The sequence below is a fragment of the Mytilus trossulus genome, chromosome 7 (genome assembly GCF_036588685.1).
Source record: "Mytilus trossulus isolate FHL-02 chromosome 7, PNRI_Mtr1.1.1.hap1, whole genome shotgun sequence".
Classification (NCBI taxonomy): domain Eukaryota; kingdom Metazoa; phylum Mollusca; class Bivalvia; order Mytilida; family Mytilidae; genus Mytilus; species Mytilus trossulus.
In genome coordinates, this window is record NC_086379.1 from 2,491,658 (window position 1) to 2,780,015 (window position 288,358).

The window sequence follows — 288,358 nt, forward strand, 5'->3', positions numbered from 1 at the left end:
ACTTTATACAAATGAAACACAAAGTCAACTAGAAGAGGATTGCAATGGGTAACCGTGGAATGCCTTTTGTTTGTTGAAAAATACGTCGTCTAAAAAAAACAAATATGTTGTGAATAACTGTAAACCAACTAGCTTTGCGAGCGATTTATTTTCGCGACTTTCGCAAGTGGCAGAATTACGCGAACATAAACCGTTGAGAATATGTAAAACTTGAATTTTGTCGTCCTTAACTGCATTAAGCGGGAAATTAAATTGCCGCGAAATGGGCAAAAATTGGCCAAACGCGAAATATGGTATTCACGAAAATATGTTGGTTTACCGTATGAAATCCTTATTTGGAATAGTGTAAGATTAACAGATCTTTTGCATTCACTCAGATTTACATGTTCCGTCATAAAACAAGATAAATAATCTACTTCGTTCATTTTTTTTTGGAAACAATGCAGGATCATTTTTTAAAATTTGTATTCATTTTTGAACGAGGAGCAAAAGTCAAATGTTTAATACAAGAGGAAAAATACTTAGAATTTATATACAGATTGTATGGACTAAAAGATTGACTACAGATACATTTTAAAACTGCATAGTAATACAAAATGTTTGTAAAAGAAATTGGAAACAATCTATTTATATTGCAAATGATCCTGTACAATGTAAATCCGATACCAGCAGTACAAGTTTTGATTTAGGAAAAAAAGGAAGAGAAATTGGAAACAAATAAATACAAAATTATCCACGATCAAGTTGATATTATTTTCAGAAAAAAAACCCAATATTATTCAAAAGCTTGATAAACAGCAACTAAAAATACACATAAACGCTACTATTGATGAACATTGAAATGAAAAAAAATCTGTTTAGACAAAAGCCAAATAAAAGACATGTTGCATTGGATCACTGAATTCTACGATGATAATGGACTAGAGGCTCTTAAGAGCATGTGTCGCTCACTTTGGTTTATGTGCATAGGGGGGGGGGGGGACATCACACATTTTTTAACTACATATCATAATAATGATTGGGGCTAAGTTTTGTTAAATTTGGCCCAGTAGTTTCAGAGGAGAAGATTTTTGTGGAAGATAACAAAAATTTACGAAAATTGATAAAAAATGACAAAATGGGCAATAACTCCTTACGGGGTCAGTTGACCATTTTGGTCATGTTGACTTATTTGTTTATCTTACTATGCTGAACATAAGTGCTCTTTTTTAGATAGATCTTAACTTGTTAAACAATTTTACTCCATTTCAGATTTGCTCTGGTGTCAGAGATATAAGCCAAAACCTACATTTTACCTCTCCGTTCTATTTTTAGCCATGGCAGCCATCTTGGTTGGTTAGCCGAATCACCGGACACATTTATCAAACTAGATACCCAAATGCTGATTATGGTAAAGTATGGTTAAGTTTGGCCGAGTAGTTTGCGAGAAGAAGATTTCTGTAAAAGTTAACAGACGACAACGGCCGACGGACGCCAAGTGATGAAAAAATTGGCTCTATTGGCCAGGTGAGCCTAAAAAAGCTTGTTTACAAAACGAAAGGGTTGAAAACTGTTCAAGAACAACTGATGTACTAAGAGATAATGGTTTGTATCATGGTGTTATTGTACAATAGTTTTGTGTATTCTTGTCTTTGATGTTTGCTTATATGCTTGGTTTATATGCCATTCTGTGTTTCTTAGTTACATTTTTTTTTAAGTAATTAAGATTAAAACACAATGTTGACTTCTATTCCCCTATTTTGGACATTATTACCTAATATGCCTGTTCCTTAGTTCGCGCATCGTTGTCAATGAAATGGAATTTGATGCGACTTTCATATAAAAGATGGACGAAAGATACCAGAGGGACAGTCAAACTCATAAATCGAACATAAATTGACAACGTCATGGCTAAAAATGAAAAGGACTAACAGACATAAAAAAATACACATGACACAATATAGAAAACTAAAGAATAAACAACACTCATATAAGTGAGCGGTTTATGACTAGCTATGAAACCAGGTTCAATCCACCATTTTACTCATAATAAAATATCTGTACCAAGTCAGTAAAATGACAGTTGTTGTCCATTCATTTGATATGTTTTATATTTTACCATTTGATTAGGGACTTTCCGTGTACATTTTCCTTTAGGTTGAGTAGCTTGAGATAAAACTTTTTTTTATATCTTTCTGTCCGAGACTAAAAATGTATTATGAATAAACGAGAAACAAGTAAAATTCCAAAAAATATTCATAAAACAATGTAGAAAAAGTTAAAGAAAAACTAAAATGATTTAAAAAATTGAAGAGACTATATACTTGTCTATCCCAAATTCATGTATTTGGTTTTCATGTTATATTTGTTATTCTCGTGGTATTTTGTCTGATGCTTGGTCCGTTTCTGTGCTTGTTACGTTTCGTTGTTATGTCGTTGTTCTCCTCTTATATTTAATGCGTTTCCCTCGGTTTTAGTTTGATACCCCGATTTTGTTTTTTGTCCATGGATTTATGAGTTTTGAACAGCGGTATACTACTGTTGCCTTTATTTGATGTAGGAAACTTTAAGAATAACACTTAATATAAATGGGCCTAGAACTTTTTGATAATAGATAATTTATTAAAGATGTTCAGATGAAAACTCTTATATTTTACTCTTTCAAACAGTGATTAATCAAAGATATGGAAACAATTTCCAAACTCAGACTGTTAGCACTGTAACAGTAAAGAAGAATAAAACACCCCCTATTTTGTTTTTATCAAATGTCACTTTCTTGATTATGAGAAGAAATATATAATCTGTCAGAAAAAGTTTGACCTAGAAAACACATTTAACTCTAAAGTAATCAAGTCGAGTGAAAAAATAAATGATATATTATATTACCGTATTATTATGTTTTCTTAATTTTTATTTTTTTTTTATCTTCCAGTGATTTGGTTTTCAATTCACAAAACACAATGTTTGTCAGAATTAGGAACAACAAATATCATTTTTTATTATTTCTTTAAGTTGTAACTTCCTTGCTGCAGTTTTTTAATCTTATGTCTGTCTTGTGTTCTCAACTCTTATGATGGACCCTTATTACTATCAAGCGACGTATTCTCTTTTTCTCTTTCGTATTTTCAAAGCATTTGAAAACATGTAAAAAACGCAATTATAGAAGTAGACGGTACAACCAGTAGAATGCTTACAATGAGTTAAGTATAAATGGCATTGCGTTTATTCATTGTCCGTTTTGGTAACTTTTTACACCACTGGAGTCGATGCTACTGCCGCGCGGAAGTTTTGTCCCTGAGGCTATCACCAGCCCAGTAACCAGCATGAATATCATTTATATGGTATTTATTTTTTAAATTCCTGTTACAAAACTTTTTTTTTCAAAAAGCTAATGATTTTTTTATCCCAGGAAAAGATTACCTTAACCGTATTATGCACAACTCTTTGGAATAAAAATTTGACAAGAATGTCACAATTTTCAAGATATTTTAAAGATATGAACGAAAAACAAATATGTAACAAATAAACAAACGACAACCACTGAATTACAGGCTCCTGACGTGGTACAGGCACACACATAAATAACGTGGCGGGGTTAAACATGAAGCGGGATCTCAACCCTCCTGTAACCTGGGATAGTGGTATAACAGTATAGTCAATCAAATTTATGAACTAAAGAGTTTTCAAATGTTACGCTTTCAAAGACTACATCATTACTGTGTTTTTCGTTCACACGTTGTATATTTTTTATGTTTGATTTACTGGATAAACCATATATATTGACTAACGTCATTTGCACTCTAGTGGATAGTTGTATCATTGGTTATAATACTACGTCTCCGTATTTGTACAAGCCGCTGACCCATTGGTAATTATACAACTTCTCCTTATTTGTACAAGCATAACTCATGGTACTAAACAAATAATTGTAAGCACCTACAAGTTGAAAAAATACCAGATATGTATCGAACCTTTATATACATATACCCGTGATTATACAGCAAACAAGAGTACAAACGCAGAAATGTCTTCCTTTTTTGATGACCATTAATTTGATGTTGAAAGTCCTGAATATAAAGCTTTACTACAAATATCAAATAAACATTATAAGATCGAAAACAATGAGGTAAAGGTCAGATTAACTAAACCGGAAATACATGTATACGTTGCAATCATTTAATAAATCAAATAAAATTGACCTATTGCTTATAGTATCTTAGAAAACAGACTTAAATAAGAAAACTAAACATTGCCCAATGAATCACGAAAATGAGGTCAAGGTCTGGTGAGCCATGCCAGACAGAAATGTACACCTCACAACATGTACAACCAATCTATGCATTATATATAGTTGATCTATTACTAATAGTATCTAGAAACACACTTTTTCTTGTATTATTTTAATTTTAGTTTCTTGTGTACAATTTGGAGATAATTATGTCATTCATTATAACTGAACTAGTATATATTTGTTTAGGGGCCGGCTGAAGGACGCCTCCGGGAGCGGGAATTTCTCGCTACATTGAAGACCTGTTGGTGACCTTCTGCTGTTGTTTTTTTAATGGTTGGATTGTTGTATGTTTGACACATTCCCCATTTCCATTCTCAATTTAATTAATCAAGAAAACTTAACAGACCAAAAAAAAAATCATGGTCAGATAATACCTGCCATACAGACATTCACACCTTATTAACATTCCACAACAAACATAGTTGATCTTTTGGTTACAAGTCATGAATTTTTAAAATGAGGTCAAGGTAAACAAAACTCGATAGATTGAAATCTACATCGTAAAAAATTTCCATACACCAAATAAAGTTGACCCACTTCATATAGTAATATAATTTAATTTTAATCATACCACATCTTCTTTTTTTATATATGATAAACGAAAGGTCTGTATGCAAAGAATGAAGCATCCAGGTATTCTAACATCTAAATTACGAAGCTTTTAAGAAGATAGTGAATGTCGCCGCCAGACCACTATCTTCATGTCGAGCTTTCTGTGACGGAAAAAATAATTCCCGCAGTCAAACATGCAGTGCATGAGGACTAAACTATGAAGTTATTATTGCTGACCAAACTGGTTGAGAAAGAAGTCGAATCACAGAAATAGATAAAAGGTTGATTGTTAAGCGTCCAAAAATTTCATCCATGTTTATGACATGAAAAAATAATTATAAGTACAAAAAAAGTAGGTGTTGCACAAACAAATTTTGTAACAGAGGACCCCCTGTATGAAGATATTTGAATTGCGATTGACAAATTATGGTCTATTGGATATGACCAGTAATCTAGACTTTGAACAGGGTATCTTTGGATCCCTTACGACATGTGTAAAGGGTGTACGACGTACATGGAGCTTGGTAATTTATCTGCACAAGGAGACGGATTACATATACTCAATATAACTAGACTTTGTTCTGTACTAGTATATTCTGCTAAATTAAAGGGACGTCTCACCTCAAATTAGCTTTTTACTGCTAGTCGAAAAATATCAAAGTGATCATATATCTATTTCCCAGTCACCTTAAGAGTGCATATAAATGAAAAACGAAAATTTGAAATAAAACAGAATAGAAATACATCCATCATGAAGTTATAGTATGCTCTGATTTAGTGCAACTGAAATTATTACGGATTGATTGGTGCACGAACGGGACGGGCCAACAACAAGCCATCGCCGGGTAGTGCAAACATTCAAAAGTTGTACAACAAAAATAGCAAATAAATCCAACATAGACAAGATCTGCTGAAAATTCCTTTAATCTGTGTTGTCAAATAGTGCACCCGAAGTTTTGAACAGTCAGTGACAAGTCAGAAAAAAACGAAGAAATTTATTGAGCACAAAATACACCCAATAATCACTGATAATGGACTAATGGAATAAACACATAACAATAAACATGACAAATATAATGACACACGTTCGATTCAAGTTAAATTGTAATGTTTACTGCTCTTAGTTCTTCTGACGACCTAAACAGAAACCAACTTATTGTTATTGATCATTACTTTATGTTTTAGGCAACCGTGTAAAAAATAATTAAATCAACTATTTACAAAAATCTCTGACCTAGACAGTAATACAGCTTTTCAAATTGATTGAAAATGATTTCACTGTAGAATTTTTTTCTTCTTTATTTTTTGTAAATGGCTAATGATTTAAATACAAAATATTAAAAAAAATTTCCATTCAATAGCTATCAAAGGTACCAGGGTTATAATTTAGTACGCCAGACGCGCGCTTCGTCTACATAAGACTCATCAGTGACGCTCATATCGAAATAGTTATAAACCAATCAAAAACAAAGTTGAAGAGCATTGAGGATCCAAAATTCCAAAAAGTTGTGCCAAATACGACTAAGGTAATCTATGCCTGGGATAAGAAATCCTTAGTTTTTCGAAAAATTCAAAGTTTTGTAAACAGGAAATTTATAAAAATGACCACATAATTGATATTCATGTCAACACCGAAGTGCTGACTACTGGGCTGGTGATACCCTCGGGGACGAAACGTCCACCAGCAGAGGCATCGACCCAGTGGTGTAAATAGTTATCAAAGGTACCAGGATCAAAATTGATTATTGTTTTAATCAATACTATAGTGTGTGATAACATTGTGTGAGGGAATTCGACGTTTGCTGTACCACTGTTCACTCCAGTGCAATTTATGACAACATTAAATTTGTTTTGAAATTCCACGAAACACTTAATGTGGTAGCTATGAATAATGAAGATAATTGGCATTAGTGTCCACGAAATTAAAAAAAACTATTTTCTTGGCATTTTCTCGTTTCCTTGATAGTTTATTACTGCATATGGTTTTGTTACCCTTTTTCACGAAAGGTATTTGTTGATACATTAATATAATTGTCGAAAATAAATTGATCGTACCTTACATATTGCAATGTAAAATCCGCATGTGAACACATCTCTGGACATTGAACACTGACAAATGTTGGACTTTTTTAAAATTACTACCAAATATTTATTTACAAGGTATCACCTGTTGTGTTAGAATATCCGAGTACAGAATATCTATATACATATATTATATGTCTATTGTATGGGTTCATGTCCTTGTTGAGATATCGTATTGATCTTCTGTTTTTTGCCCGAAGAAATGATCATATGTATCTTCTCTCGTTTCGTCATTTATTTTATGACTTCCGGAGTCATAAATAGTATCAACGGCATTGTTACAATTATTATCCTCTGTTTCATTGTGACGAATGATTCTCGAATGATCGTAGACTACTTCATCAGATAAAACATATTGATCCTCATCGCCATCTTCTCTCGTTTCGTCATTTATTTTATGACTTCCGGAGTCATAAATGGTATCAACGGAATTGTTATAAATGTTATTATCTGATTCCTCGTTACGATTACTTCCCGAATGATTGTAGACTCCGTCAGCAGTGAAACCATATCGATCCTCATCGACAATGTCGTTCTCTGATTCCTCGTTACGATTACTTCCCGAATGATTGTAGACTCCTTCAGCAGTAAAACCATATCGATCCTCATCGCCAATGTTGTTCTCTGATTCCTCGTTACGATTACTTCCCGAATGATTGTAGACTCCTTCAGCAGTGAAACCATATCGTTCCTCATCGACAATGGTGTTCTCTGATTCCTCGTTACGATTACTTCCCGAATGGTCGTAGACGCCTTCAGCAGTGAAACCATATCGATCCTCATCGACAATGTTGTTCTCTGTATCCCCAACAGGCTTAGCAAACTCATAAACTGAAGGAGTGTTAGACAAATTTCGATTGAAACCTGTGACGGATGGATCTAATGCCATATAACTGTCTGTTGTTCTAGTTCCGTCGTCTTTAGTCTCATTAAATCTTTGTTCGGCTGTCTGATCCACCGTCGAATAGTTATCATTATCTAGAGCCTGATTGTCTGATAGTGTTGTGTTCAGACGCACTGCAAATGCAGTATGGCTATTTTTGCCATCGTCTTGCATAAGTCTGGAATGATTAGCGGTAATTAGTGGTACAGCTATATCTTGACTTCCTCCTAGAGTGTTTCTTATTTTTTCTCTTGGTCTGCTCTTGAATGTACGCCTTTAATAAACATTACGTATAGAAGTATTTTTGTATTATGACTCAAATGCACTATGTAAAAATAAGTCATCTGTATCATGTATTAACCTAAAAAACATGCATAAAGAGTATATTGCTTTAATTCGAATAGCTTTCATTTTAAAGGTCATTTTTTTGTAGTGTAATAGAAATATGCAAACATTATTTCCACAAGAAAACTTCACGCATATATATGAATATTTTATTAATTAGAATCAAATATTAATTTGAAAAGGATTTAGGAATTATAAGCTACTAAATATAAAGAACATTACGTGGAACATTTCAAGAAGGAATATTGAAAACACTCAAAGTAAAAAGTTATATAAACATACCTTCTTATGAGGACAACAATCACAATTACAGCACATGCTAGTAATAAACCACAAATAACCAAGCCTATAACTAAACCTGCAAAATGTAAAAAAATAATATGACATAGCCTTTACAGTTATCGGTTGGCGGCAAAAGGGAATAATTTTATTTCAAAATTTGTTGTTACCAGCGAAGGACAATTCTGGATTGTTATGCCTTTTAAGCACTAGATAATTTATTAATTTTTAATGTATTTTTTGTTGTTGATACATTTGATCTAATTAAGCTTTGTTTTGTAATGCCTGGTAAATGCATTCCAATTTAAACTGTGGGGTAAATGGTATTCTTTTGGTCTCTGTTTGTTTTGCAATGGTGTGGCCAGTTTTCTTTCGACGTATCAGTTTTGAATGTCCCTCTGTATCTTCCAGTTCTATTTTATATCAGATAATCTGATGTTCACAAGTAAGACATAATAAGCGTAAAATAGTCTTTACCTGTTGCTAAAATATTTGTACCACTGGTATCACTCGTTACACTGGTATCAATTACTGTAAAGAAACTACTAGTAATCAATATATTTATATATCGGCCATAACAATATTGCTATCATTGTCTCGAACATAACATTTGATTATCATAATAATCTCCGCCTCAAAGGTGAAATGGCTATAGAGTTTTAACTTCCATGTTAAATATTTGAAATCTCACGAACCTATCACATTTGTTGAATAATGGTGGGATATGAAAGGGGACAACAGGTTAATAACACCTTGTATAACCACGTTAATTGTTTATGTGAGCTTTAACGTTAGCTTTTTATTCTAATGACAATTACTTTCTTTATTCAGTCTAATTAATAAATCAAACATTATTTCATTGAAGTACAAAACTAAAAGTTTAAAAACAGTATATTAAAATATTTTCGAGTGTCCTCCAATCTCATTTAATTTTTCAGGAAGCAAAACAATATTTTTGTTTTGTTTTTAAACTAACGATTTGAATCGATTCCTTAGTGATTTTTTTAACTAAATGATATTGGTGAAGTAGAAGTCAATGGAAGAATAAAGCTGAATCGATATGTGTGATAAACATCACAAAAGGCGACAAGTAATTTACAGCGCTATCAGATGCATTATGGGACAAGATTGGAAATAAATAATATTTTTACCTCTGCGGACAGGGAACTGGCATGCATTTTACAATAGATTCTACGGGAGTCATTTTTCTCAGCGTGAGTTTTAAAGTGCATTCTATAAATGTTAATCTCTTAATATGAAAATACATATATGTATGAATTTCATATTTTCATACCTAAATATAATAAAATAGAAAACAATGCATTTGTGAATTTGAACAATGAATAAGAGTTTGCAAGGTTCATAGTTTAAATAGGACAACATTTTAATTTTAGAATAAATCGTCACGTGTCTGTGTCACGTTATTTGCAATTTCTATCATTGTCATTAACATATCATTTTAGCAAAGAGATACGCCAAATATTTCTAAGTAAAAGTGACTACTGAAACAGTTACTATAGAAAATTATTAATCTTTCAAACATGTACTATTACAGACGACGTGATTTAAAAGTACCGTTATTTCAACAATATTTTTTTCAAACCAATTAATGGAAAATGTTCAACCGATTTTTTAATTAAGAAACTTGCATATTTTTGTGATTGGAATACATGAAAGATAAATATGCAGTAACTAACGCCAAGTGTAAGAGTAGTTATGCTTAAATTGTCTGTTATCTAGAACTTAGGTTTCCTTACATAACAATGTTGTGTTTCGTCATGCAGCAACAATACCTTAACTACAGAATTATAAAAAAAAAGTTATGGAACAATTTGATGTCAACTCTATTTAGTCAGACGAAATAAAGGGATCAAAAATAATATATGAGTCTTTTACTGAAGAGAAAATCATTTCTTATCATTCTTGTTGTATTAAGAATTAAGACCTACTTGCTCTTGGTACGTCTCTTGATGTAGTAACTGATTCAACTGTTGTGTTTTCCGCAGCTAAAACAAATACATGATGAATATTTTTTAATAGTTTCTATGCATGATTACAAAGAAATGAATGTTGAACCGAAGTTATTATCAAGCTTTATGGTCCAAGACCACAATTGCCGTCCCTTGATTTTCGTTGTACGAATATAGTCCGTAGTGCTGACAGTGGATTACTTGCCATTAATTTTTATACCCCTTCCAAATTTATTTCAACACACTGTAAAAAAATATTGAGAAAGCGCAGGTGGGATTTTTTTAATTCATTTATTATCTAAAAGAAATACACTACGAAATAATTGTGGTCTTGGACCTAAGATGTTGAGACTGAAATAGTTTCCGTTGAAATATATCAACATTGCAATTGATGGATTCTAATAATGTGCACATATTTTTCTAATCTTATCATGTTTAACTTTCTGCAGAAGACTCTATTTTTTTTCAGAATCGTATCTAATATATATTATTTATTGAACAGAATTTCATGGATGAACTAGTAGTTCGTATAGGATTCATGCAGAATAAAAAATAAAAAAAATATGATACAGCTCATGAAAGACATTTGATTATATTTGTCAACTTGTTGAAATATGGATGAATAGAATAAATGGTCTATTATGAAAGTTTTTTTCTGTAAGCATGAGATCAATAACATTTATACCTCACTTGAAAAGAGTTCATAAAAAAATGTAATGTGCACATTCGATGAAAGGGAAAAGCTTCCAAGGGTATAATAAAAATATCACAAATCTAAGAAAAATACCAAGCATCTGACATAAAAGGAAACAATGAACAAAAAATTATCGAAACAGCAGTTTACAGTTTACAAAACGTAACATATCAAAATAAGAAAATATGCTATCCACAGGAGACCAAATGACACAGAAAGTAACAACTATGTGTCACCGTGCAGCCTTCAACAATTAGCAAAGCCCATACCGTTAACTATAGACTAAGCAACACGTACTTAACTTTTTACACGTTTACTTTTCTACATTGGTTAGAGGTATAGGGGGAGGGTTGAAATCTCACAAACATGTTTAACCCCGCCACATTTTTGCGCCTGCCCCAAGTCAGGAGCCTCTGGTATTTGTTAGTCTTGTATTATTTTAATTTTAGTTTCTTGTGTACAATTTGGAAATAAGTATGGCGTTCATTATCACTGGACTAGTATATATTTGTTTAGGGGCCAGCTAAAGGACGCCTCCGGGTGCGGGAATTTCTTGCTACATTGAAGACCTGTTGGTGACCTTCTGCTGTTGTTTTTTATTTGTTCGGGTTGTTGTCTCTTTGACACATTCCCCATTTCCATTCTCAATTTTATTAAAGAAAACAGGGATAATCTGACATGTTCCTATACTGTAATTCGGCATGATGTTTATTGCAAGTAAACAGAAGATGATAATATGCATCAAGTTATATCTAAATCGAGATATTGAGGACTGGGTTTTGGCTTGAACAATTTGAACATGTCGGTATTCTGTGGTAATTGATGATACAGATATTCCCTACTGGTCAACCAAATCACAACAGCGTTTCAAAAAAAATAACTATAGACTTCACTTAACCATTTTGAACATTTGGAGTAGCAGCTTCTATGTAAACAGCAATACTTTATCTTTTTGGAAAAAAATGATAAAATAGTTATCAAAGGTACCCGGATTATAATTGAATACGCCAGACGCGCGTTTCGTCTACCTAAGACTTTACCTCTATATGATATATAAAATATACCTTTTCACTTTTTTTGGTCTTTTCGAAATGTTGTTTGTGCTGTATTTTGACCCCTCTACCAGGAAAGGAGTAGGTTCAGTAAGACACCTTTTTGGCCCCAAATATAACAGTTTATATACAATTCTAGCATTTTAGTTAAATTTAAGACGATTTTCGTGTAAAACGAAAGCGGCCGCATTCGTGTTCATCCTTAATATTGAAATATAAGTTGTATTTTATGATAAAACATAACATAAATAAGGTTGATGATGAACACGGATGCGGCCACTTTCATTTTTGACAAAAAAACATCTGAAAAGTGACATTTTTAGGCATATTTGGTAGATTTGTCATATTTGAGCGTGAATCGGATCGTTTTTCATGTCTTAATCGGTTAAAATCTTTCACATACACTAATTGATTCAAATGAAATAGACACTTAAGCGTTTGAAAAGTGGTAAAAATCTTTCGGCAGATGAACCTGAAATTTGAGGCCAAAATCGGTCCTTACCGGACCTACTCCTTTGTTTTGCATGCACAGTATAAATATTGCGAAAAACCGAACGCAATCATAGGTTTGAACGTTGTTTTCAATTTAGAATTGTATACATTTTTTTCATTTAGGCTAGTATTATATTTGCCTTCGGGTTTATATAATCCGTTCATCCTATTTCGACTCTTCAAATTCAAGAGTCTATCCTAAATTGAGGTAAGTTATACGGTCTTCCAAATACTGTTTTGATTTCTAAAATCAACGAAGAGACATTAATTGTCGAAATCTGGATATGGTGTACCAATTAGTGCACCTCATGTTTGCGGTATATCATCTTTTCCGAAGTTTATTGTTTTCTGTTTGGTATTGAATTAATAAAAAGATCATTATTTTGTTTCATCTGTTAATCCGTTTATTTGGCAATCGCTATGGCAGTCAGCAGGGTTTAATAACATCCGTTATTCGGTCTGCTAGTTAAATACGTTTTCTTAAAATATACTTTTTCACTTTTTTGGTCTTTTGGAAAAAGTTTTGTTTGTGCTGTATTTAAACACCTATACAAAAAAAATGTTTTCCATGCGCACGTATAAGAATTGCGGTTTTTATCCAACGCAATCATAGAATTGAACGTTGTTTTCAATTTAGAATTGTATATATGTATATACCCAAAGTGCATGGTCTGCTTCAATTTTGCCACATACATATATATAAGGAAATTTTACAACTGGATATCTGTTTTCATCTGGTTTGTCGTAAAGTTTTGATCTTACCAGGTCATTGATGTCAACCAAAAGATATAAGTCAGTATGTGCAATAGACTAAACTATATTATGTGGTATCCTCTTTTATTTGATGGAACAGTTTTTCATTAAGCGAGAGGACATCATCTATGATAAAACATCTACAGAAAATAAAGTTAAATGGTAAATGCAATCTTCTTTTGAAGGTTACGCATGAACTGCTCTTTGTGTAGTAATGGGAAAGACGCTAGAATATCTAAACAAAATGCAGGGGTCATACAGGAGGTCAAAACAACTGTTTCATACACCTCAAACAATAACGAAGTTATTTGAAGAATAGAAGATAATTTGTGCTACTTTTTGTCCAATGCGTTCGGTCCTACGTTGATGAGAATGAATAATAAACTTGTCAGCAAAGATGCACACAGATGAATCAAGACCAAGAAAGATATAAAAAGATGCTGAGCAGACATTTCAAACGATTGGAAAGCAAAATTTCTTAGAATGAAAGATACATTCATAAAGTGTAAGTGTTTATATTACTGTATATAGAACTTTTAGAGGATGCTGTTGAAATTGATGAAAAGTTGGGACCCAATCTGATCACTGTGAAGTGCTACAATATTTGTATATAAGCAGCACATAATCAGTAATAAAAAAAGGTTGTTAACTTGTAAATTTGAAGACAGCAATAATTTCAGAAGTTAAAATGTATACCTTCACTTGAATCGTTCGTTGTGACATTAACTGAAGAAACTGTAGACATTCTAGCAGCTGAAAAACACAATATAATTAGTTCACTTATTGATAAATAAATCTCTTCATAACTATAAACAAATATATAAAAACTAGAGTAAATCTCCACAACACAACCAGCGAATATATAGAAACTAGGATGCACCCGCTTACATGTCTTGCCTTCTTTACTTATATTAAGTATTGAAGGTATGTTGAAAATTCTTGACATCAGTGTTATTGCATGGTCTTCTTCATTATACTTTCCTGAAAACCCATTGATTTTTTTAGTTGTGGTATCGACAGTGTTGCAAATAATTTTTCCGCATGCACCTTCTACATCATACTGCATAGACGTATGTATACGATAAGATGTATAAGGTACATGTATGTATGAGGTCGAACTAAAAATTCAGTGTAGAAAATGAGGCAATATCAAACAGCACTTTATAAATGGCGAGGATTTAGTAGTTCTCAAAATACATGGGAATCCACCCACATGAACGAAAAGTGCATTAGAAACATTGTAAATATAGTAAGGCCAGGCTTTTTCACAATGTATAATCTCACCAAGTCCGATTAACTTAGTGAGAGCGTTATATATTTTTTCGTTTTTAATTACATAAACCTTTAAGAAAACTTCAGAATAACTTTTCAAGTGAATAACTTTTCTTAGATTCTTTTTTATAATATTTTGATATATTTGCCTTTAGACAATACGTACATGTATAAACAACAATCAGCTGATTTTTTTTAAACATTAGATAAAGCACAGCTCATATAAACATATCCTTAGTTTATTCTCGTCCCAATTATGCTAGTTGTCGTTATAAAATGAGTAGCAGTCGGTTGAAATAAAGGTAAAAAAAAGTACAGAATATCAGTGGTTTAACAATCAAAATCATTCAAATAAAATTTTACTGACCCCTCCCCTTTTTGCAGCCGTAATTACCTGATCATTTGGAATAATCTAGCTGAGTTAAGGAAAGCTGTCCACGTTTCGTATTACAAAATTGAATATTATATATAGAACACAGTCATGGTTACTCGAATACATTTTGGTATTATAGTTTATTTTCCCGTCTCCCTGCCTGAACCCATGCTCTATTTACTATTTAAAATGGTTCAAATGTGCATTTTCTATGTTCGTGATGTTTGCAGTATGTTTCACGCTATCAGCTAATATATAATGAATTACCCATAGCAGAATGATATAGTACAGTTTCACAGTGTGGGAACGGAACTGTACGGTTTTCTAATAATTTGGTCATTCGGGAGACTGTCAAGCGGTGCTCCGACATTCGCAAAATAACAAGTTGCTTGATGGAAACTTTGACGAACTCTTATGTTACTATATAACGTTTCTGCTTCAAAATTTAATAGCTCAAACATTCTTTATGAAAATATGAACCAATAAACTAATTAGAAAGATATATGCATCAAAACGTTTTCCTTAGAATGGTGGAGCTCCGTGTAAAACGATCAAAATTGTCACACAACAGCGATCAAAAATGTCAAATAAACATCGAAAAATCAATGTTTGCTACCTGAATTTTCACGTGTACCTTTTCTGATATATAGTCTTAACTGCCTGAAAGTTTCAAAGCCATTGTCTCAGTAGAAATCTTAATTCATTCATTTTCTCCATGTCGGATATTTTTATTGACTGTACAATCGCTCGCAAGTTTACTGTAATATCACTCGGAGCCTTCCTGTACACTCACTCGGAGCTTTCCTGTAGAATTGCTTGGCCAAATTTATTAAATTCATTGTATATGCATTGCATTGGTTGTTTATTGCTGTCCTATTATATTCATATATGGTGTTTGAAGTGAAAATAAGCACATAACCAGTTTTTTTGACAATTAAGATTCTATCAAGGAACCCTTTTATGGTGACTATATCAGAGACAAAAACAAAATGTGTACAATAGATATAAAAAAAGAAGGTGTGGTATGATTGCTAAAGAGACAACTCTCTACAAGAGACCAAAATGACACAGAAATTACCAACTATAGGTCACCGTACGGTCGTTAACAATGATCAAAGCCCATACCGCATAGTCAGCTATAAAATGTCCCGAAATAACAATGTAAAACTAGAAAACTAACGGCTTTTTATGTACAAAAAATGAACGAAAAACAAATATGTAACACATAAACAAACAACCACTGAATAAGTATACAAAACAAAAATAAAAGGACAGTACAAAATATGTTAAGAATCTAATTTAAAATGAAAATGAAAATAATCCTCGTACAAAATAAATATTTATGTATTCCGAAAAGGTGACTAGATTCTCTGGAAGGGTAATTATCATATTTTGAATTTTAGATTCTTAACATATTTTGTACTGTCCTTTTATTTTTGTCTTGTATGGTATGGGCTTTGATCATTGTTAACGACCGTATGGTGACCTATAGTTGGTAATTTCTGTGTCATTTTGGTCTCTTGTAGAGAGTTGTCTCTTTGGCAATCATACCACACCTTCTTTTTTTATATCTATTGTACACATTTTGTTTTTGTCTCTGATATAGTCACCATAAAAGGGTTCCTTGATAGAATCTTAATTGTCAAAAAAACTGGTTATATGCTTATTTTCACTTCAAACACCATATATGAATATAATAAGACAGCAATAAACAACCAATGCAATGCATATACAATGAATTTAATAAATTTGGCCAAGCAATTCTACAGGAAAGCTCCGAGTGAGTGTACAGGAAGGCTCCGAGTGATATTACAGTAAACTTGCGAGCGATTGTACAGTCAATAAAAATATCCGACATGGAGAAAATGAATGAATTAAGATTTCTACTGAGACAATGGCTTTGAAACTTTCAGGCAGTTAAGACTATATATCAGAAAAGGTACATGTGAAAATTCAGGTAGCAAACATTGATTTTTCGATGTTTATTTGACATTTGTGATCGCTGTTGTGTGACAATTTTGATCGTTTTACACGGAGCTCCACCATTCTAAGGAAAACGTTTTGATGCATATATCTTTCTAATTAATTTATTGGTTCATATTTTCATAAAAAATGTTTGAGCTATTAAATTTTGAAGCAGAAACGTTATATAGTAACATAAGAGTTCGTCAAAGTTTCCATCAAGCAACTTGTTATTTTGCGAATGTCGGAGCACCGCTTGACAGTCTCCCGAATGACCAAATTATTAGAAAACCGTACAGTTCCGTTCCCACACTGTGAGTTTATGCTCGAGACGAGCAATTCGGGGGAGAAGTGGAGAATATAACCAGAAGATAAGTGACGTTAGGAACTTTTCAAATAATTCAAAAAGTGATGTATAAGAACATTATTGAGTGTCGTTTTAAATTGAATATTTCCTGTTTTAAATGTTTCTTTATTCCTAAATGTAATGTTTCTTTATTTCAAATACCCAAATAGATTATAGATTTCAATAATTTACGACATATTCCGGTGTCAGTTTAAAGTGCGAAAGATAATATATATGTATTTTACACTTAACTACAAAAGAAGCAAGTATTGCTATTTTACTATTAAGTATAGCTACAGAACAATAATCTGATTATTATTGTATAAGATTGGACAATAATAGATATATTTTATCAGAACACTTTGTAATGATTTGAGATTATTAACTTTGAATGAATGTTTAATTGTTTTGTGAACTGTTGCTTGGGCAGTCTTCACTTCGCTTTCAAGCTGTAAACGTGTGTGAATACATTTGTTTATATATTGTATAGTTTACGGTCTTGCGATTAAAGCATCCTTAGTGTCAATTATAGACCAAATGGACTGTTATGTAAACCAGGAATATACGGGGTTATACAAGTACAAGGTACAAAAAATTTTGCTCTGAAATTATAACTATAATTGCTTAAGATTATAATCTAAAAATTTGCCAACATGATGAAGTGTCTCCAAAAATGCATTTAGCTAATAGTGCAATATGCATTCGAACATGGTTGCCCATTCAAACAGTCACTGTGAGGTATGGGTTTTGCTTATTGTTGAAAGCTGTGCAGGGACCTATATCTGTTAACCTCTGCGTTATTCATTGTTATTTGGTCTGTGATGGATAGTTGTCACATTGCCAATCATACCTCATCTTCTTATCTTTATATTTTACAGAGAAAACATCATCTTTTTTGTACATAATAAAAAGTATGATTACCTACCCATGCCATTTGGTCTCTGGTGATAGTTGCCTCATTAATTAGCAAATCATGCTGCATCTCCTTATTTTTATATAATACATTAAACACTAGAAAAACAATAATAAGAACAATAAACAAACAACGTGCATAAAATAACGACAGATGCATATACCTCATGAAATAAATAAATTAAACATCACACGCGAAAAAGCGCTGTAAAGCAAACTAATTCGTTACATTTGGGAAAAAAACCTAATCAAATTTATCATATCCAACTATAGCAGTCATCACGTGACTTTTGTGACGTCACACATCACCCGTATCAAGCCCAAGTAAATTGTATAGAAATGCATAGGGGCTTTCTGGAATCGATTGAATACATTACTTTAAACTCATGATACTAAAAGTGTGAGTCTTTGTAGTAATTTATCATATATTTAGAAATATAAATATTCCTTTTGGAATAGTTTAAATTTTGATCTTCTCCCTTCCAAATGCTTTTGAAAATTTGTCTTGTTGTCTCGATAGTTCACACTGTTAAATCATACAACTACGATAAATATTGGATTTTCTGTCGTCTTTAACCTTAAATTGCGATTTAAACAAAACAGATGGAATAATTGTGGGTCTTAGTGCTTATTATTATATTCATAAATATTTGAAATATCGTATATAGAATAGTTTAATTTTCTATTATGTCCCTTCCAAATTGATTTGAAAATAAGCTATTTTCAGAAAAATCTGCTATTATTTTCAAGATGGCGACCAGATTGACAGCGTGGGGCGACATGGTAAAAATATTATTTGTACGATTTTTACTATGAAAATTAAATAACCGTTGGATGTTCGCGTTTTCATTCATTGTCTTACCTTAAAACAGCATGTAATCGAACATTGGTTCCTTTTTATCAAGCTTAAACATGCTGTTGTTATTTTTATAAAATTTTGATAAATGGCGAACAAATAATTTTCAAACGTAGAGGATGTTCGACACTTATTTTGTTAATGCACATAATTCAATTTATTTTCTCTGTTTATATTGCAATTAAATATGACACGTTATTGTAACTATGAGAATAGCCTTAGACATAGCAAGATTAAGGAGATATTAATTAAGTCATAACATCAACGTGATCAAAGAAAACAAACATGGCACCTAATCACGATGTAAGTTTTGACAATACCCATGTAAATGCATGTTTTGACAATACCTATGCCGGTTAGTGTTGTCCGATTATCAATGAAATTCTTTGCAATATTATTTTATATTCATAAAAGAAGACATCGAATGGATATAAACCGAGGTGAACTAAATATATTTTTCAATTTTCTTTAACTAATTCATCAGGTAACCAGTAAAAAAATCCAAATTGAACCAGTCACATGAAGAGTTATCGAACGTGATTATGACTGTAATAGTTGCATATGTTAAAATCGCTATATTAATTTTGCAGGTTTTCCAGAAAATACCGTCGTGAGCAACTCAAGTTTAAACAGCTGTGCTGGGAACACGACAATCACAATAGTTGATTTAAATGTAGAGCAACACACAACATCATGTTCACAATTTTAGATGTGTAATCAGACAGAAAAACAGACGGATGCCATTAAAATACGTTGTAGTAAAGAAACATCATGCACTATTTCCACGATTATTCAATATTCCTGCATATTCAATGACTATGAACACGTATCTATTTCATATTAATGCATAGGTGAATATTGAGCCTTTACTCATTTAGTATAAGAGAAATGGGAGATTGGAAGATTTTACAAAACAATGAAGTCAAAAAGGGCGAAAAGAAAAAAATGATGTCTGAAAAAATAATAACCAGCAAAAATTATATTGAAAAAAAAGTGTATGTGCGACCATAACATTTGTATTCGATAGCAATTATTACTCTTAATGACAAATTGTTCAAATACATGTCAACTTTGCCGATATCTAAAAATATTCTTGATGTTACCAGTACTAAATTAGAATTAGCTAACAATAACTAAACCGGCGCTTGACGATATTTACTTTTATTTTTAATGACACTTACAAGACAATACTTTGCCCGCATTTGCATATGTATGCATCCAATCTATAGTTGACCTTAGTTTGAGATTTTCTGCGCATGTGCTCATTTTTGGATTTTATAAAGCCTTTTAAATTTTACTGATATCGATCACATGACGTCATACATATTATGCGTTTGCTAAAGACTGTTATCAATATTATCACGGATGACTGATACAGCTAGCCCAACCGACATAGATTGCATAACACATTCTGAAATCTACTTGTATTAACTAGAAGTATATAATACAGCTGTTCTATTTTTGTTAACCTAAAAAAAAGATATCTTTAACAGAAATGGTTAACAGTAGTTGTACTTTCGATAATGGTGAGTGTGGTTGGATGTTTAGTGGTCATAATAAATACAAGTGTAAACTTCAAATTGGGAAGACTCCTGAATCATTTTCAGGACCAGAAAGATATCATACAATTGTATCTGGTAAAGTTGCACCTTAAACATAGATTGAAAGAACAACCAAAAAAAAAAGAAAGAAAAAAAACACAGAAGAGGCACATAGTTACATGTTTCTATTTCCGACGCAATTATATGACATATAATTTCATTGCTCTGGTCTCGATAACCCGAAATGCCGGTTTAAAAAATCGATACGGATTCTAATTGTGCGTTTATATAGTTTCTTCTAGTTTCCGTACCGCATTCCGGAAATTTTATTTCATAGTCATGGATAACACGCGCGGGCATATCTGTTGTATTTTATACAGAAATAGAATATAATGATGCAGTACCTCCCGATTGTTCTTAGCTAATCAAAATTACGGAATATAATGAAACATACATGTAATTTTATTATTCTAAATTAAATACAAAGAAAAATATGTATTCGACATAACGTACTTGGTAGAAAAATCATGACACAGTACAAACACAGCATGAATTCCGGTTTTCTCAATAATTTACGCTAATCATTTGACTTTTATGCTTAAACTATACATGCATACATTGTACTTTACATATTCATCAAATATCTGGTCCAAAGTTTACCACTCAATAGCATACTTTCAAAGAAAAATTAAATAAGAATAAAGGCTTCTGGTGTGTACCAGCGTTGGCCGAATCATATTTTGTTAAATGCGACGAAGCGCTTTTTATTAAACATGTGCGCACGATGAACGTTTTTACAACCGCATGAATTATAAAAAGAAGCATTTTTGTAATCATATTTTTAAGAAGCAACCAAAAAGTAACATCATTTTTTTCAATGCAATATTTTCACATTGTCACGGATAGCACTTGTAGCCATATGTTTATTTATTTTTTAACGGAAATAACATTAGAAGAAGTAGGAAATGAACTGTATTGTATTTTAATCTTGGCCTTTGTAAAACGTTGATTTTACTGTTGCAGATTGAGTTTACCTTGCGAAGCATTTTAAAATAATTTCCGTTTTGGTAAATATTTTGGCTAAAAAATTCATAAAATGAAAGAAAGAATGTGGGTTCTAACCCTTCAAAATATTTGTCAACTACCAAATTGAATGAAACTGATTGTACTAGATGAATCGCATAAAATGTATGATATTGCAGTGCTTCGTGAATGTTGTCAGCCAATCAAAATTACAGATTCTTATGAAATAATTGTCATGTATGCGGTATGGGCTTTTGCTCATTGTTGAAAGCCGTACGGTGACCTATAATTGTTTGTGTCATTTTGGTCTTTTGTGGATAGTTGTCTCATTGGCAATCATACCACATCTTCTTTTTTATATGTAATGCAATTATTGATAAACAACTGAATTTAAACGATGTCAAACTTGTTCATATGAACCTGACATTACTACAAAATATCTAAAAAAAATATTTGAGATTTTTGTATTTGAACAATCGGCACTCCGCAAATCACATAACCTCCCTGTATTTTTATCCAAAGTTAATGGATAACCGTTTAAGGTAAACCGCAGTTGTCAAATGCGTATGATCTATCAAATAGTTCATACCTTTTGTCTATATACTAACAAAATATAAATCACAGCAACACAACAAAATTACAAACTCCAATAATTTCCCCATTATAAACAACCAGGAAGGATCAGGTTTAGTTAGTTTTCCGTCGTATATCAATTGAATAAACATACGTTAAGTATGTGGTCATGATTGTAAGAAATACTTCACAAGGAAAGTGTTATCTTAAAACGAACATACATAAGTATGACTGGTGTCTTGTTCACTTATTAATATCAGTACACAATTAGATCGACTAGCAAAAACTATAGATGAAGGCGACAAGGAAACTATGTTTGGTATGTAGCCAACAAAAGCCCAGTGGTCTAGCTTATGTGCAAGAGAACCAAGTTAAAGTTAAAGTTATGATAAATAAAATCAGTCTATTACTTTTTCAATAAAATGAAATATCTCTTCAAAAACATTTAACTTTGTTAATTTTTTTAGTATTACAATTTTGTGTTTTTGGATGATCACGTGTAAAACGTGTCTACTATTTGCTGGATATTTTATACAGACATCGTTCTATAATGTTCTATCCAAATGAAGCGATGGTACTCATAATAACGCGTCAATGCACCACACAGGCTTTTAACGGGAGATTTCATTTACGTGGAAACATGAATGTCATTCCTAATACAAAAGTTCAGCTCTCAGAGATTTATGTAAAGTGTGAAGATAAAATTTAAAAATAAGAAGATGAGGTATGATTGCTACTGAAATAATTCTCCAACTTGAAACAAAGTCTTTTATTTTCAATAGGACTATTTCAAAGTTTTGACTAAGAAAGAACAATGTTCTTCGCAACATTTGCAAGAAGTATCATTGCTTACAGCAATTGTATATGCATGCATCAAACTAAGGAATACATTTATGTTTTCCGCGTTTCCCAGTGGTAGACATATTTTTAATTTTGTTGATGTATCCGGTGAAGTTACAAATTGAATTCAAATGCGTAAAAGATTTAAAGCTACATTCATTATGTTAGCGATATGTTTTAATCAATTATCTTTCAATTGTATGTTTTTTTTTAGTTATGCAAATACCATGTATAAGCAAAATGTTCCGTACCTGTAACATAGAAAGTTCCAGAAAATAATTCCATAAATGCTATATACAATAAAACAATGGCTGTCTTCATTTTATCCATTCTTCTTCAAATAAAGCTAAAAAGGAAAGTAACATAATATCGAAGTGGAAAACAAGTACTTTCATCAAATTCATTTCCGTTGTGATGACTCGAGCGACACATGACATTACGTCAACACAATTTATTTCATTGACGTATTTGAAAGAAATTACATGTTCAACTGTACTACTACGCATTATCTATGTTATCCGTTTAAAATCTTTATTATAAAAAGTTCTTAAGTTTTATTAGATTTTAGTCCGACAGAAAACAATGACGAAAATAATTTTCTCTTCATACATCTATGCTTCGAACATGTATAAGACACAAGCTATTAAATGCTTCATTTTGATATTTTAAACATGATAATCAGAGTAATGTCAATGAAAGTATCTTACGATATGACATTGTCCCAACATACATCTTATGCTAACGTCCCATGTTATGGGGAGGAATTGGCAAAAACAAACTATTTTAACCCCGCAACATTCTGTATATGCTAGTATGAAGATTAGTAGTTGTCGTTGGTTTGTGTCTGTCATGTTTGTTTTTCGTAAATTGCTTTGCTATAAGTTAGGCCTTAACGTTTTCTCAATTAAATTGTTTAATATTTTTCATGTCTGGACCTTTTTTAGTCGAATATACGGCATAGGTTTGTCTCATTGTTGAAGGCCGTACATTACCTTTAATTGCTTACATTTATTTCATTTGAACTTCGTTGGATATATGTGTCAAAGGAAACCATACCACATGTCCCCTTTTTATATAAGGACATGGCTGAGTCATGTCTTAGGATGGTCATTCCTTCGCTTGTAATTTGATAACCCTCAAACCATTTTTGTCTTATTCATAGGTAGTATATATAAATATATGAACATAATATGCGATTCTAACATGACGTCCTTCAAACGCTTTGAGTACACACCCGTGGTAAAATATGAATATATTGCATTGGCTGTTCCGATCGTACTCCCACGTCATATGTTTTTTCATGAATGAAGTACACGACGTCATAGAATGATGACGTTATAATTTAAGCATTTTACGGGAAAATACACGCTTTTGATACCGAAAATCATCACAACAAGGAAACGTAAACAAACGATGCTAAAATGTGGTATAAGCCCATTTTTTTATATACATAGAAGACATATAAGTAAGTTAACATTAAAATTCATCCAATCTATCTAAATAAGTTTGTGAATAGTTTGAGCATGTCACTTATTCTGTTTGCTCCGTTCTTTTACGCCAATCTAAAAGTGCGTTAATTTATGGGAACGGCAAATAATGGCCTCCACCTAGAGCGCATCGATCTACAAAAAATGCCTTATTTGTCCTATTAGAATCGAAATAATTCACGGGGGCTTGAATATATCTAGATTTTACCACGGGTTGTCCCTTTATGCCGATATTTTACCCCTCGCTATCGCTCAGGGTAAAATATTTGTCATAAAGGGCCAACCCGTGGTAAAATCACGATATATTCCAGCCCCCATGAATTATTTCTTAATTCTAACATGACGTCCTTCAAACGCTTTGAGTACACACCCGTGGTAAAATATGAATATATTGCATTGGCTGTTCCGATCGTACTCCCACGTCATATGTTTTTTCATGAATGAAGTACACGACGTCATAGAATGATGACGTTATAATTTAAGCATTTTACGGGAAAATACACGCTTTTGATACCAAAAATCATCACAACAAGGAAACGTAAACAAACGATGCTAAAATGTGGTATAAGCCCATTTTTTATATACATAGAAGACATATAAGTAAGTTAACATTAAAATTCATCCAATCTATCTAAATAAGTTTGTGAATAGTTTGAGCATGTCACTTATTCTGTTTGCTCCGTTCTTTTACGCCAATCTAAAAGTGCGTTAATTTATGGGAACGGCAAATAATTGCCTCCACCTAGAGCGCTTCGATCTACAAAAAATGCCTTATTTGTCCTATTAGAATCGAAATAATTCACGGGGGCTTGAATATATCTAGATTTTACCACGGGTTGTCCCTTTATGCCGATATTTTACCCCTCGCTATCGCTCAGGGTAAAATATTTGTCATAAAGGGCCAACCCGTGGTAAAATCACGATATATTCCAGCCCCCATGAATTATTTCTTAAGTAACATTTTCAAATATGCAAGTAAATCTCTATTTTTTATTTTTACGCAAAATAATCTGTTACATGTCCTGATATATATCTTGTGACCGATGTTAGGATTATCATTAGACCATGCTAGGATATGTTATAACTATAAATCTAAGCATGAGTTAGAAAAGGATTTTTTCAAGTTCAATTTTTCGGAAACATACATTTGACATCTGCTGTCAAACAAACAAATTAATACAGTCGAATATACCTGTATATATTTGATGGAGACATTTGCATACAAATGGTTTAACCGTTTCTAAATTGGATATGTTGTAAGTATCTTAAATTTCGCACTCACACTGACCTCAAATGTCAGATTTTTATTTCCCAGTCAATCATAGTGCATAGCATGTAATATGTAACTATCGCCACTTGTATAAAGTAAATTTATATACGACTGAACTCAAAATAGTATTTGAACACTTCATCACTTACTAATCTTCATTTTCTACTACGGTCGAAAATTCCGCACATCCTTGAGTACATACATAGAACAAATAGTATGTGTTGTTAACCAAATAAGGTGACACAAATTCTTTTTTATAATCTGAAAAAAAAGACAGTCTTAAGTTAAAAATAGAAAAGTTAAAATCCTGAGCACTTTGTTTACACAAAACTACACGTATCAACCAAGAAATCCTAAAAACAAGGGATTAAGACAGATGCTGCTGAAACCTAATGATATTCTACGGTCCCTTATCCTTATATATTTGTTAAAATGATTCCGAAACGTTCGTACAAACAGTGTAGGACAAGACTTCGTATTTAACGTCCCGATTCCGATCGCAAAGGGCGAAAACTTATTCACCATGTACAACCAAACGGACATCCCATCTACAAATTTATTACATGTTCGATATGACAATATCACCTTACCTCGGTCAACCCTATGGGCATCAATAAGAAGAAATTGTACAAATTATAATTGGTGCAAAAAGCGCTTTTACAATTTTACAATTTGTAAAAAATTTGAATAAAATTCACCGATAACATGTACAACAATTTATAGTATGGATTTTATTATTAAAAAAGCAGCATTGATAAACACTAAAGAATTTGTTATCAATGACCGCACACTAAACCCTATTTACAAAATACGAAAAAAAGTTCTGAATCACTTGTTTGATGAGGCACAATCACACTGAGGAATTGGTATAATGACATTTTCCCCTACAGCAAGTTCTGGTTATTTCCGTTTCGTTTTCTTGGTTAAATATTCGGCTTTGATCTTTTGGCCAGACATCGCACGCTTCCTTTCATGTATGCTTGGTGTTTCAACGTCAGTGTCATCTTGATTTTCACTCGGGCTCATTTCTATTATACTATCAGAACTGTCATTGGGGTCAATTTTTATTGTACTATCAAAATTAACTGGCATGCATGTATCAATTACTTTTCTTGTCTCCATCTGGGTATATAATTGTATTTTGTAAATAAGGTTTATTATGTGGTAACTGAATACAATTTCTGAAGTGTGTATCTGCTCTTTATAACAAAATACATACTTCAAATTATTGTACAAGTTATAAGTGAATTTTAGTCAAATTTAGTACAAAACATATATATATAATATGCACAAAGATTCATGAGCTACCTACATGGTTATATTAATCGTAATCTCAGGTGTATGTCAATTTTCTTGAATACATAATACATATATATATATATCTTTTGGAAAATGTTGTTTGTGCTGTTTTTAGACCCTTCTACAACGAAATTTGTTTTACATGCACACGTATAAAAAATGAGGTTTTTATTCAACGCAATCATAAGTTTGAATTGAACGCAGTTTCAATTTAGACTCGTTTATATTTTTTCGTTTGGGCTTGTATCATCTTTTCCCTCCGGTTTATATGATCCGTTCATCCTATATTGACTCTTAAAATTCAAGAGTCTATCTAAAAATGAGGGTACTTTTTTTCTAAAAATGAGGGTACTGTTTATATGGCCTTCCAAATACCGTTTCGACCCCTAACATCACTGAAGAGACATTTATTGTCGAAATCCGGATCTGGTGTACTAAAAAAATATTGACACCGTATGTTTGTGGCATAACATCGTGGCCATAAGTTAATTTTTATCTGTTTAGTATTAAATTTATATTAAGATCCATTTTGTTACATCTTGTGATCAATTTTATTCGGCAATCGCCAATGGCAGTCAGCAGGGTTAAAGAACATCAGTTGTTCGACCTGTTAGTCAAATGCGTTTTGTTTAAATATACTTTTTAACTTTTTTGGTCTTTTGGAAAATGTTGTTTGTGCTGTTTTTAGACCCTTCTACAACAAAATTTGTTTTACATGCACACGTATAAAAATTGCGGTTTTATTCCAACGTAATCATAGGTTTGAACGTTGTTTTAATTTAGACTCGTTTATATATATATATATCTTCATGCCTTATATATCATGTACTGTAGTACGCCACTAGATTAACACTGACGTGGAAAGGTAAACGTTGTTGGGTTGATGTTAAGACGAGTTGTATATACATTATGTACACAGCCATGTATCACCATCATTGATGGCGATCCGATGGATACATCTGTTGTAGGGTTGTCACTGACTCAGACGTACTTATGAATATAATTATTTTCTGTGACTATATCTTACATTAATTTGTAGGATCCTTTACTATAGATAATTTAGCTGATCTGTAACAATTACATCGTCATGCCTTATATATCATATACTGTAGTACGCCGCTAGATTAACACTGACGTGGAAAGGTAACCCATGGCCAGCGAAAGCTCTTTTTTGAGAGCCCAGGTGGTCGTGTGGTCTAGCGGGACGGCTGCAGTGCAGGCGATTTGGTGTCACGATATCACAGACGCATGGGTTCGAATCCCGGCGAGGGAAGAACCAAAAATTTGCGAAAGCAAATTTACAGATCTAACATTGCTGGGTTGATGTTTAGACGAGAAATCGTCTAAACATCAACCCAACAATGTTAGATCTGTAAATTTGCTTTCGCAAATATATATATATACATCTAGTGATACGTTTATTTGACAATCGCCAATGGCAGTCAGCAGGGTTTAAAAACATCAGTTGTTCGACCTGTTAGTCAAATACGTTTTGTTAAAATATACTTTTTCACTTTTTTGGTTTTTTGGAAAATGTTGTTTGTACTGTATTTAGACCCGTCTACCAAGCAATTCGTTTTGCATGCATACGTATAAAAATTGCGTTTTTTATCCAACTATAATTAAAAAACATATTGGATTACTGAATTCTAAGATGATAATAGACTAGAGGCTCTTAAAAGCATGTGTCGCTCACTTTGATCTATGTGCATATTAAACAAAGGACACAGAAGGATTATGACAAAATTGTTTTTTTGGTGATGATGATGTGTTTAAAGATCTTACTTTACTGAACATTCTTGCTACTTACAATTTTCTCTATCTGTAATGAACTTGGCCCTTTAATTAAAGAGGATTATATTTTTGATAAAAATTTTCAAGATTTACCACATTACTGAAAATTGTTGAAAATTATGGGATTATGGGAAGAAATATATAATCTGTCAGAAAAAGTTTGACCTTGAAAAGTCATTTAACTCTAAAGTAATCAATTCGGGTGACAAAATAAATGATATGTTTTACTACCATATTATTATGTTTTCTTAATTTTTTATTTTGTTTTATCTTCCAGCGATTTGATTTCAATTCACAAAACACAATGTTTGTCAAAATTAAGAATAACAAATATTATTCTTTATTATTTCTTTAAGTTGTAATATCCTTGCTGCAGTATTTTAATCTTATGTGTGTCTTGTGTTCTTGATTTCCAACTCTTATGATTGACCCTTATTACTATCAAGTGACGAATTCTCTTTTTCTCTTTTGTATTTTCACAGCATTTGAAAACATGTAAAAAACGCAATTATAGTAGTAGACGGTACAACCAGAAGAATGCTTACGATAAGTTAAGTATGAGTGGCCAGGCGTTTATTTATTGTCCGTTTTTGGTTTTTGTATCTATTTACACCACTGAGTCGATGCCACTGCTGGTGTAAGTTTTGTCCCCGAGGCTATCAACAGCCCATAAGCCAGCATGAACATTTATATGATCATTTTTTTTTTAATTTCCTTGTTACAAAACTTTGAATTTTTCGATTTTTTTATCCCATGAAAAGATAACCTTACCCGTATTATGCACAACTTTTTGGAATCAAAATGTGACAAGAATGTCACAATTATCAAGATATTTTAAAGATACGAGTTTCCTGCGAAGACTATATTCAATTAAATTTATGAACTAAAGAGTTTTCAAATGTTACGCTATCACAGCATACATCATTACTGTGTTTTTCGGTCACACGTTGTATATTTGTTATGCTTGATTTACTGGATAAACCATATATATTAACTGACGTTATTTGCACTCTAGTGGATAGTTGTCTCATTGGTTATAATACTACGTCTCCATATTTGTACAAGCGACTGGCCCATTGGTAAGTATACCACTTTTCCTTATTTGTACCAACTGTTTCGCATTGGTAATTATACAACTTTTCCTTATTTGTACTTGCATAACTCATGTCATGGTACTTGTAATAATATATTAGTTAGCACCTTCAAGTTGAAAAATACCAGACATGTATCAAACTTATATATGTTACATTGAATTTGTATAATCAAGGATTATATAGAATCCCTGATTTTTCAGGGAATATGTAGAATCACTAAAATCATTAGTAATTATATATAATCCCTGAAAATGACCAGTGATTTTACATAATCACTGAACATTTTAATAATTATTCTACAAATTCCCTAATATAATTTCAGGAATTATGAATAATTTAAGGATCCTTTGTTTGATAAAAAAAAATATAGTCACATTAAAATGTCTATTGTTCTTGAACAATTGAGAGGTCTTTCCTTCTGTAATGTAAAATACATGTTTCAATACACGTAGAATGTATTGAACTGCTTTAAAACACACTAAAAATCCTTTAAATAAGGTAAAAAACACATAATTCGCTATATGGGACATGACCTTGACCTTTGACCTTTTGACCTTTATCAAGGTCATTAGTCCCCAATGTCATTGATGAAAACCCCAATGGTTTATGACCTTTGGTTATATAGTAAAAACTGATTTTGTCTTTTCAGAAACCCAAAACAGGGTTTATGCCCCTTATAAAAAGGTCAAATCTCTTTGGTCAAAATGTAACAAAGTTGCGCCGTAATGACCCAAACATTTTCCACTATTTAAAACTTCTGTTTATATAACGGTTTCTGAGATTATCTCATAACAAGGTGTTTGGTCAAAGGTCAAGGTCAACATACAAATTTGACCTTGAGGTATTTTTTCAAAGATACACTAATTGATGATGATTGGTTAAGATCCTAGGTGTCTACGACTTACGGTTTTTGAGATTGGGTGGCCAACCGATACCGGTTAATTTTAATAGGGGCATAACCCTACCAATGAGTCGTTGAATCTTTTCGATCCAAATGTAACGAAGAACCGGGGTCTGGTCCTGAACAAATTTCACCCTTTGTTTTATCTTCTACCTATTACGGTTACGGTGTTGGAACGATAACAAGGTTGTTGGATTTCGGAGGGGTTATTCCGAACCGACAAAATATTTCGACTCACAGGGTGAGTTCCAGATAGGTATTCATGACACCGATTAACAAACAAAATTAATAATATCCATTTTCGCTTTATAGCGATGAATTTACATGGATTGTTTGTTTATTAAAAGCCAGCGTCAACATGGATATTTATGTCCTATTTGTAAATTCACAGAGCATGTTATTTGTGGTAAATGTACAACAAATGGGGAGGAAGATTATGGAACACCTGTTTTTTGTTTTTTTGTTTTTGTTCAAATGAAAAAGAAATTCAAACAGAATGAACTTACACATCTAAATGTATAGAAAAACTAAGGATTGACAATTAAAACAAAACTTTTGAGGATGCTGGCATTTGGCGTTATATTCTCATAGCAATTCCACAGGGTAAAAAAGGAAAGAGAATTCCAAAAAACATAATTGTAGTTGTTCATCAGCAGTCTGAAAAAGGATATCACCTGACAAATAACATAGTATCTTGCTCGAACCAGTTCGAGGTTGCTAATTTCCTTTTTTGAGGGGGGGGGGACCTACAGATGTTTTTACTGAACACTTAATTTTTCTTAGGCGGGTTATAAAATCTTATTCAATTTGTGAAGATTTTTTTTCTTCTAAAATGTAGATATTTTTGTAAAAACAGATGTTTAGCATATCATTTTAATACATTGTGTTTAACATTTTAATATATTGTGCCTACCATTTAGAACAATAGGGTTATCATTTTGATATTCTGTGCTTTACATTTTACAATTGATGTTTATACAGTGTAATGCTGTTTTAATATGACTTTAATAATTTTCTTTATAAATAAAACTATTTATTTTCTCGTTTGAATTGTTTTACATTGTCTTATCGGGGCCTTTTATAGCTGGTTATACGATATGGGCTTTGCTCATTGTTAAAGGCCGTACGGTGACCTATAGTTGTTAATGTTTGTGTCATTTTGGTCTTTTGAGGATAGTTGTTTCATTGGCAATCATACCACATCTTCTTTTTTATATTTCTCCATTCCAGTTATTATGTATAATCCCTGACATTTTTTCTAGAGATTATACATAATCCCTGAAAATGTTAGTGATTATATATAATCCCTAAACTGGCCAAAATTATAAAAATTCAATGTAATATATATATATATATATGACCCGTAATTATACATCAAACAAGAGTGCACACGCAGAAATGTCTTGCTTTTTTTTGCCCACCATTGATTTGATGTTGATACTCATGAATATAAAGCTCTACTACAAATATCAAATAAACTTTATAAGATCAAAAACAATGAGGACAAGGTCAGATTAACCAATCCAGAAATACACGAACACCTTACAATCATTCAATAGATCAAATAAAGTGGACCTATTGGTTAAATTATCGCAGAAAACAGACTTAAACAGGAAAACTAAACATTCTCATTAGCAAATTAAAACATAACTAAATTTTATTATCTTTTGAGGTGAGATGTATAGAGACACAGACACGTTATGTTTTTATCTCTTTAGAAGTCGCTCCTAACTATCCTACTACCTAATACATGTATTTTTGGCATTGCACAAGTCATGTCTTCTCTGACTGTTAATGACGTTAAAATACTAAATCCCTGGGATGTGTTTTAGTTGATTTTAGTCTCTGATGCATGATTTTTTATTATTAATTGGTTTTGACTTTTAACTAGCTGTCAGTAACTGCGAGTACTCTCAAGTCGTATTTGCATGTTAATTCGACCTGTTGATACTGTTTATAATGTATTTGTGTTATTTTATATTTATATGGATCTTGTCAATATACCAGCTTTGATTATTTGGAATATCTTCAATTTTTCACTTATTCTTACTAAATTTGTATAAACTTCAAGATTTTTTTATTTTTTTTTAAAACCGTTATTTTTCTTAAGTGAATATTGATCAATATTTTCGAAGGGTTAAATGTTTCTCAGTGGTATCTTGCCATGGCTCTGTTTGGACTTGTTTGTCTCTTATATTTTATTAACTGTGCATTTGCATTCAGATATCTCAGATCAAATTTATTCGTTCATTGTGTTTTATTAACGTTTTTTGATTGACTTAAGTCTGCCAATTGATATTTTATCGTGTGCTTTTCTATGTTGTGATGTTATGCTATTGTTTCAGAAAGAGGGAGTAGGTTTGGATCCATTAAAACTTTTAATCCCGCTGCAAATGTTTGCACCTGTACTAAGTCAGGAATCTGATGTACATTAGTTGTCGTTTGTTTATGTTATATATACGTGTTTCTCGTTTCTCGTTTTTTATATAGATTAGACCGTTGGTTTTCCCGTTTGAATGGTTTTACACTTGTAATTTTGGGACCCTTTTTTGCTTGTTGTTCGGTGTGAGCCAAGGCTCCGTGTTGAAGGCCGTACTTTAACCTATAATGGTTTACTTTTTTTTAAAAATTGTTATTTGTATGGAGAGTTGTCTCATTGGCACTCACACCACATCTTCCTATATCTATTGACCAATTAACCACGAAAAAGATGTCAGGTGAACCATGCCAGGCAGAAATGTACACCTTACAAAATGTACAATAATCACTTAAAGAAGACCTAATGCTTATGGTATCTGATATATGGATTTGACTACGAAAACTTTACTTTTGAATTTATTTTAAAACAGTCTTTTCAAGATTTATTTCTTGTTTTAATCAAGTCGAATGAGAAATATTTCATGCATATTCAGGACAAGCAAATCAAGACAACGCTTTTCTTCGCTTTTTATATAAATACAACTAAATTAAAGTAATCAAACGTAAAAAATCAACAAAATCTAATAAAAATTATCCAAAAAGTATATCATATTTTCATCTTTAACCTGTTGGATACACTTTTCTAAACATCATCACGGATGATTTTAAAGAAATGCTTGATTTCTTCCACATGTACCAATGAATACTCTTCAAATCAATCTGTCCACCTTGGAGATACCGTCCGTTAAGGTTGACGGATGTACAGGAGTGATACCACCAGGCTCCATCTCTGTCATTTGCACAGTTAACTATATAATGAAGATCGTTATCCCTATCCTTTGTAGTAAAACTCATCCCATTATTATGCTTCAAACTATTTCCTATACAAAAGAAATAAAATATAAATTGTTACACTCTATTTTTGTTGGGTTTCATCACATTCAATTCATTCCACTATGTTCATTAATTCTTAACCTGAATCTATTAAACACGTTTTCATGGCCTTCGATCGGCATCTATGGTTGTTTTTAGAAAAGCTCATCTATTATCATGATTATCAAAAAGTAAAAACACAAAAATACTGAACTCTGAGGAAAACCCAAAAAGGAAAATCAAAAATCAAAAGGCAAAATCAAAAGTCCAAACTTATCGAACGAATGGATAACAACTGTCATATTCCTGACTTGTTACAGGCATTTTCTAATGTAGAAAATCGTGGATTGAACCTGGTTTTATAGCTAGCTAAACCTATCACTTGTATGACAGTCGCATCAAATTCCATTACATTGTCAACGATGCATGAACAAAAAAACATACTCAAAGAGTAAAAATGTCAAAAATAGGGGTACAGCAGTCAATATTGTCTTATCATCTTAATATCACTATAAAAACAACAAATGTAACGAAGAAGCACAAACAGGCATACATCAAATTTAACATACTCATTTTGCTTTTCTCAAACGACTTAATTTTATTTAAAATTTAGAAATGTAAATTATCTCCTATCGAAAAGAATTGAACTATATATTTGATAATATTGTTACACACTATTTTTATTGTTTTTATTACGTTTTCTTTTGTGGGTAAGGGTTCCAAAAAATGATATCATAAAAACTTCTGCAAAAAGTCTATTCAGACCATTGTCTGTCTTTTGTAGTAAAACCCCATTAGTATACTGAAAAACATTTTCCTATTCAAAAGAATTAAAATTTATATCTAATAATATTGTTACACTCTATTTTCATTGGTTTTCATTACATTGGTTTGAAAAAAGGGGCGAATAAAAATCTTACCACTACTTTAAATACTTTCAACATGGAATCTATAATAAACTTTATCATGGCCATTGATCGTCATCCCTGTCCTTTTCTAGTAAATCTTCCATTATCAAAATGAACATTATCTTCTATCGGAAAGACTTGGATTATATATTTGATAATATTGTTGAACACTGTTTCTATTGGTTTTTATTACGTTTTCTTTTGGGGTAAGGGGTTAAAAAAATGATGACCTAGACATTTTTACACAAAGTATATGAAGTCTATAAAAGATTGTTATCTGTGTCCTTTGTAGTAAAAATCCCTCATTTTACTGAAAAGTATCTTCTATTAGAACAATCAAACATATATTTGATAATATCGTTACACACTTTTTTGTTTTCAACTACATTACATGAGTTTGTTTGTGTGTGCGCGGAAGGATAAAAAATTAAACCACTACTTTAAATAGAAAACCCAAAACATACCATTACTTTAAATACTTTTCATTAAAAACTGTATTATGGCCAATGATCGTTATCTCTATCTTTTGTAATAGAACTCATCCCATTATAAAACTGCAAACTATCCTCTTTTCAAAAGAAAACATATTATTGTTACCACTATATCTATTGTTTATTTTATATATATATTTAGGGAGTGTAATGGGATTGGGACCAACACATTATACCACTACTTAAAATACTTTTAAAGGGACTGTTTGAAAAAAAAACTGTTTATAAAAGATTATTGGTTAAACAAATGAAGGGAGTAGGGGCAATAAGGGCCAAAATTAATAAATGTTTGGATTTTTTGCCTACAACCTCTTCCTCGAAAAAAACATAATAATAAACGATTCATGTATTACATAACTATATTAATTTTTTTGAAGTGTGGATAGTTTTCAGTATGATAATGGGAGGAGTTTTATGATATACGAAAATGATATAATTTGTAATAGATTCAGGAATAGATTGTCTTTTTTAATTATTTTATAGGTATTTAAAAGTTTATAAAATAATCACAGATACATTTGAATTACTCAAGATAAAGTGAAGATTTGCTCCGAAGGAAATGAGTATTGAAAAGGCTATGATCTAGGTAGGATATCACTTTAACTACAATATGTGTAACTAAAATCATGTACATGTACATGTACTGCCCTTATTGAAACGGTAAAATGATACCCATGACATACATCTCAGGAATGAAAACAAAAACTTCTAAGTTTCTAATAGTTTTTTCGAAAGTTCTTCGATAGCAATATTTTACAAGTCATCTATTTATTGTAGATTATTGTCCCGTACAAAGTCCTACTATGTAGATATATATGTGGTTCGTGTGATGAATTTTGAATATTCTTTTTAAATAAAGACAACAGTAGTATACCGCTGTTCAAAACTCATAAATTCATGGACAAAAAACAAAATCGGGGTAACAAACTAAAACCGAGGGAAACGCATTAAATATAAGAGGAGAACAACGACACAACACCGAAACGCCACACACACAGAAACGGACCAAGCAACAGACAATACACCACGAGAATAACAAACATAACATCAAAGCCAAATACATGAATTTGGGATAGACAAGTACCGTGCCACGTCTTATCTCAATATCTCAAAAATAAGAGAAAACACAAACGACTCAACGTTAAAATGTAACACGCACTGAAACGAACAATCAATTTTTGATTAAAATTGATCTGATAATTGAACAGTAATGACCATATTTCTATTACCAAGTCACCCTGATAAAGCATTCATTCGACATAATGTATCAAGTTATTACTTCTGTGCGCGATAAAGCATTTAAATAGACTAATGCATCGAAGTTTGAATTCCATTCATGACAAAGTATTCATTTATGATAGCAAATTAATACTACTTTATTTGGACAGATTACAATGTATCTATAATACTAAAATTACGAGGTCCAATTTGTCAGCCGTCATCACGAAAAACAATGAATCAAAGAATTCAACTTAATATATAACTAATATAGTACAATGGTGTTGATTGAAAATTACACCACTCCAATTAAAAAGTTACGGAACGAATCCGACACCGATACAAATAGTATATTCAGCTGTTACCCATTACCTTATCTGTACGTTCAACATCTGACAGGCGCACCACCAAATGGTGTATTTAGAATTTTGCTGTATACTGTTGAGTAAAAAATACTCCATTTCAGGCCCTTTTGTTTTCCAAATTATTAATATTACCAATAGTTGATAGGTTCGAGGTCGACGGGTTCAAACAGAAAGATTTTGAAAGCAGACAAAACAGTGCATCTTATAATCGGGATGACTTCATCTGATGACAATACCATTACTAAAATAAGGCATACGCATAGTTATACACTTTAATTCAGTCAAGGACCCGCGATATCACGGGTGTGTTCTAGTAGACCATATATGAATGATTCTTAAAAGTACATTTTAAAATGCCTGTACCAAGTCAGGAATATGACAGTTGTTATCCATTTGTATTTTATGTGTTTTGTTATTTGATTTTGCTATGTGATTAAGGCCTTACCGTTTTGAATTTCCACTGAGTTCAGCATTTTTGTGATGTTTCTTTTTGTACAAAAATAAGTATACATATACATTTGACAGAAAAAAGAAAAGCAATTACCGTCCAATTTTCTTTATCCGTTTCAAAATCACAATAGACTGAATAACACGTAACCTTACGAGTCTGGTATAATTTATGACGAGACCACTTAGTTTCAACTTTGTGAACTATCTGCAAACACCGCTGAATGGTATGCTTATAAAAGCATTTTTCGAGAACTAGTATAAAGAAGATATGCACATAAAGCACAGTTTGAATTTAACGTTTACTCACCGATATTCCCGCTATATCCACCAACGTCAAGTTTGTATTTGGTAGAGGCATCACCGACAGAGAACCTGGAATATTTAGCATATCCACTGTTTCCGTCAAAATCGGTAAGATCTACCCTCAATTCGTGTAGTCCGTCCGACGTTAATTCATTGATTTTCCGATTACCTGTAAATGGTTTTAAAAATCTTAAATATTATATAATAATTTTGTCTCGCCCGAGACAAAGTCCCGAAGGTGGGACAAGGTTTCACATTATGTTATCGATGTCATCAACAGTTGTGAAAAAAAAGCATCTTGGACAACATTGTTTTGGAAGCATAAATATGATAAAAAGGTAGTATCTGCAGAATTGTCTTGTACATAGCTTTTGGTAGCCAAAGTTAATGTTTTGAAATTTAAATACTAGTACACTGGGTTCTGCGGAACTATTGACGAGTTTGTTTTTAGTGTGAACCAATATACAGAACTTAAACTTCAGATGAAAGTTGGAAAGTATCAATTAAAGGACAGTAATCCAACGGCATAAAAAAGACGACATTTTGAAGTAAACATAGAATATAGATTCTTAGAGAAGTGGCTTTATAATAGTTTAACCTCTCTGTAGTTTGGTCTCGCACACAGTCATACTATCTGAATATATATGATTCGTGTTGTTTGTCTATTATCTTAAATTTATAATAGAGGGTATCGGTAGCCCGATGGTCTTAGTGCTCTTACCACGTGATGCAGTAAATATTACGATTTCGTGTTCGACGTTAATTCCTCTTCATAAGGTTTTATCCTAAAATTTCCGGCCACTAATAAGGCTTCCTTCACCAATAAAGAAAATAGTTTAGATATAGTACATCGGTCGTCACACTGTCTATATCACTCTGCTCAGCTCTTAATATTATTGCATATTAAGGCCTTGTGACCTCAACTACTTTAATAATGTTAACGCATAATTATGCCAAAACAATAAAAAAAATCGATCGACCAATCAATCAATCAATCAATCAATCACATTTACAATCGTTATTAATCCTCTAAAATAATATAAAGCATATATAAATTTACCAAGCCAAAATTCCGCCTCCAAATTCCCAAATCCATTTTCGTATTCCTCCCATCCTCTGAAAAAGTCTGTGGTACCGTTTATTCTCCTCTGAAATACCTGTCAAATATAAATGATAAAATTCAACATCAATATCAAAACATTTTGAAATTATTATAAAATTATGATACTTATAGCATGTATAGCATACAGGTAGATAATTATTCATGATTACAAGTGATGAATGTTGTATATTCTTTCATTTGTTCTGATAATTGACCAGTAATGACCATATTTATATTACCAAGTCACAAAAATAAAGCATGCATTCGACATAATGTATCAAGTTATTACTTCTGTCCGCGATAAAGTATTTATATAGACTTATGCATCGAAGTTTGAATTCCGTTCATGACAAAGTATTCATTTATGATAACAAATTAATACTACTTTTATGGACAGCTTACAATGTATAGACCATATATGAATGTGATTCAGAAAAGTACATTTTAAAATGCCTGTTTAAAGTTAGGAATATGACAGTTGTTGTCCATTCGTATTTTATGTGTTTTGTCATTTGATTTTGTTATGTGATTATGGACTTCCCGATTTGATTTTCCTCTGACTTCAGTATTTTTGTGATGTTTCTTTTTGTACAAAAATAACAAAATGTATAAAAATACATTAGACAGAAAAAAAAAAAGCAATTACCGTCCAATCTCCGTTATCTGTTTCAAAATCACAATAGACTGAATAACCACTGCTACTGGATGAATTCGGAAAAAGTGTGTAAATCCCATTTCCTCTTTTTGAATATATTTCTCCACAGTCTGTTGGTCGAAATTCAATACCTTTCGCTTTTTCTTTCATTAAGAGAAAATCAAAATATGAAAATGTGTTCTAATCATTTATAGCTTATTTATATATGTATATTGTTTTAAATTGGCTTACAGTCGTTTGCAGTTAATAATAAAAGTTGTGTGTTTTTGACAAAATCTTATTTGTACATCGAAAGAGTAACAAACAATACCAAGGGATGATTAATCCCATTAGTAGAAAGATAACTGTCAACGTCATGGCTAAAAACGAAAGATAAACAGACCGACACAATGACACGCAACAGTACACAAACCATAACATAAAGATACTAGATACTGACCAAGACGAAACCCACAAACAAACTGGGGTGAATTTATTTGCTCCGAACATGTAGGCAGATCCTTTTTTCGCTATTGACTATCAATTATACTTGTTGTGAATATAATGTAAACGCGACATTGAGAAGAAGATGGAAATGAAAAAAGACTATTATCCCCAAATAATAAAAAGTACAAAAGAACCAAACGATTGTTGTATGACGATGATCAAAATCAAACAGCAGGCACAGATTTAACTTGTGTAAGGACAATAGACGGTCCAGATCTTTATAAAAAAATGTCTGTGTTATTTTGTAAAGAAACGTAAAGAAATTTATAGAGTTGTAATGTTACAAATCCGAATGAGAACAAATATGAAGTGAATTCACGTAACCAAAGTACATTTTTAAAATGTTTTAACCTTTCCATATGTGAATGTGTCTGTCAATATCAAGTTAGACACTCGTTAGTGTGTATTCTGTTACAATTTCCATGAAAATTGTCAATAATGCTAAAATTTTATCACACACTATTTAATAATATGGCGTATTTTGAACTTCAACTAGATCGGATATGTGTCAATGTATACTCGGACTACATCCTATTACTTCAACCAAAGAGATAAAGAAGTTGTATTTCTCACAAAAGATTTGCAGCCTCAAAGGCAAATTCTTAACTAAAAAAACTATTCCTTGTGCGCCTGTAATTTTATTTGATTGACACTGAACGTAACCATTATTGATTCATTCCAGAAAACATGAATATCTTTTACAAATATTATTTTCATGAATATTTGATAATCTTTTTGCAGCAATCTTGGAAAGTTATAGTAAATGATACGGTAGACAATGTACAAACTGATGAATTGACTCGTCGTATACATAATGGCAATATTTTTTTTCAATTTAGAAATATTCACCTCTCAGTCAAAGTCCCGGATTTCTGGAAAAGCGCAACCTCATCAAGAGAAATCATAAACGCATCTTTCTTACCAAAAATTACTAACTGACATCCATAATAACACGGGAAGCAATGAACAAAACGTAAATTGTGTGGTTAAATGGTCTTTTATCAAAAACACACAAAACAAGAATACCTTCATTAAAATCATCTTCTGGAGTTCCATCATCTGACATTTCATCCACCGACTGAATCTTGTTATCCTGTTGAGCTACGCAAAGAAACATTTTTTTTTTCAAATGTGCTTTTGGTAATTTATTATAGTTATTGTACATATCATAATATTGTATTGTGTTGTCTGTTTTCTAAACTTTTGTTATTAAATCTGTTTACACGTGTTGTTCATTGAAACTCTTGATAGAGGAAATAAAGAAATGAATGAATAAAAGAGGTGCCCTATTGAGAACCAAAAAATGCAGTAGCTCTGGAAGGGGTAAACAGATCATATTACATATGAGATATCTTGTAAAAGTAGCAAACAAAGTTATTCTGAAATATGTTCATTAATATTTCACCACAATTTGATTATAACAGTACATCCATGAATGATTCCTTAAGAAAAGTCTAAAATATGACATATTCATCGTAATTTTAAAAGAATTATCTTTCGATCGAATATTTTCTTTGATCGACAAGGTCTCATGTCAAATCTCAACATATGTTCAAAAGTCGTTACATCATTTGGTTATTCATTTTTTTTCTCAAAATTCTGTATGTGCCTGTCACAAGCGAGTGTCCTATCTTTCAGCTACTTTTTTTGGTTGATTTAAATCTAATTTGATAATTTATTCTATTACACAACACCAAAAAAACATGTTTTTGATTTTTTCTCGTTCAAACAGTGTTTGAATTTGTCATTTTGGAGCATTTTATAGCTTGCTATACAATATTTGTATCACTCATTATTGAAGGCCGGATGGTGACCGATAAATACGAACATCTTTTCCTTTTGTTCGCTGGTTGTTATTGTATTATTGGAATTCATACCAAATTATTTTTTTTATAGAGGAGTAAGAATTGATTCAGATTACTTCCTTAAACCAAACGTTTGTTCATGTGCCAGTTTTTGGTTTATATTTATCGGTCGAATGATGTCGCATTGCTATCATTAGTATTCTTTTATTCGTACAACACATTATATGTGTCTTTGGAATTGAATTATTGATAGCAAGATTCAGTGAAATCAAATGTCGAAAAACGATACAAAATATTGTAGTGTAAGAAACCAAAAAAAATACTAAAGGTATATTCAAACTCAATAGTCAAAAAACAACTGACAATGTCACATAACATGTACTTGTCAATAAATGTAGATTTCTTACCGTTTTCTCTAGCCATTTTATCCGCTATTCCATTTAAGTAATTAATGAAATGAAGAGTCAATTTTCTTTCAATATCTTCAATATGCTGTTTCAAATTCTCCTCTATGCCTTTTATTTTTCTTTCGAAAGTATCAATTAAAAACTTGACTATAGCCGTTGATTGAGCCTTTTGATTATGGGGTAAACGAACCTCTACATCACTACCTGTTTCTAATGTGGTCACTGAGCTCAAACAAAACAATACAAATCCGTAAATCAACATTTTTAAGTTGTTCGTGCATATGCAGTAATGTTGTTAATGGCTGAATCCTTATCATTTATTTATATTCCTTCAATTGCTCTAATTAACCATATGTAAGTCATTCACATACTTTTTGTTTTGTTATTAAATGAAACAGCTGATTATCTTTTGCAGTGATAATATCTTTCGCAGAGATCATTAAGTCTTAATTTTTAGTAGATATAGAATACACACAGCATCATTTGTTTTTAAACTAAATAATGTTGTCTTCCATGATGTATCAAAATTGTATAAAAGATATAATATTATAATGGTTTATACATGAACTATGTTGAACAAAATCAAGCTGCTGATTTACAACTAAAATGAACGCCACTGCTGGTCAATATTTAACACTTAAAAGCTGTAAACACTTATTTTTAGCGATGCGAATCGTCCTGATTGCTTTGTTCAATTAATTGATTTTCACGGAAAATGTTGTGATGGGTGTAGTGTGATTATACGAGTGAGGCTACAGATAAACAGGTACAAAGCAATTACAAAATATCCAATCTGTCAGTCGTTCTGCTGCAGTTTGATTGTTTTTGTTTGGTTAACATTAAGTATATTAAGTTATATCATAAAGGACGCCGAAGCTGAATTGTGTGTTTATGTAAACGATTATAGCCTCGAACTTAATAATAAATTTTATTTGCAAATGTAATTTTGGCAAACATAATAAAATCAACGGTGCCAATTTTGTTGCACCAGATGCGCATTTCGACAATACATGTCTCTTCAGTGATGCTCGTGGCCAAAATATTTGAAATCCAAAGCATATATAAAAGATGAAGAGCTATAATCCAAAAGGTCCAAAAAGTATAGCCAAATTCGTGAAAGGAATCAGAGCTTTGCATGAGGGAGATACATTCCTCAATTTATAATAATTTCTAATATTTTGTAACAGCAAATTTTAATAACACAAAAAAAAATCCGTATTTTCATTCCCTTGATTTTGTACTGTAGTAAATCATTTTGTGCTTAAATAATTGCTATCACTGCAAGCACTTAAACTAAAAGTAAATAATCTGTACTGTACTGAAAACAAGGTAACTATTTATATACATAATCAAGAGTAGATTGAAGAGAACGGTTGTTCTTAAAATGTGCTGGATAAAATATACTAGATAAAATAAAGGAAAATAAAATAACTGCATTTTTTGTTAATGTATACGAGTTTAACCTTGGATTTTACGATATTTTCACATGTTGACGTACTTATTGACAAACATCAAACTTTCTGTGATATAAATCATGTAGCTATCGATATAACACGACTTAGATCCTTGATTTTCGTACAAAAATAAATCATTTTGTGCCAATAAAGAAAAACATGTTTTACTCATGTCTCATTGCTTACATAAAAAAAAAAAACTAAATTTATCCTTTTTTCTTTCCATTGCCAACTGGAAACACAGTGCCAAAGAAAATTGATCCTTGATATTCGTACAAAAATTAATCATTTTTTGCCAATAAAGAAAAACATGTTTTACTCCTGTCTCATTGCTTACATAAAAAAAACAAAAAAAAACCACTAAATTTATGTTTTTTTCTTTCCATTGCCAACTGGAAATGCAGTGCCAAAGAAAATGCCTAAATAACATATATTTTACGATCTTTTATGCTAAGGTCAAAAATTATAAAACAAAACTTTATGAATCTACGTTTTCACTTCCAATTATATTCTGGGAAAGAAAACAACGTGTACGAAGCACTTTTTTGGAGGGAATATACAAAAATATATCCAATTTGTGTCTGATCTGTGGGGTTCTAATCTTGACCAAGATACCAAAAACAATAAACATCTAAACAAACAGAGAATAAATCAAAAACAATTATAGAATGTAATAATTGTGTGGATCCAGATAATGAGAGATTCTTAGATCTTAAAGTATTTAATTTCTTAAGCACAGTCTTGTTTATGGAATGCACCTTTTGGAAATTGCTGTCGTAGAAAACATTGTATTATTGTGAGGAATTAGCTACAGAGACATTAAGTCACTACAAGAAATTCTCATGTCACATACATGCAGACAATATGAGTAACTGTACATGCGTTTTATGTTAGATTTATGATCGCTCTCGTTTCGTACAATACATCAAATCGCGCTTTCGTGCGTTCATTCGTCAATATTCTGGTCATAACTTTTAACACGATCTAACCGTGGACTTCATTACTGAGACAACTCTAGATTATCAAACGGATATAGATCTACAGACCAAAGATTAATTAATGGAAAAATTGACCACTATGAATTAAGAATACACACAGCAAGACGACCTCATTTTTTTTGTCGTACTGTTTTGGTCCGAACCGAATCGCCTGATCAAGGTCTAGATACACGTTAATATATGAGGCAGACGTAACTGTATATGTTGCAGTAGTATTCTTTTTTTTAGTCCTTTTTTTGTTCATACATCAGCCTGTTGTTTTTTTTCGTTCACATGATCTTACATATGTACCATGAGCATGATGAGGTACCAAAAGAAAGAAGAAAGATTATTCTTTCAAATTGTGATAATTTCATTATGACAAAGTTATTACATTATTATTGTTATGTAATTAGTTGCCATATTGTGATATTCATACTTGAATGAATTTAACTTTTTGTTATTCATAGCTTCCCAAAATATTTTATAGATTCTTGCACAACACAGTTTGAACTTCAAAACTGTGTCTCAGATTGTATTTCATTCTCTAATAAATCTTTAATGAAGTTTGCAACATCAACTCATAGGAGACCACTAAGTTCAATTGGGTATAAAATTTGTTCTATTGATGTTTTTGGAAAGCTGAGACACAGTTTTGGAGGTCAAGCTGTGTTGTACAAGAATCTATAAAATATTTTGGGATGCTATGAATAACAAAGACGCTAAAATCATTTAAGTGCGCACATCACAATATAGCAAACGTGTATCTAGACCTTGATCAGGCGATTCGGTTCGGACCAAAACAGTACGACAAAAAAAATGAGGTCGTCTTGCTGTGTGTATTCTTAATTCATTGTGGTCAATTTTTCCATTAATTAATCTTTGGTCTGTAAATCTATATCCGTTTGATAATCTAGAGTTGTCTCAGTAATGAAGTCCACGGTTAGATCGTGTTAAAAGTAAAATATAGCAACTTTTTACATAATAATTCATTCAAGTATGAATATCACAATATGGCAACTAATTACATAACAATAATAATGTAATAATTATGTCATAGTAAAATTATCACAATTTGAAAGATTAATCTTTCTTCTTTCTTTTTGTACCTCATTCATAAAATATAAAGAAGGATGAAATAAATTACGTCAGTTTATAGTTGTCTGATTGGGAGTGGAGAAATCTTTGTATTGTGCTACCTTAAATATGACCTTATTTCTATTGTATGATTATCGTCAATAATCAACTTATGTGTGTGATGTGAAGTGCACGCTATAGTCTCTTTAAATTATTACATTGTTTCTATCAAATGTGTGGCGAGCACTATTTAAAAGAAAATCCCCGAAAGCCGACTATATAAAATGATCGGAATGTACCAGTTATAATACATTTCCAAATGTATATTGAGTAAATTTAATAGCATTCAAATTTCCAAATGAATATACAGTTAGTTTGGTAATATTCTATTTATAAATATCGGTTCAAATATGATTGTCAAAAAAAGATTTCTTTGAACATATATATGCATGGTGAATGCATAGAAAAACTATTCAAGATTTATGTATTGTTGTTTACTTAAAGACCAGTGTAAAGTATTTTATGCATATTCAGGAAAAGCAAATCAAAACACTGCCGGTAAAACACAACTAAAATGCACTAGGTAAACGTTTGAAATGAACAAAATATAATGAAAATTATCAAATAGTTAAAATACACATATTGTGAAATAATAATTTGGTCTTTATCCTGGTGGATACACTTTTCTAAGCATCATAACAGATGATTTCATTGAATATGATGATAAAGTCCAATTGTCCCAAGTAATACCAGTCCAGTGAGCCTGTCCTCCCTCCAGATATTTTCCATTTAGATTGGCAAAGGTACAACGACGATACCACCAGGCTCCTTTGTATCGTTCCCCACAGTTTAATGGCCAATGATCGTTGTCCTTGTCTTTTGTAGTAAAACGCATTCCATTATTTTCCTTCATACCATCTCCTTTTAAAAAATAATTAAGATATACGTGTTTATTTATTATTATTTTTCACACTATGTTCGATACTTTGTGGGGTAAAAAAAAATCATTGCACTACTTTATGAGTTTGACTGTCCCTTTGGTATCTTTCGTCCCTCTTTTTTTTAACTACTTTTCAGACCACAACTTACTACAAAACTGCATATTTCTAAACAGCCGTCAGTAATTGTATTTGACATTTTTTAGAATTGAAAATCTAATCACGATTGCATTTAAATAACTCATTATATTGTGACTTTTCTACATAAATAAATGCTTGTACATACCAAGTCAGGAACACGATAGTTGTTTTCCATTCATTTGATGTGTTTTAGCTGATGATTTTCCAATTTGATAATGGACTTTCCGTACTGAATTTTGCTTGGAGTATTTTTGTTTTTTAACATTTTTGTTTATCTTAGGTTGGTATTCTTAGTTAAGCTAAATAAAGGCAACAGTAGTATACCGCTGTTCAAAACTCATAAATCCATGGACAAAAAACACAATCGGGGTAACAAACTAAAACCGAGGGAAACGCATTAAATATAAGAGAACAACGACACAACACCGAAACGCAACACACACAGAAACGGACCAAGCATCAGACAAAACACCACGAGAATAACAAATATAACATGAAAACCAAATACATGAATTTGGGATAGACAAGTACCGTGCCACGTCTTATCTCAATATCTCAAAAATAAGAGAAAACACAAACGACTCAACGTTAAAAGACACACAGACACGAACAATAATATAAAAATGGCCATCTTCCTGACTTGGTACAGGACACTTTTAAAGAAGAATAACAGTGGGTGGGTTGAACCTGGTATTGTGGCATGCCAAACCTCGCACTTTAATGGCAAAGTTAAATATGACATTGAAATGATAACATAATATTACAGGACTACAATACAAATAAATAGGAGAACATATTAGACAAAGAAAGACATTATTAATAGATAACAAAAAGCATCACGTTTAAAGTTCAATACACCAAAAACGCGCCTTGTCCACACTCACCAGTGACGCCCAGATATAAAAGATCGTAAAACGTTCAATGTGTCGAAGCCAATATTAAGACATTTAATGTCTCTAGAGTTGATAACAACATATTTCATCCCACAAGTTTACCACTGTGGTATAAATCAAGGCGAGACGACCCGGTTTCAACTTTATCACTTATCTACACAAACACAGAACCACCAATGAAGTCTGTATATTGAATGGCAGAGCAGTGTGCTATACTTCCATTTCTTTTGGGAAAACCAGACAATCGCAGATATGCACATATAACAAAATATATCCTGAACTGTTACTCACCTATGTTCCCGCTATATCCTCCAACTTTAAGCTTGTATTGGGTGGAAGCATTGCCGATAGAAAATGTCGAATATTTAGCAAATCCGGTGTTCCCGTCGAAATCGGTAATTTCCACCCTTAATTCATGTAGTCCGTTCGATGTTAATTCATTGATTTTCTTATTACCTGAAAAAGGTTTTATAAAACTTAAATCAACTATGATTTGTTATGTCGAGCCTGAGGTCACGAATTAGAATAACCTAAAATTTTGTTTTATAAATCGCCAACATCATTAACTTTGTCTAGCCTTGTGGAACTTTTCAAAACCGACAGAATCTTGATCTGTGTTAAGGGATAGATTCTAGGACACGTTTAATTTTTTAGTATAGTGCTTATTGTACGTTTTCAGCTGTAAACATTCATATAGAGTCTAAGATTGAATTTTTGGATATCAATAATAACTTTGTCAATCCTCCATGGCTTATTAAAAAAATTGCTTCTGATCAGGTATCACCTGAGATTTATTTTCACCCCTTTCTGTATTGTACTTATATATGTATTTTTCGGTAGTCAACATTTCAGTTTAACACTGACATCAACAACCATAGTTAAAAAAAACTAGGTTTCTCATAACACTTTACAAGCTTCATTTGTCAAATCATTTAAAAACTGTTTATACACATTACTATAAGGCTTGGAAGGATTAACTATACTACCGCAATTCAACGGCACAGAAAACAGGAGAAATCCAGAGGTAAACACAGAATATACGGACTTTAAGTAGTCAATTTACTGGTTAAACGCCTCAATATGTATTCCCCGTACAAAGTCAGACTATCTGGACATGTCGTTCGTTTTACTTGTCTATAATTACACATTAGAATCAGGGGCTTCGGTGTTGACGTTGTCTAAGTAGTAGAACAACTATATCACTGGTCTGTCACGCTGATGTTGTGAAATCGAATCCCGCACGCACGCAGCAGGTACGTTCATCTCCAATCTTAATTGACTAGAATTGTCAGTTGTCCTACTGAATATGTGTGGTTCTTTCGAGACACTTCGGCTTCTTACCTAAATAAAAACTATCAGCCAAAAATAGCACAATGTTGCTGAAAGTGGTGTTAATTACCAAGAAATTAATCAATTACTCATATTAATAATCGTAATAACTCTAAAATAATATTAATCATAAATATTTACCAAGCCAAAATTCCGCCTCCAAATTCCCAAATCCACTCTCATATTCCTCCCATCCTATGTAAAAGTCAGTCGTGCCATTTATTCTTCTCTGAAATACCTGACAAATATAAACTTTAAAATCAAATATCAGTATCATTTTTTTTTTCAAATTATTATAAATTCATGATCCAAATAGCATTTAGGTAGATAGTTATCACAGGTACCAGAATTGTACTTTAATACTCCAGACGCGCGTTTCGTCTTTATAAAACTCATAAGTGATGCTCAGATCAAAATAGGTCTAAAGCCAAACAGGTAAAAAGTTGAAGAGCATTTCGGTACTCATTCATACATGCACATTGTTGAAAAGTGTTTAATTGTTATTTGCTATTTTCAGTTCTTATAATTTTCAGTGATCTTGATCTATAGTGTAATAAAATTACCTTTAGTAAATATTGTTTGTGTGAGGCGCTTTTCGAACGTTTCCTTCATCTGGACGATCAAAACTTAACTTGCAAAGCCAAGTAGGTTTATGATAATTATTTTAGAGAGAATAGAAACATCAATTTCAGTCAGGTTTGCATGGGAAAGTTAGAGCATAAGTTTCTTTATAATATCTTTATTTATCAACAAGATATATGTTTCTTTATAAGATCTTTATTCATCAACAAGATATATGTTTCTTTATAATATCTTTATTCATCAACAAGATATATGTTTCTTTATAATATCTTTATTCATCAACAAGATATATGTTTCTTAAAAATATATGTATATTCATCATGTCACCTTTACAGCCCTGTCAAAGTGCTAACGATACCCTGGACAGCTAATAGTCATACTGTACAGTACACACCTCTCAGGTTAAGAAAATAACACTTCATACATTTGGTGCGTTCGAAGCTCTTTTGATAAATACATTTTGTTTTGAGTACAATTTGTTTTTTTAATTATCTTGAAAACACAAATTAAAAACAGTCTGTATACATTTGATACGTTTGAAGCGTTTCATATTATTTTCTATCATCATTAATGCTCAAACCCAATCAACTGAAAGCCAACCAAAATACGCGAATCGCTAAACGAACAAAAAAGGGCTTATTTAGATAACAAAATCAACACAAAGTAAACATTGTCTTATTTTAAAAAAAAATTATAAGAAAACCATGACATAAATCAGCCATTTAATTTTACAGGATGTACCGTATAATTATTTCTATCAATGAATAAAGCATTAAGATAGACATTCTGTATCGAATTGTTTATCCTGGCCATGATAACGTTTTCAGATAGATACTAATCTGTAAAAACTACAGATCACTATTGTATTTGTACAACTAAAAATGTATAGACTAAAGAGTATCGTTATTGAAAAGTGTAATACCACCAATGAGTTCCCCCTATTAATATTTGTCAAATTTTCACTTTTCAAAAAATTGTGCACATTTATATTTGTTTCAAATAAAGAAATACTTGGCATGCGTAAAGTTTTATCCTGTCAAGTACTATAGAAAAGAATTTACATAACATGTCATTGCATATAAGAAAATAAATATCACTGGAAGTTAACTATTCAAATTCCCCCCTTAATTAACCTGTGCACAATATTTAGTAACCATGTAAGCTCAAGTTTACAAAATATTCTATAGAAACCCCAGATAAAAAAAATAATGGTGCTCAGAAATACCCAAGACATATTTTAATGACACAGAAATGTTTCACTGCAATAAAATGTAGGATTAATTACCTACAACTGTCAAATTCATAGGAATATTTTTTTTCGACCTATTTTCGTATACAATCGGATGGGACGTACCATGATTTGGTGGTATAACACCTAACAACATAAACAAATAAACAACAAAGACTGATGTATTATCATTTACCGTCCACTTTCCGTTGTCAGTATCAAAATCACAATAAACTTCAAAACCCCGGCTACTGGATGAGTTTGGGAAAATTGTGTAAATTCCATTTCCTCTTTTGAAATATATTTCTCCGCAGTCTCTTGATATGAGTCCAATACCTTTTATTTTTATTGTAAAAGATTATTACAGTATTAATATTTTGTCATCCATTTATAGCTTGTATCGTTACAAGTTATGTAGACAAAGTCGGAAATAAAAACAAAGTTATCTTTTAAATCAGTATAATTGAAAAGAAAGGTGCCATACATAGATATACCAAAAATTAGAACAATTTAAACTTTGCAATACCACACTTTCATGTTTTAGATGACGATGTACAAAATCAGGCAATAGCCACATAACCGACAGTCTTAAGGACAACATAAGTGTCTTTTAATAACCATAAAAACGCTCCCAAGTTTCATAAAAAGGTCAGAATATTTGTGTGTAGAGAGGTTAAGTCGCTCTTCGGAGGACCTGTTTATTCTAATTTTGGTACATTAATAATTCAAAGTGGTTAGAATCAGACAAGACGCTTTTCTGAAAGAGTAATACTCTTATAACACTGTAACTCTAAATGTGTGTGCGATTGAGCCTGATGAGTGTTCGTCATCATTCATACCAGACCTGATAGACAAGTTTACTACTAGTAATTGATAATTTCGCACTGTTAAGATAGAGTCTATCAATTCAACACGAATAAAAGGTTTCAAATATTTATCGGGCTCCATGTCACTATGGATATCAAACAATATTTAGTCATATGGTTCAGTCATATAATGGCCGCTTGTGATGGTCTGATATACAACCAGCTGACGGTTACAATTATCGTTCCTTTTAAGTTTAATGTGTATTAAAATAAATCTCAAACATACTAACCTATTGTAGTAATAAAATCATCCACAGTATTTTGTTTTTTCATCATAAATGTAAAATTCTTTTCAATATGTTCAATCTTTTCCCCAAGTTCAGCTGAAATAAGTTGAATAACTTTTGAAAGGTTGATTCAATTGTTTCTAAACAAAAGAACAGCGAGGAAAATACACATAAAGTAGAACAATCAGAAAATATGCCCGCACCTAACAAAATAAAATAAACAAAAACTGAATTTAAAAAATTAAAAATAAACAAAGGATATCTCACTGACAACATGAACCATAGATCAAAATAATAAAACACAAGTTGAGACCTTATATAAACAGGTCAGGACCACTACCTTATATAGAAATGCATAAATTAGCATACTTATGTTCTCGCACATGTAATTGTTTATTTACATGTGACGCAATTTATTTTTACCTAGGTTTTTGACCAATCCACTAAATGAGTAACAATGCATGATGGACTACTACGTGTTTACAATCAACCAAGAACACGTGTTATTTACTGAAATACAACACATTTATTCGTGCAATGCGGGATTCACAATTTCGCTCAGTTTTTCATTTTGTGTATCCTCATTTATAGTTCGTGAAATAAAGTATTACTTCCATGCTCAGATCAACGAAGATTTGTTTCTGTGCGAAGAAAACAGGGATTGAAATACCCGATATATAGCCATTAACATGTCTGATGATGGCACAGAGATTTCATGTATTCGTCTACCAGACAGCAACGAAACAACAGCGAAAAACACAATTACCCATGAGAAAAACTTACTAGTGTAAGAATAAGCCGTCGATAACAGCCAGTGCCAATATTCACGAGTACAGCAATTTTCGTATAGATAATTAAAGGCAAATGTGTGATCCTTGAATTTTGTGTTAAAAAAAAGGGCGAAGAAGTATTTATTTTTGTTAGCTGTTCCCTATGTAGTTTAAGTTTGTTCGTTTTTTAACAGGCTCGTACATTTCTTATACCTGCAAAGTAAAACTTTGGTTGGCTTGCTTGCTTTTTTTGTATAGTTGTTTATACAAGCTTAAAACTAAATAAATATTGACATCTTTAAACAATATATCATATATATATATATATAGGCATAGTTTAACTTGTAGATTTTATATTTTGTACAATATACAAACAAAGCAAGCAAGCTAACCAAAGTGTTGGTCTACATGCATTAGGAAATAAGCTGTAATAATGTTATCCATATGTTTGTGCGACAAGGTGGAACATTTTATGTTTTGTGAAAATTGCAGCGTTGGACCTATGATAAAAAAAAAGAAGATGTGGTATGATTGCCAATGAGACAGCTGTCCACAATTTTTTAAGAGACCAAAATGACACAAACATTAACATTTATAGATCACCGTACGGCCTTCAACACGGAGCAAATGCCATACCGCATAGTCAGCTATAAAAGGCCCCGATATGACAATGTAAAACAATTCAATTACAAACGAGAAAACTAACGGCCTTAAGTATATAACAAACAAAAAATTGAACGAAAAACAAATATGTAACACTTAAAAAAACGACAACCACTGAAATACAGGCTCCTATACAATATTTTTTTTTGATGGGATAGATTTCTTCTCCTTTGATATATTTAATTGGGCCGGTTTTTTGTTGTTTGGATTGTTTTACACGTCAAGTTATTTTTTGGTCATTTATAGCTTACTTAATTTTTCAGTATTGAACCTATGACTGCTTATATACTGAATTATGTCTTTGTTGGAAAGATGTCTCATTTTGGCACTCATACCTCATTTTCTTATTTCTATATACAAAGCACGTTTTAGAAAAAAAATAATAGGTAATATTGCACCCACTATGGTCCAGAAACTTTTGATATTGGAGATATTTTACATATGCCAACAGGACAGCAGCCGAACGATAAAAAAAACCTCTAAGGTATATTTTGTGATGAAATTAGAAACAAACGGATATTATCAATGGATGAAACATAAAAAAATGAATTGAGCTATATACCGTACCCGCTCCAGAAGGGTGGGGGTTCCGGGGGGATGGACCCCTTTTTTTGAGCGATCAGTGCATTTGAATGGGGACATGTAGTTGGAACCCCCTCCCCTTTTTAAAATGGCTGGATCCGCCTCTGCCGCTTTCATAACACTTCTTTTTAGCATACTGAATATTATGATGTTCTTACTTTTAGTTCAGGTCCTGATAAAAAAAAATTACACATTCAGTACAGAAAGAAGTGTTTCAATGAAAGTTTTCGTGTTTTCTAGGCAGAAATAATTTTGGAATGACATTATACCAGTTTAAAAGAGCTCAAATGATTTTCTTACTTGACAGTGGTCACTTCATTGGATAAATCACTGTTTCATGTCGTGAAATTAATGCAGGTTCAATTCATAACAATGCACAAAACCGGTTCAACTACTTTTACAAGGCGAAAAGGAAAGTCGAATCTTGAAGCCAGTAAACAATATGTTTTTAATCTGAGCATGCAAATTGAGGATTACGTTATATATTTTACATTAAATATATTTGCAGAATAAAAACATTGAAAATAAGAGTCCCAGACAATATATTAGTTGACTGTTTTCCCACTAATTCCACGTGTTTTAAGTAGTAGTTTACTCGTAGTAGCCCACAATGCATTGTAGTTCATTGAGTCGATTGGTCATTTTTTCAAGGCCATATTGGCCTTGTGTTTTGGAAATTACCATGCAAATATATTCTGACGTCAGAAAATCTAGAGTTCTCGACCTAATAAACGGAAACCAATTTTAATATAAATTAAGTAAACGTGGAATGATTTTCAATGAAAAACAATGCACATGAAAAATTAGATAAAAAGATCTTATTTTACTAATATCTATGTACCACATTACCTTAGAGCAATTAATAGTCAATACTTATATTAAGCCAGCAAACATCATTGGCGTCATTGAGTAATTACGTTTTGTTGTTATTAAATTAATCTCCAATTCTCTTTAAAATAAATATTATCAAAGACTGACCTCTTTCCGTGTTCGAAGCATGAATCTGCGCAGCGGAAAAATTTTGTTTTGTCATCAACAATGCAATTTTGTTTTCCACTATCACTTCCAGTTTAGCTGAAAAAAATGCTGGACTTTAAAATTAAAAATTCAAGAATGTCTGGAGTATATACATAGGGGGGGGGGGCACCAAAATTTATAAAGAAAAAGCCTTTTCCAGAAAAATAGAAACGGGAGACAAACAATGATACAGAAAACGCAACACAGAAAACTCAAGGATATCTAACAACAACAAAAGAAAACCAACACCGTGTTATTGGTCTATTTTGAAAAGCGTTAACTGATTTGTTAGAAACGTAACCATTATGTATATCAATTTACACCCTGCTTTTTTCAATTCAAAAGCTTTATTTATAGTCGGCATGTTACATAAAAAATTAACATAAGCTCTCTGAGCTTTTATGACCGACAAATAAATACATTTACATAATAATCATACACAAAAAAAATATTATTGAAAACACAAAAAACAATTAAGACATAGAACATACATTTCATGGACATTTAGGCTGCACTAATTTAAATACTATATATTATACATATGCATTAGCTAAAAGCCTGCTGAAATAAAATTAATAACGACCATTTAAAGAATAACATGCTACTTTCTACAATAGCAAAATCCTTTTTTAAATACTACATGACGGCTTCAAAGCCGACATTCTCAATTGTAAGAGTTACTTTATTATGAATGTATCCAGTTTTCTCCAATACACACTTGGTTAGAATTTCCATATAAAAATAAATCATGTTAACGCAAGTATGTAATGATCAATCTAAATATTTTCCAGCTGAAATTATGTATCAAAAATGTTCAAAGAAAACTGTTGGTGTATTGTATCAATAGCATGAACATGCAAAAACATAAAATTTGCTTTTATTGTGACTTACCAAACATCAAAAAGTAACAAACAATCAAGACTAAACAAGCTGAAATTATGGACACTATAAGTGTCAACATAAATATTTTAGTCCATTGCTGCCATGATATATTAACTTCTTGGACAATATTATTGTTTTTCTGGTCCATACTTCTGTCCTCGTGGTCCCTCGTTATGTCGTCGTATGTGTGCTGATCTTCAGTCCATACTTCTGTCCTCGTGGTCCCTCATTATGTCGTCGTATGTGTGCTGATCTTCAGTCCATACTTCTGTCCTCGTGGTCCCTCATTATGTCGTCGTATGTGTGCTGATCTTCAGTCCATACTTCTGTCCTCGTGGTCCCTCATTATGTCGTCGTATGTGTGCTGATCTTCAGCTTTATTGAGTTGTTCATACGATTCTAACTCTATTTGAGGGGACGCCATTTTCCTTGTTTATACGATTTAAATTTAAGCGCTTATCGATAATAACTAAACTTATAATTAGCAACTTTATCTCTTACTTTTCATTGAAAAACAGTACAAATAGCATGAACAATTGTATATTATAAACACTATTGAACACGTGACCATCACTAGTAACGATTGGATAAAATTTATAAAATTGTTGAAATCATCACGATAATTTGATCATTCCTGTGTAGTTTAAAATTATAATTCAATTATACTGTTTTACGATAAAGAAAATGATTTAGGAGTGAATTACTTGATGTTCATATTCTAACGATGTCTAAAATAAGGCCTTCCCAGATTATACGATTGTTAAGGATTAGATTTGTTAAAAACATTTACGCCAATAAGTCAGCAACCTAATAAAACTGTTCAACGTTTGTGCCCATGAGATTATAACTTTATTGTTCTCTAGTATTTTTATAGTATATTTATACTAACAAACCGAGTATACACATTTTTAGTCTGCTTATAACGTTCTGCAGAGTATGTTATAATTGCTCGAATTACATATTCCAGTAGAGAAGTGTATTTCTAACTTTTCGCGCTAACCTCAGTATTAAGTTTAAGAATTGTACTTTGGTACTGGCATGAAAATACGGATTTATAGTGTTATTAAAATTTGCTGTTACAAAATATTAGAAAAGATTGTAAATTAAGGAATGTATCTCCCTCATGGAAAGCTCTGATTCCTTTAACGGATTTGGCTAGACTTTTTGGACCTTTTGCATTATAGCCCTTCATCTTTTGATATAAGCTTTAAATTTCAAATATTTTGGCCCCGATCGACACTGAAGAGACATGTATTGTCGAAATGCGCATCTGGTGCAAGAAATTTGGTACCGTTAATGTTATTGTAAACAGAGTGTGTTTGGTAAGGGCCTTTTTTGGACCCAAACATTAGGTTCATCATTTCTAGATAAAACGTTTTAAATTAAATGGGAAAATTGAAATGGAAAATGTGTCAAAAAGACAACAATCCAAACAAAGATAAAAAAAAAGGCTTAAGCCACCATTGGGTCTTCAACAAAGCGGGGAAATCTTTAAGCCGGAGGTGGGGTACACTTTCCCCCCTTAAAATGTGTACCAGTTCAATAAAAATGACCGTCATACTTAACTCCAAAACATAACTTTAATTCAAAAAATTCGTTTGCCTTTAATTTTATGATACAACGGAACAAACATTAAATCAGAAATAAATTAAGATATTGTTACCATTGTTAAGTTAAAACACGTTAGGGCAGATATTTATTTTGATGATTTAGTTCAGATATAAACTCAAATCTTTTGAGATTGTTCGAAGATATACATGAACAAATAGATTGATGTCTGATTGACTCTACTAATCGAATAGATACGCTTTTATCATCTTTATATCAGCGATAGACCTATAGAAAATAATATCTTTGGTATAAATCAAAAAGCAGAAAGGAAATCGCCCACTTTTTGTCAATTTGTATATATGTGAAAATGATTGAAAACTACTGATAAAAAAAAATAGTTGTCGCTTCATTACACGGCAACTCGGTGGTGAACTCTATTTTTACCAAGTTTTTCCTAGAATTAATTTTAAAAGTGGTTAACTTGTTTTGATATATGATTTAAAAAATGTAAGACAGACAGACGTAGGATGGTGTTGATGGGGGTTTACAGAATAGAGAATAATGAGTTAAAGATATAAAGTATAAGGATTAGAGAACCATGCCTGTACCAAGTCAGGATTATGACAGTGCTTTTTTATGTGTTTTTTATTTGATTTTGCCGTGGATTAAGGACTTTCCAATTAGATTTTTCTCTAAGTTCAGTATTTTTGTGATTTCACTTTTTATGAACTACAAAGAAAGAGAATGCAGAAACCACCCCTCTAGACCCTCATGTACTTATTTTAAAAAATAAAGGCAACAGTAGTATACCGCTGTTCAAAACTCATAAATCCATGGACCAAAACGCAACACACACATACACTGACCAAGCAACAAACAAAACACCACGAGAATAACAAATATAACATCAAAACCAAATACATGAATTTGGGATAGACAAGTACCGTGCCACGTCTTATCTCAATATCTCAAAAATAAGAGAAAACACAAACGACTCAACGTTAAAATGAACACACACAGAAACGAACAATAATATAACAATGGCCATCTTCCTGACTTGGTACAGGACACTTTTAAAGGGGAATAAAAGTGGTGGGTTGAACCTGGTTTTGTGGCATCCCAAACCACTTTAATGGCAAAGTTAAATATAACATTGAAATGACAACATAATATTAAAGGACTACACTAAAAATAAATAGGAGAACATATTAGACAAAGAAAAACATAATTAATAGATAACAAAAAGCATCAGGTTTAAAATTCAATACGAAAAAACGCGCCTAGTCCACACAAGACTCATCAGTGACGCCCAGATACAAAAGATTGAAAGTGAAAAAAGTACAAAGTTGTACAGCACTGAATAAAAAGTTGAAAAGGTTTTGCCAAATACGGCATTGTTTTTATGCCCGGTTCATTTGTACAAGACATATATTCTAAATGATTAAATTAGTTTCAATAGAAATACTCATTATCTGAATCCAAGGCTTGAATCATTTTAAAGTGCCAGTCTGCCTAAGAATCAGGCCGTGGTGAAAACATGACAAAAAAAACCTACCAAATTTGACATTGATAATTGTTTATAATATGTAGTTTTGCACACACATAATATTCATTTCCGTTTTCTGTTCTTGTAATACATGTAATAGAAGATAAAATTTGGTTAAAATGCACTAGAAATTATAAGTAGACAATCCTAAGTTAAAAATAGAAAAAGGTAAAATCCAGATTAGGTGAACATGTACTCTGCTGTGGTGTGTTTCTTTTAAGTTTGATGCGTTTCACTCAGTTTTAGTTTGTAACCCGGATTTGTTTTTTCTCTATCGATTTATGAAGTTTTAACACCGGTATACTATTGTTGCCTTTATCTATGATGTCACATACGTATCACAAACCACGGAACAGTGACATATCAAAGTTTGACTATGATCTCTTTGACATGTTATTTTGGGGAACATCGAAACTGTCAATTCTGGTTAAGAAGTTATACATATCATAGACTTTCTGGAAAAGGTGAAAAATATATAGTCTTTTGTTTAAAAAATATTTTTCTTATTGCTAATAGATACTCCTATAAGATTTATCAACACGACGAGTGCCACATATGGTGCAGGATCTGCTTATCCTTCCGAAGAACCCTGAGATGATGCCTAGTTTTTAGTAGGGTTTGTGTTACTTATTCTTAAGTTTTCTATGTTGAGTCATGTGATGTATCTTTCGTCCCTCTTTAATTGTAAGGAAGTATTGTTTTACCAGGATCTTACAAAACATACATTGATTCCTATTTGAATAAAATGCCTGACAATTGTGGATAGTCACATATAACATTAACCTGTAGACAATGGTGGATGCTTTATGGTCAAAAAGAATAGTATCGTTGGTTATACCACGCATAAAAAGATATTTTATTTTGCACTGGCCAAAAGAAACTAAATGTATTGTAGTTATATACTGTAAATAATAAATGGAAGTTGTTAATATTAACTTTTAATGAATTCTACAATTAAAGAAGAGCGCGTCATAAAGATTCATAAAGTTTAACATGGCACTGTACATGTCGATATTTTACAAGGAGCTTTCGCGTTAGGTTTATGTGAGCTGATAAAATGTATATATTTCATTAGAATACTAAAAATAACAAGAATGTTTACAATAAATTTGTGAGCATGTGTCAAACATATTTTAATAGTTTGTGCTAATTGGAACACGGCATTGATTGTAGATTTCTTTGCTACACTTCATCTCAAATATTCTTCTGCATTGACAAAAGGTTAATAAAATTAGCGGTATCAATTTTCTTGCACCAGATGCGCATTTCGACAATACATGTCTCTTCAGTGATGCTCGAGGCCAAAATATTTGAAATCCAAAGCTTATATAAAAGATGAAGAGCTATAATTCGAAAGGTCCAAAAAGTATAGCCAAATCCGTGAAAGGAATCAGAGCTTGGCATGAGGGAGATACATTCCTTAATTTATAATAATTTATAATATTTTGTAACAGCAAATTTTAATAACACAAAAAATCCGTATGTTCATGCCAGTACCGAAGTACAGGCTACTGGGCTGATGATACCCTCGGGGACTAATAGTCCACCAGCAGAGGCATCGACCCAGTGAAAACATGCTCCATACAATTTTATATACTGTGTTGATAATTCCATTTGATAACTACTATATGTGTATCTGCAATACAATTTTTTTGGAATGTAGAATATATGACTATGATTCATTATGCGTGCCTCTTATAAAACATTTTCTCCTCATTTCTTCTTACTTTCATTATGGACTTTCCGAATTGATTTTCCTCAAAGTTCAGTATTTTTGTGATTCGACTTTTTCATACTTTGAATTGTCACCAGTCCCTCCCCTCAAAGAACTCTCCTTTTACTCTCTTTTTAGCTATATGTTGTTGTCCTGTTATAATTCTTATCAACAGTACAGTTCGAACGCTCTGAATCGCTGTGGACTTTTCTATTTACCATGTCATTTACGATTTTTTAATACCTATAACTAGGTGTACATTTGGTAATTTTTTGTACACATACATCAGAATTTAATGTATGTTATAATTTTAAATTGACTCAACATGCATGACACATGTTTTTAGTGTCCATGTTTGCTTCTTTAAAGTTCAAAAGATCTACGAGCTACCTATACAGTTACAATAGTCCTATTCGGAGGTATATTATATTTTCCACAAATATCTAATATATATTTTTTTACATATACAGATAATATACCTACTATATATATATTGAATAACGTAATATGTGTAACAGCTGTTAAACTCGCTAATATATTTATAATAGAATGAATATAGTTGAACATTATGTTCCCATGTTTTCCATTAAAGTAATACCTAATGTTTCTCATATTCCGATTGTTACAAACATGTTGTAAATTGTCTGTTTAGAAGGATAAAATTGTTTAGTTCGCATGTTCACCTAATCTGGATTTTACCTTTTTCTATTTTTAACTTAGGATTGTCTACTTATAAAGATAATAAAACAGCGTGTTTCACCTTGATGGTGAAATACACATCACTTTTATATGGAGGTATGTTCACACTCTATCAAACAATTCAGTTTATTCGATGGATACCAATCTTTCGGTAAGTAAGATAAGAATTGAATGTGAATTGTGGACAATTTTCACTGGGTATTCATACATGTTATAAGACAATCGGCTATTTTGTTCAAGTCATATTTTTAAACAAACGGTAAAATAAATATAATACACTTACATGACTCTTAAACATGTTCCACTATTTAGAAATGAATTCGTCAAATATTCTTATGACTTTCATCTAACTATTTTTCTAATGACTTGTAATTTAAAGAAAGACTTGAACAATTAAGGGCGAAATGTTACTTTTATTTTTTTCGGCATTGTTAAATCTGTTGTTATTGTTTTTCATAATTTATTCTTTTACAAATTGAACCGTTAATTTTCCTGATTGAATTATTTCATATGTTTCATGTTGGGACTATTAAAACCGACTGCACGGTATAGAAAGTTATATGCAAACTGTCTACTTAAATCTACTCATTGTAAACTTTGGTGGATAATTGTTTTATTGGCAAAAAAATTTATTTCTCCTGGTCATAATGGGCTATCGATTTTCAATTCTATAATAACATAGTACATGTACGTTCAAGTACGTTTTTACTTTATTGGACGTTCAAGTATCTATCGTTATTCTTCCGTTTTAACATTTTCACATAAGTATCAACATGATCCGTTTAAGTGATTGAATACTTAGATATAAATGAGACACCGTCATGATATTATCAATAACTTAGCTAAAGTGTTTTCGTATTTCATAATAAATAAATTATATAAGGTTTTTTGAAAAGTGCAATACCAAAAATCGAATAAATAAACCATCCCGGAACAGATTTTTGAAATTTTTGAATGTCAAAGTTATTGAACATTAAAAGTTTTCTCTACTCACAACAGCTGTTGGTGAGGTTCTTTAGTTTCTATGCGGTATTTTTTATGCCCCACCTACGATAGTAGAGGGGCATTATGTTTTCTGGTCTGGGCGTCCGTTCGTTCGTCTGTTTGTTCGTCCGTTCGATCGTTCGTCCGTTCGTCCGTTCGTTCATACGTCTGTCCCGCTTCAGGTTTAGGTAGTTTTTGATGAAGTTGTCTAATCGACTTCAAACTAAGTACACATGTTCCCTATGATATGATCTTTTAATTTAATGCCAAATTAGAGTATTTACCCCAATTTCACACTCTTTAAACATAGAAAATGATAGTGCAAAGGGATCATTCGTGTACTGGGAACACATTCTTGTTATTTTCTTGTTTGTCTTTAAGTCTTTTATTTTTTTTTCCCAAAATGCGTTGTCAGTTTTTTTTCGACTGACGAGCTAGAATGTCCCTCTGGTATCTTTTGCTTTCTTTTATTATTTCTATGTCTACCCTGTTTTTTTCTTTTAGAAAGAATCAATGTTGTTTAAAAACGCATTGGCAACGAAATCTACTTTAAATGTTTCATGTTTTTATCACTACAAAAGTCTGAAAAGACTAGTTTTTGTCTTGATTTGCTTGAACTTTTACTCGACATTCTCCAAAAGTATGACTTCTTGACAAATTTTCATGTATATTAAATTTGTATGAAACTTAATCGACATATTCGCGACATTCTGAATATTGTCTTCACATTTCTTGACAAATTCTTGACATTTGAGTTTTACAAATCATCACCAATATTCATGATATATCACTTTAATCTTTATTTCTATTTATATAACATGTAGAATATACTGTTGTTTCAAGTTACACTTCTTACACCTTTTTTGGAATTTTGGATCCAATGCTCTTCAACTTTGTACTTGTTTGGCTTTATAAAATTTTGATATGAGTGTCACTGATGATTTTTGTGTAGACGAAACGCGCGTCTGGCGTACTAAATTAAAATCCTGGTACCTTTGATAACTACTTACAACAAAAATGAAAAGTGGGCATGTAAAATAATTGAAAATTTGGGTATCTTAATATTTTTACAAATGCAAATATGGCTATGAAATCTAATGTATAGAATAATTTAAATGTGGGTGTGTTAAAATGTTGGTTTTAAAAACATTCCAAATTTTGATTCCTAAATCTTAATATAAATCAAATGATTAAAACCAATCATATTGTAGACATATCTCATTCATGGTTTATATAAATAGCAAATTATGATGATATACAAATCATTCATTTAACAGAAGAAAAATTTGTGTAATGTCATCTGTTGGAATATATATTAAGTATTACACATTGACAGGATGTTCCCCATAACATTTAAGTATTCCACACCCCAGAGAACACACAACTGTCAAATGGAAATAACTGATTTACCTGTATCTTACTATACCAAATTTATCCTTGATTCTTCAAAGTTTAGTTTAGTCATAGTAAAAATGAGTATATAACAGCAATAGAATGTCATTACCAGTGCAGAATAAGTCTGTACACATTTGAGGCGAAATTTATACTGTTGAGATAGTGTCAAGACATATTTAGGACTGTTAAGAATGTGTCGATACATATTCAGACATTATTGAGAATGTTAAGAACGTGTCAAGACATATTCAGACATTATTAAGAATGTCAAGAATATGTCAAGACAGATCGAGACAAATTTAAAAACAGTCAAGAATTGGTTGAGACTAATCTAGACCCTTATCAGATGATACAGGAAATGTCGAGAAACTTTAAGACAATGTTCATACTGTCAAGACACTTGCCAAGAAAAATCAAGAACCTTATTAAACAAATTCATACTATGTCAAGAATTTAAAAAACAAATCAGACAAATTAAGAATGTCGAGTATAAACGCATGCAAATTAAGACAAAATATGGTCTTTTCAGACTTTTTGACTTTTGTAGTGTATACTGCATAAAATTGGACGTTAAAATGTGAATTATTGCAAATTGTAATCATCTTAATGAGGTTTTTTTTCCAGATATGCAATACACAGTTTAGTGTACAAGATTCGGTTACAGTAGTAGAGGGATCATATATAGCAGCATGGACACCTGTGTTGTTTGTTTTAGCAGCGCCTCTCCACTTTGTCTATTTGAAACACAATTTACAAGCAGCTGTTGTCCAGTACAAATTCGTAAGTATGCCTTTTTTCGAAGGTATATTCAAAGAACTATTCCTTTACTAATAATAACAAATGAGTAAGTTTATTTTGGAATATCATTTTAAAACGTTATCTCGACAATAATTTGTGTTGCTTAACTTTATAATATATTTATATTCTTAAAGAAATGAAACAAATTTTAAGACAGAACACGCGTGCAATGTTTGATATCAATACAGTTCATAATATCTGAATGGTGTCTTCCGATTGTCCCATTTTTCAAAATTAAATGTATATGACTTAAGACAATCTTTGTGTAATTCGATGAGATGATTTATTCACTCTACTTACAAAAAACTGTAACAAACGCATTATGTTATAACATTAAGATAGTGTTAGAAAACAACCCGGTAAATGTTTTACTTAAGAACTTTTATGACTTGCAGCTATGAGGTTAAGTCTAAATTTGTAATATGGCGCCATCAGAAAAATTAAAAAAATGGACACTCGCGAATACATCTTCTGAACCAATCACTGTGAACTGGACACCTGTCTAAAATGATCGTTTTCTTTTGACTCTAAGAGTATGCAATCCTTTATACGTTCAGTCCTTAAATGGTTTTCCTCTTATATTATACTGTTTTTAACTTTAACAATGTTTAAAGTAACACGTACACATTAGTAAAATGAGATACACATAAAATGTATTTTGTTTCTATCTTATTTTGTTTATGATTTTACAGTGACAAAAAAAAACTAAGAATAAAAGAAATAAACTCCAAATTAGTTATTCTTTCTTTCAGATTTTAGCAATATTCATCACACTATTAGGCGTACTAAGCTTATCAATTGGACTGAGAGATATTCATGACGTTTTGTTTGGAGAAAAGTCTCCTGATGGTTTTATTTTATCAATTAGTATAGTTTTGACAACGGTATGAACTCTTTTGATTAGCTCTACCCAATGTTAATAAATAAAAGTGAATTTTAGATAAACGTCAATAAAACAAGATGTGGCCAATCAGCCTTTGAAAAACGACAAAGAGATAAACAAAACTATGAGCCAAAGTTGTTAAGCAGAATAACAAACTGTACCAATACTTCACATTCCGGAATTATAAGGACTTTTTAATACAGAGTCGTCACCCTAAAATCTTCATGTTAGAATCGTTTATGAGTCCTATATACATTTTTATGATAGTATCATACAACAGACACCATAAAAATGCTTTTTTAATCTGTCTTTCAACTATTGGTATAAAACTACTAACTCATCATGTTCAAAGCACAATTGCTTTATATGTTCAATTCTGCATTCTCGATTGTTATATTCTAGTATTGTTTTATTTATAGCATCACACAACAGGCACATTGTTAATAACGGCAACAGTAGTATACCGCTATTCAAAACCCATAAATCTATGGACAAAAAACAAAATCGGGGCAACAAACCAAAACCGAGGGAAACGCATTAAATATAAGAGGAGAACAACGAAACAACATTAAAATGTAACACACACAGACACGGATGTTTTTAATCTGTCTTCAATCTTTTAAGATTGAACCTGACTTTAAAGCGCCAAACCTCTCACTTGAATGTCAGTCGCATCAAATTTCTTTACATTTACAACGATGCAAGTGTTGTTTCCTTGTCAAAATTATAAACATTCAACCTTCTGTAAACTTGAAAATAAATGCGTAGTATGTATACAATTACGTATAATGCCTTGAGACAATAACGCAATACTAACAACTCGCATTCTGACATCTGATACATTTGAATGTATGCTCAAGTTCCCGAAATCGTAAACCATAATCACACAATTTTTGTTAAAACTTCATTTTTTTTTTTACAGATATTGATACAAGATGAATCTCATAGAACACAGAGGAAGAAAAAGAGAAATTTCAGATGTTTCCAAATGTTTGGACTTTTCTGCAGTTTGGGAATTTCGTTTTCGTATATTTTTTATAAACGGAAAGATACTAATGTTGATGTAAGGATTCATTGATTATCGTTTATAAACGATTTTCTCGAAATTCCATCACATTTCAAATAATTCATCTATTCAAGAACCATTTATAAGTAAATATTCGTTCTTTGAAGAGGACCAATTTATACTGAATAGTTGTGTTGATTTGTGCTTTTTTTGTAATTTTGGTCACTTTCGGAAGTTAAAATATGTTTTGAATTGTTTTCTACAAGAAAGGAAAAAATAAATATATCTGCAAAATAGATGAATCGATCTAATTCGTTGAGGTTGCCAGTAAACCTTTTTCTACTTTTACTCTACGAATGTTGCCAGTTGCACTTCTATTCGCAATCAGATATTCACGTACTACATATAATTGCAGAATAACTGGGAAATACAACTAACAGAGTGGACAACAAAACTGTATTGTGTGCTGATAAGTGTGTACCTAGTAGAACCACTAATACTGGGTTCAAAACAGGATCTGGGAACAAACCAGTCTTTTGAAAAGGTTTGTTTTACGTCTTCTCTATAATTTTATATGTTTCACAGACATTGCACTATCGTTGCTAGAATTGTACATGCAGTAATTAAACACATAATATATTAATAACATATAAATTCAAACTTAAAACTATAGAATATTATAAAAACAAGCTGTACATTTTGTTTTATCTAAATTCTATATGAAAGTTATTATCTATTGGTACGATGTGTTCGAGGTTTTGATTTTGCCATTTGATTACGAACTTTCAGTTTCGAATTTTCCTCGGAGTAAGTTATTTTTGTTACTTTACTTTTTATTCACAGAAAATGAAAGGAAAACTACATTTCACATTGTTTAGCAAAATAGTAGTTGTGTACATTGAATACGTGCTATAGATGGCTGATGGCCTGATAAATTCCATCGACATAAGTTTTGTTAGTTTCAACTAACTGCCTTCAGTGTAAAACTTACATGTGAACACATGTCTTTTTCCTTCCTTTAGGGTAAAGCAGACAAAGACGTTTCCCCAGAAAGAAATGCATCTGTTTTGTCTCGGCTCACGTGGAGCTGGGTAACGCCGTAAGTTGTTGATTAACAATGATATTTGAGATTGATAAAGGCTGATCAATAACAGGACTACATTGGAAAGACAATAAATAAGGACAGACAGAATGAATATTTAAGGCAATGGTATTAACGCAAATATATTTATATATATTTATTTAGTTCATTCTAAAATAAATACATTTGGGATATTTACTGTCTTCTGATTGGTTAAAATGATTAGTTTTATTTTCAATGTTGTCAATTTTGATGGCGACACTCCCACTCTGACGTTGTGTATTCATACACCAACATGTGTGTACGTTGTTATTGTTAATTAAAATTAAAAAAATCTTTGAGCCTTGATTTTGATAGAAATTTATTTATAATGAATGACAATAATTTATTTTCATTTTATTGAACCATAATCGCGGATTCTTCAATGTGAAGAGTCAAAAATTAGTTTTATGGTTCAATAAATTCAAAATAGATAAAAGCCATTCATTAATTAAGGTTAAATCACTTTTATCTATTTTGATTATTATTGGTAATTTGTAGCATTAATAAATTTACAATTTACATGAGACCTTCCGATTGTTCCTGTTGAATACCATAGATTCGGCATTGTATGATTGAGCACCCTATCGATTGTTGTTTATAAACGGTTCATTTGAAAATGACAATTCAAGTGGATTATTAATTTTCAATTTTATCTAAAATGATGACGATTAAATTCTGACAGAATTTTTACCTCTACATAACTCACATTTAGACAGCGCAGTGAGTAATTCAAATGGCGTTTACATTTTAAAATTTATTTGATGTTAGTTTTTGGTTTTGTTTTGCTTTGAATTTGTTGCCGTTGTATATTCTAACATCATCATCATAAATGCCTAATTTATTTTTTTTAACAGATTTGTACTGTATGGATATAAACATAATATCGAACCTTCAGATTTATGGCCCTTAAAACCTGAACATATATCTACAAATATCATTCCTATTTTCGATAAGTACTGGGAAGAGGAGGTAGAGAAAGCTCCAAGGTAAGATATAACTACATTAATGTACCTATGTTTTTTTTTAAATATACAGGATACATACATTGGTCGCTAGAAACTTATTATTTTTACAAACATGACTTTCCTTCATTTAGACCTCCGTGATCTCCAAGTGACGTATCGCAATATGATTGTGCGTTTAAACTGTGCACGTGCACATGCCAGGTATGTTCGAATCAAGTTATAATTGACAAGATTTTATGGCTCTCTTGCCGAAGTTTGTCTGTTATTCTTTGAAAGTTCTGTGGCTTCCTCGACCAATAGAAAAAATGGACCATCGCGATCATTCAAATTACACCTTATCGCTATTGGTCCGCCATTACTGGATAGCACACAGGTTCCCGTAATATTTTGACGTCATAATACAACATATCTGACACCGCAATGGAAAAGTGATTGTTGTGTGCGTCAAAAGTTCAAGCGGCCGGGCCAGCCGGTACTAGCGATAAGGTGTATTGATGAAATTGGCGTTAAACCACAGAAGTCAACCAACATGTTAATATATTTCAATTTGTATACATACTTAAGGTTATTATTCTTTACCAAACAAAATGATTAGCGAAATTATTGATAACATAAAAAGTATACATTGATGAATAATGGAACCATGCACTTTATAACTATAATAACAGAGTAGTTCCAACATTTGAAGGAAAGGAGGGACATTATAAGTTGACATTTTACTGACATAAAGCAAGCTATTCAACATTTAAACGATAAAAAAAACAAAATTGATGGGTGTGTGTATGTCTGTGTGTGTTGAAAACTTTTGTGATTTGATTAACTTGAAATGTATGCAGAAAAAAGCGAAAGTATGGACGACATAGAAAAAGTAAAAGAAAAACGGATGTAATATATCATATAAAAGAATCATATGAAATCAATTTATCTGTTTGTTAGACAGTAATTGTACTTAAATAAAAATATTAGAAAATGTTGAGTTTATCTGTATCTGTATAGAGGGAAATAATTGTATATCTAATTCTTGAATACTAACTTAACAGCCAAAAAATAAAAACAATAGATACGGATAATTGAGTTCAACATTTTTGCTTCTAGAGAGAGACAATCCCAAGGAAAGCGAACGATTAAGACAACACCATTTACTGTTGAGAAAAAAGTTCAGGCAAACCTCCTCCGTTGTGTCATAAGAGCATCTGGGCCTGCTGTGTTGCTGTCAGCTTTTTACAAATTATTGTATCATTTGGCCGAGTTCACCTTTCCCTATATGATAAGGTAAGTTTCGGTTTTATCATTTACCCGCGTTCACCTGTCCCTATATAATATGGTAAGTTATTGTATCATTAAGTCGAGTTCATCTTTCCCTATATGATAAGGTAAGTTATTGTATCATTTAGCCGCGTTCACCCTTCCCTATATGATAAGTTAAGTTTCGGTTTTATTTTTTGTTTTGTTCGGTGAGCACCGAGTTTGCTCATTTAGGGGGGAAAAGAGTAAAATCACAAAATATTGAACTCAGAGGAAAATTCAAAACGGAAAGTCCCTAATCAAATGGCAAAATCAAATGATAAACCCTATCAAACAAATGGACAACAACTGTCACATTACATTTAAATGATCTAACAGCATATTATGGAACATGTATTTAATGTCGCCAATTAGCAATCTGATACCGCATTTACCGTATAGGCAAAAAATCAAACTGAAAATGTTTATAACAGACAGCAACTACCGATCATCCTTAAAGTTGAACAGACACATTTGGTAGTGTGATAATGATTGAGAACAATAAACTATGTCATAACCTGGACCTATGGTATATTGTCTATGTTCCGGACCATATGAGTATTTGGACCATACGCGTATGGTCATGACCATATGCGTATACTCATATGGTCCGACCGTACGCGTATGGTCGGACCATATGAGTATAATACTCGTTTGGTTATTAACGGGCCGGACCATATGAGTATTTGGACCATATTGGTATATATTTTTTTCAAATTAGATTTATATAAACGTTTTAATGATACAAAAACTTTATATAAATAACAGTGATGGTTTAAAACATGACAATTTTTTTATTTTATAATCCAAAAACTGCGTAAAAATTAAATATTGATGCCATAGTTAGTTTTCATCGCTAGTTACATTCGTACATGTAGACTTGGATGACATTCACTTCCACACGGTATCATAGCTTACTTGCATCTGCAAGAATTTTGTGCACGATCCTTTTCATTTACACATTTTGTTTGCGAGTGAAAAACAGGACTTTCTTTACGTTGCGTACAGTGATACCGATATCTTTGGCCATTCTGATGTCTACGGTGTTAGAAGCTCTAGATCTCAAATATCGAAAAATGACTGCAATACACCATATTCACAACACAACTTAAATAAAGTAAAAGTATGTTACTTTCCAGTGACTTCTTATGTAACAGTTCATTAAGAATTTTTGGAATTCATTTTTTTAGTCGACATATTGCCATTCACTCGTAATAACAAATCGGTAATGACCATCGGTAATGGCCATCGGTATCAAAATGCGTTTACTATAAATTTGACAATTAACTAAAATCAACTATGTGAAACTTCTCCTTTTTTTATCTCATCTTTTTATTATAATATTGTCTGTCTATAATAATAAAATTTCCTATATATTATAGCGTCTCTTTAATGAAAGGTCATACCATATATGAAGAGATCAGTAGTATTAAAAGTAAACTGTTACAGAGTGTTAATTACCCCGACCATACGCGTACGGTCGGACCATACGCGTATGGTCGGACCATATGAGTATATACCCATATGGTCATGACCATACGCGTATGGTCCAAATACTCATATGGTCCGGAACATCTATATAGTATGGACTTTTTAAAGGCTGTCTTCTAACATAAATCTGAGTTTATCCACGGTGTTATCAAATGAATAGTTGTTAACCAGAAATGTAAACCGCATCTCTGTATTTTATATTCTCGTATGTATTATATATCTTTATTTTAATTGAAATTATAAAAGCATAATATGTTTTTAAAACTTTATAAGTTTGACATCTTGCTATACAACTAAAAATCATGTTTACATCCACTTTGAAATTCTGGTCCATTTCCTGTTACTGTGGATTTATTATTAATATTTGTTGGATACGAATTTTCATGGGTTTCGTAGGTTCAGGTGAACCACCAACTCAACTATACAACGAGTTGCAAATTTTGAGGGATCTGTATGCATAGATTTGCATAATCTGAAAATGAAATAATTTGATCTCAATCCAAGAACAATAATATCCACGAAAATAAGTGGATCCACAGTAATAAAAAAGTAGAGCAGGGTATAAGTAGTATGCAATATAAAACAGTTCGCCCTGTTGTACATGTTTTATATGCATTCTATTTGTTATATAAAATGTAAAACAAAGTATCAAATGGATGTATCAAATTGTCATATTACTCATCTACTATTATAGACTCCTAATTGGCATAGCAAGAGATGAAAAAGAAGAGATCTGGAAAGGTTACATACTTGCTATCCTTATGTTTTCTGTCTCAATATTCAAATCTGTTGTTTTGAATATTCATATTAATGAAACACAAGAAGCAGGAAGGAGTAACTGGGTAGCTCTTACTGCTGCCATTTATAAAAAGGTTGGTGAAATTTGACTTTGAAAAGTATTAGGTGTCAACATTCAGAGCTAAACTCATACAATAAACTATATGATACATCAAACCTTGCTTAAAAGAAAGATCATATGCAATAAGTTCATGGAGAATTTGGCATAAAAATAAACGCTAAACAGGCAGAGTCAATCAAAAAGAAGGATGTCCTGAACGAATCGAGAGATGATGCTTTATTGTGACGACCTTTGTGAAAAATGTATTTGCCGGTCTATAGTAAGGACTATCATGAAAAAGACGGGATTTGCCGCGCTGTGGTGACGACTGTCTCGTTACGTTTGTTGTGCTAGTAAGTGAAAATCTTGCACACTCAAGCCATTATAAAATTATCAAATCGTAATACTGAAAGTATGCGTACGATATAAAATGAGGACGTATCTTTTTAAAATATAAAAGATGAATAGGATAAAATAAGAAACCAACAAACACATCCTACATTGTCTAACTAACATATTCATGATATTCTTATTTGGATTGATTTTTTACAAAATCTATAGAGGAGTCCGAATGATGACATTCATCAGCATTTTAGATTTTGTCGTCGACTGTTAACAATCACGTGGCTAAATGTTTGTTTTCTCTATTGGATTGGGAAAATGAATATTTTATCATATTTATGGTGTAAGTTCTAATGAAAAAATACAATCATGGCATTTGTTTTAATATTTAGACTCTGAGACTCACTAATGCAGCTAAGCAAGATTCTACTGTAGGCGAGATCATCAACTTGATGTCTGTTGATGCTGAAAAGATAGGAAATTGTATGTGGAGTGTGAATGATGTATGGGCCGTTCCCCTCTTATTTTCAATATCTTTTTACTTCCTGTGGCAAACCTTAGGTATGTTAAAAAAAGTGTGAACAATGCGTTTAAGTATAGCTTAACCTAAAATCCAGAAGTAGGCAAATTTACGGCAAATAAATGTATAAACGGAACAACATTAAAAATAGTGATGATGAAGAGATGGTTAACGTCCATCGGCAAATTAAATGCATATACAGACGAAAGCGAGTTAATGTAATATTAAAGAAAAATAACAAAATTACCGAACGTCGTATATTCCTGACTCTGTATATATTTTTTCTTATGTAGAATAGAATGTTAACCATGATTTGTACAACGCCAACAGGTAGAACAGGAATCGTTACGTGCTAGTTTATAATGTAACGGTCCAAATTAAAGGACCCGGAAGAAATGTTAATTGACCAGACACATTATTCATTGTTATTTTGACTCTGAGTCGACCTGTTTTTGTGCGTACTTCATTGTTCTTCATGCTGTGCGGAAGAAACACCAACTACCAACGTTTGATGCTTTAGTGTGAGACAAGTGCCGTGTTTCGAACTCATGACCTCCCACACTCGAGATGAACACGCTACCACGAGTTCGATGAGACGTTTACCAGGACATATAAAGTAGTAATTAATTCGTATAAAACATTATCTTAAAATGGTGTGTATATTGCGTATGATGTAATGCTTATATCATTGAAACAAACGGTATACGCGCAATAATTATAGATGGCAGATGAAGTGATATTGACTCTACTTTATATATATTTGAATTCATATTTTGCAGGACCCTCAGTCTTGGTTGGGCTCATAATTATACTATTATTGGTACCAGTTAATTTTATATTGATGAGGAAATCAAAACATTTGCAAGTAAGTTTAAGAATAATTAAAGTATTTAGAGACTGAGGCTTACGTTCTCTAGGACAAGATAACGTTATGTGGACTTCTGCTCTATGGTAGGGTTGTTGTCGCTTTGACACATTCACCATTTCCTTTCTCAATTTTATTCCTTTGTAGTCACTGTTTGTCATTTAGCTCATGATTATAATTATAATTATTTTAAAAAATCCCTTGTATTTAAATTGTTTGGGTTTTTGAAAATTCATTTATGTTTACTCGCTAAAGTGCTATGGTAATTTTCTGTATTCTTTTCTTTTATCTCTACTCATGTGCTTTGTCTGTATAGTTTAAGTGTCATTGGTATGTATCCTGATAAAAGCAACGAGGGCATTAAGAGTTAACCTAGACCGTCCATCCTTCCGTCTTTCTGTTTTCCATTCTTCAGTTCGTCCGTCTTTCCGTTATTTAACCTTTTGTTTCAAAGCTTGGGGTCATTTGGATACAGGTCCCTAGATACATTCTTTTGTATTAGATTTCTTGTTTTTTTTAAGTATTATGGAACCTCTTCATGACTGTCATTTGGGAAAGGTTCTGAGAGCTATGATACCAGGTTGTTAGCGTCAATTTTCCACATAAGGAATTGCCTTTACAAAAAACTATGACAGCGGTTTTCCATTCGTTTGTCGTGTTTGAGCTTTAGAAGTTGTCATTTCATGAAAGACTATGCATCTTTAATTTGCCTAGAAGTTCTGAGTTCAACTTTCTGTCTATGTTTTAAAAAGAATAGTCTGAATAGGTATATCACAGTAACATACACTATTTGCAAGCGGATGATACTTGTAGAGCTCCTGATTCAATTCAATTTTGATTTTCTTTACAGTTGGAGAGCATGAATTTAAAAGACGCAAGAATAAAAAAGATGAATGAAGTCTTAAATGGAATCAAGGTACGAATAACACATGTAACAGACAGCTTATTTCTTGATATTTTCGTTAAAATGTTTCCGTTTTCATGCAAAATAGTTATATATTTTTCGGTATTCCCAGAAATGAATTAATTGTAAAATAGATTTTAGTTTTGTACGGAGATCGGCAATTTGCAAATATTTAAATGAGTTTTGAGAAAAATAACAAAAAAAAACCCGAACAAATCTTCTATAAACAACATTATACCATCATTTCTATGTTAAAATGTAGAAAATTGATTGGAAAAAAAACAGATTTAAAAAATGGGTGTGAAACAAAACCCACATGAGCCGACACTGAGTGTGTCGAAAGATCAAACTTCGGTTGTTTTCTGTATGATTCATCAAGTGAATATACAAGAGCATGAACTGAAATCGAAAAGGTCACTGAAAAACAGAAAATGACAACCATTCCATTCCATTCTAGGAATCGGACCCCTGTTCCTACCTCTCCGTTAATTCCAACCTGACATTCATGACGTAAATACATCACAACTTACTCCATTCTATCACTAGTATATAAGTTTGGCTGTTCATCTTTAAGTAACTCATTCAAAGAGTATAATTATATGTGTATCACAGATTGATATATTATTGTACAGGAGCCATGATTGCAGAAATTGTAAATGAATTTTATTATAAAATTGATACCAGAATTGTACTATACATGAATCATGAATGTGCATCAATATATACCATGAAGAAACGTCGCTTATTATGTTCCCCTATGTGTTATTCTTTCGTGCATAGATGGAAGCTAGTTACTCAGGATTAGTACCTGCAGCTTTATGCCTTTGTTAATCCAAGCACGGATAACATAACGACATGGCCTTAAAATACGTCGCAAAAAATAATGATTTAATGATGAGTATATTGTTGTTAAAAGCTACTTTTATCACTTTTGTTCTACGTTAAAGCGGTCAGCTTTTACTGGTGGAGGAAGACAGAGTGCCGCAGAAAAGAACCAAACAGCGGTATGCAAACAACTGACAATGCTTGCGTTGTCAATACGAATTCGGAATCAGTTACACTTGCCACGTGCAGAATTTGATTTCACAACCTCAGTGTTTCATTGCTAGTGCACTGCAGTTCAACAAAGTATGCAACTCCGCGACCGAGGTCTTTGTCACAAAGAACCGTGATGTCAGTTATATTATGTTCTACTATAAAATTTAATTAGAAAACTGAAACAAACAATACAGGGATACATTCATTATGTTATTTCACTTAGGTTTTAAAGATGTATGCATGGGAGGAATGTTTTGAGAAGCGCATTTTAGAAATTCGAGACCAAGAACTTCATATACTAGCAGGACGAAAAGGAATTCAGAATTGGATGCATGTGATATGGGCAACGACGCCTTTCATGGTATTTAGATATTAAATAGTTTTTTATTCACTCTATGTTCTATTGATATCAGAAAAGTAGGGTCACGACAATGCTGAACGGTGAGCATAAGTTTATTTGAATCGAGGTTATTTGATAACTGGTCAATAATTTTACCATGGGGTATAATTCCACATATAGTTATATGCTGCACTGACAGCCAACTGAATTATAATAATAACTCACGTTTGTACTCATTTAAACATAGCATACCATGCCGTTCAGTATTTGAAAGAGCTTGTTATTTTGAAAAGGAGTAGCGAACATACTTAATTTTGAGCATAAACTGTTTGACCTTTAAATGAATCTAGGAATTTAAAATGCAATCGTGACGATCTGAAAGATCAAGCCCTTTGGAACTGATATGTACAGTATTTTCTCATATTGTTCTGTCTCAACTATCTCAATGATAAGGAAACGCAGTAAATGTTCACAAACTTCTGAAATTCATTCCCGTCCGTCTGTAATATATGTTTTCGTATGTTAGTATAAAAAAATATGCTCATAAGTTTTGTATTTGCTTTAAACATTCTAAATCTTATCGTTTTGAGCACTTGATGGCTAATAGTTAAACATAGGATGTTGGTTTTCTTATAACATGTATAATGTTTATTTTTTTTATTTTTTAGGATTGACCAGCAATCACATTAATTCAATCTGATTACAAATCTGCAATGTAAGTTTGCACGATTACAATAAATATTTAAAACAAATATATAGAACATGTTGAATTCTCATTATTTGCTTTATTTGTTGCAGATATCGTTGTGCACATTCGGAGCTTACGTTTTGATTGATGCCAATAATGTCATGTCAGCAGAGAAGGTGTTTGTATCTCTATCACTGTTCAATGTACTTCAATATTCACTGCATCTTCTACCACACGTGATCAACTATTTTATCCAGGTAAGAAATTATTATTACATACATTAATACAGATAATTTAAGGCAACAGGGTTAGAAACAAAAACCGAGGACGTAAACATCAACTATGAGGGATATTAGTAAAATTATAAAAATATCAAACTTCGAAGAAAATTAACAACGAAATCTGCATAATCAAACACATTTCACGAATCGTACAGGCATTTTCTTATAAAGAAATTAGTGAATTCAACCTGGTTTTATAGTTATCTTAACCTCTTACATGTATGACAACTGCATTAAGTTCCATTATATGTACAACGATGTGTGAACAAAACAAACAAACATAATAAATAAACATGACAAAAACAGAAAAGGTATGCATATAGACAAAGCACATTAGCAAAAATGATAAACAAAAACACAAAGAAGGAAACCAACATAATAACAGAAACACTGACCAGTAACTATAAAAACCCAGCCATTATACATAAAAACGGACTATTAGATAACAATTGCAATATTACTGACTCTGTTCAAGACATTGTCCAGATTCGTGTAAATTTTACATTATTTTCTTTTTAACTTTGGTCTTGTATGTTTTTCAACAGCTTATTGTTTTGGTGCGTTCTTATGTATTTCCATCTTTTTACTTTAAGAAAATATTGGGCTTAATGTTTGACAATATGACATTTAGAATACTAATAATGCAAATAATGACGCTGACAGATTTTTTTAGACAGCTGTTTCTTTAAAAAGGATACAAGACTTTCTGAATAACGAAGAACTGGATACCAGTATAATAACAAGAAACATTGATTCAGGTTGGTCAAACAATTGGTAGCTACATTTGTATACTACATTTAGAATATTATCAATTTAACAAAACCCGTCATAAGCATTTAAGGCCATCTTCGATTAACAAAGACATATATCTGTATAAAGTTGTGTTATAAATTATAAAGTTTTTTCCTGTTTTTGGAAAATTTAACAAATTCAATATGTAAATATATATAACGACTCGATATGGAACGCCTCTTCAATAATATTCGAGGCCAAAGTATTCGAATATCCAAAATCTGTCACTCAATCTCAGTCATCACTGAAACAGAGACTGCTAACTAATGTAATTAACATACATGTAGTAAAAACTCCTTCTGATATGTTTTAATTGACTTTTTCTATCCTTTTTGGTATTGTATGTATATCTGTTTTGCAAGGAATTGTAGCCTTGCTGAAAAAAAAACAACAAAGCTAAAAATGTTCATTATCTCGAACTTCTTATATTCGACGAAGTATCGATTATATTACATATCAAAGCATGCCTATTTGGCTGAGTTTTCTGGGCTCTAAATAAGATTTTAACACGAAGATTTGAGACCTGTTTTACTCTTCTAGAATATGGAATAACAGTTGAAGATGGAACATTTATTTGGAATACAACCATGGAACCAACTTTGAAAGAGTGAGTTTATTCGTTATTTTGCTTATTCCTTCCAGAGCACATTTAGTATTGCCCTTCCCCTTTTATAATTTAAGCGTACTAGTGGTATGATGAATTAAAGAAGGTTAATTATTGCTTATGTTAGTTCATTCATCCTTCTTCGCCCTGGTATATAGTTTTCGTTTCAAGTGTACTTGTTTTGTGCGACTGCAGTAGCAGAGGGGGCATTAAGTTTTACCCTTGTCCGTATGTATGTACGTAAGTACGTTCCAAAATTTGTTTCCGTTCTCTACCGCTTGTTTGCCTCAACCAAATACTATGAGACTTAAACACACTGCTTACTACCACAAAACTCAGATCAAGTTGGAATTTTTGTGGCGTCATTTTCACTGTTCTACAATTATGCCCTTTATAAAAGAAACAAATGCATAATTTTTAATTCCGTCTACTTACTTATAAGCTAATGAAATGAAATATAAAATACGGTGCTTAATATCACAAAATACAGGTCAAATTTGAATTTTTGTAGCGTCACTTTTAACGGTTCTAGAGTTAAGCCCTTTTATAAACCTAAAAATTGCAAAATATTAGTTTCCGTTCTGTAACTGAAGTTGGACCTAACCAAACATTATGAATTATATACACTATACTAACTACCACACCACTCAGCTTAAGCACAAATTTGAGTAGCATCATTTTGATCGTTCTTGAGTTTTGTCCCTATATTATGTTTTATGTAAGCGGGGGCATCATCTGTGTCAATTGGGGCACATTCTCAATCTATTGAAACTTGTCTTTCGTTATATCCTTCGTTCCTCGATTCCTTTTGTTTTGGCTGTGGAATGAAGTTTTGATTTTGTTATTATATTGTTCCCCTAGTAAGGTTTCTTGTTGCATCATTTACCATCATTAAAATAAATGTTAATTCATAAAAATCTTAAATTAGACCAATATTTGTTTCCAATAATATTATTTTCTTATAATACTCTTTTCTAGCATTACGTTCAAAATACCAGAAGGATCACTTGTAGCAATAGTTGGTTCTGTTGGAGCAGGAAAATCCTCGTTGTTGTCAGCCATACTAGGTGAAATGGAATCAACAACAGCAAAAGTTAATATTAAGGTAAACGACTGATTTCTAAATAACTTATTCAAGACCTCTTGTTCGGTTTTATGTAGCTTGTATAAACTAGAAATTAGAAGGTCTATGTCTCTTTTACCAAAATATTCTTATTAGTTATTCTGATATGTGTGACTGATGAGTATTTTTACCCTGTAGATGGTTTTTGTTAAAAGAGCCGCAGAAACATATATCTTAACAAGAATATTTTCATCTTTCCAATTGTTAACTGCCCAAATATAGCTTCGTATAGTATGTAAATGCAAGTAATAATTTGAAGATTTTTTTTATAATCAACCTTTATCATGAAATGTCCGCACAACTAAACTGGGTAATACTCAATTCAGGGTTCGATTGCATATGTTGCTCAACAGCCATGGATAATGAATACAAGTTTACAACAAAACATTCTTTTCGGAGAAGACCTGGACAAGAAGAAGTACGAATATATTTTAGATGCATCAGCTCTTAGAAAAGACTTAGAAATGTTACCCGGAGGAGACCAAACAGAAATTGGTGAAAAGGTAATTTTGTTTCATAATAGTTATTAAAGATACCAGGATTATATTCATGTAAATGTAGAGATTCATGAGGATAAGTGAAAATTATTCTGAACATGCTATTATAATGTCATTCTATTTCAACATGTTCAAACAGAAATAAGAGGATGTGGTATGAGTGTCAATGAGACAACTTTCCATTCGAATCTCAAATTGTAAAAATAAACAATTACACTTCAAATTAAGCCCTTCCACACATAACATTGCCTTACACCTAACAATAATCATGTAATGGAATTGAAGCATGTGAGGGATTTATATGAAATTTATTCGAATATTTCAACAGTTGCTTTCATGGTGAAGTTATGCGAACTATAATATAACAATATCCATATTCCTGACTTTGTACAGAACATTTTTTAAAGAAAAATATGGTGGGTTGAATCTGGTTTTGTGGCATGACAACCCCTCCCCCATTTAATGCAAAGATAAATATAACATTAAATGACAACACAACATTACAGGACTACAAGACAAATTGGACAAAGAAACACACGAATAAAAGCTACCAAAAGGCACCCGGTTTAAAGTTTAATACACCAAAGGTGCGTTTCGTCCACACAAGACTTACAAGTGACGCCCAGATATTTAAAACAAATATAATAGATCTGTTTTTTTTACATTTCATTTCATATATAGGGCATAAATTTAAGTGGTGGACAAAAGCAAAGAGTCAGTTTGGCCCGTGCTGTGTATCAGAATGCTGACATATATTTACTTGACGATTCTTTAAGTGCTGTTGATGCCCATGTTGGCAAACACATTTTTGATGAAATCATAGGCTCAAATGGGCTTTTAAAAGAAAAGGTATATGTTTATCTAAATGTCTACGTATATTAAATATGTTTCGTCTGTCTGGTTTCTAAGTGCCGGACGTCTTCTTCAAAGAGGCAATTGATAACAAATTAATAAATAAGTCGAAGAAAATTCGGAATTTGATGCTACTGTCATACAAGTGAAAGGGTTAGCGCTTAAAGACAGCTTCATTCAACCATTTTCTACATTTGAAAATACCTGTGTCAAGTCGAGAATATGACACTTGTTGTCCATTAGTTTGATGTGTTTTATCATTCGATTTTGACATTTGATTAGGGACTGTACGTTTTGAATTTTCATCGGAGTTCAGTATATTTTGTAATTTTACTCTTTTCTTTCGACAAAACCTTGAAAGAAACCCTTTAATTTTGGAATTGATACAATTTTCTCCGGAAGGAATTAGCATACACAATTGTTTTATATATTTGATATAATTTGGGTTTTGTATCCGATGATTTATTTTCTAAATTGTCTTCCGAATTAATTCATTTTTTGTAAAGCTACGTTCCGTTTTTATTTATTGTAAAGTTAATTATGTTTTGAACTTTTTCTTTTTATACTCAAATACCTTCTGGATATGTAAAAGATATTTCCACCAACGTGCTCAGATGAGAACTAATATAGACTTCAAACGTCCAATGAATCATTTGAAAAACGGGGACAAGGCATATCATTCTTCGAATACCATTATATTCGTTTGCTCTAACTTACATTTACAATTGATACGAACAATTACAATTATTGTAATCCTGCTATGCGATAAGACATGGCAGATAATCAAATGAAACTAGTATTTAGTTATATCAAAAAGGATGCAGTATTTAATCTGTACTATACGACCGGTATACCTAAACACGGAAACGTTAGGCAGGGTTGAGTTTACTTATTTTTTCAGATTACCTCTATATACATGTGTTTATGGTGATGTTCATTTTATTGTAGTCATTTCATAGAAAGTATGTGTTCACTCCAAGATAATATTTCTCTTTACGAAGAATAGAGAAACTGTAACTTATATGATATTCATTAAAACCATGATAACACTATGAATGATGTCCTATTTATTTAGACAAGAATACTTGTTACGCATGGCCTAAATTACATACGGAAAGTCGACATCATCATAACAATAGTAGATGGCCGAATCGGAGAAATAGGATCATTCGATGAACTCACTGAACACGATGGATCTTTTGCAGGATTCATGAAAAATTATTTGGCGGAAGAACTGAGTTCTGATGATGAACAAAACATAGGTAAATTAAGTCACTAGTAGTTTGCAAATTATCATATCAGTTAATTCCAGTCGTTGATTTTAAACCTTTGTTGGTGCTGTTGTGTGGATGTAAAACCAATTTGTCTATTGAGCCGTAACATTTCAGCATGCACGAACGTATTGGTATTACCTCAGATATATAAAAAGTAAAATAACAACAAAAACGCAAAAAGAAAATCAACATGAATTCGTTAAGTCGTTTCAAAATTGGCTGCATTTAAAGCAGAAACATATCAAAAGAAATTAAAAACCAATTGTTCAGAGAACCATTGATGGTCTTTCCACCAGTAAGGATCTTTTTTTATATGAAAATATTAAAAATTTGGTTTTAAATGTCAATTGAACCGTCAAATGACAGCTTATTGAACGTTGATTCCAAAAATGTATGGTTTCTATGGAAAAAGATATAGATAAGGGAGATAATTGTTAACTTCCGGTTCAAACGACGTAATTTCCGGTATAGTTTGATAGTTTAATTGACACTGATTCCAAAAATATATGGTTCTATATACTTTTACATTTATTTAGAACAAAAAATAGCTACTTCCGGTAAACAAAAGGTCACTTCCGGTTGGCTTTTACAAGGTCACATTGCTTGCAACCTATTGCAAAAAGTCCCATGTCTTTATCATGTATACATATGAGGTAAAAGCAAAGGTCAAAATCTAGAACGTTAATTTTGCCAATGACCTTGAGCTCAATTTCAAGGTCATCAACCAAGGACCTCAAATCAAAAGACTTTAGTCCTCTACTTTATATTGTTTATGAGTTATATTACCATACATATGATATTAGATATAAAAAGGGGGAAAACTCACGTCAAATGTCTACGTACCCTTTCGACTAAAATGTATGTGTTACTACATGTCGTAACTAACAATTTTATGAAAATATTTTGTCAATATCTTATATGATTTCTGAAAATAAGAGATAACAAGCCAAAATCAAAATTTTGATCATGACCTTGACCTTTGACCTTGACCTCATTTTCAATTTTTTGGACCAAGGACCTCAAAACAAAAGACCCTAGGCCTCTAACACTTATGGTTTTCCAGTTAAAAATGCATATCACTTATATCAAATATAAAAGGGGAAATAACTCTCATATGGAGTCTCCGGATAGCTTCAGTCAAAACAAAGCAAATTATCCTGAGGATATAACGAGCAATTTGGTAAAATAAATTTGTCGGTTTCTTATACGGTTGTAAATATTAAGCGATCACAAGAAAAACAGTGTTCGGGGAGATAACTCTTACATTGAAAAGATTTTGGTTACACGGTGTCAGTTTCAAAAGTGTATTAAGTGTTCGATATCATATACCATATATCTAAGCGACATCTTGCGAAACAAAAAAATTGCGAAGGAACAAAAAGTTGGCGGAAGAAAAAAAATAATAATTAAAAACCAATTGTTCAGAGAACAATTGAAGGTCTTTCCATCAAAACAATGTATTTTGATATGAAAAGTTGTTAAACTAAGTTTAAAATGTCATTTCAATTGTCAAATGATAGCTCCTAGTAAACTGATTCCAAAAATATATTGTTTCCATACATTTTTTTTAAATAAGGGAGATAATTTGTTACTTCCGGTTTGAAAAATGTTACTTCCGATTATATTTGAATATTTACTTGACACTTATTCCAAAAATATCTGGTTCTATATACTTTTATAGTAATAAAGTACAAAAAATGGCTACTTCCGGTTTACAAAAGGTCACTTCCGGTTGTTTTTTTTCAAGGTTAAATGGTTTGATACCTTTTTCTAAAAGTTGTATATCTTTATCATGTATACATATAGAATAAAAGCAAAGGTCAAAATCTAGAACGTCAAATTAAGCTATGACCTTGAGATCAATTTCAAGGTCATAAACCAAGGACCTCAAATCAAAAGACCATAGGTCTTAATTATATTTAGTTAATGAGTTATATCACCAAACACGTATTTTTACATACAAGAGGGGAGAAAACTCCCTTTTACATTCAACGTACGCTTGCAATCAAAATTTCCATCTTACGACATGTCGCAACTAACAATTTAGTAAAAATAATTTGTTGATATCTTATACAGTCTTTGGATATAAGTGAAAATAAGCCAAATTCAAATATCAGAATATGACCTTGACCTTTGACCTTGACCTAATTTTCATTTTTTTGGACCAAGGACCTCAAATCAAAAGATCCTAGGTCTCTATCACTTATGATTTATAAGATAGAAATTCATATCACTTATATCAGATGCATAAGGGGAAATAACTCTCATATGGAGCGGTCATATCGCTTCGGTCAAAATAGGACAAATCATGCGAAGGATATAACGAGCAATTTTGTAAAATAAATTTGTCATAATCTTTTACGGTTGCGAAGGAGATGCGCTAACAAGGAAAACAGTGTTTGGGGAGATAACTCCTACAAAGAAAAGTATTTATTTACGCAGGGTAAATTTCAAAAGCGCATAAACTGTTCGATATCATATACAAAATATCTAAGCGACATATTGCGAAACAAATGTTTATCGCAAGAACAAAATTAGGCGGAAGAAAAAAAAAAAAAAAAAAAAAAAATAATCAGAAGAAAAACAATAGGTCTTTCCACAGAAAAGTGGAAAGACCTAATAATAATAATAATCAGAAGAAAACCAATAGGTCTTTCCACGGAAAAGTGGAAAGACCTAATAAAAAAAACCCGAGCCATTTACCTGACTTTATACGGACATTTCCTTCTGTAAAAAACAAATGATAAAATAGACTAGGTTTTATAGCTTGCTAAACCTCTCACTAGTATATATGACAGTCGCAACACATTTCTTTATACTTAGTATTGACAACAACAAAATGAGCAAAAATAACCCCAACAAAACAAGCGAGACATTCTACGTAAAACGTCAAAAACTGGAGTACGATAGTAAACATCGTTATATAATCTTAATCACTATGATAGAGGGCCAAAAGATAACAGATGAACAGTCAAACTTATAACGTCGAAAATCAACTGAAAACGCCATGGCTAAAAACAAAAAAAAAACAATCAAACAAATAATAGTACATAAGAAACAAAATAGTAAAATAAAGACTGAGCAACACGAACCCAACTTAAAACATAGGGTGATCTCATGTGCTCTGGAAGGAACATGAGATCCTGCTCCACATGTAGCACCCGTCGTTTTATATAAAAAAAGAAGATGTGGTATGATTGCCAGTGAGACAACTATCCATAAAAGACCAAAATGACGCAAACATTAACAACTATAGCTGTTTTAAGAAAGACTCACAAAACATAAACAAAACAGCAATTCGCTATTACATATATTACAGAGTATATCTTATTGTTAACAAGATCACAAAGTTGAAAGCATCTCGTTTGTTATAGATTTAGATAAACACTTAAAACAAATAAGTTCTGAAATGTGATTTATTTGTTCTTGAAATTGAATGTAGCATCCATGAATTGTTTGAGTAATAACGGCAGCGTAAATTTGACATGGATGTCTGAAATATTTCAGAAAATTCAGAAATTGTTCGAAGTTTTTACTTTTTGCCAAAAAAAATAACTAAAATTTCCCATATTAGTTTCATATCAATCAGCATACAACGGTTGTCAATGTAGTTTTAATAGATACTTTAAAAGTAAAACAAACTTTTTTGGGCTTTTTTCTTTCTTAGTTTCGCACAGACCATTAGAAAGAATCCCCACAACTGACGAGACAATCATCCATAGGTAAGTAAACAGCCGATGCCAGCGTACAAATTTATGTCTATGCACCACATGTGCAATTGATGATTCTAGTATTCAATAAGCGATATTAAATAAGAAAAATCAACCCACAGCAATGTCAAAAACAATTATAAAATAACAAACAAATTCAGATATCGACAATTCTACCGACAATCCAACACATTGTAATATATTTTTTTTTAAATTTACCTGAACGAAAAGTCCCTGATGAAATGGCACAATCAGAAGTTCAAACGAAATGATAAAAACTCTTATATTCCCAACCTGGAATAGGCATTATCTTATGTATACAATGATGGGTTGAACCTGGTTTTATAGCTAGCGCAACTTACCACATGTATCACAGTCGCGTATAATTCTGTCATCTTGATAACAATGTGTGTATTGTATTCATTTATACACTTTATTGCGGTCGATTATCAAAAACAGTACTATGTTAACAAATGTGACAGCGTGTGTCGAAACTTGTATATATATGTATTTCATTTTACCACATATGCATATTCTACTTTCAAAATAAATGGAATTCTAAATAGATAATTATAACTCTATAAATCATTTCAGTACACATTCAGATATTGTACACAGTATAAGTGATAATTCAAATATACCAATAGCCAGACAGATGTCACGACAGATGTCACGACAGACTTCATGTGAGAGCGAGTCGTCAGAAGTTTTGTTGCATAATACATTGGTACAGGATGAGAATACAGAGTCAGGATCGGTATGGAGAACTTATTACTATATTGTCATATACATCATATTTCAATAAAAACCATGCTTACAAAAAGATAAATTTTCATATCATGATATTCGCTTGAGAAGGAAAATTATCGCTAGAAACTTAGGACGCACGTTGAGGTTGCTAATGAAATTGACATGAAATTGACAATGGGGTTATAGGTGAAATAGCGAGAAACAGATTACCAGTGGTTATCTCAACTCGTTTGCTTTTTTCGCTTTCACCGTACCGGTTCAAGCGAAAAAAATCCATCTCGTTGAGACGATCATCGATAATCTATAAATCAAGTAGTTAAGCGTGACATTTTTAATGATATATGTAATGTATTCAATGAGAAAATAACACTCTATTAGTTGTCTGCTTCGGAATTTACGCACTTTTCTGATTTAGAAACTTTGAAACACAAAAAGTTTATGCATGTTACAGACAATGATAAAAAAAAATATTGAAACACGCTATCTGACAGGTAGAGACATTACAAATGATAGCACAATCCATGTAAGGTCAAAGCTGTTATTCGTTGCATATCGTACACTGATAGGTGATTAGAAATCATTAATAATTATAACGGAATTCATATTTATCTCACACATCTCCTAATTAACTGCCCATGTGCAAATCAAAACGGAAGCTCCACCCGATCTGTTGAAATAACATTGGTAATAGAAATTTTGAAAAAACCTCGAAATCCGATATCGACGAAAATTGGTACTCATGAAAACAAATGAGTCTACAGTAATATGTTTATCACACAATGTGATAAGAATGATAATGTTACTTAGGAATTGATTCGTATAAATGTTTTTCATCTTTAACATTAATTCTCAGGAGTTGTAGTAGTGAGAGGGTTTTGAAAAACAATGTTTGTATTCATTCCAGGTAAAATTAAGCGTGATTATGACCTATGCAAGAGCTGTTGGCTTTAAGATTGTAATAGTTATATTAACAATGAATATGGTTCATGAAGTTGCGGAGATGTATTTAGATGTATGGCTTAGTAAATGGACACAAGATCATACAAACGGAACAGATAATGAAACTCAAAGAAACATGAGACTTGGAATTTATGGAGCTATAGGACTTTTTAGAGGTAATTGGAATATCAGAAACATGTTATTCCGTATCAATGGTACTATTTATCATAATATGTGTTACTGAGAAGTTTCACCCTTTATTTTTAGGAGGTTTATACAAGTACTCAATAGGGAAAAAGTAAAGTACTGATTTTGAAGGGTTACGTCCTTCTTTTCGGACCACGTTTACTTGACATAAGCATAATTGGTTACATTTAACTTTCTTTTCAACTCTTTATTCACATGTTACCAATGTGTCTTTAACAAACAAAACAACTGTCTGGCGTATAAAAGTTTAATATTGGTACATGAATCTATGATTAGTTTCTGTACTAGACATTTCATTGTTTGTAAAGAAATCAGGAAGGAATACGCATTCAAATAACTACAATTAAAAGATGTTCTACACTTCAAAACTATTAACTTAAAAAAGGATTTTTAAATTATAATATGTTTGGCTCAAGCACCACTCAGGAGACAGTTATTGTCGGAATTCGCTTCAACGGTGCTTAAATATTGGAATAATAATGTATAATTTATCGATAACCAGACAACATTGGCTTTCGTGTAATATTATTTTGGAGTACATCCCCTTATTCGACACTGAATATTATACTTGCCCTTTCTTATCCAGGTGTGTCAATTTTTATTACGGAAACCTTTGTTACTTATGGACTGATAAAGGCTACTAGAAAACTCCATAAAGATTTGTTACGTAACATCTTGAGATCACCAATGAGTTTCTTTGATACCACACCGGTAGGCAGGATTGTAAACCGGTTCTCGAAGGATATAGAAACTATAGACGACGAACTGATCTACCAGTTTAAAGACGTGGTCATATGTCTGTTATTAGTTTTGTGTAATACAGTCATCATTAGCACCGGGACACCTCAGTTCTTATTTGTAATGCTTCCAGTCACCGTTGTGTATTTCGCCTTACAGGTAAATGATTGTTTATGATAAAGCTTCAATTGAACTACTGTGGCCAACCACATAAGCTTATATACTGAAGTTCTTCTTTTTTTCTTTACTAGTTATTTGGTTTATCGTCGTATGTGCTAAATAACAGTACTTTATCATAAACTTGATAATTTACAAATGATTAACCTTTTTTCGAACCTATTGGATTCGGTGTAGAAAAAAAACGTAATCTGCAGCGTAACATTACATATTTGTTATGATAACACCCTCTACGTTTTGTTTTAATAGCTATGTAATTACAAAATTCATAGTATCTGCTTTCACTGCTTCCCTATAATTAAGACTCCATGATATATTTTCAGCGCTTGTACGTTTCAACATCTCGACAACTAAGGACGATGGCATCTTCAGCTCGATCCCCTATATTTTCACATTTTGGAGAAACCATTTCTGGATGTTCCACAATTCGGGCCTTTCAACAGGAGAAACGATTTATGACTGAATCAGCACGTCGATTTGATGAACTCAATACTCGTCGTTCTCTTGCACGATCAGTTGAAAAGTAAGTAGTCCGCAATGCTTATAAACTTTCTACTTGTTTGGATTTCTACTTATTTTGATCTAAGTGTCTCTGAGGAGTCTTATGTTGCCGACACGCCCGTCTGGCGTATAAAATTATAAGCCTGGTACCTTTGGTAACTAACTTTTGTTTTTCCATTAGACATTGTGGCCGTATAATACATTTGTTTTGGTCATACGTATACTACATTGTAAAATGTAGCTTAATTGTTTTATCGTCATAGCTGATCTGTTATTATTTTTGTCATCTTTTTGTTACAAAATATTATTTACGACAGGTCATTCTGAACCGAAACATGTTTATCCGACACCAAAATTTTCTTGTCATTGGTACCAAATTAGATTGATATTACGGCGAACAGAGATTTGATTGGGGGCAGAATTTTATCTTGTAGATTTTGTACTGTTTTATATTGCATGAAATTATCATAATGAAGCAATAAAATGCTATGAGTTACAATTTATGACAAAAATAAGCAAAGACCCATCGAAACAACATCTTATAAACAAATTTAATAATACTTTTAGATATTTGGATGATATTTTGGCTCTCAATAATGACGACTTCAGTATAAAAATAAAACTGAGAATGGAAATGGGGAATGTGTCAAAGAGACATCAACCCGAACAAAGACAAAAACAACAGCAGAAGGTCACCAACAGGTCTTCAATGTACCGAGAAATTCCCGCACCCGGAGGCGTCCTTCAGTTGACCCCTAAACAAATATATACTAGTTCAGTGATAATTAACGCCATACTAATTTCCAAATTGTACACAAGAAACCAAAATAAAATAATGCAAGATTAATACATAACAATAATACAATTCAGTATGTATATTAAAGAAATTTATCCTATTGAACTTACTTTAAATAAAGCTAATACTAACAATGACCACTACCCTTTCCTCGATCTTGATATCTATATCACTAACGGAAAGCTGACTACTTAAATTTATGATAAAAGAGATGATTTTTCATTTCCAATCGTTAATAATCCATTTTTAGATGGTGACGTTCCCTTGTCGCCATCTTACGGTGTTTATATATCTCAACTTGTAAGATTCGCTCGTGTATGTTACAATGTTTTAGATTTTAACGAGAGAAATTTATGTATTACTGAAAATTTATTACACCAGGGTTTTCGATATCACAAACTAGTCAAAACATTTACTAAATTTTACCACCGGTATAAGGACATCATTCGCAAATATAGGTCAACATGCAGACTTCTTATACGTTCAGGTATTTCACATCCATTATTTTATGGAAATATTCTTTATAAAGCACTAAGGTGTCAGTATTCACCTCAGAAACTAACAAAACCTTTGAATAGACTTATTAAGAAGGGATATAGTTACGATACTGCTGTCAGGTCATTAAAGAATGCATATTTTGCCGTTAATATTGATTCACTTATAGGGTCTTTGAATCGAAACTAAACACATTTATTCAAAAACCAGTTATGGCATGACACGGATTATGTTCTTATATATGTTATGATGGTATGATACTAAACCCCTAACGGGAAGGATTGTGCCTGATGTTCATATGATGAAATCATAATCTTTCAGTCAGTTTAATTGAAGTTTGGAGCTGGCATGTCAGTTAACTGTTAGTAGTCTGTTGTTATTTATGTATTATTGTCATTTTGTTTATTTTCTTTGGTTACATCTTCTGACATCAGACTCGGACTTCTCTTGAACTGAATTTTAATGTGCGCATTGTTATGCGTTTACTTTTCTACATTGGCTAGAGGTATAGGGGGAGGGTTGAGATCTCACAAACATGTTTAACCCCGCCGCATTGTTGCGCCTGTCCTTAGTCAGGAGCCTCTGGCCTTTTTTAGTCTTGCATTATTTTATTTTTGTTTCTTGTGTACAATTTGGAAATTAGTATGGCGTTCATTATCACTGAACTAGTATATATTTTTTAAGGGGCCAGCTAAACGACGACTCCGGGTGCGGGTATTTCTCGCTACATTGAAGACCTGTTGGTGACCTTCTGTTGTTGTTGTTTTTTTCTATCTGTCTATAGTCGGGTTCTTGTCTCTTTGACATATTCCCCATTTTCATTCTCAATTTTAATATTAAATAAAAACACTACAAACACATTGCAAAACAAATTTTGTCAGCAGCGTTTACAAACAGATAAAACATTACACATTAGTAACAGTATCATTGTATAGATTTTTCTAGTTTGTGGTAGAATCCTCATTATTATGCGCATGACTTCATTTTACATACGACATCGTCATAGCATTAAATAGATATTTTATTCTGTTTCTTCCTGAACAGATGGTTACACATCCGACTAGACTGGTTAGGAAGCATTATAGTGTTGTGTGTTTGCTTGCTAGTTGTAGTAAATAAGGATGATATCTCTCCAGGGATAGTTGGTTTGGCTATTACGTATGCTTTGAATGTAAGTAAAAGTTACCATTTAAGAGTCAGATAAATCATTAATTTGAAAACAAGATATAAATGTCCGTTGCCATAGAAACAGTCTTCAAACTACAATACTGATAATAGGATGAAGCAACGCAAAAAATACCAGAAACATATTTTTGTAACTTTCCTATCATTTCTAATATGGTGTGTGATTAACAAAAGTTTCAGTTGGGGTGGTGGCACAGGAAGGAAAAAAAGGAAATTGCGACTTATGAGACATTTAAGAAACTATATACTTGTAAAAAAAATATGCTTCAAATTTTGATAGGGTCTTTGACATGCCACGTTTTGCATGACAATCGTTTAACGAGAATTTCCAACCATCTTGTGTGTTTTTATGTATGTGTGTGTGTGTGTTCTGAAATGACTTCACGTATATTTTTAGCATTATATCATTATGTGTGTGTAATTCGTTAAAGCAAAGGTAAACTTGTTATCCAGTATGATCGTACTTTTCGTTTTCTTCATGCAATACAGGTGACCAATTGCATCGAATGGTTGGTAAAATTAACAACGAATGCAGAAACCAATATTATATCTCTGGAGAGAATCCAAGAATACTCAGAAACACCTACAGAGGTATGATCCTGATAACAGTGATGTGTTTTACGATTGTGTAATATATGATTTACTCATCATCAATATACAGGAAACACATATTGCATGCCAGACGCGCATTTCGTTTGCATAGACTCATCATCGACTCTCGAATTAAACAAGTTAAAAAGACAAAATAAAGTACAAAGTTGACGAACACTGAGGACCAGAAATTCGGAAAGGGTTTGCTTAATACTGCTACGATCTTCTACTGAGGTATATTAACGTTATCTCTATGTTTTTATTACAGTAATTTCTTCAACCCGACTGGAAGATAAGCATATAGATAAGTAAACAGAATGATATCACATTCATGTTATTTCTGAGTCAATCACAACTATCTGACTATGATTTTGCCTAATTTCCAACAATATGAAATAACGTATCAACGTAACTTGATAGAAATACCACGACGGCTGTCACATTTAGACTAAGATCTGCCAATACCCAAAGTGCCTCTGAATATTTTTGATGGTTTTTGTGTTAACGTTGCTCAGTCTTTAGTTTTTTTCCTCTTTGGGGTTTTGTAGGCTGCTGTTTTCGTTTGGTCGGTATGCGGTTTGTTTCGTGGTGTTGTTGGTTTCTTTACATATGAATTTGAAAATCTTTTTTGTATTATATTTATCTTCCACTTTTTTTTGACAACTCAAATTATAACAACATGAAAATAATTCAGTTATTCTAGTGTATGGTCGATATTATAAGGGTAGGAACCTACGAATTGTTAATCAATAGTCATACATGTATGTACATGAATATAACACTACATCGGTTTCTTGCGTTCGAGGCAATTACGAGAGTAACAATCATCAAGAACTCTTAACTAAAAACATATGAAAGCCTAGACCGACACATATGGAGAAGAAAGGGACCTTATATATCTTAAATCATTAAAGCTAAATCTCTTACATAAAATAATATTTATACTCTTTTTAAAAACCACTATTTTTCATTTTCTTTTTTTTCTTTGCTAACAGGCTGAATGGGTAGTGGAAAATAAAAGACCAGAACATGATTGGCCAAATGAAGGAAACGTTGAGTTAGATAATTACGGTGTTCGCTATAGGGAAGGTCTTGAATTAGTTTTGAAAAGCATAACATGTAAAATAGCTCCATGTGAAAAGGTAAGTAATATATAGTAGCTATACTAATGTTAGTAAACATGGTAAATTCTGAAATGCTACTCCAATGTTCTTTATAACAATTATACAATTTGTAACTTAATGAGATTCGTTAGCAGAACACAAAAAATTGGACCAAATAGAGACTATTTAGTTAAATGGATGACTGTTAATAATCTTCAACAAATACAATATAACAAAACTTATTATGTAGCTGCATCCCATTAGCGCATGCATACGACTAACAGTACTATAAAAGCTTGGATTTCCTACTGTGACTTCCAAGATAGAGGATTGATCATCCTTTTCCACGCATGTGAAGCCACATAATTAGACTTATCACAAAGTTGATACTTACGCGAACAACTAAGACGTGTAGGGTGTCACATGTGCTTACCATTCCGGAACACCCAAATTAACGCCGGTGTTAGGTGGATTCGTGTAACTTAATCTTGAATGTTGTATGTCCTGTTTTGTATACTTTTGGTTGACTTTTAGTTGTTTTCGTTCTTTCGCCATGACGTTAACGTTGTCAGTTTTGAAATAGAATTATAGATTTAAACATCTCTTTCATATCTCTTGCCTTTCTTTGCATCTTGTCTTATTCGGTTTGACATAATATGCATTTCCGATAGTTTCAAAATCCATCTGTATTTTGTTACATGTAAACACGTTTGATTATTGTTTATTTTCAAAATTAAGAACAATTCGTCGAACGAATGTTATAAGAATAGAGAAAATCATTGCAACGATATCCACAGTCCAGTAACATGATTGTACTTTAAAAATTAAATGTAACTTTAGATTGATATAAAAAAATTAGCCAATTGTTCTAAATTAAGGATTCACAAGTAGTTCGGATTTCTAGTCCGAATTTTATCACACATTAGATCCTTTCAGTTTAATCAATACTTTTTCAGAAATGTATAAGCAGTACTAATTCCACTAGAATTACCCGTCATGTTGATGTTTCATTAAACTGAATCCTACTGCGGTACTCTAATATCCCCGAATGTATATGCTTAATTACATTTTATTGTACGGTTTACATGGCAGATTGGTATTGTTGGTCGAACAGGAGCTGGGAAGTCCTCATTAACCATGGGCTTGTTCAGAATTATAGAAAAAGCTCAAGGACGGATCATTATAGATGGTATCGATATTTCTACGATAGGACTGCATGATCTGAGATCAAAGATAACTATTATACCACAGGTATATATGAAAATGCACCAATATTCATAACATGCAATTCTACACAATATAATATTAGTTACATAGTGTGTTAGTGACCTAATACGATATCTACGGGGTCAATAAATTCCATATGGGGCGACCTATTTGTTGAATTTGGACTAGAGCTGTCTCATTTGCAATCAAACCGCATCTTCTTATTTTTATATTGAAGTGTTCAAAGGTTCAAGTTTAAGAACCTACTTTCATTGGTCTGCACAAAAAACTAATGTAAACATTTAATATCAACAATACTAATAATATCAAACAGAACTTTCAATGCATTTAAACAATCAAATAGTGCCAAAGTCGTAACTCCACTTCTTAGTGTGTATTGAAATAAGCCCCATCTCCCTACCAAACTAATATGGAGTATACACGGTCTCTACGCTGACGCTTTAAATCAATCCCATTCATATCATTGTACAGAAGGTAAATTAAGATATCCTCCTGACCTGTTATATGCATTTCCCGAAGAAAGTAAGTAACTCTAGTCTTACGGCTAGCTAAACATCCCATTTTTAATAGCTGGCTGTAGTGTCCTAATATTGTACGCACTTCAAGCAAACATGATGAATAAACGGGACAATTCTTGAGATTCAAACAAAAGCAATCGCCAAGGACTGCATACAAATTAATCAGAGACACCGACAGAAAATGATTATGTTACTGATATTGAAATATGGTATAATGTAGTAAAACATATTTAGTAATTTAATCATATTTTAGGACCCAGTTTTGTTTTCTGGAACAATGAGAATGAACCTGGATCCGTTCGATGAATACTCTCAGGAAGACATTTGGAAAGCCCTCAACTATGCACATCTGAAAGCCTTTGTGATTAGTTTAAAAGACGGACTGGATTACCACTGTTCTGAAGGAGGAGATAACCTAAGGTATGATTAGTGGAAATGGTCTTTCTGTTCTTAACAAGAACGTTTAAATTACATATTTTTATTATTTAATTAAAATTTAAACTGTTTTCAATTATGTGATTTAACTAGTACAGTGTAACCTGCCTTATCCGTCACCTGAGTATTCCAACATCCTGCTTTTTATAGCCAATTTTTTTTCATGGTCCCAAAATATGCCTATCCTCGCAGGAAAATCTGAGTATTCCGACACCCTCATTAATCTGACATTTTTCATGGTCTCCCAGTGTGTCGGATAAGGCAAGTTCCACTGTATATACAATATAAAATATACAAAAGTGAAATATATATATTCGTTACTTAAGATAAGTCATCGCGTGAACTCAAAAATAATATAGTCATGTAGAAGAAACGTATTATAATGATTTAACAAAACTCAGGTGTCTTATACTATTGCCCTTTTCTTTCATTATGGAGGTTTAAGGTATTTATACTTGTAAATACATTTTGATTTTTCTCGCTCACTATGACTCGAGATATCTATGTGTCAAATTCCCGTTAACATGTCGGTTGTTCACTTATTAGTCATGTTGTTTGTTGGTGTATAGGGGAAAACATTATTGGTAAACTTGAATGGATATAGAAAGATGTGGTGTGAGTTCCAATGAGACAACTCTCCATCCAAATAACAATTTAAAAAATAAACCATTATAGGTCAATTTACGGCCTTCAACACAGAGCCTTGGCTTACACTGAACAACAAACTATAAAGGGCCCCAAAATTACTAGTGTAAAACCATTCAAACGGGGAAACCAACGATCTAATCTATTTAAAAAACGAGAAACGAGAAACACGTATAATTTACATAAACAAACGACAATTACTGTACATCAGATTCCTATGGTCCATTACAACCAAAAACAGAAAGAGTAGAGACAAGAATGTTTATGGATAGTTCTACATATTCTACTAAATATTCTAATAACGAATAAATGACAAATGCAATCTATTTATATTGCTTTTAAATTTTCCATAACAAAGCATTATTATCAGATTTATCAATAAAATTGTGAATGGAAATAGAGAATGTGTCAAAGGGACAACAAGCTGACAATAGAAAAGACAACAGCAGAAGGTCACCAACAGGTCTACAATGTAGCAAGGAATTCCCGCACCCGGAAGCGTCCTTCAGCTGGCCCCAAAACAAATATATGATACTTCAGTGATAATGTACGCCATACTAAACTCCAAATTGTACACAAGTAACTAAATTAAAGATAATACAAGACTATCAATGGCCAGAGGCTCCTGCCTTGGGACAGACGCAAAAATACAGCGGGGTTAAACATGTTAACTTTATGTTAAACAAGCATGTCCAGTATGTTTGTCATAAACTATGTAAAAATGATTTGAAGGTGCATCTTAAAATACTCTTATTTAACTATATTTTAGTGTTGGTCAACGACAATTAATCTGTCTTGCCAGAGCCTTACTAAGAAAGACTAGAATTTTAGTTCTTGATGAGGCAACCGCTGCTGTTGATTTAGAAACAGATGACCTCATACAGACCACCATTAGAACAGAATTTGCAGACTGCACTATACTAACTATAGCCCATAGGCTCAATACAATAATGGACTATACTAGGTAAATGTAACAGTACACTATGATTGGTATTTTCAATGATAAACCAGTGGAGCACGAACTATGTAATTTTCTCAAGGTTATTGATTGGCTTAGTGTTTCTAGTGTATCTAATCATCAATATATATCTGTTTTGTTATGTAGCGTTTGTGTCGCTTGTCTTTTTGGCATTTATGTTTTTATAATTTGGGATTCTCGGTGCTCTTCAACTTTGTGCTTGTTTGACTTTGTAGATGTTTTGAGCGTAACTGATGGGTCTTGTGTGTACGAGGCGCGCGTCAGGCGTACTGGATTATGATCCTCGTGCCTTTGATAACTATTATCCATATGTTATTCAGATGTCACTTGACTGTATACTGAAATTCATACAAACAATGGACCTCAATACTCTTTCTATATAAACTTCATTTATATGAAGCTTTATTTGGTTTATTTTTACAGAATTACGACCCCTGAACTTTTTATACTTTGTGATAGTACAGTGAAACATCCTATCTATCAAGGTTTGAATTATAAAAAAAATGGACAGAAAAAAAAACCACATTTCTTTTCAAAATTACCTACTATTGACCATGTTGACGGAACTACAATCTTTGAATTTTGAATAATTAGTGAAATTGTAGTAACGGGTCCTATGTATGTATGAAGTTAATTACATACGGAATACAGGATGGGGCGAAACATTTCTTTAATTTAGGTTTATTTAAAATTTACTCTTTAGTTTGGAGCACATCGAAGTTTTTCTTTTGGTGTATTCTATTTCCCGAAAATTACACTGAATCCTTCCCATTGACTAATTTTCAGCAAACACAACACAGTATAATATACTTCTGGTTAAAATATGTTATACGTTGTTCAATGTTAAATCAAGATGTGGTACGTGTATGTTTGCCTAGATGAGACAACTCTCAACTCTTATCAAATGTTTATCTTCATTATCTTTTGATGCGTTTTGTTATTTGATTTTGCCATGTGATTATGGACTTTCCGTTTTGATTTTCCTCTGAGTTCAGTATTTTTGTGATTTTACTTTTTGCTTGAGTACAGTTTATATAATGATTTTTGACAAAAATGTCAAACAATAGACAACTTTCGAGTTCGATGCATTTCCGTCAAAAACTTTTAGTGAACATCATTTGTGCGTTTAGGGGCATCGTTACATCCGTTCTAATGTTGAGCGAGTGGTTGGAAAATTATAATATTATACTGAACAATTTATTCGGCAAACTAAATTTTCAAAATTAACAATCAGCACTGCTGTCATTAGGGAGTTGTGATTAAGTACTTACAAAACAAAACATATTTCTAGTTTATTCTGCACAATGACGACCTCTAAGACGCTTTGGCGACCTCTAAGACGCTTGATGAACGTAGATAGTGTATGGATACAAGGGACCATCTCTATCTGGTAAATGACGTCACACAGGCTCCTAATTTACGATTTTTTTTCCGGTGACGGATGAACTCGAAAGTGATCTATTTTATAGCAGTTGGTATTTCTTCAAAGATTTGCCTTATCACAACTTGACTATTTTAATTGTATCGTTCAGTGCTCGTCGTACTTTCAATTTTCAAATACAAAAACATATACATGCGTTTTGTTTTTTGATTTTGCCATGTGATTATGGACTTTCCGAATTGATTTTCCTCTTAGTTCAGTATTTTTGTGATTTTACTTTATACATATGATATGAAAAATAGCTAACATTTTTTCTATCTCAGGCATATTTACCTTAGCTGTAGTTGGCAAAAGTTTTAGGAATTTTGGTCCTCAATGCTCTTCAACTTCGTGCTTTATTTGGCATTTTTTATTTTTTTTTATTTGAGCGTCACTAAGAAGTCTTTTGTAGACGAAACGCATGTTTGGGGTATATAAAAAAATATTCCTGGTAACTATGATGAGTTTATTTTATTTCTATTGTAGAATTATTGTGTTAGATTGCGGACAAATCATGGAATTCGACTCACCAACCAATTTACTATTAGATAAGAAGAGTATATTTTATGGTATGGCAAAAGATGCCGGCTTGGTGTCTTGATGCCAATGATATTGAAGTATTTGATAAATAGGATTTTATGTAAAAGATATGTTATTTGTTTTTCCAATAAATTCTTTTGACACATAAAAGATCGTTTATACTTATTCTGATGAATCTGATAAATCGTTATCAATGTGTGTCAGTGTCTCTGACTGTAATGGACGGGCATTGTTTGCCTCGTGGTAGAGTGCTCGCATCGATTGCGAGATTGCGAGATTGGGGATCAATTACCGGTTGGGTCCCAGCAAAGACTGTACTATTGATATTTAAATTTGCTGCTTCTCCACTGAGCACGCGGTATAAAGGAATAAGATCAAACATGTGTCTACTCTGAGTCAGAATAACGGTTTGTCTATAAAAGATTAAGAAAAAAAACAACACAGAAACATGCATATAGTTTTACATGATAGAACTCGAAGAATACAACTAGTGGAGAAAAATACGTGTCTACTCTCCGGAACACCTCTATTCAAACCGATAATTTAATGGCACAAACTGTCGCATATATAACAAAAAATGTATCAAGTGTCTTGTTTCCCTCAATTCATTTGTATAAAATATATAATTAATAGACATTTACTTTAAATAAATCTTTAAGATAAAACAATTATATACAACAAAAAAACATTGATGGGAACAAGTTAATATAATAGATGCTGTAATTTGCATCTTAAAAATCTTTGTAAATTGTGACATCTTAAAACTGAGAATGTAAATTTGAAATGTGTCAAAGAGACAACAACTAGACCAAAGCCGAAAAAATCAATAAGTCTTACCCAGCTAGAGAATACTGCACCCGACAGCGGGCTTCAGCTGAGTAGTTCAGTGAAGAATACTACTTATTCATTCATAAAAAAAATCAAAGGCTCTCCAGAGCCCAAAGCGCTCACCTGTATCAACTTTGATTTTGGAAATTATGTAAAATAACGAACACAATCATAATTATTATCATTAGATACCCTTATAATGATTGAGGTCAGTTTTGGTTCAATTTGGCGAGTAGATGTAATAGCAAGTCATCATATTCTAGCCACGCAATAGTTACTGAAGACCACTTATCAAACTAGTTTTCAAGTTGTACATGTAACCATATGCAATTGTGTATGTGTTCTATTTTTACAATTTCCCCTTAGACTTCTTAATTGAACCCTGATGTTCTATGTTTAGCCAGGGCGACCATGTGGGTCATCGGATACATTTTCAATCAAGATACTCCATTCAAACTGTATCTAAGTTTAATTATTTTAGGCTCAGTAGATTATTTGGAGAAGATTTTTGTAAAAGATTGTCAAAAATTACGAAAAATTTACTATAAAGCCATCAACAGTTTACTCTTAAAAAGTCAATTGACAATTTCGGTTAAATAAACTTATTTGTTGAAAATTTGTAGAATGTTATTGCTATTTTATTCTTGTACAGTTTTCTATTTATAAAAATATTTAAGATAAAATAAAAACCTGTAAAAGTTACTAATTTAGGTGCAGTAACCCAACAACGGGATGTCTGGCTCGTCTGAAATTTTCAGGGTAGATAGATCTAAAACTGATGAACATTTTAATCCAGTCAGATGTGTTACATATTGTTTTTCGTTTATCTACTTTGGATATACTTTAGACCGTTCATTTTCTCGTTTGAATTGTTTTACATTTTTCATTTCGGGGCCTTTCCTAGCTTACAATAAGGTATGGTTTTTGTTCATTGTTGAAGGCAGAAGCGGTGACCTAAAGTTGTTAATTTCTGTGTCATTTTGGTCTCTTTGAGAGAGAGTTGTCTCATTGGCAATCATACCACATCTTCATTTTTATATCTAGTCGACCAGAATATACAAGTAGACTGCATTTGCCGTGAAAACTATCTATTCATGGAAGTGATATCGAAGTTTATTATTTTTATTAGACTGAGTTTCCTACAACAAAACTCTCATCGTAGCGGATTAAAGAGACCCTAGCACAGCCATTTTGTGACTCGATATTTTAGATTTTATACATGCACGCTTTTTCAATGACATTATTATAGAATTATTAACCAACCTTGAGCACATGCATGATGGTTTCCCCTTGATTGGACGAAATAACGGAATTGAACAAGAACCATCAAATAGAGATATTAGTCTCGATCATCCAGCCGCTTTATTTTTCAAAGTAGAGCGTCTGGATGACAAGTGATATAAAAATGGTAATTTATGACATTCGGAATAGTATCGGATTTGTTAGCTTGTATTTAAAGATAATGTCCAAGACGAATAACCAAGAAGTTGGTTATTGACTTCGGAAGAAATTATATTAAGATAATACTATTGAAAAGCCCGAGTGTACCGATTGTTGTTTAAAGCTATTTATATTTTTCTGTGACGACATTCAAGTCGTGGAAAACACCAGACAGCATGGCTTCCATGACCGCAAAGGAAAATAACAGCACATCAAACTTTGGTAAGATATAATCATGATATAACAACACAAACTGTTACATAAATTTTGATACAACCTGAAACACCGAGTAGTTATATTCTTTCATGCATGTCCGTGCTATGCAAGCAAGTTAATAATATATATAATAAATGGCAATTTTTGTATTGACTGGGACCACTCGAACAGTCGTGTGTACGCTATAAATACATTTTGTGGTTGATTTGTGGTAACTTTAGCTTTATAAATACTTTATTGAAAAGTGCTATGAAATATGAACTTCATCCAGGATAAGTTTGTTGTATCTGTCTGCATTATATAATGGAGTTCGCATTTTGATATGTGTAAAAAAAAAGGGGGGAGGAATGATGCGCAATGTTGTACACATTTAAAAGAGGGAACGCAATCCAAAACCATTAGCAGAAGAAAACCAAACAAACTATATATAGAAGATGCCAATTTGATCATACACCAAACGGTGAAAATGATTTTGTGCTCGATTTTTTTTTAAAACAAATGCACTTAGCTTATACAAACATAGAAGAAGTGGGACAGGTTGTTATAAAAAGTAATTTAAATATACTGTTAGTAAACAAAGTCTGGACTGGTCAACTGGACAATACTTTTTTTGCACTTTTAAAAGGCATTTTTTCCACACTCAAAAAAAATCATAAAAGAAGACATGCAACATGTGCAATGTTGTCGGTGAATATATACCAATTGGCTTTCTAAACCTTACAATAAAACCATGGCATGAGGAAAACACTGAAAATTCGATTTTTATGCAAAACAATAGATCCAGCATCAATGAAAGGAGGTCTCAATGAGGCAACAACCGGTGACTGATCCCAGTGATATACATTACCAAAAGTAGACATCAACATAATTAAGAGGACATACTGTTGACTTAAACAAAAATTGAGAATAAAAGTACCAAAAGGTCAACATTATACAAATAAGAAGATGCGGTATGAATACCAATGAGACAGTTATCCATCCCAAGGTCAAACAAGGTGGATGTGAGCACTTATAGGCAACTGTATGGCCTTAAATAATGATAAAAGTTCATGCATGATTTTGATAGAGAATACAAACAGGGAATGTGTCAAAGAGACATCAACCCGACAAAAGAACAGGAAACAACCCAATGCCACCAATGGGTTGTGTCATCAACACAGCGAGATAATCTTGCATGCCGTAGCGGGATTCAGCTTGCATTAAGACATTTTAAAATGTATATTTATATATGATGTTTTTTCCAAACATTTTGTTTTTCATATATGCTATGCTGGTGACCAAAAATTAATATGACTTAACATTTACTTTCTTTTGTAGACAAACCAATGAAGATTTCTGGACACAGATATTATGTGTAAAATGTGAAGAATTAAAAAAAAATCTATAATACTTGAATTTTCATTGTATCATAAACAGCTCCAATTTTATAAGAAAAAAAGTTCAAAGATTTGTTTTGAATTACTGAAGCTGCCAGCAATCATTATAATCACAGTATAAACATTATTCTGACAGCAACCATAAAGCGAAAAAAGGTACACAGACATTCATTAAGTAAATAAATCAAAAATCAAGAATCACATTGTTGTCAGATATGTCAGAGAAATTAAACAAATTAAAAATCATATAAGAAATTTGACAGTTTTCACGTTTGAATTGTATCTCATTTACATGATGGCCCTTCTCAGTTATTTATGTGGTATGGAGTTTTCTTAATATTGAAGGCCGATCAGTTATTATATTTGCGAACATCCATGTCATTTGAACTTTGCTAGGTTGTTGCCTCATCAGCAATCATACCAATCTCCTTATTTTATATAAAGGTTCACATGTACAGGAGAATTTTTGTGAAGCTGCCCTTTAATACATGATGGATATTGGAATCAAATTCGTATTACGTGTGAACTCAGCAAAATAGTTTGTAGTAAGAGCATACACTTTTCAGTATTTTTTTTTTTACAAGTTATAATGCAGTATGGGTCAAATCCCATTCCATCTTTTTCATGTGATTGATTCAAACATGTATTCATAGAGTATTAAATTGGGTTTCATGAAAGACTGGTTAACTTATGTATTTCTTCATGGACACGGAGACTGACAAAGTGTTATTGTGTGAAGATTGGTCCCTAAATGTTTTCTTCCCAAAAGGATTAGGCGATATAGATTATTGTGAAACATTCAGACTATTCTGTCGTTTGCAATTTTAAGATCAGTTAATTTTGTCAATAAAAAGTTGGCTCATTGTATGATCTCACTGATCTGCTAGTAACAAGTTGTTATGGAGGATTTTCTCCATTGAAATCTTAGTATTTGTATGAGTTGTTTTTCTTTCCATAAACGTAACTTGATGTGTGCTTTTCGAGTTAGGTAAGTGCGTCAGATATCTGAAAGATTATATAAAAAGGAAAGCATAAATAATAACAAGGATTTACAGAAATAAGACAAAACTAAGAAAAAAGGGGGAAAATAAAGAATACAGACTAATGTGGATACAATATAGATCAATATACCGACTGTTGGTTGCTTATAACGTCAAGTGGGAAATATTTCATAGAATAAATAGTGTATGCTATGATACAAAAATATAGAAAAATGACATTTTATAGTATGAAGATAAGAGAATATTGAACGTGGTGTGTTATAATATACAAAAAGATTGATTTTGGGTTGCTTGGTTATCGTCTTGTGGTAAATATTGGTATTAAATGTTCAGGACTGAAAAAATGACAATAAATATAAAGATGAGGTCCTAGATTATAGGCCGTTCGGGATACATGTCGGAGAAACTATAACTCGCCTGAAAATTAGGGTATATTGTATGGCTTTATGTACAACGGTCCGCCTATACGGATCCCTTGGATCTCTTAGCGCATAGCGGAGCCTGATACCCCCTATACACAAACAGTGGCTGATCCAGACCTTGTTATAATGAGGGCACTCTACAGTACTCATGCTACATTGTTCCTTTTTATAATCAATCAAATTTTTCCCACGAAAAAAAATTCTGTCTTAATTCTTATTTTTTTTTTACATGGGTCACAAAATTCAGGAAAAAAGACCACCGCTATTAATTACAGTTTTCGATCGTTCTTTTAAATTTACCCATCTGCAAGTTGGGCAAAATAGGGTCAACTACAAAATGTCAGTTTTAATAATCACATAATTTTTATACATGTAACCAGGGATGATATAGAATATATAAGTCCTTGATGTAACGTTACACTGTTAAGTGTTTACTGTTTGTATTAATTGTTTTTTAAAAATAGAATGGGGATACCGGAAGTGCTATTTATAGATATGTTCTATATTTAATTATTTGTTACGCCCCCTATAAATATCTGACCAGTCCGGTTAATCACCCCAGACGCTATATATAAATATGCGTCTGGGTTATCGAGACTAATAGAGATATATGCTACAATAAAAAGAAAACACCACGGACATAAAATCCAACTTCAAGATAAAATCCAGTTAAAAATATTAAAGTAAATAAGGTGTTGTTGTCAACACTGTCAAATTTCAATGGATAATCTATTTAGGGATTCTTTTAGAATATGTTTGAAACTTGATGTTACATGGTTTCTTATGCTTCCTCTAAGGTAAAAAAAGGTAAAAAGTGTATTGGTTAACTTACAATAATGGTTATTTTCTCAAAAGCAACCAAGGAGGACGAAAGGTACCAGAGGGACAGTCAAACTCAAAAGTCGAAAAAAAAAACTGACAACATTAACACCATGGCTAAAAATGAAAAAAAAACCAAACAGACAAATAATAGTACACATGACACAACATAGAAAACTAAATACTAAGCAATACGAACCCCACCAAAAACTCGAAGTGATCTGAGGTGCTCCGGGAGGGTAGGCAGACCCTGCTTCACATGTGGCACCCGACGTGTTGCTCATGTATTACGAAACCGGTAAATAGCTATAGTCTAATTCAGCTGTGGTCTGCTCTATGGTCGGGTTATTGTCTCTTTGACACATTCCCCATTTCCATTTTCAATTTAAATTCGGTAGGTCACAATCATTAAAAGAGAAGAAATATACGTTACGACGTACAAAACATATCGGGTCCGATATCATATCCGAAACGGTTTTTCCGCACGGTCAATCAAACTAACGGCCTACTTAATGTACAAAAAAATGAACGAAAAACAAATATGTTACACAGCAACAAACGACAACCACTGAATTACAGGCCCCTGACTTGGGACAGGCACATACATACATATATTATATATAATATTCATAATATAGTTTTCTAGTTTGAATTGTTTTACATTTGTGATTGCAGGGCCTTTTATAGCTGACTATGCGGTATGGGCTTTGCCCATTATTGAAGGCCGTACGGTGACCTATAGCTGTTAATTTCTGAGTCATTTGGTCTCTTGTGGCGAGTTGTCTCATTGGCAATCATACCACATCTTCTTTCTTATATTTATATGTTGGTTTGTGTTTTGTTGCACCTAATCTGAAGAATCATATGAGCCTCAGCCAATGCCATCATCATGCATCCGTCTTCCGTCCATTAACAGTTTAGTTTAAAAAATTTCTTTGGAACCACTATGGGTATTCTGGCATATAGTTTTACCCTTGTCCGTCCGCCCGTCCGTACGTACGTCCACCAGGGGACTTTGAACATTCTGTTTGGTCGATTTTCAAGAGTTTTCTATAACTACTGAATTGATTTGATTGAATCTAATTATAAGTAAATATGTTCTTACCAAAGTCCTTAACAAGTGTTGTTACTTTTTGAGCCGATACGAAATTCAAACTGTCTGGCCACTAGCGGAGGTCAAAATTTGCATTGAAACCCTATGGAAAACCACATTTGCATCTCCCTTTTTGAGAATCACTAATCAGAATCGAACCAAACTTGATATAGGTGTTCACTATATAGGTCCTACACAAGTGTTATTACTTTGTAGTGGATTTGTTAAACAAGAGTGCACACGCTAAAATGTCTCGCCTGCTTTACTAACCATGATTGGTTTAATGTTGATAGTCCTACAGATAAAGTTTCACTACAAGTATCACATAAACTTAAAATTATCAATGATCTATGAAAATGAGGTCAAGGTCATATAAACCAAGACAGACAGACATGTACATTTGTACACCTTACCATCATTCCATACACCAAACATAGTTAACCTATTGCTTATAGTATACAAGAAAAAGACCAAACCATGAAACCTTAACATTGACCAATGAACCATGAAAATGAGGTCAAGGTCAGATGAACCCTGCCACACAGACATATTCACCTTACAATCATTCCATACACCAAACATAGTTGACCTATTGCTTATAGTATACAAGAAAAAGACCAAACCATGAAAACTTAACATTGACCAATGAATCATGAAAATGAGGTCAAGGACAAATGACACCTGCCAGACAGACATGTACCCGCTACAGTCATTCCATACACCACATATATATATCGAGATAACGGTGTAATTATATCGAGATAACGAAATAAATATATCGAGATAACGAAATAAATATATCGATATAACGATTTAAATATCGAGATAACGATATAATTATATCGAGATAACGAAATAATTATATCGAGATAACGAAATAAATAATTATCGAGATAACGATATAAATATATCGAGATAACGATTTAATTATATCGAAATAACGATTTAATTATATTGAAATAACGATATATATATTGAGATAACGAAATAATTTTATTTTTTGTTAGGTCCCCTATGGGCTTCCGTACTTTTTCTTTGGCGTCTGTTCGTCCTAGATATACACACACCAATTATAGGTTGTGTATTGTATTGCTAAAGTTGTTCTTAACTTGACGCATAGTTATAATTGATATTTCTCCACGATCTAAACTGTGTCAAATTTGTTATTCATTTCACATTGTAACCTACACATACTTTATTTTTAACACATAACGTTGATTGTATATTTTACTGCTATAGGAACGTCTTTATGTCTGGGAAATATCTATAATGTATTATACATTATACATACATTTAGTTAAGAACGACGCAGTAATAGATTTAAATTCTTTAGATAAAAGTGCTTATACTAAATTTTCAGATTCGTCAGCGTTTTGCGTCATATTTTGAGCATATCCATGCCCAAAAAAAATCCTGATAAAGATTCATGTTTTTTTTTTCAACTCTATGCTCACATCAGAATGCTTCCGATACATCTATCATTATTTTCAAAACATGTCCGTAGATGCATCACTATTGTAAAATGCTGAATCAACTGAGCATCATCATTTTATAACAAAAAGTTTAGAAAAATAACTTGTATTTTATTTCATTTCTTTGCTCTATTTTGTCATGGGGACTGTCATCATATCATACTTGTTTACTTTGATATAGACATCAGTCATCCTGAAAATGTTTATCATAAAAAATAACCGTAAAATTACACATAATTTGAAATATAATGGATAAGGGAATTCCCATTTACTTACCGGGAATACATTCAGTAGGTGTCTTTGTTTAAACGTGAAAATCTTTAATTGAAAGCTCAAAAAGGTCGATTCGAAATCAAAGATTTTGTTTTTACTATACAGTAAATTTTAGGGTAATAACCATTCTAATACTTTAACATATTGTAAGTGTGTATTGCATAACTACGCAACGAAGCATTGGTTTTAATACCCTTTAAATGGACATCAATGTGTATCAAAAGGCATTGTTTATACTGAACATAAAAAAATGTCACTTTTTGTAGACATTCTTATTAATACGTTATGTGATAAACATATTTGGCATGAACAATTTATCTAACTGCCTAAGGTTGCAAAAGGAGAATTTTATCGTTTAACAAAATTTTTACAGGAAGATAAAAATATATATCGAACTTTGTTAAAGTGTTCAAAACAGTAAGTTAACTATGGCAAATAGTAGAAGATAATATTATACTTGATTATTCATTAAACAAGAAAATATCTACGAATCAGCAAACCAACTATACACTAGAAAGTATAAAAGACACAAGAGATACCTTACCTATAATAATTATTGAAAACAAATTCAATCAACCAGAAAGTTGTTGGTGTTGTGTGTTTTGTTTGTTGATCAGTATATTTAAATCCTCAAAGAATCAATATCGTCCCTGTACTTAATTATTGACCTGTACCATGTACACATACATTGTCACATGGAAATAAAAGATCAGCACAATATTTCTATTTAAACTGACGTTCTTTATTCATTTGGGAATTTGTAATTGTGACGATCAACTAATAGTGTTGATGTTTGACCGATTTTTCTTTCTCTCTATATATATGAGCAGGATATAGTTGACCATTTTAGTTCTGTCTTTGGAATGTAAAAATGCAGGTATGAACTGTAAGATGTATAGATATTAAGTTTGCACACGCGTTGATATAATTTGATTGTGTTTAAAGATTTTAAAGCTTCGTATGTTGAATACAACAGGTTAATGGGGATTATCTCTAAGAGGGGAAAAAAGAGGGGCGACAGATCCAAGAGGAACAGTCAAACTCGTTAATCGAAAATAAACTGACAACGTCATGGCTAAATATGAAAAAGACAAACAGACAAATCTTGTACACAAGAAACAACATCGAAAACTGAAGACTGACCAAAAAAACTGGAGGTGATCCTAACTGCCACTAATAACTACAAGTACATTTAATTTAGTGAATTTATCACTACAAAAAGAAAACTGCGGAAAGAATAATCGTATCGGCCACAAACTACTTAAAAAACTGTCAAAAGAAATTTCTTTTTTCGGCTTATTACTACAAAAACAAAAACTTGCATCAAATTACTACAATATAACTGTGGACACTATTACTCTTCTCCAACACTAAAGTCATATTGCTACAAATCTGCAGACCGAATACTCTTGGTTTTTTTTCCTGAAAAAATGCGCATATATTTATTCTAAAAACTGCAGACAGAATAGTAATTTTGCCACTCATTTATACGAAAACCGCAGACATAGTACTCACAATTGCTACTTTTCAACTGCAAAAATTACAAACATAGCCCACAAAAGGCATATCCGTTTAGTTGGTGTACAAATCGTGTGCTGAGGAAAATTATAGCCAGCAGCGTAAACATGCAGTGTATTTAATTTGTCATTTCGGTAAGTGGCTAGGGGGTTTCTAGATATAACAAAATTCGCTTTTTTAAATTTGTAGGATCTTTTCTTAGCAGAAAACACGATGGATTCAGCATACCAGTCGCTTGTTGAGAAGTCATTCTTTCAGTCTTCCCCATGTTTTCTCCTTTTACTTGGAGCACCGCTACGAGTTTTTCATTTTGGTCGAGGGAATTCTCCAAAATTGATAAATTCTCTCGGAACGGTAAGTACTAGTATTATTATAATTACAAAATAATTAGTAATATTGAAAACGAAAGAAATAGTATATCAAAACAAGACAAACGTTTAAAATTTAATTGCAAATAAATGCTTATATTATTGTGTTGGACAGTTTAGTATTCAAATGTCAGTGGCAAATAGTACATGCATATAATTCGGCATGTTCCTGTCGCAAGTCAGTGCATGGTTGTCGTTTGTTGCTGTGTTAAATATTTTTTTTTTGTTAATAAGTTTAGTTTGCATAATAATAATGATATAAAATATGAAGTTTTAATTGTTTTACATGTTATCATATCGGGGCCTTTTATAACTGAGGTATGGGTTTTACTCATTGTTTCATGCCGTACGGTGACATATAGCTGCTAATTTCTGTATCGTTAAGTCTCTTATGCAGAGTTGTCTCATCGTTAATCATACCACATCTTCTTTTTTTCTATATCAGGACAAAATAAAATTGAGAATGGAAATGGGGAATGTGTCAAAGAGACAACAACCCGAACAAATAGAAAAACAACAGCAGAAGGTCACCAACAGGTCTTCAATGTAGCGAGAAATTCCCACACCCAGAGGCGTCCTTCAGCTGGCCCATAAACATGTTACTGTGATATGGAAATGAACCATGCTTTGCGCAAAATCGGCTGACTGACCTTTATCTGAACGTGATAGTTCACACAACAATCTAAAAGTCGACCTGTCCGCATTCTTACTCCTTAATGCCTAGAAAAGTATGGATTATCGAAATAAATCTGTTGGCCATGCACACAATAAAAGAGGGGCGAAAGATACAAGAGGAACAGTCAAATTCATAAATCGAAAATAAACTGACAGCGCCATGGCTAAAAATGAAAAAAAGAAAAAAAACATACAACTAATAGTTCACAAGAAAACCACAGAAAACTAACTGACTGAGCAACGCGAACCGTACCAAACACTGGGGTGATCTCAGGTGCTCGGGAAGGATAAGTAGATCCTGCTCCACATGGTCCACCCATCGTGTTGCTCAAGTTATGACAAACCCAGTAAATAGTCTAATTCGGTAGGTCACATTCATGAAAAGGGAAGGGGATTGTAGTAACGACGTACGGAACACATCTGATATCATCTGTGACACGATAATACCATAACGGTCAACCAAATGAATTGACTTACTTTAAAAAAAAAATCACATATGATTGTAGTCTGTTCGCCGTGAAAAAATTGGCAGCTATATATTTTTGATGACAATAGTATTTGAGAAGTGGACAGGATCTGTTAGTTTGTTTCTGTGATCTATTGTCCGTCCTTGTTTCGGAAGAATTATTTGTTGGTTTGGTCTATTGTATTTTGTTTTTTTCTTTTTTGGATTGGTTAAGTCTGAGATGTTTTATATACATGTATCAGCGTTACAGATAAATGTAAAAGAATAAGCGGTGCAATTATAAAAAAAAAAAACTTGAATTGAAAATTATGAACAGATGTATGTCATACAGTATAAGCAGAATCACTCCGTTTAATATTACAGTCTATAAATAAGAAGAACATATTCAAATTAATCTTATTTTTCATTGCAGATGTTGACGGTTTTAATTGCTGTTTTAACATTTGGTGTTTTAGCAATTAATAAACATGTCATTCTGGACGGAGATCAATCTCTGACGGATTTTTTTCCAGTGCTTGTCATTATAACAATGGTAATTTTACATTTATTCTATACAAATGCCTATTGCACAAATCATTTAGATATTAGTCAAGTGCTTATACATTTATTGAATATTTGGTTAGCTTGCTTGTTAGCTGAACCGGGAAGTCATTACTAGGTAAGGTATGCTACCATCCTTTCGGAGTAGTCTACTAGTCCTACAGACAGATTGATTGGTTATATGGCGAACTAGTGTACTCTTAAAGGAGGGTAGTATACCTTATATAAAATTACTGCATGGTTCAGCTAGCAAACAAGCTAAGATGTTGGATGTGTACGGATTGATAGTTTAGTCTAAAGATTAATGATGTTTCTATACGTAATAGTGGCTTTGAACTAGCGGTCTGATAACTGCGAGTATTCTCAGATCTGTTCATTGTTTCTTTTTGTGTCGGGATGTATTAGTGGCCCAAGACCACAATTAATGATCCCGCTTTTCGTTGTTCAATATAGTTCCCCTTAATTATAGTGTATTTTTTCTTTATTTTTTTTCTTTCCCTTTCTCATTCATTTCTTAGCTTTTCTGGGGTGGAAATGAAAGAAGAGAGCTGAAATAAACTTTTGGATGTTTTATTTTAACTGATTTTAACAAGGAAAGAGTGATTAGGCCAGGTGCAAAAAGGTTATATTTACACTTTTCGGAACATCTCTTGACTTGCCTATAGTGGTATGGATGTGTATTGGCTAAATTTGTATGTTGGGTGAAAGCAATCTTTCTGAATTTTGGATATATTTTTGGACTAGTACTATATATGACACACACAAAAAATTGGACAAAAAGAATCGGTGCAATGTTTTTAATGAGACAAAAAGTTATAAAGAACTAATAGAGGAATTAATTGTGGTCTGTGGCCATTAGTACCATGCCACGTCCACTTATATTTTTGTCCATCTGATGAGTTAAGCCTTTTTCAACTGGTTTTTATAGTGTGTTCTTATGTTGTACTGTTATACATGTACCACTGTACCAGGTTAGGAGAGGGTTGGGATCCCGCTAACATGTTTAACCCCGCCACATTATTTATGTATGTGCCTGTCCCAAGTCAGAAGCCTGTAATTCAGTAGTTGTCGTTTGTTATGTGTTACATATTTTTTTTTTCATTGTTTTTATATATAAATAAGGCCGTTAGTTTTCTCGTTTGAATTGTTTTACATGATCTCATCGGGGCCTTTTATAGCTGACTATGCGGTATGGGCTTTGCTCATTGTTGAAGGCTGTACGGTGACCTATAGTTGTTTTAATGTCTGTGTCATTTTGGTCTCTTGTGGCAATGTGTGTCATTGGCAATCATACCACATCTTCTTTTTTATAACCAAAGATATTACCCTTACCTACATACTCGATGCATTCTGCTGTAAACAATTCTCACATTTACTGAAAGATAGCTCAATTTTAAAGTACGTCACTCATCGCCATACACTTAAAAGCTATGTGTTAATAGATAATATGGTTGCTGCATCCGAAAAATTGATTTTTTTAATTATATAATTTTTACTTGAGGAAATACAAAACACTACGAAAGAGTTACATGTAACTCTTTAAAAACAGTTGAACAATTTCATATCCAATGCAAAAATTTCTGAAACTATGTGCTTGAAATATATTGAAATTTCTGTTATCAGCATAAAGTAAATATTTATAAGCAATGATGTGAAAATCAAACAAGCCAAAGAAATTTTAGTCAAAGTGATAGGTATCCCCTTAAAGTAAGATAATACAATATTTAGATGAATTTAAACTACTTAGTTTGATTAAGTTATTCTTACATAATATACTAAGTAATTCTTAATTACTTGTTTTTTTACACTGTTTTACTTAAAATACTGAACTAAATAAAACTTGGTATCAGAATTGACAGCATCTTCTTTGCTTGCATTCGTTACAGTTTGGATGAATTACGTGTTTTTGAAATGTTTTATAAAGTAATTTAGTTACTTGAAAAATTTGGCATGCGTTATTTTTATGCCCCATTTATGGGCACTATGTTTTCTGGTCTGTGCATTCGTTCGTTCTTTCGTGCGTCGTACCATTCGTTCGTCTGTTCGTTTGTCCGTTCGTTCGTCCGTCGGTCCCGCAAGTTTTAATCGAGGTACTTTTTAATGAAGTTGAAGTTTAATCAACTTGAAACTAAGTACACACGTTCCCTATAATATGATCTTTCTAATTTAATGCCAAATTAGAGTTTTTATCTTATTTTCACGATCCATTGAACATAGAAAATGATAGTGCAAATCGGGCATCCGTGTACTAGGGATACATTCTTGTTTAAATAATTATTAATTATTCATTTAAATCAAAGGAATTAAAAAAGACAAGTATCTTTAATTTTTTGCAGGCACTGGAAGCATATTTATCTCGGACAAAGAAGATATCACAACCTCGTTCTCAATTTGTTTCATTGTTACTACTGATGTTGTTATTGTCTGTTTTACTAAGACTGTGTTTTAGTAGTATACAAGAAGGTGTAACGTTCCATGTAAGTATGTTTTTGAATTTGTAATAAACTTTTTAAGAATTTGAGCGTGGCATGACTACACATGTTTGAGAGCGTTAAACTCTTATATCAATTTTTTTTAATTGTTTTAAATATGCACGACCGAGTGTACGCTAATTAGCCATCATCATATAAGTCAATCACTTTGCAATCTTTGTGTTAATAATTCGATGCCATTGATTTTATTTTGTTCGGATCAAGTGCTTGGGATTTTGATTTTCATTAAACCAATTTTGCAATCTTTGTGATAATAATTCGAGGCCATTGATTCCATTTCGCTCTGGTCAAGCGATTGGGATTTTTTTTCAGTTAGAACAAATTTAAACTTTTCATGTTTTGGTGCATTTGTAACGCTTTTCTAGATTACTATCTTCAGGAAGCTATAAAACTAACAAGTTGAATGCATAGGATGAAGAATATTGAAGATCTGTATGGCAAAATAGTCTCTTAAAAATCTAATAAGAAAATACCGAAATATAATGTACATTTAAAAAGAGGAAGTAAGTCCATAAAACCAAAAGCTAGATTATATCAACCGACAGTGAGAATGCTTGGAAAAACAACTGTCATTAATCTGACTTGACACAAAACAGAATGACAATTTTGTTTAGTGAGTTCTCTTGTTTGAAAAATATCGTCAAAGTTTTAGGAATTTGCCAACTAGAAACCCTGTATATTATTATGGTGATGTTTGTTATCTATTTTCCACATGAAGATAGTCTTCTTCTCTCGAGCACTCCGGCTTCCTCCACCAACAAGAACTATCCTCCTCGAAATAGAATAATAGTGTTGCAAGAAGCGTTCAATTCCAATCAACGACTCAATCAGTATATAATAAAGAAAATTAAATGGTAGTGCAAAACATAATATATCAATATTTTTTTTTCAGAATGGAACCAATGATTTTTTACAGAGCAGTATCCTTTTGTTATATTGTGTACTGTTATTGACTCGCCTGGTTGAGTCAGTGTTTTACAGCAGTAATATTGAGGATTCTTCTGCAGGAAACCAGGTGACTATTACATTTGTACAGCAACATATAATTTGTTTACTTTTTGCGGCAATATAATAAAATCCACAATTGTCAATTCATCCCGCCTTAATATGATTAACGAATCAAAAGTCGACGCTGTAACATCATACCATCCTACAGCAAGTTGTAAATCCATGCTGAGGCGCATGACAACCAGGTTTTAAGTCATTCTGAGTGGCAAATTATTCGCAGTTTCAGAGTTGAAAAGACTACCTATAACTCCATTATTGGGGTCTCCTCCGATGTTAGTGTATCCAAAAAGGCATTATTGTTATTTACAAAGGAATCCACCGAACTAGATATCCGAACACATAAAGGTGTCAGACCACCAATTACTCCCTCCAATTTGTAAAAGTAGCCCTACTCTGACACAAAATAGTGCTTTTGATGTCCTTGTTTACTTAAACTAAGGAACAAATCTGCAGAAATGAAACTTTTGGTGAAAGAGAAATATATCTAGACCATTTTGAGCCAAAATTTACTTGTCTATGAGTTTGCATTAAAAATTGAGGATTGATGCGCTCCATAGTATACTAATTTAAGATTTCCAGAAAACCAGGGGTTATTTTTGGAGTACCTATGTTTGAAGGTCAGTCATTTTATTAGAAGGCTTTAAAGGTATGGTGAAAATTGGCATGTAGAAAGCTGATACATGTACAATTAAAGGTATACCTGGTTTCTATGAAGTTAAACTTACGGTAAAACATTTAGAAAGCTGTGAAAATTGCAAAATTTGGTTGAACAGAAAGGGATTTAATTGGTGGTCTGACACCTAAAGATAAAAAATAAAGACACGCCATTGCTTGACTTTTCATTTTAAATGACGTAGATATTTAATCAAACTTATTCGGTACGCTTTTTAATATCAGTCATCCAGGGAATGAAGTAATAAGATTGTATTTTACCAGCAACACGCCTTCTGATTCTTTACCTTTGTTCTAAATCACCAAAACTTTTGCCACAGTCAAATACACCTCATGGTTCCGATTTGATTATTATTTACACGAATGACCTATGTATTCAAAGGCTAGCGTATGGTATTTTGGAAATGACTATTGGTCTTAATATTTGACCAATGTCAACACTGATACTGTACATATTTAATAATTCGCAAAAAAAAGGATAACAGATCACCAAAAATATACTGCACAATACACAAGTTAAAAATGATTATAACAGCAAATTACCGACTACTTAGAAAAAGACGACAAACAGACACAAATACATAATCATAATTTGCTAAAATTGTATGTACGTCATAGCTGCGTTTCTAAAAAAAAGAGTAACACACACTTCAATGACACTAAAATAACAAAAAATAGAAAAAAGTAAAATCACGAAAATACTGAACTCAGAGGAAAATCAATTTGGAAAGTCCATAATCACATGGCAAAATCAAAAAACAAAACGCATCAAAAACGAATGGACAAGAACTGTCATATACCTGACTTGGTACAGGCATTTTCAAATGTAGAAAATGGTGGATTAAACCTGGTTCTATAGCGCTAACCCTCTCACTTTAATAACAGTCTCATCAAATTCCGTTACATTTACATGATGCGTTAAATAAACAGTCACAATCAATAAAATAGTCAAAATATGGGAACATCAGTCATCATCGTATAACAATTTAACAGAAAAGCAAAATTAAGTACGAAGAGCAAAATTCCCATTTATGCATTTAGTTACATTCACATATATTGTGTCGTTTATTTTAGGTTCCTGAAGACGATCCGAGCAAAACTAACAGATCTGTTTTATCGTCACTAACGTTTGGATGGGTAGAGCCGTAAGTTGAAAAAAAAGATGAATTCATCATAATAATAATAATAAAAATAATAATAAAAAAAAAAAAAAATAATAATAATACAATAATAACTATTATAATAATAACAAAAAAAAATAAAATAATAATACAATAATAATTATTATAATAATGATAATAATAATAATAATAATAAATAATAATAATGATAATAATAATAATAATAATAAATAATAATAATGATAATAATAATGATTAAAGTTTAGGTAAACCCTCCCCACCTTTATCTTGTTATTTTTTTTTATGAAACAAAATCATGGTATTGTGAATGTTCATATCCAATAGCAATGGTCTTTCTCCTATACAACTACAACATGATAGTTTTGTACTCTCCGAGGTTTTGTCTGATATATACTGTTAAGTCTTGGCATTCCCATTGGGTTATGATAGATTATTCATCGAGTTGTCACACTGGAAAATATCTAAATACTGTTGCATCACCATTATTTTTCATGTACTTTTACTATAAAATATTTTTTTTTATAATCCTTTTAGTTTTACTATGCTTAAACAAGAGGGGCGAAACAAACCAGAATATAAATTGACAACACGTGGCTGAAAAGAACAAAAAGGACTAATTATAGACAAACAAAAGAACACAAAATACAACATAGAAAACTAAAGACTAAGAAACATGAACCTCACCAAACACTTAGGGTGATCAGATCCTGCTTCACAATTTTTACCCGTTGTGTTGCTCATATTTGTACAAACTCACCTTAATTGTTTGCATGGTTTGAAGTCAATCTATGTGCAAATCTTAGCGAATTCAAAAGTCCATATGGGGATATTATAAAATGAAAAAATGACTATTAATAAATCCCTGATAAATATAAGGATACATTACTATAACAGCACTGTTTGTAGAGAACCGTCAGGCATATACTATTTCCATTCTCAATTTTATAGATTAACTTAGCTGTATTTGACAAAACTTTAAGGAATTTTGGTTCTCAATGCTCTTCAACTTCGTACTTTATTTGGCTTTTAAAACTTTTTTGGATTCGAGCGTCACTGATGAGTCTTGAGTAGACGAAAAGCGCGTCTGGCGTATATACTAAATTTGGTCCTGGTATCTATGGGGAGTTTATTCATATCTCAGGAAACGGTGATGCTTTATTTCTGAACTGATTGTTATTTGGATAAATAATCGAAAACAGTTTATCTCTATGTGTACGTGAATTCGATTTCTATCCGAAGTTTAAATAACTATTGCTATTTCAAACACTGAGTTCAAATTTAACACGACGATAGTTAACTTTCAAATTTAACATTTTATTTTTCAGACTGCTGGAAAAGGGAGGTGATAACAGCTTAAAACTAACTGATTTGCCGCCATTTGGACCATCTAGTACAACAAAAGTATGCATGGAGAACTTTGAAAAATATTGGACAAAAGAAGTAACCCGAGCTAACAGGTACATGTATATAGCCCTTAAGAGGAGCATTATGTTTTCTGGTCTGTGCGTCCGTTCGTCCGTCTGTTCGTCTGTCCGTCTGTTCGTTCGTCCGTCTGTTCGTTCGTCCGTCTGTCCCGCTTTTTGGTCAAAATAGTTTTTGATGAAGTTAAAGTTCCAATCGACTTCAAACTTTGTACACATGTTCCCTATGATATGATCTTTCAAATTTAAATGCCATATTAGAGTTTTTACCCCAATTTCACGGTCCATTGAACATAGAAAATGATAGTGCGAGTGGGGCATTCGTGTACAGGGGACACATTCTTGTTTTTCCTTTTATTTCATGAAACGTCATAACGGAGGCTACAAGTTTTAGCAAATTGTTATATAGCAACAACATATACGGTTTCCCTTCTTTGGATATTTCTGATGATAAGAAAAAACATACAAATAAGACTTAGTTTAAACCTACTTTATTGTTATACAATATTGACGAACAATATAAAGGATACGTTTTTAAACATAGATAGTCTTTTCCAGTTTGCATAAATAAGCATCTACATCTCGTTAGCTATATACATGTAGGTATCATTTCCAATATTGCATATGGCGTCCGCCAGATGTGCATAAGACATGAAATTGGTAATCAACAGAACAAATTAAAACAAATATATTATTTCATATATTGCAGTGAAAGCCGATAATTTCATATATGAAATAAACTCGGTTAATTTAATCATCTGACAAACCTTAAGTGTCTTCAAGACGTTGTCGACCGCAAAAAAAATGTTAATGCGTAGAAAAAGATAAACATTTAGTTCTTTACATTTTTTGCAGAATATCATTAAAAATCCCATTATCAAAGTAAAAAAAAAAAAATACATAATAAAAAAATTCAAATATCTAAAAAAATTCAACTCATGACCGAGGAACACTGAAAATAAACTCATGCGCTTACGCACATTCGTGAATTAATGTGTTATATGGTCACTACTTGAATGTTTATCTATACTTGAATTCTTTGATTGCTTATTCTATAAATACTATTTTATATTGTGATAGTGAGAAAAAGGACAAGAACTTGGACAAGAAGAAAATTCCAAAAGCCAGTTTACTGACTTGTATTTGTAAGGCATCAGGACCACAGTTATTACTGTCTGCTTTGAACAAATTAATTACACATGGAACAGATATCGCACATCCATTCACATTGACGTAAGTTTTGAACAAATTAATTACACATGGAACAGATATCGCACATCCATTCACATTGACGTAAGTTTTGAACAAATTAATTACACATGGAACAGATATCGAACATCCATTCACATTGACGTAAGTTTGGAACAAATTAATTACACACGGAACAGATATCGCACATCCATTCACATTGACGTAAGTTTGGAACAAATTAATTACACATGGAACAGATATCGCTCATCCATTCACATTGACGTAAGTTTGGAACAAATTAATTACACACGGAACAGATATCGCACATCCATTCACATTGACGTAAGTTTGGAACAAATTAATTACACACGGAACAGATATCGCACATCCATTCACATTGAAGTAAGTTTGGAACAAATTAATTACACATGGAACAGATATCGCTCATCCATTCACATTGACGTAAGTTTTGAACAAATTAATTACACATGGAACAGATATCGCACATCCATTCACATTGACGTAAGTTTTGAACAAATTAATTACACATGGAACAGATATCGAACATCCATTCACATTGACGTAAGTTTTGAATATAATCATGTATCCCCCCCAAAAAAAAAATGAGGAACAAATCATGGTAACAAATGATAAACAAATCGTATGATTTCTTTGTGATTTGTAAGTGATAAAATTTCACATGCAAATGAGCTAACAAATCACAATAACAAATCACGAACAAATTACTTACAAATCATAAGCAAATCATAAACAATTTGCCAAGAAATTGTTTTGAAATCATTTACAAATCAGAAGCAAATTGTTTTCAAATCGTTAAGAAATTGTTATCACATCTTTAACAAATCAGAACTAAATCGTATTCCTACCTCAGGCAAATCACAAGCAAATCGTAAATAAATTGGCATCAATCATCAATTCACAGATCATATCATTAACATCCAGATCAAAAATAAGTTCTGCCCCTGAAACCCCAAAACTTTGAAGCTCAAGTGTCTTCATTTTACATTTCATAGCTACTCCGAAAATTGTAAAAAGGAGTACTATCTTTGGTTGCGATGAGGGACAAATTGTTCTTTGTGAAGTTTCTCTTACTTTTTATCCAAATTTGACTAAAACGAAATTTGAAGAAAAAAACATAGGCAACCACGTGTACTTTGTAGAATAATGTCGAATAGGTGATGGGTCTTAGTCTTGGTCTAAATCTGCTACAATGTAATATATATATATGTATAGCTTTGTCCATTTTGCCCAGGACCTGGGACAACAATTAAAACATTAAACTTGCCAGTGAATTGTATCTGCTGGCTCGGGAAGCTAGTCTTGAAATGTTTTGATCTAATTACACATCTTTTACACATTTTTATTTTTAAAATTGATCCTAACATCACTAAACTATCATGATTATAACGAGATACTGAAATGCACTGTTTCTGAATTTTAAAGGTTAACATTTGAATAGTTAAATATGTGAAATTATAAATATAAAGATTCCTTACTACCGTCATCTTTCATAGACTGAATAAAACTCCTCATCTTCTAACTTCTTTTCTTCAGTTAATATAGAACAGTATTTGAAATTTGAATTTGAGCTCAACCGGAAGTCAGAGAGATAGATAAACAAAGACACCTGGAATGCATTAACATTTTATTCAATGTAGCAAATCATCAATGAATCACACCAAGATAGCTAAGACAGTTAACAATTCATTTTTAAATCATTTCATATGATATTCAAAATTAACAAGTCATAACGAAATCACACAGTTCTAGCTAACAAATTTAACAAATCTCTTTCAAATCATTTGATACGATATTCTAAGTAAACAAATCATAAATAAATCACACAAAAACAGAAACAAATGGCTTACAAATTATACCAAAGAAATAAATCACATAGAAGTCTGATTTAGGGAATTTGGAAAATTCTGATTTGTTGATGATTTGTTTAATGAATCGCAAGCAAATTGTACTAACAAATCGCAGAATCACGATTTGAAAGAGATTTGAATACGATTTGAAACCAATTTGTTCATTTATTTTTCTGTTTGGGTCAGCCATATTTTACAAGAAGTTATTCAAAGCTTATTCTAACCTTCTCGGTCACTATTTTGCTATTAAAGATACTTCTTGTACAACGATAATTATAAACAATATTAACTAGCAATTTAATTTATTAACTGAAGTAGATATAAGTTTTCTTATGAAAAAAGGCTAAAGCGTATTGAAAAAAAACGTTGGAGTAATTCAATTATTATAACACATCTTCTATGATAGAAAACAAAAATAATATTAGCTTCTAAATTTTTCCACTAGAAGCTTCTGTTTAAACATGACGAATCTGACGATATAAGCTCTATTAAAATATAGGCATGTTGTCTGCTCTATGGTCGAGTTGTTGTCACTTTGAGACATTCTTCATTTCCTTATACAATTTAATTTTATTTGTTTTTTGTTTTTAAATCAAAGTAATTATTTAACATTCGATTCAACGTATCCGGCGTTCTGGGTACCGTTTTTTTTTTAAACAGATTTTATTATATCATTCATTTTTATATAAAAAAATATTAAAACATCTGTCTCCGAATAAAAGTATACTAGACAACATTTTTCGCAACTTACGATAATATACTTGTCGCATTTTAAATTATGAATTGGACTTTCAGAAATGAGGTATCAAGTCTCAAGTGAAAATGCTATTTGATGCTGTACATGTAGCTCATAATTAATCTTGTTGATTTTATCTAAAGATTTCTGTTAGTTTGTATATCGTCAGAGTCACCCGGAGAGACGAGAATGCTATGTGATGCTATAGTTCATAATTCATCTTCAGTTGTTGATTTTATTTATAGATTTCTGTTAGTTTGTTTATCGTCAGAGTCACCCGATGCGACTAGAATGCTATGTCCTACTATAACTTATAATTCATCTTGTCAATGTTATTGATAGATTGTTGTCAGCTTGTATATCGTCAGACTCACCCGGAGAGACGAGAATGCTATGTGATGATATAGCTCATAATTCATCTTGCTGATTTTACTTATAGATTGCTGTTAGCTTGTATATCGTCAAAGTCACCTGAAGACACACAGAAAGGCTACATGTATGCCTTTTGTATCTTCGGAATCGAGCTGATTAGAACCTTTGCTTTGATGCATCATATACACATGACTCAGGAAGCAGGAAGAAGGAACGAACTGGCACTTACTGTAGCAATTTACAAGAAGGTACAAATACATGTATATAATAAGCTCGCAAGAGCTTAGTGGTGTAGTGGCTAGTGCATCAGATTACTAACACAAAAGTTCCTGGTTCGATTACCTTTTCGGGATGGACATTTCAGGGTCTGAATTTTCGGACCTCACTTGACACCATTTGCAAGTATAGTCGTCCGTGCGTCCGTTCGTCTGTTCATCCCGATTCAGGTTAAAAATTTTGGTTTAAGGTAGCTCTTGATGAAGGTGAATTCCAATCATCTTGAAAATTAGTACACATGTTCCTTATGATATGATCTTTCTGATTTCAAAGCCAAATTAGACTTTTGACTCTAATTTCATGGTCCACGGCACATAGAAAATGGTAGAGTGAGTTTCAGGTTGAAGTTTTGGTCAAGGTAGTTTTTGATGAAGCTGAAATCCAATGAACTTGAAACTTAGTACACATGTTCCTTATGATATGATCTTTTTAATTTATAGGACAAATAAGACTTTTGACCCCAATTTCACGGCCCACTGAACATAAAAAATGAAAGTGCGAAGTTTCAGGTTAAAGTTTTTGGTCAAGGTAGTTTTTGATGAAGTTCAAGTCCAATCAATTTGAAACTTAGTACACATGTTCCATATGGTATGATCTTTCTAATTGTAATGTCAAATTAGATTTTTTACCCAATTTCACGGTAATAAGGTATGACGTGTATTACTTGATTTATTTCACTTGACTGGGTGTGATATAACGGGTCGATCATTTAAGACCAGACCATCTATAGACAGGCGTGTCGGGATAAACTCATCAGTGAAGTGTTCAGTTATTCGTTCTTTATCATACACTCAGTTCTTTTGTATATCCGTTTGGTGACACTGATTGGTGATTAGAAATCATTTATAATTATAACGGCCATCATCCATATCACACACATCTTCAAATAGACTGGTCTTATGCAAATTAAAACGTAAGCTCTGCCCGAGCAGTTGAAATAACATTGGTATTATCCTAGGCCTGTCACCATGTCAACGCATCCGGTCTCGCTGCTTATGGTGTTGCTGCGATTCCCCAAATTGTGTGTAATACCCTAAGCTGTATGCTCGTATGGATTTACGAGATTTGAACGGTTACGTAGTAAACTGATATCTGTTTCTATTTCAGAGAGTTTAGTTATATGCTTATGTAATTTTGCAGATACTTAGGCTATCAAACACATCAAGAAAATCATCTACAGTTGGAGAGATAATAAATCTGTTGTCGGTTGATGCTGGCAAAATAGGAGAATGTATGTGGAGTATAAACGATGTATGGGCAGTTCCATTGGTTTTCTGTACCTGCTTTTATATAACATGGAAAACTCTAGGTATATATACATTGTATCTATATATCTGTTTTTTTGTAAAGCTCTTTATGTTGCATGAAGTGGAGAAATAATATTATTTACATAGTGTGCTAGTGACCAAACTGTGCATTGATGTACAATACATAATATATCTTTATTACCAAAGTCTATATAAACTATAGGTATACAATTATATCAACATCAATAATACATATAATACATACATAAACACAGACTAGGTGACAGCAGAAGGTGTTATTAATAAACAAACATTATTTTAACATTTCGGATCTAAATTAAAAAGATTTAAACATAAATTTACCTAAATTACACAATTCTTTTACATGATTAGTACTCATCAGTTTATTAAATTTGTACATCGACGGTTTTTTCCAATAAAATGGCTTAACATAAAGCACTAACTAATAAAATATAAAAAAGTATATTATTAGTTGCATAGTGTGCTAGTGTCCCCATATATATCGTATTAACGTCACTAGCACACTACTTAACTGATTTATCTTGCCGACTATCTTAACGTGTGAATTAAAGACTAGTGATCCTCAAAATGAACAAGTCTTCAATACTGTTAACAGTATGAAAATACTTCCATTGATCCTACAAAAACAGATGCCAACTATAACGACTTGTAAGGTTAAAATGTGTTTTATGAATTTATTTTATAATCAATTATTTCGTCTGTTGGAACTTGTAAGTTTTTTTCTCATTACCGTTTTGTTTTAATACAGGGACATAGCACAATTACTAACCCTGTATGAAATAAGCCCCGCCCCCTTCTTACCTAATATGGAATATAAAGGGACGTAACTCCACTACTAACCGTGTATAAAAGAAGCCCCGCCTTCCTACTAACCTAATAACAAATATACACGGTTTGCACACGGACGCTTTTAAAACTGATAATCCTGGAAATGTATAGCAGGTAAGATAATTCATTATCCATACTTCTGAAATATACGTACTGTAGTTCTTTAAAGTCGTTTTGTATGTAAATGTAAAAAACAACAATTGTCAACAAAATAGACCAAACGTGTAACAACGTGTTATTATTTATCTGCAAGTGCCACGATTTTAGCAAATAAACCAGAAGAAAAAAAAACAATACGGCGATTCATATTCCAATACAAAAGCAGTTATAAAGTCTGAATTTGTTGAGAGACGTAATTAAGTTTCCAGTCTTAATCAAAAACATCAGTTGAAAGTGTAACTGCGTTTCGAAAAGATAAAAATTGTCAATTTTCCTAATTTTATCAATACTTATTGCTCTTTTAAGGACAAGAGTAAGAAATTAAATGTTTAATATTAACTTCTGTTTATCAGTTGTAATACTCTGATTTATTCAAGGCTGACGCGCCTTAAACATGAGAGGCTTAAGTCTAATAAGCTATCAGTTTGATGCTCACAAGAAAGCTATTAAACCAAGAGTTTGAAGTTGAAACCAACCCTCATCAAGAGTTGGTTGACCATTATGGAATAACCGTTTCACAAATGATATCGGATATGTTCTTTTCGTCGTAACTACAATCTCATTCCCTTTCATGACTGAGACATAACGAATTAGATCACTTACTGGATTCATTATCACATAAGCAACACGACGGGTGCCACATGTGGAGCAGGGTCTGCTTACCCTTCCGGAGCACCTGAGATCACTCTTGTTTATGGTGGGGTTCGTCTTGTTTATTCTTTAGTTTTCTATGTTGTTTCATGTGTTCTATTGTTTGTCTGTATGTCTTTTTCATTTGTAGCCATGAATCTGTCAGTTTATTTTAGATTTATGAGTTTGGCTGTCTCTTTGGTATCTTTGGATTTATGAGTTTTGAACAGCGGGATACTACTGTTGCTTTTACTCGTCCCTCTTTTGAAAAATCTACAATTATCAATGATATTAAGGTCGTCCAAAACATATTGCCTCAATCATTTATAGGTTAATGAGAGTCAACATTCTGTATCTTGAAATAAGAAATACACTAGTTTAGATATTGGTCCTTCATTCTGATTCTTTCATGAAAGAATGCAGTTTTAATGAAATAGTGTACATATGTTAGTCATTTTTTGTTGCATCAATTCTTTTTTTTTAATGTTTCTTTGTTTTACTCTTATAGTTTCTTTGTTTCCTACGATTTTATTTTTTACAAGATTGATTTTCGCTGAATCGATTTATATCTATTGATTGGCGTTTAACTGCTACTACCTTTAATATTTTTTTTGCAAACAATTACAATTTGAACTGTATGGAGGTTTACTCGTCTTCCATAGCTGTATGGTGTATGACAATAAAAGTTGTAATAAGTTTTTTTGTTAAATATTTAGATAGTTATTTATAACAAATTACTCAATTTACATTATAAAGTACAGTTATATTTATAAAATATTGCTCCATTTGCATTACAAAGTACAGTTATTTATAACACATTACTCCATTTGCATTACAAAGTACAGTTATATTTATAAAATATTGCTCCATTTGCATTACAAAGTACAGTTATTTATAACACATTGCTTCATTTGCATTATAAAGTACAGTTATTTATAACACATTACTCAATTTACATTATAAAGTACAGTTATATTTATAAAATATTGCTTCATTTGCATTATAAAGTACAGTTATTTATAACACATTGCTTCATTTGCATTATAAAGTACAGTTATTTATAACACATTGTTTCATTTGCATTATAACATGTATAAAGTACAGATATTTATAACACATTGCTTCATTTGCATTACAAAGTACAGTCATGTATAACACATTGCTTCATTTGCATTATAAAGTACAGTTATTTATAACACATTGCTTCATTTGCATTATAAAGTACAGTTATTTATAACACATTGCTTCATTTGCATTATAAAGTACAGTTATTTATAACACATTACTTCATTTACATTATAAAGTACAGTTATTTATAACACATTGTTTCATTTACATTATAAAGTACAGTTATTTATAACACATTACTTCATTTGTATTATAAAGTACAGTTATTTATAACACATTACTTCATTTGCATTATAAAGTACAGTTATTTATAACACATTACTTCATTTGCATTATAAAGTACAGTTATTTATACACATTTGTTTCATTTGCATTATAAAGTACAGTTATTTATAACACATTGCTTCATTTGCATTATAAAGTACAGTTATTTATAACACATTACTTCATTTGCATTATAAAGTACAGTTATTTATAACACATTACTTCATTTGTATTATAAAGTACAGTTATTTATAACACATTACTTCATTTGCATTATAAAGTACAGTAATTGATAACACATTGCTTCATTTGTATTATAAAGTACAGTTATTTATAACACATTGCTTCATTTGTATTATAAAGTACAGTTATTTATAACACATTACTTCATTTGCATTATAAAGTACAGTTATTTATAAAGTGTTGCTTCATTTGCATTATAAAGTACAGTTATTTATAACACATTGCTTCATTTGTATTATAAAGTACAGTTATTTATAACACAATGCTTCATTTGTATTATAAAGTACAGTTATTTATAACACATTGCTTCATTTGCATTATAAAGTACAGTTATTTATAACACATTACTTCATTTGCATTATAAAGTACAGTTATTTATAACACATTGCTTCATTTGTACTATAAAGTACAGTTATTTATAACACATTGCTTCATTTGTATTATAAAGTACAGTTATTTATAACACATTACTTCATTTGCATTATAAAGTACAGTTATTTATACGCATTGCTTCAATTGCATTATAAAGTACAGTTATTTATAACACATTGCTTCATTTGTATTATAAAGTACAGTTATTTATAACACATTGCTTCATTTGTATTATAAAGTACAGTTATTTATAACACATTGCTTCATTTGTATTATAAAGTACAGTTATTTATAACACAATGCTTCATTTGTATTATAAAGTACAGTTATTTATAACACATTCTTTCATTTGCATTATAAAGTACAGTTATTTATAACACATTACTTCATTTGCATTATAAAGTACAGTTATTTATAACACATTACTTCATTTGTATTATAAAGTACAGTTATTTATAACACATTACTTCATTTGCATTATAAAGTACAGTTATTTATAAAGTGTTGCTTCATTTACATTATAAAGTACAGTTATTTATAACACATTACTTCATTTACATTATAAAGTACAGTTATTTATAACACATTACTTCATTTGCATTATAAAGTACAGTTATTTATAACACATTACTTCATTTGCATTATAAAGTACAGTTATTTATAAAGTGTTGCTTCATTTGCATTATAAAGTACAGTTATTTATAACACATTACTTCATTTGCATTATAAAGTACAGTTATTTATAACACATTGCTTCATTTGCATTATAAAGTACAGTTATTTATAACACATTACTTCATTTGCATTATAAAGTACAGTTATTTATAACACATTGCTTCATTTGCATTACAAAGTACAGTTTTTTATAACACATTGCTTCATTTGTATTATAAAGTACAGTTTTTTATAACACATTGCTTCATTTGTATTATAAAGTACAGTTATTTATAACACATTACTTCATTTGCATTATAAAGTACAGTTATTTATAACACATTACTTCATTTGCATTATAAAGTACAGTTATTTATAACACATTACTTCATTTGCATTATAAAGTACAGTTATTTATAACACATTACTTCATTTGCATTATAAAGTACAGTTATTTATAACACATTACTTCATTTGCATTATAAAGTACAGTTATTTATAACACATTGCTTCATTTGCATTATAAAGTACAGTTATTTATAACACATTGTTTCATTTGCATTATAAAGTACAGTTATTTATAACACATTGTTTCATTTGCATTATAAAGTACAGTCATTTATAACACATTGTTTCATTTGCATTATAAAGTACAGTTATTTATAACACATTACTTCATTTGCATTATAAAGTACAGTTATTTATACGCATTGCTTCAATTGCATTATAAAGTACAGTTATTTATAACACATTGCTTCATTTGTATTATAAAGTACAGTTATTTATAACACATTGCTTCATTTGTACTATAAAGTACAGTTATTTATAACACATTGCTTCATTTGTATGATAAAGTACAGTTATTTATAACACATTGCTTCATTTGCATTATAAAGTACAGTTATTTATAACACATTGTTTCATTTGCATTATAAAATACAGTTATTTATAACACATTGCTTCATTTGTATTATAAAGTACAGTTATTTATAACACATTGCTTCATTTGTATTATAAAGTACAGTTATTTATAACACATTGCTTCATTTGTATTATAAAGTACAGTTATTTATAACACAATGCTTCATTTGTATTATAAAGTACAGTTATTTATAACACATTCTTTCATTTGCATTATAAAGTACAGTTATTTATAACACATTACTTCATTTGCATTATAAAGTACAGTTATTTATAACACATTACTTCATTTGTATTATAAAGTACAGTTATTTATAACACATTGCTTCATTTGTATTATAAAGTACAGTTATTTATAACACATTGCTTCATTTGTATTATAAAGTACAGTTATTTATAACACATTGCTTCATTTGTATTATAAAGTACAGTTATTTATAACACATTACTTCATTTGCATTATAAAGTACAGTTATTTATAACACAATGCTTCATTTGTATTATAAAGTACAGTTATTTATAACACATTCTTTCATTTGTATTATAAAGTACAGTTATTTATAACACATTACTTCATTTGCATTATAAAGTACAGTTATTTATAACACATTACTTCATTTGTATTATAAAGTACAGTTATTTATAACACATTACTTCATTTGTATTATAAAGTACAGTTATTTATAACACATTACTTCATTTGTATTATAAAGTACAGTTATTTATAACACATTACTTCATTTGCATTATAAAGTACAGTTATTTATAAAGTGTTGCTTCATTTACATTATAAAGTACAGTTATTTATAACACATTACTTCATTTGCATTATAAAGTACAGTTATTTATAACACATTGCTTCATTTGTATTATAAAGTACAGTTATTTATAACACATTGCTTCATTTGTATTATAAAGTACAGTTATTTATAACACAATGCTTCATTTGTATTATAAAGTACAGTTATTTATAACACATTCTTTCATTTGTATTATAAAGTACAGTTATTTATAACACATTACTTCATTTGCATTATAAAGTACAGTTATTTATAACACATTACTTCATTTGCATTATAAAGTACAGTTATTTATAACACATTACTTCATTTGTATTATAAAGTACAGTTATTTATAACACATTACTTCATTTGTATTATAAAGTACAGTTATTTATAACACAATTCTTCATTTGCATAATAAAGTACAGTTATTTATAACACATTGCTTCATTTGCATTATAAAGTACAGTTATTTATAACACAATTCTTCATTTGCATAATAAAGTACAGTTATTTATAACACATTGCTTCATTTGCATTATAAAGTACAGTTATTTATAACACAATTCTTCATTTGCATAATAAAGTACAGTTATTTATAACACATTGCTTCATTTGCATTATAAAGTACAGTTATTTATAACACATTGTTTCATTTGCATTATAAAGTACAGTTATTTATAACACATTGTTTCATTTGCATTATAAAGTACAGTTATTTATAACACATTGCTTCATTTGCATTATAAAGTACAGTTATTTATAACACATTGCTTCATTTGCATTATAAAGTACAGTTATTTATAACACAATGCTTCATTTGTATTATAAAGTACAGATTAAAGTACAGTTATTTATAACACATTGCTTCATTTGCATTATAAAGTACAGTTATTTATAACACATTGCTTCATTTGTACTATAAAGTACAGTTATTTATAACACATTGCTTCATTTGTACTATAAAGTACAGTTATTTATAACACATTGCTTCATTAACATTATAAAGTACAGTTATTTATAACACATTGCTTCATTAACATTATAAAGTACAGTTATTTATAACACATTGCTCCATTTGTATTATAAAGTACAGTTATTTATAACACATTGCTTCATTTACATTATAAAGTACAGTTATTTATAACACATTGCTCCATTTACATTATAAAGTACAGTTATTTATAACACATTGCTTCATTTACATTATAAAGTACAGTTATTTATAACACATTGTTTCATTTGCATTATAAAGTACAGTTATTTATAACACATTGTTTCATTTGCATTATAAAGTACAGTTATTTATAACACATTGTTTCATTTGCATTATAAAGTACAGTTTTTTATAACACATTCCTTCATTTGCATTATAAAGTACAGTTATTTATAACACATTGTTTCATTTGCATTATAAAGTACAGTTATTTATAACACATTGTTTCATTTGCATTATAAAGTACAGTTATTTATAACACATTGCTTCATTTGCATTATAAAGTACAGTTATTTATAACACATTGCTTCATTTGCATTATAAAGTACAGTTATTTATAACACAATGCTTCATTTGTATTATAAAGTACAGATATTTATAACACATTGCTTCATTTGCATTATAAAGTACAGTTATTTATAACACATTGCTTCATTTGCATTATAAAGTACAGTTATTTATAACACATTGCTACATTTGTATTATAAAGTACAGTTATTTATAACACATTGCTTCATTTGCATTATAAAGTACAGTTATTTATAACACATTGCTTCATTTACATTATAAAGTACAGTTATTTATAACACATTGCTTCATTTGCATTATAAAGTACAGTTATTTATAACACATTGCTTCATTTGCATTATAAAGTACAGTTATTTATAACACATTGCTTCATTTGTACTATAAAGTACAGTTATTTATAACACATTGCTTCATTTGTATGATAAAGTACAGTTATTTATAACACATTGCTTCATTAACATTATAAAGTACAGTTATTTATAACACATTGCTCCATTTGCATTATAAAGTACAGTTATTTATAACACATTGCTTCATTTGTATGATAAAGTACAGTTATTTATAACACATTGCTTCATTTGTATGATAATGTACAGTTATTTATAACACATTGCTTCATTTGTATTATAAAGTACAGTTATTTATAACACATTGTTTCATTTGCATTATAAAGTACAGTTATTTATAACACATTGCTTCATTTACATTATAAAGTACAGTTATTTATAACACATTGCTCCATTTACATTATAAAGTACAGTTATTTATAACACATTGCTCCATTTACATTATAAAGTACAGTTATTTATAACACATTGTTTCATTTGCATTATAAAGTACAGTTATTTATAACACATTGTTTCATTTGCATTATAAAGTACAGTTATTTATAACACATTCCTTCATTTGCATTATAAAGTACAGTTTTTTATAACACATTGCTTCATTTGCATTATAAAGTACAGTTATTTATAACACATTGCTCCATTTGCATTATAAAGTACAGTTATTTATAACACATTGCTTCATTTGCATTATAAAGTACAGTTATTTATAACACAATGCTTCATTTGTACTATAAAGTACAGTTATTTATAACACATTGTTTCATTTGCATTATAAAGTACAGTCATTTATAACACATTGTTTCATTTGCATTATACATGTATCATGTATAAAGTACAGTTATTTATAACACATTGCTTCATTTGTATGATAAAGTACAGTTATTTATAACACATTGCTTCATTTACATTATAAAGTACAGTTATTTATAACACATTGCTTCATTTGTACTATAAAGTACAGTTATTTATAACACATTGCTTCATTTACATTATAAAGTACAGTTATTTATAACACATTGCTTCATTTGTATGATAAAGTACAGTCATTTATAACACATTACTCCATTTGCATTATAAAGTACAGTTATTTATAACACATTACTTCATTTACATTATAAAGTACAGTTATTTATAACACATTGCTTCATTTGCATTATAAAATACAGTTATTTATAACACATTGCTTCATTTGCATTATAAAGTACAGTTATTTATAACACATTGCTTCATTTACATTATAAAGTACAGTTATTTATAACACATTGCTTCATTTGTACTATAAAGTACAGTTATTTATAACACATTGCTTCATTTGTATGATAAAGTACAGTTATTTATAACACATTGCTTCATTTGCATTATAAAGTACAGTTATTTATAACACATTGCTTCATTTGTATTATAAAGTACAGTTATTTATAACACATTGCTTCATTTGCATTATAAAGTACAGTTATTTATAAAGTATTGCTTCATTTGCATTATAAAGTACAGTTATTTATAACACATTACTTCATTTGCATTGTAAAGTACAGTTATTTATAACACATTGCTTCATTTGCATAACAAAGTACAGTTATTTATAACACATTGCTTCATTTACATTATAAAGTACAGTTATTTATAACACATTGCTTCATTTGCATTATAAAGTACAGTTATTTATAACACATTGCTTCATTTACATTATAAAGTACAGTTATTTATAACACATTGCTTCATTTGCATTATAAAGTACAGTTATTTATAACACATTGCTTCATTTGTATGATAAAGTACAGTTATTTATAACACATTGCTTCATTTACATTATAAAGTACAGTTATTTATAACACATTACTTCATTTACATTATAAAGTACAGTTATTTATAACACATTGCTTCATTTGCATTATAAAGTACAGTTATTTATAACACATTGCTTCATTTGTATGATAAAGTACAGTCATTTATAACACATTACTCCATTTGCATCATAAAGTACAGTTATTTATAACACATTGCTTCATTTGCATTATAAAGTACAGTTATTTATAACACATTGCTTCATTTACATTATAAAGTACAGTTATTTATAACACATTGCTTCATTTGTATTATAAAGTACAGTTATTTATAACACATTGTTTCATTTGCATTATAAAGTACAGTTATTTATAACACATTGCTTCATTTACATTATAAAGTACAGTTATTTATAACACATTGCTTCATTTGCATTATAAAGTACAGTTATTTATAACACATTGCTTCATTTACATTATAAAGTACAGTTATTTATAACACATTGCTTCATTTGTACTATAAAGTACAGTTATTTATAACACATTGCTTCATTTGCATTACAAAGTACAGTTATTTATACACATTGTTTCATTTGCATTATACATGTATCATGTATAAAGTACAGTTATTTATAACACATTGCTTCATTTACATTATAAAGTACAGTTATATTTATAACACATTGCTTCATTTACATTATAAAGTACAGTTATTTATAACACATTGCTTCATTTGTATTATAAAGTACAGTTATTTATAACACAATTCTTCATTTGCATTATAAAGTACAGTTATTTATAACACATTGTTTCATTTGCATTATACATGTATCATGTATAAAGTACAGTTATTTATAACATATTGCTTCATTTGCATTATACATGTATCATGTATAAAGTACAGTTATTTATAACATATTGCTTCATTTGCATTATACATGTATCATGTATAAAGTACAGTTATTTATAACATATTGCTTCATTTGCATTATACATGTATCATGTATAAAGTACAGTTATTTATAACATATTGCTTCATTTTTTATTATAAAGTACAGTTATTTATAACACATTGCTTCATTTGTATTATAAAGTACATTGTTTTAAACAGGAAATGCAGTAGTGATAGGTATTGGTGCTTTGGTGGTACTTATGCCTATATTTTCAATATTCATAAAGAAATCACATGCTTTTCACGTAAGTAATAATGGTAATTATTATTCCACTGCATAATGATTTTTTTATAGCGAACTCAATATTTGAATTGGTTAAAACTATCGCACGTGACTTGGAAAAAAAAAATCGTATTCCCTTCTGAGTATCATATTCCCCTGTGAGTATCATATTTTTCTCTAAACGTTTGGATTGGAATGTGCGACGTCACCTGTGATTAATGTTTTAAAACGTTTTGATTGGTTTTTTTTCAAAAGATAGTATAGTAATTCTATTTTTAAAGATTATTTCAGATCTAAAATCAAACAGAAGAGAATAAATAATTAAATTTTAATCACTACTGATAATTATTGTGTAAGTTGACGATGTGTTGAGTAATAAACTTTACTCTTTAGTAAACATAGCCGCAACTTTTAACTAATGCCATTTCAATGTGTACCGACGGATACAAACTTCAAGAGAGCATTCTAGTACGTATTTTGATCATAGAATGAATTACTAGTTGTATTACAAATATTTCAACAAATGGCCATATCAGCAAATACAGTATTTGATTATAATTATAACTAGCTGGTTTTGTTTGGTCTAAAAACTTTATGAACTCAACTGTTTGTTTTTTTTGCCGTCTAAAAACATCAAAGTGTGCGGAAGCAATTGTCATAGAGGGACCACTATAAACGTAATATTTCCACAACATGACAATGACTCGTAAAAAGCTATTCCATTGTCATTATGTATTTAAAAATAATATATCAAAATTGCCGAAAACCAAGGTAAATTTTAAAAAGGTCGGGAAAAAAGTAAAATCACAAAAATTCGGAACTTAGAGGAAAATCTAATTGGAGAGTCCATAATCACATGGAAAAATCAGTGGGCCGTGAAATCGGGGTCAAAAGTAAAAACACAAAAATACCGAACTCCGAGGAAAATTCAAAAAGGAACGTCCAAAATCAAAAGGCAAAATCAAAAGTCCAAACACATCAAACGAATGGATAACAACTGTCATATTCCTGACTTGGTACAGGCATTTTTCTAATGTAGAAAATGGTGGATTAAACCTGGTTTTATAGCGCTATCCCTCTCACTTTGATGACAGTCTCATAAAATTTCGTTATATTTAAAATGATGCATGAACTAAACAGATATAATAAATAAAATAGTCATTCATTGATTCGCGTGTCTGAGAGCTGCGTTATAGTTTTGCTGAAATAAATGTAAAACAATAATCGACGATAACAATTGTATAATGAAAATGAAAAATTGCATTCCCAAATTTTTACCGTTTCGATAAGTTGTTGTTTTAACTTTAAAATCATAAACGACGAATGAACCAAAAAGTTAAATTGACATTCTATTTTTACCCATCTAATGGGTTAAGTCTTTAAAACTGATTTTTTTATAGTTCGTTCTAATGTTGTACTGTTATACCACTGTCCCAGGTTAGGGGAGGGAGGGTTTTGATCCCGCTAACATGTTTAACCCCATCACATTTTGTATATATGTACCTGTCCATAGTCAGGAGCCTGTAATACAGTGGTTGTCGTTTGGTTATGTGTTACATATTTTTTTTTTGTGTACATACATAAGGTCGTTAGTTTTCTTGTTTGTATTGTTTTACATTGTCATTTTGGGGCCTTTTATTGCTGACTATATAGTAATAAATTTGATAATTGTATAAGGCCGAATGGTGATCTGAAGATGTTAATTTCTGTGTAAGTTTGGTCTTTTGTGGATAGTTGTCCCATTGGCAATCAATCAACATCTTCTTTTTTTATATTCATGAGTTGTAATGTTTTGCCTTAACGTAAATGCAGCAAACTCAACACGACCACTACTTAATTGGGTTTTTACACTCTTTTTAACCTCAGCAGAAGCAGTTATGGCAATGCGCTTTGTCGCCAAATAAATATTCTGCTTCTATTTGGACCACCAATTCCAAATATTGACTAATACTAGGTAACAACCATTCAATATATGTTGATACAATAAATTATTAACCTAAAATGGACATCCATTAATGCTCAAATATAGAATATGTATGGTTTACATAATTACGCTCCATTTATGAGCATTATGTTTTCTGATCTGTGCGTCCTTTCGTCCTTCTCTCCGTTCGTCCCCGCGTTAGGTTAAAGTTTTTGGTCGAGTTAGTTTTTAATGAAGTTGAAGTCCAATCAATTTGAAACTTAGTAAACATATATGCATGTTCCCTATGATATGATCTTTCTAATTTTAATGCCAAATTAGAGATTTTATCGCCTTTTCATTGACCACTCAACATAGAAAATGATGGAACATCCGTGTACTTTGGACACATTCTTGTTTTTAAACAGGTTTTAAAGAAGAGTTTCACTGATGCAAGAATCAAAATGATGAATGAGATATTGAATGGGATACGCGTAAGTAGCTTTGTCATCAAATTGGCGGTAGTGTATTGATATTTCCACCTTTATAGAAATATAGCACATTTTGGCTTTAAAACAGAAACGAAAGATACTAGAGGGACAGTCAAACTCATTGATTGAAAATAAACTGACAACGCTTTAGCTAAAAATAAAAAAGAACAACAGACAAATAATTATATACAGAAGACAAAACATAGAAAATTAAAGACTAAGCAATACGAACCCAACCAAACACTGGGGTGGTCTCATGTGCTCCAGCTCTTCAGCATTTGTGTTAGGCTGAAAGCTTTCAATCATTGTTACCTTGCGCATCACCGAAGAGACATTAGTTATTGAAATGCGCATCAAAGTTTTTTTTATAACACTACATTTCAATGTTAACAGCTGACAGACATTTATAACAACTTCCCTGACAGTGAAATACTGTGTGATACTTTCATGAAATTTAATTGTTATACTTTATAATAAATTCATTTTATTATAGTAATACGTGAATTAAAACAAGAAGATATAGTATGATTGCTAATGCGATCAACCAAATGACACAGACGCTAACATTTGCAAAACTAATACTGCATAGTAAAATTGAGAGTGAAAATGGAGAATGTGTCAAAGAGACAACAAACCGACCATAGAACAGATAACAACAGAAACAGAAAAATAGCAGATAAGCTATAAAAGGCCCCGAAATAGCGATACAAAAAACTGTCGGCCTAATTTATGTAAAAAAAAGAAACAAAAACAAAAAGTAACATTGGGTTTAAAGTCCTCTGTTTCGTTCAGAAATATAAGATAGACCCATGACATTTTATTTTGAATTTGTTGAAGGTTATGAAGATGTATGCATGGGAAGAGTCGTTTATGCAACGTATTACACAAATACGCGACAAAGAGTTAAATATGAGACAAAAAACTAAAAGACTTGAAACATTCCAGTTCGCATTGTCATCATCTACACCTTTTATGGTAAATATTGTAAAATCTGTATGAAACTTCCAATCATGAATGAATCCTCAATCAATACAATGTCACAATAATTAATCGGCTAATTGTCAAAGCATACAACACTAAAGGTAAGTACAGGCTAACATTCGACATGACATATGGCATGATAAATTCAAATTGAGATTTGTGAAGTGCTTGCTTATGCGACAACAAACAATTCAAAGAGACAAATAAGCAAACCAAATCCATCGTCTACATGGACCTGATACCAGTAAAATCAACAAAAATACAAAGTATGCAATCAGCAACGACAGCCACTGAGTTGTCGGTTTCTGACTTGGATAGGCACCCACAGAATGTAGCGTTGTTAAATATGTGATTCAACCTCTCCAATCATTTAACAGTGGTTAACAACACAGCAAAATAACAAATTATAAACATCTATTAACCAGATTTGGACAATGCACAAAATACAACTAACAAAATAATACATGAAGCGCATATTAGAGGACCCTAAATTACTAACTGCTAATCGCAGGAAATGACCACTAAAATTGAAGTCATAGTTCCAAGACATAAATATCAATCAGTACACATCCAAAATTTAGTGAAATTCTCTTACATTCAAATAAATCACCAAATCCTGCATTGCTTAAAATGCATATAAGTATTAACAAGATGTACGACATGACTTATCTAAAATATAATATCGAGGAGTCTTAAAACCAATAAATCATTCAATTAAGCAGTCATTGTGCATGTTAAAAAAGAGCAATAGAATACTCACGATAATGAAATATATTCTTATGAGAGACAAACAAGGTGTAATGTCATGCCAATGATAATGCCATTTATAAGAAGGAGAAACAAACAAGTTGCAAGATTATATTTTACATTACAACTCTTTTTTATTTTATCTGAATTGTTTTTCAGATATCATTTTGTACTTTTGGTTCGTACGTGTACTTGTACCCAAACAATGCTATATCAGCTGAGAAAATATTCTTGTTCACCTGGATGTTTGGAAATCTTCATTGGGCTTTGCATGCCGTTACACATACCATCAACAATTTTAATACGGTAAGTGTAAAAAAACAGAAACATGTTTCACCTGACGGATGATGCGTGCATTACAAAAAGTTGAATTTCTAAAATACCGAACTCCGATGAAAACTATAAACGGAAAATCCCCTAGAAAATGACAGAATCAAGAGCACGAACACGTCAAACAAAGCTATAACAGTAGTCATATCCCTGAACTTGTACCGACATTTTCTTACGTAGAAAATGATTACAAGATACAAAAAAAGAAGATGTAGAACGATGAATACATTTTGGGTTTATAGCTTGCTAATCCTCTCACTTATATTACGTATATGCCATTGGTGGGGTTTTCAATTTATTCTACACGTTCCTGATTGAATTATATTACCGACCGTGCGAGGGCTGAAAGGCCAGTCAAGGTCGTTAAACACTTCCATATATATGAATTATATATGTATATATATTATACATATCATGCACTGTAGTACGCCGCTAGATTAAAACTGACGAGGAAATGTAACATACGACCATCGAAAGCTTTACTTTTGTGAAGCCAAGGTAGTCCTGTGGTCTAGCGGGACGGCTGCAGTGCAGGCGATTTGATGTCACGATATCGCAGTAGCAAGGGTTCGAATCCCAGCGAGGAAAAAAAAATAATTTGCGAAAGCAAATTTACAGATACAACATTGGTGGGTTCTCAGTTTGGCAAAGGAGTGTCATTTACGTTTGGATATTTGAACAAAAGAACTAGAAATAAATATAGCCATTTCATGATGAATGAAAAATCCAAAATAAAAATGGAAATACCCCGCTTTGGTTTTACTAATGGCATAGGTACTCCTTAACACAAAAATGATATACCACAGGGTAAATTAGACATTAACAATTAACAAAAATTCAACAAGATTATGAATAGAAAACTACAAACGACTGAAAAAGCAAAGGCCTTCAAAATACCGAGAAAGACAATTCACTCCTTAAACCATGATTTATTCCCAGAAAATTACAAATAATAAGAATATCCTGCAACATAAGCGGCATTCGTGATGTTATTCAGAACAAATGGAATGCAATGATTAGCCACAATCAGTGACACATTGGAACATTCAAGGCAAAGACTAAAGATAAAAAATGATGTTGACGAATTCAAAATATCTGTGAAAAATATTCCATTTCGGAATAAACACATGATGGTGTCTTTTGAAATCATTTAAAGGATTGCCGTCAACATTAACACTTATTCTAGTATTTTGATATGAATGACTGCGTTCTAGCAAAAACCATTTACCAATGCGATGATTATAGTAGAGGAAAAGCATAGCAATAAAAAACGTTGGGTTTTAGTTGCTAATGACAAGTATCATAACGAATTAGAAATGAATATCACTTTGTATTTTTAGAGGTATTTAATTTCCAAGATTTAAAAACAAGCCTTTGATCTTGGAGGTTATAATTTATGTGTAAATCAAACATCAAGAGTTTATAATCAGTGACATCAGATTTGCCCTCGTTGTTGAACCTCATTTTCTTTTATAATAAGCTTTCATTGTTTAAAATTACACATTCAGCAATGATTTGATCTTAATGTAGTTTAGTTTTTTTGCACATAGCAGTATGACGTCATGTTCCTATTTCAAACTTCTCCACAATTGTAAAGACTTCTTTACTCTCAAGATTGCAGTAAAACTTAAGAGAACTCGCATCTCAATTAAAAAATAACCAACTTTTCAAATAACTAGTTTATATTGATAGGGGGTAAACAAAAGATAACTCGTCTAAACATCAACCCGACAATTGTAAATTTGCTTTCGCAAATATTTGGTATATATAGGTCAATGTGCTTGTTTTCGAAATATTAGCCATTGAAATTCTGGCGAGAAAATATAGCTTTATCAAGTTCAAGTTTTCAAAAAGTTATCAAAGGTACCAGGATTATAATTTAATACGTCTACATAAGACTAATCAGTGACGCTCAGATTAAAACATTTAAAAAGCCAAACAAGTACAAAGTTGAAGAGCATTAAGGACCGAAAACTCCAAAAAGTTGTGCCAAATACAGCTAATGTAATCTACTTCTGGGAAAGTAAATCTCTAGTTGTTTTTGAAAAATTCAAAGTATTGTAAAAAGGAAATATATAAAAATGACGATATACTTGATATTAACACCGAAATGCTGACTACTGGGCTGGTGATACCCTCGGGGACGAAATGTCCATGAGCAGCGGTATCAACCCAGCGGTGTAAATAGTTATCAAAGGCACTAGGATTATATTTTAATACGCCAGACGCACGTTTCGTCTACATACAACTCGTCAGTGACGCTATTATCAAAACATTGAAAAGTCAAACAAATACAAAGTTGAAGAGCATTGTTGACCGAAAACTCCAAAAAGTATTAAAAATGATTAAACTTTTATAAGACTTTTACAGATGGCTTATCATTATACATGTAAAAGATTTATAAAAAGAAACATGGGGTCAATAGGCCATTTTTTTAGGCTTTCAAATAGAAGTTTTGCAAACCAGGGAATTCCATTATCTGACAAAATCCCAAAACATAACAAGCAAAGTTCCTTAACATCTGTTTTTGCATCATTTATGTTATAGGCTTACATATCGTATCAACGGATTGAAAAGTTTCTGAACAATGAGGAAATCGATGACGAGTTTATAACACGGAGTGAAGAGACGAGTGAGTAATCATTTATAAATGGCCTGACAATGTAAAACATATAAAACGAGAAAACTAACAGCCTTATTCATGTACAAAGTATGAACGAAAAACAAATATGTAACACATAAACACATGACAACGACTGAGTTACAGGCTTCTGACTTGGGACAGGTTGTACTATACAGAATGTAACGGTTAAGCATGATAGCGGTATCCTAACCATCCTCCTTACGCCGGACAGTGGTAAAACAGTTCAACATAAGAACAAACTATGAAAATCAGTTAAAAAGGCTGAACTCATCAGATGGACAAACATACAAGTGGAAATGTATAACATGTTTTTCAACCCGTTAATCTTACTTATATGTATACAAAAAATAAAAAAAAAGATTAGATGGACAAAAATGCATGCAGACGTGGCCGGGTACTTGTAAATCGCAACAACAAAAGGATAGATCTGAGAAAACTCGAAGTTAACTGACAGCTAGTTCAAAGCCACTTACAACTAATACAAATTACATGCAACTAAGACTAAATAATCAATCCGTACACATCCAACATCCACTGTAAAGACAGGCTGAGAAAAACCTGACCTTGTTCCATTGCATTTTTTTTTATGAACATAGAGAATTAGTAATCTTTAAGAATATTTTTTTAATTTATATGCAGAATATGGAATTACGTTAGATAATGGAAACTTCAAGTGGGATAAAACGGCAGAAACAATATTGAAAGAGTAAGTATTAGATACTTTGAAAAATATAAGCGTATGAAATAAAACAAAATAATAAAAGTAAGTTCTATGATTATATTGGAAAAAAAACCGCCTAAAACAGTTGATAAACATCACATTCTACAGATCTAACATTGTTGGGTTGACGTTTAGGCGAGTTGTATATACATTATGTACACAGCCAAGTATCACCATCATTGATGGCAATCCGATGGATGAATCTGTTGAAGAGTTGTCACTGACTCAGACGTACTTATAGATATAATTTTATATATATATACAACTCGTCTAAACATCAACCCAACAATGTTAGATCTGTAAATTTGCTTTCACAAAGTTTTGGCTCTTCCCTCGCCGATATATATATATATATACAGCCGTTGTTTTGTTTTACAAATTCAGTAATTCTTCAGCTTTTTACAGCTTCCTGTTCGAAATGAGCCAAAGCTCCTCGTTGAAGCCTATACGTTGACCAATAGTTGTTATATGTTTACAGGGTTGAGATTTGGTTGTTTGGCACTCATTCACGTCCTTTAATTTCTACGTCTTATTATTTTGCAAGTTGCTAAGACAGGGATATGAATCACTCAAACTAAGGGTCTCACTTAAGAAATTTTACGGTCGCCATCATGAGCTGATTAGCCATTATGATAAAAGTGTGTCAGAAATCATATCTGATATTCTTCCTCGGTTATAATAACCTTCCATCATTACTAAACTGAACAAAGAAATAACACGACGGGTACCGTATACAGTGCAGGAAATGCTTACCCTTCTGGAGCACCTAAGTTCACTGCCGGTTTTTAGTGGAGTTTGTGTTGTTTCTTATTAATATTTATAACTGATGATGTAAATGTCGTTTGGTTTTGTGAGTCTTTGTTTACTCCTTTGTTTTGATTGTTATTGTTTTTCAGTATAACTTTAGTATTTGTTGAATTCATGGTACAAAGGAACTTCAAATATTTTATGTATAAATGTATAACGTGTACAATGTTTAATTAAACATGGAAATCATTGTTGCCAAAATAACTCAATTGAAAAATCAAATTACAAGAAACGTCTTTGCAATACTCAGAGTTCAGTCTGATATTATCCGCGGAGTGTTGAAAAAGTGGTAGTGTATCCTTTTTTATGATAACAATTTGTTGTGAGTTTTGGTTCTACAGTAGATAAGAATTGTTGAATTAAGGGTACAAATGAACATCAAATATCTTATATAAATGAGTGTACAATGTTTCATTGAAAATGAAAATCATTGTTGCCAAAACACTTATAGCAAATTTATAATTCTCTCAGACGCTATCACAAGTTGATTGACCATTTCTGAGCGTCACTGATGAGCCTAATGTAGACGAAACGCGCGTCTGGCGTATTAAATTATCATGTTGGTACCTTTGAGAACTATTTACACATCTGGATCGATGCCACTGCTGGTGGACGTTTCGTCCTCGAGGGTATCACCAGCCCAGTGGTCAGCACTTCGGTGTTGACATGAATATCAATTATATCTTACTTTCCCAGAAGTAGACTACCTTTGTTATAACATAAACAACACGACGGGTGCCACATGTTTAGCAGGATCTGCTTACCCTTCCAGAACACCCGAGACTCACCCTTGTATTTAGAAGGGTTCGTTTTTCTTATTCCGTAGCTTTCTATGTTGTGTCATGTCTTTTTTTGATTTTCAGTTTTAGCCAGGCGTTTTTAGTTTATTTTTAATTAATGAGTTTGACTGTCCCTCTTTTAGGACCATTTTTTTAACAACTGATATAAGTTGTACAATAACTATTAAAGTGGTAACACCTAGAAACATACATGGAATCGATAGAAAAGGCTGATTAATGTGTATCAATGCATAAATAATCCTAATCAAAAGTCGGTAAATTATACAAACAAGGACATACATTCAGCTCTAATGAGGCTTAACCCGACCGTCTGTATCAAAAGCATACCAAACAAAATAAATTTTGTACATCTCTAGATATAGGAAGATGAAGTATAAGTGCCAATGAGACAACAACGTATCCAAATAACAATATATAAAAGAACACCATTATAGTTCAATGTACGGCCTTCAACACGGAGCCTTGGCTCACACCTAACAACAAGCTATAAAGGGCCCTAAATTACTAGACTTGTAAACCGAGAAACGAGAAACCCGTATAAATTACATAAACAAACGATAGCTACTGTACATCAGATTCCTGACTTAGAACAGATGCAAACATTTGCAGCGGGATTAAACGTTTCAATGCTACCAAACCTTGTCGCTGCGTTACTACTATAATGATATATGTTAAAAACGCGCGTCTGGCGTACTAAATTATAATCCTGGTATCTTTGATAACTATTACATGTCTTATTGTTACTGTAGCATAAACCTGAAGATACCAGAAGGATCACTCATTGCTGTAGTTGGATCTGTAGGATCTGGAAAATCTTCATTCCTTACGTCTCTCCTTGGTGAAATGGAGACGGAAACAGCAAACATTAATGTAAAGGTACGTAGGTACACCTTCATTTGTAACGTCACTTCTTGGTGAAATGAAGACGGATATAGCAAACATCAATGGAAAGGCACGTAGGGACAACTTTCATTAGAGGAATAATTTTAATATGTTTTTACTCCTTTTTGTTGAGCCTGAGATTAACAGCAAAAGTAGGCAATACACTGGGTTCAGTGGAACGCTTATGAATTTTTAACCCCATATCACACAAATATCTTTTATCTTTATCCTCTCTCTTTAAGTTTCATTTTTACTTTGTTGCATTTGGTAGTTGTTTCATTGATTATCATAATCCATCTTATTATTTTTATATTTTCTCAATTACTACTTATAATTATGGATGTTGACATTGATAAGGGGCTCCTTACGTTAAAAATCACTTTATGTATTTCAATATCATGTCTCTCTTCAGGGTTCAGTTGCATATGTTGCTCAGCAAGCATGGATAATGAATGCGACATTACAGGACAATGTGTTATTCGGTGATGAACTGAAGCAGAAGGAATACGAGCAAATAATTGATGCAACATCTCTAAGAACAGACTTAGAAATATTCGCTGCTGGTGATCAAACTGAAATCGGCGAAAAAGTAAAATATGCAGTTGTTATCTCTTCTTCTTAAGATCTACTTCTTCTAAAAACAATATTTTTCTTTGCACTAATACATGAAATAATGGCGCATTTATTACTCAGCCAAAGTTGGCTTTAGATGAATTAGACTATTCATTTTAGGTATTTTTGACATACAGCTCGTCAAGGGTTTTTGTATTTAGACATCTTTGGATTCCAAATGTTTGGCTTTAAGCGTTCCTGATGAAGGTAAATCCAGAAAAGCGCTTCGGACGCAAGAAATTATTAAACCCGTTGTTCAAATATTTTAGTAAAAACAGAAAACAGAACTGAAAATCAAAATGTTGTTGTTTGTTGTTTGCGTATTTTATTTCGCACACCATTGAGCTAAAGATTTTAATTATAAATGAGGACGTGATTTCTTAATCTATATTCTATGTTTTCTATGCATTTCAAATTCCTGTTGATTTTTAGTTTGAATTTTCGGCACCTTTCAAAATCTTTTTAAGTGTTCATAAATATACAAGATAATATACCATACTTAAATATATGCAAATACTGCAGATACTCATTAAAATGAATAAAAACACACTGATTTAGAATACTAGTACTCATTTTTCTTTGCAGGGCATCAATTTAAGTGGAGGGCAAAAACAGAGAGTAAGCTTAGCACGAGCACTGTATAAAGATGCAGATATATATCTCCTAGACGACCCACTAAGTGCTGTAGATTCACACGTTGGTAAACATATTTTCGATTCAGTTATAGGCCCAAGCGGTATTTTAAAGGACAAGGTACGTATCAGTTAACAGCTATCCATGAAAACAAACTTAATTGTTTAGGTATTTCAGATGTGATTTCATCAAACAAGAGTTTTTCATTGGCGATCGAGTCTAATGAGGAAAAAAGAAATAAAATTATCAACGATTTTAACAAGTTTGTACCCACTACAACCAAGGATATATCTACCTGGGAATTAAATAGACTTAGTGTTTCCAATCAATCAAAATTATGATAGAAGTGTATTTAGCTAGACTTCATTATATCACCAAATCAAAATACGTCATATTCCCTTGAATTTGTCAGTCGTAGGAAACTAATAATAATTCAAAATATATATCTTTCATGTTTCAAAGCCGTTTTTGTTTTAATTTGTCGTTTTTATAGAGTATTCTTGAAATTTAAGTTACATAATAACTAAAGTTTGTGCACAGGAACAAAAGGGATACAAGTTTGATCGGTTAACTTAACATTTAATGAATTGCAAGCAAATGCTACTAACAAATCACAGAATCACGATTTGAAAGAGATTTGAATACGATTTGAAAGCAATTTGTTCTTTTATTTTTCTGTTTGCAATTAATGGGTATTTGCGGAAATGCAATGAAATGTGATGTGAAAAATTGTCTAAGGTACATTTGTACTAGACAGGAGAAAAATATACTCAAGTATTTCTAAATGTAAACCACATAATTCTACACATTTATTTGAAAAGGACATATTAAAAAAGGCTAATCGGGAAAACAGATGTTGTTATTACACATTTATGAGTACGAACGTAATAAGGATGTTTTAGGTCTGGTAGAACTACACGATACAATACATGCGACGATACATATCTAATTCAAATCAATCAGATCAGCAATTGCTTGATCTTATGTTCCGTCATTCTAGACCAAGATAAATAAATATTTTAGTATGGGAGACTGAAATGCAAAATGCACAAAAGTCTTCACAGCAATATCTTATATTTTGTTAGTTAGTGCTTTATATGTGTTGTACATCACTACACGTTTGTGAGCAGATCTATTGAGCATAATGACCTCTCTGCTCTGCATGAAAATAAAACGAGCTTTACAATTCTGAAATCAGTTGCAAGTTTGTAGTAATTAAATACCGAAACTAATATAGTAGGAGGAAAATAAAGGTAACTGTCCCGGTATTTGATATATAAGACAACATTTTCTTTTTGAAAAACTGTAAACAAAATTACCCGAATCTCTAATAAGTCTATCAAAAACCCCGAAGAATCTGAATATGTTCCATTATTCAACGAAAGATCACCAAACACTTATTAAGCGTTTTTTTTTTTATTTTGCCATGTGATTATGGACTTTCCGAATTAATTTTCCTCTTAAGTTCCGTATTTTTGTGATTTTACTTTTTATTACTTAATGTGTGTCACTTATGATGTTACATATAGTATATCATATTTTGTCTATTGATATATCTCATATGTTTCATCAAAAACTATTATATAAGTTTATTAAAACATCACACTGTGAATATGTAATGTTTTGTTTTAATATCTTCAATTACAGACGAGAATACTTGTAACGCACGGACTAAGTTTTCTGAGAAATATGGATATGATAATTACACTAGTTGACGGTAAAATAGGAGAAATAGGATCATTCACGGAACTCATCGGACATGATGGCGCGTTTGCTAATTTTTTGAAAACCTACATGATAGAAGAACTGACAAGTGGGGATCCGAAAGAAGAACAAGAAGGTATAATTCTGTTTAGAAGAATGTTTTGATATTTTTTAAATCTAAAATAAAAGTAACACGATACAGCTTCATCATACAGAATCATTAAACAAAATAAAATTCCACACACCCTTTCCTTTATCCATTTTAGACTTTGAAGCGCAATTTTCACAAATAAAACTAGTAGTCTGTGTCAAGAAATAGCTTGTTTCATTGCTTTTTCACATTAAAATTTACTTGAAGTTAGAAATGTTAAATCATTCCTCATGTACAGTGTACAATATACCATTTCACCATTTACGATACACCATGAACCTTTAGCCATTACACAATACACCTTAAACTATTACAATATTACCTAATAACACAATAACCATAAAGCCTCGGTCATACTTTATCGGATAGCACGAACGGACGCCTAACGGATGAAACTAAAAGTTGTCGTTTGAAAAAATTATTATCCGTTGGGAATACGTTAATATACAGACCGAATAAAACGGACGTTTAACGGATGCATAACGGACACACAACGGATACGCAACGTACGAAAACGGATTCGTACCGGACATAACGGATGTCGAACGTACATCCAACGGACGAAAATGCAAAAAAACGGACACTTAACGGAAGCGTACCGGATAAAACGGATGAATATGATATACGGAAAAATCAAGATGACAATAATAAAACATGTTAATCGCATAAATATTCAAAACGATTTGTGTGCTGGTGTTGGTTTGTTCTTCAAAATGCCGCCAAAGGGCAGTGTCTGGCCTAAATAAGTTCCCTGCTTGATTGTGAAAACGTGCCTTTACTCTAAGATCGATTATGAATAATAAGAATTCATAAACCTTAAGAAATTTGACATACCAATAATTTGCATTTCTGACGCGAAATTTTCAATTATCATTTATCCGTTTCAGATCCGTTCATCATCCGTTTTATCCGTTATACGTCCGGTAGAAGTCCGCTTCTAATCCGTTTAACATCCGTTTTATTCGTTAAACGTCCGTTAGAAGTCCGTTGGTGCATTTATCTACCAGACCTCCAACGGATGTATAACGGACACGTAACGGATACAAAACGGACGCCTTACGGACGTTCAACGGACATTTTATCCGTTGGACGTCCGTTCAAAGTTTTGAACATGCCCAAAATTAACCACCGGACAGAACCGACGTAATTACGCCACACACTCGATACCATTTCACAATACGATTTTCGTTGGAACAGTCATTGCAGAGCTGTCGCAATTATTTCAAAAACATTTAAATTTTTATGAGTTTTGTAATGGATCAATGGATATTAATTCATTGTTATAAACATATCATACATTTAATTGTTTTTTGTTTGTCTTATTCTTTGCTAAACTCTTTTTCGGGGACTGTTTATTGTAATTCCAAATTCGGGAGGGAAAAACATTGCGTCTGTACCTCCTTTAAGATGGTGTCACACATTCACGATTTGTACTGCCGTCCTTGACAGGACCATTCCAGATTAAAATTTGTCTGAACAAAATACTGTAAATTGTGGATGGAAATTCAAACTTTAATTAAAATTTGTAAGACAAATAGTTTAATCACAACAACAATCAGATACTGTTCAGGAAGCGTCGATATTCAACCGTTTCCAAGCTAATTTGTCCCGATAATCCCGTTCTCAATCCGCTTCTTATCCAATTTGTATCTTTCGCCTGGTAAAATGTGACCCAGTCTGTCACGACTGCGTCCCGATTCTACCGAATGTAATCCGACAGAGATCAGACAATGACCAGACAGTGAACTGACGCTGACTGAAGTTATCCGTTCGAAAACTGTCGGCATACTCAGAATGATCAGGTACTGTCGGAACGTGATCCTATCATGGTCCGCTCTATCGCATTACAAACGGCTTTTCTGGTCTCAGTCGTATTGTATTTGTAATTGTCGGGACTCTGACGTGGGTATCATAAAGGAATTTCGTATTTATAACGGGACTGTTCCGGAACGGTTTCGGCAAAAACGGTTCGCAATCGACAAGATCTGGATGGAATCTGGACTTAATCGGGGGAACAGCAGCAATGAAAAATTTCTCCAGATCATTCCCGTTCCATAGGACAACGTCCAGAATACACAGAACAATGTTAGGATTTTGATCCGATACAGCAGAATCTGTCACGACATAGCCACGATTGTAATCCGACTAGACAAAATCGGCTGAGTTTCCCCGAATGTTACGGGACGCATTTACATATAACTGTCGGGGCGCTACACCGAACTAATTGGACCCTTCCAGACCCGTAGGAATATGTTACGGACTTATACGACTGCGTTCAGACAATGATATGACATTCCAGATAATTGAGAATAGTAATCCGACTGAGTCACTTTTCGTTTCGTATCGCTGTCTGATCTCAAACGGGAGCAATAATCGGCAATGTGTGAACCCCGTATTAAGGAAAGATATGACTTTATATTTTTTTTGTCGTATGATATATGATATAGTTGCTCTAAAATAAACAATCATTTCTCTAAAGTTCATTTATTTTCACATAAATGCATACCCTATACATTTTACTTTAATGCTATTTTTTCAATATTTAATAAATTGTGTATCATTCATTTTTTACAGCACTTGCATTAACAGAAGAAGTTGCATCCGAACTAGAAAGAAGTGGAAGTTCATCAGAACTAATTAGGTTTAGCATTTCGTCTTAATCTTATTGTGTTTGTTAACATTGTTTCTCTTTTTAAAATAGTTTTAGTTTTAATTCCAATATAACTATTCTATCATTCAAAAAATGATAAAATTGAGAATGAAAATGGGGAATGTGTCAAAGAGACAACAACCCGACCGTAGAAAAAAAACAACAGCAGATGTTTACTACAATTAATAGCATTTTAAAAACATAATTATGTTAATAACGAAACAAGATATGGATAAACTGTAATAAACAGTGCGCTATTAATGAAAATTCAAAACATGCATAGATTTTATATTTTAAATATCAAATCAATAAGTTATACCATATAATTAGAGTAAATCATATACCATTTTACTCATTATAGACAGCTGTCGGAGATAGCACAATTGAAAAGATTGGAATCAAGCGAGGACGAATCATACAAGTCTAGACCCTCAATACTAAGACGTCACTCTGAAAGACCATCATTACTTAGACGTCACTCTGAAATACATAAAAAGACGACGGATAATGGATTAGAAAATGAATCCGTAGAAAAAAAGTTGTTGAAGAAAAACTTTCTCAGACAACAGTCCGCAGATCCATATTCTTCCACAACATATTTGAATAGTTCCTTACATGATAAATTGCATCATACTTCCAATCAACATTTACAAGGGTTAGCTATAGACGACATAAGTATGTACAACCCAGACCCCTTAGATGATATTATAAATGAGATATGCGTGGAAGACGAAAGCAGTGTATTGAATAGGTAAGATTTTCTATACGCTATGAGCTGTTTAAACAGAGCCAACCTACACAATTAAACATCATTGCATATATTGGTAGATTAGCGTATATTTGAGGATAATTTTGAATCGGTATACACTATTTTATGTATATGCGCTTCTCAATTCTAGTGTTTATAAGATGATTGATTTTTGATAACATTTTTGGCCCCTGTTAATATCACTATTGAATGACTGTAAAATGCTGGTTATTAACATTTCACGAGTTTTAATGGTAGACGTATAACTGACGATTATTCGTATATGTTTCTGAATGTAGGTTAATTGGATAAAAAAGATGCTTTTTGTTTCAATTTTTCATTACTTAAAACGAAATTCCTTATCGATAAATTCTTAATTAAAATTGAGACTTTCATTATTTAATTGTATTTATGTCCATCTAATTAGTTTTAGGCATTTTCGAGCTAATTTTTATTGTTCGTTCGTATGTTTTATTGTTATACCACTGTACCAGGTTGAGGGGAGGATTGGGATCCCGCTTACATGTTTAAACCCGACAAATTATGCATGTATGTGCCTGTCCCAAGTCAGGAGTCTGTAATGCAGTGGTTGTTGTTTGGTTATGTGTATCATATATGTTTTTTTCGTTCATTTTTTGTATATTTATAAAGACCATTACTTTTCTCGTTTTAATTGTTTTACATTGTCATTTCGGTGACTTTCATAGCTGACTATACGGTAGGAACTTTGCTCATTGTTAATTGGCGAATGGTGACCCATAATTGTGTATGTCTATGCCATTTTGGTCTCTTGTGGAATGTTGTCGCAATGGCAATCAAACCACATGGTTATTTTTTTTTATATATAATTATGTTTTTTTTATCTAATATAATTTATCGAAACCAACATCATCTTTTTAATTCGTATGGAAAAAAGAGGCGGTATGCTGAAAAATACATGACCATTCCATCAAATACTAAACATGTGAAATTTTTAAGTTGATAAATACATTCACCATAAAATCGTGTTCAATTGATTGCAAACATAGTAATAGATATCACCAACATATATATATAATATATATCATCAACATATAGATATCACCAACATATAACAAGTGTTCATATCGATCATACCGTTTTCATATCAGTAATTTAGAATGCAATCAAGAATCAATCAACGACATATTTAATCACACTGTACATTTTGACATAAAATGTAAAATGAAAAGGAAGGAATACAATTATTTACGAAATGAGAGGCGAAGCTAGCTATCAATCATAATTTAATCTACATAATCATTCTTTTGATATGTTTGATAAGGTTAAGCATTTATTTTTTCCTATTTGATATGCACCTTTCCGTTTGAATATTTCTTGGAGTTTTGTTATTTGTTATTTTACCTTTTTATTGCAGACAATCTTCACGTTCTTTGACAAGACAACCATCAATGTGTAACACAAAGAATGATAAGGAAAAATGCACAAAGGCAACCCTGATAGAAGATGAGACCATTGAATCAGGAACGGTATATTATTTAACTTATTTATAAATCCCAGGCATATTTTACCTTAGCCGTATTTGGCACAAATTTTTTAAAATTTTGGATTCTCATTGCTCTTCAATTTTGTACTTGTTTGGCTTTTTTAATAATTTTATATGAGAGTCACTGATGAGTATTATGTAGACGAAACGCTCGTAATCCTGGTACCTTTGAAAACTATTATATCAATAATAGATATCATAAACATATAACGAGTGTTCAGCTCGATCAAATCGTTTTCATGTCAGTAATTTTGCATGCAATCAAGAATCAATCAACATAATATAAAAATGTAAAGCGAAATGAATAAATCAATGTTTGATTTTTATATATTAAGTAATTCTTCAGATACACAAAAGGTTAAAAAGGGGAATTCATTCACAAAATGTATGTCTTGTATAAATTACATTATCCCATTGGTTTAAACAGTTTAGGTAATCTTATTTCAACTACTTCGTTAATATTCAACTTTTTCATATTTCTTTATAACATTATGTCATCATTATTTTCTGCAAAAAGCAACAAAAAAAAACCCACACACATCGCGTAGCTAAAGACAACCGAAGTATACCGTTGTTCGAAAAGTCATAAATCGGTCGAAATAAAACAAATTCGACTTCCAAAAATAAAACCGAGGGGAACACAAATTATAGAAAAAAGCAACGTTACAACAGAAACACTGAGGTGCACAGTAAACAAACAACGTTACAACAGAAACACTGAGGTGCACAGTAAACAAACAACGTTACAACAGAAACACTGAGGTGCACAGTAAACAAACAACGTTACAACAGAAACACTGAGGTGTACAGTAAACAAACAACGTTACAACAGAAACACTGAGGTGCACAGTAAACAAACAACGTTACAACAGAAACACTGAGGTGTACAGTAAACAAACAACGTTACAACAGAAACACTGAGGTGCACAGTAAACAAACAACGTTACAACAGAAACACTGAGGTGTACAGTAAACAAACAACGTTACAACAGAAACACTGAGGTGCACAGTAAACAAACAACGTTACAACAGAAACACTGAGGTGCACAGTAAACAAACAAACAATGCAACACAGACAGAAACGAACTATATGATGTTAAAAAGTTCCGTGGTATGAATCAAAATATCAAAAATATCAACTTAACTATCATTGCTATAAAAACTTTGTAGAGACATAATGGCAAACTTTTGTTCTGTATAGGTGAAGGTCAGCGTCATAATGTCCTATGTGCGAGCTATGGGAATAAAACTGTGTATACTTGCATTAGCCTTTAATATGTCACATTATGTAGCGGAAATATATTTGAACGTGTGGCTATGTAAAATAACCGATGATGCTGATTCTGACGAAAAGGACCGACCATCAATCAAAATGAGAGTTGGTGTGTATGGAGCTATAGGATTGATTAGATGTAAGTTCAAAATAAGTGAACAAGATTTGAAGGTGTAATACCCCATAGAACATCACCCCTGTTTGCATACGAAAAAGGGTCGGAAAATGTTCCTTTGAATTTGAAAGTTGTAAAAAAATAATTTTGCATTCCTTTGCAAACATATTTATCCATCAAAATAAAAAGTTGGTGTTTGAAAACACCATCCTTTTTGGTTTTTTTATTTTTCAAAAGAATATTTTGGTACTTAGAGGTCAAATGGTTACTAAAGCTTGTACACAGGACAAAAATGTAAACATTTGATTAGTAAGCGTCCAGTGATGGATAATATCCTACAAGAAATGAAATGACTGATATTGTATGTGAAATTCTGTCTGTAGTACTGGGCAAAATATTTAAATCTTACACGTGTCAAACGCAATTATTTGCCTTAATTGAAACAAATTTGAATTCTGCAACTTATTTAACGACTCTTAGGGGAATCAAACAGTGGTACAACACTGTTTCATTACTGTAAACCAACTTATTTTCGCGAGCGATTTATTTTCGCGACTTTCACGAGTAGAAAAATAACGCGAATATAAATCGTCGCAAATATGTCAATCTTTGATCTTTCCCTAATAAACTTCATTAAGTAAATCAGATAATCGCGAAATTAAATAGCCGTGAAAATGTCAAGAAAGGGTAAAACGCGAAAAAAAGTATTCGCAAAAATAAGTTGGTTTACAGTATTTCAAATCATAAAGCTATTTAACTTTCTCATGCATATTTGATTTGGGTAGATATTTTTGGTATTTGTTGAAAGTTTTTTCAAGTGAAAAATATTGAAAAGAGATCAATTCGGAAAAAGCCCTTTGATGAATAATATCTTAAATTTGATAATGATAAACAAAATATTTGGTCGTACCTGTTTTGGTTAATTGAAATAGACAAGCAAAAATATATCTTCAAACTCTGAATGTTTGTTTTAATTATTTTAGGCATACTGATCCTGATAACAGAACAATTGGTTGAAGTTGCTATGATAAATGGAGCAAAAAAGCTCCATTCTGATTTACTTAACAATGTGCTTATGTCACCGATGAGTTTTTTTGATACAACACCTCTTGGTAGGATCATTAACAGATTTGCAAAAGATATCGAGTCTATTGATGAGAGCATTGTATTTATGTTCAAAGATGTAGTAGTTAGCGCCTTCTATTTTATCATTGCTGTAATGGCCATGTGCAGTGGGACACCTCAAATGATTTTGGTCGTGATACCAATTAGTATTGCTTTTTGGTATATCCAAGTAAGTATATTCTACATTTTTACATAGCTGCATTCATCTTTCATAGATTATCTCTACATAGTTTGCCTAAATGTGTTCACATGTCATTGTTGTTCTTTTGGGGAAAAAAATGGAGATCAATTTCTGATCGTTTAATTAAATTTGAAACAAAGAAATATGTAACTTGTTCTACATGTAGTAAAATAAAAGATGACCAATGGTAGAATTGCTTAAACGTTATTTTGGTTCAACTTTAGCAATACTTAATATTTCATAAATAATCATAAACAACAAGAATTATAGTGAAGTTTCCTTCTTTTATTCAGCGAACAACAGTGCCATTCCGACGTCAATTGCAAAGATTAAGTTCAGCTGCGAGATCACCAATATACTCACATATGGGTGAAACTATATCAGGCTGTTCAACCATAAGAGCATACCAACAGGAGAGTAGATTTGTACAAGAGTTGATAGATCGATGCGATGATTATAGTAATTGTGTTAATCTTGTTTGGTCAACAGGAAAGTGAGTTAATAATATTTACATATAACATGTATAATACTTTTCTAAGACATAAAAACAATAAAAACTAAGGGATACAAAGTCTCACAAAACCAAGGGACATTTACATCAACAATTGTTTGCTCTATGGTCGGGTGGTTGTCGCTTTGACATATTCACCATTTCCTTTCTCAATTTAATAAATACTAAATAAGAAACAACATTAACTCCACTAAAAACCGTGAGTGAAACAAGATGCCCCAGAAGGGTAAGCATTGCCTGCACCGTATACGATACCCGTCATGATATTTCATTGTTCCGTTCGGTAATGATGAAAGGATTTTCTGACTGAGAAGAATATCAGATGTGACTTCTGACACACTTTCGTCATAATAGCCAATCAGCTAATGATGGCGACCTTAACATTTCTTGAGTGATGACCTTAATTTGAATACAAATATAGCCCTGTCTTAGCAACTTTTGAGAAAGCAGATTTCCTCATTCAACAACATCAACGTACGTTGAGCTAGCTGTAGAGTAACGTATCAATTGATACACATATACTCCATATGCTGGTGCCACTAATTGAGGCTATTGTAACTTACACATTAAAATATAGTAGGACAGTGTCAATCTTGATGGTATATGGAATATTTTCCAAACTTTGTAATTTATAAATACCACGGTTAATTGGAAGTTTTTGAGTTGACTTATAGCGCTTCAGGATTACCAGTTTTATAGATGAAGTCATCTGGAGTACCCAAATAGAACTATCGACCTTGAACATGTTGATAATTGGCAACTCCATCAATATATAATGAAGATGGATGTCGAAGGCATGTAGCATTCACGTTTTTGGCAAGCTTGCTATCACTGATACGATCGGAGTCGAATACTCCCGGCCGAAATGATATTTTATTCGTACATTAATTTAGTTGGCAATATGGTGATCACTGATACGATCGTAGTCGAATACTTTTGGCCGAAGTGATATTTTTAACGTACTTTATCAAAGTTGACAGGATGGTGATCACTGATACATATGTGATACGATCGAGTCGAATACTTCTGGGCGAAGTGAGATTTTGAATGTTACTATTTTAGTTGGCAGGATGGTGATCAATGATATAATCGGAGTCGATTACTTCTGATCGAATTGAGATTTTGGACTTACTTTATAAAAGTTGGCAGGATAGTGATCACTGATATGATCGAAGTCGAATGCAAATGACCAAAGCTAATCTCTTCAGTAAGTGAGTGGTTAGTATTACAAGTAAAATATGCTTGGCCAAAGCAAGGTTTTGAGCTTTAAATCGCAGAGTTGACCAACCAGAAAATCCTGATAAGAATTGCATTATATTATTGAATCTACATGAATTCAACATCATTCTGTAATAGTGATTTTTATTCTAGATGGACACACATCAGGAATGATATACTTGGAGCCATTGTAGTATTTTGTGCCTGTATTTTTTCGCTGATTGGTAAAGATCATCTCTCTGTAGGGATTGCCGCTTTAACATTTACGTATGCCTATAAAGTAAGTCAAATGATAATATATAACTCAATCTGAAATTCAATTTGCAATGATGGCTAATCTTAATCTTTTAATTGTCTAATACAGAAAACCTGAACTTCAAGATTACCTAAATTAATTACTTTTCAAGTAGTACTCAACAAGAGCACAACATATTGAGTCATACAAAACAAACATGTTTCTCGTTTCTCGTTTTTTTTATAAAGATTAGACCGTTGGTTTTCCCATTTGAAGAGCAACATAACCATCCCGTAGAGCTTGTAATTTTGGGGCCCTTTATATCTTACTGTTCGGTGTGAGTCAATGCTCCGTGTTGAAGGCCGTACATTTACCTATAATGGTTTACTTTTATAAATTGTTTTTTGGATGGAGAGTTGTCTCATTTGCACTCACAGCACATCTTCCTATATCTGTATTAATTTTAATTGTTAATTGCTGTGTCATTTTAGTCTCTGCGAGCTGGTTCTGTTGCTCTTTAATATTCTTTTGTTTTACATTGTGTTTTCTCATTACTTAATTTTCTAGGGGAAATATGTTCATGCCCAATCCCAATTGTTACTGATTGTCTTAAAGGGGCACTAGCTAAGAGATAAATTATTTTGTTTTGCTAAATCATTAATGAATTGCAAATAGTGAAATAGTAATTCGCTATGGTCCATTTTGTCAAAATAAGCTAAAAAAAAAAACATTGATTAAGAATTATTCACCTGCAAGTGAATAATTAGACCTCATTGAATCCGTATGCATGTGAAGTTCAAGTTAACCCCTTAGCTTGAGATAGATAACACGTGAATTGTATGTGTAAAGTTATTTAAAGCAAAATAATGTCAACATTGAAAGTGAAACAAAGGTAAATTACTTGATTGACTGATTTGATCCACATAAATCTTTCTTATACAGGTAAAATCGATGATAAACATTTGATTCTCATCTATAATTTGAAATTAAATAGACCTAGAATAATCCAACAGCATGAGTTTGCTTAATTTATTTATATCTATATTTGTGTTGATATTGCTTATATGGTCATCGGATGACTTAAAAGGTCAACTCTATTAATTAATTAGATGGCGCCTAGCCTAAAATACGCACGAAACACGAAACTATGTATTTTCATGCTCATGCACTGTTAAATGTTTATTTTAGGCTTTTAACAGTTTGAATAAATGTTTTTACATTGTTATAAACCAAATTTGAAAATTTGATTAAAATAGGTTAACATGGATTTGACAGCTCGTGCCCCTTTAATGATTTTTTTAATATTAAATTGTTTTGTTGGTGTATATATTTCTGTTATTTATTTTGCTTATTTTGTATACCTATGCCTGTAAATGTACCAGCGTGTAAACAATGATGGTTTATTTACCATTTAACATGAGGATTTTATATTTGTAAAAAGTGAAATCACAAAAATACTGAACTTAGAGGAAAATCAATTCGGAAAGTCTAATCACATGGCAAATCAAATAACAAAACGCATCAAAAACGAATGGACAAGAACTGTCATATTTCTGACTTGGTACAGGCATGTTCAAATGTATAAAATGGTGAATTAAACCTGGTTTTATAGCGCTAACCCTCTCACTTTGATGACAGTCTCATCAAATTCCGTTATATTTACATTGATGCTTTAACTAAACAGACTCAAAAAAAAAATAGTCAAAATATGGGTACATCAGTCATCATCGTATAACAATTTTAAAAGGAACAATTTAACAGATATGTGTATGACAGGTGTATATACTCCATTGTCATTAAGTGCAATAACAACGTTTCATATCTTTAGATCAAGGATCTTAATCGATGGTTTATGATGAACTATGCCAATTTTGAAACCAACATAGTTAGTATTGAAAGAGTCACTGAATTCATTGAAACCCCGAAAGAGGTATGTTTAGATTTTTTTAAATTTTATATTCATATATTAAATAAATTTGGTGTATTTACTGTCTTCTGATTGGTTAATTAATTAGCTTTATTTTCAATGTTATCAATTTTTATGAAGACACGCCCACTCTAACGTTGTGTATTCATACGCAAACATCTGTGTACGTTGTTATTCATATTAATATATATCTTTGAGCCTTATTTTTGATAGACATTTATTTATAATGAATGGCAATAATTTATTTTGAATTTATTGAACCATAAAACTAATTTTTGACTCTTCACATTTAACATAATCCGCTTCGCGGATTTTTCATTGTGAAGAGTCAAGAATTAATTTTATGGTTCAATAAATTCAAAATAAATAACAGCCATTCATTAAATGGAGAAAGAATTAAGGAACAAATTTTCGATTATATGTTTTGTATTCTTTTGCCTTTAAACAAGACCAAATTTCAATTTACCAAAAACGATTCTCAACCTCGAAGTGAAACAAACATACAATGAAATATGGGTTAGACACGACTGGATTCCTCTAACAAATACATAAGAAACTATAGACACAACAAGTTTCCACAAACAACTGGTTTCCACAAACAACTAGTTTCCACAAACAAATTCTTAAAAAAAATATAAACTTAGTTATAAGAACTCGACAAAAAACTGGATGTTACTATGTCATGTGTGTTGTATACTAAATGTGTCGTGCACATTTACTACAGTTTAGTTTCAACTGAGTGTCTGATTGGCAGATAATCATCTATGGACTAAATTTTGCAACAAAACAAAGCCGGTACTAGCATTAAACCTAGTTACTTAATACACTCATTCTGGTAGTCACAGGCACACTAAGGCCATACGATCTTTAATATTTATCTTTAAAGGCCACAAAAAAGGGAAAACAACACGTTTTATAATTTATTCCGTCCGAAGCGCTTTTCTGGATTTACCTTCATCAGGAACGCTCAAAGCCAAACATTTGAAATTCGAAGATGTATGTGTACCGAAAATGTTGAAGACCTATAAGTCAAAAATACCTAAAATAAATAGCCGAATTCGTCTAAAGCCAACTTTGCCTGAGGGAGTTGAAACCTTAGTTTCATAATAATTTCAAAAATTCATAAACAGACAATTTAAGTAAAGTTTGTTAAATCATGTCAGTACCGAAGCACTGACTACTGAGCTGATGATACCCTCGGGGACTGATAGTCCACCAGCAGAGGTATCGACCCAGTGATGTAAAAAATGGAAAACAACACGTTTTATAATTTATTGCGTCCGAAGCGCTTTTCTAGATTTACCTTCATCAGGAACGCTCATAGCCAAACATTTGAAATCCGAAGATGTCTATTCACAAACCTGTTAACACTGAGTTTGTAATTTCAAACACCACTCTGCGCGGGTTGTAGTCGACTGTGGTCTTTAATATAATATAAAATATCTAGTATTGAAGGTACTTACCAAAACTTCTTGCTGGCAAGGTTCTCAAGATATAAACCAACAAACACAGAAGCTAACACATACGCAGACGTACAAACATATACAAAAGAGAATATGTTTTAAGATGACTATGAATAAGAGCTATCATTTCTTTTCAAATGTTTTCTATTAACTAAAAAATTCAATTTAATATACAGTCGTGTTTTTATGTTTTTTGTGTACAATGTTAACTCAAACATATTATGATATAAAGGCGTTATGGCGGATTGAAGAAACGAAACCAAAACCAACCTGGCCGGATGAAGGTCGTGTTGAAATGAACAACTACTGTGTTCGCTACAGAGAGGACCTTGATTTAGTATTAAAAGGAATTACCTGTAAAATTTTGCCCTGTGAAAAGGTAGGAACTTTTTATTGTATGCTATCATTATTAGACATTTCGAGTTGCAGTCATGTTGTTTCAATATTTCATGATTTTCTATAATTGATTAAAAATGAATCGAATCTTTGTAATGTCACCTCAGTATGGGAAGATTGCATATGATATTTGATTTGACAATGTTTACTATTAACTTGATATAAAAAAAGACGATTTGGTATGAATGCCAACGAGAAAACTCTCTAAAAGAGACCAAAAATGACACAAAAATTAACAACTATAGGTCACTATAGTACCTACGACAATGAGTAAATCCCATACCGCAAAGTCAGTTATAAAAGGCCTTGAAATAACAATGTAAAACAATTCAAACAAGAAAACTAACGGCCTTATTTATGTACAAAAAATGAACGAAAAAAATATATGTAACACACAAATAAACGACTACCACTGAATTACAAGCTGTTGACTTGGGACAGGCACGTACATACATAATGTGGCGGGGTTAAACATGCTAGCGGGACATAATTCACGGGGGCTTGAATATATCGTGATTTTACCACGGGTTGGACCTTTATGACAACTATTTTATCCTGTTGGGTAAGCTATTTGTCATAAAGGGTCAACCCGTGGTAAAATACGATATATTTAAGCCCCCATTAATATTTTCGATTCTAATAGGACAAACACTGTATTTTTGGGGTATCAAAGTGCTCTAATTTAAGGCATTACTTGTCGTCTCCGTAAATAAACGCACTATTAAAATGACGTAAAAAACATACAAATTGAATAAGTGACACATTTACAATAACATACAAAAATGTATGTAGATAGGTTTGGATGAATCTAAATAAAAGTTGTTCTTATACATGTTATATGTATACATATAATGCGTTATTTAACACATTTTAGCATCGTGTGTTAACGTTTCCTTGTGATGATTTTCGGTTTTACAATCGTGTATTTTCCCGTAAAATGCTAATGTTCTTACATCATTATTCAATTTCATTCATAAAAAAGCTTATGACGTGGGAGTACGATTTGAACAGCTCAAACAATATATTCATATTTTACCACGGGTGTGTACTCAAAGCTTTTGAAGGACGTCATGTTAGAATGAATGTTAAATAATTTTAAGTGTATGTCTGTATTTTATTTAGCATTTCAAATAATTAATCGAGTATCGCTGACTAGAATAATGTAGACACAACACCTTTATATAATATTTAAGTTTTATCTTGACTTCTATTATAAACTTTTTGATTATAGAAAGCAAGTTTAAATATTGGAATATGAACGAACATGCTTGTAATATTTTCAGGACTATCCCAGGATTTTCAAACAAAAAAAAACAACACCAACACAATGTTATGGCCTAACATCATACATACTAGTATAATATGAAAGTTGATTACCTTTTTACTCCTTAATATTTGTTTTTTACTTGACTACAGATTGGAATAGTTGGTAGGACTGGAGCAGGAAAGTCATCATTGACAATGGCTCTGTTTAGAATACTTGAACCGGCAAAAGGTGATATAGTTATCGATGGGGTCGATATTTCTACAATTGGGCTTCACGATTTAAGATCAAAGATCACAATCATACCGCAGGTGAGATTTTATCAGTAATTAGAGCAGGAATCATATGAGCTGCGCTCAATATCGTGGAGCCTACATAGTGCTACGTAGATTTGTGACTATTGAACGAGTAGCTATCTTAGCTGTATCAATATTTATGTATCATATTCCGAAATTCAAATTTCATTTATATTAAGCTGGTACTAAACACATTAATTAATCCTAATTTTGCTGATTTAATTTTAATAAAATGTTAACATACTTTTTACCATGACATCAATATAGGCAGACACTTTTTCAGAATTTTCATTAAATGTATAGAAGTTTGAATGGCACTTATTTTTATCATTGAGAAATTAAACATTTATTTAAGAATAGAACGTGATTAATGGTTCATGATAATTTTACAGAGATATCTTGCAAAATTGTTATGTACCGCTGTAAGAAAACAAAAAAAGTATACTCTGCTCAGTAGTCAACATTACACTTTAGTCATGATTTCTAAAAACCCATTAAATATTTTCAAAAAAATCAAAGAAAACATTTGGTGTGAAGCTGAGCTGAGATGTATGTTTCTTTGATTTCTGATTTTTTCTTTTTTCCATAAAAGCTTATCAAAATAAAGTCACGTCATTGGTTAAATTTCGATTGTTTAAAACGTTTTGTTGTACACTTTTGAAAGTATTACCCAGCATGCATTAGATTCTAAAAAGGATTATGGACATGATGATATTCCCATTACTTATTCAAATATAGGATCCAGTTCTTTTCTGTGGAAGTATCAGAATGAATTTGGACCCGTTTGACGTTTTCTCAACTGAAAATATTTGGAGAGCACTAGAGCATGCCCATTTAAAAGATTTCGTTCAAGGATTGGAAGATGGTATGGACCACCAATGTTCTGAAGGCGGAGAAAACTTAAGGTAATACATGTACGACAAAACTAATCTTTCAACATGTTGAATTGTTACAAAAGTTTTAACAGGAAAACAAACATGTATAAAGTGCACATTACTTTCTATTGGCGAACCTGATGAGCAAATATTTGAAATGTCGTCAAAATTTAAAATAATATTCTGTTAAATCATATATTGACTGTCATGTGAGCGAGATGTTTAGCTAGCTATAAAGCTGGCTTTAATCCACCATTTTCCACATAAGAAAAAAATCTGCACCAAATCCGGAATATGACGATTGTTATTTATTCGTTTGATGTGATAAAGCTTTTAATTTTGCCATTTGAATAGGGACTTTCAGTTATGAATGTTCCTCGCAGTTCGGTAGTTTTGTGATTTTACATTTCATTACATTGCCTTTATATAATGCAACTTATGCTACAGTGTTGGTCAGCGTCAATTGGTGTGCTTGGCAAGAGCCTTACTCCGAAAGACAAAAATCTTGGTGCTCGATGAAGCAACTGCTGCCGTTGATTTGAAAACAGATGAACTTATACAAAACACAATTAGAACAGAGTTTGCTGATTGTACAGTATTGACCATAGCACATAGATTAAACACAATAATGGATTATACAAGGTAAGGAATTTATAATAATGCCAATTACCTGTACGCGTCTTATATGTATACATCCGCTCGTGGGACATAGTAAGCAGCAAGAAGATAACTGATTTTTTCGTTTGACAATATAGTCGAAGTTTTTTTTAAATTTTATTAGGAAAGTTGTATTCACTGAAAATGTCATACTTATATGTAAGTTCAATCGTAGCGTTTGGTACGGTGTTACATGCACCTGCCGCATGTCTTACATATACTCTGCATTCATGATATTAAGTGACAGCCACAAATGTTTACCAGTTGAGAGTATCATACTTAAAAAGCTCTTAAACAAGGTTTTGTTTTTGTGAATGATACACAAGGTCACTTTTTGTTTGTTTAAACATTTTCAGACAAAGCACACCAGATCAATTTTGTTATTATAAAAACGGAAAGCTACAACTGAAAATAAATGTATAACTACAAATGAATACATTTCTGAGGGTCAGAATAGAATATAAGGGTCTGTAAGTGAAAAAACGAATAACACAACAGTCTTGTATTTTTTTTAAAAAGTTTTCTTTTTTTTTTATGGTTCATTCGGGTAAAGGCTCCTTTGTTTAAAAACCTTGTTATCAGATGCGTTATTTCCTCCAGATCTTGTTTTATTTCCCTTTCTTCTTACTTATACTTTTCCTGCAACCTTAAGTATGATCTATTGATTAATATGGCATCATATGTATAGCAGTGACTTATATTTGGATTAAGGTAGCAGATCCCGTACAAAAAACATGACACGTACTCCAGCCGGACAGTAGCAGTACTGTAGCCGTACTGAGAACCGTACTTAAAATAATCATTTGGACTTTTCTTTGAATGTCTTATAATGGATAACCCGGCTGGACTTTCAGCGAAATTAGCCGTAAACCGGCTCGAAATATTTAAATTAGCAGGAGTCCGGTTTAGAAAGTCCAGCTGGACTTTCATAAAAGTTCGTCTCCAAAAATCCAGCCGGCAATTCTGGCAACAAAATGGCCTCTATAAAGTTCAACCGGACTTCTGTAAAGTCCGGCTGACCTTTAAAAAGTCCAGCTGAACTTAAAGAAGTCCAGCTGAACTCGCAAAAGTCCAGCTGGAGTTCAAAAAGTTCTGTTTGACCTTTAAAGGTGATCCCAGCAGGGGCTGATCCACAACAAATGAGGGGGTGGGGGGCACCTCGCAGAACCCTCCCTCTTGATCCACTACTGCTTAGTTTTCTTCAGATGATGGATTCTACTGATTTGATATGCATCCCTTGTTACAATCTGAAAATTAAAAAAAAACAAGATGGCATTATGCATATATACTGCTTATTTCTTTTTTGTTCTACTGTCTTACTCTGGCAAAATTAAGAAATGGTGAATTGTAAATTCTTACTCCTAAAAAGGTGTGGTTATAAACATCATGATTAATTTATATTAAGACTGAATAAATTCAAAGTGCATACAATAAAGTAAAGCTTGGAAAATCACTGCACACTTATTTGCATAATTAAGTAATTCATGTATTTTTTTCTTTATTTTTTTTACTCTTCAAGTATAAAAATTAAGTTATTCATAATGTTGTAATTATTTCATCAATATGTTGAAGAAAAAAGAGCATATCAGATAATATCACCAAAATTATGGAATTCAATTACATTGTACTTACCAGAATTAAATCCAAAATATATGCAAACAGCAATCTTCCTAAATTTTCCTACCATCTTCTCTAATATAATGTGAAAAGAACTTCCAAACACTTGCTTTACATCCAATGTAAATTTCTAATTTTGTTCAAAAAAGAAGACACATCTTCCTGTTTATTCCAAATTCAAATTTTGTTGTATTGCAATACATGAGGTTGTTTTGAGGAGCCGTGAAAAATTTTCTTCGTACATCTTCTTGCATATATGTCTTAATTTTGGATGTGTGATATATTGAAAAAAAGAAAATCAATTATTAATTTGTTCAATTATCAAATGTTTAATAAAACTTATAGTAATTGCAGATATATTTATTTAGAAATGTGTTATCCTTCAAATGGCCTCATGATCAACCTCTGTGTAGATGCTACTTCCAGTGACCTGTCCAGACTGAGGTTAATTGAAAACAGATGTTCACTTCTACATTTACAAGACTATTGTTATTAAATTAAATGATGATAACTATTTATTCTATGCATTCATCATATTAAATCTAAATATACTAAAAAATGTATAAATTTAATCTATTATTAGATGTAATTTTGCTAGGGGTTTTATTTCATGCAATAGTAAAAATGTTAAATAATTGTTGAAAACATATTAACTGGGATACAATTCAATCAAAATTCAGTCACCTACATAAAATTTCAACTTTCCATTTACAGTCTATGTTAAATATTTTATTATTAATGGAATTGAAAATTTAGGGAAAAATCACATCTTATAGTTTAGTATATTGTAAAAAAATATGATATCATTTTTATTATTTGCAAATTTTCATTTATAACTTTTCCATTTTATAAGTGATTGTTCTTTCAAAGAACAGAATCCTAGTGGCAAAGTTTTTATTTTTGTAAGGACAGATTTGGCTGATGAAAATTTTCTAAGTCTAAATTCCTGCTCATAAATGACTGTAAAATTTTCTAAGACAAAAAACCTGCTGAGCATTCTACAGAAGAAAAAAATTTCTCAAAAGTCCAGCCGTCTTTTTTTTCTTGTCAGAATTACAAAAAGTGCAGTTGGACTTTTAAAAAAATACCGGCTGGCAAATAACCAAAGTATAAAAAAAAGTTCGTGTACGGCTCATGTCAGACCGGACTTTTCAAAGTCAGACTGGAATACGGCTCAAGTCCAGCTGAAGTCCAGTTGAACTCCTGTTGAAATTTTCGTACGGGAATACAAAGATTTTATAACTCCAACTCAATGTTTTAAAATGCTGTAACTTTCTTAATAATGCTAAAAAATTTATTAAAGTGGTAGTCTTGGATAGCTAACAGATTATTCTTTCAAATTAATGCAATGTTAGTATTATGCAACAACTATGTAACCAATTATAATGTTAACTGTGTCTAAAATCTTTTTTCCCAAATTTTCATTTTGAAATGAAATTAGTTTCTGCATAGGTATCCCTAGAGGGTTAATTTTATTATATGTTGTTTCTATGGCCATTATCTACAAAAGGGTGTCTCAGATTTTAGATAAAATGTATAGAACAAATTTTACACATAATTAAACATTATCTTCTTTTATGTGGTTAGGATGTGTACACTAATTAGAGATTTATGAGCGAATGGAATACCATAGAGACATTCTGAGACACCCATGATGTGTTACTTAAGATTTTGTTGAAAATTTCTGTATAGCTAAAGAGATGATAGAGCTAAATTCATGCAAGTGAACTTACCCAGATTTGTCACTAATTATATAATAATTGATTACATAATGATTGCATAATAAAATATTGTATTAATTAAAAGATTAATCTTTTATCTATCTAGATACATGTATACCTCTTTTATTATTGTCCATGCATTCATAAGAAAGTTACAGCATTTCAAAGGTTAGTGATTGGAAGTTCAAAACATATTGTATTGTGCTACCTTAAGAAAGAATTGTTAACTTGATCTAGTACAGTACACTTATACAAGTTGCCTTAATATTTTTTTCATTCATGAAAATGTGTTTAATTATTCCAGAGTAATGGTACTTGAAACTGGAAAAATTAAGGAGTTTGATACCCCGACCACTTTACTACAGAACAAGGACAGCGTATTCTACAGTATGGCAAAAAACGCAGGCCTTGTTAAATGAAATTTGAAAATAGTTCAAATTATAGAGAGCATGAATGTATGACGTCAAATATATGGCAGATGTACTGTATAATTTATAATTGATTCCATAAATCAAGCAAAAGAAATTAACATCTAATGGACTAATTTTAAACGTATACATTATGAATAATTCGGATAAAAATGATTATCATATCAAATTTTTCTATTAGTTGATCTATGTGTGTAAACAAAGGATATCAAAGGGATATTCAAACTCACAGGACGAAAATAAACTGACAACGCAATTGCTTAAAAAAACCCAAATACTCATCATTTCACAAAACAGAACATTGAAAACTAAAATCTGAACAACAAAAACCCACAACAAAAAAAACAGTTGGAATTAGGTGCCACGACGGAGTAAGAAGATTCGGCTTCAAATGTGTCATATTTCGTCTTGCTTATGTAAGTACACACCGGATTATAAGTCCAATCGGTAGTCACATTCGGGAAGAAAGGAGACGGGTTTGTAGTTATGACTTTAGAAGCAAATATTTTGTCGTCTGTAAATCGAATTCTAGTATTTCATAACGGTCAACCAACTTGTTAAATGGCATCTGTAAAATTTACAAGGAACACTTTCAACTTAACCGATTGGAACTATTCGTTTAATAGTGTCCTAGTTAGGAGCAACTTTCTATTAGGTAAATCATCAAAGGACATGCAAGCCTGTGAATATTGTTTGAACTAGGAGATATGTAATTTGTATGTAGGCGCTGCTTGAATCTAATACATAGAAATTGAAAGTTCATAATTGGAATCATGTCGTATTCCGTACAATTTTGTTTTCAACCGACCATTATTGTCAATATCTAGATGTTATAGATAAAAGAAGATGTTGTACAAGTGTAAATGAGACAACTAGTCACAATGTTTAAAAGAAAATAAAATATTATAGGTCAAACTGTGGTCTTAAACAAGTAGCTTTGACTCACAGCGAGCTATAAATGTAGTGTAAAACCATTAAAATGGGAAAACCAACGTTATGATCTATATAAAAAGGGAGAAACAAGACATAATTATGAACCAACAAACGACAATTAATAAACATCAGGTTCCCGACTTAAGACAAGTGTATACAATTGCAGCGGGTTTCAATGTTTAAATGGGTACCAACATTCACCATAATCTGAAACAATGGTGTAAAATCACAACATAGAAAGACGCACGATAACATATCAACTGAAATGACTTATCTCAATTAAAAGTAATATAAACATAAGTTTACATACACTGAACGAATACATTTGATCAATGACACAATGTAAATACAAAATCAAAATTATGGCGGGTTAATAAATAAAGGCTACAGTAGAATACAGCTTAGAAATGTAAGATAATTACAGAAGATGTTTAGGTCCTGGAAAAAATAATCTTGACGCTGAATAGGTTTATGTACACCGTTAGAAAAAAATAATTTTGTTGTAAGGTATACAGTGTAAAAAAAAGAACAGAAACTTTTTCCAAAACAAATAGTTTTAATGTTCATCGTACGAGAAACAGAAGCGAAAATTTTTAGTCACACTAAACACTTATCAAAAATGGTATATAATCGAGAAACATTGAATAAAAAAACCTTACAATTGTATCTACAGGTGATAGTACGATTTGAGAGTACTCGCAGTTACTGGCAAATCATACATCGTAAACTAAACACATCCAAGGGATTTTGTATTTTGAGGTCTTTGACAGTCAAAGAAGACAGGACTAATGCAATGCCAAGTGGTATCGATATGCTGTACGATAGTTAGTAGTTAATCTTTATAAAGACACACATAAATGTGGATGTGCATGTTTACATCCCGCTAGAAAACAATTAAAAATTTAGTTATGTTTTAATTTGCTGATGACAAAATCGATATGTGTTCCAATGTAAACTTTATTTAAATATCGTATTACAACATTTTTAAGATAACCTTTAATAATAAGTTTATTTAAAGGTTCGATGAATTTACACAGATCACATAGTAATTTTCACGATTGTAGTGCAATATTACCGTAAAATGTAGGATGTGAAATACCGCTTCTAATAAGTTTTCTTACAGTGACAGTCATATATATTAATCAAATCTTTTGTATCTATGAAATAATTAGATAAAAGTTTTAAGTAATTTATGGTTATGAAATTCCTGACTTAATAATTTACCAGTGATGCATTGCTTACTTTCGTTTAAATCTATGACATGACTAAATACACGGGTATAACGAACGAGTTGGGATATATGTACAATGATGCAAACGCCGTATGAGGAAGCCAACATATGTGGCTGATTTAACTTTATCTGATGTATCCTTAGCTTCACTATAAGTTCGATGGGATAGATGCGTTCAACATAGTCACGAACTTTCGTATAATTTAGCCCGAGCACATCATATTTATAGCGAAAATAGCTAACTACTTTTCATTTTTCCTTACAAATTTCTATATACAGTCTGCCTCATATGAATAAAGGAACATGTCACCAGTATAGGACTATACATGTAGTTGGTCCCCATGAGATCGTAAAATACGTCCTACGAAAGTGACAAGTAGGTTGTCAATCGAGAAAATCAACCACCTTAATTATATCCAGTTGGAAACCCGGTTGAAATAGAACAAAATAATCGAGACTCTATGTTAGAGAAGGCAATAAATATGTACTGTAATATTTACTATAGTGTTAAAAGTTTTAAAAAAAAGAGGGACGAAAGATACCAAAGGGACAGTCAAATTCATACATCTAAAACAAACTGACAACGCCATGGTTTATAGACACAAACAAAATTACAATATTATTTTCATTTACGGAGTGTTTTATTTTAAAAACACCATTTGCATAAGTTTTCAATTTATCTAGTACATAGTTGAGCAGAACAATTAGATATCAAGTCGACAACATATGTATCTTTTAAGTTGGAAGTAGAAAATGCATAACCTCCGATTTAAAAAAAACTACCACGGACGGAAAACATATCAATTTATTAGTTCAGTAACTTTCGGGTCTGCCCTTCCATTATGTGAATCAAGAACAAATTCCAAAAAATGGGTAATAATAGTATCGAAAAAAAAACCGAGTGCACCTTTTGTGTTAGGTCGTGTTTGAGATGAATATTTTGTCTTGCTATCGTACAAAGTAAGACTATTTCATACATCTTCTCACTTCAGATTCTGTTATTTTTATATATCAAAGCTACAGGTTAACTTTCTAACATAAAAAAATCACAGTACTAGAAGATGAAAAATATGGGTCAAGTGAAATACCTATCTAATGAGTCACAAAAACAGTGTAGGTCTGTTCTAATATCTATTTTTTTTTACTGAAAGTACTTGACGACAGTCTTTCAAAAAGGATGATGAAAATGCATATCTTCGAAAAACATTTTTTAAGTGTTATAACTAGGGTTTAATAATAGTCCTCAACCATTAAAAAAGTCTAGTTTGCCCCTCCACGAAATATTTAAATAGATTTATTTTAAATGTTTATGAATTTTCGAGAATTCCACCTGACATCCAAACAGACAATAGTTTTAAGTTCAATATATGCAGACAAGATCATTAACTGATGCTCATGATCTAGTTGATACATTTGTCTTTTAAAATACAACTGACATATAAGTATCGTAATGGTGCAATGTGGATAAATTTATCTGTTTCCAAGAGCAAAATTGGTAGCGCGTCATCCCTATAATGGCTTCCATTTCTACGATTGTGAAAATATACTAGCGTAATGGGGAGATATTTGGCGATGTAGAATACTGATTGTATCAATTTTCGAGAATTTTGTGTTTCAATAATATTATTATCCTTTTACGAAGAACAATGTCTCCCTTTCTACGACCAAAAACTTAAAAAGTATATGATATGTATAAACAGGTACGAAATGCCAACTTTCACAAGTTAACCAAGTAGTAATTAAACTTTTGGTCGAAAACGGACTTTTGGTTTTCCCGTTTGAATGGTTTTACACTAGTAATTTTGGGGCCCTTTATAGCTTGTTGTTCGGTGTGAGCCAAGGCTCCGTGTTGAAGGCCGTACTTTAACCTATAATGGTTTAATTTTTAAATTGTTATTTGGATGGAGAGTTGTCTCATTGGCACTCACACCACATCTTCCTATATCTATTGTAATGCCATTGCGAAAAGACGAACACACGATCAAAAGACAACCAGTTTGAAAAAATCACAACAAAGTAAATAAGAGTGTGAGCAACAAGGGGTGATATCCAACCAGTTTTACGTTTTTGTTCTGCTTTTACATTTTTTTAATTCTTTTACGTCATATTGGCATCACGAATATGTAGATATACACATGTTTTGCGAAATAGCAATGTATGATGTTCATCATAGACATGTGGATATATATAGCGAAATATCAATGTCAGATCGACTTCATTGATATGTGAATATACAAATATATCGCGATAAAAATATGTCAGATTGACATCATGGGCATGTGGATATACAAATGTATTACTAAATAACAATGTCAGATTGGCATTATTGATATGTGGATGTACACATGTATTCGATATACATATGTCAGATTTACATCAATTTTATGTGGATTTACTAATTTATTGGGATGTAATAATGTCTGATTGACATCATTGATATGTGGATATACACAAGGTTTGCGATATAAATATGTGAGATTGACATCACGGGCATGTGGGTTTACAAATCTATGTGAAATAACAATTTTGGATTGGCAGTATTAAAACTTGGATATACACATATATTGGGATATGAATATGTCAGATTGAAATCATTGGCATGTGGATATACTAATGTATCGGGGAAATAACAATGTCGGATTGGCAGTATTTAATATGGATATACACATGTGTTGGGATATAAATATGTCAGATTGACATCATGGGCATGTGGATATACTAATGTTATGCGAAATAACTGTGTCAGATAAGCATCGAAAACATGAAAATATATGGCAAAGTTACAATACCAGATTTCCCTCGGAGGATTGCGGGTTGGTTTCAAGCAACACATGCGTGATAATTGAATGCATGGCAAAGAAGGGGCCATCTGATGACAGTTGTTGCGTTGTAGATTCAATGATGGTCTTCAGCTGTGTTCTGTTATCAATTTTGTTTGTTAACTCTTTAAATCATTCCCCGTTTCCAATCTTTATTGGACTACAATGGAAGTTAAAAGGACTCATGCTAATCAACCTGAAAAATTGTAATGAAAAAGATATTTGAAAACATGCTGTTCATGAAAAAAAATCAAATTATAAAAACCACAAAAACTGCCACGTAATACAATGAATACAAAGGATCATTTACTTATATTCGAACAATGAAAGTAATAAGAAAAGAACTATTATCTTTCAATGTTGTTACTTTTTATGTCAAAGCAAAATTAAAATATTTAATTGATAAATTCTTAATATCTACTTCTAACACCTGGTTTCCAATAACTAATATTATGAAAAATAGTCGGAAATATGATTTGTTTACATGATAAAATAAGAATTAACAAAACATACCAAATAGGCGAGTGAGATTCAGACCTAAAAAAAATATTTTAATGCACCTATCTATCACATAGCTATATTATATATCATTCGAAAGGAAAATATATGTAGATTTCATTTTTCCCGGTCGTAAAAGTGAAATATGGTGCAATTGTTTTAAATTGGGTTCAAAAGTCATTCATAAAAAAATGAAAGAATAACACTTTTGTAGCATTATTTGAAGCAGCTGATAATATATTAATTCAAATTTTACTTTACACGATACTATGATTATATCTCTCTGATTCTTAGTTGCATATCGTTTATGGTTTGGCGATAATTGACGTCATTTTGACGTTTGTGCTCAGTTATAGGTAAAACGGTATTTTCTACAAAAACGACGTATAATAACAAATATTTGACCTTAAATGTGTAATTATTTTCTAAAACGATGGTGTGCCATGTGAAATAAAAAACAAATGATGAAATATTTGTAAGTTGGACGAGTAAAAGGGAGAGAAAACAACGCAATAAAAAGAGTAAAAAGTAGACGTCTTTGTCATATTAACAGTGACACTAGTCTCCTGTTTGATAGGATATCACTATCTCACATGTTTAACACAACCACAAGCAAACTGGAAGAGGATACTGTATATGAATCATATTTAAAGTCTGTCCGTCCGTTAGTCCCCACTTGTATGCGGCCCGTGTCGAAATAAATCCGGTAACTTATACATGTACACAGATATACAATCCACCCCAAAACCAATGATTTCAAATTTAAAATACATTGCTTTGAACTAAAGAACTGATGTTAAGCACACTTTGTTCAGAGATGTATTATGGGAGGACACGTGGTTCTTCATAAATTAAATCAGTTCATTTTGACATTTGAGCCGTCAAGTTTTCAAACATTGTTTGATTCGTGCTTGTATGGTTTGTGTTTGAACCGTTGAACCTGGGTTTTCCAAACTAAGTACAAATGAAGTATGCATATACATCATATAATAGGGGATGGTCATAAACTAAAATTAGGTCATTATGATATGGATCCAATCATAATGTAATCCTGCCCGCGACATATATAGCTGCAAAACTAAGGTTAACCAAACTTCAGATACAGAAGTCGGTCTCACAAAAAAAAACTGAAGACAAGATTAATCGTAAGTAAACTGAACTTTTCATGACTTACGTCCAGCTTTAGTCACAAGATTTGTTGTGAAACTGTTCCCAGATGTAAAATTAGAATGCGGTGATTGACAAACTAAAGTGAGGTCCCACGGTGTCCTTTATTTTGACATTTGGAAGTATATACTTTACAAACTAGGTAATTTCTCAACGTATTTTTTTTTATTACGACTGCATTTATTTTCACCCACATTTGTGCAATCAGAAGGTTTGCAGATAAAAATGCAAACATTAAGGTCTTTCCAGTATTCAAAACTAAGATATATATATATAGATATTTATCAACTTATTTGAATTTGCGGGATATATTTCTTACAAATAATGCAATTTTCTATTTAGTTTTTTTTACAATAAAGGACAGTCGAAATTCACATTTTAAAACTGAGCCTGTGAGGCTTAGTTCTACTGGAACAATTCCGGATACTTCGCAGTTTCTGACGTTATTCTGTGTAACAGATGCTTACAATGATTTCAGTATATGCACAAGGTCCATAATGCATAATTATGTTTTCCTTCACAAGCACAAATTTTTCAAATCCTGAAGAAAGTATGACGTTTTAAGACCATTTTTGTCATCCGTTCTCATACTTGGGTAAACCTACTGCCGTATTTGTTTGTTATGACGCCATGTCTTTATTTGCCAGCTTTCAGAACATGTAGTTTGAATGATGATGCACTTGGTGGTAGCCGTGACACGATGGCAATCTATTTGATTTGAGCCTGATATTATGTAGCTTGCTCAAATCGTCTTGATTAGACTTATATATACTTATTTTTGGTTTCGGACACTTTAGAGTTTTCTTGCAGCACAGATATACGTGTCAATATGAATTTTGATTAATTTGTGATAGACCCGCCATCTATTGATGCTATCGAAAGCGTTAAAAGAGAGTTTTCTTAGGAACAAAGATAGTTGATGAGCTGTTAAAACCTGTAGGAGCATGAACTGCTGGTAAAGGCACTTATATTTAATATAAGAAACTATACATGCATAATTAGCACCGTGCATCGCCAACTATAATTCACACTGGTTATAGAACTTGTAAGAAGCTCACAGTTGTTCCATGTCTAGAATACATCGAAGTGTCAGGTGATCGTTGACCCTTCGACATTACTCCTCTTAAATTGTTAATCCGTTTTTAGAATATGAAGCCTGATGATATCATATTATAAGCCCGGTACCTTTGATAAGTATGATTAAAAAGACACTATGATCTCTGTATACCAGAAACTAAATGATTTGAGGTAAACAACTATAGCTTTTGGCCCTAGCACATATACTATGCTTCTTCTAAAATACTGACCACTTTTGCACCAGCAATACGTCTACCGTATACGATGGTTAAAACGGTAAGAAATTTAAAAGGTGGACATATCTCACGGTCAAGTTCATAGGGAAACTACCAGATTTGACTAATTTTTGCGTACTTTTAGTTGTAAAACCAATATGTGCATTGCTCCAATTGAGAAAAAAAGTATTTTTTAATAGTTATTAATAATTTCTGCCTTTTGTAAGTGCAAAATGGCAAAGCATAATAAGATATTGGTTTTCTACCAAGAAAAAAAACTTTGACATCTCAGCTTCTACATGTTTTATGATCCTTTTAGGTGTAATACCACCAAATCATGGTACGCCACATCCGGTTGCATACGAAAGCAGGCCTAAAAAAATATTCCCTTGAATTTGACAGTTGTAGAAAATTAACCCTGCATTTCAATGCACTTAAATTTTTCTGAGTCGTAAATATCTATGTTGGATGTCTGAATGCATCATTCTTTTTTTATTTGATGGTCTTATAAAATATTTTGGAACGTTAAGGTTACATAGGTACCAAAGCAAGTAACCAGTAAATAATAGTGTAAAAATTGGGTTGTTTACTTCCGGTGATGATTATTTTCTTATATGCAATGAAATGTAGTGTGAACATTTCACTGTATCACTGGAAAGGATTAAACTTTACACATGCAAAGTATTTCTTTGGTTGAAATAAAGGTAAATACTGTACATTTTTTTTAAAAGTGCCAATTTAACAAAGACTAATAGGGAAAAATCAATGGTGGTATTACACCTTATTTAGGGAAACCATGTGTGCACTCGTGACCTTATTGTACTTTCATTTATAAAAGTTATAAATAAACCAGTTCATACATTGTAAACATGGACAATTCGGAAGGGATTTAGACACAGAAAGCACGTTTGAGGTAAAATTGCCTTGAAATGGGGGTTTACAGGTGTTTTCTAAGTCAAATGGGTGGAGAGACAAAGCTGTATTTAGTTTACTGTGTTGAATTTTAAATTGCCCTTACAGTTTTGTTTATACAACATGTGAATTTTTTATTTCAGTGTTAACCATGTTCTGAAGAGCATTCTGTTGAAAAATCTTATATGTGAATTGGTCTGCAGATGACACTTCAGCATTAAAGTAAGTATAAACTATCATCATGTTTTTAGGTTTTTTTTGGCCGCAAAAGTTTACAATTTGCCATTGTGCCGTCTACATTTTGCACAGACAATAAATCATCTAAACACTTATTTGCCCTGGATTTATACACATCAGAATCCAGTCTCACATACTTAAACTTTATAATTCTTACCAATTATTTTTTGTACCAGCATTCCAACGGACATAACCCTTTTTAAAAACATTATGAGGTATTTATTTATTACTCTTTTTCCCGATTTTTTAATGTAAAATGCAAGAAATTTGACTCTTTGTATAAATCTATTAGAAATATACTGTTATGAGTAAATAAAAAGACTTTGATACCAGTAACAATAAATGATTGACTGAAAGGGAACCGTTATTTGTCACACTAGGCGAACAGACCAAAAACTCGAGTTACACATAAGGGCTTATAGAAACTTCCATGTAGACTGTTAACATTTATAGAGACAGTTCTTTCAGCTAAAACACTTTAATTATCAATTTATCATTATATTTATTTAATTTTTGTGGGGAAATAATCACATTTGTTTTATTTTTTAGACAAAAGATATCAAGTTTTGATGAAAAAGGAAGGAAGGAGGAAAAAATGGACCAAAACAGACCAAAACAGACCTTCAAATGAACTCTAAAAGGTGCAATAAAATTGTTTATCATCTTAAAGTTGTCTTTTGTATTCTATTTAATTGTTTGAATGCATAGATCATGATTTATGATCAGATAGTAGTCAACACATTTTATAATGATACACTGAAATGAGGATTTGTCGAAGAAATTAGACATAAATTGCCGTAGGATATGGCCTTACATTATAGTGATTTTCTCTGAAACTATAGCTCTGACTGAGACAAAACTTGACAGTTATGCTTGAAATAACTTGCAATTGGAGGGAAAAAAATTACATTAAGTTTATTTGATATTTAGGTGTTATTTAGGTGTAATACCACCAAATCATGGTACGCCATATCCGGTTGCATACGAAAGTAGGTCTAAAAAAATATTCCCTTGAATTTGACAGTTGTAGAAAATTAACCCTGCATTTCAATGCACTTAAATTTTTCTGAGTCGTAAATATCTATGTTGGATATCTGAATGCATCATTCTTTTTTTATTTGATGGTCTTATAATATATTTTTGAATGTTAAGGTTACATAGGTACCAAAGCAATTAACCAGTAAATAATAGTGTAAAAATTGGGTTGTTTACTTCCGGTGATGATTATTTTCTTATATGCAATGAAATGTAGTGTGAACATTTCACTGTATCACTGGAAAGGATTAAACTTTACACATGCAAAGTATTTCTTTGGTTGAAATAAAGGTAAATACTGTACATTTTTTTTTAAAAGTGCCAATTTAACAAAGACTAATAGGGAAAAATCAATGGTGGTATTACACCTTATTTAGGGAAACCATGTGTGCACTCGTGACCTTATTGTACTTTCATTTATAAAAGTAATAAATAAACCAGTTCATACATTGTAAACATGGACAATTCGGAAGGGATTTAGACACAGAAAGCACGTTTGAGGTAAAATTGCCTTGAAATGGGGGTTTAAAGGTGTTTTCTAAGTCAAATGGGTGGAGAGACAAAGCTGTATTTAGTTTACTGTGTTGAATTTTAAATTGCCCTTACAGTTTTGTTTATACAACATGTGAATTTTTATTTCAGTGTTAACCATGTTCTGAAGAGCATTCTGTTGAAAAATCTTATATGTGAATTGGTCTGCAGATGACACTTCAGCATTAAAGTAAGTATAAACTATCATCATGTTTTTAGGGTTTTTTTTGGCCGCAAAAGTTTACAATTTGCCATTGTGCCGTCTACATTTTGCACAGACAATAAATCATCTAAACACTTATTTGCCCTGGATTTATACACATCAGAATCCAGTCTCACATACTTAAACTTTATAATTCTTTCCAATTATTTTTTGTACCAGCATTCCAACGGACATAACCCTTTTTAAAAACATTATGAGGTATTTATTTATTACTCTTTTTCCCCATTTTTTAATGTAAAATGCAAGAAATTTGACTCTTTGTATAAATCTATTAAAAATATACTGTTATGAGTAAATAAAAAGACTTTGATACCAGTAACAATAAATGATTGACTGAAAGGGAACCGTTATTTGTCACACTAGGCGAACAGACCAAACACTCGAGTTACACATAAGGGCTTATAGAAACTTCCATGTAGACTGTTAACATTTATAGAGACAGTTCTTTCAGCTAAAACACTTTAATTATTAATTTATCATTATATTTATTTAATTTTTGTGGGGAAATAATCACATTTGTTTTATTTTTTAGACAAAAGATATCAAGTTTTGATGAAAAAGGAAGGAAGGAGGAAAAAATGGACCAAAACAGACCAAAACAGACCTTCAAATGAACTCTAAAAGGTGCAATAAAATTGTTTATCATCTTAAAGTTGTCTTTTGTATTCTATTTAATTGTTTGAATGCATAGATCATGAGTTTATGATCAGATAGTAGTAAACACATTTTATAATGATACACTGAAATGAGGATTTGTCGAAGAAATTAGACATAAATTGCCGTAGGATATGGCCTTACATTATAGTGATTTTCTCTGAAACTATAGCTCTGACTGAGACAAAACTTGACAGTTATGCTTGAAATAACTTGCAATTGGAGGGAAAAAAATTACATTAAGTTTATTTGATATTTAGGTGTTATTTAGGTGTAATACCACCAAATCATGGTACGCCATATCCGGTTGCATACGAAAGTAGGTCTAAAAAAATATTCCCTTGAATTTGACAGTTGTAGAAAATTAACCCTGCATTTCAATGCACTTAAATTTTTCTGAGTCGTAAATATCTATGTTGGATATCTGAATGCATCATTCTTTTTTTATTTGATGGTCTTATAAAATATTTTGGAACGTTAAGGTTACATAGGTACCAAAGCAAGTAACCAGTAAATAATAGTGTAAAAATTGGGTTGTTTACTTCCGGTGATGATTATTTTCTTATATGCAATGAAATGTAGTGTGAAATTTTCACTGTATCACTGGAAAGGATTAAACTTTACACATGCAAAGTATTTCTTTGGTTGAAATAAAGGTAAATACTGTACAATTTTTTTAAAAGTGCCAATTTAACAAAGACTAATAGGGAAAAATCAATGGTGGTATTACACCTTTAAATTTTTTTTTTACTTTGAGTAATATTTGTACCAAAAAGAATTGCCCTCAAGGTTATTCATACATTTTTTCGAAGCGCTTAGGTCCATTAACTTGAGGGTAAGTAACAGAGAAAGCGATTTTTGAAATTTGATCGAAAAGGGGGAGTGTGTACAAGTGTATAAAATCCAGAATAATACAGTGATAATGATATGTATTAAACAAGTCATGAACTTTTGAATAATATGAATATCAGTAATTTGTGTTTTTAGCCGAAAATATCTAAGATATGAAAAAAAATATGTAAATTGGCACCATTTTCATAAAAATTTTCAAAAATGTTACAAAAATCTTTTTTTTTCGCAAAAATTACTTCTTTTATTTTTGAAAAGTATTTTTTTTATACATTGACATGTTAAGGGGGTACAGAACACATAAGAAAAGATAACTCTTACTCATAGTCTGATTCATTGCTGCGTTTTAAAATTATGTGCAATATGCAAGCTTATAAAAGATTATGATCAGAATGTTTACATTATTGCTAAGACTGTACACCCTTTGTTATTCATTCATTTAATCCTTAAAAATCATTTAAAGGTAATCATTTTCAATAAATGAACCTTCAATGAGACATAATAGGGAAATTTCAAAGTGAAATAAATTTACCAAAAGAAAAAAAGGACGTTTGAAAAGGAGGGAAACAGAAAGAAAAGGGACCATAACTCTTTTCGTTTTTTACTTGGCAATGCCTAAATGTAGGTCTCAAATAAAATGAAATAATGTGCAAAATGTCTAAGGATGCTACCATTTAATTTTAAGGGGGGAGGGCTAGGATTTATAAAACTTTGTCCTGCATTTTTTTATATAGTTGAACTCATCATTAAATTGTCCTGCATTTTTTATTTTTCATTCTTTACAGACCTGTAATTTTCATTAGTTTACTGAAATTGTTTTCATAAATTGTCATCCTGTTATGCTAAATTACTGACCCTGCCTTTGTTTGTTCCAAAGCCTGTCTTGCCTTTTTCAAATTTCATCCAAGTCCCCCTCCTCAAATGAGGGTGGATAAGACCTTTATCGGGACTCTGGGATCAAGTGTTTCTAATGTCATGATTGAGGGATTGACCCTTTCGAGAATCGAAATTCTATTTTCAAATATCGGGATGTCAGGATTTAAATTTATCTAAATTCGGGACCTTGGGATTTCGTGTTTTTAAGCCGGGATTTTGGGATCAGGACCCCTCTTACCCTTCTCTCAAATGGTAGCTCCCTTCGACAATAAAATTTTAACCAAATAAATAAGAATCCCTGGACTGTTTATTTTCAAGTCTCAATTCAAGATTATTACCGAATGGAGATTATTACCGAATGGAGATTATTACCGAATGGAGTATTCATTCTTTATCATAATAAGGTGCCCAAAATAATATGAAACTTGTAACTGCCGTGCTTTTAACTTAAAATCAGCTGTATCTAATTGTCATATTTATAAACCTCTGCAGAAATACTAAAAAAAGGTCTATGTTTAACGAACTTGATTTAACAATATAAGGATTTTGCACAGTCAGCTCTATTTGATCTCTCATAAGCCGTAATTCTTTGCACCAATGGTTTTGACGTTATGTTTTGAATCGTATATTTTTGAATCTGGCCAAACGACCAATAAATTGAAATCTTGATCATGTGAAGCATCTGCCAACTTTAAAGCTTTTGGCTATGTATCATGGGTATTTTTGGTGTGTCATGATTTTAATTTCAACAGCTCGTATCTCATATCAAAAATCAATTACATCCTTTTGTTTCCCCTGCAACTGATTGTCGGTTTGGGAGGGGGGGGGGGGATTTTTTTACCCCTGTCCTTCTGTCCCTTTATTGGTATATAGTTATTTGGCATAACTCCTCCTATTGTTTGATTCCTAGAAAGTTTTCACCACACTGTCTGTTGAGTAATTAAGTACGTACACTGCGCTTCAATAGAAACGATTTCCTTTTCAAACAATTGTATGTGACTACATGTCCCTTATATATTCCGTTGGAATGTCATAAAATGTGTCTATATTGATGTATGGTCGATTAAAGCTTTTGTTATATGATTTTTAAAATAAATATAAATTCATAACTACATGAAAGTCATGGCCTGTACCAAAAAAAACCCACAAGTATCGTACTTGAGGTCAAAGTTCAAGGTCATATGGGGGTCAAAATTTTAAGAAGGCACACAATCTCATGGTGATACATCAACATGCCAAAGATGTAAGGCCTAGGTCAAAAGGGAAAGAAGTTATGGCCTACATGGTTGTGTTTTCACGGAAAAACACCCATAAAGTTGACCTTCAGGTCATATTTGAAGGTCACTCAAAGGTCATCATGATGCAAGACACTTAACCCTGTGATGATACATCCACATGCCAAATAGCTAAGGCCTAGTTCAAAAGACAAACAAAATTATGGCCATTATGTACTTTTTGAATAGAATTTGCTCTAATTTAATAAACCAATTTGAGGGTGGGGACTAATTTAAACTCAGATTCCAAAAATTCTAACGGTTAAGTTTTTCAAAAAATTTGCAAGAACAACCGACTAGTATAGCACTCCAAATGCTTAGTTTTATGAAAAAATTAAACGACACATTTTTTTTCAAAAAAAAATTCTTCTTCAAATACTTGAAGCACAGCATTTACTTTTCGGGGCTGATTCTGATACCCCCTATTAAGGCCACACCAATTTAATTTCTTGTTCTACGGATTTTTGGACCCCAAAAATTGGGGCGAGCGAGCGATTTGAAAATTTTAATAAAAAAATATTTAATTTGCAAATTTTTGAGGCGAAGCTTAAAAAGTAAAGGCGAGCGATTATAATTTTTTTTTGTAAACATAAAATAGTAGGTTTTGACTATATTAAAACTTGATTTATAACTTGTACCTTGACATTCAGTCTTTAATTTATGAAGTATTTTTTCCCTGTTCAACAAGAAATAATTGAATAATTAAATCTGGTCTATGTATGTGTGACTGACAATGAGACAATTTTCCATCCAAGTCATAATCAGGTTCAGAACAACCCCTTAATGTTATGAATATCCCTTTTATGAGGGGTCAAAATATTAAAGTTTTAATATTTTTCTTTTGTTAAAAAACTTTTTCAAAAGGGCTTATATTTTCCCAAAGAACTATAATATTTGGTATTAAATGGTCAAAACATGTCCAAGAATTTTGTAATATTCCTGGACTTTGACAGTTTAATATTGTTCAAAATAAGTGGACCCATCCCTCTTTTAGAAAAGTTGTTTAAAATATAATGTATTTCTCCTTTTTTTGAGTAAAAAATTCTAAGTTGTCAAAGGTTTTGTATAGTAGCACTGTACAAATCCTTTTCTATTTTATTTTCTACAACAGACTGAACAGTAAACATGGTAAAATGACCCTTCAAGGCCCTTGTCTGAGGAAGGGTTGGTCCCAACCTGATATTAAATAACAAACATAGTTCAAAGTACGGCCTTTCACACAGTGCTTTGATCAAGACCAACCAGCAAGCTATAGGGGACCACAACTTAGTATTGTACACAATTCGAACAGGAAAACCAACGATCTAAATTATATTTCCAAACGGGAAAATACCAATGAACCACATCAACAAACGATAAGTGGACTCCTATATTCTTATTAACTTTAGGTTTTATCCATTTTTTAAATTTTAAATCTAAATAGTGTTTTAATCTTGAGACAGTATGCTATGTACAGTGTAAATACAAGTTTTTTACCTTTTATCCTTATTATTTTGTTTTACTAAATTTAAGTACATATTAAAGCTTAACAATTTTATTTATTATTTATTTTATAAATAACTACGCATTTTAAAAAATTAACCTAAAACTAGGATATTTTTAATGCGGTGACCCTGCAAATAGGGTGGACTTCCGAAGAAGAAGAAGAAGAAGATAACTGCCGAACGACGGGTCTCTGAATCAACCAGGACAGGTGCACAAACCTGCAGCGGGTATGACCGTCACCATACATTATAATTGCAGTTGAAGGCAAATCCTTCAGAAGTTCTTTGTACAACAACGAACATTTTTTTATAAGGAATATAAGTTGGGGGAAAGAAACCAACGTTTTGTTCTGTACTGGTATTTCTATTTATATCGGAGAACTCCCGCTTGGAATAAATTGGTTTCATGCTGAAACAAATACTCTCGCAGATATTTACAGTGTTGTGGGGTGCTGATAGGTTTAAAATCATTATATAAAGGCTAGACTGATTTTAAAAAACAAATGTTGAGATCTTTACAAATATAATATTTACAAAAAAAAACGGTGCGGGAAATGGACATGATTTCATTTCCGGATGCGGGAAGCGGGAATATAACAAAAATAAAAAAAATCTGTTTTGAAAAAAATAGGTGCGGGCGGGTCCGTCGAACAAGGAATCAAATTGGTGTGGCCTAAAGTTCTGGCAATTTTTTTTAACCGGAATAAAAAACTTACAAGAAGGGGGTATCAGTGAACTAATTTTCTCCTCAGCTATCATTATTAGCTATGCTATTGTCAATTTAGGACTAAATTATTTTTTTTAACAAATTCAACCCTATAACCATATTTCAGAAACTTCCAATTTTGGCCGATACTAGTATGTAAAAGATGCTATTTTTGAATTGCCAAATCTTTTAAACCTATTGTTCAAATCTTTCAAATTTTTTACAAGATGTTAAGGTTGGCCTAGTTTATCAATGAAAAAAAATTAAGAAAAATTAAACGACAGGAATTTTTTTGGGTATAGTGTTGGGTACCCCCTTAAACGTACATATTTTTTGCATTATGACAACAGAATATAAACTACACGTTAATTTTTCACCCTTCAACACTGTTGGTCATTTTTCAATTTAATCGAATTTAATTCAATGTTTACAAAAATTGCACCGTACGATTTCTTTACGACCGACCGAAAAAGGAAGTTAAGATACTATACCATAACATATAAACAATTCAGCTGTGTTTAAGGTGGGTGCATTAAAGTCACTAACTAAGCGTCTTTTCTGAAAATGTCACTCGCCTAAAACAAACAGGAATACAATACCTAAAAGGCTATGCAAACTGAAAGATTATTCAGTTATCTTATACATGTTATATAATCAAACAAATGGAAAACAAGAGTCACTTTCCTGACTTGATTCAGGGCATTTTCGGAGGAAAAAAGGTTAAGTCGTGTTTTATTGCTAGCTTAAGAGCTTCTTTGATAGCATTTAATGGTTTTTGCTTTTTTGTTGATATGTTTGTTTGTTTGTAAATTGTTTGTAGATAAATATAACACAATGGGGACTAAAAGTGTATCTACAAGTATGTTTACAATTATAGAAAATGGATACAGTTGAAATCAAAGAATAGGAAATTGATTCTAATGAACCCATATAAAGTTTTCTAGTGTTGAAGACCTTTTAGTAGTCTTTGGCTCTTTTCTATTTTTTAGTCGAGTTGATGACTCTTTGGCACATTCTCCTAATCGATTCTCAATTTTATCATATTAACAATATCAAGACAAAAACAACAAATATATTCTGAGTTTTGTATAGTTTTGTTTCGGCCCGAAGAAACAGGAATAAAGCTTTGTCGAATCTAGCATTTACCAGGTTGTAAGCCTCATTCCTATATTGTTGATATGTCAAGTCAATAGACTATTATTGTCAATAAATTATAAAAAAAACATGAATACATTTATGAACAAAAAAAGTCCATCATGATCTAAACCAACTGGGAAAATAATACAATTCTCTACTAGACTAATATACCTCAGACGTGGCAATGAAATGGCAAGACAGAACGACTGTATAGAATTTCTGTTACGGTAGTGTTAACTTAGATAATACAAGGTGTAAATACAATATCGGCAATACGAAAAAGACATGTAGTCAGAGGTTTACTAATCTCTATATGTATATCATTGTGTTCTTTGCAAGCAAAAAGTAAAATCACAAAAATACTGAGGAAAATCAATTTGGAAGTCAATAATCACATGGCAAAATCAAATAACAAAACGAGTGAATAGTTATGAGGAAAAATTCTGTATTAAAAATAAAATGTACAATATTACTCTACGCACAATACATATGTTTCAACCATTTTTGTTCTGGTTTCGATTCATTGATTGAATAGAATAATTTAACACAAGAGTGCACACACTCAAATGTCTCGCCTTCTTAAATAATCATTGATATTATGTTGATAGTCCTATATTCGTATAAAGCTTTATTAAAAACTATCACATAAACTTGACGTTAACCAAGAAATAACAAGAATAACTAAACAAAAACCAAAGAACAATGAAAATGAGGTCAAGGTCCGATGAACCATGCCAGGCAGACATGTTCAGTTAACAATGCTTCCATACAACAAATATAGTTGACCTATTACTTATGGTTTAAGAAAAATAGACCAAAACACAAAACCTTAACACTGAGCAATGAACCAAGAAAATGAGGTCGAGGTCAAATAAAACCTGCGCGACTAGATCATACAATATTTCCATAGACCAAATATAGTTGACCTATGGCATATAGTATTAGATAAAAAGACCAACACTCAAAAACTTAACTTTGACCACTCAACAAGGAAAATGAGGTCAAGGTCAGATGACATCTGCACGCTAGACATATACACCTTACCATCATTCCATACAACAAATATAGTAGATCTATTGCATAAAGTATGAGAAAAACAGACCAAAACACAAAAAAATAACTTTAATCACTGAACAATGAAAATCAGGTCAAGGTCAGATTACACCTTCCAGTTGGACATGTACACCTTACAGTCCTTCCATACACCGAATATACTAACCCTATTGCTTAAAGTATCTGAGATATGGACTTGACCACCAAAACCTAACTTTGTTTACTGATCCATGAAATGAGGTTGGGGTCAAGTGAAAACTGTTTGACAGGCATGAGGACCTTGCAAGGTACGCATATACCAAATATAAATATCCTATTACTTATAAGAGAGAATTCAACATTACAAAAAATCTGATTTTTTTTTTCAAGTGGTCACTGAACCATGAAAATGAGGACAAGGACATTTGACATGTGACTGACGGAAACTTCGTAACATGAGGCATCTATATACAAAGTATGAAGCATCCATGTCTTACACCGTCTGAAATATAAAGCTTTTAAAAAGTTAGCTAACGCCGCTGCCGGATCACTATCCCTATGTCGAGCTTTCTGTAACAAAAGTTGCAGGCTCGACAAAAAACGAATTTTGAAAAAGTGTTTAGAAGAACATTAATTTTATTTAGGAGATATTTTCTATCAATTGCTTGTCATCAAGTGTCTTTAGTGCACTAAAGATAGTTGTGAAACGATAGGAGCACAAAAATATTACAAAATCTTCCTATTCTCTGAAATGAAAAAAAAAATATGCACATATTAGGGAATATAGATATTTTGATGTAAGTTTTTAAATTTACTGTCGAAATTGTTAAAATATAAGTTTAAAGCATTTCTATTTATCAATAAGTGCTTGAATAATTGTTGTTTTGTTCTTTGTCTCATGTGTTGGTGAACATCCTTCCCAAATCTCTTTCAGAGAGGATGTTACATTAAAATTACACATTTTGTATAAATATTTCCGTGTATTTTTTTAATCTTTCTAGCATCCATAGTACATTCATGATATGATACAAATATGTTTCTTGATGTATATATTCTGTTTGGATTTATATATTCAATAAAAGGTATGGCAGGATCATAATTTAATATGCTAGTAAACATAATTGCTCAAACTGCTAGATTTCTGGCACAAAGGCTAATGTATTTATATATCAATACCATAAAACTTTTAGTGACAATATGTTGCCGGAAAGTATGTGTGCAAACATGTACAGAAACAAAAATTAGAAATTGAAATTATATTACTATGAATAACCATACATTTATCTTATATAAAATGGATGTTTTATGTTATAGATAATGCATATTTTAAGTTTTTTCTGGTCGTAGAACTCACCGAGGGGTGTCAGGGAGGTCTTTCTTTGATCAACCCTGACAATCCGAGGTGTGTTCTACGACCAGAAAAACCTTAAAATATGCATTATCTGACTTATATACCGTCAAAAAAATATTTTTTTAATAAAGATTTGCAAAATTTAGTATCCTATTTTACCGACAACACTAAAGTGTGATATTCCTTTCGAAAGCGTTCAGGTTTTAGTACGCCTTACGGCTCATTTAGAATGTGAAATAAAACGCACTAATTAATCTAGATATACATGTTTTAAAAAATATTATCCATACACAATAAAAATATTACTGTAACTGCATGAAGTAAGACATAAATGTATTGTTACCATCCTATAACGGTGTATGACAAATACAAGACACATTGTAAGTTATGTATTGTACCACTTAGTATATGGAAAAGGGGGACGGGTATGATTTCTTTCTATTTGTAATGTCATTTCTATCGCGGAAAAGTGGTTATTTTAAAAAAAAAATTAATTGAATCGAATAAAAAATTCAAAAAGATTGTCTTTTGAATAGCAATATGATTTTATTAACAGATAATCAAGATATAATTATATACCCTCCGCACCCGACCCTTTTCTGAGTTGCGTTAATGTTTTTCAATAAAACATAAGACTATCTTATTAGTTGATCATTTGATAGTGTACAAGTATGTACATACATTGAAAACAGTTTAGAACTGACACAAAGACGAATATAAATAAATGTAGGTCACAGTATTATTTCTTATTCTTCCTGAACATGCATGATATATTTTCCACTGGACGTTAAGCAATCAACCAACCTATTCAGTGTGACTCAATAAGATTTTTCAAAATCTAACACACGAATATGTTCAATCTGGCTTTTTATTCATGAAAGTCTATATTAAAATTCATCTGACATATATGATTATGTTTCTTTATTGTAGCGATAACTTAACAAAACTTCACGTTATTTGTGTCTAAAATTAAAATGTGGGCAATGAAGGTTTCTTTTACATCTATCATCGATTGAACTTTAAAATATAAATTTCCAAATCAGCAACTAAAAACTATCAAACGAATACAATTCTGAAGTAAATTATAGATTGCATTTTTATCAAGGAAAATAATTACCTCGCACAGGTTGTTATTTTATGCCTTTCAGCATATTTCATTGACACATGGTATCGTCCGGGTTGATTCTGAAAAAATAATGACCTGTCGTTCTGAAAGAAAATAACTCCATATAGGTATATAAAATTAAAGTTTTTTCATGGAAAGTGCAACCTGTGGATCTTAATTTGTTATAACCTAGTTTTTATAATTGATCTTACATGATTTGAAACAAACAATCTTATTTCATTTGATAGATATGTCATCGATCGATTTGTTTATCATTAGGTCCCAGCTGTTAATCTCGTAGCACTTCACTTATAAGGTACTAATGCTTTTGATGTACGTTCGGATATTCATTTTAAAATCGTATTTTAACTTTCAGTAGTGAATGAATAGCAATCTTAAAGTCCAAGTGTTATCACCGTCAATTTTCTTGGTCCGTTTCGGTGTTGTGTCGTTGTTCTCCTCTTATATTTAATGCGTTTCGCTCGGTTTTGGTTTGTTACCCCGATTTTGTTTTTTGTCCATGGATTTATGAGTTTTGAACAGCGGTATACTACTGTTGCCTTTATTTATTTCTAATTGATGTTAATCTCATATTTTAGATATTCAAATTCTAAATTCACGGCGGTCACTTTACCCAGAAGAGTTCTGTTCTACATATTTTGTTGCAAATAGAAACAAATCAATTTAAGCGTAGAAAAGGGTATATATAAAACTAAAATAGATAAAAATTACATGTATACAATTTTGTCTGATAACATTTTGCCTAATATCAAACATATGAAACCTTCCAACAGGAGGATATTCCGCTTCATGTATTTCAATATGGCAGCTGTGAACAAGTGATTTTAAATGAAAAAAAATGTACAAAGATTGCGGTATAATTAATGTAATTACTTATCACCAGTCGTTGTTATTGCGAAAATGAATAAATTACAAAACCTTTTATCCTACAGACATAGCTGTTATTGTAACAATACATTCTGTTTCAAACAGGGACTTCTTTCAAAGTCACCAATGAACAGAACGTTTGGAATTCTCAGTTTGATTGTGGAATAGGTTACGAAATGGCTGGTAAAAATGCCTTTAACAACTGTCAACCGGAAACGTGCAAGAAGATACGTCTTGATAAATTTGAAAGAATTAGAATCAATGACACATATTGGATAAATGGATATGCGTTGACGTCACCAATCATAGAACATCTTGGTAATGATCGATATATTAAGTAGGGTAAACTCAATTTTTGACCGTGTTTAAGAATTAAGAATAAGGCACACACAACAATATTTTGAAACATATATGACTTTTCAGTTAAAAAAACTAAAAAAACTCATTGTCAAATGACCTCACTTTGTTCATGCCGTCCCAATAGGAAATACATTACAAAGCAAGAAAGTCGACGTCAACATCGGATTTAAACCAATGAATAACTGAGATCAAACGAACCACGTGTTTTATTCAATTAGTGTTATGTTCTATGATATCATAATGATCAGTTCAATATGATATTCAACTCTCAACTTTTGGAAACTTTTATCTACATTATTTTATGTTTGTTTCGTCATGTTCGATAGTTCGTATAATTATCGATTTTTTTGTAAAGTAGAATAAAAAAAAACCTGAACAATTGGGAAATTTCAACAATTTTCAAAAATCAAATTGCAAAATCAAAACCTCAACTGTCATATTCCTGACTTGGTACGGACATTTTCTTATGTTAACAATGGTAGATTAAACCTGGTATTTTAATCATACATACAAACTCGGTTACAGGTTGTTTTGGAATGAGGTCAACTGATATTGGAGCATACTGGACTACTATTCCTAATAATGACGTTCTTATGTGCTATCTCTTCTGTAAAGGACATGGATTCAACACGGACTCTGTTATTATATTAAAGGTTTGCATACATTTTATCCATTATGGTGTAGTACTATATAAATAACATATAGCTGAGAGGGTGATAGAGCAGATTGGCACCCCGAGAAAACATGGTCAACCGCGGCGAAGCCAAGGTTGACAAATCCTTTTCGAGGGGTTTACTGTCGATTTTTTTTAAATTCAAAGTAATAAACTGTGACATCTTGTATATAACCATCCGTATTTTATAAAGCGCACATTTGATCAAACGTCTCCGTGAAGGGTAATAGAGTATTTGCCATAGGATAGTGTCATATTGAATAAAGCGCACACTTGATCAAGCGTCTCTGTGAAGGACGATAGAGTACTTGTCATAGAATAGAGTCGTATTTAATACAGCGCACACTTGATCAAGCGTCTCCATGAAGGGTAATAGAGTAAATTGACATCCTCGTATTAGCCAATCAAAATCTGGCATTTTGACATGAAGTATAATAATATCATTTATGATATTATAATGTGAATATAACTTAGATACCGTCATGCACTTAACATGATAATTTTGATAAGAATAACAAACAGTAATAATTTGGTAATTATGAATAGAAGTATATGAACCCTAAACCAACAGGCCTAAGTCACAGAATTCATAAAAATTCTTCCACGAAAAAAAAGAGTTAATAATCGTTTGATATAACATAATTACTCCGAGATAAAAGATGTTAGTATGTTTTCAAAGTTTTTGTAAAGAGACTGCCACTTATATACCATCATGAATGACAATATACACCAACACAAGTCCTTTTTCAGAAGTTGACATAAACATGATAAACAGTATGCAACGAAGCAATGCCATAAAATCAAATGTTAGTTCCCTAAATAATTCTGACGTCCAATTTTGTAGCCAGCTGCATAGGGTACGATACACTTAATGGAACTTATAAGGAGAAATTGTTATACAGAGTCCGTACAGGCATATAACGAATCTAGAATTATACAATATTGTTACTTCATTACTACCAGTTCATGAAAGCCGTAGCACACGTTTGACTATAAATCCTTTGTAAATGCCGACCACACTTGATCCTTTGATACATATGTTCCGCTTTATACGTAATTAAACTATATCAATTGTTATGGTTCATTAAGGAAGACGCATGCTCCTGCTTGCCATATAGTTACTTGATTGAACAAACAGATTTGAATAACAGCAGTATGAATGAATATCATAATGTCAGATGTTCAGATCAATGTCCAGGAGACAACTCAGACAAATGTGGTGGCAGCGATCACTTTTCTTTGTATAAAATAACAGAGAACAAAATTAAAGGTAAAACGTTCATTTCACCTAAAAGCAACATTCGTTTGGTCTTACCATAATCTAGGGAAGTCATTTCTATTCGTATTGTATTTTAACAGATGTGATTTGATTTAGATTTGATTTTGTTTAAACGCCTCTTTATACCACCGCTTTTGGCTATTTCGTGGCGGTAAGTTTTTTCTGGTTTTTAACTGCAAAAGTGTAAGTGACAGAGACATAGGTTATTTTTATTTGAGTTTATAGAGTTCATAAATGAAAATGATTTCTAAAACACACCCATTTTATGATCTTGGAACACTACCCATCACCCCATACATTCAAAAACAGCTGAAGGTATCAATAAAAAGTTTCCTGAACTGTTAGTTGCGATATGTCGATCGAAGGTGGTATCAAAACGATGTTGTCCACTATAATTTGAATACTGTCTGACAACATATGCATGATGATAGAAGGTAATAACCATCATATCATTCTTCTAGCACTACAAAAGTATAAAAGTCTGAAAAGACCAGTTTGTTTTTGTCTTAATTTGCACGAACTTTTACTCGACATTCTTCAAAAGTATGAAATTTTTAATTTATATGAAATTTGTAAGAAAGGACTAGGGGCTATAAGGGCCATTTTTGGCCCCACCCCCAAATTTCATTTAATTTGTCATGTTGTAAGTCTATACCATAGACCTTCTGAAAATAATCGAATTTTGGGTCTAGCTCGTTTATTCTGTTGCCTAGCAACCACTAAAATGGCGGGGTTAAATTCATCAAATATGATTATTATACAGCTTTAATATATCTTTATTTGAAATTGAACCTGTTTAGCATGTAGTGAACTTTACACTTGTACACTGTTTAAATATAACATAATTAATTGCACATTTTTGCCAAATTCACTGTTGTTTCTCCCTAGCAACATATCTGTGCCCATGGCAACCGCGATTTGTTTTCTATTTACAAGATTTAATTCTAAATATGTTGAAACAGAAAGGCAATTTAAGATGTAAATTGTAAAAAGAAACGAACTCCAAGGTAAATATTAAGAGGGAAAGCAATATTGAAACAGGAACAAACAAAACAAAACACCGGGTATTGCTGATATATACAGATTGTGCATCTGATGCTGGGTTGGGTCTCACTTATCAGCGACAAGAAGAATGATATAAAGGCAAGACACATTAAGCGCTAAGAAATCTTAATATTGATTATCTTAAATAAATAGATACAGACACATTCCGAAGTCAGTGTATTTCCATGGCAGTAGTTATGTTTCCAGAAGGGATTGGTGTTGAAGGGGGCACTTCTATTTACACCTTTTTAAGCTTGAATAAGTGAAAAGTTAAGAAAACTATCAGATATATATGATATAACTTTTTTTCCTACGCAATTTATGAAAAGGTATATATTTTTAAAATGTAAAACTGGGTAAGGTGACAAAACAGCTGCACCCCCTATCAATTAAGTATTGAAGTACACCCCCTCCCCTTCTAGACTTATGTAAAGGATCATTAGGGTTGACTTTTCGAAATTCATCTTATTTCTATTATCTATTTCAGTCGTCCAGACTTATAACCGTATCATTCTATAGAATTACAAAACTGGAACATGCTACTATATCAAATAAATCTGTATTCTTAGATTTTTTCTATATTCATTATATATATATATATATATATCATTTGGTTTTTTGTAGTTGTTGTCAATGTAAAACTTTTCGCCTTTACTAATCTTAGTGTCGTATGACTTGGTCTTTGATCATCATGACAATATTCATTATATATTCGTCAAAATTATTGAAAACAAGAATGTGTCTTTAGTACATGGATGCCCAAATTGCAAGACTAACAATGGCCAGGAAATCCTAGGTTAGGACAGGTCCAAAAAATCGCCAGATCTAAACATGTTATTTTTGTTATCTCAAACCCCCTCTCCCTTTACCTCTAGGCAAAGTAGAAAAAAATCAAACACACAATACACACAGTAAAATTTACTTCAAAAAAAGTCTGAGTCTGATGTCAGATTCAACTACCTTGACCAAACACTTAAACCTGAAGCGAGCCACAAGGACAATCGGATGAACAGACTGACATACACACGGACGAACAAACTGACATACGCACGGACGAACAGACTGACATACGCACGGACGAACAGACGCATAGACCAGAAAACATAATGCCCACAATTAAATGGGGCTTAACAACAAAACCGGGTCACATTTTAAAATGTACACTTCATTTTTACGCATGATTATAAAACTATTCAAAACATAACCTTTAAAAAGGCAACAGACATGTAGTATGCTTACAGACTTCAGGCTCTTGTTTCTATGCATGGAAAGGTCAATTATCCATATATATAATCCCCAAGGGTGACTGGGGTATAGAAATATGGTCACTTGGTCTTCTCCCGACCGGCAGTAACACACTTGCCGAAGTTGGGCGTCCGTTTGGCTGTGCGGGATGTAGCAAGTTCACAGTCACGTCCGGTCAGAAGGGGGACGTTAAATCCAATGCCTCGTGTAAAGAGAGGGCCACGCTCTTTGCGCGTTTAGAACCATTGCAACAACTCTCTGAGGGGTCCGTAGGTGGCCTGTTGCAAGGCAAAATTTCTGTCCCTATCCAATATGCCCTCTTTTTCCGGTGGCAGTCCAAATTTCTCCGACCTTCATCCCAGATGACCTCTATTGTATCAAACTACCTATTGTATTTATTGTGAACTTGTTCTCGTACTGAATATGCATGAAATATTTGCCACTGGACGTTAAGCAACCAACAATCAATCAATCAATCTATATATATATATATATATACATTTGCAAATTTACAGATCTTACATTTTTGGGTTGATGTTTAGACGAATTGTATATACATAATGTACATAGCCATGTATCACCATCACTGCTGTTGATACAATGGATAAATCTGTTGTAGAGTTGTCACAGGCTCAGGTGTACTTATATAATTATATATTTCTACATGTTTATACGGATATATGGATAGTCTACCTTATGCTGTTTCCATTTTTTACCATCAAATTTTTAAGAACTTGTTCTCTATGCACATTCCCCACAAAGACACATCCAATTGGAATATAGGTAGGATCATTTTCGAAATAAATCTCGTGTTTCTCGCCAATTATGGAAATTTAAGTAAAATACCCCCCCCCCCCCTTTCGTTACATAAATCATGGATCTGACACTAATACCAGAGAGAGAAGATTGCCCCATTCAAACAACAAATTTTGAATTTATAATTAGCAAAAACATCAGAAATGTGCAGATTTTGTTATATTGAAGGTCTATCTAAAATTCCATAATAAAAAAAAAAATGTCCTCAAAGTTGTTATTGACTGCCTTACACATGAAGGTCATTGCTGTCGGATTTTTTTTAAAGAAACTTAACTAGATATACTTCAGAAAATATATAATTAGGAATACACTTTACATTCATAAACAAAAAAAATAAGTTTCTATAGGCATAAGAATGTATAAACTAAACTTTGTCAGATGAAAAGGTCCAATTTGGACGGCAAATTTCAGCTTTTTATTGCTCTGCTTGGCTATAAAAAATATAAAATAAACTATCGCACCAACCTTGCACCAAAAAGATTTTTTATCCGAAGTTTGATATGTATAAACTTGTCAAAATGTAAAAAAATCTAATTGGTGCAAGCATGGTGCGGTGGTCAAAATTTAGAAAAACCATCAAATTTTCGGTATTTTTGCTTATTTTCCCAATAATGACGTCATTTACACCTACCATTGTGACGTCATTGAACCTTTTTTAGTTAAGTAAAAACATTTTTTTTAAATCATTTACTCATGTTCTAATAATTTATGGAGAAAAATCTGCTCTGCTAGAATTTTTATTATCTTGTAAATCTGGGGCCATTTTAGGCCATTAAAGCCCCTACTCCTTTACTCGACATATTCTCGGCATATTCTCGGCATTCTGAATATGGTTTTAAAATTACTCAATTCAAGTCAAGTATCGCTTGACATACTCTGAACATTTTGAATCGTGTCTTAAATTTACTTGACAGTTTTGAGTTATACTAATCATGACCAATATTCATGATATAACAGTAATCTTTATTTCTCTTTGTATGATATACTGTTGTTTCAAGTTACACTTCTTTACAAAAATAAAAGTTGGGCATGTAAAATAATTGAAAATGTGCGTATATAAGTATTTCTAAAAATGCAAATATGGCCATGAAATCTATAGTATAAAATCATTCAAATGAGGGGGGGGCATATTTCATTCTACATTCATAATTATATTCAATGTTGATATGGTAAATAATTATCATTTCTTTACAGGAAGGAGTTATCACATATATTTATTTTTGAAAAAAAATTATAAAATTTAACACTCAAATTTAAATAAAATATGTTTTTTGGTTGTTCTTGAATGAAGACGGCAACACAGTTTTTGACCTAAACGACCCCCCCTCCCCTCTTTTATTAGCCACACTAACCCAAAAGATGAATTGTGGGGTCCAAAAGAGATACATAAAGGCAACAGTAGTATACCGCTGTTCAAAACTCATAAATCCATGGACAAAAAAACAAAATCGGGGTAACAAACCAAAACCGAGCGAAACGCATTAAATATAAGAGGAGAACAACGACACAACACAGAAACGCAACACACACAGAAACTGATCAATCATTAGACAAAACACCACGAGAATAACAAATATAACATGAAAACCAAATACATGAATTTGGGATAGACAAGTACCGTGCCACGTCTTATCTCAATATCTCAAAAATAAGAGAAAACACAAACGACTCAACGTTAAAATGCAACACACAGATAAATTTGGTAAAGTAAGATACCCTTTTGGTGCAACTGAATAATCTCCCATGTAGTTTAATTTTGAACTGATGAACATTTATTTTTAGTAAAGCAATTTTGACTGGCAGTTTTGCGAACGACAAAAATCTAAATGCTGTTTGTCAATACCTTCGACTTATGTTCCAAGTGAAAACAATTACTAAAATGTTGAATAAAAATAAATCAAAATTAAACTAAATGGGAGATTATTCAGTTGCACCAAAAGGGTATCTTACTTTACCAAATTTATCCTTGATTCTTCAAAGTTTAGTTTAGCCTTTATAAAAAGGAGTATATAACAGCAATATAATTTCATAAACAGTCCAAAATAAGTCCCTTCACATTTCAGGCGAAATTTATACTGTTAAGATAGTGTCAAGATTTATTTAAGACTGACAAGAATGTGTCGAGACATATTCAGACATTATTTAGAATGTCAAGAATATGTCGAGACATATTCAGACATTTTTTAGAATGTCAAGACAGATTGAGACAAATTAAAGACAGTCAAGAATTGGTCGAGACTAATCCAGACTCTTAGTAGATGATACAGGAAGTGTCGAGAAATTTTACGACAATGTTCATACTGTCAAGACACTTGTCAAGAAAGATATCGAGAACCTTATTAGACAAATTCATACTATGTCAAGAATTTAAAAAAATTATTCAGACTAATTAGGGATATCGAGTAAAAATTCTTGCAAATTCAGACAAAAACTGGTCTTTTCAGACTTTTGATTTTTGTAGTGTAGGGACTTATGAATTCAATTTTGTTTTTGAACTTTAACATTGATATCATAATGACAATTTCACGTTTTATCTTTTAACCTTTGCCGTTACTTTATTTTGTGACATAGGGGTTAAGGAGACATATGATCTTGTGTCAAGTAATTCCAGAAGTGATCCTGTATTTCTTCTTTCGAGGGAAACGCATCAATTTTTTAGAGAAAAACAATTAAACATTGAAGTTCAACAAAATCAAACGACAATGCATCATTGAACGTTTAATTGTTTCCCTCTTAAAATTTATTTTTTTTTACTCAATTTTAGACTGTAGCCTGGATGTGTTTTCTCTCAATCGATTTTTGACGTTTTAACAGCGAAAGTATCACAATCGTTTGTATGTACGCATGCAAAAAAAACTTTAAACTAGGTAATTTATGAATCTTGATTTAGCTACTACATGTACTTGACAATGGGAGTGATCATTTACATTACCAGTAATGGTTTGTATTCGTCTCATTCTTTTTTTTTTAAGTTGACACAACAAAAAGTGTTTCAATCAATATTTTTACACAAAAAGAAGTGTTTCAATCAGACATTTTGACACTGAGGCCAATATTTGTATTCAAATATTAATAGATGTATTTAATTTAAACTGAGAGATTCTCACTTTTCTCATATATATCCAATGAGATATTTGAAATCTGAATTATGCTTTATTCTACAAAAAGGTCGAGACCATTCATGTATTTGTGAAAATCTACAAAATAAAGCAATTGAGGAGTGTAAAACTTGTCCAGAGGATCTACGGTTCCTATGTCGTAACATATCAGAGAAAGGTAATGTATACTGTACAATTAAATAGCACTCAAGATATGTATCCTACTTTCCAATGTATTTCTTATATGTGAAATATGAACGATACAAAGAAATATTTACCTATGATTTTAAATAATTATATTAAGTTAAAGACGGGTCGAGTAATGTAAAACATCAACAAAGTACACATTTTCTAAAGGCTGTTGAGTCTACTGTTGAACGACCAAGAAATCCAATTTCGACCAAAAACAATTTTTCAACAATCCACGAAATAAATGAAACAAAAGTACATTGTCCTATCGGGTCCTTTTATAGCTGACTATATGCGGTATAGGCTTTGCTTGTTGTTGAAGGCCGTACGGTGACCTATAATTGTTAATATTTGTGTCATTTGTGGTCTTGTGTGGATAGTTGTCTCATTGGCAATCATACGACATAATCCTTTTTATAAGTTGGGTTTGTAATATATCAATTACCTTAAGCAAAACATTGCAATGTCTCACATCAACATCAGACGATCAAAAACGCACTTAACATACGTTACGTCCAGTCACTCAAAAGTGCATGTTAATCAATGTCTGTTTAACAGGTCATTTCAATTTCAATTGACGACAAAATATCGCCATTTAATAGTTACCAATGCAATCCCATGTGATGGAAATCCATAAGAGTAAATATCTGAATTAGTTGATAACGTTTGATTTTGTCAGTTTGATATGGAGTTTTTTAAGTATGGTCGTTGATTATTCTGAAACAATAAAATACAGTTTTGAATCTGTTATGACAACTTACTTTTAGAACTATCTGACCCTACAAATTCCTTGTTGGTTGATTTTGTTTTGTAAAATACTAGTACTCTAAAGAATATGTTTACACAACCTACTGTTGCATGTTATATTTTATAGAGAAAGGCAAACGACTAGACATCAATTGTTCTCAGATACCTTTAACATGGCGTCAGGAACTAAGGACCTGCTTAAAATCAGGTGCCTCCTTCCAAATATTAACAAGGTCTGACAAAAGTTGTGATATAACAGTAGCAGTCGATCATAATGATTGTCAATACCGCTTTGTTAAGTTATTGTTTGTGTGGAACACAAGTAAGTAGTACAGAAAAGTAAATGTTAATATATTAATGTATTAAGATTTGAACAACTGTTTGAAGAATTGTGTATTCAATTATGTTAATTATTAACTAAGTTATAAATACCAGGGAAAAAATAAATAATTGTTTAGATACAAATCAATAAATATTCTACTAATATCACGAGCCTGTTTCAATAGTCCCAGTAGTTCAACGATAGTTAACGTTTCATATTTGTAATGAAATTTATAATTCCTTAGCGTCCAGTGTCAAATATTTTATGAATATTCAGGAAAGAACAAATTAACCATAAATACAATAGATATGTCATGTTTGTGGGTATTTTATTAAGACTTATTTGTATAGTTTAATAATCTCCACTCGGACGGTTAACACTTTGGCTATTCGGCTCACTACATTTTGATTTCATGAATATTGTTTTATAATTAGTGTTTGAAATTTCTTTAGCGGATGTGAACAATACGAATTACACTGATTCAATACTTTCACTTATTATTGACATCAATATACAAATGTGTTTCGTCTTTATCTCTTTATTCAGGACCTGAATCAAAATATGACTACAGATGTTTGGGACTTCGTTTAGGGGATACAAAAGAGTTTAAACTTCTTCCTTTTAACTGCAGCGAAAATCGAAAGGCCCTATGTCACAAGGTGTCGAATGAAGGTGAGTGTCATGTATGTCGTAACTATATTGTAAAAACTGTAGCATACAACTTTCTATCGAAAAGGAAATGATACTATAGTATTAATGAATAGGTGTTATTATAATAGCCATTTTATCTGTCCAAAGTCAGTAATAATAATCAAGAAAGTCTGTAAGGGCTCGAGGCAACGCAATTACAGACATTCGAGGCAGTTTTTACTGACCGAGGACATATAACAGTACCAGTATAAAAACACCCATTTCTTAATACATTTATTCACCAATTAAACAAAAGTGTATATGTTGCTGCCAATTTGATGTACTCTTTACTCTTTTAATGACAGTTTAGTTTGAAAAAATAATTTGTACTTCACTATACTAAACCTTTTAATTTACCACATATCCAAGACATTATGTTGACAGAAGTTATGTGTTGAAAAACAGGATGAACAGTGATCCCTTTATATGGTTCCTCTAATGTTGGTTGCTGGTCACTGGTTTTGTAAATAAACTCATTATAGATACCATTACTAAATTTAGTATACACGCCAGACGCGCGTTTCGTCTACAAAAGATTCATCAGTCACGCTCTAGTCCAAAAAAAGTTAAAAAGGCCAAGTAAAGTACGAAGTTGGAGAGCATTGAGAACCAAAATTCCAAAAGATTTTGTCAAATACAGCTAAGGTAGTATATGTCTGAGTTAAAAACAAAAGCCTAAGTATTTCAAACAATTAAAAAATGTGTAAACAGTAAATTTATAAATATAACCATATCAGGGACAATTCACGTCAGCACAAAAGTGCTGACTACTGGGCTTGTGATACCCTCGGGGAAATAAATCTCCACTACCAGTGGCATCGACCCAGTAGTTGTAATTATGAAAACTTTTTTTTTCGAGGCGATCCGTTTTGAAAATCGGCGGCCATGTTAAATGTATTATATTTGATATTAACACTGTTTTTTTCTGTAATGGCCCTGTATTAATGCCCAGTTTGTCAGTGTTAAGCCCAGTTTTTAATAAACAGTCATTTTTTGGCAAGATGTACTTAAATGGTAAATATAGATTATAACATGGCATTTTTCATGTCAGACCCCTTCTCAGCCCTAGGTTATGATTTTGACCATGGGCTGATATCATCGATATTCCTTAGCCTATTTTGACAAAATTGATCCATACTGGCTGCTTATATCAAATTGTTATTTAACTATCATTCTTAAAGGAATGGTTGAATATAAAAATCATAATTCAATTTTTGAATGTATCTCTAAGCTACTGTCTCTTTAAGGGATTTTTCTTTTGAATTTGCATGATTTGTAAGTTGTGTTATAACTTTACTTTTGCGTAAGCAAACAAAAAATAAGAAATTAATAAACATGAGTTTTTCAGATATAATCATCAATCATACTAGGATTATTAACCATTACGGCAGGTGCGCATTGTGACTTCAGAAAAAAAGTTGAATTTCAGTTTTAGTAGAATTAGCTTTGTTGGACATTTTTGTTGTTTAAAATTGCTATTTATTTTGAAATTAATAACCAGATATCATGGAGTTCCATACATGTAATAATACCCCTGCTTTAAAAAAGGGGGTATACTGTTTTACCTCTGTCTGTCCTTCCGTCAGTCCGTCAGTCCGCCAGTCCATCAGTCCGTCAGTCAGTCCGTCAGTCCCATGAATATTTTTCGTCGCATTTTTTTCAGGAACTACAATACAATGATTTCTGAAATTTGGTTTCAGGGTTAATCTAAGTCAGCTATACCGTGTGATGCGTTTTCAGATTGATCACTCGACATCTTCCTGTTTACCGAACACTTGCATATTTTTACACTATAAATATTATCCACTTGCGGCGGAGGTATCATCAGTGAGCGGAAGCTCGCAGTTTCACTTGTTTTGGGGGTAGTAACTTGAAATCATATGGTTGGATTTGTCTTATAGGTTTTGACTTGCTTACTACATGTACTAGTTTTTTTTACTTTTACTGTTTTTAGTTTGAAATATTAGTCAAAAATGGTTTTCAAATCGTATGTTTTATGTTAATTCCCGTACAAAAATGAATTATAAAGCGAAAGTTCATACTAGATGCAACAAGGATTATTAATCAAATATTGATTCTAGCTCAATAGTTTCATCTTTAAACATGATAAAGTCGAAGATGGACGCAAAGTTATGGCATAAGCTGACCTAACCCTGAGTGTCAGGTGATCTCAAAAAGGAAATCCGTTATATTTCAATGAATTATTGACTATGAAAGAATAAATGTAAAACAATAATAAGGCGGGGACAGTTTAATCCGGATATAATGTAGGGCTTTTACAAGAAACGGCATGATGCACTTCAATTTCACAATTAAGTGAAAACCAAGTCTCGTTATATACATATATAGTTATTTCCTTCCTGATCAAATGTCGTAAAAGTACATGTTTATAAATCTTTCATTTAATCACTACTCAAACATGTGTATAAGTGTAAATGAAATAAGATTGATGAATTGTGTCGTACACATCTATGTATTAGGAAATTTGTGTTCTCAAACATATCCGTCTGCATGTAAGTTTTTTAAGTTTTTTAATGTGTATCTCTGAAACGTGCTGTGTCAGTTTCGCTGTACAAGAAAACAAAATAAGCATGGCAACATTTTGGCATGTTAACTGATGCATTGTTGTAAAACAACTGTTATTTCAGTTAATGAAGTCACAACTTGCATTTGTGTATAACTATTTTTGTATGCATAATGCTACTGCATTTTCGTACAGCTTAAAGTCATATGAAACTTCAAAAAATTTGCTTACGTTTTTTATAAAACTTAAGGGCTTGTATTTATTACATAAACTTATGTTTATATGAAAATCCAAACTAAGGAGATGCTTACTTTTTTCAAATTGCTTACTTCCAAATTCGCAGACATGTTGTCCGTATGCAGCGTGACCTTTCTCGTAAAAATCCACCTATTGAAACATTTGTTGACGATTATACGACATTTATGCGAAAAAATAATAACATCGTGCACAGAAGACTAAGTTTATGAAATGTGTATGTATAGATTCAAGAATTGAATATCCATCATTTAACACCAGTCACTCGTCTCATATGACTTTAAAAGAAAGAAAAAAAATACCGACTATTAAAATCAAAAGCTCAAACAAATCAAACGAATCAAACGAATAACATATAACTGTCAAATTACTGAATTGGTACATACATGTCCTTCTGTCGAAAATGGTGAATTAACTCTGGCTTAGCTTATCACTTGTATGACTGTCAAATAAAATGCATTATATTGACAACAATGTGTGAACTAAATAACTCTCAACTAAATAAAATATGAAAATATAATGAGAAAGTATGATAAAGTCATGCTTTTTAGATTGTTTGTTTGCTGGTACTTTACGCGACGTTCATCATCTTTAACTATATATTTCTATACTACTCCTAGCACCAACAAAAATAGTTAGGACAAAAAAACCTTGACATTGACGTTACATGACTTTGTGCAAAATTTCTGGACGAGTGCGTACGTGTGAATTTGAGTTGAATTTATACTGGAAATTGAAATATATACTAATTGTTTCATGTATTTATTCTTTTTTACCGGTTGTTGATGCTAGTAAAACCACATATACATGGGTTTTAGCTACCAATACATGTTTATAAAATCATAGCTACATTATATGTGACCGTAGTCGCACTGGTTCTTTAATTATATTAATATGTAAGCTTCATCAATAACAGTAACTAGCATTTTTAAACGTCTTGACTAATTTTTTTTGCGAGTCATATTTGTTAAAATGTTATCCAACCCTACATAACAAAATAAATGTTTTTGTTTATCTAGATTCAACTGAAGATGTAAACGGTCTATTGACTCAACAAACTACATTACAACCAACTCCTTATATAACAGGTATTCCTACTTTTATGTAAATAGGTCTTTATTGTATGTAACTGTAGTAACCGAATTAAACCTTTTTCTTGTTATTTAAATGATTAGGTGATTAATAGTTTACTTTATACATTAAACTGTATGAATTAAGTTTATCTCTTGCAATCAAAATGTGCAAGCAATAATCCCTATTATTACATGTTACCTCCCTTCATATTATGCCAATATATATCAGTAACTCTTGTTGAAATGGTATCAGCCATAAGGAACACAAAAACACATAAGTCGAATTCGGCGTAATTATGAACAAGGACAAGAGTAAGGAACTATTTTGATATAAAACAATCAACATTGGTTATACAAAACATTATAACATGCACAATACTCCTTGCGAAAACGTGCTACTGTTAAGAACAAACTTAGAGTTGAATTTGAATCCGGAAAGTTGCTGCTGGACGATTGCTTTCGTGTGAATTTGTGATGAAGTTTATACAGGTACATATATTTCTTATCATTTGTTACTTACCTTTCAGTGTTTAATGTGAGTGAAGTCAACCATACATGGACTAGGGATTCCGGTAACTGTGTAGATGGCTGGACATTGTCTGGAAAGAGGATGTTCAATTCATGTCGTTCAGATTTATGTCATACTATCAATGCCAATAGACTGTTACCTAATGTAAAGAAGAAACCTTCTTCTCTTTGGATAGATGGTTATGTAGTGCGATCCCCTGTGATGGAATATTACGGTAACAAAAATTGAATAATAAGCGTATTGGAATTTTTTACAGTTTAGGTTTTTGTTCTTCATTTACAATACTTTTAACATGCAAGATACGTTTTTTTGTTTGTTATATCATTTTTAATCATGATTATACGCTTAATTTTATTGTTATTTAAAAAAAAATCATGTGATCTGTTGCGGTTTGGATTAAGTCTGTACACGTGTGACTTATGTCCATATCATCAGGTTTAATCTCAACAGAACAAGTGGTTATTACTCTCTATTTTTGTTATAAATGATCAGAGTAATACCTCGTCATGTCTTTCAGTACTATAACAGAGGATACAAAGATAAACACACCGTTAATAATATCAACCAGACAACTTCTGTTTAACATTTGCTGAATTATTATGGAGACAATAACGCAACTGTCTTACTAATAATTTTCAGAAGAAAAAACAACAATGTTCTGTAGATTCGCATTTTCAAACCCTAACATATTTATTCCTCATTGTTAAATCTTTTCACTTTTGTTCCTTAAGCCATGTCACAACAGATGGTAAGATAATTTGACGTGGACAATCTATAAGATAGTTGTCGTGGCTTTGTCGTACAAAATGACAAAAAAATATTATTAGTGGTCATATCAGCTACAACATGTACACGATGGTTCCATGATGGGTATACGACAGGAAAAAATTGTTATAATGGTATTGTCGTGCGTTTGTCGCAAATCGTGAGTTGTTTGGGGCTATTTTTCCGGGTTTTGTGTCGTGGGATACGCTTGTTACTGTCGTGATACTGTGATAATAATAATAATAATATCAATTATTGTATTAAGAGAGCCTTATCTAAGTTAAGATTCTTTATTTAGATAAGGCTCTCTTAATACAATAAAAATAACATTAAACAATAATAATGATAAATAAAGATTATTAGTATATACAATTTAAAATACTATAAACAATTATGATATGCCAATACAGTACAAATGTGATGGTAATGTTAAAAGTACATAGATTTGTATTCATGTTTAAATTCTGATACTGTATTTGATTTTTTTGATTGAATTAGGAAGAGCATTCCACACTTTTGGTCCAGTGTACGAGTAACTAGACTTATACAACTCTGTATTTGGTTTTTGAATTAGAAAATTATCTGAGGATGAAAATCTGGTATTATATTTTTGGTTTGCAGAAGCTGATACAATACAACTGGACATATATTCTGAAGCTTAGCCATGTTTTGCCTTATACATACGTAATACTTTGTGATAAAGTAGGAGCCTCTGGCCTTTGGTAGTTTTGTATTATATTAATTTTAGTTTCTTGTGTACAATTTGGAAATTAGTATGGATTTAATTATCACTTAACTAGTATATATTTGTTTAGGGGTCAGCTGAAGGACGACTCCGGGTGCGGGAATTTCTCGCCACATTGAAGACCTGTTGGTGACCTTCTGCTGTTGGTTTTTTTTCTACGGTCGGGTTGTTGTCTCTTTGACACATTTCCCTTTTCCATTCTCAATTTTATTTGTGTAATTGGCACAATCGTGAAATAATTCTCTTCAAAGTTTGGTGTAATCATGTTCGTCTAAAATATTATTGCTGCCTTATCCTTTATATTTTTATTGAAGCTACTGGGGATTTATTTTCGTGGGTCGGAATTGTTGTTGTTTGATGAAAACTTGCATATTTATGGATATATAAGTTTGTGGTTTTGGCAAAGTCTGTATACCTTCCTTAAGATAATTTGTAATGTGTTGAACGTTGAAATTCGTGGTTCTCCTGTATCCACGAAATACATAAAAAATGATGTCCAACAAATGAATCCACAGTAACATGAGTAACTGACTTACACTTCTAATCATAAAATGAAACTTCAAAAATTTACGTAGTAACAAAGCATCCCCACTTCTGATAAAACTTAATAAACATGAACGTTACAGTCCTTGTCTGGATTTTGGCTAAACTTCAGGTCCTCTTTTGGTTTGAACCAGTCTCCAAAATTTGCATTAGATTGTATACAAATGGTTTGGATTCGTACATCACAAGATCATAAGAGAAATCAATAACTGAAATGCGCATCATGTAAATGTAAATTTAAATTTATAATGGTTATGTTATTGACATAACTAGGTAACAAGCACTGGTAATGGACTTTTATTACCCTAGGGTTTCACCAACCAAGTAGCCAGTTCGACGGTAATGGCAATCAGTTAAGGATAATATTTGATGTTTGCTGTTATGAAATGTCTGAAACTATGGTGGTTTTTTTTTTATAAAAGGCTATAACTCCATCACTCAAAGCTTTATTGACTTGTCATGAATTTGGTATATTAAATTTTGTGGGCTTTATGTCGATCCTCAACATTTATATGAGAACTTCTCTACGGTTTTTTTTTACACATACTCTATCCACCATTCTTCTTTTCCAAATGCAGTCCAAATTATCATCCCTAATTTGCATTGACCGAAGTATGGATCAGGGTAAAGCATTTGAAAAGATTCCAGCTCTTCTCCAATCTATGTTAAAAAAAAAAGGCTTACAAATTTTATTAGTATTGTTGGACATTTTGTATAATTAGAAAGGCAATTCTAATCTTGATTTTGTATAAATTGTATAAATTGTTTAATATTTTGCTGTGATATCTTACCATAGACTTGTTTAAACTTGCTTTTTTACTTTTGACCTTAAATATTTATCCCTAATACAATTGTAACTGTATCAGAATGATTTAATCAATTTCAACCGAAGCTCTCCGGAGACTCCATATGAGAGTTATATGTCCACTTTTGTATTTGATATAAGTGAAATGAACTGGAAAACCACAAGTGACATAGGCCTAGTGTCTTTAGATTTGAGGTCAATGGTTCAAAAAAATGATAATGAGGTCAAGGTCAAAGGTCAAGGTCATGTTAAAAAAATAATTTTGGCTTGTTATCTCTCATTTTCAGAAATCTTATAAGATATCGACAAAATATTTTCCCACAATAGTGAGTTGCAACATGTCGTAACACGTAAATTTCAGTCGAAAAGGTACGTAAACCTTTGTTGCGATTTCCCCCCTTCTATATATAATTTCAATCGTATGGTAATATAACTCATTGATAAAGTAGAGACTTAGAGTCTTTAGATTTGAGGTTCTTGGTTTAGGACCTTGAAATTGAGCTCAAGGTCATATTTGAATTTAACGTTTTTGATTTTGACCTTTGCTTTTACCTCATATGTATTGATGATAGAGCTATGGGACTTTTTGCATTAGGTTGCAAGCAATATGACCTTGAAAAAGATAATCGGAAGTAGCTAATTTTTGTAATAAATTATAATAAAAGAGGAACGAAAGATACCAAAGGAACAGTCAAACTTATAAATCTAAAGCAAACTGACAACGCCAAGGTTAAAAATGAAAAAGAAAAACAGAAAAACAATAGTACACACGACACAACATAGAAAACTAAAGAATAAACAACACGAACCCCACCAAAAACTAGGGGTGATCGCAGGTGCTCCGGAAGGGTAAGCAGATCCTGCTCCACATGTGGCTTATGTGATTACCATTCCGGTAAATAGTCTAATTCGGTAGGTCACATTCATGAAAGGGAAGGGGATTGTAGTTACGACGTAAGGAACATATCAGATATCATTTGTGAAACGGTTATTCCATAACGGTCAACCAACTCGTGATGGCGTCCGTAAAACTTACGAAGGGATGATTTCAACTTCACCATTTGGAACTCTTGGTTTAATAGCTTCCTTGTGAGCAGTAATCCTCTATCAAGAAAATCATGATAGGAAATGCAAGCACGGGAATACCGTATCAATTGGGAAATATATACCCCGTATGCAGGTGCTGCTGGAATGTTGCTACTTAAAAATTGAAAGTTCACAATTAGAAAGCTGAAATCATCTCTTTTGTCGGAAAGTTTTGTTTTCAACCGACCATCATTGTCAATTTCTAGATGTAAGTCAAGATATGAAGCCGACTTAACTGTATTTGTAGTTACCTTTATCTCCAATTCGATGGGATAGATGCCTTATAATAAAAGTATGTTAAACCATATATTTTTGGAATCAGCGTCAAGTAAACTATAAAGCAATACAGGAAGTAACATATTTGAACCGGAAGTAGAAAATTATCTCCCTAAGTTATATCTTTTTGTAAAGAAACCTTACATTTTTGGAATCAGCGTACATTAAGCTGTCATTTGACGCTGAAATTGTCGTTTAAAAATGTAATATTTTTCTATCAAAATAGATTCTTGCTGGTGGAAAGACCTTCAATTGTTCTCTGAACAATTTGTTTTTAATTTATACATGTTTCTCGTTTCTCGTTTGTTATATAGATTAGACAGTTGTTTCCTCGTTTGAATGGTTTTACACTTGTAATTTTGGGGCCCTTTATAGCTTGTTGTTCGGTGTGATCCAAAGCTCCGTGTTGAAGATAAACTCGTCATAAATACCTGGACTACATTTTATAGATACTCCAGACTCGCGTTTCGTGTACAAAAAAACTCATCAGTGACGCTCGAATCCAAAAAAAGTTAAAGAAAAATAAAGCCAAATAAAGTATGAAGTTGAAGAGCTTTGAGGTCCAAAATTCCTAAAAGTGTTGCCAAATACAGCGAAGGTAATGTCGTACCTTGACCTATAATTGTTTACTTTTATGAGTTGTTATTTTGATGGAAAGTTGTCTCATTGGCATTCATTCCACATCTTCCTATACCTACGAACATTACCTGCAGTTGTTTATCTCTGTGTCAATTGATTGTCTTGTCGAGAGCTGCATTTGCCATTTATTGTGGATGCATTATTAGCAGTATCAGGTCGTTTGACTAAATAGATAGAAGGGTCATATGTGTATTTTTTTAATAACACAAAGACGTTTGCAAGTTATAATTATAAAAAAAAGTATTTTTTTACTTTGCAAACATCATTCATTTATTGTTTAAAGTATTTTCTTAATTGTGTTTTTTTTTCCTTATAGAATGTTTGGCGATAAGAAACGTAAATACAGCCAATGCATTATCACATCAGAAAAATCTAACTCATAACGGGGTTGAAAAATGTTCTCTGTTTTGTCAACAAGAGGGAGTATTAAAGAACAAGGATTTCATTTTACTACAGGTATTTAAGCTAGGGTTTTGTAATTACTTGAAACATATGTGTGAAATCATATCTTAAATTGTATATACTAATATATATCAAATAGATCCTTTGTAATCATAGGATATAGATTTATCTAATGGATGGTCACAATTACATAAGAACAGATATTGAAAATTAAGATACGAAGAACATTTTGTTTCAAATAATTAAATTTCACATTTGACAATTAGCAACATTATGAATGTCACATTCCACTACAACTATGTTATACAGGTAACCGAGAAAAAAAGAACCAATAATATTATCAAAATGAATAATCAGTTATTAGGAGAATGTTAAATTGCGTTTGTCTTTATTTGTATCGTGCCTAAGTAACATTCAACGTATTAATAAAGATTACGTCGGCGAGGTACGTGCGTATCACAATTCAATATTACAGAGTTTGTTTTAAGATTAAATTTTAAATATACATGCATCAGTCCGATTAATAAATATTTATTTGGTGGTCGATCGCCGATGCTTAGCACAGTACCTCTGTAATTAAATTCGTCATATCGGACATGTATATGTTAGGTACATTTAAACAAACACCAATTATTCAAAGACCAGTTAAGGTCACGTCGCAGATCAATCATCGTCAAATTTATGTGTGGCAAGTACTGTAAAGACTACATGAACAATAACGAAATAAACAGGATAACCAAATTCATTTATAATCCCTTGCTCTGTGTAAGTTTGGACTTTTTTTATTCATTAATCCTTTCGTCATGAATACTTTGAATATTACGTTTGTTCCGCATCACTGCTAACCCAGTTAGTGACACAATTGGGGACTGTAGCTTTTTCAAAATATTGCTTGAAAATGAAATAAATCCTTTCCAAATATCATGCGTTGGGTCCATTTATTTCATTATACACCATCATGACTAAATTTTATTCTTACTTTTTGAAATTATGCAAACCGAAAATAAAGTGTATGACCATAAGGGACACGAACAAACTCAACAAAAGTTGTTTGTCCATACTTTTTATAGACGGGTAAATTTAAATCTGTAAAACTGATAGGTTGTGATCATACTTATATCCAAGCACTTACTACCTAGTTGATGAGGGGAAATTCTACGTTTTATGCCTTTGTTATTTAAAAAATATACTTACATTACTGCATGCGTTCAAAACGCTTATCGTGATTAAGCAGTAACAGGTGGTTCTGCTTATTCATGTATATAGATACAAACAAAAGCATACCAGCAAGCGATTTCCGTTCATAAACGGACTGTTTGTTTGTAAATCAATTAATCAAACTCATATGGTTTTTTTAATCAACAACTCCCATAAGTCAAGATGTGACAAATACTTTTAGGTTGATCATTTGATTAAATAAGAATATACATCTGTTTAGTTATTGTGTCCTGTTAAATTAATTTTTGGACTAGTTTGAATCTCGGTCTATTTCTGTAATTTATTCTTACATACTTTTGATTTTTTAACCCTGTATGCGTACATTGCCTATGTAAATTTTAAAATTGTTTGTATGCACATTGAACGACAAATTTATGTGACGTATATAATTTTTCTGATGTCGGACACTCAAGTAGATCCATGTGTTCGTGGATAGGTTTTTGTGTCCTGTTAAATTGTTCCTTTTAAAAGTTTTGGATTCTCATAAATTCTATGTATAACTTTTGGACTAGTTTGATTTCTGTAATTTATTCTTACATACTTTTGATTTTTTAACCCTGTCTGCGCTCATTGCCTATGTAAAATTTAAAATTGTTTATAATCCAGGTACTTTGGATAACTATTGTATGCACATTGAACGACAAATTTATGTGACGTATATAATTTTTCTGACGTCAGACACTCAAATCAATCCATGTGTTCGTAGATAGTAGATGTTGTTGTGTCCTGTTAAAGTGTTATACGATGATGACTGATGTTCCCATATTTTGACTATTTTATTGATTGTGACTGTTTATTTAACGCATCATGTAAATGTAACGGAATTTGATGAGACTGTTATTAAAGTGAGAGGGTTAGCGCTATAGAACCAGGTTTAATCCACCATTTTCTACATTTGAAAATGCCTGTACCAAGTCAGGAATATGACAGTTCTTGTCCATTCGTTTTTGATGCGTTTTGTTTTTTGATTTTGCCATGTGATTATGGACTTTCCAAATTGATTTTCCTCTGAGTTCAGTATTTTTGTGATTTTACTTTTTACTACAACCAAGTCGATGTCAAGTTTCTTCCTAGAAGAAACTTTACTGCTGGTGGATTATTCCCCGAGGGCATCATTAACTTGGTAGCTTTATGCATGATGAATACAAAATATACGAAGAACAAACCGGCTGGGACGTCGCCCGGGTTACCAAGGTCCTCTTTTGCTGCACGGAACACTGTAGCATTTGATTTGTGTGTTCCACGGAATATCCTCCGGGATACCCCTGATGATTTGACTTATGTTCAGCCAGAAGGTAATTATTATTTCAAAAATTCAGATACCTTTCATAAATTAAAGCCATGCTGCGTCAATGTTTTCGACTGTTTAAATACACCTGCTACAAGTGAATCAACACCTATCATTTCTTCTTGTAAACATAAAAAAGGAAAAAGGAGTACGTGTAAGACTTGTGATATGTTAATCACGACTCCTGATTTTACTAGTAATTTAACATCTAAAACATATTATACTAAATCTTTCGAGCCTCTGGACTGTTCCACGGACAATGTCGTGTACGGAATCGAATGTACTTTGTGTGGACTTCTTTATGTTGGTGAAACTCGTCAAACTTTGCGTAAAAGAATGAATTAACACCGGTCTGATAATAAAGATCCTCAATTTAGGGTTCTTTATAACCATTTTAATCAACCGGACCATGATCCTTCTTTATCTATGAAAGTACGCATCATTGAGAAAATTTATCACCACACAAATAGCCCCGTACTAAGTACTCCCTTCCGCAAAGATAGAGAAAATTATTGGATAAGGGAGTTAGGGACTGCAATGCCATATGGTTGCAATGACAATATTAAAGGAGTAGGAAATTTGTCAAGTCCTGCCTGCAGTGATGTTAATGTAATGGGTTTATTTAATACTACCTTACGACAACAACGTAGTCATGGGCAAAAACATTACCATCGGCCTAATGTAAAAAAGTCTTCCAAATCTAGATCACCATCTGGGAGCTTTGATGACCTTCTTTCACATCTTCATCATCCACTAGGGTTACATTACATAAGAACTATTCTTTTTTCACTGCCAGTTAATTTTCTTAAACGTTTGAGAGATTATGCACTTGACAAAGGAGGCACCAATACATTTTCTGCAATATACAGACTAGTCAGTATTATTTGTGATGTAGCTCTTTTCCGTCTTTTCAAACCAGTAAGATCTGAACCTTTACATGAAGAAAAGAGGAGATTCCTTCCTGTTGATTTTGCCAATAGAGGAATCGATGCAATCAATATCTGCAACGTTCTACATCACAAGGAGGTAACATCTAAAATTCCTATTTATTTTCAAAATCAGTCTGTTCCTATTGTATCCTACAGTTACACCAAAACCATTGCACCTAAAATATTTAACTATAAACAGGCATTGCAGGACCTTGACTTAGAACAATACCTTAAAAACCCTCAGACATGTGACTGTTCCCACTCGCCTTATAATTACAGCCCCTCTGGTCATGTTATAACTGGGGATCTAAATATAATTCAACATGAAAATCTCCGAAAGGTGATTTCTCATGGTCCTAAGTTTAGAGAACCCCAACACATCAATTGGAACCATAACTTCAAAATAATTATGGATTCTATTGAGGACTACGCCAGAGAATGGGCTAAGCGAGAAGAAGTTGAACTGGACACTTTGTCAGAATGGGTTAAAACTATCAGGTCTCTGATAAAACGTCGCATTCACAAGTTGAAAAACTGTGTGAACGATCGACCAAAGTCCGTTTTCAGAGACAAAGAGGTCATGAAATGTCTATCAACTCTTCATGATAAGTATGTTGTTGTTCCTGCGGACAAAGCTTCAAATAATATTGTCTTTGTATGTAAATCGTATTACTACGAATGTCTTGTAAAAGAATTGGGTATAACGGAGTACTCAGGTAATCCCACATACAAAGACATATCATTTGACAAGGATGAGATTTTAGCAAATCATAAGTCCTTCATGGCTTCAATAAACATTACATTGAACACCAAATCGGAGGACTTACCTTGTTTGTATTGGATTCCAAAGCTTCATAAAATTCCTTACAAACAACGGTATATTGCTGGCTCATCTTCATGTTCCACTAAAGAATTGTCTATTAGATTGACTAAAATTCTGTCCGCAGTGAAAGAGGGTCTTCAGAAATACTGTGAAACTGTTTACTCGCGTAGTGGTATAAACCATATGTGGATTCTTAAAAATTCTAAAGAACTTCTAGACAATTTCAAATCTCGGTCTCTTTCTGAAATAAGTTCCATCAAAACTTTTGATTTTTCAACCCTGTATACCACCATTCCCCATGTAAAATTGAAAAATCGCCTAAAAGAAATTATCCACAATGCCTTTCAACATAAAAATGGTAGCATACGCTATAAATTTATTACTTTGGGATTTCATAAAGCATATTTCGTTAATAGTGACAAACAAAAGGTAAATCATGCTACACAGAAGAACAAGTAGTCAGTATGCTGGAGTTTCTTATCGACAACATATTTGTTGAGTTTGGAGGTAGACTTTTCCAATAAGTTGTTGGCATTCCTATGGGAACAAACTGTGCGCCTCTTCTTGCCGACCTCTTCTTATTTTCATATGAATCGGAGTTCCTCCAGACACTTGTCAAAAACAAGAGGATCAAAGAAGCCAGATTATTTAATTTCACTTTCAGATATATTGATGATGTTCTTTCCTTAAACAATCCGAACTTTTCTGATTGGGTTCCATTAATATATCCCCCAGAACTCGAGATTAAAGAAACAACAGACACGGCTTCCTCCGCCTCATTTTTAGACTTATATCTCGAATTTGACTTACACAGTCATCTCAGTACCAGAATCTATGACAAACGAGACGATTTTAATTTCGAAATTATAAATTCCCCCCACCTTAGTAGCAATATACCAACTTCACCTGCATATGGGATATATATTTCCCAACTTATTCGATATTCAAGAGCTTGCAGCTCCTACTCAGACTTTGTAAAACGTCATCAGTGTCTGAGTAGAAAGTTGATGAACCAGGGGTATGTCAAAGAACGTCTCGTCCTTTTTCTAAAAAAGTTCATCGGAAGGTACCAAGACCTTGTTGATAAATATTCCGTATCAACTTCTCAAATAATACACGATGGTCTTGATGTATAGATTCTGCGTACTGATGTTGTGTATCATCTTAACAACATGTTTTATTATTCTTTTATTTGTTTTTGTTCTTTTATTAAGATTACTTTTACTGTTGAATGGTTTTATGTGTTATCCGTTTGACGTGGCTCGGTACTTATACATCTCGTCAATGTGTTTGTATTGGCTTTCATTTTTTGGTGATTTGTTTTGTATATGTGACTCTTTGTATTTCTTTTGTGCTTATAACGTGACTCTGTACTTTAAAAGATCCCGTCAGTATGATATTTGTCTATAATATGTCATTATGATATATTTCTATTATGAATTACTTTATACGTTGAACCACAAACGTCAAAATCAATCAATGGCGTAGTGGAATTGACAATTTTTGGATTCTCATAAATTCTATGTATAACTTTTGAACTAGTTTGAATCTCGGTCTATTTCTGTAATTTATTCTTACATACTTTTGATTTTTTAACTCTGTATGCGTACATTGCCTATGAAAAAAATTTAAAATTGTTTGTATGCACATTGAACATCAAATTTATGTGACGTATATAATTTTTCTAACGTCAGACACTCAAATCAATCCATGTGTTCTTAGACAGTAGATGTTATTGTGTCCTGTTAAATTGTTCCCTTTAAAAAGTTTTGGATTCTCATATATTCTATGTATAATTTTTGGACTAGTTTGAATCTCGGTCTATTTCTGTAATTTATTCTTACATACTTTTGATTTTTTAACCCTGTATGCGTACATTGCCTATGTAAATTTTAAAATTGTTTGTATGCACATTGAACGACAAATTTATGTGACGTATATAATTTTTCTGACGTCGGACACTCAAGTAGATCCATGTGTTCGTGGATAGGTTTTTGTGTCCTGTTAAATTGTTCCTTTTAAAAGTTTTGGATTCTCATAAATTCTATGTATAACTTTTGGACTAGTTTGATTTCTGTAATTTATTCTTACATACTTTTGATTTTTTAACCCTGTCTGCGCTCATTGCCTATGTAAAATTTAAAATTGTTTATAATCCAGGTACTTTGGATAACTATTGTATGCACATTGAACGACAAATTTATGTGACGTATATAATTTTTCTGACGTCAGACACTCAAATCAATCCATGTGTTCGTAGATAGTAGATGTTGTTGTGTCCTGTTAAAGTGTTATACGATGATGACTGATGTTCCCATATTTTGACTATTTTATTGATTGTGACTGTTTATTTAACGCGTCATGTAAATGTAACGGAATTTGATGAGACTGTTATTAAAGTGAGAGGGTTAGCGCTATAGAACCAGGTTTAATCCACCATTTTCTACATTTGAAAATGCCTGTACCAAGTCAGGAATATGACAGTTCTTGTCCATTCGTTTTTGATGCGTTTTGTTTTTTGATTTTGCCATGTGATTATGGACTTTCCAAATTGATTTTCCTCTGAGTTCAGTATTTTTGTGATTTTACTTTTTACCACCGTTGGTGGCATATATATCAACAGGATATGTCTAAATAACATGGTTGAAGTATCTAAAGTACTATCAGATGGTACTTGACATGCAAAAAAATAGCTTAAGTCGGGTATTACTATTTATACTTCACTACATATTATATGTGTTTCTTTTATAATATTCATTCGACATTGGTTTATTATCAAGTTATACAAAGAATATAGCTGGCGTGCATTATAACTGATGACTAACGAAAGAATCTGGCTATGGTTGATTAACAAATGTGATCGAACGCAGACAGACCTAACTTGTTATGTAAAACGACGGTGGAAAGACATTTGAACACCAAACTAAAAAGTGCACTATATTCTCGTACAGTACAGATTTTGTAGTAAGCACTGTTCCACTCGAAGTATTGCAGATGACTTGTTGATGTTTTAATTCGTTGATGTGACTGTAGCCGTCAGTGGCATAGATATTTCATAACGGCCATCCAATTTATGATTGGAATACAATTTCCCTGGGATGACTGTCTAATTTTTGTCAAGTTTAATTTGACTCGTGAACGTCCAATTTCAAAATTAGAATATCATTATAATTGTCATCTTAATGTTGTCATTTTTATATATCATCGTTGATCTACTCAAAGAGATTGACTTTTTCGCTTGAGCCGATACGGGGAAAATGGGAAATACATCGAGATGAGACTTGAGCTCAAATATGGAACGCCACAGCGGCCTTATGATAACAATATCCATATCATCAAGGGTAAAGAAATATAATGAAGCAATTGTTCTATACTATAACGATATTTGACTATAATACTCTGTCAATTTGCTATATCACAAAGATACATATATATAATATAAAGACACCATGAACAACATGGAGCTACCTTTTCATACTATTCTGCCATTTCACTTTGTTATGAAAAAAAATAGTTAATACAAGGAAGACATCTTGATATTACATGAAGCTACATTTTCATACTGATGTGTCATTTAACAAACTATAATGTGATGTTGTTATGCCATCATGATACAATTTATACTAAAAAAACATCTTAATCGATACATTTGTATACAATCATCCCTAATAGACATTTTCACGTGAAAAGGCGGAGCATAGTTGCTTTGACAGACAAGTGGGTTGGATTTAACAGTCTGACAATTAATTAACTCTTACAACTGAACAATAAATATAAATAGTAGATATCATTTAAACGTGTCTGACATTTTAAGAGACATTCGAAAATACCGTAGTTTCTGTAAGAACGTGTTCTGTTTTTTTTTCTTCTGCTCGTTTCCTGTTCTTTGTTTTCTTCTGCTTACTGCCGTTGAAGCCAAGTTGTTTGAATACTTTAGAACCTGTAGAAGGCATTTGTTGCAGACAAATAGTTATGACCACATCCCCTTTTTTATTTGTAAGTTATTGAGTACTTTGGAAAATGTTAATGAGAATGAAACGAAAGGGGTATGGAGTAAACCTTGTTCAGACAAAATCTAAAACAAAAGCGGGCAATTAAATAGTTATCAAAAGTACCAGGGTTATAATTTTATACGCCAGACGCGCGTTTCGTCTACATAAGACTCATCAGTGACGCTCAGATCGAAATAGTTAAAAAGCCAAACAAATACAAAGTTGAAGAGCATTGAGGACCCAAAATTCCAAAAAGTTGTGCCAAATATGGCTAAGGTAATCTACTCCTGGGGTAAGAAAATCCTTAGTTTTTCGAAAAATTCAAAGTTTTGTAAACAGAAAATTTATAAAAATGACCATATAATTGATATTCATGTCATCACCGAAGTGCTGACTACTGGGCTGGTGATACCCTCAGCTATGATACGATGCCGTTTTTTGTACTTTTTCATCTTGAGGTCAAGATGAGTTCATACAATGAGCAAAATATAAGTACCTCATAGCAAGTTTTAGGCAACCTCTACCTACGCCAGCTTAAGCAGAATATTGAAAACAACACGTTATTTATTTCTTGCGTACGAAGCGCTTTTCTGGATTTACCTTCATCAGGAACGCTCAAAGCCAAACATTTGAAATCCAAAGATGTATAAGTACCGAAACCGTTGAAAAGCTATATATAAAAACATACCTAAAATAATTTTTTCTTGTTTAACTAGTCAATAATGATTTATATTCAGATAAATTTAAAATCAATCATTTCACCTCAAAACATACTTTTGAATTTATTTATTTGTAACTCTTTCTGACAGTCACGTAGACAAAATCAACTCTCTTTTAGACAGCATATATACATGATCTATGCAGAGTTACATAAAGGGTTTCTTACATACTTTTTTTTTTAATTTTTTTTTACATAGAAATACACAATTAGCACTATTTGAAATTACAAAACAGTCAGTATAATAATAATCAGTAATCATATCAATGTTGTGTTTAACATTGACTATGGAAAATAGTAGCCAGGGTTAAACACAGCATTGTTATATGAATTGTATTATCGTATGCTGAAATGGTCTTAAAGCGTCTACTGGTGTATAGATGACACATCGGGATATAACAATTGTTCGCTTGATATTAAAATATGTCTTTATAAGAGAGTTATATGTCATAATAGTATGACGAAATTATTTCATTTTATATCGGGATGATTGTTTTGTATACAAAAGTATCAATATACGAGGTGACAAAATAGTTTAAAAAAGTTGCTTAATCATGTTGATGTTATATTAAAGATTTAGTTAAATGACAAATAAGTATGAAAATGTAGCTCCATGTTATACTAAGATGTCTTCAAAATATGAACTATTATCTTCATAACAAAGTGAAATGACAGAATGGTATGAAAAGGTAGGTCCATGTTGTATCATCGTGTCTTTATTGTATATAAATTTGTCTTAATTATATGGTAAATTGACAGAGTATTATACTCAATAAAATTGCTTCATGATATGCTTATTGTTATCATAATGCAGCTGTGACGTTCCATACTCTAGCGATAATTTTGTATATCAGTCTAAAGAACTGAGAATGAAAGTATTCAGTGAGTTATCTCAGAGGAAAATTTCGTTAAATAGCGATAATGTATGTTATTTGATTTCAAATAGAATGAAACTTGCTATTGTTTGCCTGCGAATACATATAAACAATGGAATGAGCTGATACACGGACTACATAAGAAATCTACCGAAGACTGCGATATACAATGTGATGATGACAAATTCGACAGATGTGGAGGCAAAACAGATCTTTTTTCAGCATATAAACTGAAAAAATTACCAATTAGTAAGTTTAAAATTACACATTTAAATGGGAAATGTGTCATGATTCACCTGGTCCATAAACATTTATGTCTAAATTTTCTTCATGCTAATAAATATGTTAAAAGGAAACAGAGTTATCGCTTTTTTTAATTTAAATGTTTGAGTTTAATGTGTTGAATTTATAATTAATTTTGTTTTAAAATATGATAGTGTGAATTACTTTAATTATTTTATTTGAAATGATAACTCAAGTCTGATTCAGATTAGAAACATATGGTTGTGTCTGCAAATAAATTTTTAATATCTAAATTTTAACATGCTCACTGACTTAAAAAAATGTTTGAGCGCATGCATGTTGGGATTGATAATCATTTGATATAGTTCAGTGTAATATATATTTAAAAGAAGATGTGGTATGGTTGTCATTGAGACAACTCTTCACAAGAGACCAAAATGACACAGAAATTGACAACACTTTACGGCCTTCAATAATGAGTAAAGCTCATACAGTATAGTCACCTATAAAAGGACCCTAAATGACAAAATTAATGTAAAACAATTCTAACAAGAAAACTAACGGCTAAATAAATGTTCATAATAATGAACCAAAACATAGAAACATACGATAACCATGGATTTGCAGGTTCCTGACTTGGGCCAGACTAATCACAGGACACATTTTTTTTATTTAACGGTTAATGGTTACCTCTCATTTTCTGTAACTTTTTAAATTGAGTCTATCAAATGATCGTGACAATTTACTCATCATGCTTGGTTTCACGATTTTAGCATAAGAAAAAGCCTTGATTGTATAAGTTGTAATTGGCAATACATGTGTAATCCTACTTTGAATTTGAAAATATTCTATAATTACCGAATATCAACATCTGTAAAATTCGATGGTCATATTTTGTTATATTGAAAGCAAATCATAAGAAAATTGTTCAATTGTGTTTGTCAAGTATTTATTAGTAGTGAAATGATAACAGATTGATAGTAAAATACTTTCTTAAGGATGTACTTGAGGTTTCGGAATTTTGTGTCAGATGTTCGGACTCTTTGGTTTTCTACTGTACGGTACCAGGTAAAATACTTTGCCCCATAAAAACCTCAGAAACATTTATCATTTTAAATAAGAATTAATAGCTAATAACAGGTCATTTAACACAATTTAAGGTAGCACAATACAAAGATTCATTACTCCAACTTCCAAGATTTAAAAAGCTGTAACTTTCTTAATAATGCTTAAAAGTTTATAAAAGTGGAAGTTTTAGATATCTAACAGATTACTCTCTCAGATTTAATGCAATCTTCGTATTATGCAACAGTTATGTTACCAATTATAATGTTAACTGTGTCTAAAATATTTTTCACCAAATTTCCACTTTCAAATGAAATTAGTTTTTGTAGAGGTATCCCTGGAGGAATGTTTTAATATATGTTGATCCTATGGCCATTATCTACAAAAGAATGTCTCATATTTCAGAGAGAATGTACAGAACAAATTATACACCTAATTTAACATTATCTTCTTTTATGTGGTTAGGATGTTTACACTTATTAGAGATTTATGAGAGAATGGAATACCATAGAGACAATATTAGACTCCCGTTTGAAGCCCATAATGTGTTCTTTAAGATTTTGTTAAAATTTTTTGTTTAGTTAAAGAAAAGATAGAGCTCAATACATTCAAGTGAACTTACCCCAATTTTGCCGCTAATTACATAATACATTGTAATTGATTCTACAATGATTGCATAATAAAAGTATTGCATTCATTTAAAAAAATAATCTTCTATCTATCTACATATATACGTCTTTTATTAATTTTCATGCATTCATAAGAAAGTTACAACATTTCAAATGTTATTGATTGGAAATAAGAAAATCTTTGTATTGTGCTTAATTAAGCAGATTTTTTCTTTATTTGGAGACCCAAATTATACGAATACAAATATAAGGTAAAAGTCTGAGTCAATCTTTTCCCGCAAAATTTTATAAGCAAATATATCGAAAAGAAGCTCTATGACCTATCTATATTTTATGTTATTTCGATCTTAATTAGTACTCTTCTAGCTTGAAGTATCAACTTTAAATTATTGATTTATTTAATTTCACCTAAGATCACATAAATTCATCAAGACATGTGTTTTTCAGCAGACATTGTTACATACAAAAAATAATTCAAGTTGTGTATGTACCAATTATTAATACAACTAGTACATAATCAATTGTGTATCTTTGAAAGAATCTTTGAGAGCGCTGTAAGTGATTGCACTTTCAATTATTTATCAGTTATGCTCAAACAAAAATATGTGGCCAACAAGTCACGTTTAAAGAAAAATTTCTGCGTAGTGATGTCAGAAAAGAAGCAACCTACAATGTAATAAAAAATGTGATAATTTTAATAACTGCATAACTAAAATGTCTTTGTTTTTAAACTTTTTTTTCCACAATAAGTTAAATCGTTAGAAGAACACTTTGTGGTAGTTGTTGCAACAACTTATGACTAACAACAAATTATTTCAGGTACAGAAATCGATCCAAATTGTTTCTATACGTCCGGCAGCGGTACACAAGTCAAACGAACTAAATGCAAAAACACATTAAAGTTTAAGTGTGAACAAGTCATAGAATCAGGTATATATATATTCAGAATGATTTTAGTCTCATTGCAATCCTGAATACAAATGTGATAAATGAACATTTTCCTCTACGGTTTCGTATTTCCTTTTTATAGTTAATAGTATTAGTTAAAAGACATATTTTAGATAATTCTAATTATAATGTTAATGTGTGTATGAATTTTGTACATAAATATTTATTTGATAGCTATAATTTGTCATTATCATTATTATACACTTAGCATTGATATGATAGCTTTTGCATATGTGTAATGAGCGAAATTACACATGCCATAATTTCCCACCGGGTTGATAACCCATATCAGGGGCATCTGGCGCATAAAACCCATAATAGTGCCTCTCGTGCAAGTCACTTTCGGTATTTCCAGTATCGGTTGTTTACTTTTCCATTGATTTTTTTTTATGACGACGTCAAAATTTACGGGAACTTTTGTGGGGATATTTTAGTACTTATTTACAAATGACATTGAAAATTATGAATCATTTCAAAGTACAACAAACATGGCGTAATAATGACCATAACGTCTTCCAAGTTTTTAATGTTTTCAAATGCCTCTATAGGAAATACATGTAGTAACATAAGTAAATACGGAAGTAATGATGTTATTGTTGGGCAATTATAGTGTGTTTGTTGGATTCACAATTTGATTTTAATATAAATTTTTGGACTGTTTTTGTTATTTTATTTGTTATTTAGTCATACAATTGTCGGAAATATATGATAAAGCGATAAGTACATGGTCTTTTCCATATCGCTCCGGGTATCATCCCACGAACCATATCAGCACCTCGCCTACGTCTCAAGATGATACCCGGGCCGATATGGAAAAGGCCATGTATTTATCTCTATATCAGGACTGCCAACATGACAGTGGTATTTGCTAAGATATTGATAATGACCGAGACGTACGTCAAGCTTTGTAGCTAATGTTATAACAACAGACAATTACTATAAAAAAATGATAAATATAAACTGCAGATTGTATTTAAATCAGGTTAAACAAAAACAAGTCAATATTAAACTATAGATATATGTTATTGCATTTATCATTAAAACTTGGTATCGTCTATGTTGTCTCTTAAAACGAAAGTCATGTCGTCCTTAAATGAAATAACTTATTATGCCATTTAATATATATTTCTAAAGACTCTTCTAGCCAATGCGTTGACTTAAGCTAATCTTTAAATTTAATGTATGTCGTAGGTGTAAATAACAAGCTCGATACCTCATCATCTTATCATCATTTAAAAAAAATATATAATTTCTTCACTTTACCCCTCGGAAACGATTGCTGACATGCATCATTTGAAAAAAAAAACATTTTGGCTGATTTATCGCGATTCTTCAGTGTGAAATATTAAGTAAATATTGAACATTCGTGTGTTCGAATTTTCGTTAAGTGTTTACGTTATTAGATTGCAGTCGACATATTTCTGCTGTGCATTGAATCGGCATTACGATTTAATAGAAAACAATCACTGCTGTACATTGAATCGTCAATAGTAAATCAAGTTCAATTGTATGCCATAACTGTAAAAGAACCGATAAGATGGTCAAATAAGATTCTGCATGAGAGGTATATTCTTTAGTTTAGAATTACTTCACCCGTGAACCAAATATCAATCTAAAAATATCCGTATGTATATGCCAGTACCAAGATATGGCTACTGAGCGTGTAGTACTCTCGGGGACAAACAGTCTGAATCAGCAGTAGCGACTCTCTGGTAAAACAACTTAAAAGTCATAATTTAACTGCACTCGATGGACATCTCCACAATCAATATTTCTTCACTTATACCCTGGGCAATATTTGTTTAATTGAAAACCTTATACAGGGGTATACAATCATTTAAAATCCGAGGTAAACAAAACATTACATAAAGTAAAATAAAACTCCCAACTTTAAATAGACAAAATGGTTTCGTTTGATAGTCGGTTATTGGTTATCATATATTTTCATTTTAATAACTAGCTTTTATGTGTTTAACTTGCAGATGGAAAGAGGACTATTAAGGTCAAATGTTACGAATACATGTTGAATTGGTATGATGCAAGAAAAGAGTGTAACCGGACTGGAAGATATATTCAACTCTTGAACAACAAGTGCGAAAATAACGAAGGCTTTACAGCAGATAAACTGTGGCACAATACGTTTGTTAAAGAGAGAATTATTTGGAATACAAGTATGATCTGTTTACATAATGATATTTAGATAATTAAAAGTATATGCTCCTTAATCGTAAAAAAAAACTGATTTAGCACGCATGAATTTCATACACTATCTGATAGTAATTGAATATGCTCAAATTAAATGACGAGCTTTCTTGTTGAAAAAAACAGCCCCACTTGACGAAACCATAATCTGTAGGTTGCAGTTCTCTAAAAATTGACTAAGCAATATCCAGTACGAACTTCTTTTGCAGCTAAAGCTGTGATAATGTAACTATGAAGTTTCGTAAAATATTATAGTGTAGAGCTAAAAGTTGATGTGCACTACCTGTTTATAAAGATAATACGAGGTCTTTCTCGGAATTGAAGTATGTTTGCGCTATAATTCTACTTGCGTTATAGTTATGCTGATATATTGCTGACAGTCCTTCCTGATACATTATCGAAAATACATTATTTATTGCTTTAGAAAATTAACTACAATGTACCATGTACTAAACAGTGTTAGAAATTATGATATTAGACAACAACAGCAAGATAAGTGCTAAAGCAGAACTATTTCATAATATATTTCTTATCATCGACTAGAAGACTTAACATGGCCTACAATTTTATCTTTAAGATCGCTCTTATCTCTTACTTCTTTTCATATATGATGTTTTAAAATAAGGCGATGTGGTACATGTATGATGCCAATTAGACAATCGTCCATGTAATGGCATATGAATGTGATTTTAGCAGTTATAAACAGCCTTATGAACCTTCAATAATGGAGAGGAGTCCATACCATATATTCGGCTATAAAAGGCTTGACATGAAACATTTGACTAGAGAAAACAAAACGGCATTATGTATATAACAAAAAGAGTTTGCAAAAAAACAAATATGACAGACAAATTCATGTTAAGATTGTAGTACTCTGAATATGCATAAGTGTAAAATGATTATATTTAGCATAGTCTCTAACGTGTTAATATAATCTTAATGTACATATGACGACTGATCAGAAATACTTCATTAGTTTTATTAAGTGTCTATTACTGTGGGTTTTCATAAATACTGTGTTTGCATTTAGGTATTGTAACTGATATGGAAAGGAACAAGGGATACAGCTGTTTAGCAATGAAGCTCACTCAAGATTCCAAGTACATTCTAACAGCTCAAAGTTGTGACTACAAATTCAAATCTCTTTGTCAAAAAGATGTCTCGGGTATGTCACTCAAACATATATATTTATACTGCAACTAGTTGTGTTTATTTCCTAAATATAGTAACACAGCTATATTTTGTGCAATGTCAATTTCATAATGGAATACTTTTCCCACAGTCAGGGGTTCATCAAGGGATGCAAATAAATTTGAAGTTAATGTTACAATTCATATAGCTATGAATTTATTTATTTAAGTTGCAGTTTAAAAACAATATCAGGTCAATGTCATTTTTGTTCTCGGTGCAAAACTTGGGAAGAGCTCGGTAGAACCTTTCCCTTCCCCAGTTTCTCAGCCTCATACAAACAAGTTGATATTTTTCTGACATTGACCTAATATTGTTTATATATATACTAGTATATAAAATATATATCTTCCCATATCTTTTTTTTTAAATAAAAAAACCGGTATAACTAATGATTTAGTTGAAAATAAGATAACATACAATTGGAAGATTAATCAGGTACGTACAGTTTCATTAACGCTATGAAAAGTTAAACAAATGTTGATTCATAACAAGTCTTTATCTGTGTTTGTATGAGGTATTTGTATTTATACCAGTTGGTTTTTCATAGATATGTAACAACAGAAATTATGATAATAATTGTCAGTATGGATGACAGATTTTCTGGGTAAATATGATATTTACTAAAATCGGTTTCATACAAAATGGCTCAATTGTAAAATCTAAAACATACATGATGACTTATTCTTTTCCTAAAAAAGACTGAATAAGAAATTTCTCACTTTAACCACACAACATCGAAAACGCTTTATGTTAAAAACTATCGTTGATAAACATAATTATATGAGATCTTACTATCAGAAATGAATTGCAATCATTAAGCAGCTATATGTCAAAACAAAAGTTAAAACCAGTGAGGTAGAGCTTGACCCATTACAAAAAAAAAAATTGGCGGATAGAATAATACAATCCGTGTTAGCTTTCCAATTTACAGATGAAACACTTTACTAAGATATTAATTCAAACGATTTATAAAAGGGGGCGAAAGAAACCAGAGGGACATTCAAACCTATAGATCGAAAATAATCGGGTTTTCACAAAACGCCATGGACAAAAGAAAAAAAACAAAAAGACAAATTATAGTACAGAAACACCTAGGTAATATTCAAATGTATATGGTCTGAAAATATATTTATAAGAATAATATCTGATATTTAGTTTGTAATAAGATTTCTACAGACATAGTCAAATATCCAACCGAATCTGGATTCACGAAAAAGAAATTTTAGTAAAATGTTGTAGTCTGTTGTGAATTTGGATAACAGGTGAGGTAGGCATACATGTTCAACCCTGTGGCTTTGTTTATGCCTGTCAAAAGTCCTGATCATCTTGCTTATGTTACTCCTGTGATTTTTGTTCCATTCAGTTTATCGTCATGTTTCAGAGTTAAGTATGACTTCCATTTTCACTGAAATAAAAAAAAAATGTTGTTAGGGATCCAGGTATAGTCACCTTCCAGGTGCGGGATTTTTCACGCTGTGTTTGAAACCCATTGGCGGCATTTGTTTGTTTTTGACTCTTCAGATCGGGTTGTTGTCTCTTTTCAGCACATTTCACATTACCATTCTCTATTTTATCGGTACACAATGTGGTTAAAGGTTTTCAGTGAATAACAGCTGTGCATGTCTAAAAGCCCAGAATTTCAAGGAAAGTATTATATTTAATTTAAAGTTGTAATCATATCAGAATTAAGTAAAATCATATGTTTCCTTTTGTATCTAGGTCAGCATATAGATGGTACGTCTGTGTCCCGAACAGACCAATCAACTATATGTAAGTTTTTAATTTCTATAACTTGTAGAAAAATGATAAGATACTCAAAAGTAAAATAACAAAAATTCCAGCCCTAAGGAGAGTTCAAATAGTAAAGACCTTCATAAAATGACAATATAAAAATCTTCAACTTTAAACTGACGGTAAACAACTGTCATGACTGTTATATTACTGACTTTATAATACATGTTTAGTCTATGAGTTTGACTGTCCCTCTGGTATCTTTCGTCCCGCTTCCTTATCTAGAAAAAAGTGGATTGAACCTAGTTTTAAAGCTAGTTGAATTCTCAATAATAATACATATTACAACTCATCAATCAAGGATCAATTGATCATATTCACCTTTCAAATAAATTAAAAAAATCAAAAAGACAAAACAAAACGTCTGCAAAACTTGAAAATAATAAACTGAGCAAGACGAATCAATCGAAACTTATCCAATCATGTTCTCGTAAGAAAATTTGGTTGTTTTTAATACATAGCGGTTAAAACAAGATGTATCTAGATAAATCATCTCAAATTTGCAAATCAGAAGTTTAAACTTTGTACTTCAACAGAACTAAGGCTCTAATTTTTATGTTTTCTTAAAAGGATAGGAACTGAAAGTAGCCAATACTGAGTTTGGGGGAAATTACAGGTCTAATTACGCTCCTTTTTGCAACACTCCCTTTTTACTGCTTTGTTTCATTATTTTTAAACAAAATTTGGTAAAATAACTTCAAGATCATAAAATGAAAGAATGATATAATTGTTATAAAAAACCGTATTATTTGTAAATACAGATCATAGTATCTCTCAGAACGAGGAACAGGAAACAGAGGATTTACAAAATGCACAAGGTTAACTTATATATAAATTGATATGCACATGTAGATTGCAGCATCTTTGTTTTGTTAATAAGCGCATCTTGATATGGGCGACATTTTCTTTGTGTGTATATATATGCAAATCCCTAATGAATCTTATTGACAAGAAATTTTTTTTTTTTTTAAATTTTGGTTTACTCTAGATCAATTTGGTTGATGTTGAATTTATATTTCTTGGAAGATAGGACTAGATTATTTCGAAAATCGTATGTAACTGGTCTTTTAACATGATTCGTCATAGAGCTCTACTGTATATATTTGGCTTTCAAAGCTTATGAGATGGCAGGTTCTAATTGGAAGTAAATTCTGATAGTCATGTAATGTTTGATCACATTGGTACATATAGAAATAAGGAGATGTAAAATGATTGCGAATCAGACAACTATTTATCAATGTTCAAATGAAGTAGTTATAGGCAACCGAACAGCTTTCACGGTATAGCCAGCTATAAAAAAAAAATTAGGAAAATAAACAGGACAATTTATAACAAAAATATTACAGACAAAAAAACAACAAATGACCTAGAGACTCCTAACTGAGGAATGAAAGAAACATAAACATGATAAAGAGTGGTGCAGGTTTTACAATATGTGTTAGCGTTTAATCCTCTCTTACCTGAGACAGTAGTATAACACCAAAGATAAGAACACTCTATACAAATCATTTAAAAATGGCGTAACTCAACAGTTCCATACAATGCAGAAAATATCAGAATAAAACGAGGAACGGACTTGGCAAGTTATTTATCCATCCACTATCCCTATAAAACAAAATAGACACAAATCACTGATCTGAGCTCCAGAGTACTTTTAGAGGATATTAACACTTTTTTAAGGACAATATATTCATGCATCTAATACCACATTATTATTCCTACAGATCCAATAAAAGCAATAAGAATTTAAAAAAGAAACACACACACAGTTGTTCACTTTTAATTCTTATCACATAACCTAGAAATAATTTTATTCAATATTTAGTTAGTATGTATGTTGGAATAGCAGTGGCAGTAACCATATTGCTGATATTGGTAATAGTTCTAGCTGTCTGTATAAGAAGGTACGTTCGTTGTTGTCGCTTCAATATTCTTAAACATGATCAAACACATTAATTTATTTGATAATTCATTAAATGGTAACATGAAATCTCAAATATTTAGTTTCTTGGGTTTATCATCATCTTTAAACAAATGCTAATGAAAACACATTTGAAAGCAGCGATGGTAAATGAAATTATCAATTAAGTTCTTCTAGACACATACTTCACTTTCAAGTATCTATAAATAAATCGACTGTCTTCAATTAAGATATGAGAATGATTCAGTAAAATCAAGTATACGTTAATGCGATAGAAATATAATTCAACTTTTATACTAGAAAGTAAAAGTCTGAAAATATCATGGGAATTGATAGAATAGATTGAATTTTCTAAAATAGGTACCTTTTTATCCGAATGCTGATGATGGTTATTATACTCCATTTAACGTTAGACACCATCGTTTGAATTGTATAAAAATTAATTTTTCAAGAGTTGATGATCAGCAAAACAAATAACAGGTGTTAAATAATAAAAATAAACAGGCATCAAATAAAAACAAAATGAGCCCCCCAAAAAACGGTAAATTACAATACAATGGTGAAAACTATTTTCTGTCAGGAAAAGGACAATGCTGATTATTAACTCCTGTCTATATTTTGTAGACGAAAACGGTATAAGACTGAAAATGGACCCGCTGCACATAATGTTTATTATTCAACAGTGACAGGCGACCAGATACAGGAAAACCAATCAAATACACGGGATGGCGCGAACAGGGATCAAAGTGTTGAAAATCTTACGATTTCGGCCAAAAAAATCAACACCTACACGGATAATGATCAGCAGGAAACCAACAAACAGGGAGCAATGTATGACCAAGCAGGGTTGCAAGATACCAATGAGTATGATGTGTCAAGTACGTGCAAAAAGTACACTCCGAAGGTCGAGGAGGATGTCTGCTATTATGATCACAATCGAGATGTTGATACGATGTACGATGCGACTGATACAAAAGGATTGATTCAGAGAAACGAGATGAGTGATATATATGACCATACCAGAGAAATTGATGATGCTTATGATGTCTCCAACGCCTATCGACAAAAAGACAAGACTATCAATGAATCTGTGTATTCCCAATCGGATTTCTGATGGGGTGACATCATTATTGAACCTGCAAGTGACATTCACATAATACAAATATTACAAGTGTGACATGCATGATATTCATATTTTTTGTTTTGTTTATTCTTAGCTTTTAAGAAAGTTGTGTTTGACTGTGTTGTTTTAGCTATTAAACCAGCCTTCATTATGCTTGATTTTCCCTAGCAAATGGTATAGGGGGTCTTCATTATCTCTGAAGGTCTTAAACAGGGTTTATTGCCTGATTTTTATTCTCAAAACGACTTATAGTGGAATGGTGATGACCAACAATACTTGCAGTTGTTATAGTGACATTATTGCTTCCCTGTTGTCAAGGACCCATTACAAGGCGTCAATCACATAACTTTAAAATCTTGGTTATCTAAAGTGTTGAAAACAATGATGATAAATAAAGGCAACAGTAGTATACCGCTATTCAAAACTCATAAATCCATGGACAAAAAACAAAATCGGGGTAACAAACTAAGACCGAGGGAAACGCATTCACGCAAACATCTGTTTTGCTATTTATGGGTAAAGTAGCTGCATGTGCAGATAAAAACTTATCGAGTCGATATTTATTGATTAAACTCAGGTGATATATTTGTACTTAGATAATATGTTTACTAGTTCTATTCTACCAAATTGTATCCCCCCCTAAAAAAAAGTGTTTTTTTAATTTCAATTTTAATTTGGTGTTGCAATACTTTTTTCCATGTGTATACATGTACATTCACGTATAACTGACACGACGTGTATGATATTAATATTTATTTAAAAACTGTCTTTGTTATCTCAAACAAACGTGTAGCCAAAAAATATTATGCAATTTCATACAAATATCGAAATAATCGTATCTGGCGAACATGGGTTATCGTTCTTTTCGCATGAAAACATTAGCCTAAAATTATAAAAATTATCACGTAACAGTCATGAGAAATATGTATCAAAAGACGCGTTAACAAAACTGCATACAAAGAATTAGAATTTAGGTATATTATAATCTATCAACTTTCAACTTTCAAAAACAATCTTCGTATTTTTTTTTTCTGTGTCATTTTGTTATGCAAATAACAATTAAAAACAATAACACAGTTTTGACAGCATTATTTTATCGTAGGTTCAGGTATCGAAAATAAGTCCAAATTTTAAATTTTCAAAGCAGAAATTTCATCAGATATAGTTTAAAATTAAATTAGTATAAAGCATAATACATGTTTATCATTTGATATTCAATTGGAAAGGAGCATGGGTTCGTATTTACCGTTTACATCATTCAATGTCAAATAAAAATAGATATAAAAAGAGATCAACCATGAATTATTTCAACCATCGAGTATGTTAGCATAGATAGAATACGTTGTTGGTATAATGAGACAAAAGGAGATAAACGCATAGTAAGTCATGTGTATAAAATATTTGTAGTTATGGATTGGAACATTGGTTTACTTGAGTCACAGCATAGATAAAGTTTTTTTTCTCTGATATAATGGATATAAAATTGAGAATGGAAGCGGGGAATGTTTCATCGAGAAAACAACCCGACAAAAGAGTAGAAAAACAACCCAAGGTCACCGATGGGTCTGAAACATAGCAAGAAAATCTTCCAACCGGAGGCAGTTTTTAGCTGACCCTTAAACAAATGTGTATCTCAATCTCCTAAACATGTTTAACCCCGCCGCATGTTTGCGCCTGTCCCAAGTGAGGAGACTCTGGTCTTTGTTAGTCTTGTATTATTTTAATTTAAGTTTCTTGTGTACAATTAGGAAATTAGTATGGCGTTTATTATCACTAAACTAGTTTATATTTGTTCAGGGGCCAGCTGAAGCACGCCTCCGGGTACTGGAATTTCTCGTTACATTGAAGACCTGTTGGTGTCCTTCTGCTGTTGTTTTTTCTATGGTCGGGTTGTTGTCTCTTTGATACATTCCCCATTCCCATTCTCAATTTTAGAGAAAATATGTCACACACAATTCTTAAGTAAAAATGCACGTATAATGAATTGAAAGAAGCAAGGACTGTCGTTCAGATGATGAACCAACACAAAACATTTTAATAAAGTAAAAACATATATAACTTTGCTGGATTTATAATTGAAATTGAATAAGAAAAAAATATTCTTTATCGGCATATTTGAAGGATAATGGTGAAAACATGTACAAACATTTAACACTGATGAGACATATTATTAAACGGGTCCTTTAACTAGGTATTTTTAGATTCAACTGAGATCAACCTGCGGAAGATGCAAACTAAATGATTTCAAAATATATCAACAAAAAATTGTGGAAAAGAAATATGAACCATTGCAGTATCGTGATATTTACTACAAATGGGTACAATTCAATGGAAGCATAATCTTTATAAGAAAGGTTAAACAAATTACGATTTAACGTGTCGGAAATTCAAGATAAAAAATCGACGCGCTTTTGAAATTTTCGTGGTTACAATTAAATTAAAATTGAATTGTATATGTCAATTTTCCGAAATTTTACACTTGTCGCCCCCTTAAAAGTTTATCACCTGAAGAATAAATAATGCAACTACTTTATTTTAGAATGTCACAATCGCTAATATGATATCAGAAAACAGGTCAGACAATTCAAACATATTCATTGTCATTTGGAAGCAGATATCACACACTGGTTGACATGGTCATAACATTATGTATAATCTTTTACTAAAAGAGGCGCAAATGATAACGAGGGACAGTCAAACGTATAGATCGATATTAAACTGAGAACGCCATGGCTAAACATGAAAAGGACAATAATAAACAAGACTAAACATAGAAAACTAATGACTTAGCAACATGAACCTAACAAAAATTAGGGATGATCGCAGGAGCTCTGGAAGAGTAAGAGATTCTGCTCCACACGTGGCACCCGTCGTGTTGCTCATGTCATCATGGTTATTCCAAACCTGATAAAAAGTATAATTCGGAGGTCACATTCGTAAAAAGGGAAAGGGATTGTAGGTGGGACGTAAGGAACATATCCAATTTCAGCTGTGAAACGGTAAGTCCTTAACTATCAACCAAATTATTTGTAAGTTATGTACCTAGTGTCGTTATGTTGTTGAGATGCACAAGCATCCGTCCATGTCCACTCTCATTTCTATCCATCTGATGAGTTAAGCTTTTGTCATCTGATTTTTACAGTTTGTTCTTATGTTGCACTGTTATACCACTGTTTTAGTATAAGTGGGAGATCTCTCTTACATGGTTAACCCAGCCACATTCTGTATGTATGTGCAGGTCCAAAGTAAGGAGCATGTAATTCAGTGACTGTTGTTTGGTTTTTAGTGTTACATGTTGTTTTTCGTTCATTTGTTTGTACATAAATTATGCCGTTAGTTGTCTTGCTTACATTGGTTAACATTGCAAATAATGGGCCTTTAATAGCTGACTATACGGGGTCCCTATAGTTGTTAATTTTGGTATGTCTTTTGTCTCTTGTGGACAGTTGTCTCATTGGTAATCATACCACATCTTCTTTTTTAATACTTTATGAGAAAAAGGTTAAAAAAATTCTTATTTGAATATTGATGAAATAAGCTTTCGCAATACATACATAAGTTTTGAAATGAAACTGCATTATGTAAAACGTTTAGAGGTTAGCTCTTGAGAAAGGAGATTAAGAGTTTAACTAACCAATATTAACAACCAGCATGAACACATGAGAGCAGATCAATAAAAACCTTACCGGAATTTTTTCTGAAAAATTTATGACTATTCAGACAATTTTGTAATTTAAAATGATTTAAGGTGGTACCTAACACTACAGGGAGATAACTCTATAAAGTCAGCTAAACGTTTTAATTACGTTCTGGTGTTACAGGAGTATTAAGTTTCTCTATGATCAAAATTGGTATTTGTCAAACTGCTATATAACCAGTGTAATTTTTCTAATAAAACGGTTGGTTCAAAGTTTTTGATTTTTTTATATTTTTGTTAAAGGGTCAAAGTAAATACTTTGTCCAATTTTTATGAAAATCAAACGAGCCAAATTAATTTTAGTGAAAGTGTTGGGTACCACCTTAAGGTATTTAGAAATGTGTTGCATAGTATTGAAGTCATGTTATAGAATTTCATATTTACAACGAATCCACATTATTTTGTTTAAACAAATGTAAGAGACGGATGACACATACTGTTGGTTTCAATTTATTGTATACGAATAACAACGTCTTTCCTCAACGGCTATTAAAATTGTAAACAATTGAATTGAAAACCAGGAAATCATTTAAGTTATCATTTCCCAATGAATATAAAGGAAACGTACAATCAGATTGTTTATATTTTCATCTAGAACCATTCCAACTATCTGAGTGGTCGAGGGCTAGTGTTAGGTGGATTATTATTACGGCAATTTTTTTTGGAATGTTTTTTTCTCATATAGAATTCAATAAAATAGAATAGAAAATAGTGCGGAAATAGAAAAAAAAAACGAGAAAAGTTTTATATATCATAACACAGTTACATCAAAAAGAAGAAAGGGAAAACTAAATTCATTTGAGTATTCTAAAAGCAGCGTCAATATTCTTGGACATGCATAATCTAAAACTTTTACAGAAAGCATCACTGATATTGTGGCCAAACGGAGGCAATGTCAAGGTCAACTTGAGTTTGTTTAATAAACAAGGCCGGTTGAATTAACAAATGACAAACATTATTAATTAAATATGCATATCTTTATACACTTATTGAAAGAAAATCAACGGTCTATGTTGTATGTTTTTTTGAAATCTATGTATACAAGTGATTTTTCATCGATATTTAAGGTTCATCAAAAGTGTTGATATTCGCGCTAGTAATGCCCTCTGAGAAAAAAATCTGTAGTATAGACAGATAATAGACAGATAAGGGAAACATTTTAAAAATATAATTTGAAAATGAGGAAATACTTAACCTCATTTGTTGATTGTAATTAATTTCACACTAAACGTACAATAAATAACATAACATGGACATCCTTCCTTTTTACATATAATTTTGAATTTTCTAAAATTGTGAATAGGTTCGAAACATTATTGTAAAATTGGGTGGAAATAAGTACTTGACAAAGGTCAATGTATTTGAAGTTGAATTATTTCCGTCTTTCGTATAAGTACGTATTATCGTAATAGAATCATTTTAACATAGGATGTTCATAATAACATCCAAATTGAACGAAATGAAATATATATTGTGTCGTGATTTGAGAGATATCCCAATTTTGCTTTTTATGACGATAAACATTAATAATTTTCTAACAAAGTCTACCGAAAAACACCATAATATATTTCTCTATAATGTTTAGCAATGCACATCCCTAATTCAAAAAACAATCCCGGCAATATGTTATACAATCTAAACATGAGTTTCTCATCATGTCAATTCATGATATGTTGGACGATCAAAACAATATTCAATATACCGATGCCTTTATATTTTCGTACACATTTTCATTGTTTGTCCTAAAATGAAATAACGTCTCATCATTGGACTATTATTTATATGAAGGGATAAGATTATAAACCGATTAGTGCACGATTTTTAAAGCACTACACTGAATTAGATTCCGGAATGTTTCATATGCAAAATGAACACAATTTCGTGTTTAATGAAACAACATGCTAAGTAATAGTCACAGGGCATTATGAGAAACATACATCTTTGAAAGGGGATGAGGTTAGGTCTACAGAAATGTTATATGTATATGCGTAATTAAGAATGCCAATTATGTTACTCATGGTGAATTTTTATTTTTGATTACTTTGAATTCATGTAGAAGAAACATAACCTACGTATATGTGTATGCCTTCAAGTTAACTCTAAACCTTTAGCTTCGAAAAAGTTGGGTATGGCGTTCCTGATGAAGACTGAGCTAAAATATTTCAGAGAGTAAAAACATTTATAACGAAGTTGTCTAGTCCTACAGACAGATAGATTGTTTATCTGTCGGACTTGTCTACCATTAAATGAGGGTTGTTTACCTGACCTAACAATGACTTCACAATTAAACAACATAGCAATACAGCTACAATAAGATATTGCCTTTCCCTACACCCGGAAAGAAATCGACTGTTACAATCGTCAAACATTTCGTAATAGTTGAAATTTCGAGGTTTTTAAGACTATCTCCTTTTTTTATGTTCCTGCTGTAATGTTTTCATATACCTCACAGTTTTTTTAGTTCATTTAAGTTAGAACAATACAAAGATTTTTCATCCCCAATCAGACATCTTCAAACTGATGCAATTCCACTCATCTTTCTTTATAAATGAGATACCAAATGAAAAAAGAAAGATTTATCTTTCAAATTGTGACAATTTCATCATGACATAATTATAACATAATTAATTGTTATGTAATTAGTTGCTATGTTGTGACGTCCATATTTAAATGCATTTAGCTAAATTCATTATTCGTAGCTTCCCAAAATGTTTTATAGATTCTTGCACAACACAGTTTGACCTGCAAAACCGTTTCTCGAATGTTTCCTGTTGTATTTCATTGTTCATAAATCTTCAATGAAATTTGCAACATCAATTCATTAGAGATCACTAAATTCAATTAGGTATAAATCTGAGACACGGTTTTGGATGTCAAGCTGTGTTGTACAAGAATCTATAAAATATTTTGGGATGCTATGAATAACAAAGACTTTAAATTCATTCAAAACATATTATACACTTATTTCAGGAGAAAATTCATTTTTAATTTTCTTCATAATTGAGGTTGCTTCTTATAAACAAAGTCCGCATTTCAGCAATTATCCAAAAAGTAGAACAAAAATAGTATAACAAATTAAACCCAAAAAAATAATTCCGCTCTCCAATAAAAATAAAATGCAAACAAACAGATACAACATTGAGCACAAATGCTTCATATAGCCAGAACAGTCACATGTTTACAAGGTTTTATCTGTAGAGTCTTAATGTTTCTTTGAGAATAGTATATCTATTGTATAGTTTCGAATCATTTAAAACGTATACAATTCAAATTATTGTTTCCGCATTGACATTGATAATTTATAAATACAGATATCAAAATGGTTGGAAATAAATTGTTAGTCTTCATTAATTATTCGTTTTTAGCTGGTTTGATTTCTGGAGGTAGGTTTATAGTTATCATGTACAGTTCATTCAAATAAGTAACAGTAGAAGTTCAGATATTTAATAATCACTCCATAAATGAACATAACTGATATCTATTTATTATTGGAAAAAACCCATCTGTATTGTAGATAAACTTACATGGATTAACAGCGCATCAAGATGTACTCTTGCGAATCAAAAGGAAATCCAAACAATGGATGTTCTATACCCGGAATCATGGATAGGAGGCTATTACCTTACAACTCCATGGGTGGCATACCTTGGTATGTTGGATTAACCTGCTATCTTTTACCATAGTATCTACATATATAATTATACATTTATCTTCACTGAAATGAGCGATGATGCTGCAAACTTGTTGAATTATTTACATTTGATTTTTGATTGATAATTTTGTGTCTTTTTTCTAATACATATTACTAGTAGTGTTTATGTATTCTGAAATTCATAATAATAATATGTATCGTGATTTTAGGTTGTTTTTACAATGTCACCAGCTTCAATGACGACTCTTTTCGATATCCAAATATCTCTTCTGCAGCCTGTCTCTTGAAGTGTGATGAGTTTGAATATTTTACTCTAGAGGTAATATTTACTGTTTGTTATTGTTAGAGTACATTCAGTCCGTGAAGTTTCGCTCTGACCTTTTCCGGTAGCAGACTGCTGAAACACACATACTCTTCCAAAGCATACGGTTTTGTATGGTTTAAGGTGAACACGAAGTAATATGGTTGGCATTCAAGTTCAATCATTGGACAAGTAATAATGAACGGTTGTGCGCTTTTATTTGTGTTCTTTATCACAAAGTCACAGTGAGGTTTTAAAACAAGATAATAATGACTGCAAATCGAAGCAGATGATCATGTCAAGTGAAATGTCATTGAACGGTGATATTTGATATCAAATGCTTTTTTTTTAAACTGACACAAAATAATGCGCATTGTACGTTTTGTTGCAGTTTCAACATTGCAGATGCTTGAATTCAAAGAAGAATCTACACACAACTGATCCAGAAGATTGCAAATCTGGAAAAAGACATAAATATTTCGATGTATACCAAACTATTAATTTAACGAAAGGTAATGATTATCAGTGCTTGATTGTAAAAATCTATGGTTAGGTTATCCAATTGGTCATAAAGAGATGTTTGGTAAACCCATCTATGAGAGTGTGAAATCAAAAATTAGACTTAAACATAATGATAACTCACACCACATCTTCCTATATCTAAGATCATAGATTTTGAAATAGTATACACCCAAAGTTAAAATAAACTAAAATAAGCTCATCAATTGAACTTAACTTTATTCATGTCATTATAATGTATTGTCACAATTACTATCCAAATTATTCAGGACAAAAATCCATGCAATTACTGAACTCATAGTGTTGATATTATCTCTGTTTACCGTATTATGAGGCCGCAGGTTATCTTAATACGGCGAATACGTATAGGAAAACATGCAGTTTGGTAGAGTCTTAAACTTTTTATTACTAATTCGCAAACCATAAATAAACAGTAATATTTTCGTCTTACTTATTTCCATCAATATGAACACATGGGAGAAAAGAAGTTCTCATCTAAAAAAAGAACCAGATCATGGATTGAAAACAAAACATGGAACTAACGACATTGATCAATTGTATAATTGAGAATGTAATATACATGTGACACTTACAAGAAAAAGAACAACCGAACTTGTTGTTTTAGGGTTAACTTTCCATTAAGGCTGAAATTTATACTATTACTAAAAATAACTATAAACAATGCTGAAGGTGTGGAATAACATTAGTCTCAAACCAAACGTACTTCTTGGTATTTCAGTTTTTAAAAATACTTTATGTATGCAAATCGCATACTTATTTTGGTTGATGATTAGTGGTATTTGACACCACTATTTACATTCTCAGCTATTTCGTGGATAGCAATCATCGCGCGCTTGTTCATTCACGTAAAAGAATACACAAAAATTACTATTACAGTATCATGCTTGTTCTTTTAGGTAATCCAAGAGGTTTTAAAAACCAGGAACTGCAATGTACAATTATACAGCTCGACAAAATGACGAAAAATATATATTTAAAGGCTGCAAATTGTAATAGAAAGCACTCGATCTTATGTGAAACATCATATAAAGGTACGCAAAATAACATTGTTACATCATCATAAAACTTGCATGGATTGAATGTTTAAAAAAAAGAACACTCACACTTTACTACACAATGTATAGGGGAGGTTCACATAATATGTATGGTATTATAATAATTCACAGATGGAGCGGATATGCATACACTGAATCAATGTATTTGATGTATGTCTCAAATTCAAAACATTTTATCTGTTGGTTTCATGACAGATCATTAATATATCCGGTTTATGTAATCATACGTCAGTGCATGTATGATATTTGAATAGATAATTGTGATTGGGTAAAAAACTTCACTTCTTAAATCAAGTAAGACTTCACACCATTTTTGTTGAGTTCTACAACATTTGCGAGGTAACACTTTAATTGATACATGTAGCGAACATTCATCCGTATCAAGGAATGGCCTTCGACGGATAAGGAACTACTCGTTTTGTAGTGAAATGTTTTAAATTCATGGATAACCCATAAGTATTTGGCAAAACTCGGAATTTTGTGTGTTTAATACTTTTCAACTTTGAACTTCATTTTACCTTATAAATTTTTCGAGGATTACTGTATGTGCGTACAGAACTTTCATTATAATATCTATGATGAGTTCTTTTTTTATATAGTTTCAATTACTTAAAACAGTTTTGATAAAAGCGGTAATACACAGTTAATCATTGGTAGACGCCATGTGGACATAACTATTAAATTATATCTTTGTGTTCTCCTCTTCCAAATTGGTGTATTAGGTTATTATATCATGGCATGTAACAAGTGAGGAATATGGTACTTATCAAATAGTTCGTTTCTATATTTGTTGCTTTGGTGTTTGTTTTTTGTTTTTTTTTTAAATTTTTTGGCAATTCAGTGTTTCTGTTGTACCGTTGTTTTCCTCTGAAAGTCGATGGTTTTCCATCAGTTTTAACTTGTGATCAGGATTTGCTTTCTCTCAATATGCATTATGACTTTTGAACAACGGTGTGCCACTATTGCATTGCAGTTTGTCGAATCAATGCTTAATGCCTCATCGACGTTTACCCAACTTTCGTGTTTTATTGAAAAAATAAATGATTCAATATATTGATTTGTTGCATAACGTCTGTTGGTGTATGCAAGTTCAGGTTATAACACATTCATCTATAGGCTTTGAAAGATTGATCGACTGTAATGAAAATTGAGAAATGTGGTCTCTCAATAAAAACAAAACGGAACTTCACCAACAGGCCAGACACGGTTGTTGATCAGGTTATATAGTAAGGGTTGAAATCACATTGGCTTTTCTTTTTTTTTCTACATCACACACGTTCTTACGAGGTAATCAGGAAATTCAACAGTTACTTTGTGACTAATTTTCAATGACTTTTTTGTGGTTAATGATTTGTATGGCTGTTTCAGAGTTAGACAACATGTAGTATACCGTTATATTCATTTGTCGTATTGCATTTATGAAATCATCCTGATTTTCGCATGAACCGTTCTATACAGTACTGATATGTTGTAAAGCTTTTAAAGACTGCTACATGATTGTACTGGTAAAAAAGCCGGCATTTATATTTTTTTAGATTTTAGTGCAATCGACAACAATATTTATACGTTTGCTGCGGCAAAAAAGAAGTGTAATATTTTGGATTACTACCCAGTCAAAAATAGTCTTCAAAATATAACTTCTGAAGGAAAATCATACTGGACAAACGTTCTAAGGTTTGCGACGAAAGAATGGGTAGATAATACGACTGACATCGATGCCTTGAAAGGTAAATATTTTTTTATTAATATCAGTAATATTGTATCAAATCACTTACCAAATGTTTGTCTTTAAATGTGAGATTTTGTCTTAATAAATCAATGATGAATAACTTGGAAACAATTTTAAAAAGTTGCTTTTTTTAGATATCACAACAAAAATGAGAAATCAGATATGTTTATCAGCATCAGTGAAGAAGGTTGGATACCCACCTGTTGTTATAAACTTACCATGTAACAATGTTCTGCCATTTAGATGTTCTCCTGCATACGCACCTGCAATAACATTGAACACTGGTAAGAACATATTTACATGTGTTACTGCCGCTATGGTCATAATATTTGTATCATTGATTTTAAAGTAATATGATAATCCTTCATCAAGTTAGAGCGTCACTGATGAGTCTATTGAAGACAAAACGCATGCCTAGCGTCAGTCAGTGTTTTTTCTGCTCTATTAAGCGCTATATATTTCAAACGACAAAAGTGAAATACTAATTGGAACTGTATTCTCTGGCCCGGATCTCTAATGAATATATACATATTTCAAAACTAAAAAGTTATCTGTAAGGCATTGACCTGCCTTTTTTCTGAAAATGTAAGTAATCATTTCAGGATCATCTCGACACACGACTACGACTCTACGTGCATCACAAGTTACTGAGGCAGCATCGAATAGTTCTAATACTACAGACCGCAATGACAATAGGTACGAACCGTTCGATGAGTACGAGGAAATTGACAGAACAAGGATAACTGACGTCTTTATCATTATCATTGGTGAGGCTGTTTCAAAATCAATGTTAACTCTCATTTGCATATTACACTTTTACATATGCATATCAATGTACCTACATTTTAAAATGCCTAAAAAAAAATGCCCAGCAAATATATCAATGATCAACAAGATCGCAGTCTTTGCCACTTCTTTTTTTGGCTGCATTGTTTACATATAGTCTCATATTTACTTTTTCAAACTCTTGTTGTGATATGATTGTTTTCGGAAAATAAAATAAAATCTTTGTGTTCCATTTTCCATTTCGAATTGACAATATTTTCAGACATTAATAAGAAAATAGCAATCATCTCGTAAAACGTTTATAGATTAATTTTTAGACAATTGAAAAGGCAAGTTTTTGATTTCTGTTCTGCTTTTATAAAGAAAAAAAAAGTTTTAATATTTGGAGCTAAGGTACATGTACGTCAGTGTTTTGAACCACGGTAATTTACAAATCAGAAATAAGCATGGCTCGAACTAATAATTTTAGACTTTGAAATTTTTATGTAGTCTGTAGGTTATCATCATTACACTGCAAACTGTTATTACAGTCGTCCAAATCCCGTATAAACAATTCATTTATCAAATAGGGGGAACAAATATTGAATGAAAAATAGTTCATTGTATACAAAGTTTGTAAACGATTCGAATTTCTTTTAAGTGCCTTTCACAGTATGTATTCGAAATTGTGATAAATTGTTTTCATGTATTTTGCATTGATATACAGTTGACTGCATTTCATTGAAACCGTTGTTTAAGTAACTAAATTAATTGGAATAAAGATAAAGAGAACAACATAAAATTTAACATTGCAGGTATCACAGCATTGCTGTCTATACTCATTATATCTGCAGCTATATTTGTATTGTACAGCCAAAAGAGGTATGTGTATATTTCGTTTCTCCTGTCAAGTACTGTTTCCAAATGTCTTCTTTGCCCTTTTAAAATCATAATGCTTATAGTAAGTTCGGTAAGGGCCATATTTGGCCCCAATTATAAAGTTGATAGTTTGAAGACAATAATTGTTTTAAATTGCCTTAAAGACATGTGGGAAAGTTAATCCAAACCGTTTTTGACAAAGTTTAATTCTAATACGTTGATTTTTTCATCCAAAAATGGTCAAGATAAGGGATTTTGGTGAAATTTGACAAAATCAGCTGGATTTCAACCAAATAAAGGACCAGGAAACACAGAGCGCAGGCGACGACAAGCTTAATATTCAAACAATACATGTGAAATGTCTTCACAAACATTATTTTAAAAGATCTTTGTTGTCGACGTATGCGCTCTATGTTTCCTGTTCAATAATCTATGGAAATTTACTGATTTTTATTGATTTTTTCGTGAAAAATCAATATGAGTACAACTTGTGACGTCATAATGAAACGCAGAAACGTAAAATTTTCAACAAAATGGCTTATATCCTAGCTAGTCAATGTATTTGCTATAATTTGTCGTGATATTGGTCAATAAATCCGAATTTGAAATTAACGCTAAAAAAGGGGGCCAATTTAGGACCTTATCGAACATACTCCTTTTGTTCATTTTTAAACAATCAAGCTTTATTTGCATAAAAGAGGAGGCGAAAGATACCAGAGCGACAGCTAAAATCATAGATTGAATATAAAATGACAAAGCCATGGCTAAAAGATAAAAAGACAATCAGAAAAAATGCTTACGCAAGATACAATAAAGAATACTAAACACTCAGTAAAACGAACCCCACCAAAACTGGAATGTTTCTTATGTGTTCCGGAAGGGTAAGTATATCCTGTTCAGCATGTGACACCCGTTGTGTTGCTTATGTTATTACAAATTCGGTAAAATGTCTTATTCGGTATGTCACATCTGTAAGTGTTGCTTAAATCGTGCTTAATATACAAAACGACATGGCTCAAGGAGCGTTTTACTAGCTACAGGATGACTGACTTTGTCTTATTCAAAATAAAAATACTTTAATTCAAATTCCATGTGAAAGAAAAAAGGTTATACGATATAATTTCAAGATAACATATGAAAACATTTAGACTTCTGGGATTCTGGAATTTTTTTTCAGAACCAGTCGTTACAATATTATCATACACATTATTCTCTTAGAATTGAAAGTTGTCGATGTACGCATTTCGTTCAAGATGTATTCATATTAACTTCTGATATTTCAAAATCAAGATGGCAGAGGACTCTCGGTCTACCTTGAAAGTCTTTAATTGTTGAACTGTGATGAGTATTAGATAATATTTGCAATTTTCATGATGACTGTTCTAATTATCTTCCCGTTCTAAATTTAAGTTTTGACTTGCTATTTACATATATTCATTTTAAGTTTTATGCACATTGTTTTCTCTAGGAAACAGTACAGTTTAGAAATACAAGATCAAAATGCTATAAAGACAAGAAGAGATTTATACTTTGCAACTGAAGACATTTGCAACAATTACCTTGGCTTGCAATGGATTCCAAGTGACAGCGACATGAAGAGGTTATCCATACCGACATTTAACACTGATAATTCTGCATATACAGCTCTCAATTCAGTTAGAAATGATATATCAACAAACAACGTCATCACTGAAAACGATACAAATGTAACGGTGAAATCAAACGAACAGGGTTCATCAACACAGAACGTAAACAGTACAAATGCTACACATACTGTTCTGCATACTACCAGACCGGGTTCATCTACAAATAACGTAAACACAAAATATGCTAAATCTACAACAAAGAAATCAGCCAGGCTAGAAACCTCAACAGGCAAATCAAACAACAAAAATGCTGCAAATACAGCGGTGAAATTAATCAGACATATACCATCTAACAAATTAGACATTGATCCCGGCATTGAAACCAAAAGTGATTATCATCATCTAGACTTTACTTTGAAATCCGACGAGAAGTGTTTCACAGATGGGAATGAGCCTAATATGACAAAGCAGAAGGAAAACGATATCGTATATGAAGATCCATGGGAAGAAGAAACCTCAAAGTTTCAAAAAGCTTTCTCTCAAATAAGGCAGGGTATGGTTCACAGAGGAAGAAGTATACGGAAGTCCATATTGAAAAGACAATCACGGATACGTGGCAATGATGCGTATACTGTAACGGAATTAGGTGTGGATAATTTTGTATATGATTCGCCCAAAGCAGAAAATGCGACAGAAGATGAAGCAGAAAATATAATTGAAGAGAAAGACATACGCAACAAAGCAGAAGCAGTGGATGGTATTGGTCAATGCACACTACGAAACCAAGTTAATTTACAATCGAAATGTGCTAAACCAGACACACGAAGGTCTTCAGTGAAGCTGACATTTCAAAGGATTTTCTCATTGAAAACGTTTAAAACGCCAGCATCCGTTGAACAATGTTATAATTCAAGTAGCCCGGATGGCAATTCATGAACCAACTACTACTTAGTTCTACTTATTGTAAAGTTACAATAAGGTTTCGCAAATTTAAACTTATGGAATAATTTATTTTGTATCGAAACTGTTCGAATTTTACCAGGATTTGAGACGTTTGTGTAAAGTGTGTTTTTTTTTCTCTTAGTTTCTGATCTTTGTTTTTTTTGTGTGTGACTGTATTGATGTTTGTTTTTACATTTCTCCTTCCTAGCGGCTGTCAGGAATATAACTTAACTGCAATTTATTAGAAAGATTATCCATGTGCACTCAGGCTTGATTTACATATGATGAATTGTTGTTCATAGATAATATAATGTGTTTAATTCTAACATCAGCTGCATTTACTGTGTATTCCGCTGTTGTTTAACATCATGGTACATTGAATAAAACAATAAGAAATATACTCAGATGATAAACATGCGTTATCTGTATATGGGAATGAAAAATCGATATGATGACATTCTGATGTTCAAAAAATGTTTCATTGTTGTCAACTGTTTATTGACATATTAGTTATGAATGTCCACTCTAGATCTGTATCTATCGCATTTTTTATCATATGATACACATACTGATGGCACTTATATATATAGATTCTACCACTGCATCGAGTTTAGTACGATATTTATTAACTCGAGACAGTTAAATTTAGCTGTCGAGAGTGGTTGAATATCGTATTACACGAGATTTGGTGGTGGAATCTGTTTCTCTAATGATTTTCTAACATTATGCATGCAAACCTATTTCTTCTATTCAAATGATCTGCAAAAAGATGTGTTCATGGTCGCCTTTTTTATGCCGTCACAATAGGAAATTAAGAGGAAAGCAAGAAAATTCGATGTCACAATCGAATTTCAACCAATGAAGTACTGAGATCAAACGAACCACGCGTTGATTAAATGTGTTTATACAATGAATGCAGAAAGGGGTAAATTGACGACGAATTAGAGAATTCTTTTAAAAACCGACTGTTGTAATCCAAAAGAAAACAAGGCTCATTTGATGTTATATATCAAAACAGCATTTAAACCAGACTGATAAAAAAAGATAGATACCCTTTCAACTTCGAAAATAAATACGTTAATGCTGCAGATGTGCCTTGAGGAACCATTCAGACTCGAGGGGTTTTACAGTTTTGCTTCGATTTGTTAATGCTTGTATTTATGTCTCACTTATTTTTCCAGCATCGCGTAACTGTATACTTTATACTTTATACAGTTAGTACTAGTAACATTAACCAAGAAGGATTTTCATCGACGTCATTATTGTTAAAAGTGCTATCTTTTTTAAAACATTTTTGTGTTTGCGTCTTTTTAAACTTTTTTGTATGTTTGTTTGAATATTGTATTCAGGAGCTTTGTATGTCTGTGATGAGTATTCAAAACGTTTTGGCTGCTGGTCCCAATTATTGCCACATTAATTAATATTCAATAAAAAGAGGGGAAAAAGATACCTGAAGGACATTCAAAGTCTGAATAAAACTTACAGCACCATTACTAAAAAGAAAAAGCCTAACAGACAATAAACAGTACACAAATCACAACATAGGGCACATAATATTAAGCGGCACGAACTTCTCCAAAAACTCGGGTTGATCTCGTACAATCGAGATAAATTTTGACTTTGCGGAAGTCTGTAGTTTTTGTATCAGTATTATATGGAGGTGAGATCATTATAAAGAGGAAATTTAAAAAAAATGGTAACGTAGGTTTTTTTAAATGAGGTTCAGTTTCAGGTAACTACTTAGAATATGTTTTAAGAAAGTATTTGCCTTTTATTATCATACTGGATCGAAATCTCTGCTGATAGTCAGTCCGTCTCCGTGGATTGTTCTAGTTTAGAAGCCTGACAGCATGAATACAAGTAGGATTAAATAAGTTATACTAGATAATAGTCCTCTCAGGATAAAAAAAAACTAGGTGCTAATCGGGCATTGTCTAGAACAATACGAATTTTATCAGATGTAATAAAGATCATCTTCAAAGTTGTAATGAAAACGAAACATGCGCATTTTATTTCGTCAGCCATAAAATGTTCTACTTTCAAATATTTTAGATTTCTAAGATAAGAGCTTACAACATGTACAATACGGCTCAATTTCAAAATGTAACTGTTCAAATTGTAAAATCTGTTTTATACATCTACTAATATTTACATCAGCTATATGTTTCACAACTTTTTGGAATTTTGGGTCCTCAATGCTCTTCAACTTTGTATTTGTTTGGCTTTTTAACTATTTTGATCTGAGCGTCACTGATGAGTCTTATGTAGACGAAACGCGCGTCTGGCGTATAAAATTATAATCCTGGTACTTTTGATAACTATTTACACCACTGGGTCGATGCCACTGCTGGTGGACGTTTCGTCCCCGAGGGTATCACCAGCCCAGTAGTCAGCACTTCGGTGTTGACATGAATATCAATTATATGGTCATTTTTATAAATTTTCTGTTTACAAAACTTTGAGTTATTCGAAAAACTAAGGATTTTCTTACCCCAGGAGTAGATTACCTTAGCCGTATTTGGCACAACTTTTTGGAATTTTGGGTCCTCAATGCTCTTCAACTTTGTATTTGTTTGGCTTTTTAACTATTTTGATCTGAGCGTCACTGATGAGTCTTATGTAGACGAAACGCGCGTCTGGCGTATAAAATTATAATCCTGGTACTTTTGATAACTAATTTCATTATAATATAATTGGGCTACCCTGCAAAGAAACTCATCATAGATAATTCATGTCAACACAAACAGTGCTGACTACTGGGCTGGTGACACCCTTGGAGAAATAAATCTCCACCAGCAGTGACATCGACCCAGTGGTTGTAAATAAACTCATCCTAGATATCAGGACTAAATATTCTTTATACGCCAGACGCATGTTTCGTCTACAATAAACTCATCAGTGACGCTCGAATTCTAAAAAGTTAATAAGGCCAAATAAAGTACGAAGTTGAGAGCATTCAGGACCAAGATTATTAAAGTTTTGCCAAATACAACTAAGGTAATATATGCCTAAGGAAGAAAAGCCTTCGTATTTCAAAAATTCAAAATTTTGTAAACATTTAATTTATAAATATAACCATATCAATGATAATTCATGTCAGCACAACAAACTGCTGACTACTAGGCTGGTGATACCCTCGGGGAAATAAATCTCTACCAGATATATACCTATATGAAGTTATTTACTTTCAGAACGACAGGTCATTCTTTTTTTCAGAATCAACCCGGACGATACCATGTTTCAATGAAATATGCTCAAAGGCATAAAGTAAAGACCTGTATGAGGTCATTATTTTCCTTGATAAAAACGCAATCTATAATTTAGTTCAAAATTTTATTCGTCTGATAGTTTTTTTTGCTGATTTGGAAATTTATATTTTAAAGTTCAATCGATGATAGATGTAAAAGAAAACTTCATTTGCCGCATTTTAATTTTAGAAACAAATAACGTGAAGTTTTTTTAATTTATCGCTACAATAAAGAAACATTATCATATATGTGAAATGAATTTTGATATAGACTTTCATAAATAAAAAGCCAGATTTAACATATTCGTGTGTTACATATTATAAGTCTTATTGAGTCACACTGAATAGGTTGGTTGATTGTTGGTTGCTTGCTTAACGTCCAGTGGCAAATATTTCATGCATGTTCAGTACAATAAACGTTGAATAGGAAATTATACTGTGACCTACATGTATTTATATTCGTCTTTGTGTCAGTTCTTAACTGTTTTAAATTTAAATATACTTTTACCTTATCAAATGATCAACTAATTAGATAATGTTACGTTCTATTGAATAACATTAACGTTACTCAGAAAAGGGTCGGGTGCGGAGGGTATTTGATTATCCTGGTTATCTGTTAATAAAATGTATTGCTATTCAAAAGATAATCTTTCTGCATTTTTCATTCCATTCAGTTAAAATCGTTAAAAAATAACCACTTTTCCGCAATAGACATGACATTACAAATAGAAAAAAAAAACATACACCTCCCCTTTTTCCATACACTAAGTGGAACAATAAATGACTTACAATGTGTCTTGTATTTGTCATTCACCGTTATCGGATGGTAACAGTACATTTGTGTCTTTTTTCATGCAGTTACAGTAATATTTTTATTGTGTATGGATAATATTTTTTTAAGTTTTATATCTAGATTAATAAGTGAGTTTTATTTCACATTCTAAATGAACAGTAGTCCGTTTTTAAACCTGAATGCATTAGGAAGGAATATACCACTTTAGTGTTGTCGGTAAAATAGGATACTAAATTTTGCAAATCTTTATACAAAAAATTTTTTTTTGACGGTATATAAGTCAGATAATGCATATTTTTCTTGTCGTAGAACACATCGAGGGGTGTCAGGATTGATCAAATAAAAGGCGACCGTAGGGTCTATGCTTCAGGTAGAATCTCACGTTATTTCTTAGTCAACTTCATTACACAATGAAAATAAAATGCATTCATGATGACACGAGGTCCCACAATAAAGTGCACTGGAAGATTAAAAAAAACTTGATAAAAATCATGATTTTATTATCCTACCTAAAAAAAATTATAATGTAATTGTAAGTATTGAATGCTTCCTTTTGTAACTTCATAGAATTGTAAAAGCGTTGTCCGTGCGCATATTTTGAGATTGACGTGCTTCCGCGCTTCATACAAAAATATTCTTCGGTCAACCCTTTTACACCCCAATAAAAATACAAAAAGAAGCATTTAATTCTTCCATATATGTTACCTCTTTCAAATTTAATTGACCACCAAAATTACCAATACATATAATCATTAGGATGTAACTTGAATTGCTTACAAAGTTGAGTTTGGTATTGCATTTACTCTTTGTTTACTGGTCTATGTCGAAAAAAACTTGACACATACTCACCTTTCGAATGAATGCCATTTGAAGGATTGATTAAGAATCCGAAATATACCAAAATATCAAAAGCAAGGCAGAACCAAACCCTTTAAGGAGAAGCAAGATATTGCCCCTAAGGAATTTTGCAATATATGTGTTATACATTAAGTGTATTTCAAGCAGTTCAAAAGCTTCTTTGAAAATTAGAAAATATATTTTGTGTGATCATAGTTGCTGGTATATCTGTAATGTTCATTATGGTAATGTCATTATGTAAGAAGCCTTGTTGTCGTCTATATTAACACTTTTATAATTGTAATTGAATGCATTTCCTTATTGAGCCACCAATCTAATGACATCATGCATACACTTATTTTTTTATAACATTTTAATAATTGTTTCCGTATTTCTCAATATATCGGGAAATTATTTATTAAAATCAAAATGGCTGTTATGATGTGGTCAAATATGTTTGTTTTTGTTAGCTTACATATACATACAGGTTCGTACCTAAGTTTTAAAGTAAATAACAATAGCTATAAACGTAAAATATGTAACGACGTGAAGTTGAGAAACGGTTTCTCCGAAACGTTAATAGCAAATTATATACATGTTTCTGATATGACAAAATATAACGAGAGAAAAGAACTTGTTTGAAACGTAATGTTATTTTCCATGTAAACCTTACTATTTCCTATAAACGGGGAAACTTACTTAAAAAAATGTTCTCATGAGGAAAAGGGACCATCAGTAAGTTTACAATGTATAAGGGCTTATACAACATATTATAAAGATTTGCTTTCATTGTTTCGAAGTACCACACGCATTATCAACACTTTAACTTAATCTCTAGAAGATGAAGAAAGATGAGAAAAGCAAGCCAAATTACACATTGAGGAACATTTTTGAAATAAGGTGTTGTATTACTAGAAAAGCTTAACACTGTGCTTAGTGTATGGGCAAACATGATCCGTGTATCATAGATCTTAAAAATCATTGTTCTTGCTTAACTTTTACATTCACCTGTCTGTTTGTTTTTGTGTATAAAATCAACCATTTTATGTATTTTCATGAAGCTAATTCATTATTTTCAAATCCAGGTAACTGAATTATTGCGATTACCCCATACATTAAAATGTACTTAATCTTCTGATTTTAATTCATTATTTAACGTTGTGTGTACTAAAACGGATTTTGTATGTTCTGTGTACTCTTCTCTTGAGATATATTTTCAAGTTTTTAACTACAATCTACGTAACACAATAACATTATGTGACTTTATTTTAGGGAACGCATACAAGTCTTCAGTAAACAAGACGGCTTTAGGTCAGCATTTAATACCATGCTATATAAACTATCATGAGGTAAAAACCGATAATGTCATCCGAAGGAATGTAATAGAGTATGAAGTATCCATTGCAACCTCGTGGATGAGACATAAAGGTTTATATATTTTTATTCATATTTACAAATGAGACCTAGAAGACCCAGAAGACACAAACACAAAATGAAAAGAACACGTTGTGAATTGTATGCATTAAAATACTTTTCTTTATTTACCTTTGTCAAGAAAGATTTTTGAATTATAATTCACACCAAAGAAAAAAATTAAAAAACGACGACAAAAACTACTGAATGTAACATGCAACATGACAAATTTAAGACTAAACAGCGCGAACCGCACCAAAAAATGGAATTAATCTCAGTTTATATGGTAGCGTAATTATATCCTACTCCACCGGTGGATCCTGTCAGGCTGCTTTAAAGTGAGAACAAGTTGTGGTTACGATATTTGAAACCATACAAACTGGAAAACCAACGATATAATCTATATTAAAAAAACGAGCAACGAGGAACACATATAAATTACCAAAAAAAAAAGATGACTACTTTACATCAAATTCATGACTTAAAGCATAAATGTATGTTTTAATCGTACTTTGTACTCAAATATACAGAGCAGTATTGATTTCGGTTTGAAATTATTCAAATTATTGGAGAAAGTCAAAATACTCAGTCAAAATAAGCGTATTTCGTGACAGCAATTTTTATCAGGATTTTCTTATTTCTTGTCAACTGTTTTTGTCTAAATCGAGGTGTTGTTAGCCTGTAAACGGACCCCATATCGCACCCCGTTTTCGTCTTTAACCTAAGATAAAGTGATCAACAGATTAAAGACCATTCAAGGTGTTAATTAGGCCATAAATATGTCACCTAAAGAAAACAGCAACATAAACAAATGCTATAAACGTATCTTAAATTGTCAAATGATTTTTATCATATAAATCAAGCCCAGCATGAAATTATAACGTGTACGAAAACTATGAGGATATAAAATGAACACTTTATCATAATAGCATATCAGTACCAGAAATCTGACTTTCATCATCAAAAATATTTTTTTATGATAATTAAAAGATCAAAAGGTGTAAAGTTTAGGTTATTAAAGATAAAATGATTATAATCTTGCATGCAGGTGTAGCTATGTGACTGCTATTACCGGTAACGTATTCTCTGATTTGGAGTTATTCAATACATTCTTCAGATCATATCAGTAGTCAAACCTATATGGGGATCTTTCTTGTCTTGGTTTGGACAATGGTTGTTTTATTTCGTTGGACACTTAAATTCGTGGATAGAGTCATCCACGAAAACCACGAAAATTGGTACCCCACGAATAAAAGTACTTTCACAGTATATAATAAACTTTACCTGGTATTCACATGTGCACCATCTGCGCAAATGAAAAACGAAACCTTTTAAAATCGGCGCAAAATTTTACACCCGACTTAAAGTCACCTTGCGTCACATCCATTTTGGATCTTAATTACTTTGTTTCTGTTTTAAGGTTGTTACTTTCTCCCTTTAGACCAAACTTATAATATTGCAAAGGAAACTCTGAAAGAAAATTCGCCAGCTCGTTGCTCATTGGTTTGCGAATCAACAGCTTATTTCGGATTGAGGGTAAGTAGCGAGTCGTTTGTTAATGACAGATTAGATTGTATTGTAACAAACAATGCGGTTTCTCAAATGAGTGGTTCAACACTTACATTATTTACATCACAGGACCTGTTATAACGTACTAAATTATATTGTCATTTGCGCATGCACGGATATTTGTAATGGTGCAGAAGTTGTTAGTTTTCCCTTGAATAAAGTTGCATCTAAATCATTAGATTTTTTATAGATCTGCTCTTGCATATCAATTGTCAAAAGCTGACAATCACAATATAATGTAACCAAATATCCAGATTCGAGTTTTGATAAAAGAGGGACGAAAGATACCAAAGGGACAGTCAAACTCATAAATCTAACACAAACTGACAACACCATGGCTAAAAATGAAAAAGACAAACAGAAAAAGAATAGTACACATAACACACCATGGAAAACTAAAGAATAAACAACATGACCCCCACCAACAACTAAGGGTGATATCAGGGTAAGCAGATCCTGCTCCCCATGCGGCACCCGTCGTGTTGCTCATGTGATAATGTAGATCTCGTCCTTGATAATCGACGCGAAAATATAAAAAAGTCTCCCGTTTAGCCATTGTATAGATAAATAGATCGCAGTATTTTTACGAGGCTATCACTAGTAGCACGATTTCAGTCTGAAACGGTCATTTTGGTCTGATCACATCTTGATTGACTGGATTTACCGCTAGAGGAAATCGTCGAGACTTTTTAGACCGTTTCAGACTCCGTTACGATCGATAGTCACATCAGGTAAATCAGTCCGTTAAGGCATGTCAAGATTATCAAGACTGAATCTCCTAGCGAGCTGTTAAGATCCGTTACGACAGTGTCAGACCGAAACAGACCATGGATACAAAATTACGTTAAGATGTTGTCAGACCGTGTTTAGTCGTGTTCAGATTTTATTAATTTGGTCAGAAAACGGGTAAAACTTTCCCAGTGTTTATCAGGGGTTGCTCCCCTTTTAAGAATAAAATTAAAATTAAAAAGAAGACGGTTTATGTTAACTGAAAGTCTGCCATGTTTTAATTAAATAAAGAAAATAATCGATGCTAATTCATACCTCTTCCTATTTAATTATTTAACATTTTCTATATTAAAAAAAAACATAAGTCATACTGCTGCACAAACCGTGGTGAATTGAGTTTAAAATCAACAGATTGCCGAAATTATATTTAATAATTATTCATTGAATATACACATCAAAAACTTTATATTTAATGGTTTACAAGTGATTGTAAATAAATATTTATGCAATTACAGACTGGTGCCGTGGGGGAAAATGTGTCAACTTGACGTTACAGATAATTTGTATACCCTTAAAAATTACGGATGTCGGGATTAACACTTGAAAACGTAATCTAAATATGTTTATCTAAATATGTTTAATTTATTAAATTGTTGATGTTACTTTTCTTTAATATTGTAAATAATATGCATTATCATTTAACTTTTCATGTTTTCTATATAAATTTCATTTAAGTTATTGTAAACTTAAGACAGGGAAAAACTATAACAGTACTATGTATGTCTTTTGTCGTTTTCTGTTTATTGTCATAGCATTGTCCGTTCATTTTTGTCAGACTTGTGCGTTTGATTTCCATTTTTTTTTTTATTGTGTCTATAATCCAAAAACCATTTATAAATTTCTTACATACCAGATTAAGAGGCGTTCGTTAAAAAATAAAGGTTAAATATTATTGCAAAAGTCTGTGAATTATTGAAAATATGACGTTCCGAAAACACAAGTCGCTATATTAAATGCTTGTAAATCTCCATTACATGTGGTGCGCTTTTATTCAAATACCTTTCTGTTACATAAAAAAAGTGTAAAAACAGTTATTGAAATCCAGCTGAAAAAAAGGGAAAACAAATAGTGTCTATCTAACTTATTTTTCAAATATATCGAATACACAAATAAATCTCTAACCATCAACGCTTGCAATTTGTTTTTACTGACAGGTGTCTGCTGGCATTCGATTGGATATCAGTTTTATGTAGGCGTAACAATTCATCACACTTATCCAATCAGCTGTCTTGTGTGCGATCTCATAAGGTCCACATAGTTTAGTTTTTTATACATGTAATGGTAGCGATAAAAAATATTCGTGCAGAATATACATAGACTATGAAACAAACAATACCTGTCCAAAAATGACTTACGTGACACCATGTTATACCAAATAACTATTTAAAAACTGAGACAGCATACACACATGTATAAACTATTATCATTCATAACAATTACTATTTATAAAAGTGAAATATTTTACTATTAGTATCATGGTCCTAGCAATTTAAAAAAAATATCATAAAAGGACGTTGTTGCAATGGTGTGACAGGGACTTTACGGTGCGTCTAAAAACAACCTTGGCCGCCGTGGTGCACTAAGGTCTCGAAACTGCACTAAGACCATGATGGAACACTATAGCGACATTTCTATACTTATGAAATGTCCATGTGTGGAAAAGAGATCTTACTATACACTGTACGGACATTTAGACTTATTCACTAGCTGTGATATACCGGTACGTCTAAACACTGCTAAGGACTCCTTAGTGCACTAAGGACTATACAATGCCACTAAGGACTAGAAAGAGTACTGTTATACGTGTTATTTTTACATATTATGTTAAAGATTGATATTTAATGCATAAATTTCAAATTTTATAGAAAAAAAATCATAAATAAAAAAGATATTCAACATTTTCTAGGCACGTGCCCATTTTTCTTTGATATACCGAAAATGAATGAACCGATTGACACGTGCCAAATAATATAACAACTGATTAAACAATCATATATTCTTTAATCTAAGCAATTAACAATTGTATCGAAAAGATTAATACTTGATTATTTTAATAAAATGTGTTGTTCTTATTTAAAAGTTAAAATGATTAAAAGGACAAATAATTTTGCTTTTGTTTCATTTATTTCCCGACATAGTTATTTGCCATAGGTTTTAATGTTGATGTGCGCCAACTAATAAGTAAGAGTGTGGTCAGCTTGGTAAAATATTTATGTGAGAGACATGAAGACAAAATGAATATATATATTTATAACTTTTTTGTTTTTGTTTCATTTATTTCCCGACATAGTTATTTGCATAGGTTTTAATGTTGATGTGCGCCAACTAATAAGTAAGAGTCTGTACCAAATATTATGATAGTAGCATGATAATAACACATTTTTACACGCTAGCCTTCGATATTGGGCTGATTTAAGTATGACGTCCGCCATTTTGGATTTTACCGGAAGTGAGACATTTTTTTTCAAATGCCTCCCTATCTGAAATAAAAGAGTAATAGTTGAGGAAGGTCTATGCCAAATTTCATGCTTGTAACAGGATGTGCACAATTTTTCACAAAGCCGCCGGACTATATAGATCTTATTTTAGTTTAAAAACTTTACGAATGCTTTAGTAAAGATTGAGCGTGTTGCATTCGAAGTGATTACCGCTAGGCCATTTCAACTCAAAATATATAAGATATCGTTGCATCAGTAAAACTTTGAATCTTTTTTGACAAAAACTATTAGAATTTAAGGCTGCCCTGCTTTTACAATAACTGTTTACTTGTTATCATTTCAATGAATATCAAGTAATATTTGTCGATGGACGGTTGTTGAGTTAATGCACGGTATTGTGATTTTTTTCCCAATTGAATTTATAGAACCTTTTGTTAAGATTCATTGTCCTATGTATCAAATTAAAATAGCTTTCTATTTCCAGTTCTTTGGCGTTTCAACACCACTGCATGCTCATCCAATGAAAAATGGAAAGTCATAATATTTATTTTATTAATAATATAATCTTTTATTCCTAAGTAATACAACTTACAAAAAATAATTATTACAAATATTCAGTTACATCAGTGAAATATATTTACATTTAAACAATTAGTCAAATAATCATATAAGTAAGTATACATTGTACCCATGCATATAACAGTACAGCAGAGTATGATCAAATATAACACATTTTTAAATGAATTTAATTTCGTGCCTTCTCAGTCAGAAATAATAACCTCCCTTGAATTTTTAAGTTGCTTTATATTATGAACAGATACTGGTGAGCACCCAGCCACTTTAAAAGGGGGTCCCATCCCAGCACAAAAAGGGGCGAGTTCCAACTATATGTCCCCATTCAAATGCATTATCGTCTAAACAGTTTAAGATTCGACGGTTTTCTTCAACAATATGGTTTGATAAATTTCTTTCGAAGTTCATTATACTTTTCACATACTAAAATAAAATGATAATCATCTTCAATTACTCGTTTATCACACATATTACAAAATCTCGGATATCTCTCAATATTATGAAATCGACAAGTTTCTATATTCAACAGTGAGCAGATATATGCGGTATTTACAAATAAATGGTTTTACCAATATAATTTTAAAACAGCTTGATCTAAATAAATTGTTGTTGTCAAATACATCTATGCAACATACATTTAGGCGAGATTTCAAAAAATTAGTTCATTTCACTATTAAAGCTACCGTTTAATCTATCTTTGAATTCAATTAAAAACAAATTCACATTGTTTACACCCTGATGCATAACCGTACTTTTAAAGCGTAGTCATCCGTATCAATAAATTGTTTAATATCAAAATTGAAGTGCATGAGTATTATTAACGTCTGGGATGAGTGTGAGAAATCTCTGTTGATGGAAATACTAGTAAACAAAATTTAGCTGAATTTGTATTATTCAATTAATGAAAAGGCAAGCTAGTTTGTGTTTAAATTGATATTGTTGGAATGGATTTATAGCATGAAAAATGTGTGTAACCGATTTTACATTGACTTGGACTGCGAATTTGAAAATCATATATTTGTGAAATCACATTCTACAAGATGACATATTTTGTAAGTACGTTAACCTTTTATTCTTATTCTAGTGGGATTTGCTCATTGTTGACGGCCGTACGGTGACATGTAGTTGTTAATATCTGTGTCATTTTGGTCTCTTGTAGACAGTGGTCTAATTCGCATTCATACCACATCTTCTCTTTTATATTTATATAGCTATATTTCTTACAACTGCATGTTATCAGAGACATATATACACAGAGATTGGCAACTCCGTGAAATCCCGTTAAAGATCGCGGCCCAGAATGAGATTCTCGTCGATAAAATTTAGAACATGCAATCAAGTCGGGAATGAATAACCTCGATAGATAATCAAGAGAAGCAATGGGAAATTTATATCAGATCATATTATAATTTCTTTTCTAATAAAAATACTTGAATGTTATATTTATCTTTAAGCATTTATTGAGAAAAATATTGTTATATGATATGCATTTCATAATTAAAATTTCAAATCTGGTAATGCTCAATTGTTATTACAAGAAAATTTTCGGTACGGCATATATCTTTGCAATAGTTTGTTTAATTACACAGTGAAATTGTGTGTGTCCGATTTTCCGGTAATTAGGTCCTTAATAGAGTTGTGACTGTTGATTCACAGGTGTGCGATTACGCAATTTATTGCCCTCCGATCACCTGAATATTACCGGAGGTGAATTCTAAATGGATTATTACTTGGCCCTTTTTTTTTTTTTTAAATTAACAAATTCTGACATATTATTTTAACCATTACCAGAACTTTATTTTAACAGAAGCACCCGGCAATACTATAGTGTATATTCAATCAGGAAAACAAAAAGAGTCTTTTAACATGTAAAAAAAAGAAATGAGGCAACTTTGTCATATCAGAGACATATGTCTCTGGTCATATATATAAAAATATGTAGCCAGTAGAATTTTGTGGCCGAATTTTGTCTCGTGAGAAACTGAATTTATATCTGTTTTAATTTAATTATAATGTTTAATTGTCGATTGACCTAAAATAAAATTATTTATGGAACATTTGCGTAAATTTCCTCAATGAACGTACATTATAGTGTTGTCGAAATCACTATTTTTTGCTGCCATGAAATATTGAATATGAATCCGTCATTATTTGTATTTTTTTAAAGACTTAATATCACAGACTTTGATTAAAAACAATATGTTTCATAAGTACAGTAAAATGCTCTGCTCAACTCTGGGAACATTATATCTAACATTAATATGTTCCTTCTCAACTATAGAATTTTAATGTTTTGTTTCATAAACCACTGGAGTATTTCAACATTCTTATCTTTACTCTTTCCAGAGACATATATACACAGTGAAACTTGAGTTTGAAATTAGAAAGATTTAAAATTGTGCACAAGTTTTATCTGATCTTTTGTGGGTTTATGTTGTTCAAGGTAATTTTCTGTGCAGTTATTTTCATTTCATTTGTTATTTTTTTCCTCTGTGTTACACGACCTTGTACTTTTTGATTTGCCCCTTGACATCTCCTGCCTCTGTTTAAACCTTTACCACAAATATCTCATCTGTTTTAAATAAAATAGTCTCATTCCCGGAATTTGTTATACAGGAATTCATATTAATATCAGATTTTTATAAGCATATCAACTGCTTGGTCTCTTCCCACAACTTGTGTCAGTTAGGACAGAATGCATCAATAGGTACATACATGTACCAGGTCATGGATATAATATAAGTACACGTTATGTGCTTTTGACCTTCACAAGAATACTTAAACATTCATAAATGTGCAAAGAATATTGTTGTCGTTGGGTTGTTGTCTCATTGACATATATACCTCACATTTCTGTTTAGTCATAGCATCTGTGCCTTTTCAACTTATTGCAGAAAATATTACCATAAACATTTTTTCAAAACAGGAGAGGTGAAATAGTGATCACAGAATGAGGACATGTAAACTTAAACAACACAACAGATAAATATAAATAAGCACCATTGACAATTTTTTAAAGGACTTAAACAAACATAGATGGTGACCAATGTAAGCGACTAGTGTACAGTAGCAGAGTGAACATTTCTTGCTTCTTTTCCTACACATTTTGTCATTTTATGTAAACAATTACATATGTTACTTTCCATGGAGAGGAAGGAATTTGTGAATAGAGTGGCCTTCTAATGATAGTCATACATGTAAATCCTTGTCTCATTAGCAATCATACTACATCATCATATTGTTATACATCTACATGTATGGTTTCTTGTAAAAACTATGTAAACTTTGTAAACATAAATAAGACTAATGAAGTTGAACACAAGATAATTTATTTATTTGCTTTTTTATCCATTTTACAGTCAGGATAAGCACATGTACTTTTCTCTCTTACATAACCATTGTTAGTTTTAAGTATCACATTGATAGTAGTAATCAGTCCACTACATGACTGTGCCGTCACTTTGGGAAAAAGTCATCACTAGTTGTTTCTGTTTGCCAGGGAGTCTTATTTTCAATCAGAAAGACTTGGGAGTCCTACATTCAGCCCATGTATGATATTATATCTCTTGTATGCTGCACTGATGCAGGTAAATTCGATCAACATCTTTGTTCTTTTATAGCATGCAGGACCCTGTTAAAAAAAAAGAAAGCTGTCAGATACTGAATGTAAATCTATATAAATTGTAAATGTCATCAAAGTGGTGGAAATAATGAAAAAAAAAAAACTTCTATGCACAAATCAAGTATTTCATAGGAAAGTAATGCATGTGCTGGGTACAATAATTCTTTGAAGATGGAAAAGTTTATAAACTGTAAACGAACAGGGGTCTGTCTTGATATTGAAGCAAAACACCATGGCCGACTGCTATAATACTGATTTTAAATTGTAAATTGCATCAAAGTGGGTGAAAATATGATAAAAACAACCTCTCTATGCAAATTCAGTATGTCATAGGAAAAAAAATAATGTGCTGGGAACAATAATTCTCTGAAGATGGAAAAGTTTTAAACTGTATCCATGGACAGGGGTCTGTCTTGACATTAAAGAAAATTAACATGGCCGTCAGCTATAATACTGATTTTTAATTGTAAATTGCATTAAAGTTGGTGAAAATATGATAAAAACAACCTTTATATGCAAATTCAGTATGTCATAGGAAAACAAATAATGTGCTGGGAACAATTATTCTCTGAAGATGGACAAATTTTAAACTGTAGCCATGGACAGGGGTCGGTCTTGATATTAAAGAATAAGTCAGCTATAATACTGATTTTTAATTGTAAATTGCATCAAAGTGGGTGAAAATATGATAAAAACAACCTGTATATGCAAATTCAGTATGTCTGGGGAAAGTAATTCATCTCACAATTTGTTTTATTCCTTTTCAAATGAAAATGTTTTGATAAAAATTACGACCGTGCTAAAAATTTTCATAACGTGCATATCGGCCTAGTTTTTACCCTTATTAAATATTGCAATAAAACGTTAATCGTCTCAATATTTTAAATAATAACTACTGCAAACTGAATAAAACAAGGTAATTCATACTAGAAATTGAAATATATACTTACATTATGCTGTTTTGAAATGCTTGATGTGTAATAAAAATCGAAGCGTGGTGGTGTACTTGTCGTGATAGAATCAAAATGGCGATCTCGTTAAAGTCTCGTGTGATGCGTGACGTGGATTAGATTTCGTTGACCACTGTTACAGTTGCCAGATGTGTATATATGTCTCTGATGTTATGTGTACATGTGCCAGGCTCGTGTCGCTGAAAGAGGTCTCCTTTCAAGTTTGAAAATATGTGAATAGGTCGGGAAAACTATCAGAAATATATATGATAAATTTTTTTTAGCAAAGTTCCCACTACTCTTTTTGTAAACTTTCTTGCTATTTCCGGTGTGTTTTAATCGAAGAATGTTCTCTCTATTGACACTATGGTATAAACTCATCATATATACCATGATTGACATTTTATATTGACGGAAGACGTGCGTTTCGTTTAAAAAAAATAAGACTCCTTAGTGCGCTCGAATAAAAAATTTAAAAAAGGCAAAATAAAGTTCGAAGTTGAAGAGGATTGAGGACCAACATACGTATTCCCAATTACATCCACCGTAAGGTCATCTATTCCTAAGATAGAAAAGCCTCTTGTTCAAAAAATACAATAAAATTGTTAACTGTAAATTTATAATAATGAACATATCAATGATAACTCTTCCATCCTTCAATTGAAAACCACATAAAACTTAAACAATTCAAGTGAACTTATAAATTAAATGATGAAAAATCGAATGGCGAACAAAATAGTATAATATATTTGGTTTGGCAATCTTTGTTTTGAGACCTAATTGATGGGCTAGCTAGCATAAAGAATTACATGTACTTTAAATGTATAAAACACATATTTTCTACAATGATATATAATTAGGAATGGAAATTAAAAGGCTTATTCAAAAACATAAAAAGGATCTTTATTTGTATATTTAAATATCCTTGAAAATATCTTTGCGTTTGAAAGCTCTTTTAATATATTTTACACGTATATCGAAATGTGTTCATACCAATTGTCCCGCGTAACCTTAAAATTAGGGCATTACACGAACAAAACATTACAATTTTGTTTATTACAGATATTTTATCATATCCACGGTTGAATGCACAATATCCCCACCAAGAAAACCGTCTACTATTAGAGGAGGGACGACAGCCTAGATGTCGTGTGCAAAAATAATAATTACTTGGTACGATTTCAGCTTGCGTATTGTAATTTTGAATAGTATAGATCGATTCGTGTTTTAAAATCAGATAAACGCTACTGCTTTCACTGATGACCGAAAAATTACTTTAATATATATATATAAAAAAACAATGTATTTGTTACATGTTTTTGGTATAAAATTATATATTTTGAAGATCATATTCCGTAATGTTATATGACCTGAATTCTATTCGATGTCTATAAAGCAAATTAAATCTAATTGCAATGTCTTTTTCAACAATATATTGGTAAAAAAGATAAATTAAGGACTTAAATGAAAGTAATAAAATTCTCCTATACAAAAATATTAAGATTAACTTGAAACAAGAATTTTACCTAAAACATAACCATTCTGACTCCAGAAAACTATGAACAAAATTCATTATTAGCGAACTCACTCTTTTAATAGAAAAGATCAAACATTCCTAGATATCAGAGATATGCAAATTCTGTAATGAGATTGAGGACGAAAAACACTTCTGTCTCAAATGCTCTAAATATAATTTTTACAACAAAAAAAATATTTTGACTCAACGAAAATCAATTCGGAGTGGAAAAAACACTGCAAAAGATGATACATTCAAATTCAAAATACAGTTTCCTTAATATGAGTCTTTAGAACTGAGGACGGGAGACCCAAAACAATAATTTAAACTGTTACATTTTGTATTTTAATATTGTACTGTATATTTTTGTATATATGTTATGTTTGTCAGAGATCAGTTTTTTTTTATTTATATGACAAGAAAAGTATTTGATTATAAAAATTCAAGGCAAACGTTTTGTTAACATTTCGTTGGAAATCATTGAAATATATAACAATTTTTAAGAATATTATTCATACACACAAAAGTCATTATAATAAAATTGAGAATGGAAATGGAGAATGTGTCAAAGAGACAACAACCCGACCATAGAGAAGACACCAACAGAAGGTCACCAACAGGTCTTCAATGCAGCGAGAAATAATGTCCGCATCAGTTGATGCATATATATTCTTACGACGCCAAAAACGGCGATTTTCAGTAAAAAATTCAAAAGTAATTGTCAAATACGTGACAAAATACGTAACATTACGACATAAAAACTTTTTGGGGTATTTTGATTTAATTCAAGATAAAATAAACACTTGATCATGATCAAGCATGTACAAAATTTTCTTTGAAAATTAGTGTTATTTGTGCATAGGTCGACTTCGTTCTCTAAGACTATTTCTATTTTTTTGTGTAAAGAATGAGTACAATATAACCGATTTTGTGTCAAATACAGGTTGGTACGAAATAATAGCTTAAAACCTTTCAAACTATTCTAGTAATTTATCCATGCCGTATGGCGTAGGTTATGATTAGCCCTCGGGGAAAAACATTCAGCTTTCTGTGCCATCCCTCTCGATGATTTGTTGTCATTGATCCTTGTGTTAAGTAGTGGTTCCAAATGTGACTGTTCTGTTCAACCCAGTATGTTGTTACATAGTCTGTAAAGGCTGTGTAGTTGATGTTGGTATCAATCTGACCTATGTCTGTTAGGGCATTAAAGCACACACCTTCAACCTCAGCAAAGGGTATAAGTGGAAGTACAGCGGCACAGCATACTAGTTGATGAATATTGTCGTCATCCTTGTATGGGACCTGAAGTCCACTTTCTTGTGCTTTTCTCCATATGTATTGCGTCTAGTGGCAGAATTTCAGATGGCGACTTTGTTGTCCAGGAAGATATTGGTAGGCTGAAGTTTTAGTTGGTGCTTGTGGCAGAGATCTTTAAGTAAAGTCAGGAAACTTGTATATACTAGTTCACTCTTGGCTGGAAATAAACTGGGTACGAGTGGATTACCATGTATTATATCTGCAGCTGATAAGTGTGTTAGATTCTTTTGCGTACTGAAGATGGGCATACGCCCTACTGTGTAGTCGTCTGTTAGCATGATTGATTTGATCACAGTTTTTGGTCAAATGGAAGATTCTTCTTGCGTTTGTTGTACATTGTGTTCTTGCAAAATGGAAAAATTCTCAGACAATTTTTTAAGGTTACAAATTCAAATATTTTAAAATTAATCTGACTCCAATCTATTTATCATATTTTTTCTTTATTTTTAAGTACAAATTCAAAATTTTTAAAAATAATTCTAACTACAATCTTCTATCATAATTTATCTTTATTTCTTAGTACAAATTCAAAAAATTAAAAATAAATCTAACTCCAATCTATTTATCATAATTTTTCTTTATTTTTATGTATTTCTATGATGAAAAAAGAAACATATTACAAATAAACAAGGTATAATACCTAAACAGTGTACCAAATATGTTAGGCTTTTTAAAAAAATACAGGTAAATCTTTGGTAAAATTCTAATTAACCTTGATTGTTATAAAAACAAATTATTTATCAAAACACCTATTGTTATTTGCAAGTGGGAATAGAAGGAATAGTATTTTTAAAAAGTGGGAATAGGAGGAAGACACCAGATGAATGTAGGGATAATTATGACAAGTACGTGTATTCCCGACAAACAATGACAATTACCAAATTCGTTTATTACGTGTACACGAATGCATTTTGTATAACCATTAAATCTGTGGCACCAAATCTGTATATGTATAACTGTATAAATTACCCAAGCAGGAACATATATATAATAGTTAGATTTACTGTTACCAGATTCACCTTTTATATTTCTTGACACGTGTGTTGTGAGGTTGATTTATTTTTAATATACTAAATATTAGATAAAAAAAAATTAACGAATATATGATACATAACTGTAGATAATACAAAACTTGCTGTATGACAATATAAGTAATAACACGGGCCATGCTTGTAAAAACTGTGTGATAGTGGTTTAAAAGTTCGTATAATAAGTCAACGTTCGGTATAGTCAGGGCTCGAGAGTCATGGATTGTTTTACACCAGAAGCCTTTGAATTTAAAAACATGGAATTATGTTATTGCCAATCAGACAATTATTGTACAACTAAATACTATTTTTGACTCTTTGGCTCTCATACCACAATGCACATCTTCTTAATCTATCTTTACGAATACGTCACTTCTATATATCATAGTCCATATTTAGCAAACGACAGTGTGAATATTTTGTGTATGAGTGTCTGCAATGATTCGATGACATACTAGTAAATATAATGCAGGCTTTAATCTTTCAAATTTCTTCCTTTATATGTGATGCATCAAATAAAAAGTAGTATTATACATGTGAAAATTAAGGTGACAAATCTAAGGTGAAGTAGTGACTAAGACCAACGCGTCCGTTACATGTATATACCGCAAAGGATTTCTTAGTGCACTAAGAAGAAAGTTTAAGCACTTAGGACTCTAAAAAAAACCGACGTTTTAAGGCCCCAAAGAACATGCCAGGATAAAAGAGAATATTAGTATATAACTCATATTAATGGTATCAATAGATATAGTTATTGTGAAGTAAAATGACTTTTTAATCAGCGTGTGCCACTCGGCACGTGACCAACGGCTTAATGCAAATTCCCAATCATCACAATAAGAAGGGCTTTCAAACTAAATGGTAGACCCGACCCCCAACATAGAATGGTTAAAATTTTGAGTTGGAGCCATTAAAATGCTCTATAATTTGATGTAATCTGTCTCGAAAGCAGTACACTGCACTGTGAGTATTTGTTAGATAATCACGCGCGATTTTATTATTTAAAGCTTTAAGGAAATGCTGTACGAAATAACTAAGATCAGTTTATTTTTACTCGTAACAAAAAGGAGAAAAGATTGGGCTGCCTCTCTGCAATTTTGTCTAGTTACTAAAGTAAAATCAAACTTTAATTCTCCGGCAATGCACATGTTGATATATATATTGTATAGGTCATTTAGGGCTATTTAATTACCATTTTAATTCAAAGCTTGGATTTGAATCCTTCATTCTCCAGTACGTTTGAATTTCTACATACATCACAGAAAGTAGTGAAAGTTGTGTGTTAAACGTCAATGCGAAAGCAAACAATTCATTAATTTAAAGAAGACTTTTAGAAGGCACATATTTATCTTTCGTCTGACAGCACGTATACACCACTGTTATCGTAAATTATATAAACATATAAAAAAAAAATTGAACAAAAAAACATTATTTTTTTAAGACAAAAAGAGAAAAGAACTGATAAGTGCGGGTAATCCCTGCGCTTTTTAGCTTTCCTCCTTTATTTATGTTTCGATATTTCAAAAATTAATTATTCTTTTTATCAATTAAGTATAACACGTGAAAACCACACCGGTGAGACCATATATGTCATAAACTTACAGCTGGTCCTGAACATGCATGAAGTATTTGCCACTGGACCTTAAACAACAATCAATCACACTACAACTTATAGTATACTATAGTTGTGAAATACAAAATGTATATTATAATGATACAATTAGCCAAATAAATAGAATACAAATACACACTAATTTATATAACCGACACACTCTCTAAACTATATAAGTAGAGAAGCGAAAAGTTTCCTGTGACTAAACAACCTTTCGAACAGCACATGTTTAAATGGTTTTCCATGCGGCGCTCAAATAGTTTGCATGGTCTGTGGGTATAGTGTTTAGACATATATGATATTGTAAGAACCTTTAACGTATAATAGATTCAAATTCGTTATTTTCCTCAATAAATAAAAACAAGCATGTATATTAAAAACTGACGGTCAGACATCACTAATACGTGTATACACAAATTAATTAATTCTTTATTAACGTTTAGCCCTACGGCACCTTTTTATTAAGAATGATGATGAGAGTAATATAATAGGCATGTACTTTCTTACGTTATGGATCAATGATTTTGTTACCTGTTGACCCGGTAGATTACTAGCACGTGCCATTGAACTCGACCATTTTAACTAAAACAGATTTTGTTTTTTAAATTAACGCCATATATATATATTTATATTTATACTAAGTACTGTATATATATTATATAGATAAGAAAATAAATATTATAAGGATACATTGTTCGAATGAAAATTTGTATACGGTGATACTTTAACACCGTCCCGACAGAGACTGACAGCAGTATTATGATCAGCTTTCGGAATCCGGAAAGTCTTTTTTCGAATTTCCGGATGTCGGGAATATTTTTTCCAAGTTTAATAGAGTAACTCGCACGAAAAAATAAATACACATACAATAGCTATAGCTTCAACGGTAAACTAGGATTAATCAACAGACAACGAATTAAAGCATCTGTCATACATAAAACAAAAATATGCATGTGTCTCCTAAAGTATTTTTTTTTAGGTTACGTTAAGGATTTTCCGTAACTAATATTCAAATACGAAAAACTATTTCACCGGTGTTCACAACATTTTAAGGTTAAATTTATGGCATACATATTGGAGTGTATACAATTAACATACGCCCTTGCATTTAATTTATTTTCAATATATATTTATATTAACTAACATTTATTAAAAAATAAACAACATGTATAGACGAATAATTTATTTGTTCCTCAACAGACCAAGGAAAGAAATAAAGAATCAACAGAAGATTTAATCTTTTTTTATTAATTAATCCGGCAAAATATACTTCAAATTCTAATATTAAAATACATATATACATATTAATCTAAAATTCATTATCGAGTAGAAGGGGCGCAACTCGTGGTATCAAACCGATATACTGAACGGATCTAAACAGGGTCTGAAAATTTTGAACGTAATTTTGTATCCATGGTCTGTTTTGGTCTGACACGCTCTTAACGGATCTAAACAAGCCGCTAGACGATTCAGTCTTTTCCGTCTTGACATGCCTTAACGAACTGATTTACCTGGTGAGGCTATCGATCTGAACGACGACTGAACGATCTTAAATATCTCGACGAATTTCTCTAGCGGTAAATCCAGTCAATCAAGATGTGATCAGACCAAAATGACCGTTTCAGACTGAAATCCTGCTGCTAGTGTATGAAACAAGGTGTATGCGAGCTTTTAGCGAGCTATTACACCTGTTTCTAGCCGAGTATAACAGCTGATATTTAAAGGCACTAAACAGTTATTGTCTTTATTCTGTAATTAATCCGTATATTTTTTGTGTTTTGAAAGACACAAAAAACACATGTTTTGCATATATTTTCGATTTGAAATTCCTAGAGGCGCGTGTAGTAATACAAAACAGTAAAATAAAATACAATTTTTCATTTTATTTTGTGACACTTACTACATGTAACTATCAATTCCGAATGACTTTTGTTAGACAATCTAGTTCTTAAGATAATTAGTTGGTTTTTTTTATAATTGCCAGTTATAAGTATACACTTTACAAAACATCAGTCTTCCTTTTAATAGATGAATACATGTATATGTTCCAAAAGGCGGAAAGTTTTTCAGAAAAACCAAAGAATTGATTGTCAGCAGGAATGTCCTCAGCCATGGACAAATGTTACATGCGGTGGTTCAAAAAATGAAAGTTGGTATTTGGATTTGTATGAACATAATATAGGTAAACATTTTAAAATGTTAAAGTAATAAAAATGCAAACCAGGCCTTGCAGTCATAAACTGTCGAGCACGATTTTTGTACTCAGACTCAAGAATCTACCAATCAAAATGCGGGATTTTTTTTTTCGAGCATGAGTTCACTGCTGAGTAAAGTTTTATGAGTTCAACCCCAGGATTGTTTCCAACACCAATATAATCGTTAAAATCAATTAGGCTGGATATTAAAATTAGAAATTAACACCTTAGATGATTTGGCATTGGTTATCGTTTTTCAAATGTGACCCTTATAATATTGTTCATGCATATGTGCATTTAAATATATGTAAACCTGAATGTAATGTGATTCGTTTATAGCAGGAAACATTTGTCATGTTGAGGGATGTTTTGTCTACACAAGACTTAACAGTGGAGCCCAACTTAAAACAATTGAACACCAAAAACAGCATGACGTTATAGAGCATTAAAAAATAATAATAAAAAGTTTTTAAATGGTGTATTACCTACATAGTTTTTGCCTATTATCAGTCTTCGTTAGATATGAAATTTTGAAAAAATTGTTCCGAATATTTTCCAAATATCAATAGACTCACCAAATAAAAAAAAATGATGATGCGTTGAAACATCCAGGATACATGTTATTAACTCGAAACATGTTTTACTGAACTAAAATGTAGGGTTTATGTCATAAAACTGTCAAAATCAAGCGAATATTTTTCTTCGACTTATTTTCGTTAGCAACCGGAGGTGACCTACTATGAGTTGATGGTATTACACCTTAATTTTGTACCCAAACCACTTAGACTCTTTTCAACAGAAGGTTACAATTGTTTAAAGTGTTTAGCAGTCGTGTTTTCAATAAATTCTGTCAAGAATGATTATGTTTGCAATGAAATCTTAAACATTCCATTGTAAATAAGCTTTATTTAGAGTCGGCAAGGTATACAACTAATATACTCTAATAAGCTTTTAACTGGTAAGTAGCTGAAACTGAAAGTAAAGAGAGTTAGAAAGGTAAAACCAGTTTGAAATATCCTCATTAAAACAACAATAATACATGGCCTATTTCGAAGACCTCTAGAATGTTCGTTGATATGGATACGTAGATCATTAGGTCAGATTAAACATTTATACCATGCTTACAAGCGGGAATTTGCTACAAATGTCGGTTTCGAGGTAAGCAAATGTTCCTCATTCAACTGCTTTCACTTTGGTAATTTGATCAACTCTTTATCTGTATATTTAACAAACAACCTTTGTAAGCATGATACATTTTATAATATTTTCCTTGATTTATAACGCAGATTTAAAACAAGATCCAGAAGATCAAGATAGCGTGAAATACACTTGTTTGGTTGCAAAAAGAACAGATAGATCCACAGTTGCATTCAAGACAGTATCTTGTAACGAGAAACACAGGGTTGTTTGTTTCTTCAGCGAAGGTATTTAAGTTTACTATAAAAAATAAACTGCATTAAATTTGGACATTATGGAAGCGAATTAAATACTAGACTAGCAGACGAACAAATTGTGCATCATCAAAAACTTCTTTTAGTTTCACCAAAAGTTATTGTGGTGAATAGAGACTAATTGAGTTTATGTTATGCAATTGTTACCCGTATTTTCGCTCACACCATTTGTAATGTAATGTATTGTTATTTATCCGTTTATATTACGACCATAAAGCATCTCATCAAGTAATACGTTCTTTTCTTCCACAAGAATTACAAAGTTAATAACCCTCAAGACATTGGTGCCGTGACAAAAACCACAACTTACAATGAGTTTGAAACTCAAACCAGTACTTAAAGCACATCGACGCGCAGTAATAAAGCTACTAAAAACAGAAGACCGGACAAACGAACTGCAACAAGATGTTGTCAACCTAAATTCAAGGATCGAACTTATCAGAACCAAGCAAAAGACATTGTACGACCTTGCCAGAAGATTTTGAAAACTATTGAAAAAGAAGAAGACATCGACGACGAAATTGAAGAAGTTGACAGATACGATTTAAATTGAAATAACAAAAATTAAGAAGTTCATCAAAAAAGTAAGGCAGTCTAAAAATCAATAAGCCTTTAACCCTAACGCATCAGATATTAAATGCAATAACCCAAGCGTGAAAGAACATTCTAACCAGTTAATTTTAGACTCAGAGCCAACTAGCCTAAGACAGTTAAGCATGCCTTCTTCTACGCTGCCAAGTCTTTACATAAACTCAACCTGCCAATTTTCTGGGGAATCTACTAGAATTGTCAGTCTTTTGGAATTCCTATAAAAAAATCCGTATATGAAAATCCTTCATTAAAATCGCAATTGTACGGAGAAGCTAGCCAGTGTATATTGGGAATGCAAATGAATTATACAAACTATTTCAAGCAATACAAATTTTACCCTACAAATTTGGCCAACAACACAAAATAGTAAACGCAAACATGCAAAACTTGGTTAATCTGCCTGGACCAACGGCCGGAATTACGGGACTGACATTGTTAGATGATACTATGGAAAGTAATATATGTGAACTAGAAGGCCTAGGAATGGGTCGATATAAGTAATCGTATGGAAGCCTATTAATACCACTAATAAGCACACTCCCATGTCTGTGCAAACAATTCCTCGATACTACGGTAATGATGATTGGGACATTTTAAGTTTATGTAAAGCAATCAAGAAAAAACATTGAATTCAAGAGGCTGCTAACGCCCATCCTATTTAAACCGATAATATCCCCACATCATCGTGCGTGACAGAAACTACAAATAAAAGAACTAAAGATAGTGACAACAATAGTTCCGTTAAGACTCAAAGGCCATGTTTGTTTTGTGAAAACCTGCATCACCCAAATGAATAAACAAAGATCACGTCAGATATAAATGCCCGCAGCAAGTTGTAAAGGAAAAACGAGTTTGCTTTAACTGTTTCAGTAATCACAAGGAATGTAAGTCAAAATATAGTCGCCAAAATTGCAGTAAGAAACATCACAATAACATCTGCCGTAATCCAAATTTACAAAATGGAAATTCCACTACGAAAGAAAATACAGCCGTAACAAAACAAGTCAATGAAGATCGACTAAGTACCACAAAACAACGACCCCCGCTATGCATTCTGCCGTTACAGAACATACCTAAAACTGCCATAGCGTCCGTATGGTACGATGATGAAAGGGTTATGACTAACATTCTAATTGATTAAGGCAACAAAACTCGTTTATATTTCAAGAACTAGTAGAACACGTCCATATCAAACCAACTGGTATAGTAAGCATGCAAATTTCTGCGTTTGGCGAAAAAAAGGTGAGGTACGCAACCTTGAGAAAACAACATTATCGATTGAGACCGAAAAAACTCCAATGTAAGTAATTATAAGTCTAAAATTTGCGGTACAGACACATATACAGAAACGGGTTAACATCAACAGTTTGTCCTATTTACGAGGATTACAACTTGCCTGCCCAGTCATGCTGGATACAATGTTTTCCATTTCACTTCGCGTTGGAGCAGATTACTACTGGTTTTAAGTACAAGATGAAAATATTCGAGGTGACGGACCAACAACTGTTACATCCAAAATATGTTGTTGGCCATCAGGACCACTGAACACAGGTACTAACACTGCACAACTGAACTTTACGATGATGAATGTTTTTTATGGCACACAAACCCAAGAAGTGCGATTTTGAGAAATTTTGAGAAATTAAGTCAAGCGGATTAAGGATGAAGATACTGAAATGTAATGTTTGAGTAGCAAAATTATAGCATAACTTTTAAAGAAAAGATTATGTCGGAAAACTACCATGGAACCCATATCACCCAGACTAAGTTACTCACTAATAAACATGAAGCAAGAAGTACATTGTAGGATGCCGAATGTATTAGCTAGCACTTCAAACTGTTCAGAGTCTGAATTGATTAGTTTTTGTGCTCGACCAGTAAAATCAAGCACACGTTTTACTCGACTGTACTTAACTGTACTTAAGTGTACTCGACTAGGTCTCGACTTTACTTAATAAGTCTGATTCAGTACTTGATGATCTTTGTGTAGTCGGAAATGGTATTGACGAAAGCTCGACCTGTCTCGATCTGTCTTGACTAGTCTTCTCGACCTGTTTAAACAAGACTCGTCTCAGTCTTAACCAGCATTGATCTGTCTCGACTAGTCTTGACCTTCAAATTTAGTTCTGACTGTTGTAAATCAGCCAATCTAACTAAATTAAAAATTGATCTTACAAAATTCAAGCTCATTAGGTAGTTTGATGTATTTCTGTGAAATGAAAGAATTTATTTTTTTACAATAGCTAAAAATAAAAATTATAATATAAATTCATCTTTAATTTTTTGATACTTTTTTCAAATTAATTTGGATGTCAGAAATTGCAAATCTTAGCTTTTTTACCAAGATTACTTTATTTTGACAGCAATAAAACAAAAATCAAAATGACCTAGAATTCATATCTCAGATAGCTGCAAAGTGTGATGAAGATCAAAGTTCTTTTGAAAAAGCTATTAAAAAAATTAAAGTTTACTATCTCTATTTTGTTCGAACTGAAAATTCTAGCTTTTTTTGTCTAGTTTCATTTAGTTCTTAAAGTTTACAACAACACAACAAAAAACCAAAATGACCAGGGATTCGGTAAGGTTGATATATATATAAGACAGCTGCATAGTTTGATGAAAATCCAAGTTGTTTTGAAAAAGTTATAAAAAAAATTAAAGATGCTTATCTGAATTTATATAATAATTTTTATTTTGACTTATTGTAAAATTAAATTCTTGCATTTCACAGAAATAAATCAAACTACCCAATAAGCTTAAATCTTGTAAGAACAATATTTAATTGAGTAAGATGGGCTTGTTTACACCAGTCAAAACTAAATTTGAAGGTCAAGACTAGTCGAGACAGATCATTGCTGGTTGAGACTGAAGTAAACTATTTTAAATTGATAAAAAATAAAAAATATTAAAATACTATAAATAGATCAAAGTTAGTGTTTTGTAATTTCACTTTAAGTTAACTATCCTTCATAAAAATCCTTTAACAGTTACAATAGTACTAACGGTTATAACTTCACAGTTGGTCTTGTGGTAACTAGTCCTCTAAAAGCCCGATCTTTTGCTGCTCGATTAACGTCTTCTTTTGTTCTTTATTTCCATAAAAATCAAGGTAATTCACTTCCTAGTTGAACTACATCAACGATGTAAATTTGTCCATCCTTTTTTTCCAGAGAGCTCGATGATATTCACGTAGTCCGGTAAGATATTCGACAAACGTTTTGCCATATGGTCTAACAAAGGTCCTTTTCTCTAAAATAGTTTGTGGTCGTATAAAGTTTTTGAATATTTGTGTTGTGTTTGTCGTTGTGCATGTCGTCGTAATAATCCTTCAGTGTAAACGATGAATTGACGTCAATGGTTCGGGATCTCTTATGTCTGAAGATATATATGTAAGAGGGCGATTGTTTATTATAGTTTCAATCTCAGTGATTATTGTTGTCAAAGATTGTTCAATGACGAGTGCCGTATCAAACACGTTCTTTAATGTTATTTTCGTTTAGCCAATTGGACGTTTTCACCATCTGTCATACCACGGCGCTCCTCTCAGAATAAATTCCAAGTTGATATGTAAATTCAACTGACTTTGACGTACATTTGATGCGGCGACATGGCTATAATAAATAGTGTGTTGTATTCCTTTTCGACTGGTATTGCTAGGTTAAAAGAGTTCAATGACAAATCAGGTACAAGTTCCAAATGAATAGCTCGTATACATGAACATTTGAATAAACATACTAAAGTATAGACTAGGCGAAAAAAGAAACGTTGGTTTTTAATTTGAAAATATAACATATATTAATTTTAAATATTTGTATGATCAAATCTATTAACCTGAATGATTTATCAATCAAATTTACTCATTTATAAAAATATCGAAAATGACGTTCCCAGTGGGAACAAACTGTGCCCCTCTACTTGCTGACTTGTTTCTTTAATATTATGAGGCTAATTTCATGCATGAACTTCTAGGAAGAAAGATAAGAAGTTAGCAATATCCTTTAACTCTACTTTCCGCTATATAGATGACGTTCTTTCACTAAACAATTCAAAATGTGGTGACTATGTGGATCGCGTCTATCCCATCGAATTGGAGATAAAGGATACTACAGATACAGTTAAGTCGGCTTCATATCTTGACTTACATCTAGAAATTGACAATGATGGTCGGTTGAAGACAAAACTTTACGACAAAAGAGATGATTTCAGCTTTCCAATTTTGAACTTTCCATTTCTAAGTAGCAACATTCCAGCAGCACCTGCATACGGGGTATATATCTCCCAATTGATACGATATTCCCGTGCTTGCATTTCCTATCATGATTTTCTTGATAGAGGGTTACTGCTCACAAGGAAGCTATTAAAGTAAGAGTTCCAAATGGTGAAGTTGAAATCATCCCTTCGTAAATTTTACGGACGCCATTACGAGTTGGTTGACCGTTATGGAATAACCGTTTCACAAATGATATCGGATATGTTCCTTACGTCGTAACTACAATACCCTTCCCCTTCACGAATTTGACCTACCGAATTAGACTATTTACCGGATTTGTAATCACATAAGCAACACGACGGATGCCGCATGTGGAGCAGGATCTGCTTACCCTTCCGGAGCACCTGAGATCACCCCTAGATTTTGATGGGGTTCGTGTTGTTTATTGTTTTCTATGTTGTGTCATGTGTACTATTGTTTTTCTGTTTGTCTTTTTCATTTTTAGCCATAGCGTTGTCAGTTTGTTTTAGATTTACGAGTTTGCCTGTCCCTTTGGTACCTTTAGTCCCTCTTTTATCTGTATAGAGATAGAATCGAGTTGTCCTTTTGATCATTAGTTGTGTCGAACACGGTTGCAAACAAATTTAAGGTCGCATTAACAAATTGAAAAAGTTACACGTTAGTCAATGCCACGTCTACACCAAAATGAGAGGGAACGAGGTATTGGGATGTTTGAAGCAGGAATGACTCAAGTGCAGGTTGCAAACTATTTTAATGTCTCTAGAATGAATATTGCAAGGCTTAAGACTCCTCTTAGAGATATTGGCACAACAACAGATCGCCCCGTAGTGGCAGGCCACGTGAAACGACATTACGTCATGACAGGCACATTAGCATTGTTTATTTCCGGAATCAATTTGTTAATGCGTCACAAACTGCACGACAAACCCACGGAAGACATAAAAACATAATATCTGTTCAAACAGTTCATAACCGATAGCGTCAAGTTGGTCTAAGAGCTCATCGTCTATTGATGGGACATATTCTTACGCAGCATCACAGGACTGGGGTACGGATGAATTAAAAAAAGAAATGACTTCATGCAGGAACTTCTTAGGAAGAAAGATAAGCAGTTAACAATATCCTTTAACTCTACTTTCCGCTATATAGATGATTTTTTCCCCTAAACAATTCAAAATCTGGTGACTATATGGAACGCATCTATCCTATCGAACTAGAGATAAAGGATACTATAGATACAGTTAAGTCGGCTTCATATCTTGACTTACATCTAGAAATTGTAAATGAGGGTCGGTTGAAAACAAAACAAAAAGACAAAAGAGATGATTTCAGCTTTCCAATTGTGAACTTTCCATTTCTAAGTAGCAACATTCCAGCAGCACCTGCATATGGGGTATATATCTCCCAATTGCTACGATATTCCCGTGTTTGCATTTCCTATCATGATTTTCTTGATAGAGGGTTGCTGCTCACAAGGAAGCTATTAAACCAAGAGTTCATAATGGTGTAATTGGAATCATCCCTTCGTAAATTTTACGGACGCCTTTACGAGTTGGTTGACCGTTATGGAATAACCGTTTCACAAATGATATCGGATATGTTCCTTACGTCGTAACTACAATACCCTTCCCTTTCATGAATGTGACCTACCGAATTACACTATCTACAGGATTTGTAATCAAATAAGCAATACGACGGGTGCCACATGTGGAACAGGATCTGCTTACCCTTCCGGAGCACCTGAGATCACCCCTAGTTTTTGGTGGGGTTTGTGTTGTTCATTCTTTAGTTTTATATGTTGTGTCATGTGTACTATTGTTTTTCTGTTTGTCTTTTTCAGTTTTAGCCATGGCGTTGTCAATTTGTTTTGGATTTATGAGTTTGACTATCCCTTAGGTATCTTTCGTCCCTTTTTTACACCTCTTTACGTTTATAAATATTTCGAACAAAATAGACATATGGTTGTAATGGATTAAGTTTTGTGCGGGCATAATCTATATAGTTATGTATTGTTTTATTTCACATTATATCTTAAACTGAGTGAATACTCATATATTCTAATATAACCAATGCGGCAAAATACTATAAATAGTTAAAAAAAAATAGTATATCCTTCCAAACGTTTACACATCTAATGGAAAATAATTTATATTTATGATGATATATATCAAGAATTTTTCAATATTCAGTTTTGGCTTTCATATGAAGAAGACATATTATTTCTATCAGTTTCATTGCGATTATGGGCATGCCATGTCAATAACTGCTAGTAATATTTCGTTGTTTTATGTATCATTGTAATTTTGCTTACTTTCCTTTGTTACCTATTCTATCGTCGGCCTCAGACTTCTTTAAGCTTTACTGTGCATGTATTGCTGTGGTTTTTTTCTTCTACATTGACTACAGGTATATATGAGGGTTGAACTCTTACAAATCATGTTTAATCCCGACGCATTTGTATGCTTATCCAAGGTCAAGAGCCTGTTTGTCTTAGATAAGGTATGCCGTGAGTTTTCACGGATGGATTTTTTACATTTGTCATTTACCTTTTATAGCTGGCTATGCAGTATGGACTTTGCGCATTTCTTAAGGTCTTACGGTGGCATATATTAAGTAATTACGGTGTCATTTGTTCTCTTATGTAGAGTTGTCTTATTTGCAACATACCACATCTTCTTTTTATAGACACATTTTTTGTAAAGTTGAAAGCCCGCATCCGGGCGCGGGATTTTTTTTTTTGTGTGTTGAAAAAGCATTGGTAGTATTTCAGCTGTTGTCTGCTTTTTTGTCGTCTTGTGGTCTCCATATCATTCTCAAATTCAGTGTTGTTTACGTGATTTTTGTTAAGGTGTATTATAACAAAAGCTTTTATATGCTGTATTGGTGTAGTCATTTTAAGGCTGTTAAATGCATAAAATGTTCAATTTATGGATGAGACCGTCCTAAAATTTTGAAAAAGATGTTTATAAAGAATAGGGGATTAGTTGTGAATATTATAAAAGGGTAGTGAACCAACTGCTGCATTGAGGCAGTTATCTGAATATAATATATATGTAAAATTACATTGTTAGGCAAGCTACATCTATATACAAAGATAGATATAGGAAGATGTGGTATGAGTGCCAATGAGACAATTCTCCATCCAAATAACCATTTATAAAAGTAAACCATTACAGGTCAAAGTACGGCCTTCAAAACGGAGCCTAGGTTCACACCGAACAACAAGATATAAAGGGCTCCAAAATTTGCTAGTGTACAACCATTCATATAGGAAAACCAACGGTCTAATCTATATAAAAAACGGGAAACACGTATGAACTACATAAACACACAACAACTACTGTACATCAGATTTCTGACTTAGGAATGTATATTAGAACAGTAAACGTATCTTATTTATTTCAATGTTTTGCCTATGTTTATTTTTTTTGAATATCAAAATATTAAGATAATGGACAATATATTTTATAACGATTGTATATGTATTTGATTTCACTAAAATGTCAAAAAGCCTGTGTTTTATATTTTTTAGGTCCAAAAAGGTATCCATCAAATACCAAGTTGAATTCAGTTTCATCTAAAGATGGTTGTCCATTGTTTGGAGATAAAAGTGACACCGATATACACAAACTACCAGATAATGAATATGTATGGACATCGTTCAATCGATATAATGTTGTGCTTTCGAGGTTTCTTACAAAAAGTTCCAAAATACTATATCAAAACTCCAACTGTCAGTTAAGTAAGTTGTATTCCTATAGAAATTATATATGTGTCCATCCAAAGAATTTTTCTTGCTATTTGATATTAGTTTCTATGATAAAAAGAATCATTAATTGTTGAACTGTTCAACACTTCTTCTATTTCGGACTTTATTTAGTGTTGCCATTAAACTTTATTACATATGTCATATTTTACTTACTAGTTGTAATATCCCAAAACTCTATTTTTCACAGGAAGATTACATAATTCTGATGCTATGTGCGTTTTCGTAAATGATAGCGATTTAAAAGTTCCTCTGCGATGCAACTTTAAAGAACCTAAGATATGCACTGTACTATTTGATGAAGGTATAATCATTAACAAAATAGAAGATGAAAAATAGTACATAAACAAAAGTTTCATTTATTAATAATACATTATGTGCATTACATACATTGTTATTCTACGATTTTACATTCCACATTTTTTTGTCAAACTGAACTCACAGAGATGACTGTGCAATATTAATAAAACTGCACCATAAAGTGCCTTCTCGTGTGTAGATGTACATTTAGGGTTTTCAAGATGGCTAATATTGTGAAAAAAAGAGTTCCAAATCTAATGAAATTTTCGGGAATTATAGTTTGTCATTCGAAGAAATATTATCCATCTTTAGATATTTCAAAACGACAATTGTTGTCATGTAAACAGTCCAAATGTGAGAAGGAATGAAATAAATTAATTCCTTCATGGTTAAACAATCGTTTGAGATATGACCCCAAAATCTACACCTACATAATTGAGAGTATGAACAGTTAATAGCTCAATGATGTTTAGTTCATTAACTTGATTAACTCATAGCATTTTGTATGGCTAATAATTACACGAATTGCGACGGGAAGGGATAGTATGAAAATATACAAGGCAATATTTACTTATAAATGATTTAAAAGAAGAAACGATAATGCAAGGAAATTATGTTCAATCGACGATTTCTAAAAATCAGAAGCAAAACAAAACAACAACTGATAATGTTATCTTTGGCTTTACTGATGAAATATTTCAATCATTTGTTGTCAAATCATATCCAAGCACCCCAACTTTTTAGATTACAAGGTGTTTTTGGCCAAATAGAATTAACTTATTGACCATGACCCTGACCATCATCAGGAGACAAAGCCATTGTATAATTTCACTTATTAGTAAATAGGTACAGATAAAAGACCATGTCACTGATTTTGGTAATATAGTGCGTACAACTTTCCTTTGTTGAATATTGAATTGTATATTAAAATCGCAGGATAAAAGTCAGTTTTTCTTTAGTGTTTTGCATCTTTATAGGGAAAGCCTATAAATTTGGCAAAAAAACGTTGTCTTAAAAGCATCAAACCTTCTATAATTAATGCGTCGATAGGGTTTTTTTTAAATTGATATAACAGGACAATTTCAACTTCCCAACTATTTCTAAGCAGTTACATACCATTTTTCCCATCATTTGGTATAGATAGCAGATGATACGTTTGTGCTCGTACATGTTAACACTATACGGACTTAATCATAAACAGAATGCTCCTTGCACAGAAACTACTACGGTATTTATACATCCAATATGCATGTGTTAATATAGGATGTTTATTTTGTAAGTCTGGTTAGATGTTGTGTTTTGTCTATTCATTTGTGGTTTATATTCTATTCAAAAGATTAAAAAATGATTAATCAGTTAGTTCATTTGTATGATTGTTTCTTTAAAGCGACAAACAAATGATTAATTTACTTTTACAGTTTTTATTTTATTTAGATGAAAAACAGATATGGTTACAATTCTATATTAATATTCTGGTTATGGTTAGAAAATACATAAAATTGCACCATGACAAACTAAATTTCAATTAAATATGCTATTAAAAGAATTTACAAGTTTCGTAATATTATTGTGGTGTACTGGATTGTCGTAAATAGAGGTTCCCGTAGTTTTCCGTTGTGATTTTGTTGTTTATATGTTGCAATATACTTTTAAATAATTTATTGATGTATTTCTCTGTCCTGGTCCTGTGCGCTTTTTGTTTATTTGTGTTATATTCCCTGTCACGTAGTGTTGTAATTTTAGCAGTTACTTAACATTGTCCTAAAAGCAGGAGGTTTGGCTGGTTTTAAAAGCAGGTTCAAAGGTGCTGTACCAAGTCAGAAATACGGCAGTTGTTATCCAATAGTCGGTTTCAATGTATGTTAGCGCTTGTTTTGAATCTGTTCACTGTTTCTTTTGTTCTGTTGTTTTCCTCTTAAAATTGATGTGTTCCCTCGGTTTCGTTTTTGTACCTAAATTTGTTTTAATTTAATATTAAACAGCTGAGTAATACTGTATCCTTTATTTTTATACTTTAATTTCCACTTCAATGATGTAGAATGTTAATACGGCTACCAACTTTTTTTCAAACTGTATACATCGTTTGTAGTCATTCAAAATGGTTTTCTACGTGACAAAATGTATAGCACTGATCGCGTTTACCTATGCATTAATTATATTGTTGAGATTCGTATTGTTTATTTTCAATTGTTCTATGAACTGTTTTGTTGGCGTGATTTTTCTTTACATCATTTGTCGTTTTATTTTCATGACGTAGTCACTTACCCTACCTTTTGGGTTGTGAATGTCAGTTGATGTGTTCCGACTATTTTTGTTTTGTTTTGGGGTTTTTTCTGCTGAAAATGTCAAGTTAACTGAATAGCACACATATTTGGGACGACAACTTTTTTTAAATCTAATAATTTCAAGTGCAACTTCTCATTATCTTTATTTTGATTTTTATTATTATCATTCGTTTTACAATAGTCAAATATTAATACATATTTCATAAAGGTTACCCCGAGACATCCCCTTTTATTCTGAAATTTTTATATTTTTTCCTTCCTTCTAAACCCTGTTATATCTTTCACCAACTCGTACACCTTACCTTATTAAAATATATTTCATTAATTTTCAGTTATTATAAAATCTGGAAAAGGTCAATATTTTTAAAAGGAAAACAGGAAAAATCATTTCAAATTGACCTTTGAATATTGTACTAATATTTACTCGACAAATTTTACGACTATACCAACTTAATCATATTATTCATAAATATTCACTTAAAATTGATCTATATTATTCCTTTCTATAACTAGTTATTATCAATTGAACTAGAAATAGTGTATTCAATTCAATTTGGTTCTAAATTGATTTTTCTTTGTGTAAAGCCGTCTGTGGAACTTCAACAACAACAATTGAAACTTCAAAAAAACAAATGAAACCTACAACAGACTATGATTCAACCAAACAAATGACGAGGGGACAGGAATATACGTCCAATTTTCAAGAAGAAAAGAAATCAATCACAAGAACAATACAAACATATCCTGACTACCAGAGTATATCAATAAATATAGATGTGACAACGGGATATGAATTGAATGGGACAAATAGCACCTTAATCTTCGAAAAATCAGTATTCATCTTTCATATAGGTACTGTTAATATACATGTTTATATATACATTATACTTAAGAAATAGATCTTTTAAATTGAGATTATTTTACCTAAAATGGTTATGCACAATGCATAGTCGTGGAGATCATTCGTTTAAAGATAATCGATTCATGCACAAAGTAACAGAACACTGAATCCGACAATAACGGGATAAATAAAATGAAAAACCGCGTATTGCAACTTATTTTGGTTTAATGTTAACCCCTTGACTCCTATTTGAACATTTCATTCTTATAGAAAAATAGTGTCAGTGTTATTGTCGGAATACTAGTTTCCGATTGGCATAATTTGTACAATATTCTGTATCTTCATAAGTTTGTAATGTTGATTATCTATATTGTTGAATATCATATTGTTATGCGTTTACTTTTCTACATTGGCTAGAGGTATAGGGGGAGAGTTGAGATCTCATAAACATATTAAACCCTGCCGTATTTTTGCGTTTTTCCCAAGTCAGTCGCCTCTGCTCTTTGTTGGTCTTGTATTATGTTAATTTTTGTTTCTTGTGTACAATTTGGAAATTAGTCCCTGAACAAGTATATGTTTGTTTAGGGGCCAGCTGAAGGACGCCTCCGGGTGCGGGAATTTCTCGTTACATTGAAGACCTGTTGGTGACATTCTGTTGTTGTTTTTTTCTATGATGGAATTGTTTTCTCTTTGATACATTCCCCATTTTCATTCTCTGTTTTATCAAATTAGCAATACATATACTAAGTTTGTGTTATGATACTTTGTTTTCTATATATACAACTCTTTATTCGATATTACCGAAATTATCTCTCTAAAATGCAATATTGTTATATTGTGATACAAATGAAATCAACTGAAAAGGCTATACATATTCTAAACTATGTAGGAAAAGGGTAAATAAAATGTTAATTTTTTGGCAATTTCATAAAATGCTTTAATATTTATAATTGCTCTTATTTTTACTCGTTCTTTGCATTTTTGTCTTATTTGTCCTAGTTTATTCTTACAGGCTTCGCAATAAGTGCATCATGTTTGGTTATCTTAATTGCCAGTTTAGGTTGCTGTTTTAACAGACCACGCAGGTATATATTTTTCTTGAAAAAGAACTGTTTAATTACTGTAACATTCTATTGGGAAGGCGTCACTATCACATATGTCTGATGTGTTATGATTGAATCTTATCAAAGAATATTAAGAAAAATATAACCATAATAAAGACATTATATTGACGGTTAATGGTCAAATAAATAAAGCAAAAATATATTCAGTTTTTGTAGAAAATAATTCGCTGACACAGTTCGATGTTCACTCTATATGTTTTATCTAATAAGGGATGTACCTGATACAGTGGAATTTATTCGTTCTTTTGTCTGAGAATAATTTCTAATCTAATACGGAAAAAATATACAGTGGAGATCAGTTCTAACCTCTCATTAAATCTGTCAGAATCTGTCAAGAGAACTGTTCTAGGACAGTACGTAGAACTGTCAGCCTGACACCTTTTAGTCAGTTCTAGGTTAGAACTGTTCTAGCTAGAACTGACTTGGTCAGTTCTAGTTAGAACTGATTTGGACAGTTCTACCTAGAACTGATCCTGACAGTTCTACCCTAGAACTGATCCTGACAGTTCTACCTAGAAATGACCAAATATTTGGTCAGTTCTTCTTCTAGAACAGTTCTGCGGTTAGAACTGATTACAAATTCTACGGCTAGAATTGATTTATAAATTCTACGGCTAGATTTGATTTATAAATTCTACGGCTAGAATTGATTTATAAATGGCATGCCTTTATAAATCCTACTGCTAAAATTGATTTATAAATTCTACGGCTAGAATTAATTTATAATGGTTAAGAAATCTTTGACTAAATATAAAGGCTTCGACAAAATAGCGATTATTATTATAAAGAGTTTTACTATTTTGCCGGTTTTATTCAAATTCTATATTTATATTCAAAATATTGAATTGCTAACAAATTTTAGTAGTTTCGATATACATGTATCAGACCGATTTGTTTTAATAACATCAACCAAAACTAAATATATATATATATTTTATCATGTATTAAAATATATACATGTATGGCCTCATTGTAAACCAATAATATTTCTATGTCAGGATAGATACTGCATAATAAAGACGATACCAAATTTCAAAATCGATTTAGCGCGCCATTATTTCCTCTCTGTATCGATAATATTGTTATTTAAGGAATGACTGTAATATTTTTTCTGTCTATGTAGAAATAACATAAAAAATTTGGTGCACACTGAATAACGTGAGTAGCAGGTCTTTTAACAGTGTGCATGCACCACATTTTTTTATGTTATTTCTAATAGACAGAAAATAATATTAGTCATTTCTTATAATTTAATTCTAAATTCCAATTTAAACGTTGGCAAACCATGAAAAAACGTTGATGGAGATACGGTCACATGACTAACTTTTTTCTATGGGCTGATAACATAATAATGTCAGCCAATCAGAAGACCCGTTACATCCAAAATTAAATTATTAAATAATGAATCGTCACAACAGTGACTTTTTAAGTCAGCATGGTCAGTATAGTTCCAGATGTTGTTTTTTTTAAACAAAACTATTTAACGGCATCATCCAACACTCACATGACTGATTCATATACTTTATTTTAAAATGAAAAGTACATGTATGAGAAGTTTTCTTCTTGGAATAATTTGAAGGAGAAAAATGATTGGTTTTGTTTGTAGGCTTAAGTCTAGTGGCAAATGTTTCATGCATGTTCACATTGAGTATATTTTTCTGACGTTCCAACTTCCAGACACCCAGATTATCTACGAGATAATGCAAATGTAGCCTACATGTACATCACAGGAATCGGAAGCCTACATAGTTTTTTTACGTTTAACAGCACTTATTTCATTAAAATATCCCATAATTCATCCACTGTACAATTTTCGTTTGAACATTTGCAAAATATAATCTTAAATCATGAATGTAAATCCAAGGCAAACAAGGTAAATTAAGATTAAACTTCCATGAATTAAATGCAGAGTTTTATGAAGAGACTGTTAAAAACGGGGAACGAAGAAACGTAAACAATGATGTTTCCTTTGCAATCTTATAAAAATGTTTCTCCGATGTGTGGGATAACCTTCTATTCACTTCGATATTTGTACATGTAACGTTTGATCAGTAAAAAATATAGAAAATCTGCTATTATATAGCAAAGTAATTGGAAGTGATTTATCATGTTCTTCTAAATTCTAAAGTGCCCTTACTGCAGTGACGTCATTTAGAACTGTTCCACAATCCTGACTGATTTAGTCAGTTCTGCTGACAGTTCTACGGTTAGAACTGATTTGGACAGTTCTACCTAGAACAGTTTGAGACAGTTCTACCCTAGAACTGATCCTGACAGTTCTACCCAGAACTGATCCTGACAGTTCTACCTAGAACTGATCCTGACAGTTCTACCTAGAACAGTTCTAGGGTAGAACTGTTCTAGCTAGAACTGTTCTAGGACAGGTTAGAACAGTTCTATGACAGATTATTCTGACAGTTTTAATGAGAGGTTAGAAGTGATCTCCACTGTACAAGTGAGATGTTTGTATACATCAATAAGACAACAACCAAATATCAAACATTAGTCTTTAGTGTAACATATACATGTATAGGCATATGGTTTATTTTATATAGGGGAACATATACATTTCCTATTTCAAGGTCTGAAGATATCATGGTAATGGCCGTTGAAGGA

The 288,358-nt window shown here is 31.8% G+C and overlaps 8 protein-coding genes and 1 long non-coding RNA gene across 18 annotated transcripts; 6 read left to right on the forward strand and 3 right to left on the reverse strand.

Annotated features, from left to right (window-relative positions):
• Positions 1-5,804: 5,804 nt before the first annotated feature.
• LOC134724486 (uncharacterized) lies at positions 5,805-23,478 on the reverse strand. 7 transcript variants are annotated; one of them, XM_063587528.1, is made up of 7 exons: positions 23,322-23,455; positions 18,251-18,336; positions 14,099-14,125; positions 10,361-10,417; positions 8,889-8,942; positions 8,415-8,490; positions 5,805-8,061 (listed from the first exon to the last, which is right to left on the reverse strand). In XM_063587528.1, the coding sequence occupies exons 2-7, from the start codon at positions 18,252-18,254 to the stop codon at positions 7,056-7,058; spliced, it is 1,224 nt and encodes a 407-aa protein (XP_063443598.1). In that variant the 5' UTR covers positions 18,255-18,336; positions 23,322-23,455; the 3' UTR covers positions 5,805-7,055. The 7 variants fall into 7 exon arrangements, with proteins under 7 accessions (XP_063443598.1, XP_063443595.1, XP_063443593.1 ...); XM_063587525.1 differs by having other exon boundaries at positions 14,069-14,125; XM_063587523.1 differs by lacking the exon at positions 18,251-18,336 and having other exon boundaries at positions 23,322-23,477.
• Positions 23,479-33,859: 10,381 nt separating this feature from the next.
• On the reverse strand, positions 33,860-39,848 carry LOC134726099 (fibrinogen C domain-containing protein 1-like). The gene is made up of 4 exons (XM_063590496.1): positions 39,690-39,848; positions 39,002-39,098; positions 37,946-38,110; positions 33,860-34,214 (listed from the first exon to the last, which is right to left on the reverse strand). The coding sequence occupies exons 1-4, from the start codon at positions 39,846-39,848 to the stop codon at positions 33,955-33,957; spliced, it is 681 nt and encodes a 226-aa protein (XP_063446566.1). The 3' UTR covers positions 33,860-33,954.
• Positions 39,849-46,552: 6,704 nt separating this feature from the next.
• Positions 46,553-50,600, reverse strand: LOC134726100 (ficolin-2-like). Its single transcript, XM_063590497.1, has 4 exons — positions 50,529-50,600; positions 49,347-49,443; positions 48,168-48,332; positions 46,553-46,825 (listed from the first exon to the last, which is right to left on the reverse strand). Exons 1-4 carry the CDS (start codon positions 50,598-50,600, stop codon positions 46,569-46,571), a joined length of 591 nt encoding a protein of 196 aa, XP_063446567.1. The 3' UTR covers positions 46,553-46,568.
• Positions 50,601-61,539: 10,939 nt separating this feature from the next.
• On the forward strand, positions 61,540-99,457 carry LOC134724487 (multidrug resistance-associated protein 1-like). 3 transcript variants are annotated; one of them, XM_063587530.1, is made up of 32 exons: positions 61,540-61,683; positions 64,536-64,691; positions 65,462-65,593; positions 66,515-66,655; positions 67,014-67,142; positions 67,621-67,697; positions 68,576-68,707; positions 69,782-69,958; positions 72,156-72,333; positions 73,034-73,202; positions 73,941-74,026; positions 74,877-74,942; positions 76,192-76,329; positions 77,107-77,253; positions 77,951-78,035; positions 78,610-78,676; positions 79,652-79,778; positions 80,123-80,299; positions 80,975-81,142; positions 82,221-82,407; positions 86,087-86,141; positions 86,724-86,886; positions 87,784-87,994; positions 88,612-88,922; positions 89,264-89,463; positions 91,777-91,903; positions 92,407-92,508; positions 93,504-93,650; positions 94,704-94,862; positions 95,610-95,776; positions 97,206-97,400; positions 99,322-99,457. In XM_063587530.1, the coding sequence occupies exons 1-32, from the start codon at positions 61,666-61,668 to the stop codon at positions 99,434-99,436; spliced, it is 4,509 nt and encodes a 1,502-aa protein (XP_063443600.1). In that variant the 5' UTR covers positions 61,540-61,665; the 3' UTR covers positions 99,437-99,457. The 3 variants fall into 3 exon arrangements, with proteins under 3 accessions (XP_063443600.1, XP_063443601.1, XP_063443602.1); XM_063587531.1 differs by having other exon boundaries at positions 86,748-86,886; XM_063587532.1 differs by lacking the exon at positions 65,462-65,593.
• Positions 99,458-108,995: 9,538 nt separating this feature from the next.
• LOC134724488 (multidrug resistance-associated protein 1-like) lies at positions 108,996-168,981 on the forward strand. Its single transcript, XM_063587533.1, has 33 exons — positions 108,996-109,192; positions 110,023-110,187; positions 111,755-111,874; positions 114,219-114,359; positions 115,267-115,389; positions 117,129-117,199; positions 118,522-118,653; positions 119,698-119,850; positions 122,873-123,053; positions 124,222-124,390; positions 135,119-135,204; positions 137,514-137,579; positions 138,414-138,551; positions 139,464-139,610; positions 142,182-142,266; positions 142,918-142,984; positions 145,356-145,482; positions 145,901-146,077; positions 146,686-146,853; positions 148,381-148,573; positions 151,163-151,229; positions 151,600-151,989; positions 153,383-153,494; positions 154,713-154,923; positions 155,883-156,193; positions 156,499-156,698; positions 158,088-158,214; positions 159,998-160,099; positions 161,792-161,938; positions 163,372-163,530; positions 164,254-164,420; positions 164,838-165,032; positions 168,690-168,981. The coding sequence occupies exons 1-33, from the start codon at positions 109,187-109,189 to the stop codon at positions 168,802-168,804; spliced, it is 4,818 nt and encodes a 1,605-aa protein (XP_063443603.1). The 5' UTR covers positions 108,996-109,186; the 3' UTR covers positions 168,805-168,981.
• An 8,355-nt stretch (positions 168,982-177,336) lies between these two features.
• On the forward strand, positions 177,337-180,402 carry LOC134726754 (uncharacterized). Of its 2 annotated transcripts, none has more exons than XR_010108631.1 (5): positions 177,337-177,457; positions 177,809-177,887; positions 178,452-178,543; positions 179,580-179,658; positions 180,224-180,402. It is a non-coding gene; the product is annotated as an uncharacterized LOC134726754 (long non-coding RNA). The 2 variants fall into 2 exon arrangements; XR_010108632.1 differs by lacking the exon at positions 177,337-177,457 and adding an exon at positions 177,592-177,666.
• An 8,302-nt stretch (positions 180,403-188,704) lies between these two features.
• On the forward strand, positions 188,705-201,920 carry LOC134726101 (uncharacterized). The gene is made up of 8 exons (XM_063590499.1): positions 188,705-188,785; positions 191,153-191,365; positions 191,933-192,060; positions 193,170-193,350; positions 199,633-199,740; positions 200,626-200,820; positions 201,367-201,492; positions 201,916-201,920. Exons 1-8 carry the CDS (start codon positions 188,737-188,739, stop codon positions 201,918-201,920), a joined length of 1,005 nt encoding a protein of 334 aa, XP_063446569.1. The 5' UTR covers positions 188,705-188,736.
• Positions 201,921-214,195: 12,275 nt separating this feature from the next.
• Positions 214,196-232,184, forward strand: LOC134726102 (uncharacterized). The gene is made up of 9 exons (XM_063590500.1): positions 214,196-214,684; positions 222,709-222,715; positions 223,752-223,862; positions 225,863-226,051; positions 227,113-227,247; positions 228,993-229,043; positions 229,826-229,882; positions 230,890-230,968; positions 231,610-232,184. The coding sequence occupies exons 1-9, from the start codon at positions 214,196-214,198 to the stop codon at positions 232,097-232,099; spliced, it is 1,608 nt and encodes a 535-aa protein (XP_063446570.1). The 3' UTR covers positions 232,100-232,184.
• Positions 232,185-239,114: 6,930 nt separating this feature from the next.
• On the forward strand, positions 239,115-239,803 carry LOC134726103 (uncharacterized). The gene is made up of 3 exons (XM_063590501.1): positions 239,115-239,188; positions 239,320-239,454; positions 239,667-239,803. The coding sequence occupies exons 1-3, from the start codon at positions 239,125-239,127 to the stop codon at positions 239,801-239,803; spliced, it is 336 nt and encodes a 111-aa protein (XP_063446571.1). The 5' UTR covers positions 239,115-239,124.
• Positions 239,804-288,358: the final 48,555 nt, after the last annotated feature.

What these genes read in the sequence shown, in the direction of transcription:
- LOC134724486 (XM_063587522.1), bottom strand. Translation starts at nt 23,400, where the DNA reads ATGGATAAAATGAAGACAGCCATTGTTTTATTGTATATAGCATTTATG. An exon ending in AACGAACGATTCAAGTGAAG is followed by an intron (nt 10,418 to 14,068) that starts GTATACATTTTA and finishes TATTTGTTTTAG; the next exon opens with CTGCGGAAAACACAACAGTT. An exon ending in TACAAATATTTTAGCAACAG is followed by an intron (nt 8,491 to 8,888) that starts GTAAAGACTATT and finishes TACATTTTGCAG; the next exon opens with GTTTAGTTATAGGCTTGGTT.
- LOC134726099 (XM_063590496.1), bottom strand. Translation starts at nt 39,848, where the DNA reads ATGAAAGAAAAAGCGAAAGGTATTGAATTTCGACCAACAGACTGTGGA. An exon ending in GGAGGCGGAATTTTGGCTTG is followed by an intron (nt 38,111 to 39,001) that starts GTAAATTTATAT and finishes AACCATTTACAG; the next exon opens with GTAATCGGAAAATCAATGAA. An exon ending in TGGATATAGCGGGAATATCG is followed by an intron (nt 34,215 to 37,945) that starts GTGAGTAAACGT and finishes TCTTTTGTATAG; the next exon opens with GAAATAGTTTGAAGCATAAT.
- LOC134726100 (XM_063590497.1), bottom strand. Translation starts at nt 50,600, where the DNA reads ATGGCCAGGATAAACAATTCGATACAGAATGTCTATCTTAATGCTTTA. An exon ending in TTGATAGAAATAATTATACG is followed by an intron (nt 49,444 to 50,528) that starts GTACATCCTGTA and finishes TATATTTGTCAG; the next exon opens with GTATTTCAGAGAAGAATAAA. An exon ending in AGGATATAGCGGGAACATAG is followed by an intron (nt 46,826 to 48,167) that starts GTGAGTAACAGT and finishes ATTTTTTAAAAG; the next exon opens with GAGATGGTATGAAGGAAAAT.
- LOC134724487 (XM_063587530.1), top strand. An exon ending in GGGCAACGACGCCTTTCATG is followed by an intron (nt 76,330 to 77,106) that starts GTATTTAGATAT and finishes TATTTGTTGCAG; the next exon opens with ATATCGTTGTGCACATTCGG. An exon ending in TGATCAACTATTTTATCCAG is followed by an intron (nt 77,254 to 77,950) that starts GTAAGAAATTAT and finishes AGATTTTTTTAG; the next exon opens with ACAGCTGTTTCTTTAAAAAG.
- LOC134724488 (XM_063587533.1), top strand. An exon ending in AACACGGAGTGAAGAGACGA is followed by an intron (nt 142,267 to 142,917) that starts GTGAGTAATCAT and finishes ATTTATATGCAG; the next exon opens with AATATGGAATTACGTTAGAT. An exon ending in ACAATAATGGATTATACAAG is followed by an intron (nt 165,033 to 168,689) that starts GTAAGGAATTTA and finishes TAATTATTCCAG; the next exon opens with AGTAATGGTACTTGAAACTG.
- LOC134726101 (XM_063590499.1), top strand. Translation starts at nt 188,737, where the DNA reads ATGTTTCTTGATGTATATATTCTGTTTGGATTTATATATTCAATAAAA. An exon ending in ATTTATATATTCAATAAAAG is followed by an intron (nt 188,786 to 191,152) that starts GTATGGCAGGAT and finishes TGTTTCAAACAG; the next exon opens with GGACTTCTTTCAAAGTCACC. An exon ending in TCGTAACATATCAGAGAAAG is followed by an intron (nt 199,741 to 200,625) that starts GTAATGTATACT and finishes TATATTTTATAG; the next exon opens with AGAAAGGCAAACGACTAGAC.
- LOC134726102 (XM_063590500.1), top strand. Translation starts at nt 214,196, where the DNA reads ATGCCATATGGTTGCAATGACAATATTAAAGGAGTAGGAAATTTGTCA. An exon ending in TGAACAAGTCATAGAATCAG is followed by an intron (nt 223,863 to 225,862) that starts GTATATATATAT and finishes TTTAACTTGCAG; the next exon opens with ATGGAAAGAGGACTATTAAG. An exon ending in TTGTCAAAAAGATGTCTCGG is followed by an intron (nt 227,248 to 228,992) that starts GTATGTCACTCA and finishes TTTTGTATCTAG; the next exon opens with GTCAGCATATAGATGGTACG.
- LOC134726103 (XM_063590501.1), top strand. Translation starts at nt 239,125, where the DNA reads ATGGTTGGAAATAAATTGTTAGTCTTCATTAATTATTCGTTTTTAGCT. An exon ending in AGCTGGTTTGATTTCTGGAG is followed by an intron (nt 239,189 to 239,319) that starts GTAGGTTTATAG and finishes TCTGTATTGTAG; the next exon opens with ATAAACTTACATGGATTAAC. An exon ending in TCCATGGGTGGCATACCTTG is followed by an intron (nt 239,455 to 239,666) that starts GTATGTTGGATT and finishes TCGTGATTTTAG; the next exon opens with GTTGTTTTTACAATGTCACC.